This window comes from Myotis myotis, unplaced genomic scaffold, assembly GCF_014108235.1.
Source record: "Myotis myotis isolate mMyoMyo1 unplaced genomic scaffold, mMyoMyo1.p scaffold_m19_p_11, whole genome shotgun sequence".
NCBI classification, from domain to species: domain Eukaryota; kingdom Metazoa; phylum Chordata; class Mammalia; order Chiroptera; family Vespertilionidae; genus Myotis; species Myotis myotis.
Window position 1 is genome coordinate 289,597 of NW_023416315.1, and position 270,241 is coordinate 559,837.

The 270,241-nt window shown below is 59.4% G+C and overlaps 16 protein-coding genes, 1 long non-coding RNA gene, 1 other non-coding gene and 1 pseudogene across 42 annotated transcripts; 8 read left to right on the top strand and 11 right to left on the bottom strand.

Annotated features, from left to right (window-relative positions):
* Window positions 1–202: 202 nt before the first annotated feature.
* Window positions 203–3,570, bottom strand: TMED4 (transmembrane p24 trafficking protein 4). Of its 3 annotated transcripts, XM_036327157.1 has the most exons (6): window positions 3,165–3,570; window positions 2,945–3,045; window positions 2,708–2,833; window positions 2,093–2,239; window positions 1,042–1,231; window positions 203–578 (listed from the first exon to the last, which is right to left on the bottom strand). In XM_036327157.1, the coding sequence occupies exons 1-5, from the start codon at window positions 3,289–3,291 to the stop codon at window positions 1,082–1,084; spliced, it is 651 nt and encodes a 216-aa protein (XP_036183050.1). In that variant the 5' UTR covers window positions 3,292–3,570; the 3' UTR covers window positions 203–578; window positions 1,042–1,081. The 3 variants fall into 3 exon arrangements, with proteins under 3 accessions (XP_036183050.1, XP_036183049.1, XP_036183051.1); XM_036327156.1 differs by having other exon boundaries at window positions 203–1,231; window positions 3,165–3,562; XM_036327158.1 differs by having other exon boundaries at window positions 203–1,231; window positions 3,149–3,283.
* Window positions 3,566–4,324, top strand: LOC118665869. Its single transcript, XR_004970750.1, has 2 exons — window positions 3,566–3,679; window positions 3,970–4,324. It is a non-coding gene; the product is annotated as an uncharacterized LOC118665869 (long non-coding RNA).
* A 9,023-nt stretch (window positions 4,325–13,347) lies between these two features.
* OGDH (oxoglutarate dehydrogenase) lies at window positions 13,348–53,128 on the top strand. 5 transcript variants are annotated; one of them, XM_036327159.1, is made up of 24 exons: window positions 13,348–13,454; window positions 21,873–22,121; window positions 30,689–30,880; window positions 31,974–32,064; window positions 37,123–37,167; window positions 41,167–41,282; window positions 41,933–42,087; window positions 42,182–42,328; window positions 42,643–42,733; window positions 42,960–43,139; window positions 44,016–44,144; window positions 44,277–44,456; window positions 44,694–44,846; window positions 45,328–45,430; window positions 45,536–45,664; window positions 45,935–46,085; window positions 46,404–46,531; window positions 46,609–46,787; window positions 46,904–46,975; window positions 47,287–47,415; window positions 47,815–47,887; window positions 51,782–51,945; window positions 52,026–52,180; window positions 52,260–53,128. In XM_036327159.1, the coding sequence occupies exons 2-24, from the start codon at window positions 21,900–21,902 to the stop codon at window positions 52,378–52,380; spliced, it is 3,105 nt and encodes a 1,034-aa protein (XP_036183052.1). In that variant the 5' UTR covers window positions 13,348–13,454; window positions 21,873–21,899; the 3' UTR covers window positions 52,381–53,128. The 5 variants fall into 5 exon arrangements, with proteins under 5 accessions (XP_036183052.1, XP_036183056.1, XP_036183055.1 ...); XM_036327163.1 differs by lacking the exon at window positions 31,974–32,064 and adding an exon at window positions 32,188–32,290; XM_036327160.1 differs by lacking the exon at window positions 13,348–13,454 and adding an exon at window positions 13,848–14,047.
* Window positions 53,129–58,057: 4,929 nt separating this feature from the next.
* On the top strand, window positions 58,058–69,544 carry ZMIZ2 (zinc finger MIZ-type containing 2). Of its 6 annotated transcripts, none has more exons than XM_036327168.1 (20): window positions 58,062–58,355; window positions 58,912–59,014; window positions 62,625–62,762; window positions 62,884–62,998; window positions 63,221–63,423; window positions 63,541–63,733; window positions 63,942–64,205; window positions 64,316–64,462; window positions 64,859–64,936; window positions 65,074–65,242; window positions 65,677–65,821; window positions 65,891–66,101; window positions 66,346–66,451; window positions 66,606–66,763; window positions 67,168–67,235; window positions 67,380–67,448; window positions 67,698–67,942; window positions 68,188–68,357; window positions 68,436–68,678; window positions 69,013–69,544. In XM_036327168.1, exons 3-20 carry the CDS (start codon window positions 62,713–62,715, stop codon window positions 69,118–69,120), a joined length of 2,742 nt encoding a protein of 913 aa, XP_036183061.1. In that variant the 5' UTR covers window positions 58,062–58,355; window positions 58,912–59,014; window positions 62,625–62,712; the 3' UTR covers window positions 69,121–69,544. The 6 variants fall into 6 exon arrangements, with proteins under 6 accessions (XP_036183062.1, XP_036183061.1, XP_036183060.1 ...); XM_036327167.1 differs by having other exon boundaries at window positions 62,628–62,762; XM_036327166.1 differs by lacking the exon at window positions 58,912–59,014.
* Window positions 69,545–75,384: 5,840 nt separating this feature from the next.
* On the top strand, window positions 75,385–79,014 carry PPIA (peptidylprolyl isomerase A). Its single transcript, XM_036327171.1, has 5 exons — window positions 75,385–75,536; window positions 76,828–76,858; window positions 76,946–77,034; window positions 77,229–77,401; window positions 78,671–79,014. The coding sequence occupies exons 1-5, from the start codon at window positions 75,468–75,470 to the stop codon at window positions 78,801–78,803; spliced, it is 495 nt and encodes a 164-aa protein (XP_036183064.1). The 5' UTR covers window positions 75,385–75,467; the 3' UTR covers window positions 78,804–79,014.
* An 11,127-nt stretch (window positions 79,015–90,141) lies between these two features.
* LOC118665874 (histone H2A.V) lies at window positions 90,142–101,161 on the bottom strand. Its single transcript, XM_036327172.1, has 5 exons — window positions 101,029–101,161; window positions 98,032–98,109; window positions 95,850–95,963; window positions 91,398–91,527; window positions 90,142–90,469 (listed from the first exon to the last, which is right to left on the bottom strand). The coding sequence occupies exons 1-5, from the start codon at window positions 101,029–101,031 to the stop codon at window positions 90,408–90,410; spliced, it is 387 nt and encodes a 128-aa protein (XP_036183065.1). The 5' UTR covers window positions 101,032–101,161; the 3' UTR covers window positions 90,142–90,407.
* An 11,494-nt stretch (window positions 101,162–112,655) lies between these two features.
* PURB (purine rich element binding protein B) lies at window positions 112,656–121,098 on the bottom strand. The gene has a single exon (XM_036327173.1). The coding sequence runs from the start codon at window positions 121,040–121,042 to the stop codon at window positions 120,119–120,121; it is 924 nt and encodes a 307-aa protein (XP_036183066.1). The 5' UTR covers window positions 121,043–121,098; the 3' UTR covers window positions 112,656–120,118.
* An 8,587-nt stretch (window positions 121,099–129,685) lies between these two features.
* MYO1G (myosin IG) lies at window positions 129,686–145,011 on the bottom strand. Its single transcript, XM_036327174.1, has 22 exons — window positions 144,692–145,011; window positions 143,335–143,543; window positions 143,156–143,249; window positions 142,573–142,738; window positions 141,561–141,614; window positions 141,186–141,281; window positions 140,957–141,076; window positions 140,232–140,441; window positions 139,991–140,136; window positions 138,996–139,110; window positions 138,738–138,908; window positions 138,534–138,604; window positions 137,846–137,920; window positions 137,627–137,759; window positions 137,357–137,523; window positions 136,776–136,983; window positions 134,888–135,111; window positions 134,184–134,328; window positions 132,500–132,604; window positions 132,246–132,359; window positions 131,597–131,751; window positions 129,686–131,483 (listed from the first exon to the last, which is right to left on the bottom strand). Exons 1-22 carry the CDS (start codon window positions 144,784–144,786, stop codon window positions 131,327–131,329), a joined length of 3,030 nt encoding a protein of 1,009 aa, XP_036183067.1. The 5' UTR covers window positions 144,787–145,011; the 3' UTR covers window positions 129,686–131,326.
* A 1,321-nt stretch (window positions 145,012–146,332) lies between these two features.
* LOC118665880 lies at window positions 146,333–153,328 on the bottom strand. 5 transcript variants are annotated; one of them, XM_036327180.1, is made up of 4 exons: window positions 152,279–153,296; window positions 151,984–152,131; window positions 147,288–147,467; window positions 146,394–147,074 (listed from the first exon to the last, which is right to left on the bottom strand). In XM_036327180.1, exons 1-4 carry the CDS (start codon window positions 152,347–152,349, stop codon window positions 146,721–146,723), a joined length of 753 nt encoding a protein of 250 aa, XP_036183073.1. In that variant the 5' UTR covers window positions 152,350–153,296; the 3' UTR covers window positions 146,394–146,720. The 5 variants fall into 5 exon arrangements, 3 of the variants coding, with proteins under 3 accessions (XP_036183075.1, XP_036183073.1, XP_036183074.1); XM_036327181.1 differs by having other exon boundaries at window positions 146,401–147,074; window positions 151,984–152,062; window positions 152,279–153,293; XR_004970752.1 differs by having other exon boundaries at window positions 146,856–147,074; window positions 147,288–147,788; window positions 151,984–152,062; window positions 152,279–153,302.
* LOC118665879 (testis-specific serine/threonine-protein kinase 1-like) lies at window positions 148,247–151,015 on the top strand. Its single transcript, XM_036327179.1, has one exon. It carries the CDS (start codon window positions 149,533–149,535, stop codon window positions 150,841–150,843), a length of 1,311 nt encoding a protein of 436 aa, XP_036183072.1. The 5' UTR covers window positions 148,247–149,532; the 3' UTR covers window positions 150,844–151,015.
* LOC118666680 lies at window positions 151,737–151,868 on the bottom strand. The gene has a single exon (XR_004971029.1). It is a non-coding gene; the product is annotated as a small nucleolar RNA SNORA9 (small nucleolar RNA).
* A 445-nt stretch (window positions 153,329–153,773) lies between the features above and the next one.
* Window positions 153,774–170,161, top strand: CCM2 (CCM2 scaffold protein). Of its 3 annotated transcripts, none has more exons than XM_036327175.1 (10): window positions 153,774–153,930; window positions 163,058–163,231; window positions 164,352–164,435; window positions 165,423–165,606; window positions 166,566–166,702; window positions 167,340–167,475; window positions 168,818–168,875; window positions 168,994–169,096; window positions 169,216–169,354; window positions 169,701–170,161. In XM_036327175.1, exons 1-10 carry the CDS (start codon window positions 153,901–153,903, stop codon window positions 169,979–169,981), a joined length of 1,326 nt encoding a protein of 441 aa, XP_036183068.1. In that variant the 5' UTR covers window positions 153,774–153,900; the 3' UTR covers window positions 169,982–170,161. The 3 variants fall into 3 exon arrangements, with proteins under 3 accessions (XP_036183068.1, XP_036183070.1, XP_036183069.1); XM_036327176.1 differs by lacking the exon at window positions 153,774–153,930 and adding an exon at window positions 161,782–161,808; XM_036327177.1 differs by lacking the exons at window positions 163,058–163,231; window positions 164,352–164,435.
* A 108-nt stretch (window positions 170,162–170,269) lies between these two features.
* On the bottom strand, window positions 170,270–177,759 carry NACAD (NAC alpha domain containing). Its single transcript, XM_036327183.1, is given in 9 exon segments — window positions 170,270–171,217; window positions 171,296–171,418; window positions 171,495–171,641; window positions 171,797–171,943; window positions 172,149–172,220; window positions 172,296–172,402; window positions 172,498–173,926; window positions 173,929–175,988; window positions 177,223–177,759. Coding segments are annotated over 9 exon segments (4,167 nt in total). The 5' UTR covers window positions 177,290–177,759; the 3' UTR covers window positions 170,270–171,202.
* Window positions 177,760–179,747: 1,988 nt separating this feature from the next.
* Window positions 179,748–187,377, bottom strand: TBRG4 (transforming growth factor beta regulator 4). 7 transcript variants are annotated; one of them, XM_036327187.1, is made up of 12 exons: window positions 187,297–187,354; window positions 185,819–185,977; window positions 185,236–185,699; window positions 183,230–183,553; window positions 182,810–182,981; window positions 182,400–182,557; window positions 181,902–182,012; window positions 181,241–181,385; window positions 180,786–181,031; window positions 180,577–180,688; window positions 180,340–180,454; window positions 179,748–179,979 (listed from the first exon to the last, which is right to left on the bottom strand). In XM_036327187.1, exons 3-12 carry the CDS (start codon window positions 185,647–185,649, stop codon window positions 179,878–179,880), a joined length of 1,899 nt encoding a protein of 632 aa, XP_036183080.1. In that variant the 5' UTR covers window positions 185,650–185,699; window positions 185,819–185,977; window positions 187,297–187,354; the 3' UTR covers window positions 179,748–179,877. The 7 variants fall into 7 exon arrangements, with proteins under 7 accessions (XP_036183080.1, XP_036183078.1, XP_036183082.1 ...); XM_036327185.1 differs by having other exon boundaries at window positions 187,267–187,312; XM_036327189.1 differs by lacking the exon at window positions 185,819–185,977 and having other exon boundaries at window positions 187,297–187,377.
* Window positions 182,635–182,775, bottom strand: LOC118666676 (annotated as a pseudogene).
* Window positions 187,378–199,618: 12,241 nt separating the features above from the next.
* ADCY1 (adenylate cyclase 1) lies at window positions 199,619–233,998 on the top strand. The gene is made up of 20 exons (XM_036327192.1): window positions 199,619–200,260; window positions 203,961–204,110; window positions 207,448–207,566; window positions 209,415–209,526; window positions 213,170–213,297; window positions 214,499–214,657; window positions 215,066–215,207; window positions 216,204–216,359; window positions 218,296–218,490; window positions 219,182–219,279; window positions 220,085–220,169; window positions 220,756–220,845; window positions 221,020–221,276; window positions 221,556–221,679; window positions 225,709–225,825; window positions 226,409–226,555; window positions 226,996–227,094; window positions 228,299–228,413; window positions 228,986–229,110; window positions 230,101–233,998. The coding sequence occupies exons 1-20, from the start codon at window positions 199,619–199,621 to the stop codon at window positions 230,431–230,433; spliced, it is 3,393 nt and encodes a 1,130-aa protein (XP_036183085.1). The 3' UTR covers window positions 230,434–233,998.
* A 2,351-nt stretch (window positions 233,999–236,349) lies between these two features.
* LOC118666545 (coiled-coil domain-containing protein 201-like) lies at window positions 236,350–238,197 on the bottom strand. Its single transcript, XM_036328973.1, has 3 exons — window positions 238,112–238,197; window positions 237,038–237,548; window positions 236,350–236,436 (listed from the first exon to the last, which is right to left on the bottom strand). The coding sequence occupies exons 1-3, from the start codon at window positions 238,195–238,197 to the stop codon at window positions 236,350–236,352; spliced, it is 684 nt and encodes a 227-aa protein (XP_036184866.1).
* Window positions 238,198–246,126: 7,929 nt separating this feature from the next.
* Window positions 246,127–249,056, top strand: IGFBP1 (insulin like growth factor binding protein 1). The gene is made up of 4 exons (XM_036327193.1): window positions 246,127–246,539; window positions 247,143–247,246; window positions 248,035–248,163; window positions 248,527–249,056. The coding sequence occupies exons 1-4, from the start codon at window positions 246,173–246,175 to the stop codon at window positions 248,662–248,664; spliced, it is 738 nt and encodes a 245-aa protein (XP_036183086.1). The 5' UTR covers window positions 246,127–246,172; the 3' UTR covers window positions 248,665–249,056.
* A 1,686-nt stretch (window positions 249,057–250,742) lies between these two features.
* IGFBP3 (insulin like growth factor binding protein 3) lies at window positions 250,743–257,573 on the bottom strand. 2 transcript variants are annotated; one of them, XM_036327194.1, is made up of 5 exons: window positions 257,042–257,573; window positions 253,849–254,069; window positions 253,384–253,503; window positions 253,041–253,174; window positions 250,743–251,859 (listed from the first exon to the last, which is right to left on the bottom strand). In XM_036327194.1, the coding sequence occupies exons 1-4, from the start codon at window positions 257,433–257,435 to the stop codon at window positions 253,049–253,051; spliced, it is 861 nt and encodes a 286-aa protein (XP_036183087.1). In that variant the 5' UTR covers window positions 257,436–257,573; the 3' UTR covers window positions 250,743–251,859; window positions 253,041–253,048. The 2 variants fall into 2 exon arrangements, with proteins under 2 accessions (XP_036183087.1, XP_036183089.1); XM_036327196.1 differs by lacking the exon at window positions 250,743–251,859 and adding an exon at window positions 252,116–252,271.
* Between the last annotated feature and the right edge of the window lie 12,668 nt (window positions 257,574–270,241).

The window sequence follows — 270,241 nt, forward strand, 5'->3', positions numbered from 1 at the left end:
CCTTGCTGGTATTTCTACTTGGTTGACCCATGTGAATGGCTGAGCAACCACTGGTCCACCCACCTCCCAGGACTGAGGTTAGGACAAGCCCCAGCACCATGAGCCCACACACTATAGTCCACTCCAGGCGGCTGCAGGGGCAGTCCAGGCCAGCAGCCCTTCCTCCATCCCTGTGTGCCTCCACTCTGCCCACAACCTCTCATTTCATTTCAAACACAGCTAGTACAACACGTTTTATTTCACTGGAAAAATCTGTATAAAGAACCAAACCTGGTTCCATGAAAACATTTACCATAGCTTAAATAAAGGTCAAGGGAGAGGGAGGGCAAGAGTGCCTGCCTTGTGCGAGCTGTCACAACCTCACTCTTAGTGAGGCCGTCTGGTGAAATCTCAAGTGTCCCAGAGGAGTCTGCTTGGCCCGCTCTTAGGGCCTCGATAGCAGTGGGACGTCTGCTTTCTGGCCCACAGACGGCTGAAATCCTGAGAGCTGCCACAGTACTTATCAAAAACATGTGGACAGAATGCAAGGGGGCTGCGTTGGTGTTTTCAGCTAGTTGTATAGGCAGTTAACACTTCAACTAGGAAAGAAAATATATACTTTATCAAAAAATAGTTCTAATATATAGAAAAACATTTCAATCCTCTAGGGCCTCTGCCCCTTATTTACATTCACAAAGCCACTGGGAGAGCCCAGGACTGACGGGAGCAGGGAGGCAGGGCCTCTTGGGGCATTGCCATCGCTTACTGCATGAGTAGATGAAGAAGTTACAAGAGAGACTTGTCATTTGCTCATTTGGTGACAGGATGCAGGGGAATCACTGGAGGTGAAAGAAGTGAGACCTAGTCCTGGGTCAGATCCGACCGTGCACAAACCCCAAGACATCTTTGAAAGCTTGGACCAATGCCCTGTGTTCTTGAGAACCACTGTGAGCAAGTGGCTGATCGGGATGCTCTGTTGCCAGGGAACCAATGTGGTTTATATTCTTTTTTCTTTTTTTCCCTCACAAGCCGGGTGGATAAGGTATTAGGTGGGGAAAGTACCAATAACTGAGGTGAGAAGGAGGGTCATTCGGAGAGGACACTACACCAGCTTCTTGGCCTCAAAGAAGCTCTTGAGATGCCGCATCTGCCAGATGCCAGTGAGGATGAGGATGACGGTCTGAGTGATGGACCACCACAGGACCCTCTGGTTGGTGCTCTCACTGGTCAGTCGGAAGCGCTCTTCACGGTACTGTGGGACAGCAGACCCAGGACTAAGTGTGCAGGGAAAGCCGGTCCTGGCTGTGTAAGCCACCCCCTCCCATAGGACTACTCAGCCACGGGACCAAATCCTCCTGTCTGCCCGACTCCACTGGGAGCGCCCCACGGGGCTGAAGTCATGCTCCTTCCAATTCTTGCCAGATCCCAAGGTGAACAGACGATGCCTAGATTTATACTCCATTGTGTAGAGCCCTCCAGACCAGCGATTTTCAACCGTTGTGCAGCAACAAATTTTTAAAAGATGCAATACCTGACTATTTAGGCAGGGGCACTGACCTCTTTTTCCTTAGACTGTCAAATAAATCAATGACAACAGCCAACCCAACAACAGCCATCCAGTATGAATGAATCAAAATTATACCTAAGCCTGGATGGCATGCTCAATGGTTAGAGTGTCAGCCTGGGAACCGAAGGGTCTCCGGTTCGATTGCCAGTCAACGGCACAGCCCTGGTTGGGAGACAACCAATCAATGTGTCTCTCTCACATCAATGTTTCTCTCTCTCCCCCAGCTCCTCCCCACTCCCTTCCACTACCTCTAAAAATCAATGGAAAAAATATCCTCGGGTGAGGATTAACAAAAAACAAACAAAAAGTTATACCTACTTTTTTGTCAGATCAGCAAAAAATATATTTTTTGGTGTACCACAGAAAGTTTAGTAATTAATTGATGTGTGCCATGAGATGAAAAAGGTTTAAAATCGCTGCTCTAGACCAATACCCTCCATTCCATTCTCTGAACAGTTCACGGGGAAGGCCGCAAGCAGAAACCCCAGTGGGTGTGGTGGGTCTAAAGGGCAACTGGCAGGTCCCAGTCCAGCGACATGCCCTTACCCTTTGGTAGTCCTGCTCCTTCTGGATCTGCTCCACCTGATCGAGCAGCTGGCGGGCTCGGAGCTGCAGCTCTGTCAGTTTGTCCTTGGCCGCAATCTCAGGGTAGTTGTTGGCATGCTCTCCAACCTGGATGTCTAGGTGCACGCGCTACAAGGACACAGGGTCAGAGCCCCAAAGCCACAGGGTAAGAAACAGGAGTGGGGGAGCCTCAGACGGCCTGTTCCAGACGATGCCGCCCGCTCCTGTCCCTGACTATGGGACAGAGGGGCAACAGGTCTCCCCAATTGTGACTATGCCACAACGGGTCACAAATAATGATGGACATAAATCAGAACTTTGGAACTGAGGGAGAGATTCCGAGCTGTAGTGAAAGAGCTTTTTCCTTTTTAAAAAATATTACTTTATTGATTTCAGAGAGGAAGGGAGAGGGAGAGAGAGACACAAACATCACTGATGGGAGAGAATCATGGATCAGCTGCCTCCTGCCCGCCCCCCTAGGGATCCAGCCTGCACCCAGGCATGTGCCCTGACCGGGAACCCAACGGTGACCTCCTGGGTCGTAGGTCGCAGCTCAAGCCCTGCACCACGCCGCCGGCATGAAAAACACCCTCTTACCAGTCTGCCGCCAGCGAAAAGCACCATCCTGGTGGAGTTGGAGTGCAGGCAGATCTGATGGTCCCCAGGGGTGTGGGAAGTGAAGGTGAAGCGCCCCTCCGAGCCATATTGCCGCGAGAGCACCACCTGCAACACAGCGGTCAGTGGGAAGCCCCTGCACTGACCTCCCAGCTCCGCACCCCCCCGCCCTGACGCCGTCTGCAGGGCGCCCAGGCCACGGCCTGCGGGTGGCCCTACCTTGCCTTCGGGGTCCTTCACCTCCACGTGCATGCCCAGGCCGGGGGTGGAGGGCAGGAAGACCTCCTTCTGCTTATCCCACATCTGGGTGCGGTAGTTCCCTGCGGAGCGACAAAGCTGTCACAAGGCGCCTCGACCGCCCGGCTCCCACACTCCCAAGGGGACCGCGGCCCGCGACTGAGGGACACGCAGGGCCCTGCCCACCCCCACGCCGCCTGACCGATGACCATGGTCTCGTCGGGGATTTCCTCGATGAAGCAGCGCTTCTCGGTCTCGCCGATGTGGAAGTAGAGCCCCCGGACGCCCACCGCGCACAGCGAGAGCAGCAGGAACGCGGGCCACCCCATCGCGAGCCGCCTTGGGGGATCGACACCTGTCACCAAGCGCCCTCGGTGCAACGCGCATGCGCACGCCTGCGCCCCGCTTCCAGGCGACGCAGCTCTACCCGACGCAGAGCGCGCACTCTGACGCCAGTCCCGCGTCTTTCAGGCCAAAGAGCCGGGGCAGGCGGAAATTGCGCATGCGCGGAACGCTCGGGGCGGCGGGGTGGTCCTATTGCCCCTCAGTGACGTAGTCCAGTACCAACACCTGCCAACGCGCACCTTCTTTCCAGCGCACGTGCGCGCGCCTGCGCACCACACTAGTAGACACAACGTGACGGCGCGGGGAGTACGCATGCGCTGAACCGCCTCTCTCGCCCCCGCCCCTCCCTCCGTCAGCCCGCGGTGGCCGTGGGTACGTTGTAAGGTCAGGGCTGGAACCCGGACGGAGGGCTGGGAGGGGGGAAAAGCGGTCTCAGACGGGAATGGGAGGGTCCGGTAGGCCTGTGAGACCTCTTAGGGCTTTGGCAAAAGAGAACCCTCTAGGCCCCTAGAGTAGGGGATTTTGTTTGAGGAATGATTTGCTCTTAGTTTTTAAGATTATCCTGTCCTGGCAAAAGTTGACTGTAAAACATAAGGATCACCAATGGTACAATATACTTTTGTAAGTAATGTTTAATCTGAATCCGGTATTTTGTCTTGCAGTTTACAGGAAACGAAGACGTTTAGAGGACATCATGAGGAAATGATAAAGCCAATCCAGAATAGGACACTGGGTTCAACCTTTAAAAACCTAAAGCGAAGAACAACGGGGCGGAGGACACCTTGTGGGTGGCAGAGTCTGCAGAGACCCGTGCGACAGCGCCGCCCTGTCCGATCCACGTGCTCTTCCCATCGAGGGGTGGACTGGCCACCATGGCTGCAGCCTGGGCCTCGGGCTTCCATTTTCACTCTTGAAACCCAGCTGACACCCCACCCTACTGAGCGGCCAGTCATTGGAGGAGCTGCCCCCGCCAATACATGGCACAGGATCAGCTACCCCGCCCAACGCCCCCCCCCCCCAAAAAAAACAACCACACAAACTATGCAATTATGTAACTGGGACAAAAATGAGGACACTCTATAAACTGACAGAAAGATTTCCAGGATATATTGCTAAGTTTAAAAAGCAAGGTGCAGCCCTTACAAGTTGGCTCAGTGGATAGAGCATGGGCCCTTGGTCTGAAGGGTCCCAGGTTGATTCTGATCAAGGGTATGTATCTCGATTATGAGTTGGATCCCCAACCCTAATTTGGGCACGTGTTGGAGGCAACCAATAGATGTGTGTCTCTCACATCCATGTCTTTCTCTCTCTCCCCCCCTCCCACTCTCTCTCTCTAAAAAAAAAAAAAAGGAAAAATATCCTTGGGTGAGGATTTAAAAAGAAAAGAAAAGCAAGGTGCAGAGAGAGTACATTATCTTGGTGTTTGTATTTGATGAAAAAACACTGGAAGACTAAGACTCTAATATAAGACGTTACGTACAGGTAACGGGAATATTGTCAGTATACACCAGTATGATTGTACTGATTAAAATAGAAATACTTCTGTTCTAGTTGGTAAACGGCCACACTCCAAGCCCTGAACTCCCTCCACCTTTGCTCTCACTACTGATCCCGCGTTGCCTCATGACCCTACAAATAGTTACTCCTGGCAGGAAAGGCGTCTGGCAGGCCAGCAGATAATGAGGTAAAAGGTAGCAGAGGTGCAAGAGAGATTTTGCAAACTAGAACTTTTCATAACATTTCCCCCCCCCATTCAACAGGTTGCCTTTTATTTTTTTAATGTTATTTTTTCAGAGAGAGGAAGGAGAGGGAATTAGAAACTTTAATGATGAGAATTATCGATCTGACTGCCTCCTGAAAGCACCCTACTGGGGATGGAGCCTGCAACCCAGGCATGTGCCCTGACTAGGAATTGAACCATGACCTCCTAGTAGTTCATGGGTCAACGCACAGGCCTGAGCTACGCCAGCCAGGCGTCTTTTTTACTTTTGATTTTTTTTTTTTTTTTTTTTAAGAGAGAGGGGATGGGAGAAAGAGAGAAACATCCATTGGTTGCTTCTCTCACATGCCTGACTAGGGACAGAACCAGTAACATAGGCATGTGCACTGACTGGGAATTGAACCTGCCACCTTTCAGTATATGCAACAACGCTCCAACCCATTGAACCATACCAGCCAGGGCCTTTTTAATATCTTTTTTATTTTCAAACCATGTGTATATGTTACCTATTTAAAATAAAATTTAAAAATTAAAGTAGTGTTACCACCATTCTCTATCACACTACCATTTTATGGATTTGAAACCAACAATTGCTGTCATGTTGGTTTACCCTAAATGGCAGCTCCATCACAGTGTAAATACTGCCTGGCTCTTGTATTCCTCTCTGCATCCCCAGCACCTAGAACCCATCTGGTATAAATATTGTTCAATGAATGAAGAATGTATCCTTTGATGAAAAAGCACATTGAGCAAAAGCCATGGAATGCAATGAAGGCAGTGTTCAGAGGAGAATTCACAGTCATAAATGTCTACATTAAAAAAAGATATCAAATCAGTAACCTCACTTTACATTTTGAAGAAAAAAGGAGAAAAAAAAAAGCAAAACTAAACCCAAACACAGAAGAAGAAAGGAACAAATTAAAAATAGAAATGGCCTGGCCAGTGTAGCTCAGTTGATTGGCATGTCATCCTGTACACCAAAAGGTGGTGGGTTCAAATCCTATCAGGGCACATACCCAGGTTGCAGGTTCAGGGCGAGGGCCGAAGGCAACTGATGGATATTTCTCATATCGATGTTCTCTCTCTCAATAACTAACAAACAAACGTGTCCTCAGGTGAGGATTTTAAAAAATTATAAAAATTAGAGATAGAACAAAAAGTCAATGAAAGTAAAAGTTGGTTCTCTGAAAAGATGAAAAAAATTGACAGACCTTTAGCTAGACTGAAAGAAAAAAAGGCAAATCGCTACAATCAGAAATGAAAGTAGAGACATTACCTCTGACTTTAAGGAAATAAAAGGGATGAGAGAATACGGTGAACAATTGCACACCAACAAATAAGATAATTTAGATGAAATGGACAAATTCCTACAAACAAATTATTACCTAAAGTAACATAAATAAGAAACAAAACTGGTATGAGATACGGGGCTTCCCTGGTGAATTTTTGTTGTTTTTCCCTTGGTGAATTCTATTAAACATTTAAAGAAGAATTAACATCAATCCTACTTAAGCTCTACCAACAAACTGAAGAGGAGGGAACACTTCCTAACCTATTCTATAAGGCCAGCAATACACTGATACTAAAGCCAAAAACATAAGAAAATCAGACCAATATCCCTTATGAATATAGATGCAAAACTCAATAACAATAACCAAAAAATAATAATAAACCTCAACAAAATACAAGTAATCTAAATCCAACAGCATCTTTAGATGATTATACATCATGGCCAAGTGGGATTTGCCCTATGAATGCAAGGATAATTCAACATGAGAAATATCAATCGATGATAGAACAAAAGGGAGAAAAACACCATTACTCAATTAACAGAGAAAAGGCATTTAACCCTTTCATCTCAAGACTACCTAGAAAACTAGGAATAGAAAGGAACTTCCTCAGCATGGTAAAGGAGATCTACGAAAACCCACAGCAAACATAATGGCGAGAGACTGAAAAGCTTTTCTGTAAGATCAGGAACAAGACAAGGGTGCTCACTCTCGCCACTTCTATTCAACATAGTACTAGAAGTTCTAGCCAGAGAAATTCAGCAAGAAAAAGAAACAAAGGACATCCAAACTGTAAAAGAAGAAAAACTGTATTGACAGATGACATGATCCTATGTAGGAAAAATCCCTAAGAATCAAAAAAAAAACTACTAGAGCTAATAAATGAATTCGGTTAAGTTGCAGTACACAAGGTCAATGCACAATAATCAATACACCAGTAATGAATAATCAAAAAAGGAAGTTAAGTGAGCAACTTCATTTACAAATGCATCCAAAAATATAAAATACCTAGGAATAATATAACCAAGGTAAAAGACTTGTATACCAAAAACTACAACACATTGCTGAAAGAAATTAAAGAAGACACAAATAAGTGGAAAAAACATCCCATGTTCATGGTCTGGAAAACTTAATACTGTTAAAATGTAAATACTACCCAAAGCAATCTACAGATTCAACACAATCCCTCTCAAAATTTCCACAGCCTTTTTTGCAGGAGTGGAAAAGCCAAACATTACATTTATATGAATTTGTGAGGGACCCACATAGCCAAAATAATCTTGAAAAGGAACAAAATTGGAGAATTCACTTGTGGATTTCAAAACTTACTACAGAGTAAGTTTTGAAATCCAGTAATCAAACAGTATGGTACTGGCATAAAGATAGCATACAGACCAATGGAACAGAATTGAGAGTCCAGAAATAAACCCAATATATATGGTCCATTGATTTTTCAAAAAGGGCGCCAGGGCCATTCAATGGGAAAATAATAATCTCTTCAACAGTTGTTGCTGGGACACTGGAGTTCCACATGCAAAAAGATGAAGTTGAATCCCTATCACACATCATATTAAAAATAAACTCAGCCCTAACCAGTTTGGCTCAGCGGATAAAGCGTCAGCCTGCGGACTCAAGGGTCCCAGGTTCGATTCTGGGCAAGGGCATATACCTTGGTTGCAGGCACATCCCCAGTAGGGAGTGTGCAGGAGGCAGCTGATCGATGTTTCTCTCTCATCGATATTTCTAACCCTCTATCCCTCTCCCTTCCTCTCTGTAAAAAATCAATAAAAAATACTAAAAAAAAACCCCAAACAAACAAAACAAACAAAAAAACTCAAAATGGCCCTAGCTGGTTTGGCTCAATGGATAGTCGGCCTGCAGACTGAAAGGTCCCAGGTTCGATTCCGGCCAAGGGCACATGTCTGGGTTTCGGGCTTGATCCCCAGTAGGGGGCGTGCAGGAGGCAGCCAATCAATGATTCTCTCTTACCATTGATGTTTCTATCTCTTTCTCCCTCTCCTTTCCTCTCTGAAATCAATAAAATATATTTAAAAAAATAAAAATAAACTCAAAATGGATAAACAACCTAAATATAAACGCTAAAACCATAAAACTCTTAGAAGAAATATAGGAGTAAATCTTCATGATTTCAGATTTGGCAATGGACTTTTAGATATGAGCAACAATAACAAGCATGGATAGAATGGACTTCATCAAAATTTAAAGCTTTTGTTCATCAAAGAACAGTACAAAGAAAGTGAAAAGAGCCCTTACCGGTGTGGCTCAGTGGATAGAGCGTCGGCCTGCGGACTGAAGGGTCCCAGGTTCGATTCCGGTCAAGGGCATGTACCTGGGTTGCGGGCACATCCCCAGTAGGGAGTGTGCAGGAGGCAGCTGATAGATGTTTCTCTCTTATCAATGTTTCTAACTTTCTATCCCTCTCCCTTCCTCTCTGTAAAAAATCAATAAAATATATTTTTTAAAAAAGAAAGTGGATTGAGGAGAACCAAGATGGCGGCAAGGTTAACGCCGGGGTTTGCTGCCTTGAACAACTACTTCAAAAGTGAAACTGAAAAACGGAACGGACATCACCCAGAACCACAGGAACGCTGGCTGAGTGGAAGTCCTACAACTAGGAGGAAAGAGAAACGCATATGGACACTCAGAGGAGGCGCAGTGCTGAAGTCAAATTCTGAGGTGCGGAGTGCGCGGAGCGGGCTGGCGGCGGAGGACGCGGTTGGCGTTTTCAATCGGGAGGGAGTCCCAGACTCTGAGCTCCAGATCCGGGCGAGTCTTTAGGGACCCAGACTCAAACGGGAGAAGCGGGACTGTCTGGCTTCGGTCAGAGCGAGTGCAGCTTTCCCTCCGAGGTTTGCAGCGGGTGCTGGGACTCAGAGAGGCAGAGCCCCTGGGGACAGGACTGAGAGCCGCCATAACTGCTCTCTCCGGCCCACCCTGTTGATCCTGTGCGACCCGCCCCGCCCAAGCCCTGCACAGAGGCATTTGCCGGATAGCCTCAGGCAAAGGCTAGATTTGCACCTCCCTAGAGGACAGAAGTTCTCTCACTGCAGACACAGCTGACTCTCACAGCCACTTGGCCTGGAGGTCAAACCCTCCCTGGTATTAGCTACAACAAGGTTTAACTATAAGACTGCACACAAAGACCACTAGGGGGTGCACCAAGGAAGCATAACAAAATGCGGGAGACAAAGAAACAGGACAAAATTGTCAATGGAAGATATAGAGTTCAGAACCACACTTTTAAGGTCACTCAAGAACTGTTTAGAAGCCGCCGATAAACTTAATAAGATCTACAAGAAAACTAATGAGACCCTCGATGTTATATTGGGGAACCAACTAGAAATTAAGCATACACGGACTGAAATAACAAATATTATACAGACTCCCGACAGCAGACCAGAGGAGCGCAAGAATCAAGTCAATGATTTGAAATGCGAGGAAGCAAAAAACACCCAACCGGAAAAGCAAAATGAAAAAAGAATCCAAAAATGCGAGGATAGTGTAAGGAGCCTCTGGGACAGCTTCTAACGTACCAACATCAGAATTATAGGGGTGCCAGAAGGTGAGAGAGGGCAAGATATTGAAAACCTATTTGAAGACATAATGACAGAAAACTTCCCCCACCTGGTGAAAGAAATGGACTTACAGGTCCAAGAAGCACGGAGAACCCCAAACAAAAGGAATCCAAAGAGGACCACACCAAGACACATCATAATTAAAATGCCAAGAGCAAAAGATAAAGAGAGAATCTTAAAAACAGCAAGAGAAAGAAACTCAGTTACCTACAAGGGAATACCCATACGACTGTCAGCTGATTTCTCAACAGAAACTTTGCAGGCCAGAAGGGAGTGGCAAGAAATATTCAAAGTGATGAATACCAAGAACCTACAACCAAGATTACTTTATCCAGCAAAGCTATCATTCAGAATTGAAGGTCAGATAAAGAGCTTCACAGATAAGGAAAAGCTAAAGGAGTTCATCACCACCAAACCAGGATTATATGAAATGCTGAAAGGTATCCTTTAAGAAGAGGAAGAGGAAGAAAAAGGTAAAGATACAAATTATGAACAACAAATATGCATCTATCAACAAGTGAATCTAAGAATCAAGTGAATAAATAATCTGATGAACAGAATGAACTGGTGATTATAATAGAATCAGGGACATAGAAAGGGAATGGACTGACCATTCTTGGGGGGGAAAGGGGTGTGGGAGATGTGGGAAGAGACTGGACAAAAATCGTGCACCTATGGATGAGGACAGTGGGTGGGGAGTGAGGGCGGAGGGTGGGGTGGGAACTGGGAGGAGGGGAGTTATGGGGGGAAAAAAGAGGAACAAATGTAATAATCTGAACAATAAAGATTTAATTAAAAAAAAGAAAAAAGAAAGAAAGTGAAAAGAATGGGAGAAAATATTTATAAATCATATATCTGGTAAGGAATTAACAGGCAGAATATGTAAAGAACTCCAACAAAACAAGACAACCCAATTCAAAAAAGACTTGAATAGACTTTCCTCCAAAGAAGATATAAAAATGGCTGAGAAACAAATGAAAAGATTCTTGACATCATATAGTGATAAGGAAATGCAAATCAAGACCAAAATGAGATCACCTCACATCTAGTAGGAGGCTATAATACATTTTAAATAAAGAAATTAAGAAGTATTGAGCCGAAACCGGTTTGGCTCAGTCGATAAGAGCGTCGGCCTGCGGACTGAAAGGTCCCGGGTTTGATTCCGGTCAAGGGCATGTACCTGGGTTGCGGGCACTTTCCCAGTGGGGATGTGCAGGAGGCAGCTGATCGATGTTTCTCTCTCATCGATGTTTCTAACTTTCTATCTCTCTCCCTTCCTCTCTGTAAAAAATCAATAAAATATATATATATAAAAAAAAGAAGTATTGATGAAGATACGGAGAAACTGGAACCTTCATGCATTGCTGGTGGGAATGCAACATCGTGTCGCCACTGTGGGAAAGTTTAGCATTTCCTCAAAAAGCTAGACATAGAATTATCATATCACCCACGTCTATTCCTAGGTGTTATAGAGGGAATTATAAACAAATACTCCAGATATGTGTAAGCCAATGGTCATTGGAGCATTATTCACAATAGCCAAGTGGTGGAATCAACCTAAATGTCCATCAAATGATGTATAGACAAGGTGCAGCATGTTAATATGATGGAATCTATTCAGCCATAAACATTTGACACATTCTACAACATGGATGAACCTTGAAACATGCTAAGGAAAATAAGTGACACATAAAAGGGCAAATACTGTATGAATTCACTTACATAAGTACCCAGAGTTGTCCATTTATAGGGATAGGAAATATAGGGAGAAGGGAAAGGGGAGGGGAGTGGGGAGTTACTGCTTAATGGCTGCAGAGTTTCTGTTTGGAGTGGTGAACAAGTTTGGGAAATAGTGGTGATGGTTGTACAACACTGTAAATGTAATTAATGCCTCGGAATTGTACACTTTATTTTATTTTTATTTTTTTAAATATATTTTATTGATTTTTTACAGAGAGGAAGGGAGAGGGATAGAGAGTTAGAAACATCCATGAGAGAGAAACATCGATCAGCTGCCTCCTGCACACTCCCCACTGGGGATGTGCCCGCAGCCAAGGTACATGCCCTTGACGGGAATCGAACCTGGGACCCTTGAGTCCGCAGGCCGATGCTCTATCCACTGAGCCAAACCAGTTAGGGCGGAATTGTACACTTTAAATGACAAGTATTTTCATATACATACTTTACCACCATTTTTTAAAAAGGGGGGAAAAACATGCTGAGGTTGCTCCTTGGTTCCTTCACTTTCTCCCAGTCTCCAGATCCTGATCCCACACATCAGCCCAACTTTGTTCGTACAAGCATGTACACTGTGCTCCCAATTTAAAAACAAGACACCCCTTACTGTCCCTTTCAGAAATTGCGCTACGTCCCTATCAAGCCGCGAGCCAGTGACATAGTCCCAGCCTGAATCCTGGCGCAGATTCAGCCATGTGTGTCCTCTGTGCGGCCACCACGTCAGCTCCCCGTGGTTGGATCCGGCCTGGTCATCCCCAGGACCCTCGGCCGCATCCAGGGCACAGTCCGGGTCTTGAGCTGCTGCGAACGTACACAGACCACTCGGGAGGCGTGGCTCGGACTTCCCCGTGTCAATCACTGGCATGCCACCTTCTGATACTAATGTATACTGAACAGCCACCTTCTGATACTAATGTATACTTAACGTATCTTTACATGGGACCACTGATTACAATGAAAACACCGTAACTGCAAAGAGGAAAGCCAGTATACCTGCCAAAAAGCATCAAAGATAAACTCGGGGAGACCGAGCAGGTTAAGCCCTAGCTTCGCACGACCGCCCACCACGGCTCCTGAGCCGGAGTCCGCGCGCCGGTCGGAACGGGACGGCAGACTTGGGCGCCGCAGGCCGTCGGCCGGAAGCCGGGCTTCTCCTGCCGCACGGACGAGCCTCCTCCCTGCATGACCGGCTACCATTCAGCGGACTTCAGGCCTAACACGACTTATTTTCACATATTCTCACTGAAACAGGGCTGCATCGGACGACCAGAGGGGTCCCGGTCACACCGTTTCCACTTCCTCAGCCATAAGTAAAATAACGTCGTAAAGCCATGCCCACTTGCATGGGGTGAAAGGCCGCGATGCACCGACCGAAGGCCCGGGCGTCCCACCGCGACCCCGCGGCCCATGGGGGGACCCCTTGTGAACCCGAATGCTCCGCGTCCACCGGTGCGCGCCGGGGCCTCCCGCTTCCCGCTCCACCTCCGTCCGCCCCTCAGCTTTCCCGCACAGGCCTCGACGCCCCGCGCAGGAGGCCGGTCCCGCGAAGACCCCTCTCCAGACCTGCCTCGCAGCCCGGCCCCCCTGCCCCTGCCCCTGCCCCCGCTGCCTCCGCGCCGGCCCAGCCCAGGAAGCACGCGAAAGGAGGCGGCGCGTCTCTGTGACGTCACCGCCCCGCCCCCGCGACGGAGACGACTCCCGGGCGGGGTTGCGTGCTGACGCCACACGCCTGGGCGGGGTCGAGAGTTTGGTTCTCCGGAGTGGGGTGTCGGCGCCTCATTCGGGTGGAGCGGAGCTGGAGGCAGGTGAGTGCGCGCTGGCGCCGGGCCCGGCCCGGTGTGGAGGCTCTGCGCCCGTCGGGCAGAGCGCGGGAGTCGCGGTGGAAGCCGAGGCCGCCACGCCCTTGCTGTCGCCGGCGCCTCGGTGACAGGGAGTGAAGCTAGATGGAACCAGGCTGACGGGGGAGGGTGGGCGGGACGAGGGTGTGACGGACGGCCGCGGCAGCCAATGGCGCGGCGGGCGCCGCCTGGCGGGCGGAGATTGGCGGGTTCGGAAGCGCGTGGAGGTCGCGCGGGCCTCGGAGCGGCTCACCATTGGCTGGGGCGGGCGGGGGGCGGGCTGCGCGGCGGACGTAAGGAACGGCCCTGCCGGTGGAGTGACTCCCAAGGTCGAGGAGGCGTCACGTGGGACCGCCCAGCCGCGTCCTCTGCGCGCCCGGAGGGACGGACGGACGGCGCGCCCTTGAAGCGGCTGTGGGCTGCGGCCCCAGGGCTGCGCATGCCCGGCGAGGAGTGACTCTGCAGCACCCAGGGGCGCGGGGTCCCCGCCCGCACTCCGTGCCAGCCTCAGTACCCACCGTCCTCGCTCTTCCTCGCTGCTCCTTGAGGTGACACCCTCGGTGAGCGGATGACCCCGCAGCATCCCACGTACCCGGCACCTGCCCTGCTCAGTACCCCACCGCGCCCACCTCCCCTCTGTGGCCCGTGGGTGAGCACCCACGTCCTCATCCTTCTGCAGGAGGCTTGCTCGCCCATGTTGGTGCCCTTTTCCCTCCCGCAAGCCTACTTGGCATAGTGTGAGCGGCACTGACACTTCCCTGAAACTAGCGGCCGAGCGGACCGGAACCAGCCCTCGGTGCCCTTTGCAGGTCGCAGCAGTGCGGGAGGCCCAGAGCAGGCATCGCCCTGAGCAGCATTGGGGGAGCGCCCTGGGATTTCCTGCAGACCTTCCCGGTGAAATAGGCAGGACTAGCCCTAAGTTTTGCAAATTAGCTGAGGACTAGCTCTTGGAAAGTTGGAGAAAGATCAATACGCTGACTATCTTTTTGAGATCACGGCCCACATTCATTTACTTTTTAAAAAATCTTCACCTGAGGGTATGTTTCTGTTGATTTGAGAGAGAGAGACCACGGACCATGCTCTGAGCCCCTGGGGCGCCAGGGCTGTTTTCTGTTCTCCGCCTTCTCTTACCTGACGTCTTGCAAGTTACTTGGACCTTGTTTTGAAACTTCACCTCTATGGATATGTAGTGGTTTTTAGTATATCTCTGTATAGCTTTTTAGAGGTGGTCTGGGTATTACATTATCTATTTACACAACTTAGTCCACCGGTGTCATGATTCTATCAGGTTGGGTGACGTGTGGAAACCCTACCTCATTGAAAACTGCGTTACTATTTTCTCTACATACATTTAGAACCACACCAGACATGTAACTTTTGCTTTAACCATTACACTTACTTTAGAAGCGTCGAGAAGGAAATTATATTTACTCAATCGTTGTTTTTTCTCTTCTTTCGTCCTTCATGGAATTGGCAAGATCCCTTTTATCATTTCCCTTCTGCTTAGAGAAATTCCTTTAGCCATTCATTGAGGTTAGGTCAGCTGGCAGCAGTTGCTCTTCGTTTTTCTTCAGCTGAGAATGATTTGATTCCCTTCATTTCTGAAGGTAATTTTTGCCGGATATAGGATTCTGAGTTGAGTTATTTTCCTTCCGCACTTGAAAAGTGTTGTGCCACTTTCTCTTGGCCTCCATGATTTCTGATAAATACGCTGTTCAAGGTGTTTGTCTATCGTTTTCAGAAGTTTATCTTGTCTTGGAGTGGCCTTCTTGAGGTTTGTTCTGTTTGGGGTTTACTCAGCTTCTTAGAAGGTTTATGCCTTTTGCCAAATTTGCAAAGTTTTCAACTGTTACATTTCTGAATACTTCTGCAGCACCTCCTGCTTTTTTCTCCTGGGATTCAGCTGATCTGTTCACGTCATCATTAGGTTTTTGTTGTAGTCCCACCTGTCCCTGAGGCCCTGTTCATTTTCTTCAATCTCTTCTCTCTGTTGTTCAGATTGTGTGATTTCCTTTATTCTAACTCCATATTCACTGATTTTCTTCTTTCTCCTCCATTCTGCATTTTAACCCATCAAGGTTGGTGGTTGTATTTTTCAGTTCTGAAGTTTCCATTCAGGTCTTTATATCTTTTAGAGGCCCAGTGCATGAAATTTGTGCACTGGGGGGTGGGGGCTGTCCCTCAGCCTGGCCTGTGCCCTTTTGCAGTTGGGGAGCCCTCGGGCAATGTCCGACTGACATCTTAGTGCTGCCACAGAGACGGGAGAAGCTCCCGCCACCGCTTCTGCACTCGCCAGCCATGAGCTCGGTGTCTGGCTGAGTGGTGCTCCCCCTGTGGGAGCACACTGACCACCAGGGGCAGCTCCGGCGTTGAGCGTCTGCCCCCTGGTGATCAGTTCGCATCATACTGACCGGTAGGGTTGTTTTACCGTTTGTTCTGTTTGCGTATTAGCCTTTTATTATATAGGATTTCTTTGCTGAGGCTTTTTAGTTTTCTTTTGTTTCAAGCATAAGTTTATAGTTGCTCATAGAAGCATTTTAAGGCTGACTCCTTTAAAATCTGCCAGATATTCTGACATCTATGTCACCTTGGTCTTGGTCCCTGTAGGTTCTTTTTTTGTTTCAGTTGAGAGCTTTGTTCTTGCTCTGGAAAGTGATCTCTGATGCAGCCTGGACATTGGGTGTTACGATGAGACTGGATCTTATTTAAATTTCTGAGCAGAACAGGCTTCCTCTGACATGGATGGGGTGGGAGGTGGTGGTGGGGGGCCGGAGGGATGTAATCCAGGCTCCCCTCCCAGCCTCCTTGGTATTGGTATCTGCTGTGTGGGTGTAAGTTCCCTGTTGGGCCTTTATGGTTTCACTCTGTCTGGGAGAGAGGGGTGTGGCCTGTTTCTGCTGGGCAGGGTGTAATCGGGCTTCTCTCCTGGCTTCCACTGACATCGTTGGGGAAGGAAGCCCCTGGTCTCCTCTGACCTAGCAGGTGAGATGGGGCTGGCCCTCTCAGAGTTTCCTGTGGGGTTGGCTGCAGTAAGGCCATTGCTGTCTAAACATGTCTGTCCTGTGAGGCTGCCCTGTCTCTTGTCTCTGCGCAGAGGAAGCCAGCTCTTGTGTGTGTTTTGTCTACATTGGCTGGCATTTCTGGGGCCAGCTTCTCCAGTGTCTAGTCTGGGATGTATGGAGCAAAGAGAACAGCAAAGAACTCAGTGCTGTTCTTTCTTTGGCCCCAAAGCCCCTTCCCAGTCTGCTCCTCCTCTCCATCTTTCAGAGTCTTTTTGTTTTCAGTGTAGCATTTCATGTTTTTAGCTGCATTTAGTGGGAAACGGAAGTCCTGTTTATGCTTTTAAATATTTTAATAAATATTGATAAATGGCCTTGCTTTCCATAAAGGTTAAATAATTCGTACTCTAAACAACACCTTTGAAAGTGCCTGTGGGCCTGCACCTGGAGCTTGGCAGTCAGGACACCTCCCATCGAGGGTGCAGTTTGGGGAGGGCAGTCAGCCCCCAAGCCCCCAAACTGAAAGTTGTTGGGGTTCTAACTGTGGGCGCGCGGAAGTCCCTCCAGGGGTCTGGCCAGCTGCCCATTCCAGACTAACTTGCATGTAGGTTTTCCTTGGGAACGTCAGTTTTTTAAGAGATGTCTTTGGTTGGTCTTTTTCCTTAAGTTGTACTTTTTAATCACAGAAACCATTTTAGAGTGAGCATTCATGCTTGCATCATAATTACAGAAAAACAGGCAGGGATGTGAAGGAAACTGAAGCAGATCAAGTGAGGCGTTTAAGGTTCGTCAACAAATTAGTCACCTGTTTGCCCTTCCCCCACTCAATCCTCGTTTCTGTCTAGTAGTGGCAAAACGCCTCCTCAATTTAACCTACAGTGGGGCCTTGACTTATGAGTTTAATTCGTTCTGAGGCTGAGCTCGTTAAGGAGCTCGTTAACTCAAATTACTCTATCAACTCAATGCAAAAAGTCAGCCGAGAGACAGCTGGTATCTCAAAAAACTCGTTAGTCGGGTCACTGGTAAGTCAAGGCCCCACTGTACTTCCTGTCTCTGGTGTGTGTGTGATGAAGGTATAGGGGAAAGGCATTGAGTGAGATTTTCAGTTCAGTGAGATTCGGGGGAATCATTACTGTGCTCTTCGCACACACGTTCTTCGCATCACTGAGATAAAGTCATTGAGGTTTGGATGACGTCATTGTCTTCTTGCCCATTACAAGAACCTTAGGAGTCTGAAACTGAAAAAAGAAAAAATGTTCTCAAAACGAGTTGTTCTTTTAAAATGGTTGTCGGGTAACACCCGACAGTTGTCAGTCACCTAATGATGCGTGCTCTTTCCCCTCCAAGACTCACTTCCTGAGACGCTGTGCACAGCTGTTCTGCTGACGTAGCCTCTTTAATTGCCCCTCCGCCTGGCCAGCTCACGCTGATAGGCATCAGGAGTGTGCCTCTGCCCCGTGTTGGCGGGGAGGGAAGGTGACCTAGGGCTGTGCTGCCTGGCTGGGGAGGGACGGGCACAGATAAAGTTGCTTTATTTCAGCAGGTTGTTTCCTATGGGCAGGGCTCCAAGCCCTTAAAAACACATTTGCTTTGGTTTTTACTTTTTAAACCTTATTTTTGTCAAACGTATAGGTTTATACTTGTATCATAAAGTAGTGGGCTATAAATAGTGTCATTTTGTGTACTTTACTGGCATTGATAGGTTCACCTATAGTTTTCCTAGATATAAACAACCTTATTGAGGTATAACTTCTGTGCCATACAGTTCACCCATTTAAATCGCGCAGTTCCAGTATCTTAGAACAGTGGTCGCCAACCAGTGGCCCGTGAGATCGAAAGGTTGGCGACCGCTGTCTTAGAAGGTTGTGCACCCATCACCATGACCCAGTTCTGGAGCATTTTCCTGTCCCCTAAAGAAAACGCCCTTACCCATCAGTAGTCCCATCTCACCCCTGCCCCAGCCCTAGGCAACCAGTCATCAGTGGACTTTGTATAGATTTGCCTGTTCTGAACATTTCCCATAAATGAAACCATGCATGTTGTTTTTGTGAATGACTTATGTCACTTCACATGGTATTTTCAAGGTTCATCTGTGTTGTCTAGTGCTTGTCCATTGTGTGGCTGGCCCCCATCTGTACACCCATTCATCAGTCGGTGCATTTGGGTTTTCCACTCTTTGACTAGTATGAATAATGCTGCTATGAATATTTGTGTACAAGTTTCTGTGTGGACATGTGTGTTTTTTAAAATATATTTTTACTGATTTCAGAGAGGAAGGGAGAGATAGAAACTTCAGTGATGAGAGAGAATCATTGATCTTCTGCCTCCAGCACGCCCTCCTACAGGAGGTCGTGCCCGCAACTGGGGCATGTGCCCTTGATGGGAATCAGCCCAGAACCCTTCAGTTGGCAGGCGGACGCTCTGTCCACGGATCCAAACGGCTAGGGCTGGACATGTGTTATAATTTCTCTTGGTCGTGTTCCTCAGGGTGGTGTTGCTGGGTCTTATGGTAATCCTGTTTAACTTGTTGAGGACCTGCCAGACTGTTTTCCTCAGTGGCCGCACCAGTTTGCATTCCTTCCAGCGGTGTCTGAGCTCCCAATTTGTCCGTGTCCTCCCAGCGCTTGTCTTTTTGTTTTTAATTGTGTCTAGTCTGTGTGACATGCATGGTATCTTGTTTTGATTTGCCTTTCCCTGATGACTAATGGCGTTGAGAATCTTATTGTGTTCATTGGCGATTTGTGTATCTTTTTTGGGGAAAATGCCTGTTCGTATCCTTTGTCTATTTTGATTGGCTTATTTTTTATTGAGTTATAGGAGTTCTGTATTATTCTGTATACAGTTCCTTAGTTATATGATTTGCAAATATTTTCACTTATCTGTGTCTTCTCTTTCTTGATGGTATCCTTTGAAGCACTAAAGTTTTTATTTGGATGAAGTCCAATTTATCTTTTTTGTTTGTTTTGCTGTATTTTTGGTTTCCTAAGATACCATTGAAAGCCACAAAGAACTACTCCACTTTAACTTGGAAGTTATAAAACTTTTAAGAGTCTTACAGTTTCAGCTTTTACATTTAGGTCTTAGCTCCGTTTTTAGTTAATGTTGTGGGTGGTGTCCAGCTTCATTCTTGCATGTGAATATTCAGTTGTCCCAGCATCATCTGCTGAAAAGACTTGAGTTTTCCCCCATGGAATCTTCTTGGCCCCTTGTCAAGTAGAAGTGTTCCTCTCAGCCAGATGGGAGTGCTGAGACTGGGCCGCCCAGAGCTTTCACCAGCCTGTTGGAGTATGTGAGTGTCCCCAAATGATGAGCTCTTCTTGATGCGGACTCTGAGATTGGAGGGACAGGGGCTGATCGACCGAACCCGAATGTAAGCTGCGTGTCTGCTCGTGGGTTCCTCAGGTCGTGGGGAGAACAGCTATCCCGACCCCCAGTCGTCTGAAAGGCAGTCTGCTCTCCTGGGTGCTGCGCTGGCCCCATGGAGCTCCTGCCAGACTCGGGACTGTGGCGAGCTGGAAACCTGGCTTACCTCCAGCTCACTGTGGACCGTGTTGGGAAGAGCACACTTGTGATGGTCGCACAGCACCTGTCCATGGGGTCATTGCAGCAGCTGGGCAGTGGCAGAGGGGATGCCACTGTGTTCCGGGAGAAAAACCCACTCCGGCGTGGTCCAGCTGCCTCGATAAGGGTGATACTGGAGGAACACACTGACGCTTTCCTCTGGACCTGAGTACAAACAAACAGACAGCATTGGAAGCAGCCAGGGTGGTGTCTGCCGTGGCCCTCCGGGTCCTCAGTGGCCCTTTGTCTGCCGTAAGCTTGTTCGTGGGACGCACTGGAGCGCAGTGGGTGCAGGGAGAACTACTGCAGTGCCTTGAAACTTTTGACTTTTAAGATTTAAAAAAAAAAAAAACACGGGTTAAGATTGCATTCTATAGCAATATCCAAAATACGTTGCTTGTTCGTCTTTAATTTTTAAGGAGCAGGCTTTTGTTCCTCATTTCGTTTGTTTTTAAAGCACCTGTCCTGCTTTCCCCTTTGCTGACTGGTCTTCTCTGAGCGGCGGAGCGCCCCAATGCCCATCTGTGTCCCTTGTGTGTCCTCTGATTGCATTTGGGCCAAGAGGGAGGGTCCTCATGGACAGTATAAAGCAGCGGTCGCCAGCTGGTGGTCCGTGAGGTCCGAAAGGCTGGCGACTGCTGGGATAAAGGACAGTTCATAAGCATTTGTTTCTGGTCATTCTTAACATGTCTCAGAGCTTGGATTTCCTTCAGGTAGGTGTGGAGGTGGGGTGATTGCAACTTCACAGCCAGGTGCTTTGAGGCAAATTCCTGAGCACCTTGCCTAAGCCATGTGCCCAGGCCGAGAGCTGTGGTCACCCCAGGTGCCCCTCCCCTCCTGGGGCCCCTTTTGCTGACTGGAAGTCGCCTGGTTCCTTCCTGACAGGGTCCCCCAAAGCCCAGGTTCCTCATGTTCTCCTGGAAGGGTTGGGTGGAATGGGGACTTGGCAGTCAGAAAGCATGAGCTTGGAGCCTGGCTCTGCCCTTAATGACCCAGGGACCTTGGGGGGAAACTTGAGCTGAACTCCAGAAAGCCGATCTGCAAAACGACGGGGGGTGTGTAGGGTTTGTGAGGGTGCTGCCCAGGGTGCATGGGCGTAGACATTTGTGTAAGTGCTTTCCTCGTGAACCTCTGGGCCCCGGTTTCTGTCCCGCCTCAGAGGTTCCTGCTCAGCCCCTGTGTCCTTCACACCTTTCCACTCGCTGCCTTCCCTCCTCCTGACTCCTCCGTGTGGGATGCGCCTGGGCAGAGTGAGTCCTCCGGGGAGCTGGCGTTGTCTGTGCCTCTCAAGCACCCAGTGCTTTCTGTGTGATGTTTTTTAAATATTTTTTTTTCTGCTCAAATATAAATTATTTGAGAAACATTTCCCCTAATTTCTCTATATTCTTCAGAATATAGGGAGTCCAGTAGGTACTCCGTAGTTTCTGGGTAAAGGAGAAAATATCTTCCTTATTTTGCAGCAATCAATAACCAGCAATCTAACCAGCAATCAATCAATCCTTGTTGTCTTTCCTAGAATTGTTTTATGCAATGTATGCACTTAGAGATGTTACACTTAGAGACGTTTCATGTTTACATTATGTGATAGTTTGTATCCCTGAAATGAAACGTCCGCTTGTGAGTGAAGACCTGGCCCTGCAGCTGTGGAGCGGCCTGACCCTCGAGGCCGGGGTGGGTCACTCTACGCTCTGCTGTGCTCTCTGAACTGGAGCAGGGCCCCTGCCCCCCGTGCATTTGACCTCTCTCCTCCGGCCAGAGCCTGCGAGTACCCTCCCAGTAGCTTTGTCTGCTAAAATGCTCTTTCTGGTTTTTCTTCTTTGTGCAGGCAGTGGTGAGAACCTTCAGAGCAAGGATGTTTCACTTAAGGACTTGTGCCACGAAGTTGAGGCCCTTGACGGCCTCACAGACTGTTAAGACATTTTCCCAGAATAGACCAGCAGCCGCTCGGACGTTTGGGCAGATCCGGTGCTACACTGCCCCCGTGGCTGCGGAGCCCTTTCTGAGCGGGACTAGCTCCAACTACGTGGAGGAGATGTACTATGCCTGGCTGGAGAACCCCAAGAGTGTTCACAAGGTAAGGCTCGCAGGAGCGGGTCCTTGTGTTTTTGGAGTCGCGGCCGATGGTGGCTGGCCACCCAGGTAAGTGTCCTGAGGAGCCCTCAGGCAGGAAGGCAGGCAGCAGCCAGGAGCCCCAGCGACCCACGTGCTCTGTGGCCACCCAGGCCCGACAGGAGCCACCTTCTCTGGAGGGCGACCCCCCAACTGTTGTGCTCACTCTCTGGAACAGACCGCATCACCGCAAGGATCTCCACAAGGATGCACAGGCACCACTTCTGGGATCTCGGCAGGGACGCTGCAGAAGAGAAGCCCGCGGAAAGATGACCGCAGGACGCTCCTCGTCCCAGGGTCCCGAACGCCTTGAATCATCTCGTGTGATTTCTGTGCCTTTCACATTCAGATCATTATGCTCACGGTTTCCTCCTGTCCTGGGACTCCCTGTGCCACCTGTAGGCATGTCCTCCTTAGTGCCTCTCCTCACGATTTGCTGGGTATGGGGCACACTTAGTGGCGGAATTCCTTTTTCTCTGTTTTACATATATATATATGTATGTATGTATGTATATGTATGTGTGTGTGTGTGTGTGTGTGTGTATACACACACACATATATGTAATTGATTTCCGAGAGGAGGGGAGAGGGAGGGAGAGTTAGAAACATCAATGATGAGAATCATCCATCGGCCACCTCTTGCACACCCCACACCGGGGCTTGAGCCCACAACTCAGGCATGTACCCTGACCAGGATCGAACTATGATTGCCTTGTTCATAGGTCGATGCTTAACCACTGAGCCACGCCGGTTGGGCATAGCAGAATTTCTTAACAGCATTTGACCAGTGGAAATTTGTGGGTTTTGATGACCATTTCATGGTTTTCGGGCCAGGCAGTGGCCCAGTGCAGGAGCTGGAGGGCAGGTTCCCAAGCTGCTCAGGCTCCCTGGGCCTGGTGGCAGGTGTGGGGATGTGTTCAGTGCCGGCTGATGTCATTACTCTTTGTTGTTGTTGTTGTAGTTGTTAATCCTCACCCGAGGATATTTTTCCATTGATTTTTTAAAAATATATTTTTAATGATTTCAGAGAGGAAGGGAGAGAGAGATAGAAACATTAGTGATGAGAGAGAATCATTGATGGGCTGCCTCCTGCACACCCACTACTGGGGATCGAGCCTGCAACCCAGGCATGTGCCCTTGACCGGAATTGAACCCGGCACCTTCCAGTTTGCAGGCCAGCACTCTGTCCACTAAGCCAAACCGGCTAGGGTTTTCCATTGATTTTTAGAGAGAGTGGAGGGGAGGGGAAGAAACAGAAAGAGAAACATCAATGTGAGAGAGACACATCATTGGTTGCCTCCTGCACGTGCCTCAACAGGTGCTGGGGGTCGAGCCTGCAACTGAGAGACATGCCCTTGACCAGAATTGAACCTGAAACCTTTCAGTCCATGGGCCAACGCTCTAACCACTGAGCAACTGGCCAGGGCATGACCTCATCACTCTTGATTGCTCGTTTCCTTCCTTGTGAATCTTGAGTCCCTAGAATAAGCTCTATGTTAACAACATTTAAGACTTGGTATACTCGTGTGATTACGGGAGCCACCAGCCCCGTCTCACTAGAGTGCCTCCTCTTTGTCTGAACCTCATGGCATTTAGCTGGGCCCTTCCTGTTTCCAGGGCCACCAGAGCCAGTGGGTCCTGGTTCCCAGGAGGCGCTCTGGGCCTTCCCCAGGCTGGAAAGGTGGACCTGGAAGGAAGTGCTGAGAAGACGCCCTGCTGGGGGTGGAAGCCAGAGGTCTCCGAGGACAGGTGCCGTAAGCTTGTCTCTGGAGTAAACAGCCAGACCGTCACCTCGTGCTCAGGCTGGTCCCTTGCCTTCCTTTTCCCAAGTACGACCCCTTGTGGAGCCAGCCAGGCCTTCCTGTCTTAGAGTTGAATGCACATGAGGCTCACCTGTGACGAAGGGGTGCTGGAGGGGACGGTGGTTGCTGGGCAGCCATCACAGTCCTTCCTCTGAGATGATGGGCTCCACCTCTGGTCTCGGGCAGAGGCCGGGGTGTGTCTTGCACTCTCAGCATGTCCGATAGGGCAGAGCTGAGGCAGCTTTTCTTTGCTGACCTTGGAGTTGGCGGGTGCTTTGCTTGCACACCTGGAGAGGAGATAGACTGTTTGGAGATGTTCTTTCGTGAGCTACCTGTGGTTTAAAAACAACGGCATTGCTCTAATCGAGCACAAATCCACTTGGTTTCCGTAACAGGAATACTGAAGCAGAACCCTTAATTTTAACTGCTCTCATGGTAGCAAGTCAGGCAGACCCCAACCCCAGTGCCTCCCAGACATAGTGGGGGGGTGTGCTCTGAGCAGGCTCTGGGTGCAGCCCTGCCATCCTCAGCTGGGGGTCGCTTGAGCAAGGCCCTGCGTTGAGTGGGGTCTGAAGGCCAACAACACTCTGTCCTGCGTGCTGTCCTTTGAGACACTTAGTTCTGAAGCAGGTTCTGTGGGGGTGGGCAGTCGACCATCAGCCTCCGCGTGTGGGCATGGTGTACAGACAGGGCAGTCTGTTTTCACGAAGGGTGCGGGCCCAGCAATTGGCGCAGAGAGGACACGTGAGGAGGGTTTAGAGACCACTCAGAGCAGCCTTTACCTGCACGGCAGTGCTGTGAACCGACCGTGTGCACGGGAACCTGGTGCTGGGACACCATGCAGAGTTTGCTGCATTTTCTGACCCGGAAGAGCCCCTGTGCAGAGTGGCTGGGGAGACGGGCTCCTGTCGGCCAGCGAGAGTCCTGGTGACTGTCCTTGCTGAGGAGTCCCTGCCTGTCCATTCATTGGACTGAACTGGCCAAACCCTTGTTTTAAGATGGCCATGCATCTGTTTTCCTTGGTGGCTTGGTGCCCTGCGTTTCTTGTCTGTAGCAGTTAAAAAGCTCTGTTAGTGCCCTGGCCGGTTTGGCTCAGTGTTGGGAGCACTGGCCCATGGACCAAGGTTCCCAGGTCCAATTCCAGTCAAGTGCACATACTGTGGTTGTGGCTTGATTCCCAGCCCTGATTGGGGCACATGCAGAAGGCCACCAATCCGATGTGTCTCTCTCACATCTGTTTCTCTCCCCCACTTTCTTCCACTTGCTCTAAAAATCAATGGAAAAATATCCTTGGGTGAGGATTAACAAAAAAATTAAAAAGCTCTGTTAGTACCAGAACTTTCCATGGTTGCCTGTGTCATGTTCGTGCCTGAAATGGATCAGTCATTAGTTTATTACTGTGCCATGGCCTTTGAACCTGGGGTTCGGTCCATTCCAGGGTGTCCATAGGTGATTGGGTGTGTTGATGGGCGGTGGAGCGTGTTCCCATATAAGGTAGAGACAGCAGGGGTGGCATTGGACCAGAAGAAATGGCTCAGTCAGCCCAGAACCCAGAGTCCTAGACTTTGGCAGCTGAAATAAGCATTAGTAATCCAGGGTTAAGTTCTAATCAACTTCTTGTCCCTACAGGTGCTTTTTAAAGTGTAAGGAGCTGTGCAAGTATAGGGTGTCCTGTGTGGCCTGTGCTCCTAACTTCCATAGGGAAAGGGCGAGGCACAGAGAGCCCAGGTGACTTCCCTGGCTTTGCCCAGTCTGCAGGGGAGAGAACACGGACTCAGACTGCAGACCTGGGGCAGGCAGGCCTGTTATGGTGGCTCCGCCGTGTGTGTGGCCCTGATAGGTAACACACTTATGCTGACTGACGTGTTCAACACACAGTGGGACCTTTGAGACAAATGAGGTACCCCGTGTCTCAAATGGCACGGGGAGCGTTTGCCTCTCTCCAACCCTGAAGCCTCTGGGAACTGTCTCTGGTGTCGCTCACAGCCAGGAGCTTGGTGCTGAGACCAAGTCCTTTTTGCCTCACTGAACTGCTCATGCCTACGTCCCTGGTTCGTAGTCCACAGCTGCCGAGGCCAGCACCTCTCTGAGGTGGAGTGGAGCCTTGAATGCTGGGCGTCCCAGGCTCATACATCTGACACCATTCACAGCACTGCACCAGACTCCCCCCGGTACCCCTTTCACACCCACCTGGCACTGCCACTCCTGACACCCCCGTCAGTCCGTGAATTAACTCAGCAGGTGTGTGGAGCACGTACTGTGCGTTGGACTGGCTTCCTCAGGACATTGCCGAGGAAGAGGGACGTGTGGCTGCAGGGAGGCCACTGTGGAGGCTTGGGAGCAGCGGAGGGACAGCGGCCTTTGAAGGCAGAGCTTCGTGGACTCCCCTTAAATGCCTTAGTCACATAAAATGAAAGAATCCTGGGTTTGTTTCAACCAGACTGTTACCCTTGTTTACACTTGAAATCGATCATGTTTTGGTTTGTCATTTCGGCAACAAGCTGATGGCCTTAAACCCACTTGTGGGGGGGGCTGCAGGCCCACACCTTCAACGACAAGCTGTCTCTCCTGCCTGTGAGCTGCCCCACCCTCCCTCAGCCCTGCCAGGCGCAGATAAGATGCACCGAGATCGTTCCCACTGCCTGGCCGCCGGGCCTGGTCCCAGCCTGGCCTCCCAACCTGTCTGCCAGGGCAGCCACGTGGCCTCCCGGTGGCCTGCAACCATCCCTCCTCGGGCTCCTCGCAGCCAGCTCCCTCCATGCGTTGTCCTCCTGGCATCTGCTGTGAAATGACACTCTTTCGTCTGTCCTGCTGCTCCCGAGAGTGAGAAGCGCATCGCAGACTCCTGCCCGGAGCTCCGCGCCCGCTGCAGAGGCAGCCTCGGGTTTGTGGAGTGCCCCCTCTGAGTAACCTGCTCACCTTTGCGCATGTCTAGGGAGACGCGTCCGGTGCGACCACGTCGCTGGAGCTTACGGACCTGCTGGATGGAACAGCTGGCTTTCGGGGCAGTGCCTTCCCTCCCCCTCCCCGGGTGGGCAGAGAACTGAGTGTCTGGATCTGGCTGTTGGTCCGTCCAAGGCCTGGCGGGGGGACGGCTTCCTGAATTAGTTGTGGAACAGGCAGGCACAGGTGGGGGGCTCTGGCCGCAGTGCCTGGGGACCTAGACTCAGCGTGGCAGGCGAGCAGCTGAATCTGCCTGTGTCGCAGGCGGAGGAGCACCGGCCCGGCCCTGTGGGACACGGGCCCAGGTCTGGCCTTGATTTTACCCATTGTAAGTTGTAGTGCACAGGTTTTGCCAAGTGCATGCCGTCAAAACCCAGATATGAACACTTTTCAGTCGTGGTGGGAAGGGCCTGCTGTTGGGGTTGTCTCTTGGTCTGAGGGCTGGGCGGGTGGGGCACACCTGAGTGCAGGTGCCCACACCTGCCTGCTGCCTAGAATGTGTGAGGAAGGGGCTGGTGTGTGTGTGGTGGGGGTGAGTGATGGGGAGGTGGGAGTGCATCCTGTGGGCCAGCACTGCAGCCCCTCTCTGCCGCTGTCCTCTGCCAGTCAGAAGAAGGTTCCGGGAGGGAGGCCAATGGCGCCTGCCCCTCTCAGGGCTGGGCTACCGGGAGTTCACTTGGGCCTGCTGCCCAAGCTCCAGGAAGTTGGAAATGTTTGGGGTCCAGTGCGTCGGCTTTGTGTGTCCTTGTAATGCACCAGGCAGGGGCCAGGCCCGGGCTTTCCCTGCCCTGGGCAGTGGACACTGAGGCGGTCTCTCCTTTCTCACAGGAGCAAGTCAATTTCTATCGCTGGTGGGCACAGGGCCTCTCGCCCGCAGTGGAGCAGGGTCCAGCGAGTGTGGGTGGGAGCAGCCTGTTGGCAGGTTGGGAGAACGGTATTGGATTCCGAGTCCTGCCCAGGGGCAGAGAGGGCCAAGGCCAGGGCGTGTGCAGGTCTGGGCCGCTGGCGTGTGGCTGGTACCAGGCGAGGACCATCAGCTGACACACTGCCTGTCAACCAGAGCAGGGAACACGGCGAGACCTCAAATAGTGAGATTTGTTAAAACATTTAAAGTTGCTGTTAACATATTAACACACTTTTATTACGGTAAGCGCTCTGGTTTTCTGTACACTCCCCATGTTGTACAGTGTCACCCAGTAGTTTGATTTTATAAGTTCCTGAATACAAGAGGAATAAACTTGGATGTTCTGAAAACTCCCCTGGACACAAGTTCAGCACAAGACCCTGCTCGCCACAGCGGGTTTCTGGTGGGATTGGCGGCGCAGGCAGTGTCTCGGGACTTGAACCTGGGCCCGCACGGCACCGGGAGGCTGCCGGTGGACCTCTCACTGGGGGCGAGCGCAGGCCTGCTGGCCGTTCTCTCCAGGTTCTCCCAGGCGTTTAATCCGTTTACTGACAAAGAACTTAGAAATTGGACGTGTCTGGCAGAGAAGAAAAACTGTTTACCAGGTGAACCAGTTAATGTGGATATTTTTCAATAGATGGAGTTACACATATGTTGATAAATACGCGATTTGATGTATATGCTATTTTGTTGTATTGACAGCAAGCTTCAAAACTTCATGTCAAATTTTCTGAAGGTGTTAACATCATAGATATTTTTATGCTTAAAAATGTTGAATTTTGTGCCAAAAAAAAAATTGCGATAAGTTTTAATTCATTACTTTATTTTGAAGAAAAGTGCTGCTGACAGTTATATACTTCGGGGAGCTTATGGTGAACATGCTCCATCTCAAGATACTTGTGAACGCTGGTTTAAACGCTTTAAAAGGGATGATTTCAATGTGAAAGACAAGGAACGTCCAGGTCAACCAAAAAAGTTTGGTGACCAACAGTGACAAGCATTATTGGATGAAGATGCGTGTCAAACTCAAAAACAGCTTGCAGTGCCCTAACCAATTTGGCTCAGTGGATAGAGTGTCGGCCTGCGGACTGAAGGGTCCTGGGCTCGATTCCAGCCAAGGGCATGTACCTTGGTTGCAGGCACATCCTCAGTAGGGGGTGTGCAGGAGGCAGCTGATCGACGTTTATCTCTCATCGATATTTCTAACTCTCTATCCCTCTCCCTTCCTCTCTGTAAAAAATCAATAAAATATATTAAAAAAACAACTTGCAGAAAGATTAAACGTTGCTCAGCAAACAATTTCCGATCATTTACAAGCAATGGGAAAGATTTTAAAGGAAGGAAAATGGGTGCCACATCAACTGAACCAAAGACAAATGGAAAACTGAAAAGTCATCAGTAAAATGTTGCTTCAACGGCACGAAAGAAAGTCTTTTTTGCATCGAATTGTGACTGGCGATGAAAAGTGGATTTATTTTGAGAATCCCAAACGCACAAAATCATGGGTTGATCCAGGTCAACCATCAACATCGACTGCAAGGCCAAACCGCTTCGGAAAGAAGGCGATGCTCTGCGTTTGGTGGGATCAGGAAGGTGTGGTGTATTATGAGCTTCTAAAACCAGGTGAAACCATTAAAACTGACCGCTACCGACAACAAATAATCAATTTGAACCACGCTTTGATCGTAAAATGACCAGAATGGGTCAGAAGACATGGCAAAGTAATTTCGCTTCATAATCACCATCACACACTTTAAAACCAGTTAAAGACACGTTAAAAGATCTTGCCTGGGAAGTACTAACCCACCCGCCGTATTCACCAGACCTTCCTCCTTCAGATGACCACTTGTTCCGATTGATGGCACACGCACTTTCTGAGCAGCACCACAAAACGTACGAAGAAGTGGAATATTGGGTCTCTGAATGGTTTGCCTCAAAACAAGAAAAGTTCCATTGGGGCGGTCTCCACAAATTACCTGAAAGATGGGGGAAATGTGTAGCTAGTGATGGACATTACTTTGAACAAAGCACTTTCGATGTTTTTCTTGAAATTACCGTGTTTTCTTTGATTACAAAATCTGAATTATTAACCGGTACACCTGGTACATGTCTCTGACTTTCTTGGTTTTAGTAGTTGGAGCTTTTTTTGCAATGGAATTAAGTGTTGGTTTCTCTTCTGATCTCTGAAATATTTTAAGATTCAACATCTTTGTATGAGATGAATAAACTAGAGTCCATGGTATCTATGTGAATTAGATTGAATCATTTAAATGTGAAATAGCCAAGAACAGTAGGAGGAGAAATAATGAGTTAGTTTGATTAGCACAGAGGAAGTGGAAACAGAGTAACCCCAGTTAGGTTCCTAGTGCATGCAGGCGTGTGCTGGCTGCTGCCCTCTGCACGGGGTGGTCTTTACCACAGACCTATGCGCGCAGATTTCTCTCCCTCCCACTCAGCCCTGAGCCCTGGTGCTAGGTGCCTGGCAGGATCTCAGGGCTCAAACTAAGTCCTCCCTCTGCACATTCCTGAGCCCTGAGCCCTGAAGGGCCCTCCTGAAGTACAGACGACACAGTTTCTCTAGGGCCAGCCCTGGGCTGCCCCTTGCACAAGGGCCTGCTGTATGTCGGGGGTGAGGGCTCAAGTGAGGCCTGAGCCCTGGGGGCTGTGTGAAGGACAGGAGGTCGGGGACAGACAGGCAGGAAGGGCAGCCAGAGGGCATCTGCCCCATTGATGTGGGGCATCCTGAGGGGCTAGGGGAGCAGCTGATCAGAGCAGGACATTGCCCGGCCAGGATGTGGCCTGCCCGCCAAGAACAGTTCTTTTTTGGCTGGAAAGGAGGGCGAGGCCCCCATGGAGTGACACGTGTGTTCCTTCTCTCTTCAGTCATGGGACATTTTTTTCCGAAACACCAATGCCGGGGCGCCTCCAGGCACTGCCTACCAGAGCCCGCTGCCCCTGAGCATGGGCGCCCTGTCTGCCGCGGCCCGAGCACAGCCCCTGGTGGGCACCCAGACCAACGTGGACAAGCTGGTGGAGGACCACCTGGCGGTGCAGTCTCTCATCAGGGCCTACCAGGTAAGGTGGCGCCCGCTGGCCTCCCAGGGATGTGCCATTGCCCTCCACTCCCGCCATCACTGGGCCTGTCCCTGCCTTGGGGTCCAGGGACACAGAAATGAAAAAGGTGAGGAGAGGAGCCGGGACAGTCTCATCCTTGGAGCAGATCCTCTGCTATCTTTAGTGCCTGCCCTGGAAAGAGCTCTTCGTTTATTTCCATAGGTTGGCAAGAAAGATTGGTGGGCAGGGAAACAGTGCCAGGCGCAGGAAGTGCCCGTGACCGGGAGCACTGTGCTGTCCCTGTGCCAGCTGCTAGCACCCAAATGCGAGAGGGGGAAATGAACCTGTAGGGTTTGGGACAGGCAGGCGGGGCGCTCCAGTGTGCATCAGCCACTGGAAGGGGCCTGGTACCAGGCCTTTCCCAGGTTAGCCGCCTGGTCGGGGAGCAGTCCTGGGGAGCAGAGGTCGTGGGCAACCCCCGGGACCCAGACTCCTGCTGCCTCCCGTCACTGCAGTGCATGCAGGGCATCGGTGTCCTCTGCCCCCGGTGCCAGGACAGGTGCTGGGGAAGGTGGCAGGACGGGGTTCTCTCCAAGGAGGGGAAGCTGCAGGGACCTGTGGGAGGTGCGTGCACTCGGCCTCAGCAACAGGCTGCCTGTGGGGCCCGCTGTCCATCCCGTCGGTGCCAGCGGAGGCCCTGGTGACGTGCCCCATGTTTCAGGGAACGGACTTGGGGGAGTTTCTGTCCTGTTTTAGGCAGTCAGGTCAGAGGGGACGTCCCGTGAAGCTGCCCTTTGTCTGACTCGGTGCCCTGACCTCCAGCTCACACTGCCTGCCCGGCGCTGCGCCCCTGCTTCCTCACAGGCCTTTTCCTGCTCAGAGCTGAGCTGGAGTCACATTGGGGTGATGTCCCCAGAGCCCATCTCCATCTGTCCCAGGGAAGCGGTCCTTTCCCCTTTGTAGATGCGCCTCGGTGCCCAGCAGCGGGGACAGCCCGCTGTTCCGAGGCCGGTAGAACTAGTCGGGTTCATTGTTCTCGGGAGATTTGACCACATGTGACTTTTACCCCACAGCCCGGGACCTGCTTAACCACTGCTTGTGTTATTACTTCCAGGTCAGGGGTCACCACATTGCAAAACTTGATCCTCTCGGAATTAGTTGTGTAAATTTTGATGATGCTCCAGTAACTGTTTCTTCAAACGTGGGTGAGGATTGATCTGTAAATACTAATTTTAATGTAATTTTACTTTTTTTTACCCCTTCCCTCTTTTTTTTCCTCCTGTCCTTTTGTGTGTGTCCCTCCCTCCCCATCACTGGCCCTTTCATAGATACGAGGGCACCATGTAGCACAGCTGGACCCCCTGGGAATTTTGGATGCCGATCTGGACTCCTCCGTGCCCGCTGACATTGTCTCATCCACAGACAAACTTGGTGAGGGTCTGGGAGTGGCCAGTGCTGCTGCTTAGCTCCCGGATGCTGGCCCGGGAGGCCAGACGCCCAGACGGGAGGGAAGACTCTTAAGTTTCCTTTGTTCTGATCACTTGACATTACGGTCACGCAGCCTTAGTGCTGGGCAAGTTGTGTTCATCCCAGCTTCTCAGATGGTATGAGCTCCATTGTCTGAGTCTCAAGTTAGAAAGTAAAATTTGGGGCAGAAAAGGTTTGAGATGCAGGGAAAAGGACGGCCCGCCTGTGCAGGCCGATCAGAAGATGCTCAGACGCCCTTCTGGCGCCTGGCAGACCCGGCGCAGGGCCGCCATGCGGAACAAGGCCTGCGCAACCTACCGTCGCCTCACACTGTCCAGCACGCGGGGCCTGCCTCTGCCGGGCGAGTCTCAAAACAGGCTGTGCAACTGGGGTCTCGATTCTTAACGGCCAGTGATCACACTGAGGAAACTTCGGAAGGCGCCCGGTGCGCAGGGCGGCGCGAGGCGCATGGCCATCGTCACGCGCACCCGAGTGCTGCGCAGGGCGTGGCTGGGCTCCCACCTGCAGCTGCTTCCTGAGTTAATCTGCTCGCCGGCTCCGTGCTGCTAACCTGCTCAGGAAATTACGGGTGTGACTAATTCTGAAACGGGCGGGTGTCCCGGAAACACTGTGCATGCTAATGAGACTGACAATTACACCTGCCTCTGCTGCTCCGCGAGGGGGCCCAGCGCTCCTCTGAGGAAGGGTGGCTAGTGTTACCGGGAGGTCAGGCAGCAGCCAGGTAAGGCAGATGCAGACCGCAGGGCTCAGTGTGGCGGGTCAGCAGGCCTCCCCGGCTCCGGCCCGGCTCTGGAGGAGGGGACTGTCCTGCGCGTGCGAGCAGGGCAGGGCAGGACAGGGTAGACGGCCCGTGTGGAGTCCTGCAACTTTTTGGTGGTGACAACTTTGTGCTCCCAGAAGTGGGCTTCTCTGGGTGTCCCCAGGACACGGAGCCCCTCTCCTCCCCTCAGCACGTAGCCCTTCAGCTCCCAGGCCTGACACCTCTGCGCTGAGCCCTCCCAGAAGAGGGCTCACCTGTCCCCGCAGAGCCTTCAGGCAGAGGAGGGCATCCCTGGGTTCCCATTTCTTGTCATCAGAACAGACCTTTTCAGTGGTTCTCAGCTCATCAGAGCTGCCTGGCCCTGGAGCATTCCTCTGTCCCTCTGGACACTGGGCAGGTGGGAGGGAGCCATGCGTGGCCATCGTCACAGGAGGAGCCAGGGATGGGGAGAGGCTGGGCCTGGGGCCTGCAGCTCCTGGGCACAGCCACATTGGGCACAGACGGCCTGCTCTTCCAGGCTGTTGGGCCTCGCTTTCCGTCCGCTCTGGAGCAGGGTCCCTGGCAGCACCTCACACTGAGGGTGACTGTGGAAACCGGGGACATGGGCCCCACAGCGCCCTGAGCTATTATTGAAGGGAGAGAGGCTGCCTCTGCTGGCCAGGAGCTCTCAGAACCACCCAGTCGGGGAGCCCCCCCCCCTTTTGTAAAAGGAATTTGAAATAATTTGACACAAGTCGTGATAAGTTTTTTCTTTAGCTACAAAAATGGAAAGTAGCGTAAACCCAGGATGTGATGTGTGAGCCTGTGGGAAAGTTAGTGTTGAGCTGTCGCCCTTGGCGTGTGCAGGTCAGGAAACGGTGGTCCAGCCCAACCACCCAGTCCATGGGCCTGGACAGCCCCACGGGTGCTTTCGCCGTGTCGCCCGACCTCAGGCCTGGCTGCTGGGTGCCTGTCCCCTCCTCTGCCAGTTTGTTTCAGGATTAGCTGAACTCAGACAGCCGGGCCTGGCTCCCGAGGCCGTGAGCTGGCGTGGTTGGCAGAGTCTGGGTAGGAGCGGCTGGTGGAGGCAGATTCAGAAGCTGGGTGATGGAGCCCAGGCCTGGGCTCCCCAGGTGACGGGGATGCAGTGTCACTGCAGGAGTGTGGGTCCGCAGGAGCAGCGGCTGCTGGTGTCCTCGGTCACTGCCAGGCCTCGCGGGGCTCCTCATTCTCTGTGGAAACCGTGGCTTGGGCGACACGCCCCACGTTGCAGAGCACAGTCTGCTGGCGAGGACGTGGTGGGTGAAGACAGCGAGCAGGGCACTGTCCGCACAGGATTTCTTAAAGTGGAACATGACTTCTCCCGCCTGGTTCTTGACCTTTCCTGACCAGCGTGGAGAAGGCTGGGAAGTGCTGGCCCGGAAGTTCTCTGGCCCCTGAGGGCAGGTGGAGAGGTGGCTGGGCAGCGTCGCCTGGGGCTCCCAGAGAGACATCAGGACTCATCGGCAGCACTTACCGCGGGCGCAGCACGTGGCGTGGAGGTGGGGCTTGCGTCACTAATGCCAACGCGATGAGGGCTAGGTGTTTCTCCGTGAGGCAGGGGCCAGGTTCTGTCATTGAACAGACGGTCGCTAGGCACCTTTTAGAGGCCTTTTCTCGGGTGTGTGTTGGGGGCAGGTTCTTGGTGCCAGGCGGTTCCATCCACCCCCCTCCCGAGGTGGGCCCTGGGGGTCCTCACACAAAGCAGAACTAGAAGCAGTTCCCTACCCGAGAAGGGGGCGCACCAGTGTCTGCACAGGGTTGGTCTTGGGAAGTGAACTTGAACAGTTAAAAACTCAATTTAAATAAAAGTCCAAAATTGTGGTATCTTAGCTGCTTAACCGAGTTATCCCACCCCCAAGACCTTCCCTTGAAGGCTGGGAGAATGGACTTAAAAACAGTTGATTTTGCCGAAGCCGGTTTGGCTCAGTGGATAGAGCGTCGGCCTGCGGACTGAAGGGTCCCGGGTTTGATTCCGGTCGGGGGCATGTGCCTGGGTTGCGGGCATATCCCCGGTGGGAGATGTGCAGGAGGCAGCTGATCGATGTTTCTCTCTCATCAATGTTTCTGAATCTCTGTTTCTCTCCCTTCCTCTCTGTGGAGAAATCAATAAAATATATTTAAAAAAAAAAAAAAAACAGTTGATTTTTCACCCTAGCTAGTTTGGTTCAGTGGATAGCGCGTCAGCCTGTGGACCAAAGGGTCCCGGGTTCAGTTTCGGTCAAGGGCAGGTGCCTTGGTTGCAGGCTCCTCCCCAGCCCAGGCCCTGGTCGGGGCACAGGCAGGAGGCAACCAATTGATGTGTTTCTCTCATATCGATGTTTCTCTCTGTCTTTCCCTCTGTTTCACTATCTCTAAAAATCAATAGGAAAATATCCTCGGGTGAGGATTTAAAAATAAAGTTGATTTTTCATCAGCTTCCACAACCTGAGAGCAGTAGAGAGCAGTTCCTCCTCACCTACTGGCTGCCGTGAGTGACCAGGCGGGTGGCTGAGCTAAGGGCGTGGTGCGCACGGTCCCACAGGCTGTCCTCCCTCCTGGATGCCCTCGCCTGCCCGCCGTCCTCTGCCCCAGCCCTCGTCCCCAGCAGATCCTTCCACACTTGGCAAGAAGTCATTCTCTCCTGTGTGTGCAGGTGTGGTGCTGGGGACCCTGTGCCCTCATACATGACAGCCAGAATGTCTTCTCTCTCACTCGCTTCTGGCTCGTATCTGTTGTTGGCGTTTTATTTTTAAAAAGCTAAGAAGTGCAGAAGTCCCCTCGCATTCACAGGGTGCATGCTAAGGCCCCAGTGGTGAACCCCGCGTGTACTGGTTTCTCCACACACACCTGTGACAGGTATGATCCATGAAGTGGGCACAGTGCAAGAGTGACAGGGACGAGCAGTGAGCGATCGGGGCCATGTGCTGGAATAGGGTCAGCAGGATGGGCCCCTCTCGGTCACCCAGTAGGCTGCTGAGTGACGGACGGGCGTGAACTGCTGGACGGAGGAGGGATTCCCGTCCCAGGCAGGACAGAGCAGGGCGGCTTGAGAGGCCATTGTGCTACTGAGAACAGCGTGCAATTACAAACATGAATTGTTTGTTTCTGAAATTTTCCATTTAATATTTTTGGGCGTGGTTGATCGCGGATGGCTAACCCACAGATAAGGGGGGGCTGCTGCACAAGAAGCACCCTCTGCCCCGCCCAGCATGAGAAGATGTGAGCACTTACCTTGGATGGTGCATGTGCAGGTGGCCCGTGGCAGGTCCTGTGTCCTGAGGACGGAGGGAGAGAAGCGGGGCCTCGTTCTCACCTCAGGTGGAGCGCCTGCCTCTGCAGAACCTGATGTTCTCTCAGAGCCGCTGGCTCCGAGCTCTTTGGTGGGTGCTGTGGTCCCCTCTGCGTTCTTGCCATCAGCTCCAGGGAAGTGTCTGGCTTTCCCATGCCCACCCTCCTAGGGCAGGGAGTGGCCACACTCTGACCACTGAGCCATCAGCCTTGTGAATCCTGTTAGCAGAGGCCTCCTGACCCCGTCCCCAGGCCCTTGCATCCGGGTGCTTGGTGATGTTCACGAGACCAGGAGAGCTGCCCCATGTGGATGGGCGCCACCGAGCACGTGGCTGATTGCCGGAGGGAAGGGGTGGCGCCTTCCACTCTGGAAGCTGCCAGAATCTTGAGGGCTCAGGTCTCGTCTCCTGCCTGAAGCTCCGGGTCTAAGGAGTGAGAATCTCATCTTTTCCTTCACTTCTTCCCAAGTGTCCAGGTCGGGTGGATTCCTCCCAGGAGCCACTGTGGGCCACTTCTGTGGGAGGGGGACAGGTCTCCGCCGCCGCCCAGTGGCCTTCCCCTCACCTCAGGCCAGCTGCTGACCACAGTAGCCCCGACCTTGTCCCCACCCTGTCCTCCTCCGTGTCTGTGTCTGTGCCGTGTCTGTGCTTCCTGTACTGCCTGCGTGGGGCGTTCTGAACTAACTCACCTGTCTTTTTCCTCCGCGCTCCCCATGCCCCTGCCTCAGGCCTTGCTGGTTTCCAGGAGCGACTGCGAGTGCTCACAGTGGGAGGTATGGAAACGCCTTGTTCCTGGAGCTGGCGCCTTGGCAGGACAGCTGCTCCCAGCATGCCCTTGGGGAAGCCCACACGCTGTCCTGTTCAGAGGTTGTCACTGGTTTGGAAATGTTTCCCCGTCACTCAGTTGTGACCCAGCAGGCAGAGCTGCTCTCCCATCGTTCCCGTCCCGTCATCGTGTCCTGGGACATCCCCTCCCGTCGGTCCCCCTCCGCGCTGCGTCCTCAGGCTCGGCTCGCTGGCCCCTGGGCCTAGGCTGCACTGCCTTCTGCATGTGCGACCCTCCCTCCTTTGGCTGGGCTCTGCAGTCTCTCAGACGCTGCCTCCTGGCGCCTGTGGCAAGATGTCCCGTGGGTGCATGGACAGCGCCATGGAGGGAGGAGCCCTGGCGACCCTGGGCTCTGGGCAGACCACCTGCAAGGACCCCAGAGAGGGTGTTAGGGCCCCTGCCTGTGGCCACTCCCCGTGGCCATTCTTTCTTCATACCAGGGTCTCTTAGTTCTTTTTCCTCCATTTGCTCATTGTGTCTGTGAGACTCTAGTTGGGGCTAAAGGCACTGTTTTGAGATTCCTGGGCAATTGTTAGAAATAACAGCTGTGCCTCCCAGCCAGCTCCCCGTGGTCACCCCTGACGGCCACAGGATGTCCCAGCCGTGTTGCCACTGCATCTGCCCCCACAGGTTCCTTGCTGCTGCCCACCCCTGTGTTTAACCTTTGCAACCGCTGTCTGTTCTATTTCTGTAACTTTGTCATTTCCAGAGGTTCTGCTAATGGAATCGCCATCTGTGACATTTGGAATTGGCATTTTGCGGTCAGCCTGATAGAGTGTCACCTGGGCTGTTCTCTGACCCTCAGTTCCTCTTGTCTGACTGTCACCTGGGCTGTTCTCTGACCCTCGGTTTCTCTGATTGCAGGGAGCATTCCTGGCCATGAGGGCCCACAGTGCTTTCAACCACTCACTTGTTGACAGACCTTGGGTTGTTTCCTTTGTCTAGTGGGGTTGTCTGCAGAGCAGAAGTTTCCCATTCTGAAGAGCCCAGTGTATCAGGTTTCCCTTCGCTAGATGGTACCCTTGGTGTCACGTCTAAGCACACCTTCCTTAGGGCTCGATCCCAAAGGTGTCCTCCTGTGTATTTGTCCAGAGGTTTATAGTTTCGCATTTTACATTTAAATCTGTGGTCCGTGTTGTTAATTTCTGCAGAAGATGGAAGTTGGGGGAAGGGTTTGGTTTGTTTACTTGGCAGGAGGTTTGCCTGTGAATGTCTGTCTCATGGCTCCAGCACCACTAGCAGGAAAACCTTCCCTTCATGGAGCTGCTTTTGCGCTTTTTCAAACTTTAGCGGGGCTGGGGGAGAGGGTGGTGGGGAGGGGGGCTGCTCTGTTCCTACCTGTGTCCCACCGCCCCCCATCCCCCCGTGAGGATTGTGTTGACTTTCTAGGGCCTTCGTCTTCCCAGATAAATTTTAGATCCAGCTTGCTTTTCTCAGAAAACTGCTGACAGTTTGGTCAGAAGCGTGTTAAGCCCATGGGTCAGTTTAGGAAGAACGCAGTCCTCACCATGTTGATGGTGACGTGTTTGCTGTGGGTTTCTTTGGACTTATCCTGTGAGTTCACTCAGCTGCTTGAACCTGCGGGCTTAAGATTTTGGCCGTGTTTGCCAAGCCGCCCTCTTGCCCTCACTCTGGGAGTCACGTCGTGGGAGCTTCCGTGGCGTGCCACACGTCCAAGCTTCTCCATTCCCTTCCGTCAGTTTCTCTCTGCGGATCCGTTCCTTTCTCTCCTTCTGTCTTCACATCACTGATCCTGTCCCTGGTTCTGCCACTGAGCCCATCCACTGAGGGCTTTTTGTGTGCTTTTTAATCCTCACCTGAGGATATGTTTTGCTTTTTATTGCTTTTCTAGAGAGAGAGGGAAGGAGAGGGAGAGAGAGGAACATTGATCAGTTGCCTCCCGCATGCGCCCCGACCTGGGAAGAACTTGCAACCTAGGTGTGTGCCCTGACTAGGAATTGAACCCGAAACCTTTTGGTGACTGGACGATGCTCCAACCAACTGAGCCACCGGCCAGGGCCCATCCTCTGAGTTTTGAGTTATTGTATTTCGTCATTTCAGAATTTCCCATTTGGTCCTTCTTTGCACTTTTACTGAGTCCCAATCTCTTCCCATTGCCTCTGTCATGTCTGATGCCTACGAAAGCCCTGTGATGGTGGCTCCATGAGAGTCCAGTGGGTAATCCCACCTCTGTGTCCCTTTGGTGTCTGTGGATGACCTTGTTCAGCCTGAGATGTTCCTGTTCTCATTTGAGTGACTTGTTACAACCAGAACCTCAGGAGACAGGACTCGCCCTTGACCTCTGTGACCGCCGTCTCCTGGGCACCACACAGGGGCATCCTGGGTGGGGATGTCGAGGCTCGGCACCTCCCAGAGGGATGAGGACGGCTCTTCTCTGACACCTTGGACGTGCAGGTCGGAGTGCATTGCACGAGGCCCGGGAGGGAGGACGGAGGGTGTCTCGTGTCTGGCAAGGCTGCCTTCCTGTCCTGCCAGCACAGCTACTGTGGGCTGGTTTGCTGCAACTTAGGGAGCTCCAGGCTGCAGGTACTTGGCTCCACATCAAGGACAGGAGCCCAGAGGAAGCCAGGACCCCGGCTGGTCAGCCATCTTCCCCCTTTCAGAGCTGTCTGCGGTCTGGGGTTTTGGTGGCCTCAGGGGCAGTAGGGAGGAGGGAGTGTTCTCCACCTTCCCACAGGCAAGACCCAGAAATGCAGGAGTGGGGCCAGCGGTTTTGAGGTTCAGAAAACGACCAGTTCAGGGGACGGACATGCAGAGCCCCAGACATGGCGAGGCTGGGCTCGAGCTGAGAGGCCGCGAGCCAGCGCCCACGGCGTGCACAGGCACGGAGGACGAGCTGGTCTTCCTGCCAGCACCACAAGCTGGGCTCTGCGGGTCAGGCCTGTGGTTGCTGCCTCGTCCCTGATGGAGCAGCGCTGGGAGCAGTGCCGAGCTTCCCCAGCCGCCTCCCCACAGCCCTGCAGGAAGGACCCAGCAGTAGGTTTGAGAGATGTAGGCCTCACATTTAAGCATTAGATCCACAGGCTGCAGCTTGAGGGGCACCGGAGAGTCCTAGCCACCGTGACCGGTGAGCCATGCTGGGGCTGGAGACTGGCAATGCATGTTCCCGCCTCCTGGGGTCCAGATCCAGCTGCGGGTACAAGTGGCCGCTGCCACCCAGGCTGGGCACCGGCCTCTGCCAGGTGGTGGGAGCCCTCTGCAGTGCCCCAGGCAGTTCTCCTCCCAGTCCCTGCCCCTGGGAGGCCCACACAGCGGTGCCTGGGAAAGAGCCCTTCCTTGGGCAGTGCAGTGCCGTGCCGGTCGGAGTGAGCCAGTCAGACAGTGGCCGCCAGTGAGCCAGCGTAGGTGAAGGTCAGTGCTGGCGGGAGCGGATCCAGAGCGGGTGCAGAGCATGCAGGCTGGCCTCCAGGAGCAGGGACGACTGTGAGGCCCTCGCTGTGCTGCCTGCTGCTCTCCACAGACCCCTCGCTTCTCGGTGACTGTCCCTCACTCCCAGCTCCAGCTGCCTGTCACCCCCGCACACGAGTGTCCCATGTGCACACGTGGCCTCTTCACCAATTCCTCTCCCACTCCAAGTCCCTCTTCAGTCTCTCTATTTGCTCTCTGATCGACTCGCCCAGTGCCTTTTCAAACCAAAATTGTTGGTGTCCTTGGGACCTTGAAATACATTTTCTCTAAATTATGAATAATTGGTGCACCGGACTAACATGCATATATTAATTTTATTCTCACTTGCCTGTGACACCCAGTAATATTCTCAGCTTCTGTTTATTGCTAAATTTGTGTTTCTAGCTATAAAATGTTACTTATTTTACTAGGTATCAGAGGTTTTCATGGTTTTTCTCTTCTCTTTTCTCCCCCTGGGGACTCCCTTCCCCTTCCCGTGAACTGCCCCGTGGGCCGTGCCGTCTCTCCTCGCCCGCAGGGTTCTATGGCCTGGATGAGTCCGACCTGGACAAGGTCTTCCAGCTGCCGACCACCACCTTCATCGGGGGGCAGGAGTCGGCGCTGCCCCTGCGGGAGATCATCCGGCGGCTGGAGGTGAGGCGCGCTTTCCGCAGGAGCCCAGGCTGGCAGGGGGCCTCCCCACTCGTTGGGTTTTTCTTAGTCTTGTTTTTTTAAACATATTTTTATTGATTTTAGAGAGAGGAAGGGAGAGAGAGAAACGACGATGATGAGAGAGAACCATTGATTGGCTGTCTCCTGCACACCCCACACTGGGGATCGAGCTCACAACCTGGACATGTGCCCCGAACGGAAATTGAACCCTGACCTGGTTCATGGGTGGATGCTCAACCACTGAGCCACGCCAGCCGGGCCAGCATGTATTTCTTTAAATGTAAGGGAAAGGAAATTACTTTTGCTATTTTGTAGATAAAAATCTATAGTTTTTAATTTTATAGTCAACCTAAGAAAGGAAACATTTCTGTGGGTTCCAATCTAGTGGGAGACTATTTCAGATGTGAGAGGCCCGAAGCTGCCCGGCAGTGCCCTGTCCAGACAGGGCTGTCTTCTCGCTTGTCCTCCCAGTTTCTTTTCTCCCTCCTTGGGGAGCTGGTGGGCACTGACCTGCAGGGCACCTCCCGTGCGCACACGCACACACACAGACAGGCACGTGCACGGTTCGGTGGGTCAGGGAGGGAGGTGTCTGGCTGAGCGGCGTTGACCCACTGCGCCTGGCTGTGGAACAGAACGCCTACTGCCAGCACATCGGGGTGGAGTTCATGTTCATCAACGACCTGGAGCAGTGCCAGTGGATCCGGCGGAAGTTCGAGACGCCGGGGGTCATGCAGTTCACCAATGAGGAGAAGCGCACTCTCCTGGCCAGGCTCGTGCGGTCCACCAGGTGGGGAGGCGCTTGGGCGGGGCTGAGCCGGGTGGGATGCCAGCCCTGGGGAGCGGTCGGCCCTGGACTGCTCTCAGGCCGTGGCTCCGTCCAGGTTTGAGGAGTTCCTGCAGCGGAAGTGGTCGTCCGAGAAGCGCTTTGGCCTAGAAGGCTGCGAGGTGTTGATTCCGGCCCTCAAGACCATCATTGACAAGTCAAGTGAGAACGGTGTGGACCAAGTGATCATGGGGATGCCGCACAGGTACCGATACCGCCCAGGGGCGCCCCTCGCCCGCCCGCACCCCTTACCCACCTCGGCACCCCTCGCCCTGCAGTTACCGTCCCGCCCGAGGCCACAGGTGGCTCAGGCAGGCGTGTTGGCCTGGTGCTGTGTCCTATAGAAGTGAAAGCCAGAGCCCTTGAGGGTCACAGCAGAGGCCGCTGACCTGAGCGAGGGCTGCGGGTGCCAGCAGCCTCCCCTCGTCGGCCTCCCCGCCTCTCGGGCAGCAAACCAAGGTGCTGCCTGTCCCTCGGAGGAGGAAGGGGCCTGCTGACCCCTGACCCCGTGTGTCCCAGGGGGCGGCTGAATGTGCTGGCGAACGTCATCAGGAAGGAGCTGGAACAGATTTTCTGTCAGTTTGACTCAAAGCTGGAGGCCGCCGACGAGGTGAGGCACTGGTGTCCCCAGGAACGCCAGTGTGGCACTGCCTCCGCGGGGAATTGCCAGGCCAGCTTCCGGGGGATGGAGGGTGGCGTCCCCGTGCAGCGGCCCGGCAGCCCCCACCAGGCGCCGTCCTGGGCAGAGCCTGCCACACTTCTCAGAGGAGTCTGGGGTGGGGGGGACACGCAGGCTCCGTGTGCTGCCGGGACCCAGCCTCCCTGTTTGTCCTCAGGGCTCTGGGGACGTGAAGTACCACCTGGGCATGTACCACCGGCGGATCAACCGTGTGACCGACAGGAACATCACCCTGTCGCTGGTGGCGAACCCTTCCCACCTCGAGGCCGCCGACCCTGTGGTGATGGGCAAGACCAAGGCCGAACAGTTTTACTGCGGGGACACCGAGGGGAAGAAGGTGCGGCCACAGGGCTGCTGGACCCGCAGAGCCCGGGAGTGGCTGGGGGCAGAGCAGGGGCGTCCTGCCTGTGGGCTGGTTTGCCCTCACGGCGCCAGGTCTGGGCCGGAGCCTGCCTTGCATACGTCCTGAGGGACAGGTGCTCTCACTGAGCGGGCGGGGAGCCTTTCGAGGTGCGAGTGGCCTGAGGGGGGAGGCGTGACTGGACGGGGGGGTGCCGTGGGAAGCCTGGGTTCCTTGGCCTGTACACAGCCCCTCCGTACATCTGCACAACAGCAGGCGCTGGCAGGTGGGCGGAGGGAGGTCTCTGCCGGTGGAAGATGGGCCAGGATGAAGGGTCAGACCTAGAGGTGGGACCAGGCCAGCGCGCAGGGCTCTGCCTCGCAGACCGGAGTCTGTGCGTCCTGTGCTTGGGCATCAGAAGAGAAACTGCTGGCGGGCAACAGGATCGGTTCCTGCTCAGATGGACGCCTGCCACAGAGAGGGAGGCCCACAGGGAGGATGTCACGTGGCAGCTGTCTCCCGTGCAGCCTGGGAGGGGGCTGAGGAACAAGATACAGGCTCCCCCACGGCTCTGCCACTGTTCTTTCCACGGGCACTGGGGATCCAAGCTGATCACTGGCGTGGGGCGGTCAGCGCAGGCCTGTCCTGGTGTGGAGTGGGCCGTTGCCGAGTCGTCAGGAGGGACCTTCAGGACCCAGGGCCCAGGACCATGCAGGATGTGGGGCAGGCGAGATTTTGGAAGGGTTCCTAACCCAGCCCCTGTACTTTCCTTCTCGCTTTGGAGGGACCTCAGAACACATTGCTAGAAAAGCTGCTTGTGGCTTAACCTCCAGTGTGCCACACTGGGTCTGTGGTCTCCTTGTGGGTCTGCAGGTCATGGCCATCCTTCTACACGGGGATGCCGCGTTCGCTGGCCAGGGCATCGTGTACGAGACCTTCCACCTGAGTGACCTGCCCTCCTACACCACCCACGGCACTGTCCACGTGGTGGTCAACAACCAGGTAACCCCGGGAGAAGGCAGCCAAGGCCCCCAGTTTCTAGCAGCGTAGCCACGCCCCTGTCCTTGGCCCCGCCCCTAGCCCCCCCACCCCCACCATCCCACGCCCAGCCCAGCAGCCTGTGTCCCCTTGCAGATCGGCTTCACCACGGACCCCCGCATGGCCCGCTCCTCACCCTACCCCACTGATGTGGCCCGGGTCGTGAATGCCCCCATTTTCCACGTGAACTCTGACGACCCCGAGGCCGTCATGTACGTGTGCAAGGTGGCTGCCGAGTGGAGGAACACCTTCCACAAGGACGTGGTGGTGGACCTGGTGAGTGGTCACCTGCTGCCCTCGAGTGTCCGGCCCGCAGGCGTCAGCTGTGGGAGAAGGGACTCGGGGTCCTGTCCCGCCAGGACATTCTCAGGTCACCCGTTTTGTCCCTGAGGCAAAGCAGCCTGGTGTGCCGGAAGCGGGGCAGGACCCTCCTTCTAGGAGGCGGGCTGAGGCGGACCTCTCGGAGCCCGCCCTCCACGTGGCCCCTGACGCTTGGTGCCTGGTTGTCCCCAGGTGTGTTACCGGCGCAACGGCCACAACGAGATGGATGAGCCCATGTTCACACAGCCGCTCATGTACAAGCAGATCCGCAAGCAGAAGCCGGTGCTGCAGAAGTACGCGGAGCTGCTGGTGGCACAGGGCGTGGTCAACCAGCCTGAGTACGAGGTGTGTCACCCCTTGCTGGCTGCCCTGGGGATGTGCAGTGCTTCGCCTGCAGCGTTTCACCGCTGATGGGGGCAGGGGTAGGGCGCCCGCCTGAGGACTGTGGGGATGGGTGTTCCGCGTGGGCCACGGCCCCGCCCACTTTCTAGCGGGGTGAGAGGCGGGTGCAGGTCCAGCTGGGGGGGTGGGGAGGGGCTGTGTGCCTGGTGGGTCCTAGGTGCTCAGAAGGAGGCTGACCCAGAGCAGCTCGTGGCAGATGTGGGAGTGGGGCTTCTGGGGAGGGTGCCCGGGCTCCGTCGGGGTTGCGGCGGGTGGGGAGTGACTGCATCAGCGTGAGAGCCAGACCTGGACTAGGATGGGAGAGTGGCAGGATCTGCCCACGTGGAGAAGGGACCATGGGCAACATGGATCTGAGAGGTGTGTGTGGGGAGCGCCGAGGCCAGGCTCTGCCTGCCGCCCCCTGACACGGCGCCCACCCCTCCAGGAGGAGATCTCCAAGTACGACAAGATCTGCGAGGAGGCCTTCGCCCGCTCCAAGGACGAGAAGATCCTGCACATCAAGCACTGGCTGGACTCGCCCTGGCCTGGTGAGTGAGGTGTCGCCCACGGACCCAGCCCCTCCCGGGAGCGCCCAGGCCGCTCCACAGTGTCCCGGGAGCCGGGTGGGGCGTCAGCGGGTGCCTCTGCCCTAGGCTTCTTCACGCTGGATGGGCAGCCCCGGAGCATGACCTGCCCCTCCACGGGGCTGGAGGAGGAGGTCCTGACGCACATCGGGAGCGTGGCCAGCTCCGTGCCGGTGGAGAACTTCACCATCCACGGAGGTGAGGGCTGTGACTCGGGAGCCACGGGGCGGGCCCAGGGACCCGCTCTCACCTGCCTGGGACCCGGCCTGTCCGAGGCAGTGGGTGGTGGAAGGCAGGAAGCCCTTGGCTCCTCTCGCTCCTGCCAGTGTGGTCCTCGCTGGGAGCCGTGGAGGAAGGATGGGCTGTGATAGCCCCTCCCTGGCCTGGTCTCCACACGCCCCTTCACCACTCCTGGCGCGGCTGCTCGTATCGTGGGAGGCGGGCGGGTAGTGAGCACCGTGTCTGCAGGGCTGAGCCGCATCCTGAAGACGCGCGGGGAGCTGGTGAAGAACAGGACTGTGGACTGGGCCCTGGCGGAGTACATGGCGTTCGGCTCCCTGCTGAAGGAAGGCATCCACATCCGGCTGAGCGGCCAGGACGTGGAGCGTGGCACCTTCAGGTGAGCGCCAGGCCCTCGAAGTGGGGGTGTGAGGGCTGTCACTGCTTCTCTCCCAGGAAACATGGCACGGCCTTAGGGCCTCTCTCAGCCCAGGACACGCTCCCCCTGCCTGCGCTGCCCCCCCCCCCACGCCCTGCGCGCCACCCCCTCCCTCGCCCCCCTGCCTGCGCTGCCCCCCCCCACGCCCTGCGCGCCACCCCCTCCCTCGCCCCCCTGCCTGTGCTGCCCCCCCCTGCGCAGCCTCCTGTTAGGACGGGCATGGGTCTGCTGTCGAGTGGAGGCAGCGGCCCTGCCGCTCACCTGTGTTGTCTGACGCAGCCACCGCCACCACGTGCTGCACGACCAGAACGTGGACAAGAAGACCTGCATCCCCATGAACCACCTGTGGCCCAACCAGGCCCCCTATACTGTGTGCAACAGCTCGCTGTCGGAGTACGGGGTCCTGGGTGAGCGACGCCCCTGCCCCCCCTTCCTCCCCGCTCCCCGCCTGCCCCTTCCCTCCTGACGCCCTTCCTGTCTGCAGGCTTTGAGCTGGGCTTTGCCATGGCCAGCCCCAATGCCCTGGTGCTCTGGGAAGCCCAGTTTGGCGACTTCCACAACACGGCCCAGTGCATCATCGACCAGTTCATCTGCCCCGGGCAGGCCAAGTGGGTGCGACAGAATGGCATCGTGCTCCTGCTGCCCCATGGCATGGAGGGCATGGTGAGCTCAGCCCCGCCCTATGCCATGGGGGAGGGAGGAGAAGGGGGCGCTGCCAGCAGGAGGGAGCCCTGGAGTGTGTGGAGATGGAAATGGGGCTGAACCGCATCTGCTTCCAGGGCCCAGAGCACTCCTCCGCCAGGCCCGAGCGGTTCCTGCAGATGTGCAATGACGACCCCGACGTCCTGCCGGTGAGGGGGGTGCCGTGGCCAAGGGAGGGTGCAGGGGCCCCGATGCAGGTCTCCCCCAGTGAGGCTTCCCGAGGGCTCAGAGCAGGTGTGGCCGTGGAAGCCGGGGGAGTTGCTCTGTGTCCGATGCAGGCAGATGCCCTAAGGAACGAGCCGCTGATCGGACTTGAATGGCCAGGAGTCAGTCTTGTCGGGAGGAGGGCGGGTGGAGGTGGGGCCTGGCTTCCTGGCCAGGCAGCCTGGTCAGCAGCCAGGGGCGGAGTGGGGACAGGGTCGGAGCTCCCTTGCGTCTCTGAGCTCCGTCCTCCCTGCAGAACCTCCAGGAGGACAACTTCGACATAAGTCAGCTCTATGACTGCAACTGGGTGGTGGTCAACTGCTCCACGCCCGGCAACTTCTTCCACGTGCTGCGCCGCCAGATCCTCCTGCCCTTCCGGAAGCCGGTCAGGGGCTCTCCCTGTCGGAGACGTGGGAATGGGTGGTGGTGGGTGGGGCACGGAGCTTGGAAGACGGGGAGCACAGAGGGAGAGCACCTCTGTTGCTGCAGATTGAACTGCAAGGCCACGCAGGCCCACAGCACGGACACCGGCCACAGGCAGCACGCCAGACAGGAGGGCTTTTTCCTGGGGGGTGGGGGGTGACTCGGGCAGACGCCTGGCTCAGCAGGGCCCAGCCCCTCAGCCGAGGAGAGGCGGGCAAGGGAACGGCCTCATCCTTCCCCTTCTTCACGCTCCTGACCTGTGGCTGGTCCTGACCACAGAGCTGGGAGGGCAGCCCCTCTTGTTGACCCTCCTGGGACCTGAGGATCTGGTCCATCCTGAGCCTGTGGTCCTGTGTTTCAGTTGATCGTCTTCACCCCCAAGTCCCTGCTGCGGCACCCCGAGGCCAGGACCAGCTTCGACGAGATGCTCCCAGGTGGGTGCAGGCGGGCAGGGGGGTCCTGCCTGTGCTCTGGGGCTGGAGCTCCCGCTGCCTCCACTACGACCCGTGCCACTTCTGGGTCGTTGGGTAAAGACCCCCGAACAGGACAGCCCAGACGTCTGAGCTTGTGTGCACGTTGGTCCAAGGTGTGCCTCACGTCTCCCCAGGTCTGCGCTGTGGCCTGGAGCCTCCCAGGACCTTAGAGGCAGGAAAGTGAGGCTTGAGCTCAGAGCTCACCCCACCCTAGGTGCTGCTGCTGAGGCTGCACAGGTCACCCCCAGGGACTGGAAAGGCCCTGTAGGGGAGGGCTACTGTGTCACCTGCCACTCACGGATGGGGTGAGGCCCCACACCCCTGGCTCAGGGCCAGGGAGCTCACCCCCTCCCAGCCGTGGGGCCGCCTTTCGGCTCCAGTCAAGGTAAACCTCTTGTTTGTTGAATATTTTATCATCTGGTTAACGTACCATCTTACCCAGTTAAGTGTACGGCCACCTCTGTCATCTCCAGAGCTCCCCCTCTTCCAAACTGACACTTGGTCCTCTCAGACACTGACCCCCTCCCTGCCCAGCCCTGCACCCCAGCTACTGTCTCTCAGTCTGACTCTGGGGGACCTCCCATGAGGAGTCATGAAGTATCTGGCTTAGTCCATCAGCATCGTGTCCTCGAGGTCCAGCCACTTTGTCCGATTTCCTTCCTTTTTTTTTTTTTTTTTTTTTTTTCTGGGTCAAATGGCAGGTCCATATTTATTTTTTTTTTTAGGAAACTCCATAATTATTTTCATAATGACTGCACCAGTATACATTCCCACCAACAATGTACTAGGGTTCCCTTTTCTCCACATCTTCGCCAGTACTTGTTATTTATTGATTTGTTGATGGTTTCCTTCCTTTTTAAGGCTGGCTGAGCAATAGTCCACGTGTGGATGGACCACACTTGGTTTATCCTTTATCCTTTTTTTTTTTTAAAGAATATGATTATATTTAATGCACAAGTTTGATACAACCAAAAAGTAAAACACTAGAGTAAAATAGTAACAAAAAAACATGGTATTTCATTTGCAATGCATGAGAAATGTATCCTTTTTTTAATGCAACTTTATTGAAGAAAAATAAGTCAGTTGGTAGAGCTGTTCGGTGCTCAGTCTCATTCGGTGCTTGTTAAGCGGCGCTCACCCTCATCCTCGATGGGCTCAGCCATCTCCACCTCGGCCGCTGGGAGCCTGGCGCACAGGTGCTTCGAGCCCCTGCTCAGGTCTGTGGATCAGAGCCCAGAAGGGGGACTGCTGGGTGGTGGGTAGTTGCGGTTTTAATTTTCAGAGGCGCGCCAGGCTGGTGCAGGCGGTGGCGCACCGTTTCACGTGCACAGCGGGGCACAGTTCCGTCTCTGCATCCGGCCAGCGCGTGGGTTTTGGTTTTTGTGTCATAGCATCTGAGGGCCTGAGGCGCCTCTCGAGTGGCGTGGGTCTGCATTTCCCTAATGATAAGGACGTTGAGCATCTGCTCTGCTTATCGCTGTTTGCGCACCTTCTTTGGAGAAGTGTGTTCAAGTCCTTCACCCAGTTTTTTAAAATATGTTTCCACTGATTTCAGAGAGGGAGAGGGAAATAGAAACATCAGTGATGGAAGAGAATCAGGAATCAGCTGCCTCCTGCACACCCCCTACTGCTGGGGATTCAGCCAGCAGTCTGGGCCTGTGCCCTTGACTGGAATCGAACCCAGCACCCTTCAGTCCGCAGGGCGACACTATCCACTGAGCCACATCAGCTAGGGCTTCACCCAGTATTTAATTGGGTGTTGTTTTGTTGCTCAATTTAGTTCTCTCTGTATGCTGGTATATATTTTTTAATACATTTTTATTGATTTCAGAGAGGAAGGGAGAGGGTGAGAGAGAGAGAAACATCAATGATGAGAGAGAATCATTGATTGGTTGCCTCCTACTGGGGATCGAGCCCACAACCCGGGCATGTGCCCTTGACCAGATTCGAACCTGGGACCCTTCAGTCCACAGGCCGACGCTCCATCCATTGAGCCACACCGGCCAGGGCTGTATGCTGATATTAATACCTTGTCAGATACATGACTTGCGACTCTTCTCTTCCATTCTGTGTATTGTCTTTGGATGCATAAAATTTTTTGATTTGCATGAAGTTAAATGTGTCTGTTTTTGGTTGCTTTTACCTGTGCCTTTGATGTCACCTCCAGGAAATCACTGCCAAAGCCAGCGTTGTGGAGCTTTCACCCGTATTTTCTTCTGAGTTTGTGATTCTGGCTCTCGGTCAAGTCTGTAACCGTTTGAGTTGTTTTGGCCTATGGTGTAAGGGTCCAGCTTTGTTGCCTGTGGATATGCCGTTTTTCCAGCACTTTTGTTGAGGAGACTGGCCTTTGCCCATGAGTGGTCTGGGCACCTTGTCAGAAGTCACTTGACCGCAGATGTGAGGACTTAGGTCTGGGCTCTGTTCTACCCCAGGGTCTGCAGGTCTGTCTTGATGCCAGGTCCACCTGCGGTGTTTGCTTATTTGTTTTGGATACGGAACATTTCCTTATCATGACATCACATAAAACAGGAGCTGGGTGCCCTGGCCGGGAGTCCAGCGCAGCCTTTCAGTGCCTGGGACAAAGCCCAGCCCACCAGGCAGGACCGCCTGCCAGGCAGGACACGCTGTGCTGACCGCTGTGCTTTACAGTGTGCTTTCTGTTGTGAAATCGGGAATTTGGATTCTTCGTTCTTTCTCAGGACAGTTGAGGCTATTTGGGATCCTCTGAGATTCCATGAACATTAGCATGGCTTGACATTTTCTGAGTTCTGGGATCACCCACTGGAAGTGGGTCTCTAGGAGATGGAGTTTTCTCTTTCTGCAAAAAATAAAAAAAAAAAATGTGATTTTGATAGGGATTGCATTGAATCTGTAAATCGCTTTGAGTATATGTACATCTTAATATTCAGTCTTCTAGTCCATGAACTTGTGTCTTTCCACTTATTAGGGTCTTTATTTCAGCATACTTGGTAGTTTCAAGAATAAGTCTTCCACCTTCCTGATTAAGTTTATTTCTAAGTGTTTATTCTTTTTTTGGTGCTATTTCAAATGCAGTTGTTCTTTTAGTTTCATGTTTGGGTTGTTTGTTAGTATACAGAACTGCAGCTGAGTTCTGGTTGTTGAATTTTCTATCCTGCAACTTTGTTGAGTGTGTTTCTTAGTTCTGATGTTTTTTTGTGGAATATTTAGGATTTCCTACACGTAATACGTGTCATCTACACAGAGTTTTACTTCTTTCTTTCCAGTTTGGGTGCCTTTTATTTCCTCTTCCTGCCCGATGCTCTGGCTGGACTGCCAGCACAGTGTTGAGTAGAGGTGGTGAGAGTGGACGCCCTCATTCCTGACCTTAGAGAAAAGCTTTCTGTCTTGAACCACTGAGCACTGTGCGCGCTGTGGGCTTTCTGATCTGGCCTTTATCACCTGGAGGTGGTTTCCTTCTGGTCCTCGCTCCTTTCGCTAAGTGAGCGCCTCATTTTGGACGCAGCTTCCCAAGGTCAGCCTTGTCCCCTGGGCCTGATCCCAGCCTTGAGCTCCTGACTGTTGGCAGGGCTGTGTGGAAAGTTCCAGTGTCTGTGAGCTCCTGAGGGGTCGGAGCAGATGGCCACGGGGTGCTTTTCTAGACATAGGGGCCCCTGAAGTCTGTTCTGAAGGGTGGACGGGGTCGTCCGCCATCCAAGGCTGACCGTGCGCCCACAGGCTGCTCCTTGCATGTGCTTCCCAAGGCCTCCTTTGGCTGGAAAACTCCAGGGCATCCAAGGGCTCCTGGCGTCAGCCCTGCCGCTCTGCTGTGTGGTCCCTCACTCGCGTGGGCAGCAGACACTGGGTGTCCTTAGCCAGGTCCGGGTTCTCTCCTAGGGACCCACTTCCAGCGGGTGATCCCAGAAGATGGCCCTGCAGCCCAGAACCCAGAGAACGTCAAGCGGCTCCTGTTCTGCACCGGCAAGGTGTACTACGACCTCACCCGCGAGCGCAAAGCGCGGGACATGGTGGAGCAGGTGGCCATCACGAGGATCGAGCAGGTGAGGGCAGGGGTGCGGTAGCCGGTGTGCCAACCTCGCCGCTGCTCTGAACGTCCTCCTGACCAGCCCCTCTCCCCCAGCTGTCGCCGTTCCCCTTTGACCTGCTGCTGCAGGAGGTGCAGAAGTACCCCAACGCCGACCTGGCCTGGTGCCAGGAGGAGCACAAGAACCAGGGCTACTACGACTACGTCAAGCCCCGGCTGCGCACCACCATCAACCGGGCCAAACCCGTGTGGTAGGCACCGCCGCGTGGGGACCAGTGGCAAGGGATTCGGGCCCTCGGGTGGCCTTACATCACTGCTCTGTCCCCCCAGGTACGCTGGCCGAGACCCCGCGGCAGCACCGGCCACCGGCAACAAGAAGACCCACCTTACGGAGCTGCAGCGCCTGCTAGACACGGCCTTCGACCTGGATGCCTTCAAGAACTTCTCGTAGATGCTGCCTGGCCGCTGGGCCACAGCCTCCGCCCACCACTGCCCTCGCTTCTCAATTAAAGAATACATAGTGCCTCCGCGCGCCCACACTCCTCGCCCCTTAGTAGCCTGCTGCTGTCCTCACGGCCGGCGCCCGGGCTCCAAGCTTCTCTACTGAGCAGCCTTCAGAGGCTGTGGGAGCTGGAGGAGAGGGCGCCCTGCAGGAATCCTGGGAGGGTCGGCCAGCCCCACGCCCAGCTCCACCCCAGGAACAGCCCCATGGGGCTTACCACCCAGCAGGGGGTCCTGCACTGGCACCAGGTGGGCGGCTTTTCCTGGGTGGAGCCCGACACCTGGCAGGAGCCATCGCCCTCAGAGGCCCTGTGGAGTGGGTGGGGCAGCTGACAGGGCAGGCCCGCTCTCCAGTGTCCGCTGCACTTCTCAGAGGGTCCCGGAATGCATGGCCAGAGGGAGGGTGGTCAGAAAGCTCCACCTGGCCCACAGCCAGGGCGGCCACGGGTCTCACGGTCCTGCTCCCTGGCCACCTTCCCTCGGCCCCACACAGCCCAGACTTCTCTCCTGGCCCCTTCGGCACCGTGGAGACCCAACTGGGAATTCTCTCTCTGCTGTGCCAAAGCTGTCAGGGGGGCGAGGCAGGGCCTCCCCCTCACCTGTCACAGGGACAGATCTGATTTATTTATTTTGGTTTAAAAAAAGGAAAACACTTTGCGTTGCATTTGGCTTGACTTGTAAACTAAGTTATCCGTGAACCTGTCTGCGAGTCATTCTTTCTGCCGCCTTCTCCTGAGGCCTCCACCTGCCCCTCACCCCCACGCCTGTGCTCATGTGCCTGCAGGCCCGCACCCCTCCTCCTGCCTGGCCTGCCCGCCATCCGTGCACATCATGTCGGGTTCAGTTTCGGAGCCTCCCCTGCTCCTGGTCTCTCTGTGTGGCCTGGTGGGTCCCCTGGGCACCTGTTGTTGGTCAGCATCCCCACCCAGAAGCCAGCCCAAGTGGCTCTCAGAAGCGGGCACACCAGCAGGGTCCCCATCCCCACAGGGCCAGGGTCCCTTCTTGAGTCCCAGTTTGAGCCCACAACTGGTCAGCCTTAGCCTCCGGGACCAGCCCTGAGGGAGAGCTCAGGGAAAGGCCTGGGCGTGGACATGGGGTCCTCTCCAGTAGCAGGAACTCCTGATGGTCACCCCGTCCTCGAGGCCACACCTGAATCCTTTGCCCTAGAAGCCTCTTCAGAATCTATTTTATCCTGCATGCTCCCTGCTGCTTGCCCGACAGCCCTCCAGTCCTGCATGAGGGTGGCCATGTGCAGGCGGGTGTCCTGTGTGCCCAGGGCCTGTACTCGGCCCCAGTTAGGGATCCTGGAAGCCAAAGTCTCCCTCCTCAATATTTTAAAATATATTTTTATTGATTTCAGAGAGGAAAGGAGAGACGGGGGGAGAGAAAATCATTGATCGGCTGCCTCCTGCATGCCCCACACTGGAAATCAAACCCACAACCTGGGCATGTGCTCTTACCGAGAATCAAGCCATCATAGGTCGATGCTCAACCACAGCCATGTCAGCCAGGCATCCCCTCAACTTTTAAGAATACAAAGTTGGCCCTAGCTGGTTTTGCTCAGTGGATAGAGCGTCGGCCTGCGGACTGAAGGGTCCCGGGTTCAATTCCAGTCAAGGGCACATGCCTGGGTTGTGGGCTCGATCCCTAGTAGGGGTTGTGTAGGAGGCAGCCGGTCAATGATTTTCTCTTATTGATGTTTCTGTCTCTCTCCCTTTCTGAAATCAATAAAAATATATTTTTTAAAAAATAATGATACAAAAAAGATGTATTAACATTTATTTTTTTAAAAAATACATTTTATTGCCGAACCGGTTTGGCTCAGTGGAAAGAGCGTCAGCCTGCGGACTGAAGGGTCCCAGATTCGATTCCGGTCATGGGCATGTACCTTGGGTGCGGGCACATCCCCACTGGGGGGCGTGCAGGAGGCAGCTGATCGATCGATCTCATTGATGTTTCTAATTCTCTATCCCTCTCCCTAAAAAATCAATAAAATATATTTAATATATATATATTTATTGATTTTTTACAGAGAGGAAGGGAGAGAGAGAGCTAGAAACATCGATGAGAGAGAAACATCGATCAGCTGCCTCCTGCACACTCCCCACTGGGGATGTGCCCGCAACCCAGGTACATGCCCCTGACCGGAATCAAACCCGGGACCTCTCAGTCCGCAGGCCGACGCTCCATCCACTGAGCCAAACCGGTTTCAGCAACATTTAGTTTTAAAAAAATACAAAGTCCTGAGCCCCAAACTGACCCAAAGGAAATAGGGAAAGGAGTGACAAGAAAAGGCACAGGACGTGGGATACCAGGAGTTGGGGAGGCTGGCATCTGTCCCTGGGGGCTGGAGCACAGTGAGTGAGGACAGGAGCAGGACGTGAGAGGGCCGGCCTGGGGGGACTTGGGTTTCATCTTGCCCTGAGTGCTGTGAGAAATCACTACATGCCGGGAGCTGGTCCATCCTTGCTGCTTGACACTTGCTGCAGGGAAGAAACATCTGCACAGCATCTGTTTCAAGGGACCTGGCATATATGGCATCCTGTTCTTAATATGTTTGGTCACCTTCTTGGCACTATGTGTTTTAACCAAGGTCACCTCTCTGAGAAAGGTTGTTTCCCCAGGTAGGGATTTTCCCCTGAAGTTAGGGAGGGAATAAAACCCCTTAACTAAGTGCCAGGCGGGTAATTAATCACTTTAACTACGAACAATCATGCTTAAGCTACATAATCTTTACTCCCTGGAATGGAGATAAGAAACGCCCTAACCTTTGGAATAGAGATTGATAGGATTGGAATCAACTGGTATAAATACAGATGTAACAAGACAACAGGACACAGTACCTAGAGACAGAACCTAGTGAGAGAACATGGCAAAAGATCCTGGACAGAACCTGGCTACAGAACTTGGTTGGAGAACCTAGACAGAACCTGGCTGGAGAACCTAGCGAGAGAACATGGCTACAGAACCTGGCTGGAGATCGTAGACGAACTTGGCTGGAGAACTGGCTACAGAACCTGGCTGGAGACCCTGACAAGAGAACCCGGCTATGATGATCACCTGAACGCTGCCTCTGTGTCATTCCTTCACCGACGACTCCGTCCACACCTTTGGGGACCCCTGGACCTGCTGGGGTTGGATCCCAACAACTACAGGGTTCTATTTACTTTTTAAAAACTTAATTGGTTGTAGAGAAAGAAACATTGATTTGTTCCACTTATTTATGCACTCATTGGTTGGTTCTTTTTGTTGTTAATCCTCACCCAAAAATATTTTTCCATTCATTTTTTTAATTTTTTTTTAAAATATATTTTATTGATCTTTTACAGAGAGGAAGGGAGAGGGATAGAGAGTTAGAAACATCAATGAGCTGCCTCCTGCACACTCCCTACTGGGGATGTGCCCACAACCAAGGTACATGCCCTTGACTGGAATCGAACCTGGGACCCTTGAGTCCACAGGCCGATGCTCTGTCCACTGAGCCAAACCGGTCAGGGCTCCATTCATTTTTAGAGAGAGTGTAAGGGAGGGAGAGAGAGAGAGAAACATCGATGTGAAAGACATCAGTTGGTTGCCAGGGCCCGGACACCATCAAGAAGTGAAAAGAGCTCACAGAAAATATTTACAAATCATATCTGATAAGAGACTTCTACTTAGAGCAGTGGTTCTCAATCTTCCTAATGCCACGACCCTTTAATACAGTTCCTCGCCGAAACCGGTTTGGCTCAGTGGATAGAGCGTCGGCCTGCGGACTGAAAGGTCCCAGGTTCGATTCCGGTCAAGGGCATGTACCAGGGTTGCGGGCACATCCCCAGTAGGAGATGTGCAGGAGGCAGCTGGTCGATGTTTCTCTCTCATCGATGTTTCTAACTCTCTATCTCTCTCCTTTCCTCTCTGTAAAAAATCAATAAAATATATTAAAAAAAAAAAAATACAGTTCCTCATGTTGTGGTGACCCCCAATTTTATTGTTACAAATTGAACATAAAGCATAGTGATTAATCACAAAAACAATATGTAATTATATATGTGTTTTCTGATGGTCTTAGGCGACCCCTGTGAAAGGGTCATTCAAACCCAAAGGGGTCACGACCCACAGGTTGAGAACTGCTGATCTAGAATATACTAGTATAAAGAATTTCTACAACTCAATAATAAAAACACAACTTGGTTAAAGCTTACATAGGGCCCTAGCCAATGTCACTCCAGTACATTTGATTTAAAAAATTATGATGAAGAAAAATTATGTATGACTAGTAAGCACATGAAAAGGTGTTCAACATAATCAACGAGGAAAATGCAAGTCAAAACCACAATGAGATACCACCTCACATTCACTGGCCCAACTAGAACAGAAAAGACAGGGTGTGGGGAAACGGCACTGCTGGTGGGACAGCAACATGGTGAAGCTTCTGTGGACACAGGATGGAGGCCCCTTAGAGGTTTAATACAGAGTTGCCTGCGTCCCAGCTGTTCCACTGTTAGGGATATGCCCAGAGGAATGAAAACATGTTCCCAGGAGCGTTATTCGTAACAGCCAAAAAGAGACAGCCCAAATGCCCATCTACTGATGGTCAAAAACGCGTGGCCTAGCCCTGCCCAGCTAGAGCATCTTTGCGATATGCCAAGGTTGGGGGGGGGGGGGGAGGGTCAATCCTCAGGGCACACACAAAAATTAACCAACAAATGCATAAATAAGTGGAATAACATATCTATCTCCCTTCCTCTCTTCCCTCCTTCCTTTCTCAAAGATCAACCAATCAAAAAAGTTTTTAAGAGCTTTCCCATCCCTCCTATCTTAAAAAATGTGGTCTACCCATAATAATGGAATATTACAGCCATAGAAGGAATGAAATACTGACACATGCTCAACATGGAGCGTTGCCTACAGACAGGAAGGTCCCAGGTTGGATTCCAGTCAGGGGCACATGCCCGGGTTAGGGCTCGATCCCCAGTTGGAGGCGTGCAGGAGGCAGCCAATCAACGATTCTCTCTCATCATTGATGTTTCTCTCTTTCCCTCTCCCTCTCTGAAATCAACAAAAACTTTTTTAAAAAGTTGAGGGTAGTCACGGCAATGTGGTCTTCCTAAACGAGGGGAGGAAAAGTGGAGGAAAGTTTAAAGGGTGATAATGGCACATGAAAGGTGCAGACTGATCAAATGCTTCTTCCGCCGGAACCCAAAACCGGCCCAAGGGGGCAGCTCCGGGAGGGGAGAGAGCAAGGGGCACTGTGACGTGTTTGGTCGCGTGGTTTGCCTTAAGCCAGGAGACCGCCCACCTCCGCAGGGCAGGGCGCCTCCGCCCACCCCACCTCCGCCGCCCCACCGGCCCCGCCCCTCCTCCTGGCGGCCGGGCGCGCCCTGCTCCCTCTGTCCGGGCCCGGACGCCCGACCGCGCCTCCTCCGCCCGGCAGGCCCCGCCCCTCCCACTGCCCTCGTCAGCCTGACAGACCCCGCCTCCCCGCCCTGGTCCCACCCACTCAACACTCCTCCCGCCCCCACGACCCGAAGGCCCCGCCCCTTCTCCCTCCTCCGCCCTGTCCCACCCGCGCCCCCGCCCCCGCCGTCCCGGCCCCGCCCCGCCCGGCAGAGCGCGCAGGAAACGCGGTGGCTCCGCGGACGCTGCGTTAGGAAAGGTGTGGACGGGGCGGGATAGCAGGCCGCCCGGGTCCGCCCGTCCGCCATCCCCGCGCCCGCCCTGCCCGCGGCCCCGCCCGAGCGCGGCTCGGGGCTCCGCTGCTCAGGCCTGGGGGCGGGGCCGCGGCGTCATGCATATGCATGAGGCGGCTCCATTGTGCCCTGGGAGCGGCGCGATGGCGCGGGCGGCGGAGCCGGGGCGGCGGGCGGCGCGCAGGGCGGGCTGAGCGCATGGAGCGGCGCGGACCGGGGGCCGCGGCGGCGAGGGGCCGGGCCCGGCCGCGCGGAGGTGAGCGGGCCGCGAACAGGTGCGGGCGGCGGGCGGCAGGTGCGGCAGGTGCGGGCGGCGGCGGCGGCGTCTCGGCGGGGCCCCGGCCGGAGCGGCCTGCGCTCGCGTCGTGGTCCCGGCGGCCGGTGCGCGGACCCTCACCGGGCCTTTGTGGCGGCGGCCGGAGGCTGGCCCCGGCCCGCGGGCGTGCGGAGGCTGTCGGCCCCGCCAACCTGGCCCGCGGCCGGCGCTCCCGACGGGCCTGGCGGGCTCCCCTGGGCCGCGCGCGCCCACCCGCTCGGGAGGCCGCAGGCGACGCTGACCTTCCTCGCAGCCGTCGATCCTTGGCTTCACCCCTTTCCTGACGCGACACCTGGAGGCTCGGGCGGAGGGTGTCCCTCCCCGGGGTGCCTGGTGCCCTCTGACCTGCCCCCTCCCCTGACCGCCTCCCCTCTGGCCTGCGGCCCCTCCGCTCCCCCTCCCACGCCTGACCTGCTGCCCCTCTGACCTCCCCCCACCTTCCTGCCCCCCCACCTGCTGCCCGCACACCGGGTGCCCCGCGCCCCCCTCCCTGTAGTTGCAGAACATCCAGGGGATGGGTGTCATTTGTCGGCTCAGAAGACTTCACAGGGACATACACCCCACACCCGCCTGGATACATAAGCAGGCGGCCCGGCAGGGTGAGCACCCCATCACCAAATCCTCCCGGCCAGCACCAGGGGGAAGAAGCTGGGAGCGGTGACAGGGTCCCAGAGGGAATCAGTCCCAGCCGCGGGGGGCTGGCCCTCGGACTGCCCCACCCCGGAATGGCCACGGGAGGGAACAGGCATGGGGAAGGTGCCTGGGGAGGACGCATCGCCGGCTTGAGCAGCCAGGCCTCCCGCGGGCTGTCCACCAACACCTGTGTCCAGACAAGCTGGGGCCGATGACATGAGGTGGGCACGTGTCCTTTCCTCTCCTCAGTCCTAGGCTGGCACCACGTACCCATTTTATGTATAAACTGAGACTCAAAGTGGGGACCCCCTTCCCCCGGTCTCTGGAATGTCCCGCACCCTGGCCATCCGTCAGTCCTTGTTCCTGGGCGTTCTGGACGCACCCTAGCAGTCCTGTGGCCTGGCAGGTCGAGAGGGCAGCAAGCCCCACCTTGGTGTCCTGCTCCACTGGGTCTCAGCCCGTTGGACCCCAGTGTCCCTCTGGGGGAGCCTGGAACTATAGCTCCCTGCCCTGTGGCCGAGGAGAGAGGCTTGCCGCTGGGGCCGGGCCTCCTGCTCCTGGGTGGCCAGGCAGAAGAAATGGAGTGGAGGATGGCAGGGGTTGACCAGCGTCACGTCCGCCTTCGGTTGGCGCGCAGAAGACGGGGGCAGCTGCTGTGAAGTTCTGGGGAGGAGGGTTGGGTACTGAGTTGTCTGTAGCTCTTTTTCTGGAGGGAGATGTGATGTGACCCCAGAAAGCCGTGTGGCCTTCGAGACCCATCTCAGGCCCGGGCGGCTCTGCCCAGGGGTCCTGGCTTCCAGCTGGAATTGACACACAGGCAGGCACGGGGCTGGCACTCAGGACTCCTTCCCAGCTGCTCCCTGCCGGGCTGGGAGTGGGGAGGAGGGTCTGCACTCACAGCGGAGGGCCGGGTACCGGGGTACGTGCGGAGGTTTCTGGAGGAGAGCAGACTCGCCCAGGAACTGGGCAGGCAGGAAGTCCCTGCCCCCGCGAAGTGCGCTCTGGGGGAACTGGAAATGTCTGTGGTCTGTCCCCAGCAGAGAAGCCTGGGGGGTGGAATTCCCCAGACCACGTGGTGTGGGGGCTGCCCTGCACCTGCCCTGGGCCTCGGCCCTCTGGCCGCCCCCACCCTTTTGCTTCTAGGATGCACAGTGGGCCCCGCAGGCCCCGCCGGCCCAGGTGTGGGAGGATTGCCACGGGCCTGGTGGTTTTTTACTGAGATCTTATTTTGTGAGAATTCTAGATTCCTATCTAGTTGTAAGAAACAAAGCCGGTGTATCCTTCACCTGGTGTCTCCAGCAGGATGCTGCCTGGATACAGGTGAGGCCGAGATTGCCTCCCGGCGGCCCTCCCCACGGTTCACCCCTCGCGGCCAACGTCTGTCCTCCATTTCTGTAACCCGTCGTGCAGTGTGTAACCTCCGGGGACTGGCTTTTTCCAGCAGCAGATCCCCGAGATCCCGCAGGCGGGCGCCTGGATCAGCACGGCCTCTTTAGGCCTCTGGCTGTGGGTGCTCAGCCCTCGGTAACCTCCAGCCCTGGAGGGCATCTGAGTTTCCCTTCTCTGGTGATGAGGAGTAAAGCTCCTGTACACATTCACGCACAGATTTTTACGTGAACATCCGTGTATGTTTCTCTGAGATAAGCCATCAGGAGTGAGCTGCTGGGTCAGAGGGAAGTGCAGGCCTCGCTGGGGGAGAGCCTGTGTCACCGGTTTCACTCTGGGCGTCGGGTAGGTGTGCGTGAGGTCGCACTGGTGCTGGTGTCACTCCGGTGTCCGCGTGCCATCGGCCCGTCCTCCTGGTGAAACGCCTCGAGCTTTGCCCTAACTGGACTTGTGACTGTTCCAGGCCCCAGTCTTGTCAGCGTGTGGCTTGCAGGTGTCTCCCAGCTCGTCGCTTGTTTTCCCTTTCCCTTTCCCGGTCCTGCTTCTGGAGTCGTTTGAGGACGCTTTCCTCGGCGCTCAGTCCCGAGACTCTCGATGTGTTTTCCTAAAGGCCTTCGGGGTGTGCTGTGCATTTAGATCTGTGACCGTTTCGGGTGGGTTTCTGCGAGAGGGTGGGGCTGAGGTCTTCTCCCCCGGAACCTGTGAAGTTCTGGCACCTGTGTCGGGAGTCTGTGGGGTGCCTTTGTGGGTCGGTTGGGGTTCTCTGGTCTCTCCCATTGCCTGTGCGTCTGACCCTGCCAGCACCGCAGCCTGAATTAGCTGCAGGCCCCACCCAGGTCTGGAGAGTTCCTGGCTGTTGGCAGGTGCCCCCCCACCCCCCCGTGTCACGAGCCAGTCAGGAACGTGACCTTCCTGTTTGGCCCAGTGACCCTGGCTCCCTGTCCTGCCTCTGCCCAAAGTCCAGGTGCCCCTGAGCTTTTGGGAGAATTGTCCTGTTCTTTTTCTGGCCTCGGCTTCCCAGGTGGGACCCAGGTGGGGCGAGGGTGCGAAGGTGAGGCAGGAGAGACCTGACTGCAAGGAGGGGCAGGCCCAGGGTGGCTGCCTCCCTGTCCCCCTGGGCGCGCTGTGGTGAGCGGGCCATGAGGGCCACTGCTCCGAAGCAGAGCCACCCCCTCACCTGCTCTGGGGTCCTGGCCTGGGACTCCCCCGGGCACCCCCCACGCACTGTTTGCAGAGGGCAGCCTGTTGGTCAGCTCTCAGGAATGTGAGCCCTGGGGCCAGGTGGACGCTGGGCCAGAGGGAGGCATCAGGAGCGCTGTGCGTGTCCCAGGTGGCCTGTCCGAGCCTGTGGCCTTGCAGCCCCGAAAATGCCCTGGGGCTTCAGTCACGACCCTTGACCCCAAGAGACCCTCTGACAACACAGCCCAAGTGCGTGCGTCTGTGGTCAGACCAGGCAGAGGTGGGCGTGGGCGGGGCCTGTCGGTGAAGGGCTGGCTTGTGGGTGTCAGACGCCGGCAGCCTGGAGGACGGGCCAGCCCTGAGACACTGAATGGGAGAGAGTGAGCCCGCATGGCACAGGGCACCCAGCCGTCTCTGCAGCCACTGCTGCCATGTCTGCTTTGGTCCCTTGCCATGTCCCTGGGCACCTGCCAGCCTCCCACCCGAGTGCGGTGTGTCCTGTTGGGAGCTCGGGTCTTTGTGCCTGGTCCCTGCACCCGCCGGTCCCCTTGGCCTCGGAGTGAGTTGCCTGCTGCTGCCCTGAGGAGAAGCAGGGCGGGGGGGGGGGGGGCAGTCCCTACAGGAGATGGCCCCACACTGTGCCCCAGGCCAGGCTGAGGGGGGCTGGCCCCGGCCTCCCCTGCCTCTGACCATTCAGGCCCCGACTGGGAAATATTTGGGTGGGAAACCTGCTTCCAGAGCCAGCCCAGGGATCCGGGTGGCAGGGCCTGGCCAGAAAGGGCTAATGACACTCTGGGCTGGGTTTGGGGGGTTGGCTTGCCCTGACCCCCCTGAGTGGCCCTGGTATTCCAGTCTGACCTGCCTTCCCTCCGTCATGCGCTGGGTGCTGGGGGGCTGCCTCCGCTTTGTTCTCAGACCCCAAGCCCTGCACCTTGAACCTTGTCCCCTGACCCCGACTGCTCCCAGGGTCTCCCAGCTGCCTCTCCACTGATGTGCTTCCCTCCATCCCAGCAGCCAGAGCAGCTGAGCCCCACGTCAGCACCAGGGAGGGCTGCTTTCTGCCACCCACAGGCCTGGCCTGGAGGCTGCTCCCAAGCCAATGAACCCCATGAACCCCATGAAACCGGCCCTGCCCTCCGCACCACACAGGTGAGTAGGGCCCAGGGATGTGGGTGGCCCAGCAACCCCTCTGCTCCCAGCCTTCAGTTCTTCCAGGTGGCGCCTGAGCACCTGAGGCCTCCAGACCCAGGCCCTGCCCCTGTCCTTGCAGTGATGGTCCCTTCGCTTATGAGGCGGTGCCTTGGCAGCAGAGCGCCACGCAGCCCGCAGGATCGCTGTCCGTGGTCACGACCGTGTGGGGAGTGGGCAACACGGCCCAGAGCCAGGTGAGCGCACCTCGGACCTCAGACTGGAGCCAGGCCTCCTGGGCTCCCTTCCTCGGAGGCTAGTTCTCCCTACACCTGCTGCGACTTTCTCCCCGTCTCCCCTGGCCTCCACCACCCCCGTGACCCCCACCACCGCACCTCACCTGCCAGGCCTCGCCTTAGAGCCACTCTGCGAAACAGTTGTGTGGATGGTTCCCTTTGGTGACTCTGGCTTTCTTGCAGGTTTTGGGGAGCCCCATGGGTCCTGCAGGGAGCCCCCCTGGCAGCTCCATGATGCCGGGCATGGCCGGTGGCAGCTCGGCGCTGAGCTCCCCACAGTGCCTGGGACAGCAGGCGTTCGCGGAGGGCGGTGCCAGCAAGGGCTACATGCAGCAGGGGGTGTACGGCCGCGGAGGCTACCCCGGAGGCCCCGGCTTCTCCACCGGGTGAGCAGGACCCTCAAGCAGTGTCTCGGGCCCCAGGAGGGGGATGTAGGTCTGTGTGGCCCAAGGGTGGGAGGGCCGTAGGTGGAAGGCCCTTCTGAACCATCGTGTCTCTTGCAGGTACGCTGGGGGCCCTGCGGGGGCTGGGGGCCTGGGCCTCCCCTCCCATGCCACACGGCCCTCCACCGACTTCACTCAAGCAGCAGCAGCTGCTGCCATGGCTGCCGCCGCCGCCACGGCCACGGCCACGGCCACAGCCACGGTGGCCGCCCTTCAGGAGAAGCAGAGCCAGGAGCTGAGCCAGTACGGAGCGGTGAGGCCGCCCCCCGGCCCCACGCTGCTCAGGGAGGTGGGACGGTGAGGAGCCGGCTCAGGGACTGCCTGTGCGGTGTGCACGCAGCGTAGGCAGCAGTGAGGCCGAAGCTCTGGGAGGGAGGTGGGTGGCGGGAGGAGACGCTGAGGGAGCGGACTGGGCACTCAAAGTGGTGGCCGGGCCTGGACGGTCCCTCTTCTCTTCCCAGATGGGGACTGGACAGTCTTTTAACAGCCAGTTCCTGCAGCACGGAGGCCCCCGGGGGCCCAGTGTTCCCAGCAGCATGAACCCCGCCAGCATGGGAGGGCTGATGGGCCCCTCTGGCATGAGCCCCATGGGCATGACCCCCACCCGGGCGGTGGGCATGGCACCCCTGTATGCAGGGCAGCGCCTGCCCCAGCACGGTTGTCCGGGGGCTCTCCAGGCCCAGCCGCTGCCCCGACAAGGAGTCAAGAGAGCCTACTCCAGTGAGGTGAGGCCGGACGTCCATGTGAGAGGCCTGGCTGTGGGCACTGCTGTCCCTCCCTGGGAACTGGCCTCCCTGACCCGCTCCTCCCTGGGCATTTGCCTCTTCTCCTTCAGGTGTATCCAGGGCAGCAGTACCTGCCGGGAGGCCAGTACTCACCCAGCACCACCCAGTATGCCCCAGGGCAGCCCCCTGCCCCCTCTTCCTTCCCTGGTCACAGGCTGCCCCTGCCCACCTCCGGCCCCCCAGGACTGCACTACAAGGTAGGCCAGGTCCTCCTGGGCCTGCAGCACCCCCTGCCAACCCTGGGGGGGGACACAGACATCTGGGTGGGCTGGGGAGGTGACCACGCAGCCAGGAGCTTCCTGGCCCTGAGAATGCAGGGCAGCCCTCAGGGGGCCCAGCTCTGCGGGGACCCCCGGCACAGCCTCGGTGGCACCCACGGAGACCCTCTGTGGGGTCAGCTGTCTGTAGTGGCAGTTTTTAAACAATGAAAGCAGTTCATGCTCCCTGTAGATGATTTGAAAACAAAGTGTGTGAAAAAGAACATGCAGGGCCTGTGTGTGCGGGGGGCTCCCTGCCCCCAGGCTCTCGGGTCTGGTTGGGGGCTGGCCAGGGGCCAGGCTGCAGCCCCAGACCCACATGGTGTCTCTCCTCAGCCCACAGAGCAGTTCAACGGGCAAGGTGCCAGCTTCAGCACAGGGAGCATCGGCTACGGCCAGCCGGGCCTGAGTGGGGTACGGACGGGTGGGAGGCTTCCAGGGTGGGCGCGAGGAGAGGGCGCGTAGGCACCCCTGGCTTCCCGGACTGTTCCCAGTGGGTGCTCAGGAACACGGCCGCGCCCTCATCCTGCCTTGACTGCTCTATCCCACAGCCCACCCGTTCCGTCCCTGGCTACCCCAGCTCCCCACTGCCAGGGAGCCCCACGCCACCCATGACCCCCGGCAGCAGCGTCCCCTACCTGTCCACCAGCCAGGACGTGAAGTCCCCCTTCCTGCCTGACCTCAAGCCCAGTGTGAGCTCCTTGCACCCGTCACCCCCTGGTGAGTGTCCCTGGTCCGGGGACAGGGAGGGGCAGGGCCCCTGCAGGTCCCCCCTCGTGGCTCAGCCCTGTGGCTGGTCCTAAAACCTCATTGGGGCACAAGGCTGGTGGGTGGCAGGCGGCCTGTCGGCACCCTCAGCCCCGCCCTCTGGCAGCACCGGAGTGTCTGGGCAGCGTGCTCTCGGCGTCACTGAGGGGATGATGTGCCGGCAGCTGAGGGAGGGCGGAGCCGGGACCACCGTCCTGCCACCGTCGGTGACATGCAGCTCGGGTCCCAGGAGACACCACCCAGGCCCCAGCCAGTGGAGGGGTGGGCTGCAGCCCCTCGCCTGTCCTCCTGTCCGTGCTGCGTGGGGTGGGGTGGGGGTGGGGGCGGGCGGCCCAGGGCCTCTGCGAGCTGCGGGGGAGGAGCCTGCTGACGCCCGCGGCCCCCAGGCAGCAGCCCCTGCGAGGAGCTGCGGCTGACCTTCCCCGTGCGGGACGGCGTGGTCCTGGAGCCCTTCCGCCTGCAGCACAACCTGGCTGTGAGCAACCACGCCTTCCAGCTGCGCGACTCCGTCTACAAGACCCTGATGCTGAGGTGAGCGGCGCCCGGCCCTGCGGCCCCTCTCAGCGCCTGCGCCCCCTCTCAGCGCCGTCCTCCCCGCAGGCCTGACCTGGAGCTGCAGTTCAAGTGCTACCACCACGAGGACCGGCAGATGAACACCAACTGGCCGGCCTCGGTGCAGGTCAGCGTCAACGCCACGCCGCTCACCATCGAGCGCGGCGACAACAAGACCTCCCACAAGCCCCTGCACCTGAAGCAGGTGTGCCAGCCCGGCCGCAACACCATCCAGATCACCGTCACCGCCTGCTGCTGCGTGAGTGCGGCGCCGCCCGGGGGCCAGTCCTGTCTGCCCTCTGACCCTCGAGGAAGAGGCCTGTTGAACCCACCCTTGTGGCTTCCAGTCAGGCCCCAGCACACAGTGGGCACTCACATCACGGTGCAGGAGAGACTGAGCTGGGGGCTCTCGGGCCCCAAGTGGTTGTGCTGAGAGGGGTTAGAACCGGGAGCCTGGCCCACACCCTCTGACACGCACCCCCTGACCCACACCTGCCTTGCAGTCCCACCTGTTCGTGCTGCAGCTGGTGCACCGCCCAGCCGTCCGCTCCGTGCTGCAGGGCCTCCTCAAGAAGCGGCTGCTGCCCGCCGAGCACTGCATCACCAAGAGTGAGTGGCCGCCCACCCTGCCCCCGCTTGACCCTGGCAGAGGCTGTGTCCCCGGGCGGGGCTCTGGGCAGGGGCCGGGGTCTGCTCCTCAGCCCTGGGAGGTGCCTTGTCCTGGCCGTAGCCCTGGCCCCAGCCCTCTCCCTGTCGCCGCCAGTAAAGCGGAACTTCAGCAGCGGCACCATCCCCGGCACCCCTGGGCCCAACGGAGAGGACGGGGTGGAGCAGACGGCCATCAAGGTGTCCCTCAAGTGCCCCATCACCTTCCGCCGGATCCAGCTCCCTGCCCGTGGCCACGACTGTCGCCACATTCAGGTGGGTCACCACAGTCTCTCTGGCAGCAGAGACTCGGCACCTGGGCCAGCAGGTGGCCTGGTTCCCCAGGCCCTCGGGCTGGGCTTCCTTAAGGACTAAGCGTAGTAACCTTCCTGCGCTCACGGAAGGGGGGGTGTGCAGGTGCAGTCCCTGCTAAGACCCAGGAGCCCCACAGGTTCTCCCCAGACACGGAGCGAGTGCCCTGCCCCAGCTGTAGGCAGCACCTCGGGCACAGTTGCAGCTCCAGCTTTGCCCCGTGGCGTCTGACCCAGTGGGGCCATGTGGCTGCCCCCAGCCTCGGCCCGTTAGAACACCAGGGTCGTGAAAACCTGGTGCACGGGCTTCCCCGACACACAGGAAATAGGCTGGGTGCTGCCCTGTGTGCGACGTCTTCTTCTCCCCAGTGCTTCGACCTGGAGTCCTACCTGCAGCTCAACTGTGAGCGGGGGACCTGGAGGTGCCCCGTGTGCAAGTAAGTCCCAGAACTCAGGGGACCTCATGCAGGGCCACCCCGATGGGGTGGCCTCCAGGGAAGGATGGAGCTGAGAAAGGACAGGCCTGGGCCCAGGGCGAGGTTGGTCAGGCCTCTGAGCTGCGCCCTGTTTGCTTTCTCCAGCAAGACGGCCCTGCTGGAGGGCCTGGAGGTGGACCAGTACATGCTGGGCATCCTCATCTACATTCAGAAGTGAGTTCCCTGCGGCCTCCGGCCTCTGGCCAGCAGAGGGCAGCCCCTGGGATGGGCGGGGGCGGGGGCTTGCTGATCCCCCACGGGAGCGCACTCCCGCACTCCCCTGGGGCCCGTTGGGGCCAAGGAATCGACCAGGCAGGCAGCCCCAGGGCACATGGAATGTGCACTTGAGTGGAAGGTCTGCCTAGAACCCGCCCTGGGCCAGGAGGGCAGCAGGCTGGGTGGTGACTGCCCATGTCCCGCCAGCTCTGACTACGAGGAGATCACCATCGACCCCACGTGCAGCTGGAAGCCGGTGCCGGTGAAGCCGGATGTGCACATCAAGGAGGAGCCGGACGGGCCGGTGCTGAAGCGCTGCCGCACCGTGAGCCCCGCCCACGCGCTGCTGCCCAATGTGATGGAGATGATCGCGGCCCTGGGCCCAGGGGCAGCCCCCCTCACCCCCCTGCCGCCCCCCTCAGCTCCGGCCCCCAGCGATTACCCCAGCCAGGGTGAGTGCGGCACTTGGCGGCCTGCAGACAGGTGACCCTGAGCAAATGGCCATGCTCTCAGCTACCGTGAGGTGCTGCTCTGTGGCCACGCTTGGGCAGGGCTGGTCGTGGATGTGGAATGTAGGTGTGGCCTCCACCAGGGGTCTCCAGTGGAAGCTGCACGCCCCCTCCCAGCAGTTGCAACAAGGGGCTGTCTGCCTGCACATCCGGGCCTGGCCCCACTGACACCCTGGCTCTCCTCTCAGGCTCCAGCTTCCTGGGACCCGGGACCTTCCCCGACTCCTTCCCGTCCACCACACCCAGCACGCCGACCCTTCCCGAGTTCACCCCAGGGCCGCCCCCCGCCTCCTACCAATCGGACATTCCCAGCAGCCTCCTGACTCCGGAGAAGTCCACATCCAGCCTCCCAGGCCAGGTCAGTGCGGGGCTGAGAGGCCGCGGCTGCCTCCTGGGGGAGCCCTGGCCATTTCTCCAGGTCTCTCTCCTTCCTCAGGTGGCACCTGCAGGTCACCTGGATCCGGCTCACACCCCTGGGCCAGCCGCACTGCACACCCCCAACCTTGGAGGCCCCCCAGGCCCCCAGCTGCACCACCCCAACCCTCCCCCAGCTACCCGGCAGCCCCTCGGCCCAGGGAGCGGGGGCCCCGTCGGCGAGCTGGCCTTCCACGCTGCCACAGGCGTAGTGGGGCCCCCCATGTCTGGGGCGGGGGAGGCCCCAGAACCGTCGGCCCTGGACGTGAGTACAGTGCTGCTCCTGGGGAGTGGGGAGCCTGGCTGAGAGCCAGTAAAAGAAACTCATTCAAGTTCAGCATGAAAAAAACTAGAGCAGCTCAAAGCAGAAAATCCGGGGGACTGGGGTCCCCTGGCCATCCGTGTGTCCCCTGAGCCTGGAGCAGCTCCACACCTGAGGGGTGCTGTGTGTCCCCTGTTGGCCTTGGTATCACCGATTCTTCCGCACAGACTGTGTCGGGGAGGGGTTCCCACATCCCGCCTACCGGACCGGGCTGGGTGCGGGGACAGGGCCGGTGCGCAGGGGGAGGCGGGTCTGAGGCCAGTTTGCTTGTCCTCAGCTGCTCCCGGAACTGACCAACCCGGACGAGCTGCTGTCCTACCTGGGCCCTCCCGACCTTCCCACCAACAGCAGCGAAGACCTGCTCTCTCTCTTCGAGAACAACTGACTCCCGCCCCGGCCCCTGCCACCAGCCCTCCTGCTCCCCCAGGCTCCCCTGAGGCTGCAAGCCTGCTCCCCACCTGGCGCCGCAGGAGGCTTCAGGGGCCAGCCCCGCCCCCGGCCACGCCACGCCCCTCCCGCTCTGCATACACGTCCCGCCGCCCCGCCCACCAGGGCCAACCAGCCGGGCCGCCCCCAGAACAGTGACCGGGGCCTGAAGCACGTGGCGAGGTGCCCGTGGGCGCTGGTCCGGGTCCGGCCCCCTCCTGCCCCGCGCGGACGGGTCCCACACGCACCTCCCGCAGGCGGCGGCCTCATCACCTTCCTCCCCGCCCCGACCCCCATGAACATGCAGCTCCGCCCTGGCCCCGGCAGTGCCGGGTGGGGCGCCCGCCCTCCCGCCCGCCTCTCATTAAAGGGTTCCCACTGGCTGAGGTCTCCTTGCGCTGAGCCCGCCCCGCCCCCGCCCCGCCCGGGGATCGCCTGTCCCTGGAATTTTCCAAGTTGGCTGAGGCCTGAGCTGCCCTGCGGTTGGGGGGATGTTTGTCTCGGGGCCTGGAGACGCCTCCGCCACCTTGTTCCCTCTCGTGGGCGCGGGCCAGGAGCCGCAGGGGGGCCTCTGGCCGCATGGGGAGCCCCCGCCCTTCCTGTCCAGGGGCGTCGGCCTCGCGCTGGCGGAGGAACCAGGTGCCTTCCTTTCTTGTTGACCTTTTGGGGCGCCAGGTGTGCTGCTGCTTGTCTGCCTGCGGGGTGAGCGTGCGCCCCAGGGGCCCCTGAGGTTCAGGCCAGGGGCCCCGCCCAGGGATGAGCAAGGCCCCCCGGGGACAGGCCCGCCCGCACAGTGCTTTCAGCAGCAGCCCGCACCGCGCTCGCGCACAAGCAGGCCTGGTCCCGGCCTGATGCCCAGGCCCGCTGCATTGCGCGTGCACCCGGGGATGTGGCGAGGCCAGGAGGCTGCAAGCTACTCAGGCCGCAGGCGGGGCAGACCTGAGCAGTGACTGCGGGGGCGCAGGGCAGTGCGACGGGCCACAGCCCTGACATCTTCGTGGGCTCCCCTCGAAGTGCAGGACAGAGGGGCAGGTGTGGGTACAGCAGGTGCCCTCTCAGCTCAACCCCATTTCATGGGGTTCCTACACCCGCTCCCCTTGGGGAAGGGATGGGGTCTCAGGAAGAGCAAAGTCTGATCACTAGTGGGTGGTGGCTCCCTGGTTTCACCTCAGTACGAGTCCTATATGTTCCTGTGTGTTACCAAATACTACACAATTGCACACCAGCCAGACTGGGAACACCACCCAGCAGCACATTCTCCCAGCAGACCGCGTGGGAGGCCACAAGACAAGTCCCAGTATGTCAGGTTGAAATCACAGAAAGTACCTTCTCTGGCCACAGTGGGATGGAGCTGGATGCCTCATGGGAGGGAAACTGAAGTTCACAAATGCGTGGAAATTAACTCTTAACAGCCAAAGGGTCAGAGAAGAAAGCACAGTCACAGACAGTGTATGAGGTGTGAGGGGATGCTAGAGGGAAATCGATGCTGCAAATGTCAATGGAAATGTGGGCGCAATACCCTTAACCTGCGAAGGACCTGGAGGGAGCAGGCTGATGCAGAGCCTGCAGAGGGCGGTGAACTAGAGACCAGGGAAACATGAACGGGAGCACCAGTGCCTCTGAGAAGCAACAGAAGGAGCAAACCTTTAGTTAGACCGAAGGCACAAATCACAAAAGTCAGAAATGAAACGGGTGGGGGGGTGCTCAGTACAGCCTTAGAGAAGCAAGGATGACAACACTAGCAGCAACAGTGTGCCAGTAAGTCATAACCTAGCTGAGCAAATTCCTAGAAATGCAAAAAACCCCAAAGTGACCCAAGATAGAGCGACTGGCCCGGTCAGTGCGGCTCCGTGGTTGAGCAGCAACCTATGAACCAGGAGGTCAGGGTTGGATTGCCAGTCAGGGCACATACCCAGATTTCGGGCTTGATCCCCAGTAGAGGGCGTGCAGGAGGCAGCCAGTTGATGATTCATCATTGATGTTTCTCTTCTCTCTGAAATCAGTAAAAATACATATTAAAAAGAAATAGCGCCCTGACCAGTTTGGCTCAGTGGATAGAGCGCCGGCCTGCAGACTCGAGGATCCCAGGTTCAATTCCCGTCAAGGGCATGTACCTTGGTTGCGGGCACATTCCCAGAAGGGGGCGTGCAGGAGGCAGCTGATTGATATTTCTGACTCTATCCCCCTCCCTTCCTCTCTGTAAAAAATCAATAAAATATATTTAAAAAAAAGAAAAGAAATAGCAACTGGACACTAGTGAATGAGGAGGTTGAGCTGATTAAACTGCCCCCTTTCTCCCCTGCTACACATACACACACAGAAAGCCTAGGACCAGACAGCTTAGGGGTGAATTCTACCAATATTTAAAGAATGACACCAGTGTTTCTTGTGCTTCCAAACAGGGGGGTGTAGGGGGACACATTCTGACACACACACCCCCCAAGCAGCCCCAGGCCCCACTCCCAGCTCCATCCCTGCCCCTGGCTCTCCACTGCAGCCCCCTTGGGTGGCAATGGGACAGGTCAGGATGGGCCGGTGACCCAGGTGAACCCAACGAGCGAAGTTCCAGGGGCCTTGAGGAGGACAGCAGTCTGACTGCACAGTGGAGGAGGGAGTGTAGACTGTCCTGGAAAGCGAGTCAAAAGTGGCAATGGGGCATGCTTCAGGAGCGGGGGGGCAGAGGAGCTGCAGGAAGAAGAGATGCTCAGAGAAGGGGAGGGAGAATCACCCCGGGGCCGGCCACTACAAGGGGCTTAGAAGGGGCAGGAGAGGACGGATGGGGAAAGGAGTGAGGGTGCAGGCAGGTCTCAGGATGATTATATTAGGTGTCCGGTATTCATTCATTTCTTGGGGTGTCAGCAGATGTCCATGGGGGGGCGTTGAAACTGCTCCATCCCTGGATGTTCTCCTGGGCTGACTGGCAAGAGGAGGGGTGCCTGCTGAGCTGGACGTGTAAGAATGATAATGAACCCAAGGGACACGCTCCAGGGCCAGGTCCTGTCATCGCCCGCCTGTGGGGCTGTTGACCTCAGTTATGCATCCGTTCAATTGGCTTTTAGCGTTTGGATGCTGCAGATGCTACGACGCTGGGAGAGCTGGTTGAGGAGAGAGGGTGGCGGTGCCCTGTGCAGGCCGAGGGTGAGTTCTGGAAACACAGGGTGGGGTGAGATTTGGGGTGGCAGGAGAAATGTCCGCCCGCAGACCAGAGCCAGCCAGCTGGGGCCAGACTGTGAAGGGGCTGCTCACGTCCTGTGCTGTGGGCCTGGCCCAGGAGGCCTTCAAGGGGGAGCTGCACAGTCAGATGGTTTTGAGAATGACCACTCAGGACACGCCTGCCAGAGCCAGGGGCCAGTGACCAGGGAAGCGGCTGCTGCCTGTGAGAGGCCAGCAAGCTCTGCCGCAGCCGGGACAGAGGAGAGGGGGGGACAGAGGAGAGGGGGGGACGGAGGGGAGGGGGGATGGAGGGGAGGGGGGACGGAGGGGAGGGGGGACGGAGGGGAGGGGGGAACAGAGGAGGGGGGGACGGAGGGGAGGGCGGAACAGAGGAGGGAGGACGGAGGGGAGGGGGGACGGAGGGGAGGGGGGAACAGAGGAGGGGGTGACGGAGGGGAGGGCGGAACAGAGGAGGGAGGACGGAGGGGAGGGGGGACGGAGGGGAGGGGGGAACAGAGGAGGGGGGGATGGAGGGGAGGGGGGACGGAGGGGAGGGGGGACGGAGGGACGGAGGGAGGGGGTGACGGAGGGGAGGGCGGAACAGAGGAGGGGGGATGGAGGGGAGGGGGGACGGAGGGGAGGGGGGACGGAGGGGAGGGGGTATGGAGGAGAGGTGGGGACGGAGGGGAGGTCCGAGGGGAGCCCTGCGAGGGAGCGGGGGCCCAAGTCCCCTGGAGACCTGAGCCATGGAATGGATGAGGGTCACCGTGGCAGGTGTGTAAGGAACAAGACACAACTCGGACACAGAGAAGCCGGTGAAACGGCTCAAGGGGGAAGGTGGGAGCTGGAGAAACGGCGGAGACACTCGGGCCGGCTCGGCAGCCGTGGGAGCAGGAGGTGAGGTGCGTGATGGGGGGAAGCGCGGGAGGAGGCCCGGGTCTGCGGACGGTGGTGCCGCGGGCCGTCATCCGGGCGGCGTCCGGGTTGTGAGCAGGAACAGGGCGGCAGGAGGACCAGGCTGGGCCCGAGGAGCCGGCGCGGCGCCCCTTCCGGAGGGTGTTTGTGTGGCTCATCGACGGCTTCTCCCGGGACATCCTCTCGCGCAGGGAGTTTCTGAGCAGCGTTTGTGAGTCGCGGCCACATCCACACAGCGAGGGAGGGAGCTCTGCTGGCCGGACGGACCCTGCGAGCCAGGCCCGGGCGCCGGGAGTTCGCTTTTGGGCCTGAAGGGTCCAAATCAGGCACAGGCGCCCCACACCCCGGGGTCCCCACATCCCGGGGGTCCCGGGCCTGCTGACGTCTGATCCGTGAGGAAGTCCAGGTCCACGGGTCATGCCGATCGAGGATCCGCGACATCTGCCCCTTAAACAAAACGCGGCCCGTCCGGGTGTCCGTGCTGTGGCCGGTGCCCCTGGTGACAGGAGGAGGCAGGACCCTGGGAGCCGGGGGAGGGAGCCCGCAGCTGGTATTAGACAGTCTGCATTCACTCACTCACTCACTCACTCACTCATTTATTCACTCATTCATTTAATCACTCATTCATTTATTCACTCACTCATTCGTTTATTCACTCATTCATTCATTTATTCACTCACTCATTCATTTATTCACTCACTCATTCGTTTATTCACTCACTCATTCATTTATTCACTCATTCGTTTATTCACTCACTCATTCATTTATTCACTCACTCATTCATTTATTCACTCACTCATTCGTTTATTCACTCACTCATTCATTTATTCACTCACTCATTCGTTTATTCACTCACTCATTCATTTATTCACTCACTCATTCGTTTATTCACTCACTCATTCATTTATTCACTCACTCATTCTTTTATTCACTCACTCATTCATTTATTCACTCACTCATTCGTTTATTCACTCACTCATTCATTCATTCACTCACTCATTCATTTATTCACTCACTCATTCATTTATTCACTCACTCATTCGTTTATTCACTCATTCACTCACTCATTCGTTTATTCACTCATTCACTCACTCATTCATTTATTCACTCACTCATTCGTTTATTCACTCATTCACTCACTCATTCATTTATTCACTCACTCATTCGTTTATTCACTCATTCAATCACTCATTCATTTATTCACTCACTCATTCACTCATTAACTCATTCCTTCACTCACTCACTCACTCCTTCATTCCTCGGGGTGTGCAGAGGGGAGGGAGGCGGGCGGAGTGTGTGCCCAGCACCTGGCGCCTGTGTCGGATGAAGCCAGTCGCTTTCGCCGGGTCACACCGGACCCTGACTGTCCGCCTCACCGGCCGGGAGGACCGTGACCGACCGCCAGGCGCTGGGCCCGGCCCGCTCCGCAGAGGAAACCGGCCCAGGTCGTCGGTGTGCGGCGGCCGAGGGGCCCCGGGCGCACGCGGACCCCGCGCCCAGGTTTTCTGAGCGAACAGGCCGCCGGTGCGCTCGCTGCGGCCGTGACGGGGCGGGCGTCCGGGCGGTGGGACGCACTGACACTGCGGCTCCGCCTTCCCGGGGTCCCGCTCGGTTCCGCCGCGGGGGGCGGGGGGCGTCGGCGGGTGCAGCCCGCACAGGCGGGGCGCCAACCGGCCGCCGCGGGGCCGCCCTCCCAGGCGCAGGCGGGCGCGGTCTTGGGGAAAGTAGGGCGTTCGGGAGCGTCCGTCTCCTCCCGCCGCGCCCACGCCTCCCTCCCGGCCGCGGGCTCCGAGCGACCTCCGCGCGCCGCGCGACCTTGAGGCCTGCGCCCGCCTCAGCGGCCCCTCCGCGCAGTGGGGCGACGCCGGGCGGGGTGGGGGCTCCCCATCCGCGGGCCCTCGGCTCCCCGCGCTCCCACGCCCCGCCCCACCCGAGGCGCGTCCGCGGCTCCCGCCCGACCCCACGCCGCAGTGCGCGACGGTGCCCGCAGGCGGGAACCTGCTGGGCAGCGCCAGTGCGCACGCGCGCCTGCGGTCCCGCCCCTCCCCCCCCTCCCAGTGCCGCCTCTGCCCATAGGCCGGCAGAACCGTCACTTTGGCCGGCGCGCGGTCGCGATTGGCCCGGGTGGCGGCGCGCGACCGGTAGGGGGCGGGGCCTGGCGCGGCTATAAGAAGGGCGGACGGCGGCGCTCGTGCCGCTTTGCAGACGCCGCCGCCCCGAAGCCGTCCGAGACTAGCCATGGTGAACCCCACCGTGTACTTCGACATCGCCGCCGACGGCGAGCCCCTGGGCCGCGTCTCCTTCGAGGTCCGGCGGGCGGCGTGGGCGGGGGTCGGGGCCGCGGCCGAGGGGCCGGGCGGGCGGCCGCCGAGGAGCGCGGCGGCGCCATTTCCTGCGAGGGGCCATTTTGGGAGCCGGGGGTGGCGGCAGACAAAGGCTGGGGGAGGGGCGGCCGCGCCCTTCCGGCCGCGCACGTGCTCGGACCGCGAGCCGTTGGCCGCCGCGGGCCCTGCGGGTCGGCAACGCCCCTACCGGACGGCGGGCGCCGTCCTGAGCGCTCGGCGGGCCCCGCGCGGCGGCCGCCCCCCAGGGCGCACCTCCCTCCCCGGGGCCGGGCCCCGTGACTGCGTCTGCGGCAGGGAGGACGGGCGGTGGGGCCGCCGCGGACCCGGTCGCGCTCCCGACCCGGCGGAAGCAGCAAGCGCCGCGGCCCGCCTCCCTCGCGGTGACGACGCCCTTGGACCAGGCGGTGGGGGCCGCGTCCGCCTTCCCGGCGTAGCCTCCGCCTCCAGCGCCCCGGCGCTCAGGAAGCGGGGCTTCGTGCAGGGCGAGGGCGCAGGCGTCCTGCCGGCGGCGCGGCCGGTGGCGGGCACCTCGGCCTCGTGGGACAGGCGCTTCCGTGCCAGTCGGGCCGCCCGCCTGAGTCACCGCCTGTCAAGAGTCCACGTGGAAACTTGGCCGAGCCCCGGGCCCGGTGACGAGTTAGTGCCGGGAGGGTGGCGGGCGCAGCGAAACGGAGAGACCGCGGGGCCCTGGGCGACAGTGGCGGGCGGCTGCCGGCCGGAAGGCCTGCCCCTCGCTGCGGCCGGAAGGGGGCCGCAGGGGCTGCCCCGGGGTCCGAGCTCAGAAACGTCACCGCCGAGACTGGGAGGTGGCCGCGGGGGGGCTGCCCCCGTGCGGGACCTTGTCCTGCCGAGACCCGCAGGAGAGCGCGCTCCAGGCGGGGGCGCCGCTCGGGAGGGGCCGGGAGCCCTGGAGGCGGGGCGCCCTCCCCGCCTGGAGCAGAGGCGGCCCCTGCGCCTGAGAGGCCTGGCCTTGGGCTCCAGCTGCAGGGGGGTGGGGGGACGGGGGACATTGGAGAAGGTGCGGATCCGTTAGAAGTGGGTGACATCACGCTGCAAAGCCCTAAGTCGCTTCTTCGAAGCCTCGCACCGTCTCAGTTACCGCGGGTTCTGGATGTTTGGCAGGACCTCGGGGCGCCCGGAGCGCCTGTTCGGGCCTCAGTCCCTTCTAGTGAGAGAATGGACTTGGTTCAGGAGCCCTGAAGGCGGGCGGTGAGCCATGACAGGTATAAGCAAGTGTCATTCTTCTCTTGCAGCTGTTTGCAGACAAGGTTCCAAAGACGGCAGGTTAGTTCCTTTAACCTTTAGTAAAGGCGGCCCAATGTTAATGGGGGGTGTGTGCGTGCATATATCCTGTTTCTTTATTTTTAACAGAAAACTTCCGTGCTCTGACCACCGGGGAGAAGGGATTTGGTTATAAAGGTTCCTGCTTTCACAGAATTATTCCGGGATTTATGTGCCAGGTATGAAATTTATGGATTTTGATTTGGGTTGTTAGCTTTGGGATTGAGCCAGCACCGTTCAGAATGCGTAAACACGAACTGTTCCTTTTTGGTTTCACGGAAACTTTCCTTAAGTTTTGAAGTTTGAACCTTGCCACTTGGCATGTCTTCTGATTATGTGGTAAAAGCGACAGATTTCTCTCTCACATTTCCAGGGCGGTGACTTCACACGCCACAATGGCACAGGCGGCAAGTCCATCTACGGGGAGAAATTTGAGGATGAGAACTTTGTCCTGAAACATACAGGTCCTGGCATCTTGTCCATGGCAAATGCTGGACCGAACACAAACGGCTCCCAGTTTTTCATCTGCACTGCCAAGACTGAGTGGTAAGGACAGCACCCAGCAGGGGCAACCAAGGAACACTAACCACTGGACTTCAGGCTTTCCCTGCTGCTTACATCTGGGGTAGTAGGAGAACATGCATACCTACAAGTTAAGATCCTTAGCTATAGGGAGCAAGATCCTGTGAACAGTGAACCAGGGCTCAGCTACTGGATAGTTAACTTAAAAGTAGTATTTTTAGCCTGAACGGTTTGGGTGAGGCTTGTTTCAACTTATGAGCTAGGAGGTGTAACAGGTTGATACCTGGTCAGGGCACATTGCCCAGGTTGGAGGCTTGTTTCCCATTGGGGGTTGGGCAGCCAATTGATGATTCTCTTTTATCATTGATGTTTCTAACGCTCTTTCTTCCACTCTGTAATCAATGAAAAACGTGTTGTTGTTTTTTAAAGTAATGTTTTTTAAAATATATTTTTATTTACTTCAGAGAGGAAAAAATATCAGTAATGAGAGATAATCATTGATCAGCTGCCTCCTGCACACCCCCTACTGGGGGTTGAGCCTGCAACCCGGGCATGTGCCCTTGATTGGAATCGAACCTGGGAATCTTCAGTCCACAGGCCGATACTCTATCCACTGAGTCAAACCAGCTAGGCGAAAAGATTTGTTTTGTTTTTTTCAGAGAGAGACGGACATCGATGAAAATCATTGGTCAGCTGCCTCTTACACGCCCCACACTGGGTATTGAGCCCATAAATCGGGCATATAGCCTGACCGGGAATTGAACCTGTCACCTGATTCATAGGTCAACCACTGAGCCACACCAGCCATGCCTAGGCTAAAAGTATTTTTATCTAATTTGCATGTAACTTACTGTTTAGGGGTCCATTGTAAACTTTTTTCCGAGAGAGGGCGAAAGATATAAACACATCACTAAAGAGAATCATTGATCAGCTGCCTACTGCACACCCCACACTGGGGATCAAGCCTGCAACCCAGGCATATTCCCTGACCTATGGAACCTATGACCTCCTGGTTCATAGATTGACTCTCAACCATTGACCCATGTTTGCTGGGCTATTATAAACTTTTTAGCATCAGTTGTTTAGCCTCAGTTGTTTAGTTGGAGAATCTTAAGCCACTTTTTTGAGTCAATCTGGTGGTTCCAGTAGTTATAAAGCATTTGATAAGCTTCCCTTCTAGTGTGCTCTTGGGTATGCATTATTAGTTTGTGGGGCTCTTTTCTCATCTTAAATCAACAATGCGGGCTGCTTGTTCTGTCTGGTTACTGGTGGTGGTGTTTGTTCTATTTCCAGGTTGGATGGCAAGCATGTGGTCTTTGGCAAGGTGAAGGAAGGCATGGATATTGTGACAGCCATGGAGCGCTATGGGTCCAGGAATGGCAAGACCAGCAAGCAGATCACCATTGCTGACTGTGGGCAACTCTAATAAATTTGACTTGTGTTTTATCTTAACCACCAGACCATTCCTTCTGTAGCTCAGGAGAGCACCCCTTCACCCCGATTTGCTTGGAATGTTCCATAATCTTTGTGCTCTTGCCAGTTTATTGGGTTCCATAATTTCCCTCCCCTTTCCCAGTCTAGCTGGATTACAGAGTTAAGTTTATGATTATGAAATAAAAACTAAACAGTTGTCTGTCCTTGTTTGGGTTAGGGTTTCATTTTAAGCAGTAACATTACCTAAGGCAACTTTGCTGTTGAATTTCACAGAGTAGTTTTTTGCTTCCCTAACCTCAGGATGAGCAAAAGGTAAAATCAAACCAAATGTAAAGGTTCAGTATCAGGAACCCTGTGCATGGGCAGAAGCCTGCCCAGGACGATCGCAGTGGGGGTGCAAGCCAGGAACACAAGTACCCTGCAGCACTGCCCCACCTGGCCGGCTCCTGTTGGGGACTTGGTTGTCCCAACAATCACTTGTGTCCTAATGCTACTGAGGTGACCAGGTGATGCACTGGCCTCCCTGAGTGGGTTTGTCCTCTACATGTCCTCATGGTCTCTGACCAAACACTAGTGTCTGGATGATGATGTCACAGTGGCTGTGGACTTCATCAGTTCAATTCCTCTTAATAGACTGGTCCTGGGTGTGACCACACACCAAGTCATTACTCCTCTGACAAGCATACGCCAAACTTGGATACCAACGTACCAGGCTGGGTGTTGGAAAAATGATAGGCTCCTACCTAGAGAACAGGAGGTGAAGGGCGAACCAGAAGGTGTTGGCATGTGTAGTGAGGTGAACTAGTCAGCAGTACCCAAATAGCTGTTAAGAGTTAACCACGTGGAAAGAAGGTTCCAGCAGTGCTTGCATATTCAGAGCCTTGTCTCCAGTTCCCTGTCGATGGGTTGGGGTTAGAGGGCATAGCTGGGCTCGGGCACCACAAGAAATCCCAGAGCTGAGTGGTGGTTTGCCTATTTAATGCATTTTTATTGACTTCAGAGAGGAAGGGAGAAAATCATTGATGTGCTGCCTTCTGCATGCCCCTCACTGGGGATTGAGCCCTCAACCTGGGCATGTTCCTAGGTGGATGCTCAACCACGGAGCTACCGGCTAGGGGAACTTTATTTCTTTTTTTCAGGACGCAGTTCACATTTTAGACCGGCTCTTCCACAAAATACCGACTTGTGTGCATGGGCCACGAAGCTTCAGTTGCACTGTACGTGTGCACCCACACGTGGTATTTTGTGGAAGAGCCACGCTCAAGGGGCCAAAAAGCCACATGTAGCTCAAGAGCCGTGGTTTGCTGACTACGGCCTAGGGTTTTTAGTGAATCGTAGTGCCCGGCCCAGAGAAGGCCCACAAATACTGAACTGTGTGAAACTTGAACATAGACCATGTTTTAGATTTTCCTTTTTTTTTTGTATGTTTTTAACGATTTCAGAAAGGAAGGGAGAGGGAGAGAAACATGAATGATGAGCGGATCACTGATTGGCTGCCTCCTGCACCCCCTACTGGGGATCAAGCCCACAGCCTGAGCATGTGATATTGACTGGAATTGAACGCGGGACCTGCAGGCTGATGCTCTATGTACTGACAAAACCAGCCAGGCAAACAGACCCAAGTTTTTTTTTTTTCCAGAATTCAGAACTTAAAAACTTGTGACTCAGACACGCAGAAGCATATTGTATGGGTATCAACTGCTGCATTTCAACTTACCCCAAAACAATGACCAAACAACACCCCCCTCAGTTTTGGTGGGTGAGGAATCGAGTTCGGCCTGACTGGGTCCTCTGGAGTCGCTGTGCCCAGGTCCAAGGTCCTTTCCGCTCCAGGGGGAGGATCTGCTTTGTAGCCTCAGGGGTGTTACCCTGCTGGGTTGTCCTCTGTCTTACGGCCTCACCAACCAGATGAAAGTCACTGTCTGGCCCTGACCGGTTAGACTCAGTGGATAGAGCGGCGGCCTGCGGACTGAAGGGTCCTGGGTTCGATTCCGGTCAAGGGCATGTGCCTTGGTTGCCGGCACATCCCCAGTGGGGGGTGTGCAGGGGGCAGCTGATCGATGTTTCTCTCTCATGTTTCTGACTCTCTGTCCCTATCCCTTCCTCTCTGTAAAAAACCAATAAAATATATTTTTTAAAAAAGTCACTGTCGCCGAAACCGGCTTGGCTCAGTGGATAGAGCGTCGGGCTGCGGACTGAAAGGTCCCAGGTTCGATTCCAGTCAAGGGCATGTACCTGGGTTGCAGGCATATCCCCAGTAGGAGATGTGCAGGAGGCAGCTGATCGATGTTTCTCTCTCATCGATGTTTCTAACTCACTATCTCTCTCCCTTCCTCTCTGTAAAAAATCAATAAAATATATTTAAAAAAAAAAAAGTCACTGTCTTACAACCTGTCACAGAAATGACTTCCCATCTGCCCTGGCCATGCAGCTCAGTTGGTTAAGAGCATCGTCCCCATACACCGAGGTTGCGGATTCAATCTCTGGTCAGGGCACAAGAACAAACCAATGAGTGCAGGTGTTCTGCTCTAAAATCAAAAATAAAAAAATAGGATCCTGGGAACACTATAGGTAGTCAAATTACCAAAAGGAAATAGATGTTTGAAGCAATTCTTTAGAAAACTAGTAAAAGAACCCATTCTCTGTTGATTATTGCCTTTTTATCTCTACTTTGGCTTCTTTTTTTTTTTTTTTTAAATATATTTTATTGATTTTTTACAGAGAGGAAGGGAGAGAGATAGTTAGAAACATCGATGAGAGAGAAACATCGATCAGCTGCCTCCTGCACATCTCCCACTGGGGATGTGCCTGCAACCCAGGCACATGCCCTTGACCGGAATCGAACCCGGGACCTCTCAGTCCGCAGGCCGACGCTCCATCCACTGAGCCAAACCGGTCTCGGCTACTTTGGCTTCTAAAAGCGATTAAAAGTTCAGCAGGCAGCCCTGGCTGGTTTGGCTCAGTGGTGAGAGATTCAGCCATGCACTGAGAGTTCAATTCCCAGTCAAGGGCACTTACCTGGGCTGCAGGTTTGATCCCAGCCTCAGTCAGGGCACCTGTGGGAGGCAACCAATTGATGTGTCTCTCTCACAATGATGTTTTTCTCTCTCCCCACTTCCCACCCTCCCTTCCACTCTCTAAAAATCAATGAAGAAAATATCCTCATGTGAAGTTTAACAACACATAAAAAGTTCACACAGAGATAACTATGGATCCTCTCAGTATAGAAACGTTTCAAAATATGTGCCGAGAAGGTCCTATCAGAATGTGAAATTTCTTCTTGTAAGTCCAAGAACAGAAGGAATGACAGGATAGCATCCATTGGTGACTCCTAGCAGGGTCCTGGATCTGGGTGGGCAGTAAAGATCAATGGTGAGAGAAGAGCTGACAAGAGAACTTGAAAAAAAAAACGAGCCCTACCCGGTTTGGCTCAGTGGATAGAGCATTGGCCTGCGGACTGAAAGGTCCCAGGTTCAATTCTGGCCAAGGGCATGTACCTTGGTTGCGGGCACATCCCCAGTAGGGGGTGTGCAGGAGGCAGCTGGTCGATGTTTCTCTCTCATCGATGTTTCTAACTCTCTATCCCTGTTCCTCTCTGTAAAAAATCAATAAAATATGTTAAAAAAAGAAAAAAGAAATAGAACTTGACAATCAATAGGGCGGGCTGGCAGCACCCAACTGACCATCAGTCAGTCTTCATGTTACAAGAGGTGGGAGTTAGGTGCTCCCTGATGGGATCCAATAGGAAGCACACATTTCACTTATGAAATTAGTTTTGTGAAAAAGCACAATTCGCCCTGGCCAGGTGGCTCAATTGCTAGGAGCATAGTAACGAACAACAAAAGGTTTGGGTTTGATTCCCCAGTCACGTCACATACCTAGATTGTGGGTTTGATTCCTGCTCAGGGCTCATATTGGAGGCAACTGATTTAATGTTTCTCGCTCACATAGATGTTTCTCTCTCTCCCTTCTCCCCCGCCTCATCCTCTCTTTAAAATCAATGAAAACATATCCTCAGGTGAGAATTTTTTAAAAAGCAAAATGCAACAAGAACCCCTCTAGAGCTGTTTATAAGAAATACTAGAGGCCCGGTGCACAAAAATTTGTGCACTCGGGGTAAGGGGGGGGGGTCCCTCAGACCGGCCTGTGCCCTCTTGCAGTCTGGGACCCCTCGGGAGGTAACGACCTTCTGGCTTAGGCCTGCTCCTGGGTGGCAGAGGGCAGGCCCAATCCCTAGGTGCAGCCCCTGGTCGGGCTCAGAGCAGGGCCGATTGGGGAGTTGGGGCGCCTTCCCCCGTCATGCACAGAGCAGGGCCCATCAGGGGGTTGGGGTGCCGCCACTGTCACACTCAGGGCAGGGCCAATGGGGAGGTTATGACTCTACCCCGTCACACACAGATCAGGGCCCGTGGGGTTGGGGGGGGGCGCCACCCTCTTATCACCCACAGAGCAGGGCCGATCAGGGGGTTGGGGCGCCGCCACTGTCACACTCAGGGCAGGACCAATGGGGAGGTTATGACTCTACCCCATCACACACAGAGCAGGGCCCGTGGGGGGGGGGTTTGGAGCCCTGCCCCCTGTCACACACAGAGCTGCAGGGTGATCAGGGGGTTTGGGCGCTGCCCCCTGTCACACTGATCCCGGTGCCAGGAGGCCTCGTGGCTCCGCTGATCCCAGTGCTGGGAGGCATATTACCCTTTTACTATATAGAATAGAGGCCTGGTGCATGGGTGGGGAGGGCTGGTTTGCCCTGAAGGGTGTCCTGGATCAGGGTGGGGGTCCCCACTGGGGTGCCTGGCCAGGCTGGCTGAGGGGCTGAGGGCTGTTTTCAGGCTGGGACTGAAGCTCCCAACCACTCCGTTTTTTCTTTTTTCTTTTTTTATTCTGGGCCAGCTTTAGCTCTGAGGTCTCCGCTGCTGAAAACAGGTTTCTGGCCTTTGTTTACCGTCTGTATTTGATACAATGTTGCGGTCCGGCTGGCTGAAGCTCAGCTGAGTAAAGCAGGTTTCTGGGGTTTTTTTAGTTTTTTTATTCGCAACATAGTTGCTGAGAGTTGCAGCTGAGAGGCCGGCAAGTCAGGCAGGGAACATTGGAGTTCTCCGTCACTGAAGCAAGCAAGCCTCCCTGTTCGCATCAGCTGCCTGGCTGCCGGGCGCCATCTTGGCTGCCAGTTAATTTGCATATCAAGGCCCTACTCTGTGAGTGACAGGGGGATTGGCCAATGGGAAGGGTAGCGGAGTGACACTAATTACCATGTTTCCCTTTTATTAGTGTAGATAGGGCCCTAACAGTTTTGGCGCAGTGGATAGAGCGTTGGCCTGCAGACTGAAGGGTCCCAGGTTCGATTCCGGTCAAGGGCATGTACCTTGGTTGCGGGCATATTCCCAGTAGGGGTGTGCAGGAGGCAGCTGATCGATGTTTCTCTCTCATCAATGTTTCTAACTATCCTTCTCCTTTTCTCTCTGTAAAAAATCAATAAAATATATTTAAAAAATATATAGGGAACAGAGTGGAAAAAATTAAATGCCCTTAGGTTTCATTCAGTAAAATCGACAATTAGAGATGAATAACTCAGTCCCTTCAAAAATTAAAAAAGAGTGAAATCTTTAGATTAAAACAAACAAGAGTCAGGCTGGTGTGGCTCAATGGTTGAGCATCAACCCATGAATCAAGAGGTCACCAGTTAAATTTCTGGTCAGGGCACATGCCTAGGTTTCAGGCTCCATCCCCCAGTAGGAGCTGTGCAGGAGGCAGCTGATCAATGTTCTGCTCGCTCTCTCCTCCCTCTCTCTCAATAAAAACATTTAAAATATGTAAACTATAAAATAGAGTGTTTTAAAAAAAGAAACAAGAGACAGCAACAAAATGTGAGATAAAAATGTTACCTGGATTCTGATTCAAACCAACTATAAAAAAAAAATTATGAGACCATCAGGGAAATTTGAATACTGACGTGATTATTATATATATATAAAATATATTTTTTTATTGATTTTAGAGAGTAAGGGGGGAGAGGGAGAGAAAGAAACATCAATGATGAGAAAGAATCATCAATCAGCTGCCTCCTGCATGACCCCCAATGGGGTTGAGCCTGCAACCGGGGCATGTGCCCCGACTGTGAATTGAACGGTGATTTCCTGGTTCATAGGTCTACGTTCAACCACTGAGCAACACCAGCTGGGCTATTTTTAAAATATTGTTGAAAGTATTACATACGGCCGAAACCGGTTTGGCTCAGTGGATAGAGCGTTGGCCTGCAGACTGAAGGGTCCCAGGTTCGATTCCGGTCAAGGGCATGTACCTGGGTTGAAGGCACATCCCCAGTGGGGGATGTGCAGGAGGCGGCTGGTCGATGTTTCTCTCTCATCGATGTTTCTGACTCTCTCTCTCCCTTCCTCTCTGTAAAAAATCAATGAAATATACTTAAAAAAAAAAAAAAGTATTACATATGTTCCCTTCCCTGCCCCTGCGCATTGACCCCCTTCTAGCCCATTCCCACCACCGCCCCAGGCTTCCACCACCCTATGGTCTGTGTCCATGGGTTATGCATATATGCGTACAAGTTCTTTGGTTGATCTCTTCTCACCCACCCACCCTCCCCGTCTTCCCTCAGAGATTCTATAGGAACATGCTTCCATGTCTCTGGATCTATTTTGTTCATCAGTTTATTTTGCTCTTTAGATTCCACATATGAGTGAGATCATGTGATAGTGGTCTTTATCTAACTGGTTTATTTCACTTAGCCTAATACTCTCCAGGTCCCTCCATGCTGTCTCAAAGAGTAAGAGTTCCTTCTTTTTTACTGCTACATAGTACTCCATGGTGTAAATCAGTGATGGTGAACCTGACACGCGTGTCAGAGGTGACACGCAAACTCTTTTGGTTGATTTGTTTGTTAAATGGCATTTAAGTATATAAAATAAATATCAAAAATATGTCTTTGTTTTACTATGGTTGCAAATATCAAAAAATTTTTATATGTGACATGGCACCAGAGTTAAGTTAGGGTTTTTCAAAATGCTGACACGCCGAGCTCAAAAGGTTCGCCATCACTGGTATAAATGTACCACAAATTTTACCCACTCATAGATTTGTAGGCACTGGAGCTGTTTCCAGATCTTAGCTATTGTAACTTGTGCTGCTACCAACACAGGGGTGCGTACATTCTTTCTGATTGGTGTTTCTGGTTTCTTGGGATATATCCCTAGAAGTGTGATTACTAGGTCAAATGGCAGTTTCATATTAAATTTTTTTTTTTTAATATATTTTATTGATTTTTTACAGAGAGGAAGGGAGAGAGAGAGTTAGAAACATCGATGAGAGAGAAACATCGATCAGCCGCCTCCTGCACATCTCCCACTGGGGATGTGCCCACAACCCAGGCACATGCCCTTGACCGGAATCGAACCTGGGACCCTTCAGTCCGCAGGCTGACGCTCCATCCACTGAGCCAAACCGGTTTCGGCATCATATTAAATTTTTTGAGGAAACTCCATACTGTCTTCCATAGTGGCTGCACCAGTCTGCATTCCCACCAGCAGTGAACGAGTGTTCCTTTTTCTCCGCATCCTCTCCAGCACTTGTCATTTGTTGATGGTAGCCTTTTTGACAGGAGTGAGGTGATACTTCATTGTCGTTTTAATTTGCATCGCTCTGATGATCAGTGACTTGAGCATTTTTTCATATGTCTCTTGGGCATCTGTGTCCTCTTTGGAGAAGTGTCTATTTAGGTCCTTCGCTCATTTTTTAATTGGATTGTCTTCCTTTTGTTAAGTTGTATTAAGTTCCTTATATATTTTGGATATTAACCCTTTATCAGATGTAGCATTGCCAAATATGTTCTCCCATACAGTGGGCTCCCTTTTCATTTTGTTGATGGTTTCTTTGGCTGAGAAGACTTTTATTGTATTTTTTATTTATTTTTAAAATATATTTTGATTTTTTACAGAGAGGAGGGGAGAGGGATAGTTAGAAACATCAATGAGAAACATCGATCAGCTGGCTCATGCACAGCCCCTACTGGCAATGTACCCGCAACCAAGGTATATGCCCTTCACCGGAATCGAACCTGCGACCCTAGAGTCCACAGGCCGCCGCTCTATCCACTGAGCCAAACCAGTTAGGGCCAGACGTTTTTTATTTGGATGAAGTCCCATTTGTTTATTTTATCTTTAATTTTCTTTGCCCTAGGACAATGGTCGGCCAACTGCGGCCCCTTGAGTGTGGCTCTTCCACAAAATACCACGTGCGGGTGCGCACGTACAGTGCGATTGAAACTTCGTGACCACACTCAAGGGGCCAAAAAGCCGCATGTGGCTCGTGAGCCTCAGTTTGCCGACCACTGCCCTAGGAGATGTATTTGTAACATATTGCTAGGATAGATGTCTGAGATTTTGCTGCTTAGTTTCTCCTAGGATTTTTATGATTTCACCACTTATATTTAAGTCTTTTATCCATTTTGAGTTTTTTTCTGGTGTATGGTATAAGTTGGTGGTCTAGTTCCATTTTTTTGCATGTATCTGTCCAATTTTCCCAACCTTTATTGAAGAGAATGTTTTGGTTCCATTGTATGTTCTTGCCTCCTTAGTCGAATATTACTTGAGCCCTAGCCGGTTTGGTTCAGTGGACAGAGCATTGGCCTGCAGACTGAAGAATCCATGCAGTCAAGGTTTCAGGCTCCTCCCCAGCCTGGCCCTGGTTGGGGCTCATGCAGGAGGCAACCAATCGATGTGTTTCTCTCACATCGGTATTTTTCTCTCTTTTCCACTCTCTAATAATCAATGCGAAAATATCATAGGGTGGGGATTTTAAATATATATATATTAATTGAGTGTAATGACTTGGGTCAATTTCTAGGGTCTCTGTTCTCTTCCATTGACCTATACTAACTAGTATGCCTGTTCTTATGCCAGTACCAGGCAGTTTTGATTATAGTGGCTTTTTAGTATAACTTGGTATCTGGTATTGTGATCCCCCAATTCTGTCCTTTTTTTTTTTTTAAATCCTCACCCGATATTTTTTCATTGATTTTTAGGGAGAGCAGGAGAGAGAGGGAAAGACAGAGAGAAACATCAATGTGAGAAACACAAACACATCGACTGGTTGCCTCCTGCAGGAGCCCTGACCAGAGCCTGGGTCAGGGAGAAGCCTGCAACCACGGTGCATGCCCTTGACAGGAATCAAAACCAGTCCGCAGGCTGATGCTCTATCCACTGAACCAAACTGGCTTGGGCTCACTGATGTTTTGTATTGTTTTTTAGTCTCTATATCATTTATTTCTGCTCTAATCTTTATTATTTCCTTCCTTCTACTTACTCTGGGCTTTTCTTTTTTTTTTTTTTAAATATATTTTATTGATTTTCTACAGAGAGGAAGGGAGAGAGATAGAGAGTTAGAAACATCGATGAGAGAGAAACATCGATCAGCTGCCTCCTGCACATCTCCCACTGGGGATGTGCCCGCAACCCAGGTACATGCCCTTGACCGGAATCGAACCCGGGGCCCTTCAGTCCGCAGGCCGACGCTCCATCCACTGAGCCACACCGGCTTCGGCTCTGGGCTTTTCTTATTCTCTACTTAAGTTGTAGTGTTAGTTTCTTAATTTTTCTTGTTTTTTGAGGTAGCCTGTAGTACTATGAACTTGCCTCTCAAAACTGCTTTTGCTGTGTCCCGGAGATTTTGGGTTATGTGTTAATTTTCACTTGTTTCCAGGGAGTTTTTGATTTATTTGATCACACTGGTAACCCATTCGTTGTTTAGTAACATGCTATTTAGCCTCCACGTCAGCGGTTCTCAACCTGTGGGTCGTGACCCCTTTGGGGATAGAACGACTCTTTCAGAGGGGTTACCTAAGACCATCGGAAAACACAGATATAATTACATATTGTTTTGTGATGAATCACTATGCTTTCATTATGTTCCATGTGTAACAATGACATTGGGGGCCACCACCACACGAGGAGCTGGATTACAGGGTCGCGGCATGAGGAAGGCTGAGAACCGCTGCCCCATGTGTTTGAATGTTTGAGATGCTTTTACTGTAGTTGGTTTCTAATTTCATTCCATTGTGACCTGTGAAGATCACAAGAGGTGGGTCTCGCCCTGACTGGTTTGGCTCAATGGATAGAGCATCGGCCTGCGGACGGAAGGGTCCCAGGTTCGATTCCAGCCATACCTGGGTTTCGGGCTTGATCCCCAGTAGGGGGTGTGCAGGCAGCAGCCAATCCATGATTCTCTCTCATCATTGATGTTTCTATCTCTCTCCCCCTCTCCCTTCCTCTCTAAAATCAATTTAAAAAAAAAAAGAGGTGGGTCTCTTATAGACAGTATATAATTGGGTCATGTTTTTGCATCCACTCAACTGCCCTATGTTTTTTGAGACTTCCAGGCAGAAAATACTTTCTGAAGTACCACTAACTGGTACATTAATTTAAAATTCACAAGTTACTTAGAAACTGAAAAATAATTTTAAAAATGAACAAATTACTGAATGTTACTGTATCAATAAAAGACCACTAAAAATGTGAATTTTAAGCCCAAAGCAGAAAACTCGGATAAATTTACCTTCAAACCGAGGTCAGAGTGTGGGCTCTGACGTGAGGCAGTCTAGGTTTGTATCCCAGCTCTGCCGTTTCTATCTACTAAACCAGTGTTTTCTGGCAAACCATTTAACTTCTGTGGGCCTCAGGTTCCAAATATTTAAAGTGGGGGCAATAAAGTTTCTGGGTCGGTAAAGAACTTAGCATAGGGCCTGCCATACAGTAAATCAAATAGTCCCGCTGTCTGAGTTCAACAATTTTAAGTGCACGTTTGCATATTCTAACATTTCTGAAACTGCTATGCATCTCATTATCAATGGCATATCATGGTTAATGGGCAGTTTTTCTTTCTTTGGAAATATGTAAAAACAGTGCACACTAGAAATGGATAGCATCTAAAACTCAAAATAATATGGTATCAATTATGGTAAAGCTATATTCCCAGATTCTATTTTAAGATTATTTGGAATATAGCCAAAGCCGGTTTGGCTCAATGGATAGAGCGTTGGCCTGTGGACTGAGGGGTCCCAGGTTCGATTCCGGTCAAGGGCATGTACCTTGGTTGCGGGCACATCCCCAGTAGGAGATGTGCAGGAAGCAGCTGATCAATGTTTCCCTTTCATCAATGTTTCTAACTCTCTATCCCTCTCCCTTCCTCTCTGTAAAAAAATCAATAAAATATATTTTTTTAAAAAAAAAAAGATTCTGAATATATAACCAATTAAAAAATTAAAAATTTCATATGAGTAAAATATTTCCAACACATCACAGACAGAACAGATTTGAGACAAATTATTTTTGTAAAAAATGGTTTATCAATTCCATTTTTGTATAAAATACATGGGAGAAATCCAGCCAATCAATACACAACTGTTGCCACGTGAAAAGATGCTTTTATCAAACTTCGAGTCTAAGAACATACAAATGTTTCTCTTACCATGTCTACAGTAATTGTCTACGCTGTTCCATTTAATTTCTTAAAATTCCATATATCCCCAATATTTCTTCTGTCCTAGTTACAGTACAATGACAGGGAGCAAGAGAGTTAAAATAATTCTCTAAGCAGTTTTCTGCTGACCCTTCTTTCCAATCAGAGACTTATGGATGTGAGGGATCACACCTAAAATGAAATTAAAAACAAATTAAACATTAAGCTAGCTGTATCTAACAACTTCAGTGCCTCAAACCAAAAAGAGCAATTATACAAAGAGTGAAATTTACTTAAGTCCTCTCTTATATCTGATCCTATTTATGTATCTACTAGAGGCCCAGTGCACAGATTCGAGCACCAGTGGGGTCCCTTGGCCTGGCCTGCGGGATCGGGCTAAAACCGGCTCTCCAACATCCCCCAAGAGGTCCTGGATTGCGAGAGGGCATAGGTCAGACCAAGGGACCCCACTCATGCACAGCCGGGGCTGGGGAGGGATGCTGGAGGTTGGTCAGCTATGGAGGGACCGAGGGAGGGCTCCAGGGCGTGTCGGGCCCATCTCGCTCCGTCCTAATCAGCCGGACCCCAGCAGCAAGCTAACCTACCAGTTGGAGCATCTGCCCCCTGGTGGTCAGTGCATGTCATAGTAACTGGCTGACCAGCTGACTGTCTGCCCCCTGGTGGTCAGTGCACGTCATAGCAACTGGTTGACCGGCTGACTGTCTGCCCCCTGGTGGTCAGTGCACATCATAGTGTACCGTTGAGCGGCCTTAGCATATCATTAGCATATTATGCTTTGATTGGTTGAACAGGCGATGGACGACCGACCATTAGCATATTAGGCTTTTATTATATACGATACCAAGGGGGGCCCCACTTCAAGGTCCAGGAACTCCTCTAAGACTGTATGTATAAAATGATGTGATTCTATGTGCTTTTGGGGAGAAGAATAACGACAGCTTTCAAGAGGTTCTCCAAAGATGACCCCAAAAGGGTTAAGGGACACCAACTTACACCTCACCTTCACCGACACTGACTCACCCGGTTACCTCATATAGAATGTACACTTATAATTAGAAAGGCCAATAGCAATCTCCTCTGAAGAGGTGACAATACATACCGCCCCCAGCGATGGTAGCCTTGATAAGCGAGTCCAGCTCCTCATCCCCCCGGATGGCGAGCTGCAGGTGGCGGGGAGTGATGCGCTTTACCTTGAGGTCCTTGGAAGCATTGCCCGCCAGCTCCAGCACCTGCAAGCACCAGCGGGACAGCACGTCAGACAAGGGGGTGTGCTGAAGGGTCCGGGGTGGACTTGCATTTATAGCTCAAAGATCACTATAGCGTTGGCACATCACACACAGAATGTCAGAAACAAAGAGCACATTTTTCTTTTTCACATTTTTTAATGAACTCTGGATATCTATAATGCTCCTCCAACAATGGATTTGGCACTGGACAGGAATATAAACATACAAACAAGTCCCATCCAATATATTTGAAAACAATCATATCCTTGAGAACAGGCTGTCTTCCATGAGTGCCCCTGGAGGAGAGGTCATAGGAATGTTCAACAACTCCGAAATTCATTCCTTTTCATATTTTTATAATGCCTTTAGTGAGCTCTCATTATTTCACTTGGCCTTTTAACACATAGTGGACCGCTCAGGAGTTTTCTCGTGTTTCGCGCGCCGTCTGTTATGGACCTTAGATGTCAACACACTGTCCACTGTGGGGTGTGGTTACAGTGTTTGGCCAGGTTCAAGCCTAGGACTAATGAACGGACAGGGTCCTCTCACTGCCACGTGCAAGTCCCAGCTGGAGGGCAGGGCCCTCCCAGCACAATCATAGCCAACGGCTGTGGTGGTAACCTTGAACCTATGGTCCAAACACGTGGCCCACGTGCCTTTGTACACCCACAAGGTTGTCAGGTGATATGAAGCAGCATGAACTACGTGTATTCCAGCGAGTGGAAAGAAAAAATTTCCTATGAGAACCTGCAGAGTTTGTGCCACCCATGGAAAAAGGAACGAATCTAGATACTTATGTAAATTTTGTTTGGTCCCTCTTCATAGAGGAAAATGTTTTACGCAGTACCATACGTTAAAAAAGTACTAGGAACTTTAATTGTTTAATTGTTTTTGTAAATAAAAATGTTATAATTATTGAAAAACAACACCTAAAGTGCATTATGATCTGTAGTTATGATGATTTAAATAACATGCAGTTTGCCCAAAAACATGCGGTCCCTGGCGTATGTCTAGAGATTTCTATGCGGTACGCAATGTGTTCATATTCATTTTCTACAAGAGCACTAGAACCTTCAGCAAAAAGCTATTTCTATAGAAAAAAGTAAGGCCAAGGGATGTTTCTCCTCAGCCAAGGTTCTAAATGTGGACATCTAGAAAAACCATGGAGTCTATTTTTGTAATAACCTTTAATGGCTAGAACTTATTTCCTAGCACTTGTAGAAAAGATTAAAAATATAATTCAAAAAAATTTTCAACACCCTGGCTGGTGTGTTCAATGGTTAGTGTCAGCCCATGGACCAATGTTTTCTCTCTCTCACCCTCCACTCTCTCTAAAATTGAATGGAAAAATGAATGGATTTTTAAGAAGTTATTTCTATTCAGAGTTTTTAACATCACTGGGTCCTATTATACTAGTATGTACACAATAAGCTAGAAGCCCTTTAAAGACCACACTGGCATTATAAACCCTTTGATAGACTACAAAAATAATTCCACAGACCCTCTGCACTTAGAGCGTAGGAAGCCTTGTTGTACATCTGAAGTAACTGGCATGCTTTAAAATCTACCAGAATCCCATCTCATTTTCCTTGGGACTCTGGTCTGGCACCTCTATCTTTACTATTATTTTTTTAAATATATTTTTATTGATTTGAGAGAGGAAGGGAGAGGGAGAAACATCAGTGATGAGAATCATTGATCAGCTGCCCCCTAATGGGGATCGAGCCTGCAACCCAGGCATTTCCCCTTGACTAGAATCGAGCCCGGGACCCTTGTTTGAAGGCCGATGCTCTATCAGCCAGAGCTAATTTTATTGATTTTTAGAGAGAAAGGAAGGGAGAGGGAGAAAGAGAAACACTGATGTGAGGCAGAACATTGACGGGCTACTTCCTGCATATGCTCCCTTACTGGGGATTGAACCCAAAACCTGGGAATGTGCCCTGACCAGAAATCGAACCCATGACCTTGGTGTATCGGGATGATGCTCTAGCCAACTGAGCTACCTGACCAGGGGCACTGGTAATTTCATCTTAAATGTACAAGGGGACACAAATGGCCTGGGTAAGGTTAATGAAAAAACAGCAAAGATAATTAACATATAGGTCGAACCTAAATCTTTCTCAAGTAAGAACCACTGTCTGTTTCTACGAGGTTGGCTACCTCTAGCACTTGACTTGCTTGGGATACAGCTCATGGAATTTCACAACACGTTTTCCTTAGGAGGAGCTCGGATGGAGGAAGTGGTGGTCCATGACCCAGTAAAGAAGAACTCTTGCCCCGCCATAGCCCGTGTGGCTCAAATGGGTTGGGCACCGAAAGGGTGCTGCTGTGATTCCTGATGGGGGCACATGCCTGGGTTTGGGCTCTCTCCAGGTACGGGGTGTGCAGGAGCAGGCGACTGATGTTCTGCTCGCACATCAATATTTCTCTCTCTCTAAAAATCAGTTTCTAGCCGAGACCTGTTTGGCTCAGTGGATGGAGCGTCGGCCTGCGGACTGAGGGGTCCGGGGTTCGATTCCGGTCGGGGGCATGTACCTCGGTTGCGGGCATATCCCCAGCGGGGAGTGTGCAGGAGGCGGCTGATCGATGTTTCTCTCTCATCAATGTTTCTAACTCTCTATCTCTCCCCCTTCCTCTCTGTAAAAAATCAATAAAATATATTAAAAAAAAAAATTCCTGGTCAGGGCACATATTTGGGTTGCATGCTCGATCCCCAGTCGGGGGTGTGCAAGAGGCAACCAATCAGATGTTCCTCTCTCATTAATGTTTCTATCTCTCTCCCTCTCCCTTTTTCCCTCAAAAAAAAACCAAAAAAAAAAAAAACAGCCCTAACTGGTTTGGTTCAGTAGATAGAGCGTCGGCCTGCGGACTAAAAGATCCCAGGTTCAATTCCGGTCAAGGGCATGTACCTGGGTGGCAGGCACATACCCAGTAGGAGATGTGCAGGAGGCAGCTGATCAATGTTTCTCTCTCATCGATGTTTCTAACTCTCTATCCCTATCCCTTCCTCTTTGTAAAAAATCAATACATTAAAAAAAATCAATAAAGACATTAAAACAACACCACCACCACAAAAAACAAATCTTGCCCAAGTAACTTTACCTTCCCGAAATGTGAAGCTAAGCACAATATAGCATATTATGCAGACAATCATGCAGAGAACCAGAATGATTGTCTTTTATCAAACTTCACATTATATTTGTGATTTTTATTTTATTTTTTTAAATATATTTTATTGATTTTTTACAGAGAGGAAGGGAGATAGAGAGTTAGAAACATCAATCAGCTGCCTCCTGCACACCCCCTATTGGGGGTATGCCTGCAACCAAGGTACATGCCCTTGACCGGAATCGAACCTGGGACCCTTGAGTCCGCAGGCTGACACTCTATCCACTGAGCCAAACTGGTTAGGGCTATATTTGTAATTTTTAAAAATTATCACACTGGCAAACCTTTCCCCCACCCCAAATTTCTTAAAAAAGAGATTATGCTGTAACTTGTACTGATTATATACTTACTTCAGAGTTCACTAACAGTATAGTATTTAAATTCCTTTGGCAGTCACTTAAAAATATGGATGGATGGCCGAAACCGGTTTGGCTCAGTGGATAGAGCGTCGGCCTGCGGACTGAGAGGTCCCGGGTTCGATTCCGGTCAAGGGCATGTACCTGGGTTGCGGGCATATCCCCGGTAGGAGATGTGCAGGAGGCAGCTGATCGATGTTTCTCTCTCATCGATGTTTCTAACTCTCTATCTCTCTCCCTTCCTCTCTGTAAAAAATCAATAAAATATATATTTAAAAAAAAAAAAAAATAGCCCTTACCGGTTTGGCTCGGTGGATAGAGCGTCGGCCTGCGGACTGAAGGGTCCCAGGTTCGATTCCAGTGAAGGGCATGTACCTTGGTTGTGGGCACATCCCCAGTGGGGGGTATGCAGGAGGCAGCTGATCGATGTTTCTAACTCTCTATCCTTCTCCCTTCCTCTCTGTACAAAATCAATAAAAAAAATTAAAAAAAAAAAATATATGGATGGATGACCCTTGCTTAATTTTGAGAACGAGTAAACCAAGGTTCTCTTTGACACTGCTGCTGGGTAACAGGCCGATTAAGACATTTAAAACTGCTGCCAGCAGGGAGCATGCAGGAGGCAGCAGGTTGATGTTTCCATCTTTCTCCCTCTCCCTTCCTCTCTCTCTAAAATCAATAAAAACATATTTAAAAAAAAGAGACCCACAAGCAGATGTGTCTTTTTTGTTTTAAACTCCTATGTCCAGCCTTTTCTAGGCTCGTCCTTTTGCACTTCCATGTCTAACATCCCCTACACACCTCAGCAGTGAGGTACTCCAGGATTGCGGCACTGTACACGGCCGCGGTGGCGCCGACCCTTCCATGGCTTGTGGTGCGAGTCTTCAAATGTCTGTGGATGCGGCCCACGGGAAACTGAAAGAGATACCGTCTGAATGGAGGCACCGAGGAGCCTTCACCACACCACGGAGCGTAATCAGAGGCAAACAATGAGGAAAGCAGGAGTTAAACAATTTCATTACCCACATTAGAAGCCAAACTTATTTGGCAATTAACAGTCTAGAGCCTGTGTGTTGTATCCTAGTATTTAGCCCCAAATCTTCATGCCTGCCTTTACCCTCCTGAGAAGAGAATCTAAGTTAAAAGAACACAAACCCCACAGGGTTCATAATAGTTTCTGCATCATATGGAAGGTCATCGTAACTTAAAGAGAAACTGCTCTGCAGGCACAACTGCACATTCCATGTGGCCTCATCATCACGTTCATGTCTTGTTAATTCCTTCACCTAGCAGCCTCGCACAACTCTGAACCTCCAACACGTTCCTTCAGCCTCAACTCCATTCTGTTTCAAGAGGTGACCTGACAAAAACCAACACCATTTGCTAACACACTGTATTAAATATGTAAGGTCTTAATCTACATGGGTTTGAGCAGAAACTAATAAAGTATTCTCTAAAGCACCACTCTTTCATTGTTTACACCCTCATTCCCAAAATACCCTACTCCCCCTGCTCTGCACCCTGGACTGTCCTCTACCAATGTGTTATGGATCCTCCTTACCCTGTCCCTGGCCCCACCATTCCAACAGCTTCCTCTCCACAGGCTCCTTTCCTTCTGCGCACTTCGCTCAAAACCTCCTCAAGTGTCTAAATCAAGTGCTCCCATTACAGCCTAGATACCCGCTTGCGGAAGGCAAAACTGAAAAGCAAATCCTGAAACCCTTTCTTCCAAACGTTAGTACCATTCTGGAAGACGAGGGGTAACACTGTAATGACCAAATGTATTAGCCGCCTCTAGATGGCAACCTGAAGGAGAAAAGGCAGGATCTGGGATGGGGGTAGGGCTGGAACGGACTTCCCCATGCATCTCGGGGGTCGGACTGTCCTGTGGCAGAGTGAGACCTCAAAAACATCGTTTCTTGGATTGCAGATTACAGAGTTCTAATACTAACTCCAAACTCTGCTACTCCTCAGTCTTTTCTGTGTGTTTCTCGGGGTTCACCACTATCCTGGTGTTCCTTTCCTATGCTCTACTTGGAAACTCATTTATAGCATGAACTACCAATTTTACAGAAATGATTTTAAATTTGTAATTCTTTCTATCACCTCACTTGGAAAGCTGGACTCAAAATCTATAATTTTTGGACATTTTCATGTGGATGTTTTGGTAGAACTCCAAAATGACTCCACTTAAATTCTTAAATCTTATAACGACAAGCTCCTGTGCCCCTTAGTTCTAAGGCTTACAGAAACCTTAGACTTTCCTCTCAACACCATACCTCTCCTCCCACTTTTTGGGAGCACATGAATGACTCCTATTCCCATCCGTCCCACTTAATTCAAGTACGTATTACCTGACTCCTAAAACCACTGCAATAGCCTCCACCTGTCTTCCATCTCTCACTTCAAATAAATTCTAATAGAAATTTACACAATGAATTAAAATATAGAATGTACCCATCAAGTGTAAGTTCCTGCAGTACCATCTAGATCATGTCAGCCTCTTGTTCAAAAACTTTCAGTGGTTCACCACTGCCAAGAGGATAAAACCAAACCTTACAGTTTGGCCTCCGAGCTTTCCTGTTTACAAACTGTCTCATATACACAGAATAATTCTTACTCATCCAGGAAATTTTTAGTCTGTGGATTAAAGGTGCAATTATTCAAATATCTGAAGTTTGGAAATATTTAGTATTTTGATACACTTTATAAAATAATCAGAAACATAGTTATAATCTAGAAACAATAGATTTTAAGAGAGCAAATTTACCGAATTTATTTTAGACCTCTTCATAACTGTTCTCGTTTGGAAGAAGAGAATACAAATTAAAAGATAATTGCTTTATGATTTAAATTTTGACCAATTAATCTCATTATTAAAGGTCAGTAGTAGTATGTTTTTGTAATTAATGAACTTCTATGGGCCGTGAAATTGCAACAGTAAAGAATTTAATACTGAATTACAATGTCGTGGATACATTACCTGCAGCCCAGCCCTCTGCGAGCGAGACACTGCCTTCGCCTTGGCCTTCCCACTGTCCTTACCAGCTTTGCCTCCAGCCTAAGTGAGAAAAGGCTCCAGGTGAAGATGCTATTTCAAAATATTCAGGAAACGAAATTTTTCTAATTTTACTTTAGTCAGCTAAAAAAATCTAGGGAATCTCCTTCCTCAATTTTATATAAATTAATAATGATGTAATTACACATACAATATACATAGCAATATACATGTTTTATCACCACTTGCTAATTTATTTAAAACTAGAGGCCCGGTGCACAAAAATTTGTGCACTGGCGGGGGAGGAGGGGTGTGTGTGGGGGGTATCCCTCAGCCCCACTTGTGCCCTCCCACAGTCTGGGACCCCTCGGGAGATAACCACCTGCTGGCTTAGGCCCGCTCCCTGGGTGGCAGATGGCAGGCCCGATCCCTCGGTGCCTGCCCCGCCTCCCCGGGTCACGCACACGGCAGGGCCAATCTGGGGGTTGGGGTGCCGCCCTGGGTCGGGTCACACACGGGATGCTTGCCACCCGGGTCACAGATAGCAGGCCCAGATGGCAGCAGGGCAGGCGGGATGGCGCTGTCCCATCCCACCGCCCCGGATCGCAAATAGCAGGCCCAGATGGCAGCGGGGCAGGCGGGATGGCGCTGTCCCATCCCACCGACCCGGATCGCAAATAGCAGGCCCAGATGGCAGCGGGGCAGGCGGGATGGCGCTGTCCCATCCCACCGCCCTGGATCGCAAATAGCAGGCCCAGATGGCAGCGGGGCAGGTGGGATGGCGCTGTCCCACCCTGCCTGCAGTATGCAAATTAGCCGCCATCTTTGCTGGCGGTTAATTTGCATATCGTGCTGATTAGCCTGTGGGAGGCGTAGCGAAGGTACAGTCAATTAGCATGTTTGTGTATTATCAGATAGGATGAGGTCAAATGTTACTTATTTAACTGAAATTGCTAAAAATTTGAACATATTTTGAAAATTTCAGACTGAAGAATCTTCATGTCAACATATAATTTCCACAAGAACATTCAGAACTTAGCTCTTCTAGGAGTAAAGAAGAAACAAGTTAAAAAAAAAATGGGAAAAAGAAAATTAAACATCCATGAATGGTGTGGCTTAGTGGGTTGGAGAATCTTACAGTACAGCCAAGGTGGCAGGTTTGAGTCCCGGGCCAGGGCACATACAAGAATCAACCAATGAGCCCTGCCAGTATGGCTCCGTGGTTGAGCCCCGACCTGTGAACCAGGAGGTCAGGGTTCGATTCCCCATCAGGCAACTGCGGGGTTGTGGGCTCGATCCCCAGTGGGGGGTGTGCAGGAGGCAGCCAACCCATGATTCTCTCTCATCATTGATGTTTCTCTCTCCCCTCCTTTCCTCTCTGAAATCAATAAAAATATATTAAAAAAAAAATCAACCAATGAATGTATAAATAAGTGGAACAAATCGATGTGTCTTTAATATCAATTTTTATAAAATCACCTGTGTATGGTCCTCCTAAGTGCATGTCTCTGTTAATTTAATATTTATCTCTGAAAACCATATTTTTTAAAAAAGAGACTGTGACAAAAATTAGAAGCAGGAAAAGTCTAAGAATTGATTCATGTCGCTTCCTTACATTTAGTTTATTTCTTTTTTAAAAAATATATTTTACTGATTTTTTACAGAGAGGAAGGGAGAGGGACAGAGAGTTAGAAACATCATAAGAGAGAAACATCGATCAGCTGCCTCCTGCACACCCCCCACTGGGGATGCGCCGGCAACCAAGGTACATGCCCTTGACCGGAATCGAACCCGGGACCCTCTAGTCGGCAGGCCGATGCTCTAGCCACTGAGCCAAACAGGTCAGGGCGTAGTTTTATTATTTCTGAGGTCAGATCAAGTAACACTATCTTCTCACCTACTCCTCCCAGAAGTCTGTGCCCCGGTATAAAACCTTTAGAAACCGCCCTGGCTGGTGTGGCTCAGTGGGCAGAGCGCCAGCCTGCGGACGGACCTGCAGCGGGGGGGGGCGGGGGGGGGGCGCGCAAGAGGCAGGGGTCCATGGTTCTCTCTCATCACGGATGTTTCTCTCTCTCTCCTCCCTTCCTCTCCGACATCAATAAAAATATATTAAACAAACAAACAAAAAGGCCTCTCAGCGGGTTCGCGGTCTAGGGTCCTCCCGTCTCTGAACTGTGAACGAGGAAGAACTAAAAGCCGCCACCGGCCCCCACAGCGGGCCCCCCGCATACCCGCCATCGCTGCCCGCCGCCGAGCCCCAGGGCACCTGCTTCTCCCTTTACGGAGGCAGATGCGGAACCGGCGCCAGAAACCCGCCGCCTCAGGGGCTGGTCCCGGGCGGGAGTCAGGGGCACCGGACACCCAGGAGCCTGGTGCGCGGTGTCCGCTCTGCGAACCGCCTGACCGTCGGCGACGCCGGGGAACGAACCGCGGCGCTGCGCCCTCTCCTCCTCCAACCGTAGGTGCTCCCGGTTCAGAGGGAGGCGGACGCCGGTCCCGGCGCGCCCCACAGGGGGTCCGACCCGCCACCTGGGGCGCACGGGACACCTCCCATCAACCGGCGACCCCGGATCGGACTCCGCTGGGCTCGGCACTCGGCAGGACACCCCACACTCACGGGCGCGGCTGACTTCCGCTCAAGTTTGAGATCCTACGGGCTAGGTGACAACTCAGTGCGGCCGGTATTTATAGCCGCCGGAGGGACACCGGTGCACGGCGCTCCGCTCGTGCGCGCGCGACCCCGGGAGCACCGGCCGGACCTGCGCCAAGCGCGCCCGCGTTAGGGCTTCGGCCCCGGGCCGCCAGGCCCTCCGATGAGCTGGGGACCCGCGCGTCCCCCGGAGCGCTGCGTCCCCGCCGCTCGGCCACCGCTTTGCACTCAGATGCGCTCGCCGCCGGCGGAGGTGCTGCCGCCCGCTCAGGCCGCCCGGCCTCGGCCCGCCCGCCGCCTCCCGCCCGCCCCGCCGCCGCCCCCGCCCTCACCATAGTCTCGGCTGCTCCCGCCCTCGCTCCCGCCGAGCCGCCGCCGCTGCTCCCGCAGCACCGACCGCCGCCGCCGTCACCGCCGGAGCCCGGACAATAACCGGGGCCCGCCTCGCGCCGCCCCGACCAATGGGCGCTCGCCTTGCTAGTTTGAACCTCGGCGGCCGCCCAATCGCACGTCTCCTTCTAACCAGACCCCGCCCCCCGGCACCTCCTCCCTAACGGCTGTTTGTTTTTGCACACGGCACGTGGGGGCGGGGCCTCCAGCCTCCACTGGGACGTGCAAGTGCGCGAGCAGGGGCGGGGCCTCGCGCCGCTCTCCGCCTGTGTCCGCGGCAGAGCCTGACGAGCGGAGGGATGGACCAGTGAGAGTGGACGGTGGGCGGAGATTAGCGAATGAGAACACCGCCCGCGAGCCAGGGAGGCGGGCCTCGGGAAACCACAGCGGGATTAGCCAACAAGAAGCGACTGGAGGGCGGCGGCGGTTTTCCCGCGCTTTCGCGAGTCAGCTCTAGGTCTCTGAACTTTGTGGAAGGGCGAGGCAGTGGGCGTCGCTTCTGCCCGCGGGGCTTAGGACTCCCCGGGCGTGGACGTGTTAGCAGGACTCGCGTCCCGGCGGACGCCGACCCCGGCATGCATTTCACAGGTCTCACCAGGGGGCGGGCCTGCCCCGGTGTGAAGACCCTGTGACAGGAGGGAAGGTAACGACTGGAGGAGACGAGGGCCGGGTGCGGAAGGAGGCCAGGACCCGGAGGCGGGGGGGAGCCGAAGGGGCCTGGACGTTAGCGGACTGGGCCCGCGCCGCCTCTCCTGTCTGAGCGACCTGCCGGGGCCGCCCCAGGAGCCTTTCCCGGTCACGGGGAGGCAGACGCGCCGGGGGACTAATGGCGCAGGCCCCGCAGTGCCGTCGCCGCGCAGCTCTGCGCCGTTAGCCGCGGCCACTGCTCCTGGTCCGAGCCCCCACTTCCTTCCTCGACCCCCGCCCTGTGGACATGCAGCTCTCAGCGTGTTTTCCGTGACCTCGTGGGCTCCGCACAAGATCCAAATCCCCGGAGGGCGTGCGTTTCCTGGCCCTGCCCGCGCGTGCTTCGGGGCACTCGGCTTGGCCTGCGCTGGAAACGGCCCCATTGCAGCCTCTCGCCTGCTGATGCTCACCCTTCAGGTGCCAGCGAAGACGTCCTCCCAGCCTCCCGACACCCTCACCTGGACTTGGACGGGGTGCCGCCCGGGACCTGCCACCTCTGCTCTCAGTGCCCGGGTTGCATTGGCTTCCCTCGCAGGGAGCCGCTGTTAGGCCGCTACCCTGGGCTTGGGACAGGGCCAGGCTCCGCGAGTCATTGGGCAAAGGAAGGGAGACAGGACGTTTGTTAAAGCCGCTGAGACAGTCACTTGGTGGGAAGGCTTGAGTTTGCATGCAGACTCCTTCACTCACTAGTGCTGTGACCTGGACCAGCTATTTCACATCATCAGGCCCGTTGTGTCCCAGTAAAACTGGAGACTACAAAGTTACAGTAATCAAGATAGTGTACCGGGCCCCAGCCGGTGTGGCTCAGTGGATAGAGCGTCGGCGTGCGGACTGAAGGGTCCCGGGTTCCGTTTGCGTCAAGGGCACATGCCGGGGTTGCAGGCTCGATCCCAGTGTGGGGCCTGCAGGAGGCAGCCAACCAATGATTCTCTCTCATCGATGTTTCTATCTCCCTCTCCCTTCCTCTCTGAAATTAATAAAAATATTTTTTTTCAAAAAACTTAAGGAAAAAAAGATAGTGTACTGGATAAGGATAGACATAGGCACTGCACCAAGCATAAAATAATTCATGAGGGAATGGTAACTTCTTAACAGGAAACTCATTGTCTCCACTCTCCACCCCTCAGCCTTCCTGTCATTGATTGAGATTTCCAGGAAAATGTTAGGTGGAAATAAACTGGTTCTCATTACAGACCAAGTAGTCCCTTTACTGATTTCTATGTCCTGTTTAGAGATGGGAGAGTGTCTTGAATGATCATTGATCAGTAGTCCTTTCCCACAAATTGTACTTGGCCCAAAGGCGCTCCATTGCCCACAGTCAGACCCCTTTTCAGGGGGCAGCCTCCCTCCAATTACTGATGGATATTTGGCCTTAATTTGGGACAACGCTGAAGGGCCCTTCCAGCTGCAGATTTCTGTGGATGATTAACACTGCATCCCAGTTCGACCTCTGCCTCTACTTAATCCTGCTTCCTTTGTTTTCTCAGTCATGTTGCCAAGAGCATTCCACAGGAAACTTCTCGAAGGTAAATCCCATGTAAAAGTCTGTTTCCTGAGAAATCTAACCTAAGACAATGGCTTTTCTATGCAATTATTTAATCAACTTTTTAAAAATTTTAAATTAATTTTAGAGAGGAAGGGAGATAGATAGAAACAACAATGATGAGAGAGAATCATGGATCAGATGCCTCCTGCACACCCCCAACTGGGGATTGAGCCAGCAACCTGGGCATGTGCCCTGCTCAGGGAATCGAACTGTGACCTGGTTCATAGGTCAATGCTCAACCACTGAGCCACGCCAGCTGGGGCTATTTCATCAACTTTTGAGTGAGCAGTATATTCATATGTCCAAAATGTTAAAGGGACAAAGAACTTCCATTTACAATAGCATCTAAAAGAATAAAATACTCGGGAGTAAATTTCACAAGATTTATCCTCTTTTTCTTAATGTGTTTTTATTGATTTCAGAGAGGGAGGGAGAGGGAGAGACAGAAACTGCCCCCTGCATGCTCCACACTGGGGACTGAACCCAAGACCCTGGCATGTGCCCTGATGGAATCAAACCGTGACCTCCTGGTTGATAGGTCAATGCTCACACCACTGAGCTGGGCAATACTCTCTTTTGTAATGTTTTAAAAATGGATTTAAAAAAATTGATTTCAGAGAGAAGGGAGAGGAGGAGGATAGAAACATCTTATATAATAAAAGAGAAACATGCAACTTACCCGTCCCTCCACTACGCTCAAGCTACTCCTACAAGCCAATCAGGAGTGAGTATGCAAATTAACCCAACTAAGATGGCGGTGGCCACAGAACGGGAGTGAGCAGGAGGCTTGGGTTGTCCCCGGCAATGGAGAAAGCCAAGCTTCCTGCCTGCCCTGGCTGTTCCTGGGCTCCACTCAAGGCTACAAAGTTTCAGTTATAGAAGATAAATAAATCCCAGAAAAAAAAAGGAGAGGCTGGGAGCTTGGGTCACCAGGGGGTGTGGCCAGCCTGAAAATGGCCATCAGACCCTCACCCAGACTGGCTAGGCACCCCAGTGGGGACCCCCACCCTGAAGGAGGTGGGGCCAGCCTGAAAACGGCCCTCAGCCCCTCACCCAGACCAGGCACCCCAACAGGACCCCCACCCTGATCCAGGACACCCTTCAGGGAAAACCAGCTGGCCCCCACCCGTGCACCAGGCCTCTATCCTATATAATAAAAGGGTAATATGCAAATTGACCCTAACAGCAGAACGACTGGGAATGACTGGTCACTATGACACACATTGACCACCAGGGGCAGACGCTCAATGCAAGAGCTGCCCCCTGGTGGTCAGTGCGCTCCCACAGGGGGAGCTCTGCTCAGCCACAAGCCAGGCTGCCAGCTGCCAGCACAGCAGTGGTGATGGGAGCCTCTCCCGCCTCCTCAGCAGCACTAAGGATATCCGACTGCAGCTTAGGCCTGCTCCCCACTGGCAAGTGGACATCCTCCAAGGGCTCCAGGGCTGCCAGAGGGAGGTCTGACTGCCAGCTTGGGCCCAATCCCCTAGGGAGCGGGCCTAAGCCAGCAGGTGGACATCCCCTGAGGGGTCCCAGACTGGGAGAGGGCTGAGGGACCCCCCCTGAGTGCACAAATTTTTGTGCACCAGGCCTCTAGTCAATAATGAGAGAGAATCATTGATCTGCTGTTTCCTGAATGCCCCTTCCTGGGGATTGAACCCACAACCCAGGCATGTGCCCTGATCAAGAATCAAACCATGACTTCCTGGTTCATGGGTCAATGCTCAACCACTGAGCCACACCGGTAGGCAAGATTTATACTCTTAAAACTACTAAACATTGTTGGAAAAACTAAAGATCTAGGAGAATCACAGCTTGCTGCTTTGTAGAAATTGACAAGACCATCCTAAAATTCATGTGGAAATGCAAGAGAACCAGAACAGCCAAAATAATCTTGAAAACTAATAAGTTGGCGGATGCACACTTTTTTAAAAAATATTTTATTGATGTTTTACAGAGAGGAAGGGAGAGGGTGAGAGAGTTAGAAACATTGATGAGAGAGAAACACCGATCAGCTGCCTCCTGCACACCCCCCATTGGGGACGTGCCTGCAACCAAGGTACATGCCCTTGACCGGAATCGAACCTGGGACCCTTCAGTCCGCAGGCCAACGCTCCATCCACTGAGCCAAACTGGCCAGGGCAGATGCACACTTCTTAATTTCTTTTTTTTTTTTTTTTAAATATATTTTATTGATTTTTTACAGAGAGGAAGGGAGAGAGATAGACAGTTAGAAACATCGGTGAGAGAGAAGAAACATCGGTCAGCTGCCTCCTGCACACTTCCTACTGGGGATGTGCCCACAACCCAGGTACATGCCCTTGACCGGAATCGAACCTGGGACCCTTCAGTCCACAGGCCGACGCTCTATCCACTGAGCCAAACCGGTTTCAGCTTAATTTCAAAACTACAGCCGAAACCGGTTTGGCTCAGTGGATAGAGCGTCAGCCTGCGGACTGAAAGGTCCCAGGTTCGATTCCGGTCAAGGGCATGTACCTGGGTTGCGGGCACATCCCCAGTAGGAGATGTGCAGGAGGCGGCTGATCGATGTTTCTCTCCCATCGATGTTTCTAACTCTCTATCTCTCTCTCCCTTCCTCTCTGTAAAAAATCAATAAAATATATTAAAAAAAAAAACTACAAAGTTACAGTAATCAGAGAGAGTACTGGCATAAGGATAGACATAGGCCAAATGGAATAAATTAGATCCCTATGGTCATTTGATATTTGACAAGGATGTCAAAAAAAGTCAATGGGAGTCCTGGCTGGGTAGATCAGTTGGTTAGAGAGTCATCTAAAATGCTGAGGTTGTGGGTTTGATCCCTGGTCACAGCACATACAAGAATCAACCAATAAATGCATAAGTGTAATAACAAATGGATGTTTCTAAAAATCAATTAAAAAAATTTTTAAAAATATTCAGCCCTAGCTGGTTTGGCTTAGCGGATAGAGCATCAACCTGTGGACTGAAGGGTTCCAGGTTTGAGTCTGGTCAAGGGCACATGCCCGGGTAGTGGGCCTGATCCCCAGTGGGGGGCATGCAGGAGACAGCCAATCAATGATTCTCTCTCATCACTGATGTTTCTGTATCTCTCTCCTTCCTCTCTGAAATCAATAAAAATATATTTTAAAAAATTCAATAGAGAAATCACAATCTTTTGACAAGTGGTGCTGGAATTTCTCCTTAAAGAGAATTTGCTTCCCTTTATTTATATAGTAAATGGATTGGCAGGAAATGAATCAACATGCTGAAGTGTTCCCTCGGAAGCCTTCAAAGACTAAGTGGTAGTTACAGTATAGAAACACTGCAGCAAAACCCCCAAAAGTCTCCCCCACACTGTGTCTGTCCTAGAAACCTTTAGCTGACAAAGGTCTGGGAGAGGTCAGCACTTGTATCCAAAACAGAGCTTGCAGTCCCCATCAGAAAGGTACGGGTCAGATGAGGGGCAGACAGATGGATCCCACTGTCGTGATGACTCACTGGCCTGAGCGATATCGCCAGCTGGGTTTTCCTCGCCGGAAAATTGGCAGCTGCTGGACTAGAACATTCCACATTGCTGACAACAGTTCTCCTTCCCTCAGAAGACTGGTTTCTGCTATTCTTCCTGAGAACCTCACATGCTTTCTCCTTTTTTCCCTTTCTCTTTTATATTATTTACTAGAGGCCCGATGCGTGAAATTCGTGCAAGAGTAGACCTTCCTTTCCCCGGCTGCCGGGACTGGCTTCCCTCTGGCACAGGGACCCGGGCTTCCCTCCAGCTGTCCGCAGGCACCTGGGACCCAGGCTTCCCTTGCAGCCCCAAGTTCGTCTGGAAGGTCATCTGGAACGACGTCCAGTCTAATTAGCATATTATGCTTTTATTATAGATACTAAAGGTGGGGACCCTGCCTTTATGCTCTGAACTACGCATTACAAGGGACACAATATCCTATCTAATAAAAGCCTAGGTGACGTCATGCACATCATTAGATTGCCACCCTCACATCGTCACAAGATGGCCGGCAGGGGAGGGCAGTTGGGGGTGACCAGGTCAGCAGGGGAACGATCAGGCCAGTAGGGGAGTGGTTAGGGGGCAATCAGGCAGGCACGCAGTCAAGCGGTTAGGAGCCAGCAGTCCTGGATTGTGAGAGGGATGTCTGACATATGGTTTAGGCCCAAGGGATCGGAGATTGGAGAGGGTGCAGGCTGGGCTGAGGAACACTCCGCCCCCATGCATGAATTTCATTCACTAGGCCTCTAGTCTATATATATATATAAAAGGTTAATATGCTGTGTCCCTCCGACAGTTTGACCAGTCGCTATGACGTGTACTGATCACCAGGGGGCAGATGCTCAACACAGGAGCTGCCGTGATGCGCACTGGCCATTTACAAAAAAATGGCACCATGGACCTGGCACCGACAAAGCAACACTTGACTTCCCCCAAGTGGGACACAGGCTCCACCACGACCCTGGAGCAAACACCCCACCTAATTGCAGCCAATGCTGCCGAGACCCCGTGGCGCAAAACGCGGCCCACAGCCCAGCCCGGAAATGGTGGCTGTGGGCGCTGGGTAATGACGTCACATAGCAACGCCCAGCTTCCTCTCCCTAGCAACAGGCCATTTAACAATAAATGGCACTATGGACCTGGTGCCCACAAAGCAACTTTGGCTTTCCCCAAGTGGGACACAGGCCCCCCCCCCCGCCCCCGAGCGACACCCCACCAAATAGCAGCCAATGCTGCCGAGACCCCATGGTGCAAAATACGACCCACATTCCAGCCCAGCCCAGAAATCGTGGCTGTGAGCGCTGGGTAATGACGTCACATAGCAACGCCCAGCTTCCTCTCCCTAGCGACTAGCCTCCTTGCAGCTTCTTCAGCCCAGTAACACAGCTTGCTTTATAAGCAGGTACAAACATTGTACAGTTTAACTAAATGTCTGTGAAGTATTTTCACGTGCCTCATCTCGTTTGATCCTCACAGAAGTCCTGGAGTAGGCAGATAGGAGACTCGGTTGAATCCTATTTTCATTAGCTGGAAAACAGAGATTTAGAAAGTTTAGAAACTTGACCTGACTGAAAAGAAATGGTGGACCTTGAAAATGACTTCAGGTTTTCTCACTGCGCAGAATATTGTCAAACACGGCTGCAGTTAAATATTTCACCCTTTGTTCTCCCTGCGTGATCTACAATAATAGTCTGCTTTGTATTTACTGCTGTGTTGCTGACTATTACCTGAAAGAGAGACTGGGGTGCTTCACTGGGCTGGAGAGTTTAGCTAAATCAGAAAGTAGGTCTAATTAAGCAAGTTTATCTCTATATATAAAGCTCTCGCTGGTGCCCATCACACACGTGTGTTTCCATCTGTCATTGTCGATTGTGAATTTGGTTGACACTTCTATTATAAAGGGCAAGTAGCGATATTAAAATATTTCTTGTAATTAATTTCCTTTCAATGTGCATGAATTGGTACACCGGGCCTCTAATCCTATATAATAAAAGCCTAATATGCTAAGTGTCAACCGTTCAACCTACCAAAGGGTAATATGCTAATGATATGCTAAGGCTGCTCAACCGCTCACTATGACATGCACTGACCACCAGGGGGCAGATGCTCCGATTGGTAGATTAGCTTGCTGCTGGGGTCCAGCCGATTGGGACTGAGGGAGATGGGCCGGACACACCCTGGAGCCCTCCTGCAGTCCCTCCCCGGCCCTGATCATGCACTGGTGGGGTCCCTCGGCCTGGGCTGCGCCCTCTCACAATCCGGGACCCCTCGGGGGATGTCAGACAGCCAGTTTCAGCCCTATCTTGCAGGCCAGGCCAAGGGACCCCACTGATGCACAAATTTGTGCACCGGGCCTCTAGTGCAGTGATGGCAAACCTATGGCACACGTGTCAGAGGTGACACACGAACTCATTTTTTTGGTTGATTTTTCTTTGTTAAATGGCATTTAAATATATAAAATAAATATCAAAAATAGAAGTCTTTACTATGGTTGCAATGATCAAAAAATTTCTGTATGTGACACGGCACCAGAGTTAAGTTAGGGTTTTTCAAAATGCTGACACGCCGAGCTCAAAAGGTTCGCCATCACTGCTCTAGGATAAAGGGGCTCTGGGAATTCTCCCACTCCTTCCTTCCTCTGTCCACCTACACTGGGCCCACTTCCTCCCTGGGGTTTGGGGAAATCACTTCTTAGGATTTGAGATTCATAGAGGTGTTTTAATGAGAGGGGAGATCTGTAGCAAATTTCAGCTGCAACCCATCCTAGCTTCCTAGTCACATAAACCAGAATATTTGAACCCTAAATATACCCTCAATCCAATGTACGTTCCTTGTTTTCTCTCCCAACCCACTAAACTATAAGTTCCATTTGGACCATATCTTCCACACCTAGTACAATATCTGGTACATAAAGAACTGAATGAATGAATTTACAAAATGATCTGGCTTCATGGTTATTAAAAAGATTTCAGTGCTGACCACCAGGTGGCTCTCATCTCCCTAAGTACCAATGGCTTCTACAGGAAACCGGACACTTAAAGCACCTTAAGAATTTTTGTGTGTTAAAGATACTGGAGTCACGCTGTTGGTTTATGGCAGAGTCAGGAACAGAACCTAACTCACAAAATATCAAAACTCTGAAGTCACACCCCGATACCTTGAAGTGCTGGCTTCAAAAGAGCTCTTAAAGCCGTGGCCTGGCTGCACACCCAGAACTTCAGTGACAACTTTACATTAAGCTGACAAAATCAGCAGGGCTGCCCTAGCCCGTTTGGCTCAGTGGATAGAGTGTTGGCCTGTGAACTGAAGGGTATTGGGTTCGATTCCGATCAACGGCACGTACCTTGGTTGCAGATCTCCTGGCCCTGGTTGGGGACATGCAGGAAGCAACCAATTGATGTGTCTCCCTCATATTGGTATTTCTGTCTCTCCCTCTCCCTTCCACTTTCTCTAAAAATCAATGGAAAAAATATCCTCAGGTGAGGATTAAAAAAAAAAAAAATTCAGCCTTGGCTGGTTTGGATCAATGGATGGAGCGCTGGCTTGCAGACTGAAGGGACCCAGGTTTAATTCCAGTCAAGGGCAAATGCCTGGGTTGTGGGCTCGATCCCCAGTGGGGGACATATAGGAGCCAGCTGCCAGCTGACCGGTGATTCTCTCTTGATGTTTCTAGGTCTCTTTCCCTCTCCCTCTCTGAAATCAATAAAAATATATTTTAAAAAAATTCAGCAGGGCTATAGCAGAACCAGTGCATCAGGGTGAATGCTTCCGGAGGTCTCTGTCAGTTAGTGACAACAGCTAATTTCCCCAGAACTTTTGTGATTTCTGCACTGAGGCTCCAAGTTGGGTTTGACCATCAGCAGCAGCATCACCTGGGAACTTGCTAGAAATGCAGCTTCTCACACTCCACCCAGACCAGCAGCTCAGGAATTGGCGTTTAAGAAGCCCTCCAGGTGACTGAGGCATATTCAAGGGTTCTATGTGAATAAAGCCCCCAGGTTCTCAGTGAGGGCACTGCTGACACAATATTTCACAATTCCATTTGCAAAACTTTTTTCAAAATGAGCTATTTTGGGGTTTGAGTATTGATGTAGGTAATTTCAGCACAGCAGCCTAGGTTAAGGCCGTGTTTGAGTCCTTTGCAATCCTGCATTTTTTTTGTTTTCCTCTAGCAGATTCCCAGTCCTTCCTCCCTTTCTCTTCCTTATACCACAAGATCCCACATCCTCTCATCCTAACAAGATAAAACACTGTCTATGACCCAAAGATTCTGGTCCACTTGGTCAGGGTGGTACTTGGGGGCATCAGCATCCAAGAGCTTCTGCAGTTAGCAGAGAACCACCGCTGTATTGAAGTGTGTGTATGTATGTGATGGGAGGACGTACTTTACTGGCTAGGGCTAGTTTATAGTGAGAGGCTTTAACACATTGTTTGCGGGTAGTTTTTATCGCGCGCTAACAGGTGGCGTGGGCCATTCTTGCTAATTTTTTGCGCAAATGGCAACGTTCAGTAAAATTACGTAACTTTAGTTTTACATATTTTTTTTCAATGAAACTTTTTGTGATTTACTATAAAATGTATACTGAATTATTTTTCTTAGAATCGCACTGAATGTGTGGTGAGGCAGAGAACTGTGTGAGGGATGGCTCTACGCAGTTGAATAGATTACCGTTATACCTGGAAGTACATAAATAATTCACCATTGTATGTGTTAGAGACCCAAATTTTGTCCTTTGGAATTCATATATCTGCATGTTAGCATCCCTTCAGAGCAATAAAAAAGTATAAAAATAAACGTATTTATGTTACCCGCATTCTACCGCTAGTCTATAAAAAACGTATTAATACGTGTCCCGCGCTCTACCACCAGTCAACGTAAAACGTATAAATACGTTTCCCACATACAATGTGTTAATATAAAGAATGTGGGCCTGGCTGGCATGGCTCAGTGGTTGAGTGTCCTATGAACCAGGTCACAGCTGCAAAGCTCGATCCCCAGTGGGGGGCATGCAGGAGGCAGCCGATCAATGATTCTTCTCTCGCCATTGATGTTTTTCTCTCTCTCCCTCTCCCTTCCTCTCTGAAATCAACTTTTTAAAAAAGTTGCCAGTTCTGTTCCATCAGGGCACATGCCAGACAGGGCTGTGGGCTTGATTCCCAGTAGGGGGCATGCAGGAGGCAGCCAATCAATGTTTCTCTTCCTTTCTCTCTAAAATCAATAAAAACATATTTTTAAAAATGGCTCAATTTCTAATATGATAGATATCAATTATTATAGCCCTGAAAGGTAAAGAACTCCTTGAGTAAATTTTGAGTGTAAAGGGGCTTCTGAGATGAAAAACATTGGGAACCATGGCTGGAATCTACAGACTTAACCGTTTTCTGATTCTTTTCATGTTAGCTTAAGACTGGCCTACTGGCCTAGCTGGTTTGGCTCAGTGGCTAGAGCGTTGGCTTGAAGACGGAACGTTCCCAGGTTTCATTCCAGTCAAGGGCACTTTAAAAAAAGACTGGCTTAATCTGCTCTGTAGGAAGTCAGTTATGATGACACACGAGGGAAGGTTTCTTTATGATACGGCCCAAAAGCCAAGAGAATAGGAAGAAACAAGTGGCCTGTCTGGGAAGTGAACCAAAGCACAAAATTCATTGCAACTTTGGTTTACTCCACAGACTGCTTACTAATTAGAAATGGGAGCCAGAGGCAGATGGAATATACTAGGACACTGACTTGTAAGTCATTTCAGTGGAAACTCACCCAATCCCAGACCCACTGAGCCACAGCAGAGGCTGTGTGGCATCTCCCTCCCAGTCACCAGGTAATTCTTTAAATTAGAGACACCAGCACAAGGTTGTCATTCACTTTTCCGCATACTTTATTTGTTACAAACATACAATTTTTTAAATATAGACTGTAAAACTCCATTTGCAAAAGTCTGCTATTGTAAGGAGTACACACCAGCAGTAAGGATTCTTAAACTTTTTTCTGTGAGTTTTTCTGTCAGTTTTGCTAGTTAGTGGTAATTACGGGACCCGCCATTTTAGAGACCTGTCTGAAGCAGCCCTGCTCATCTCAAAATTGACCGCAATCTGAGCTTCAACCTCCAGGCAGTGAGATCAACAGCCCATCTAGACTCTGCTTTTGAACATTTTCAGGAAGTATGGTTTCTGAATGGATACTGCACTTTACGGATTTGTTTGAATTGCCCATGTAGCTGTTTGTTAAAGTGCATTCTTCTTTTAAAAAATAAGAGGAATAATCTTTACTCTTTAATCAAGGTACTTTAAAAAATGAACTTTTTGGTCTCTCAGCAGATATTCCCAAGTTGATCCTATTACTACAAATTTTAGTGTTCTATTTACAAATATTTATAGGGTTACAGGTGGAGGGGACCTTATACATGGAAAGGTGCGGCTTCTTTTGAAGCAGAAGTCAGTCCTACAAATTCACACATAAGAATACACACTTGGTTTACAATGCACAGCAGGTGGGTATTTACACAGACTGAAGACACCCCAAAAACCCCTTTAGAGTAACTTCCATAGCTTCTCAGCCTTCCAGCCAAGATCAATTGTAAAGTGACTTTCAACCTTAGCTCTTCCTGATTAGATCAGGAAGCTGCCTCCTGCTGTCAAGATTTGGTTTTACTTCACTCAATGCCTATAGATTCTCTACCAGCAGGACACCAGCCTCACTTTGGAGTGAAGACTCTAACGCAGGGGTGGGCAAACTTTCTGACTCGAGGGCCACCATGGGTTCTTAAACTGGACCGGAGGCCGGAACAAAAACATGGATGGAGTGTTTGTGTGAACTAGTATAAATTCAAAGTAAACATCATTACATAAAAGGGTACGGTCTTTTTTTTTTTTTAGTTTTATTCATTTCAAACCGGCGGATCCGGCCCGAGGGTGTAGTTTGCCCACGGCCGCTCTAACGTAAGGAAGCCCTGATAGATATGACTGGAAACATCCCAAAATACAAATAGACTTTTTAAAATGATCATGGAAAAACACCTGCATGTATTTGCAAAAGGAAGCATAAATCCCCACTAGTTTTCCTAGAATTTAATCTTAATATTATTCAAATATTGATCATTGAAAAAACTCAAAATATACTTGGCCTGCTACCACAATATGCAAAACTGCCCACTCTTGGTAAGTATGCCCTGCTCGATTCAAGCTGTTTCTGCACTTGCCCAATCTATTAACTTCTAGGAAATCACAGAGCTTTTTATAACAGAGGTGGCATGTGGACTGGGAGAAAAGGGTCTACATCTCACATCTGAAGAGCTGGAAACAAAACTCCCAAATGCCTACACATGTGCTTAGTGACAGAATTTCTTCAATTTACTTAGGACTCTCCCCACAGTTATATGTTCCCAAAAAAGCAATTTTAAAAGGGGAAATATACTACTTACTCAGCTACTTTCAAATATAAAGATTTTTTTGAATCAATCTGATCTTGTGACACAGGGTAAGAGTGGGGACAAAAGTTTGCCTTTAAGGAATAAGGGTTGGTCTAAATCAATTTTCTTGAAAGAATTAGCCATTGAAATTGAAGATAGGAAAAAAAAATGCTAGTGGACAATGAATTTGGACAGGTCTATTGTTTTCTCTCCAATATTCTCAGCCCACATTTCTTCATACCAAAGATATAACCAGCCCTCTCTTATTAATGGCAGTGAGACACTTTACATAAAACAGGGAAAATGAAATTTGCTCCTAGATTCAAAATCTGTTAATTACAAATACAGTCATATTCTCTTGCTGCTGTTCTAACATGTCTTTGCCTGTCCCAATTGGAATATCTAATTCAAGAGGCATGAGTTAGATTTTCAAATGAAAAGCAAAAGATTGTGAATAAAGGTGATTACATTGATGACATATTTCCTATTTCATTAGGAAATATACATTCATAAAGGTCTTACTTGGATCAGAGGTACAGATAACAACTGGAAATTACTTAATAAATCTTCATGATGCAATTTTGTTATTTTTCCATTTTCCAAATTTAATTTTTGGTGCTGATAATTGCTGAAATAAGTCTGATGAAACGAAGTTTTAAGACTGGGAATGGTGACTTTCAGTAACAAAGTTAGCTGTGACAAGAGTATCTCTTAAAAAAAAAAGAGTCTATCTCTTGAAACTTCTGGGGTCTAACATTTAAAAATTAATGGGTACTTTTCTAGATTAAAAATGGGAAGTTATAATTTGCCATTTCTATCTTATATTTGGAATTTCAAACAGGAGATCGATATGCACTTTTTCTTTTTTGTCTATATTTTTCTTAAGGTAAATGAGTTTTTTCTTTTCTATAAACTATCTCCCTCTGCCCCCAGCCCCACCTATATACTCATTATTCAGTTTATTCAATGGGAATAGTAACTGTTTATGAAGACATCTAATTGATTTACAGTACTCTAAAACTAACCCTGAAAACTGAATCTCATTCATTTACTATAACTTCAGTGCTGTTGCTGACAAAAAAAGTTACCTTAAGGCTCAAGGGAAAGAAACTTATAAACTGTGAATGCAGTATTGTTCACTATCCCATCCATTGGAAGCTAGCAAAATGCATTCTGGATGAATAATACAAACCTTCTAACATTAGGAACGATTTCTACTCTTCATACACAGAGTTAGAATAATATTCATAAGCAGATTATCTAGGGGAGCCTGAGAAACCATGATCCACATCACACAAAGAGTCCGTGTATTTCATGATCAAAAAGTGCTTTTTCTTGAGAAATATGTCTGGGTTAAATGGCAATATACAATGGAAAATCACTCCACACTCTCTCAAGTGAATTACAAAAATGGAAACGGAGCAAAAAGATGGGAGGCTCTGCCCTCTGAACAGGCCTCATGCAGGCGACTTTTAAGGGCGTATTAAATTAAACTAGTTTTAAAGAGTTAACCGTGGGATTTTACACCGCTATATATATTCTAAAACCTGAGATTGGACATCAAAGCAATCAACTTTGTACTTATTAGAGCAATTCTGATACTTCCTAAAAATAGAAGACAACTCAATTGAATTAATAACTCCCAGATCAAAACCATTAAATTTCCCCAATCAAAAAGGAGACCAATCACAAACACATTAAGTACTAAGAGTGCTGCAGAACGACTCTTGGCAAATGAGTCATTTTTACATAAGCCAAAGTCACTTTTCTCCTTCCCCTTCTCACCAATCAAGGCCACACTATTTTCAAATGAATATCTACTGAGAGATCAGTTGTGCATTAGACAAAGTACCATAATTGGGTTAAAATGAAAAAAAAAATTTACAGTGAAGAATACTTATGTGCATAGCTTACACACTCAAGCGTCTCCTTAATTTCATCCACCTCAAGGCAAGGTAGACGCAAGCAAATTGTCACCTTTTCATACCTTGTGTAGATCATTCTATACCCCCCTGTAAAGCCAGTCAAGGTCACATGTAACAAAGCATCCTCAGCAACTATAGTGCCTGAAGTGTGCAGCCGTTTACAGACCACTCAATATGAGGGCATTATTATAACCAGCCTCTTCTGCCCACAACCCTGCATTTTCAGATAAGACAGGATAATTGTTTTGTTTTGAGAAAACTGAAGCTTGAATCTCTTAAAAGACCTGCAATTTATTGCAAAGTGATCGAGAGGTAACAAAGGAAGCAGGTTAATGGCTGCCTGGACCCAAGGCCTCTCCATCATTTTGCAATAAATATTATGGAAAGTGACCTGACAAGCAGCTGTGTCTGTCTCACAGCTACAGTCGCTTGCACCACCTACACGCCTCCCATAGTAACATAGGGTGTCTGGGTTTTGGTTTGGTTTTCGCTTTGCTTTTTGGTGCCATCCAGATTTACACTTTGTTCTGTGCAGCACATGCACTGACAACTTCCTCTGCCGATGAGAACTGTAGTTCTACACGACTGACAGGTAGGGACAATAGAAGCCAGAAAGGAATGATGGGATATACTCAGAGTTTCTTGCTCTTTCAATTCTGTTCCTAAAATTGTGGACTTTTTCACTTCTGTAACTGCAGCAGTTTGAGAAATGAACATTCTACCAATTATTAGGAAAGACATTTTACTTCCCTATTTCTCTGGAAATTAACGATTTTGAGCATGTCATTCGCTGCAATGTTTGCCAAAATCAAAAACAAGCCCTACATCACTGTGAATAGCAGTGGTTGAAAACAAAACATTTCCTGCCTGGATTTAACAGATTGTTTCCTTTAAGAAGCAATATCTACGACTGAGTTCTGAAAGACGGCCCGTTAATACCGCCTTGTTGAACACACCACACATTCAAAGTGTAGTTTCTATTGTCCCTAGCGACGGAAGGAGGATCCGTGAAATGCTACAATCAATCCACATCCTTCTGTAACCGTCCTGCAGTCGCAGTCGGAAGAGAGGCCATCAACCACCTTGCAGGAGAAACAAACCTCTGAGATTGGTTAAGACTTAAAACCCACCCCTATGACATTTACCACTTAATCTTACATAGGCAGGTCAAAATTTTAATATAAATTACTTTTCCAACACATAGCTTATGCATTCTTTGCTCCTTGTTTTTGGAGGATTCTCAAATTGATTATCTAAAGATTTACATATGATATATTACTGTTACATGGTCTAATGACTAAGAAAATTTCTCTGGTAACCAAAGCTGATTCCATATATGGCAGTGTTCTTGGCATATATTCTATATGCCTCAGACCACTTCCACATTCTTTCTATTCAGCTAATTATAGCTTAGTAGCCACGGGTGAGGATTGTGAAGACCCTGTCATTTCTACAGAATAGAAAGGCAAGGCTAGTTACTGCAATTCAGCCAAACAAAAGAACAGAAAAAAAGAGTAAACCACCCCCTGAAAAGGAGGGGCACCGCACCTTTGCAAAAGTGAACTGGCTCACCGCAGCTGAGCAACAGAACCACCGCTGAAGCAAGAAAACAAGTTGGTCTACACAGGAATTGTACACGATTTCAAAACAAACGTTACAGCGGTCAACTAATAGCTGCAACCTTAATTTTCATTGCTGCCTCAAAGTTTGAAACTAAACAGTTTCTGCAAACCTAATGCTAGTTTCTCAGCTCCTTTACTAAAACTACTTAGGGATTTGTTCTCCGCAGCAAAGAAATAAAACACTCAAAACACATAGGTAAATACAGCAGGACATCATTGAAAACAGCTGCCTTGTAGTACAAAATACAGTACAAGTATACGGATGTCATTAAAACATCGAAAATACTATTGCTCCCATACAATTTAGGAAACATTCTTTGCAACGGAGAAAATTTAAAAAAAAAAGGAAAGCTTTAAAAAAATCTGTTTAAAAACTCTACTGTGGACGATGAGAGTAGAGAAATTGTCTGAAAAGGGCACCAATGTTTGTGGCTCTTCCACTTTTTTTTTAAATCTAAGATTAATAATATTCTGAATCACAGTCTAATTTGTAAAAAAGCCTCATTTTATATACATAATTATTTCCCTCCCTCTCAGCCACAATGCATGAAAACGACCTTTTTGTATATTACTTAATTCCTAATAAATACAAAAAGATTGTATATATTGAATAATACCAAAATAAGATAATAAAAAGGGTATGCAATAAATTAAAAGGCAGCTCAAATAAAGGGCAGTCATGCAGTTAAAAAAAAACCACCACTACGATTGTGGAGGAGGGGTTACTTGCCTCTTGGTTGAGAAGGTGTTGCACAAAGCAAACCTGAAAAACTCTGGAAAGAACATAGCTCCCATTTGATTCAAAGTTACCTAGGTCTATGACACTCAAATACCTTTTGATGGGGTGGCATTACCTCGATTAGTAAAATCACTTCTACAGAAAATCCATTTAAAATATAGAAGAGGCGATCCTTGAAAACCCCAACTTTTATTCTTGAAAGACAGCTGGATAAACTGGCAAAAGCCAGTCTTGTTGAAATTTCAAGATGGTGTAAAAATGCTTCCATACAGTCAGCGCATTCACGTTCACCTTGGCTCCGTTCGGATGGATTCCAGCTTCCAAAGGGCACACTGCTTGCTAGACACACATCCATCTTTTGCCAACTTTGATTGTGAGGTACTAATGCAATGGATCAAGTTTTTAAAATTTTATTTAAAAAGAATAAATGATGCTGGAATTCTGGACCTGAGGATCTTTAGTATTTGAACAAATCCACAGATTAAACTGAAGGTAGAGGAAGACTTCAGTTTTCGTGATTTCCAACTTTTCTGTTAGATGTATATTCCATTAAAGCTCAGGCTTGTAGCCACTGTTCCTTTTTCAAGTTTTGTGGTTTAAAATCTAGACAACCAGTGGCCGAAACAGCCAAATTAGCCTTAATTCACTGGCTCACATGGTGGAGCCACAGGATCTGGCTCTCACTCATACCTAAGCCATTTCTTGGTAATGACCTCCATGTTTAAGAGATCAGGGGAAGAACTTTAGTGAGCAGCAACCAATCCACTCAAAACAGTTTTTTCCTTGTGCTTTATGCCCGATTTTTTCTTGTGCCTATCTCAGCAACCCCGATGTAAAACTGCTCTTTCATCTTCAAAATTTTTTGCCAACTTTTAAAATATTTTAGTAACCAATTCTAGCTCAAGGTTTGACTTCTGAATCCATTTGCATCCTGGAAGACAATTCTGCAAAGACAAGACACTGGCCTTGGTCCAGATATGGTGCAAAGCCTTTTAATCTTCAACAAAATGGACCCCATTTGTTTTCGTATTCCCCCTGACGTTTTGAATTCCTATTTTGCCTTGTCCATGATTAAAGTTGCATTCCTTTTTATTAAACCTGTACCCTCAGAACTGGGTAACTGCAAAGGTCTCTCTCTTCTCAAGAATTCCATGAAGACCTAAATCCAAAATGCTGATTTCAATGGCGGTGAAGGAACAGACACTGCAATAGTAAGGTCTGGAGAGATCTTAGGTTCCCAAGCACAACACAAGTTCAGCTGTTATCACGAGGTCTGGGTAACTCAGAAGAGCTCCTTGGCCCAGGGTGTGGGAGGACCTCTCCCCGACCGGGGTTACCGGGTGGGCGTCGGACCCTCAGCGGGGAAACCACAGAGGCTGGGACTATTTCGCTCGGGTGAGGAGACGCTGCTCTTTGCAGGTTGCTGTCCGCTCCTGGGAACTTGACGGCTTTTTTTCTCTAATTGTCCGTGACTGTCCTCTTATGGTGACGTCTCGTAATTAACTACATTATTTTAAATGTTGTTTTCTCCCCGTGGGCCTCCCTGGCTCCCCCACCAGCTCACTGGGGATGAGACGCGGGGATGGACGTGGGGGCGGAGGCCGGTGGGGGAAGCGGCGTGTTTCAGTCCTCATCCACCTCCTCGCCCTCGGACTCGTCCCCGCCGCCGCTGCCCCCGCCGCGCCGCTCGTAGAGCTTATCCCGCTGGCGCTCCTGGATCTCCTTCATCTCCTCCGCATACCGGCAGAAGGCGCCCCCGAACTTGCCCCAGGCCTTGAAGGGGACGGTGATGGCGTTGCGGTAGGACGGCTTCACCTCGCTCACGCGCAGGAACACCCCGTACTTGTTGCAGCCCACGTCGAAGAAGAAGCGCTTCGAGTCCACCGTGATGGAGGTGCCTTCCGGGAGCTCCCCGTACGGGCCGCCGCCGGGGCCCGCGCCGCCGCCCGCGCCGCCCGCCAGCTCGTCGTCGTCGCCGCCGTAGTCGTCGATGAGCTTGGCCAGCGCGTCGCGGAACTCGATGAGGCCCTGCGCGGGCAGCGCGATCGTCTGGCCGCTCTGCAGGCCGCCGGGCGCGGGGCCGCCGCCGCGCGTGACCGTCTGGCGGATGCGCAGGAAGCGGCCGCGCTGGTTCTCCTTGAGGTCCAGGTAGTACTTGCGGTTCTCGCGCACCAGGAACTCGCTCTTGAGCGCGCGCCGCGGCCCGCCGCCCTCCTCGGCCGCCGCCGCCGCCACCTGCTCGGGGCTGCTGGGGCCCAGCTGCGCGTAGTGCTCGATGAAGTCGCCCAGGTAGTCGCGGAACTCGGCGGCCACGGCCATGGACAGCGTGAGGCGGCTCTTGGAGCCGCCCGCGCCCACCTCGGCGATCTTGAGGAAGCGGCCCTTGGCGTTCTGCTTCACGTCCAGGTAGAAGCGCTTGTTCTGGATGTCCAGCCGCTTCGAGGCCAGCTCCTGCGTCTCCTGCTCGCCGCCGCCGCCGCGGGGCGCGGGCTGGAAGCTGCCGGGCCCGCCGCCGCCGCGCTCGCTGCCGCTGTCGCCGTCCGCCATCTTCTCGGCCGCCGCGCCCTGGCCGCCGCCGCCGCCGCGCCCTGGCCGCCGCCCGCAGCCCGCCGCGCTCGCGCCCCCGTCCTCCGCCCCGCGGCTCGCTCTCCGCGGCCCCCCAGCCTCGCCGCCGGCCCGCTCACTCTCTCCGGCCGCACATCGCCGGCCGCCGCCCCCCACCGCCCCCGCGCCCCGCCCCACCACTTCCGCCTGGTCCGCGCTGGCTTCCGGCGCGCGCGCGCGTGACGCCGCCCGCCACGCCCACCCTGGCCTCGCGGCCGGAAGCGCCGCGCGCGCGCCGGCGGGGCGCAGAGATGTGACGTCACGGAGAGGCGCGGGAGTGTGAAGGGGAAAGGACGCTTCCTGCGGGTGGCTCGGTGTCACCCGCGGGCCCAGGCCCTCGGCGCGCGCTGGTGTAGACAGAGGCGGCGCCCGGGCTCGTCGGCCCTCGCAGCAGATCGGCCTCCTGACGGGACGGCGGCGGGCAGCCCCGGGAGCGGGCGGGCAGTGGACGCAGCGTTGGTCCCGGGGACCTCGCACGAGGCCTGGGACGTATTGGGAGCGTCAGCGCCACTCCGACCCGGGAAACGGGGTGCAGGCCGAGCCGGGACGTGGCGGGGGCGCCGCGCGCGGGGCAGGAGGACCCACGCCGCGGGTGACGCGCGCCCGGGCCTGCACCCTCCCAGCCCCGTGGCCGCAGGCGGACCAGCGAGCCCGTCTCCCTCCGGTTACAGGGGATGATGGGCCCGCCTCCGGGTGGGTGTGAGGGTGACTCGTGGTGCAGTTCATGGCAAAGAAGGTGCGCGAGCATCGGGGAGGCCCGGGGCCCAGCTGTCCTGGCCGGTCCTCGGGGAGCGCCCCCCGGCTCCCCCCCGCCCCCCGCCTCTCCTCTCCCTCCTCGCGGATCCCCGCGCGTCCGCGTGCTGGATCGCAGGCCTTTCTTCTCCAGTGAATCCTTTTTGGCGATGGATGCTGGTCGATTGGGTTTTATAGCCGGTAAGCGAGATAAAGCATAAAAAACACACAAACGGACACAGGAAGCTCTAAGCTGCAGTTTCCTAAGAGGCCCCGCCAGATCCTTCCTAGTTCATGGGAGCGGGGGGCCCTCGAGCCCGGTGAGGGCCTCGGCACTACGCCCGCCTCCCGTGGGAAACGCGCGCATTCAAGCCAAGTTAGAACAACAGTTCCGGCCGAGCACGGGAGGGTCCGGGGGAAGACAAATCGGGCCTGGGCCGTCCAGTCTGGGGGTCGGACATTGTGAATCCCGGGGGGAGGAATGTGACGTCAGGCCTCGCCGGCCGCCATGGAAGATGCCCACGCAGCTCCGCCTCCGGTTTCCTGCCAACCAGGCCCCTTCCCTGCACGGGGACCCCGACGCGGGGAGGATGCTCTATCCCCCCGCGGTCCCTTTTTACCAGTTGGGTTTTAACAGCCAAGTTCTCAGAGTTGGATGGACTGTGTGACGATGAATGAACAGACCTCCTTTAGGTGGGAACGGGAGAGCCCGTGGGAGAGATGGTACCCGAGCCGGAAGGTGCCCCTTCCTCTCCCCGGGGAGACACGGCCTACTCCGCTGCCCAGCAGGAGGGGGCTCCTCCCGGAAGCACGATGGCCACCACTCCCCCTCCTCCTAACGCCGTTTCCTCCGGTGCATCCTTGTTGGCGGCCCCTCGGCCCGCAGCTGCCTCTATCAAAGAAGGTGCCTCTCCTGTGGTCTCTGGACTGAACCCGGTCCACCTGCCTTTGGACGGAACGTCCTGATTTATTGTTCCCATTAAACCCCTTTGCTGGAGAAGTAGCTGGCGGTTTAAGGTCAGCAATTGCTTTGTTTCCTTGGAAGTTTCATTCTTTCCTTTTACACGTAGGATTGAATACCCTCGGCAAACCGGCTCGCGAGCCACATGCAGCTCTTTGGCCTCTTGAGTGTGGCTCTTCCTAAGCCTTAGGAGTCCCCTAATTAAGTTAATAACAATGTACCTACCTATATAGTTTAAATTTAAAAAATTTGGCTCTCAAAAGAAATTTCAGTCGTTGTACTGTTGATATTTGGCTCTGTTGACTAATGAGTTTTCCGACCACTGCCCTATCATAATATTCAATAATCATGTTTTGTTTTTTGTTTTTCCAGAATTTTTAGTTTGATTTTTAAAATATATGTGGTTATATATTTTTATTTGATATTGAACTCTAGTCTAGCTGGGATGTATTTTGGTGTGTGGTATGAACTGAAGAATCTAAAACATTTCTTTCAAATAACCAATTGTCCCAGTACTATTTATTGACTAACCCTCCAAGGACAGATCTCAACAGGTGGAGATGGATGTAGCTTATGTGGGGCAGAGGGAACATTTGTTCCCAGATGGCTAGAAGTCTGGTTTGGCTGGAGCCCCAGATCTGTGAGGAGGGAGTGATGAACAACAGAGTGGAAGGTGGCTAGACTCGGGGAGACCTGATTTGTAGGTGGGAGGGAGGTTGGCCTGGAGCCAAGGGGGAGCCCCCGGAGCTGTGTGCATAGAGTGTGATGCCTCCCCTCTGTTCCCAGGAGGTGGCCCGTGATTGAGGACAGCGTGCGTGCGCTCAGTGAGGAGGCAGGAGTGGACTGGCTGGTGGAGAGGGAAGGGAAATGTGGGGTTCGGGCAGGAGAAGGTCAAGATTTAAAAACCCAACATGGGGATGAGAGAGGGTGCTGTGAGTGACCAGCTCCCATGGCTGTTCCAGAAGGATGAGTTTTTGTTTTATTGATTTAATATGTTTTTTAAAAATATATTTTTGTTGATTTCAGAGAGGAAGAGGAAAAGAGAGAAATTAATGATGAGAGAGCATCATTGATTAGCCGCCTCCTGCACACCCGCCACTGGGGATCGAGTCCACAGCACAGGCCTGTGCCCTGACCGAGAATCGAACTGTGACCCCCGCATTCGTAGGCCAACGCTCAACCATGGAGCCGTGCTGGTCGGGCAAGTGTGAGTTCTTGTTGGAGATGGCAGGGAACGCTGAATTGAGACCTTAGAGGGCCTGATGCTGCAAATGTGAGGTGCCCCTCCCACAAAGTCCCAATAAACTATGCTACGGAATGAGCTGCTGCTTTGATGCATTTTTGGAATATTAAACATTTTCCCCGGAAGTATATTCCTTCTCGGTGGCCTTAAGCACCTGTTGTGGCCGCCTGATGGCAAATCCAGCATGAATGAGGGCCTCTCAGTGCTGGCACATTAAACCTGAGGAGCTGGCTGGGTGCCCGGGGGAGGCATCCACGCAGCTGTGGACCCAGACAGGCGGAGTGAAGAACAGGGCCAGCAGCAGAGATGCAGGCTTGGGAGCTGCCCGTGGACGGGGTGGGCTTGACGTCAGCTCCCAAGAGCTGCATAGAGAAGCCGGGGACAGGCAAACGAGATCGGGGGAGGGAAAGGCTGAGGGGTCCAAGGTTCAGGTCCGTGCAGAGCTGGCATCTTCCCTTCCCACTCGCCCCGGAACGGTGCTGGGAGGACCCAGATCCAGAGGAGAGGAGCGGAGACTGCAGCCCAAGGCTCCCTTTCTTTTCATGAGGAGAGGAAGGGAGAGGGAGAGAGAGAGAGAGAGACAGAAACATCAATGAGAAGAGAGAATCATGGATCAGCTGCCTTGGGCATCGGCCATCTGCTCGCAACCCAGGCCTGTGCCCTGACCGGGAACTGAACCCGTGACCTCCTGGTTCATAGGTCGACACTCAACCACTGGGCCTTGCTGGCCGGGCTCCAGTCTGCCTTTCTAACTCCTGTCTCTGACTCTGCCACTGTGCGGGGAGTGTGGAAGGCAGATGCCACAGTGCTAACGAGAGAATACCTGGGCCGGAGTGTGGGCTGGAGGCTGCCAGGTGACAGGGTGGAGGAGGACTGTGGGTGGCAGAGGAAGCAGGAGGCTGCCTCAGGGAAGGGGCCAGACCCTGGGAGGCCGGAAGGTGTTCTTTTTCTTCTGAGGCCAAGGAGAGAGGAGGAGGCAACCAATCCATGTGTCTCTCACATCGACGTTTCTCTCTCTGTCTCTCCCCCTGCCTCCCTTCCACTCTCTCTCAATGGAAAAAAGTATCGTCAGGTGAGGATTTGAAAAAATAAAATATAAAAAATAACACTCTGGGCCCTTCCAGAGGCCGGAGGCTCTAACCCCACCTGTTTGTCCGCACAGCCAGCGTCCCACGTGGCCCAGAAGCCCGCAAAGGTGTCTGTGTCCTCACTCCACCCGGCCTCGCTGCACCCTCCGCCTGGCTGTGACAGGCCCTGCCCTGGCGTCGGGGAGGGAGGTGTGCGAAGCTCGGGCGCGGCCTTGCCCTGGATGGTGTCGCTCGTGGGTTGTGTGGGCTCCAGGTCCTGTAAAGACCCAGTTTAGGGGGAGCAGGCACGTAAAACCCGGACCTACCTTGTCTGTCTTTGGGGGATGTGTTTGATGGATGAGCGAGTTGAAACCCCAACCCAACAAATAGAAACAGAACTGTTGAAAAGTGTCAGCTGCATGGTGAACAGGCCTGAGGAGGCCATAACTGGGGTCCCTCCAGCCCTACATAGCAGGGGGGCTGTCCCCAGCTCAGGGGCCGCAGGGGCGAGGTCTGCACCCCCCCCACCCCCCCCAGTTGCCCTCAGCTCGGCAGGCCCAGCTGTGCTCACAAGGCCTCCAGGCAGGCTCCTCTCAGCTGCTGGGGGAACAGGTGTGCCCTTTCCACCCGCCCCTGAGGTCACTTGTGGTCTCTCCATGGAGCCGGACAATGGCCATCTGTTCTGACTTCTCATTTCATCGAGAAAATCCCAGAATGCTGTCCTCCCTCCGACACTTCCTGGGGACTCGGCTCTGCCTCCCCCACTCCTTCCAGAAGGCGTCTGGCTCAGACCCTGTCCCACCTGCTTCCCCGTCTGCTCCTCGCCCAGTTAGACCCAGCCCTCCCGCAGGCTGGAGGCCGCACAGCAAGGCCCTGTGATCAGGGACGGAGGCGGCCGCAGTAATGACCTGCCTGAGCCACAGCCTTTAAAGAAACCTCCCCTGAGGAAGGCAGGAACCAGGAGCTTCCTGAGCTCGGCAGGCGCGTGTCCAGCAGTCCCCTCGGCCGCGTGTGCTCTGTCAATCCTCATCTGAGGGTATTTTCCGTAGATTTTTGGAGAGAGTGGAAGGGAGAGAAAGAGAGAGAGAAACATCCATGTGATGTGAGAGACAATAAAGGGGTTGCCTCCCACACACGCCCCACCTAGGGCCAGGGATCAAACCTGCAACCGAGGTACGTGCCTTGACGGGGAATTGAACCCAGGACTCGGTGGTGTGTGGGCTGATGCTCTAACCACTGAGCCAGGCCAGCGGCCCCTCAGCCCTGTGTGAAAGCCCTGGTGCCCCTGCGCGGGCTGCAGGGGCCTCCTTGGCGGGGAAGGCCATGCCAGCCACGCTCTCTCCCTGCTCCTGATGGCGAGGAGTTCTTCACACAATCGTCTGTGCCTGTGCTCCTGCCTCCGTCCCTTCCCGCTGCCACCGCTGGGGTCCGGGTGGCCCCTCAGTGAGCAGCGATGGTCTGAGCTGCAACCGCTTTGCGGCGAGCTGTCCCCTCCTCACATGCCCTGGTCTCGGTCACCCTGGGATTCCCTCCTTTTGGCCACTGGCTCTAGCTGGCTGTCCTGCCCGCCTCCCTCTCAGACTCCAAGGGGTGAGACCGGTGCAGCTCCCTCCAGCCCTGGCACCGGCTGTACCCACCGTGGGAGGCTCAGCCGTGCCATCTGCTCCCAAGCCCGCTGGCCATGCATGAATTTACCCACGAATGGAGCCCAACATGGAGGGATTTATCATCGCTATTTGTAGAGTAGATATTTTGGGAAACGTTTATGGAAATATTTTCAAATATGTTTTTATTGATTTCAGAGAGCGGAAGGGAGAGGGGGATAGAGAGAAACGTCCACGATGAGAACCACGGACCGGCCGCCTCCTGCAGGCCCCCCTGGGGACGGAGCCCACAACCTGGGCCTGTGCCCTGACCGGGAATCGAACCGTGACCTCCTGGTTCCTAGGTCAACGCTCAGCCCCTGAGCCAGGCCGGCCGGGCACGCGCTGTGTTTGCCACATCTGTGTGTCAGAGCACCTGGGTGGGGGGCAGTGGGTGGAGCTGGTGATCAGGGCGGAGGGCGGTCCTGGGGGCTCAACTCCCCGCCTCCCAGGGCCTCAGGGCAGGGAGAGCCCAAGTGCTGGCGCCTGAGCCCCGTTCCCTCAGTTGAGGAGAGAGCCTCGAAGGTGAGCTGTGAAGGTCAGTGAGGCGTGAGTCAAAGGGCTTTGAAGGCCCTGGCTGGTCTGGCGCAGTGGGTAGAGCGTCGGCCTGCAGACTGAAGGGTCCCAGGTTCGATTCCGGTCAAGGGCACAGGCCGGGTTGCAGGCTCGACCCCAGTGAGGGGTGTGCAGCTGATCATTGATCCTCTCTCACCATCGATGTTTCTCTCTCTCCCTTTCCCTTCCTCTCTGAAATAAAAAATAAGGGGGGGCTTTGAAGATGTCGGAAATGATGCCAGTTTGCTGTGGGCCAGGCCCGCACTTTGGGCGGGAAATTCAGACCCGGCAGCGCCCACCTCCGTCCCTCTCCCTTCAGGGCTTTGACGGGTCCCTGCTTCCGCCTGGGCCTCTGCTTGGCCACCTGCGGCAGGTCCCGGGGTTCCATCCGGACGGGGGGTGCACAGGGCCTCCCCCGGCCATGGCTGTGCTGTAGGGAGGGGTGCAGCCTGGAGCTGTGCAGGTGGAGAAACCGGAAACCGGAGGCCCGCAGCAGCGCCATGCCTGCCCCCTGGTGGCCAGACCCGGGCCTTGCGTGGCACAGAAAGCTCCAGGCAGATTGGGGGGGTGGGGGGGGGGGGGGCATCTGAGGGTGTGCGAGGGGGGACACCCCAGGTTGATGATGGCGTCAGCACCTTCACGGTCAGAAGCCCTGACGGCACACGTAAGATCCGAGGTGTCATTGCGTGTCAATTTCATGTCAGAACAGAAGTCTGCAAACAGGCACCAGGCCTGGCTCCTGATGGGAAAGGAAGGCATTTGGGGGAAATGAATGGTGACAGTGCGAGCGAGGAATGGGGGCCCCGATGGAGGGAGCGCGGCCGATGGACGGTGTCGGGGGGGGGGCTCCAGGCGGCGGCGTAAGGGCGTCGTTCACTGTGAAATGCCGTCAGCTCTGCTGCCGGTTCGCACATTTTCAGGATAAAGTGCTGGGGAAGGTCTTCCCCTAGCGGCTGACCTCTGAGCTGGCCGCCGCGTGGGCACCAGTGGGGGGGTGGCCTCTCCCTGGGATCGGGGTTCAGGCCCAGTGTTTGGGGGGTGCTGATGAGCGGGAACAGGGAAGCTGAGTCTGGAGAGGGTGCCCACCATCCCAAGATGGTGCCCAGGTGGTGGACACGGGAGGCCCAGCTTTCACAGGACACGTTCCCGTAAGTGGGGGTCCCACTGCTGCTCTGTGTGCCCTGGGGTCTGGCTGCTCCTTAAGGGAAGTGGGCAGGGCAGGAGGCCCAGGGGCCTGACAGGCAGGGGGTGGGCAGAACGGGACCCACCCAGTTTTTTTAAAAAAAATGTTTTTATTGACTTCAGAGAGGAAGGGAGAGGGAGAGAGACATAGAAACATCCATGATGAGAGAGAATCATGGATTGGCCGCCTCCTCCTGCACATCCCACACTAGGGATGGAGCCCACAACCTGGGCCTGTGCCCTGACTGGGAATCGGACCGGGAATCAGACCCTGACCTCCTGGTTCATAGGTCGATGCTCAACCACCGAGCCACGCCGGCCGCGCAGAGACCAGCCAGTTTTAATGACAAGCGCAAGTGAAATCCATGGGTCTGCCGTTCTTGGGGCTGGCTCCGCTGAACCCTCAGGGACCGGGCGTCGTGGCACAGCCAGGGCAGGACCAGGGCCTGGCCAGGATTCTGCGCCCTACGGGGAACCCCAAGATGTAGGCAGCCTCTGGCTTCTGCTCAGCGCCTCACTGAGAGCAGTGTGGGCCCTGCCCCATGCATTAGCTCCAAGGCCACAGCCGGGGTCCTCCCCCAGCACCAGGTAGCGGCTATGGGAGCAGTCGGTTCTATCACATATTATAGTCTGATTAGTATAATCTAATGTGTTATTGCCGTAAAAGTGCTCATTGAGTTCACTGCAATCATTCATAGTTTAAAAGTTTTATGAGCATCATCCTGGCAGACAACCGTCATTTCAATTAAAAATAAATTACAGTAAAAAACTACTGATTGAGCCGAACCGGTTTGGCTCAGTGGATACAGCGTCAGCCTGTGGACTCAAGGATCCCAGGTTTGATTCCGGTCAAGGGCATGTACCTTGGTTGCAGGCGCATCCCCACTGGGAGGTGTGCAGGAAGCAGCTGATCGATGTTTCTCTCTCATCGATGTTTCTAACTCTCTATCCCTCTCCCTTCCTCTCTGTAAAGAATCAATAAAATACGTATTAAAAAATATTACTGATTGAGTCTTGAGAATAGCCAAGAGAACTGTATGATCTTGCTCTAAAATTACATGTGAGACTCGAGCCGGTTTGGCTCAGTGGATAGAGCGTCAGCCTGTGGACTGAAGGGTCCTGGGTTCGATTCTGGTCAAGGGCTCGCTGTACCTCAGCTGCAGGCTTGAGCCGGGGGTGTGTGCAGGAGGCAACTAATCGATGTGTCTCTCTCACATCGATGTTTCTCTGTCTTTGCCCCTCCCTTCTACTCTCTTAAGAGAAAAACATCAATGGAAAATACCTTCGGGTGAGGATTAACAAAAAAAGTATTAAATTTAAGTTGCATGTGAGAAATGGTGGGAATCTGAAGGCTGCCAGGCCGCCCGAGAAGCTGCGTCCGGCCTGGTGCGTGGGTGCCACCTGCTGACCTGGCTCTCCCAGGTCCTAGAGACGGAAGTGGAGGGGAGACGAGCAGCCCCGAGAGGATGCAGTCGGAGCTGAGCGGCGACCGTTCCCCAGCCTCCCTGGTGGAGGCGTCTGTGCCCAGACTGGTCGTTGACACGCGGGGCCTGGGAAGGCAGGAGGGGGGGCGGAGAATTGCAGGGCGAGGGCTGGGCCCCCATGGCAGCCCCGCGTCTGCAGAGGTGCCAGCCGCCCACAGCGTGTGGGGGCAGCAGATGCGAGCTGCACAGTGGCCGAGACGTGGGGGTTGCGATGGTTCTCAGGCACAACACCAGCACCTGCCTGGGAGTGCTCCTTCCCGGCCGGGTGGTCAGGCATCGGCGTGACGCGGGGCGCGGGTGCCTGGATCTGTGCCACTCACCCGCTGGGGGCCCAGGCCCACTGACCTCCCGTCCCCCACTCCCGCCCTCACTCTGACCTTGTGAAGCACCCAGCACAGTGGTCCGTAGTGACAGGTGGGAGTGTAAGGGCCGCAGCGTCGGGTGGGACTGCCCGACTCGTGGCTGGAGTCCATAACGGGGTCTGTCCCCTTCCCCCCCTGCCGCCCCCCTGGGACTGGTTCTCAGACCCCGAGGCCCAGAAAGCGCCCACTGGCTGCTGCAGCCTCTCGGGAGGTGGGCACCCCGCGTAGGCTCTGGGCCCTGGGCGTGCACCTGCCCCCCCAGCGCTGGGCCCCCCATGTTGCCAGGTGGGGTGTGCAGTGCCCCCTGGCTCCCACCCTGAGCCTGTGTCAGCCAGTGATGCTCACAGCCGCCTGCAGGACCACAAAGGGCGTGGCCGCCTGTGGCCAGGGCAGCTGTGTCCGCGTGGGGTGCTCTGTGGGAGGCGGGGAGCCGCAGCCCCCCAGGCCAGACCTCCAGGCTGGACAGAGACAGCAGCTCTCCCAGGGCAGGGGCGCCGGACACGGACCTGGCAGGAGGCGACCCCAAGCGCCCGGGACAGTGACCAGGGGAAGCCTCAGGGGGCTGAGCCCTTCAGGGAAGGGTCCGTGCCAGGGGGACAGTCTGGAACCCACAGCGGGGGAGCAGCCGGGGGTGGAGAGGACAAGGTTTCCTTTCAGACCCCGGGCTTCACCCCCAGCAGCTTCCTAGGCCGAAGCCCCAGCAGACAGTCCCCAGGCCGCCTCCTCCTCCCGTTCAGGGGACCCGCAGAGACGCTGGGGTGGCATTTGCCAAGCAGGAGCGACGTCCACCCACAGACAGAAGCCCACGGGCAGGCGTGACATCCTTTATTGCCCGGCGTCCACCCACAGACACAAGCCCACGGGCAGGCGTGACGTCCTTTATTGCCCGGCGACAACCCACAGGCACAAGCCCACGCAGGGCTGGCGTGCTCGGGGGCGGGCGGGGCGGAGGGGCCGTCGTGCTGGGGGAGGCCAGCCGGCCCTGCACAGGCAGCGGCTCAGCTGCTTGGCCACAGGAGGGTGAAGGAGCCGCGGCTGCAGCGGAAGTCGGGCTCGGGCTGCCCAGGCCGGGGCTCCACGGACACCAGGCGCCGGGCGCCACGCTGGCTCAGGGGGATGCAGTCAGACACTCGGATCTCCAGCGGGCGGCCCTCCCTGGAGCGGACGCGAGAGGTCAGGCAGGGGGACAAGTGGGCAGTGGGGGGACAGGCAGGGTGGCAGGCCCTGAGCCCCCCATCGCCCCTCCCCACCTCACCCCCCCAGCTCACCCCTGGCAGTGTCCGGCCAGCACGCCCACCAGCTCCCCCACGCGGTTGTCCAGCGGCGGCCTCGAGCGGTGCAGACACACCACCAGGTCGTCCAGACCCTTCAAGTGCAGCACCACCAGCTGGTCCCGCCCGCTGGTCACACTCAGCCCCGTCACCTGGGGGTCAGGGTCAGGGTCAGGGCCAGAGGGAGCAAGTCCTCCTTCTGACCCCCAGGACCCAGCCTCTGGGGCCCCACCCGCTGCTCCTCCATGGGTCCCCAGGTCCCCTTCCTCCTTGTGGCTCTCGAGTGAGTGCCTGCGCGGCACTGGTGGGACTGAGGGGCTGGCCTTCCTCCTAAGCAGCCACACCCCCCTTGGTCTGCACGGGGACCTGGACCCGCCTGGGCCAATCCTTGCCCTGAGGGCCAGTGAGCCACAGGGCTGGGGGGAGGGAGATCTCCCAGCCGCACAGGTGTGGGGAGAGGGGGAGAGGGCCCACCTGGGGGCTGAGTAGGGGTGTGGGGACGGGGCTGTGCCCACAGGAAGCCATGCAGTCTGCTGCTGGGGGGGGGGGGCAGCCTGAGCGGAGACTGTTCTAGGAAGTTCCAGGCACCCCAGGCAGGTGGGAGGGGCGGGGCCCATGGACGCTGCTCCCGCCCCCACAGGCTCACCAAGTCCAGGGGCACGGCCCGCATCACCCGGTACTGCCGGCCGGGCTCCAGCTTGTACAGGTGCCGGTCGGTGAGCAGCAGGGCGCGGTCCCGCCTCTTGTTGAAGCGGTTCACCTGGGCAGATGCTGGGGTCAGTGCCCCCCGGGCGCCCCCAGCCCCGCCCTGTGTTCTCCCTGCCTGGGCCGGAGCTGGCCACTTCCCAAGTGTCAGGGCAGCTGGGAGACAGCCGCCGGGCCGCCCTGCCCACCACTCACCTTGCGGACGTGGCTGGAGAAGAGCACCACCCCGAAGCCGTCCTTGTCCCGAAGTGACTTCAGGCGCTGAGCGAACAGGCTGGAGGCGGCAGGGTTGTCGGCGGCCTGAGCACAGATGGGGGCAGCTTGGGACGGGGTCTGGGACCGTGTTCGACTGGCAGCCAGTCTGGGTGAGTGGCACAGCCACCCTGACCTGGGGAGCCCACGTCGGGCGGGGCATGCACCGCCTTTGCTGGGCCTCCCGCTACACTGAGGGCCAGCACAGACCTCACAGCCTAAGGGTCAAGACATCAGGTTTCTGCCCTCCACACCGGCCCCTGCCTGCTCCTCAGGCCAGACCTGGACCTCGGCAGATGGACGCTAAGAAGGCAGCAGCCAGCGGGGACCAGGCCCCCCCAGGCTAACACTCCTGGGCCTCTTCTCCTGCAATCCAGGCCAGGGGCCTGCGGGCAGCACCCGCCCACTGAGGGCCAAGGGGAGCTCTGGCCGGGATGCCAACTGAGCTTGGGGGGGCGCTGTGTCTGAGGACAGGGGTTTGGACTGCACCTGAGAATGGGGGGCGGTGTTCTTGAGAATAAGGGGGTTGGCCTTAGAATGGGGGGTCAGGAATGGGAGCAGGGCCGAGGAGCAGGTGCTCCCTGAAGCCCAGGCCAGTGGTTCTGAGTGAAAACACTTAAACTTCAGGCTGGCAGGCGTGGCTCAGTTGACCTATGAACCAGGAGGTCATGGTTCGATTCCCGGTCAGGGCACATGCCCTGGTTTCGAGGTCGATCCCCAGTGTGGGGTTTGAAAGAGGCAGTGGATCAATGATTCTCTCTAATCATTGATGTCTCTATCTCTCTCCCTCCCTCTCCCTTCCTCTCTGAAATCAATAAAAAAATAAATTTAGGCCCTAACCGGTGTGGCTCAGTGGATAGAGCGTCGGCCTGCGGACTGAAGGATCCCAGGTTCGATTCCGGGCAAGGGCATGTGCCTTGGTTGCAGGCACATCCCCAGTTGGGGTTGTGCAGGAGGCAGCTGATCGATGTTTCTCTCTCATCTGTTTCTCATCGATGTTTTTAACCCTCTATCCCTCTCCCTTCCTCTCTGTAAAAAAATCAATAAAATATATTAAAAAAAAATTTAAAACAAACAAACCAAAAACCTCCACAATGCCCTAGCCCAGTGATGGCAAACCTGTGACACGCGTGTCAGAGGTGACACGCGAACTCATTTGTTTGGTTGATTTTTCTTTGTTAAATGGCATTTAAATATATAAAATAAATATCAAAAATATAAGTCTTGGTTTTACTATGGTGGCAAATATCAAAAAATTTCTATATGTGACACGACACCAGAGTTAAGTTAGGGTTTTTCAAAATGCTGACACGTCAAGCTCAAAAGGTTCGCCGTCACTGCCCTAGCCAGTATGGCTCAATGGCTAGAGTCTCAGCCTGTGGAACAAAAGGTCCCAGGTTCAATTCCCGGTTGCGGGTTCGATTCCCGGTTGTGGGCTCCATCCCCAGTAGGGGGTGTGTGGGAAGCAACCGATCAATGATTCTTTCTCATCATCATTGATGTTTCTATCTATCTCGTCCTCTCCCTACCTCTGAAATCAGTAAAAATATGTATTTTTAAACAACAACAACAAAAGAACACTTAAACTTCAGAGGCAGAGGCCCCATGGGCCCAGCCTGGCACTCACGGAGGACAGGTAGTCTCGCAGCCAGGCCCGCCGGCAGCCCCAGTCCGGCCGCAGCTCCTGCAGGGCCCCCATGGCGGCCACCTTGGCTTTGATCTGGGCCATGTCCGAGGGGGGGATGTTCTTCACTAGCTGCCGTGCCCGCCACCTGCAGGGGACAGGAGCTCAGAGGGGCCGGAGCAGCCCCAGGTTCCCACCCCAGGTCCTGCCTCTCACTCTCAGCCTGGCCCTGGCCACCAGCCATGTCCCAGCCACCCCTCCTGCTGAGCTGCTGGTCACCCTGTGGCCCTCCTCCCGGAGAACTCCTACTCAGCCTGCAAAGCCCCACGCCCAGCCCCGCCTGCCACCCTCCCCTGCAGGCCTGTGTCCCCTCCGGTGCCCAGCGTGGTGGGACCGCAGGGTCTGCTACCAACTGTGGAGTTCTGGCCGGTTTGGCTCAGTGGATAGAGCAGCGGCCTGCGGACTGAGGGGTCCCTGGTTGATTCAGGTCAAGGGCACAGGCCCGGGTTGCGGGCTGGATCTCCAGTAGGGGGCGTGCAGGAGGCAGCCGCTCTCTCCATCTCTCCCCCTCTCCCTTCCTCTCTGAAATCAATAAAGATATATTTCTAAAAGCAAACAAACAAAAAAGTTCCCGCTGTGTCCACCGGCTCGGAGTCCGGGGTGCGGGGGGGCACGGGCGGGCGGGCGGGAAGGAGCGGGGCGCCGACCTGCAGAAGAGCGCGCGGCAGGCGTCCTGGAAGGGCTGCAGCACGGCCGGGGGCGGCGGCCAGGCCAGGTCGCGGCCGAAGAGCGGGGGCTGCCGCGCGGCCTGGAACCGCCGGTGCAGCTCCGCCAGGTGAGCGCGCACCTTGTGCCTCCGGTAGCAGCGCATGATGGTGTAGGCGGCGCGCAGGCGGCGGCAGCGCCACCGCGCCAGGGTGCCTCTCCAGGCCTGGGGGACAGGGTCAGGGGGACGGGGTCAGGGGGACGGGGTCAGGCTCCGCCCGGCTCCCGCAACCCCGCCTCTGCCCACCCACTGCCTGAGCCGGCGGGCGGGCTCGCCTGCCCTGGCTCCCGGGAGCGCCCCCACCCGGCCCGCCCCAGCCCCAGCCTCTGCGCAACCCCCGGGGAAGCTGCTCCCCTGAGTCCCCCTCCCCGCCGCCCCCCCAGCTCCCGACTCCAAGTGCCCCCGGGAGAAGGCACATGACCAGGGACAGGGGCAGAGGAAGCCCTTCCCACCCAGTAGGTGTCCACCCGGACTCTGACCTGCGTTAGCCTCCACTCCCAGGAGACCTAGAGGGAGGGCATCCCGGACTACAACCACCCAACCCAGACCACAGGCCTGTGGGGCAGGCAGCCCAGTGACCACAGATTAAAACTGACTTAAGCAACGTTGCCTAGGTCACAACTTCGGGATCCGAATGGCACAGACGGGAGAGGATGGGGGCTGAGGTGGAGGCGCCTGCCAGCAGCGGGTCAGCGAGAACTCGCTACAGCCCTTGTCTCGGACAACAGTGTGTGTCATGGTCCCGGCCGGTGTGGCTCACTGGCCTTCGCACCAGGTTTGATTCCGGGTCAAGGGCACATACCTGGGTTGCAGGTTCGAGCCTTGTTGCCCCTGTGGGGTGTGTGGGAGGCAGCCAATCGATGGATGTGTCTCTCTCACATCGGTGTTTCTCTCTCCTCCCCTCCCGTCCACTCTCTTAAAAAAAAATCAATGGCAAAATATCCTCACTCCTTGGGTGAGGATTTAAAACAGCAACAACACACATGCCTGCGCTAGAGCCAGAGCAGCAGCCGGGGAGCGGCCGCGCGCCTGTCACTGGGTGGGATTTGGGGTTCCCGAGTGGGACAGGTAACGGGGGGCCGCGTGTGGACTAGGGTGCCCCGGTGGGAGGTGCTCAGACAGGAGGAGACATTGCATGGGGTGGAGTTAGGGGTCAGCGTGGCCACGTGCCTGCTGAGGTCGCCAGGGTGACGCCATGTGTATCAGAAAACACAGCTCTGCGCACCGGAGTGTGTGTGGGTGCGAAGAGAGAGGGAGACAGGGACGCAGCCACGGGGTGGGGCGCACGACCCAGCAACCCCGTGAGTGGCAACCTGTGTGAATCTTCCAGCTTTTCTGTGGGTTTGAAAAGTGAAAAGCCAAGGGCTGGGGGAGGGGTGGAAAGCCACTGTCCTCTGGAAAACACCCCGAAAAGATTCCCAAGGACCTGAATTGCTTCCCAATAACCAGGACGGAGGTGCAGGCGTCTGCGCCAAAGCACATGATGGAGAGGTGACAGGTGGCAGGAGTGTGGGTGGGGCTTTAGTTCATCGACCCAAACCCTTTCCTCTAGGTCTGAGGTCTGTCAGAAGAAATAGGAGCAAAGAAGAAGGAGGGAGGGAGGGAGGGAGGGAGGGAGGGAAATCTTGTGCACCTGGACCTGAGCTGGCAGCTGAGGCGACCTGGACCCAACCCACACCTTTTGCTTAAGTCAGTTTCAGTCGTGGTCTGGTTTGTCTCCAAAAGTCCTGCTCGTGGGCACGCCCCTCCCCTCCCCCCCACGTGCACATCCTCTCCCTCCCCCGCGTGCACGCCCGCCGCCTCCACAGCCCGCGCTCCCGCAGGTGCACCTTCTGCAGCAGCAGCACGATGATGGGCACCAGGCGCGCGCGGCTCTGCTCCAGTGTCACCAGCGTCCGCGGCGAGCGGATGAAGAGCTTGCTGCGCCCGAAGGCCACGTCCCCCTGCAGCCCGTGCTGCTCCAGGAGGGCGCCCACGGCCTCGCGGTCCGAGCCCAGCAGGTGGTTGGGCCACGTGTACTCGCAGGTCATCTTGTACCTGGAACCACGGGGCGGGCGGTGGGTGCCAGGCCCTGGGGAGGGGAAGGGGGGGCAGCCGCCCCCACGTGCCACTCACACTAGCCCCGCCCACACCCACACTCAGGCCGCCTCCAGCCCCCAACAGATCCCACCCGCCCCTACCTGCCCCATCCTCACCCCTGCCCCCGGCCCCACCCCTGCCCCCCCAGCCCCTGACCCCGCCCGGCCCCCGCCCCTGGCCCCGCCCCACTCCTGTGTCCCCGAGGGTCCCGTGGACTTTGTCCCGTGGTCACAGAGAGTCCGCTCCCGCGTGCAGGTCTGAGAAGCGGCTGTCGGGACCCCGTCCCCTCGCCCCTCGCCCCGGGAAGCGGGTGGGCAGCGGGCGGCGGTACCTGAGCAGGAAGCGCGGGTACGGCTGTCGGGAGGCGAAGCCGGCCCTGCGGACCCGCACGTTCTCCAGGAGCCCCAGGTAGGCGACCTGGTGGCGGCAGTGCGCCTCGTCCAGCCGCGCGGCCGCCTTGTCCTGGTTGGGCTTGATGCAGCGCACGTAGAAGGGCTCCTGGGGGGGGTGGGGGCGTCTTAGGGGACCTCCCGCTGCGGGGGCTCCGGGCTGGGAGACCCCATCCCTCCCCCACGGGGCGCCGTGCCCCTCGGGCTGGCACCTTGGAGGCCAGGTTGTCCACCAGCGCCACCATGGAGTTCTTGAAGAGCGTGCCGGCCGTCAGCGGGCGCTTGGTCACCTCCGTGATGTCCTGCTGCCCGTCCGGCCACATGGCCCGCAGCGTGGGGTCCGAGCTGTGGACACAGGCGCATGTGGAGCGGCAGCTGCAGGTCTCCCCTGCGGGCAGGGCCACCCCATCCTGCGGCCGCTGCGCACTCACCTGTTGTACAGCAGCCGCTTGAAGTCCTGGAAGAGGGCGTCTCTGTTCTTGTCGATGAAGCCCAGCACGGAGTACCTGGGGGCCCGGGGCGTGAGCGGCTGGGGCCACCTCCCCCGCCCTGTCCTCTCCCTCCCGGACCCTGTCCTCGCAGGCCAGCCTCTCCCTCCCCGGCCCTGACCTCGCAGGCCAGCCTCTCCCTCCCCGGCAGTTTCTCTCCTAAAGAGCGTCCAGAGGTTGTGCTCTGGCTCTGGACCCAAATCTCATAGCCCTGAATCCTGCTCTAGCACCTACATGCTGTGTGGCCTGGGACAAGTTACTGAACCTCTCTGTGCTCAGAAAAGCGCCTGGGCATCAGCAACTGCATTACAGCCAGGAACTCCCAAGTCACGGTCTGGTTTTGTGTGTGTGTGCTTGTTTTTAAAATATATTTTTGCCCTGGCTGGTGTGGCTCAGTGGATAGAGTGTTGGCCTGCAGACTGAAGGGTCCCAGGTTTGATTCCCGGTCATGACCAGCTTGCGGGCTCAGTCCCCAGTGGGGGATGTGCAGGAGGCAGCCGATCCATGATTCTCTCTCACTATTGATGTTTCTCTCTCTCCCCTTCTCTCTAAAATCAATAAAAATACATAAAAATTAAAAAAAAATTGGAGGGGGCAAAAGGGAGGATGGAAGGTGCGATGGGGACCTTACGTGACGTCCCCCGCGTAGTGCTTGATCCGGAAGTCCCGACCGAACTCCATGGTCTTGTCCGTGGGGCAGAGCTGTGGGGGGACAGCCAGGGTCAAGGGGTGAAGGGGTCTGCAGGGCGGGGGGGGCAGTCTTGCAGGGGAGGCTGGGCCACACCATGGCCCTGCTGTGAGGGCAGCACCGGGACGAGCTGGGTGTGGGGGGCACCTGGCGGCTGGTGTAGTGCGGGTGGTGGCGGTGGTGCGTGTCCAGGCTCTGCAGGAAGATGCGGTCAGTGATGGTGCCCGCGCTGCAGCAGGCCTCGTCCAGCACGGCCAGGACGCCGCGGTGCGGCCGCTCCACCAGGTCCACGATGGTGGCGTTGTTGAAGAACTCCACCTGGGAGAGTGAGGTAGAGCGGGCGGGGACTCGGGGCCGGGCCCACAGCGCCCCCACCAGGCCACAGGGCGCAGGGCGGGCACTCACGGTCTGCCAGGCGATGCCCTCGCGCTCGTACTCCTCCTGCTCCTGCTTCAGGATGAGCTGGATGAACAGCTGCTGCAGCTTCTCATTGCAGTAGTTGATGCAGAACTGCTCGAAGCTGGGCCAGGCCGCCAGCGTCATGCTGGGCCGTGGGCTCCCACCGCCTGCCCAGCCCAGCCCCAGCCCCAGCCCAGCCCAGCCCAGCCCCAGCCCAGCCCAGCCCAGCCCCAGTCCCAGTCCTAGCCCCAGCCCAGCCCAGCCCAGCCCCAGCCCGGCCCGGCCCAGCCCAGTCCAGCCCAGCCCAGCCCCAGCCCCAGCCCAGCCCAGCCCAGCCCAGCCCCAGCCCAGCCCAGCCCCAGCCCCAGCCCCAGCCCCAGCCCAGCCCAGCCCAGCCCAGCCCAGCCCAGTCCAGCCCAGCCCCAGCCCCAGTCCAGCCCAGCCCAGCCCCAGCCCCAGCCCCAGCCCCAGCCCCAGCCCAGCCCCAGTCCAGCCCAGCCCCAGTCCAGCCCAGCCCCAGCCCCAGTCCAGCCCAGCCCCAGCCCCAGCCCAGCCCAGCCCAGCCCAGCCCCAGCCCCAGCCCAGCCCCAGCCCCAGCCCCAGCCCCAGCCCGGCCCAGCCCCAGCCCGGCCCAGCCCGGCCCAGCCCAGCCCAGCCCCAGTCCCAGCCCCAGTCCCAGTCCCAGCCCAGCCCAGCCCAGCCCCAGCAGCGCGCCTGCAGCGAGCTCACAGGGCCCAGCGCCAGGCCCCCATGGCCTCACCGTGGGTGCCTCACGAGATAGTCCCTTCCTTTGCCCCCAGCAAGGGGAAGTGAGCTCGGGATTTTCCCTTCCCGGCACCACTGACCGGGGAGCGGGGGGCACCGCGGAGGCAGCTTGGCTATGACCCTGGGGTCAGGGACCAGCCAGGACGGACACCAGAAGACATCTTACTCCCCAGCCAACCCAGCTCCCCAGGACAGCGGGGGGCCCTGGTGGTTGGGGTCGGAGCTGGGTCTCCCACCTGTTGACAGGGAACACTTCGAAGCCGTAGATGTCCAACACACCAATGACCGTGTCCTTGCCGTCCCGCCGGGCGTCCCTGCCCCGGGGCTCCATGACGCTGTTGATCCGGTTCACCACCCACTCAAATAGCCGCTGGTACACTGCCTGGGGAGAGCTGGGCTGCTTCGGGCTGCATTTGACTTTGCCTCCCCCAGGAAGGCCTCCTGGGTTCCTCCCCAGGCTGCCTGTCCCCAGGGTACCTTGGCGCCGGCGTCCCGAGCGTAGCTGGCCTCAGCCGCAGTGTGGCCCTTCTCGATGACTTCCCTGCCCCCCGAGGCCACGGTGCGGGACAGCAGGCAGCGCAGCACCTGCTCCCGGGGGGTGGCCGTCAGCTCGGCCACGTGGTCCACCAGCACCTCCTCGGCCACAGCCAGGGGCCCCTCCTCCATCTCCACAAACTCGATATTTCCCTGGCGATGGGGAAACCGGGAAGTCGGGCTGCACGCCCCAGGCCGGGAGGAGCCTGCACACCTTTGCCCCGGGAAGGAGCAAGGGCTGGCAGGGACTCAGCCCGAGATGAGGGCCCAGCAGCCAGAGGCTCCCTGCCAGCCCAGCAGCCGGCTCTGTGCTCCCTCCCCCCCCACCTCAGAGAGGACGCAGGCTCAGAGCGCCGCCCCAGCCACACCGCTCTCGAGAGTCAAGCACCAGCAGGTCCCCACGTGCTCCGCTTCCTGGTGGGGACGCCCTTGCCTGCTGTGTGGGCTCGGCCACCAGACACGGACCAGGCAGCTGGCAGGCTGCATCCTGGGCACACGGGGCCCATGGCTCGGGGTGTCTCAAGGGAGCCCACAGCCCAAGCAGCTGCGGGGGGTGGGAGGGGGGCAGCTCTGTGGCTGCATTGTCAGAGGCCAGTCTTCCCCGCCCCCGGGGGCGGTGCAGCGACAGGACAGCAGGTGGAGGTGCCCAGCCCAGGCAGCAGGCTCACCAGGTGCAGGATGGCGGCCAGGATCCGGCGCACAGACCCCATCTCCTCAGCACTGAAGCCGATCACCTGCATGGCCTCCATCACCGCCCGGTGCTGGCTCCTCTCCTCGCTCTCCGAGGCCTGGGGGAGAGGGGGCTCAGCACCCGGCGCAAGCTCACCCACTGCGTCCTGCCCCCAGGGCCTGCAGGTCCCCCGACGGCCAGCACCCGCGCGCTGGGTGCCCACTCACACTGAGCCCTGCGCCCTGGCGGGTGAAGCTGTACAGGGCGGGGTTTCTCTGCAGGTGCAGTTCCTGCAGCTCTGCGTCCTCACAGCCGCGCAGCACCTGTGGGACACACCCTGGGGTCAGGCCCTGGGACAGCACAGAGGTCCCTTCAGCCCGGGTGACCCCGCCAGCCAGGGGAGCTCGTGGCGGCATGGACACGGCCCTGGTGCAGGGAGAGCCCCTTCAGGCTCAGGCGCACAGTGGACGCCTCCAAGGTCCAGGCAGAAGGCACCGCAGGGGCAGAGGCAGGCGGCTGTGTCCAGGGCCACCCACCCCAGAGAGAGGGCGAGAGGGGCGGGAAGGGGCTGCCCTGCCTGCCCACCTGCCTGCCTGGCTCACCTGATAGAAGGCGTGGAAGTTCCTCTCACCCACGTGCTGCTTGAGGACCCGAGACTGCGGAGAGAGGGGAAGCTGGGCCCGTGTCTGGGTGGACAGGGACCCCAGGGGACAGGCCCCAGAGCCCCAAGGCCGTGCAGGGAGCAGAAGGGCTGGCCTGGCCACAGAGGGAGCCCCACCCTGTGCATCTGGGACATCGAAGAGGGGGAGTCCCTGCCCCAGGGCCGTGGGCCTCAGGGAGGCCTGGGCAGCACCTTTTCTTTTCTTTCTTTTTTTTTAAGGGCAAGTTTGGCTCCTTAATTCTCTCGTCTTTTCTTATTTATTTACTAGAGGCCCAGTGCATGAAATTCATACATGGGGGTCCCCTCAGCCCGGCCTGCACGCTCTCCAATCCGAGATCCCTTGGGGGATGTTCAACTCCCTCTCACAATCCGGGAGTGCTGGCTTCTGACCGCTCACCTGCCTGCCTGCCCGATCGACCCTAACTGCCACCCCTGCTGGCCTGGTCACTCCTAACTGCCTCCCCCCAACCCCCTGCTGGCCTGGTTGCCCTTTACTGCCCCCCCTGCCGGTCTGGTCACACCCAACTGCCCCCCTCTGTCGGCCTGGTCACCTCTAACTGCCCCCCCCCACGGCCTGGTTGCCCCAAACTGCCCCCCCCCACGGCCTGGTTGCCCCCAACTGCCCCCCCTGCCGGGCTGGTCACCCCACGCAGCCTGCTGTTTGGTCGGCCATCTGGTGGTTTTGGTCATATGGCCCCTGGCTTTTTATATATTAGGATTTTAAGCCTCACCCAAGGATATTTTTCCATTTATTTTTAGGGAGAGTGGAAGAGGGAGGGAAAGACAGAGAGAAACATCAATTGGTTGGCTCCTACACACGCCCTGACCAGGGCCCAGGCCACGGAGGAGCCTGCAACCGAGGTATGTGCCCTTGACTGGAATCGAACCAGGGACCCTTCAGTCCAAGGGCCCATGCTCTACCTACTGAGCCAAACTGGCCAGGGCCAACCCACCTTCTCCAGCAAGTAGCTGTGGATGTGCCCCCCGACGGGGTCGCCCTTGAAGTCGAAGTTGATGTCCATGTACTTGCCGAAGCGGCTGGAGTTGTGGTTGCGGTTGGTGCGGGCGTTCCCGAAGGCCTCCAGCACGCAGGTGGACTTGAGCAGCACGTCCTTGACCCTGAACGGGGCGCAGGGTGGGGCTGCATTGCAGAGACCTCGAGCCGGGGACCTGTTTATCCTATGGTGTCCCGGGCTGAGACCGCCCGCGCTTCCCCTGCAGGCTGAGGGCCCCGCCGGCCCCGTGCCAGGCCAGGTCACTGCCCGCTGGCCACGGTGCCCAGAGGCATCTTCCCCAACAGCCCCACACCACTCCACGTCACAGGAAGAGCAGGTTCCCCCACAGGAAACCGCTCCTGCCAGGCTGGGGAGCAAGCCCTGCTTTCCAGCTCCCAGCCTCACCGGTTCCTGGCTGGGCCCCCGGGGCAGGCCACCTTCTCCCCAGTGGCAGGTGCCCCTGCGCTGGGCCTCCCCTCCCCTCGCCCGGGACTCAGGGGGGTCTCCGCTCTCCAGTCCCCGCCCAGCCCGGCCGCCTCACCTCTCCACCTCGGCCCTCTGGCTGGGGTTGGTGACGGCCGCGATGTACTGCATGATGTGCTTGCTGGCCTCCGTCTTCCCCGCCCCGCTCTCCCCTGCGGACAGATGGACGGACAGGCAGAGTGGGCGCCTGCGGCCTGGCCCCCTCCTCTGGGGTCCTCCCACCACCAGGGCGGGTACCTGAGATCACGATGCAGGTGTCCCTGGCCCTGCGCTTCATCGCCCGGTAGGCGGCGTTGGCCACGGCGTACAGGTGGGGCGGCCGCTCGTACAGCTCGCGGCCCTGGTACCTGGCGATGGCCTCGGGCCCGTAGAGGGGCAGCTCCTGGTAGGGGTTGACGGACACCAGCACCTCGCCGATGTAGGTGTAGATGCGGCCCTTCTGGAACCTGGGGGGGCAGGGCTGCTCCTCAGCCCTCAGGCGAGGCCCAGCACCCAGCTCCCGGGCCCTGCCCACCCGGGAGAAGGGAGGGCGGTGGCCCTGTCCCCCGGAGCCCACCCCACTGCTCCCCATGGGCCCTGATGGCACAGGAGGAGTGGCCCCCATTTTAGGAAGGGACTGGACTTGCCCAGAGCCACCCTGGGCCAGCAGGTAGGAAGGAGACGGGCTGGAGGCAGAGGGAGGGGCCTCCGCTGTTTCCTGTTGGTCTGGGGCCTGGGCGGGGACCCAGTGGCAGAAAGGAGCCCCGCCCAGCCCCACCCAGATGGCAGGGCCTGGGAGGGGTGCAGGCAGGGAGCCCCCAGCACATCCTGACCTCTCAACCCTGACCTTGGGGAACCGGCCACCAGCGGGGTGCCTGCTCCCCGGGGTGTATGGGAGCTGCCCTTCCCCTGCACCTATCGGGGTTCCTCTTCCTCAGCCGCCTCGCCTCTGACTGTGGGGGTTCCCTGGCTGCACCCTCTCTGGGCACCCAGCACCCTCGCGGATGCTTTCTTTTGTGCCCCAAGTGGCTGAGTGGCCGGGCTTAGCATCTGGGTGGGGACGGGGACGGGGACGGGGAGGCCGTCCCATGAGCCGGTTCGTGTGAATGAGCTGCCATCGAAAGAGCTCACTCTGTCCCCGACCCCACAACCTGCCAGGGGCCGCCTGCCTTCCGCCCCCGCCCGCCCCATCACCACCTGATCCCCCTCCTCCCTGCCCTCTGCCCTCCTCCTTTGGAAACTGGGCCCCAGGTCACGCTCCCAGTTGTACCCTGCAGCACCCCACACTCCCCCCAAGACTCATTCAGCTGCCCACTCCCTCAGAGCACCCAGGGCTCAGCCGGACCCCACGCGGGGGATGGGGTGCCCACCCATCTGGGAGCTGGTTTGGGTGCTGGGCAGGAAATCATGGCTTGTATGGGAGGCAGGGGCCTGGGGAGTTGGTGCCAGCATTGGCCAGCCACCTGGCCCTGAGGGGTCAGTCCTGCCTGGCTGCCAGGCCCCCCTGCAGTGACCCAGGCCCAAATGGGGGCCTGGGTGGCTGTGTGTCCCTCCCCCCCCTCCCCCCGCCCCCGCCCCCGAGGGATTGGGGAGCAGGGAGCCGGCCTGGGCCCACCTGAGCTTCAGGTTCTCCATGAAGTCTTCCATGGTGACCTGGTCCAGAAGCACAAAGTCTGCTTTGCCGCACTCAGCGCCTTCCTCGTCCTCCATCCTGCTGGGAGCACCCAGAGCCCAGGCCAGGTCGCCAACCTTCCCGCGCAGGGCGCAGGGCGGAGGGAGCAGGCCCGGCCTCTGCCCACAGTTCTCCCCGCCACCTCCCCGTGTGGTGAAGTAGGAAGTGGGTTCTGGCCCGGGAGGGGCTGCCTCCCTCCCTGAGGGGCTCTGACCCCTGCTTCCTGGGCGGGCCCCTACGTGCGGCAGGCCGGTGGGAGGTTCCTCCTGGCCTCGGAGGAAGCCCACCCCATCTCCACCCGCCCTCACCCAGCAGCCCCTTACCCAACAGCGGCCGCCCAGGCCCCAGTCCCACCCCAGGGAGTCCCCTGCAGCCCAGAGGGAAGATTCCTGTCACCCAACCCCACGTGGCTGTCAGCTCTGACCCGGGCCTGGTGGGTGCAGGGTGGGCACAGGGCCCCGTGGTGACAGTGGGAAGACACCGTGCCCTGGCCTTCGGGGCAGGGCCCAGACAGGAACAGTCCTTGGTGTGGAGACGCCAGGAGGTGAAGGACAAGACCCGCTTTGCCTGGGACCTGCCGTAGGGCGAGCGGGGCCGGAGTCACCTGCCCATGTGCCAAGTTTCCACCCCCTCGAGTACCTTAAAACAAATACAAATTTAATCAAGTTGGAAAGTGCTTATCCCAGAGCCGGGGAAACCAGGTGAGCTCCCAGCAGAGCCTTCGGCTCCACCCTGGGGGGTCCCCTGGGGCACCCCGTGGGCTGGTGTTTTTGAGGGCCTTTCCAACTCGAAGCCAGGGAGAACCTGGGGAGTTCTGGGCGGGCCTGTGGCAGTTTCATTTCCCAAACCCCGGGGTCAGCATCCCGGGTTTGTATCAACACTCAGAAGGGACGACCGGCTGTCCCCATGGAACGTCAGGAACAACGAAACCTCAACTTGGCAACATTTTCAGGTCAGGGACACAGCTTCCAGGCCTCGGCTCTGGACTGAGCCTCACCGGGCCCTCCACCCCCAGCTTCGGGGAGGGAGCCCCACCCACTACCTCATTTCCGAGGGGAGTGACAGAGCACCCAAGGCCTTCCCTTCCTGGGCCGGCGGGTCCGCCGCAGGCTTGTCCTGGGCAGACAGGTGGTGGCCTGACCCTCAGCTTCCCTGCAGGGCAGGTGGAACCAGCAGGAGTGGGGGCAGCAGGGCTCCTCTGGACCACTTTCTTTTTTAAAAAAATATATTTTTGTTGATTTCACAGAGGAAGGAAGAGGAAGAGAGAAACATACATCAATGGTGAGAATCACTGATCCGGGGATCGAGCCCGCAACCTGGGCACGTGCCCCCGACCGGAATCGAACCCAGGATCCTTCAGTCTGCAGGCTGACACTATCCACTGAGCCAAACCAGCCAGGGCTAATAATTATTTATTGTTTAAAGTACAACCTATGTCCCCCTTTTCCCCTCATTAGCCTCCCACCCAACCCCCACCACCCTACTGTCTGTGTCCCTGGGGTATACATACCCGCATGCAAGGTCTTGGGTTGGTAACCTCCCACCCACCCACCCGCCCCCGCCTTCCCTCCGAGATTCCGCACTGTCCCACACTCCTGTCCTCTGGACCACTTCCAAGATGCTTTCCCCTGGAGATGCCAAGCTGGCAGCACAGCCTGGCCCTTGGCACCTGCAGGCCTGGCTCCAGCTGGTCTGAGGCCACCTCTCTCCCCCCGTTGGTCAGGAGGCCCCTCCTCTGGGCCTCGGTGTGGCTGACCGACCTGACTCGGTGCAGGACCTGCAGGTGCCCTCCCATTCACCCTCACTAGCCAAGTGAATGTGAAACCAGCTCCGTCAGCCCGGCCCTCACTCCTAACCACGTGGGCTTGGGCCAACCTGTGTGCACAGCAGTGGCTGCAGCCAGCACTTGTCAAATGGAGCCGACGCTGCAGGTGCCTTCCCGCCCCACAGAGGCAGGACCCACCCCGGGACCTCAGGCCAGTGTCCGAGAACAGTCCCCTCCCACGTGAGGGCAGGGAGGCACCTCAACCCGGCCCCGCGCCTTCAAGGAGGCGTCTTCCTCTTTGCGCCGCACTTTGGAAAGCAGAGAAACGGGCTGGACTCGACACTCATTTGGAACCTGTTTATTAAACGCCCATTTCCCACTCAGATGCCAGCGGGATGCAGACGGAGACACAGTGCCAAAACCTGGGGTCAGAGAATGCCAGTCAGAAGCCAGGCCTGGAGCCACCCAAGACCAGCCAAGAACCAGGAACCCGACTCCCTGCAGAGAGGAGCAGTGAGGGCGGCACCTCCCTGGGCATCCAGCTGCCAGCATCCACTTCATCTGTAAAAACAAGAAACTGCTGGGAAAACTCAGCAACGAAAGCACACGGCCAGAGCAGCCTTAAACCACCCTGGGCTCCCACTCCTGACCTAGAGGTTCCCGGGGAAAGGATGCAGGTCGAATCCAAAACCAAAGGCAATCAAATGCCTGGCAGACTCACTCTAGGGCCCCGACTCCAGCAAGCTGTCCCCCACAGCCTCCTGGGACACTCACCTGACCTCCAGGAGGAGGAGCCAGCCTCAGGCCCTCCAGGGAAGAAGACTCTGCTAGTCCAGGGACTTCCGTGCTGAGACACTGGGGAGGGAGGACCGCAAGTGCCCTGCGCTGGCAGGGAGGCAGCAGTCCCCAGGCCGAGGCTGACAAGGTGGTCCCGCCAGGTTCACGGGTGCCCTCCTGGGAGGAAGCCCAGAGGCCGAGCGAGAAGCAGCTGGTGAGTCCCATCGGCACCGGCACCAGCACCGCTCCCACCCCCACGGCGAAGCGGGTGAGCTGGGCGCCCTGCCCGCAGGGGCCAGAGTGCTGACCACGGAAGGGCACACTAGCTCTCTGCCCGGGAGGGGCTCCCTGGTCCGCCCGACACTGTTCTGCAAAACCTCGGGACAGCCAGAGCCTCACCCCCAGAACCGAAGGAACACGAGACTCATGGACAAACCAGTGTCTCCCAGTGGCCACTCTCAGAGGCCAGCGTGTCCAACGTCTTCACTCAGGAGTCCCCTGGAAGGCAGAGTGGGACCCTGCTGGCCACTCTTTCCGTCCTGCCCACCCCTGATTGCACCCAACAGCCCTCACATCAAGGCAAGGACACAGGGCACCCCCTCCCTGTCTGGTGGGCTGGAGGCCTGGTGTCCACTCGCCACCTGCCAGTTCCGGCTGGATGAGCCCGAAGAGCGAATTTGAGCAGAAGACGCCGCTGTCTGCCTTGGCCTCCCCATGAGCACCGAGGGGTGGTGCCTGCACTGTATGGTGCACACTGCCCGCTGGCCGGAGATGGCCAAGGTGAAACCAAAGGCTCAGGGCATGGCCCGAGCAGGTGCTAGACCAGCCGTGGGCAAACTACGGCCCGTGGGCCGGATCCGGCCCGTTTGAAATGAATAAAACTAAAAAAAAAAAAAAAAAAGACCGTACCCTTTTATGTAAGGATGTTTACTTTGAATTTATATTAGTTCACACAAACACTCCATCCATGCTTTTGTTCCGGCCTCCGGTCCAGTTTAAGAACCCATGGTGGCCCTCGAGTCAAAAAGTTTGCCCACCCCTGTGCTAGACAAAAGGGCTCACAGCGGAGGGCGACTGCCCAAGGCTGGCCCCTCCACCGGCACCATCCTCAGCAGCCCAGGAGCTGCTGGCACTCGGCGTGGGACCCAGCCACGGCCGGGGTGTGCAGGCCCCAGGAGGAACACACAGCACCAAGTCCCTGCCAGCGTCCCCCTTGCAGGGTCCCTCACAGAAGCACAGCAGGTAAAGAGTCCAGCCAAACCGGCCAGGAGAGGCAGGGCCCTTTTCTAAAGGCAGTGACCGGGCCTGAAGTCTGCCCTTCCTGACCCACTGCCACCCGGCTCCGCCCGCTGCAGGGCCCACAGGCCACCTGTGTGGACACAGCGCGGGCTTCCAAGACTGAAGAAGGGATGTTCACCCCCAGCTCCTTGCCTGCCGGGGTCACTGTGGCCTCTGCCTACAGCCCTGCCTTTGTCAAGGTCACCCTCTCTTCCAGAAATGTCCTTGCCATTCGGGTTTCCTACGCCCTGCTCCCACCTTCATGCTGATGCCCGTAGGAGACCGTCAGATGGCCCCAACCAGAGTGTTCTTGTCTCCTGCTGGGACCCCGACTATCACAGCCACCAGCCCATCTCAACAAGCAGTCCTGCCTCTGGGCCAGTGGTCGGCAAACTCATTAGTCAACAGAGCCAAGTATCAACAGGACAACGACTGAAATTTCTTTTGAGAGCCAAATTTTTTAAACTTAAACTCTATAGGTAGTTACATTATTATTAACTTAATTAGGGTCCTCCTAAGGCTTAGGAAGAGCCACACTCAAGGGGCCAAAGAGCCGCATGTGGCTCACGAGCCGCAGTTTGCCCACCACGGCTCTGGGCCGAGGCGTGGACAGACCATGTGTCCCCACAGCCTCCCCCCAGCCAAGTGTGAGACCGCTCTCTGCAGGCCGCCTGTCCCCCCGCCCCCACTCCGTGGGCTCCAGATCACTGGTCCGCCTTCTGGGTTCCGAGTCCCAGTGGCTCAAGCCGGAGCCTCGCCCCCCCCCAGGGCACCCTTCCTTTATGACTTCACTCACTGAAGTCACTGGACAATGCTGAACGTTCTACCCCAGAGCTGGGGCCTCCAGGAGGCAGGGACAGCCGCCCGGCCAGCCCAGAGGACTCTCCAGTAGACGGGGACACCGCTGGCCCATGTCTCACAGGGGTGGAGGGCAGCTTCAGAGGCACGGGGTGCTCCTGGCACCATGGATGATGCCGCCGTCCTCAAGCGACGAGGCTACATCCTGGGGATAAATTTGGGAGAGGGCTCCTACGCGAAAGTCAAATCCGCGTATTCCGAGCGCCTGAAGTTCAACGTGGCGGTCAAGATCATTGACCGCAAGAGAGCCCCCACCGACTTCTTGGAGAAGTTCCTTCCCCGAGAAATCGAGATTCTGATCATGCTCAACCACCGCTCCATTGTCAAGACCTACGAGATCTTCGAGACGTCAGAGGGCAAGGTCTACATCATCATGGAGCTCGGGGTCCAGGGCGACCTCCTCGACTTCATCAAAAGCCGGGGAGCCCTGCGCGAAGACGATGCTCGCAAGAAGTTCCACCAGCTCTCCTTGGCCATCAAGTACTGCCACGACCTGGACATCGTCCACCGGGACCTCAAGTGCGAGAACCTGCTCCTCGACAAGGACTTCAACATCAAGCTGTCCGACTTCGGCTTCTCCAAGCGCTGCCTGCGGGACGAGAGCGGCCTGCTGATCCTGAGCAAGACCTTCTGCGGGTCGGCGGCCTACGCGGCCCCCGAGGTCCTGCAGGGCATCCCCTACCAGCCCAAGGTCTACGACATCTGGAGCCTGGGCGTGATCCTCTACATCATGGTCTGCGGCTCCATGCCCTACGACGACTCCAACATCAAGAAGATGCTGCGCGTCCAGAAGGAGCACCGCATCAACTTCCCGCGCTCCAAGCACCTGACGAACGAGTGCAAGGACCTCATCTACCGCATGCTGCAGCCGGACGTCAACCGGCGGCTGCACATCGAGGAGATCCTCAGCCACACCTGGGTGCAGCCCAAGCCCCGGGGCCTCAGCAAGGAGGGGGTGGGCCTCCTGGGCACTGAGCCCCCACAGGTCCCGGAGCCCTCTCGGACCCTTGAGCCCTTGCAGACTACCGAGCACTCTCGGACTCCTGAGGCCTCGATGACTACCCAGCGCTCGCGGACCCCTGAGCCCTCGCAGACTACCGGGCACTCTCGGACCCCTGAGGCCTCGCGGACCCCTGAACCCTCGCAGACTACCGGGCACTCTCGGACCCCCGAGGCCTCGCGGACCCCTGAGGTCTCTCGGACGACCGAGCCCGGCTCTGACAAGAAGTCTATCTCCCACCAGGAGCCCCAGGAGGAGGCACAGCCTGAGGTGGTGCCAGAGCCAAAGCCCCAGGAGGAGATGGAGCAAGGGCTGGTCTCCAGGCAGCTGGAGAGCACAAGCCTCCTCGCCCCAACAGGGCAGCGGAGCAGGGAGACAGTGGAGGGGCGCTCTCCAAAGCCCCCGCAGACCCAGTGAGCCTCTCACCGGGCCCAGGGGCTGGCAGGGAAGGAGGCGGAGACGCAGCTTTGAGCCTGGGCTCCAGACAGGTGAGACCCAAGAGGTGAAGGACAACCCCCAGATGAGCCACTATTTTTGTCAATTTCCCCCCTCCCTTTGAACATGCTATTGAAGCAATAAATCACTATATTGGTCCATAAACTGGGTGTAGGGTTAATGAGTTTCAGCCAACATCACTGCCCGCCTCTCCCACGGCCCCCGGAGCCCACAGCCATCCATGCACTGCAGAATTTAGCCTGTGGTTCTCCAGGTTTGTCTCTGGGACCCTCAGTCCCTCAGGGTAGGGCTTGTCCCCCTTGCTGCTCCCTACTCCCACTCCCCGCAGCTGACCTGCCTCCACTCCTCCACTCCCCGAGCTTTCTTTTTTTAAAAGCTATGATTTTTTTAGAATATATTTTTATTTATTTCAGAGAGGAAGGGAAAGGGAGAGATAGAAACATCCATGATGAGAATCATTGATCCGCTGCCTCCTGCACTGGGGATAGAGCCTGCAACCCAGGCATGTGCCCTTGGCCAGAATCGAACCTGGGACCCTTCCGTCTGCAGGTCGACGGTCTATCCCTTGAGCCAAACCGGCCAGGGCTCCCTGAGCTTTCTTGTCTGTGTCTGTGAGGCTGTTCAGGATATGATCAAAAGCCCAAAACGCTTTCTGCAAACACATGACTGTTGTGTGACCTGCACTGCAGTCCAGTGGCACTTGCCCCGCGTTGCTAGTGGGCACCTGGAACGTGGTTGCGGTGAATGGAAACGGAACTTAAAATTGCACTTAAGTTCAACCCTATGTGGCAAGTGGTCACCACGGGACAGTGCAGTTCCAGTGTCCAGCACGCTGGCACCTGGAGGGGAGCAGGCGATGTCTGAAACTTCTATAACCTCGCTCCGGACGCAGCAGGGCGAGGCCTCAAACCGTTCCACAGTGTTCTCGCAAGCACGGCAGGAATGCACAGGGCCACCCCAGACCCCAGCACGCTGGAGGCTTGCAGCCCCCGCCCCGCCCCGCCCCGCGGTGCCCAGGAGTGGCGGTGGGTTGCCTCCAGGAGTCCCGGAGCGGCAGCCTTATCCATGGATGTCACTCCCCGCCATTCCAGCTCTACTTACCGGACTCGGGGGCATCCGTGCCGTCACGTCACTGCCACACACAGCCTGGCTCCCACGGTCTTCCGCAGGTGGGCACAGCCTAAGTAGGGGCGGTGACCACGGTCCCTGAACCGGGGCGGGGGTGCAGCACTCGGGCGCCGGAGCACGGCTGCGGGGGGCGTGCTCAGCTCCGGAGGCCTCGAAGCCGGGCTCGCTCCCCCGGGAAGCCGCCCCCAGCGCGTCCCTCCCACCCCCAGGCCCACGTGTCCGGGTGGGCCGGGCCCGGTCGGAGGCCCCTGCCGCCCGCGCCCCTCACCCGTCTCCGCACTCGGCCGGCCCCGCCTGCGGCCCCCGATGGACTCGGATGAAGACGACAGCCGGGGGCATCCGGCAGAACCGCCGCACCGCACGCACCCGCCATGGCTACCGCCTCTCACGCCGCGCACGCCGATGTTGCGTCATCGCGCAATCCTCCGGAAGCGACAGGCGACGTCACGCAGCCCGCGGCCCAGGGGAAGTGACATTTCCGGGTCCAGGCCAGGGCCGGAGCGGGGTGGTTGCGCGAGTGGGTGGTTCCTGTGAGGACGGAGCCGAAGGCCGGGGCTCAGTGCGGCCGGGTGCGCCGCGAGCCTGCAGCCCGGGCGGCGGCGGGCGGGGCCCCGGACGGCCTGGAAGCGACCTTGTGAGGAACGGAGCAGGGGCGCCCGCAAATGAAAGCGGATGTTGGTCCGCCCTGTTCCAAGTAGGACCCCTTTGCCTGCAGAACTCCAGTCTCTGCCCTTTTCAAGGGAACGCACATCCCTAATGGCTCGTCCCACAGTCCAGGAAGTCCCGGGAGGGCAGGGGCCCCGCTGGTCACCTGACTCCAGCCCAGCCGCACGGCCCCCGGCACCTCCTGCAGGCCGGGGAGTGCCAGGGGCCCAGCGGCACCCCGCAGAGCAGGGACAGTGCGGGGCGAGAGGCAGGATACGCAGCTGGCATGCTTCCCTCACGGAGGAGAACCAGTGGGGACAGACTGGCTCTTTGGGGGTCGGTTTACACGGTCTGTGCTGCAGCGCTCGTGCCGACAGGGGCGTGGCTTAGTGGCAAGGTAGCGGCCCGCTGCCTGACTCCGCTCGGCCATGTGCTTCCGGGCAAAGCACCGGTTCTGCTGGCTCTTAGCTCCCACGATGTGTGCTGTGCGGTGCGGACGTGTGAGTTAGCAACCTCGGGAGCTTCCTGGGTGTGGCTAGAAACTGGCTTCCTACGCGGGGGGCCGGGGACACAGGAGAGAGGCAGACCCCTCCGCTTTGGAAGGCGACAGATTGAACAAGCCGGGCAACGAATAAAAGGAGCTCAGGCTCACCTTCCGGTTAGCCCCGCCCCTCCTCCTCAGGCCCCGCCCCCAGGTCCATCCCTCACTTCCTGTCGCGCCCAGGGAGCCCCGCCCCTCCCTCCCTCGGGCCCCGCCTCCCCCAGGCCCCTCCTTCCCTTCCGGTGAGCCCCGCCCTCCCTGCCGACCCCGTCCTCCCACCCCGTCTGCCCGAGGTCGGCCTCCCAGGCGCGAGGCAGGCCGGGAAGTTGGCTGCCGTAAAAATGGCGGCGGAATCCAAAACCTGAAGCTGCTCCCGCGACCCCGAGGGGCAATGGGCGGGCTGGGGGCGGGAAAGGGGCGCCACAGATGCGCTCCCGCGGCCCCGAGCAGGGCGGGCGCCATCCCGCCGCCCCAAAGGGCTGGGGGCGGGGCGTGCGGGGGGCGGGCCCGAGCCCTGGGCCCGGAAGTGCAGGGTGCGGGGTGCGGACGGCCCCTGGCGGCCGCGGGCGGAGACAGCGCAGGGCGGCGGGCGGGCAGCGCCGGAACGCGGCTGCGGCGGCCGCGGGGCCCGGGCGAGCATGTAGCGGTCGCGGGGGCGCGGGGCTCCCTGGGCGGGCCGGGCCGCGGGGACCGCTCGCGGCGACATGGAGGAGGAGGGCAAGAAGGGCAAGAAGGTGCGTCCTCCGAGGGCAGGCGGGGGGCCGGGGGGCCGGGCTGGGGGCCCGGGAGGCTCCCGCGGGCCGCCCTCCGCTCTGCGAGCGCGGGCGCGGGGCGGCCGGGGAGGGAGGTCGGGGCCGGGAGGACGGCGTGCGGAGCCCAGCGCACGGGCGGGCGGCGGAGCGGACCGCGGGGCGGAGGGCGCCCGGGACAATGCCGGCAGGGGGTTCGCCGCCGGCCGGCGCGGCGGGGGAGGAAGGAGCCACGCCTTTCCGCCCCTTCCGGCCAGCGACTCCCCCAAACCCAGGCTCTGCACATGGCCTGACCCGGGGGTGCGGACCGGGGCTGCGCGGTCCGGGATGGGGACCTCGGAGGCGGGGTCCGGGATGTGCGGAGCCTTTGCCGCTTCATGTCCTCAAGTTGCTGGCGCCGCGCGGAGCCAGATGCCGAGCCCCGCGGGCAGCGCACAGCGTCCCGACCGCGTTTCCCTCCCGCTGCCACCCGGGGGCTCGGGCCGCGGCGTTTCGCAGTCGGTTTTGGACGCGATGGCTCGGAGCCTCCTCGGTTCTGCGGTTTCTAAGGTGTGGCTCTGAGGACGGGCCGGAGGTGATACAGAAGCGCATCCTCTCCCGGAGCCCGAACAGCGCGCAGCGTAGGCTGCCGTTCCGGGGAAGTGGGTGTCGGTGAGATGTGTCTTTTCCGAACACAGGCTTTATAACCTGCTTCGGAGTCTCACCTACCACGTTGGCCTAGGTTCTCAACCTGTGGGTCGCGACCCCTTTGGAGGCCGAACGACCCTTTCACAGGGGTCGCCTAGGACCATCGGAAAACACATATATAATTACATATTGTTTTTGTGATGAATCACTATGCTTTCATTATGTTCCATTTGTAACAATGAAATTGGGGGTCACCACCACATGAGGAACTGTATTACAGGGTCGCGGCATCAGGAAGGTTGAGAACCACCGGTAGGAAGTGTGGCAGGTGTCCACTTCCATATAGAAGTTTAAAGCAGCCCTTGGTCAGCCCTATGGTCTTAGGTCAGAGCCCGCTGTGCCCCCCATCCATCACCTGCCTGACAAGGTGCCCCGCTTTGCAAAGGTGCATCTGAAGGGGAGTGTGGGCAGGTGGTGCTGCCTCTCACCTGTGTCAGCGGGAGTGCGGGAGCAGCTCCCTACAAAGCTGTTTTAGTCTGGATGCCCAGGCCAGTGGCCCGGCCCGGAGCCCCGGCCAGTGGCCCGGCCCGGAGCGGTCCTGCGGAGAGGCTGCCCACCGCAGACGGGGAGAGCTGGGGACCGAAGCTGGTAGAAGGCCCTGGGGGATTCAGGTCGCGCTCCTTCCGGCCCCAGAGCGCCAGGTACCCGGGCCTCAGGCCAGACTCCCTCCTTGCTCAGGAGAGTCGTGGGTTCGGGTTCGCATCCACCCAGGAAGGATGGGTCTGGCTGAGTTTCTTCTAGAATCTTCTATCAGCTTTGGTAGAAACGTTACGCCCTTTAGCAATATTGAGGGAAACACATTCCTGAGCTTTTGGAATAAAAGTGAAAAGCCAGTAAAACTCAGGAATTTGGGAGTTGTGGCCAGTGGAGAGATTCGGGTTCCTGATGGGTTTCCTTGTGCACCAGGCGTTCATTGTCTCGGTGGAGGAGACATAGTTGCCTGAGGCCAGAGAGCGCGCTTTCTCTGTTTCCTGCGCCTCACAGCTCATTTTCCCGCAGGCGGCTGGGCGCTGGGCGCTGGGACGAGGCTTCCTATCCAGGCCACCACCCAGCACACTTCACCTGCTGCTCCCGTGCCGGTCGCCGGTCGTGGTCGCCAGCCGGGGGAACCTTCCCGCTCTGCCCCCCCAGGCGATGCCGTTTTCATCGTGGTAAACTAAACCACATACACAGGTTCAAGCTGAAACAGCAGAAGTAATGACAATAACTTCATGAAAGTAGAGTTGGACATTTTTAAAAAAATACATTTCTATTGATTTCAGAAGGGAGAGGGAGAGATAGAAGCATCAATGATGAGAGAGAATAATCGTTTGGCTGCCTCCTGCACGCCCCCTACTGGGGATCAAGCCCGCAGCCCAGGTATGTGCCCTGACGGGAATCGAACCCGGGACCTCTTGGTCCAGGGATGGTGCTCAATCCACCGAGCCACCATAGCCAGGCCCGTTGGACATTTAACTTCTCTCCCAAGGTAGCTTCCTCAAAAACGCAGCTTTGCCCTGGCCGGTGTGGCTCAGTGGATAGAGCATTGGTCTGTGGACTGAAGGGTCCCGGGTTTGATTCCGGTCCAAGGACACATGCCCGGGTTGCAGTCTCGATCCCCAGTAGGGGGTATGCAGGAGGCAGCTAATTGATGGTTCTCTCTCATCCTTGATGTTTCTAACTCTCCCTTTCCCTTCCTCTCTCAGATCAATAAAAATATATATTTTTTAAAATGCAGCTTTAACTCTAACAGTGTGGGTGGTAGGCTCATTTGGGTCTCCGGACACTTGTCTTGGTGCTTGTCAAGCAGTTATTCAGGCTCATGCTAACGTGGTCTAATTCCCCAGGACAGGAAGCTGCCAGAGAACCAGTAGAACCCAGTGGATTCCATATAAAGTAGCCCCGGGTACAGCCCTGTCCTTTCTCAGGCTCCCCTGGCACGTAGGAGGAGGGTAGCTGGAACCCCTGCCATGTCCCATGGAAGACGCTGGGTGGTGGGGATGCAGGAGGGGCCTGCTCACGGGGTGGGGGTGAGCGTGGGGACAGAAGTCTGCTGGGGCCACGCCTGCGTGCAGTGTCCGCAGGGACTGGTGCCTTGTAGACCACACGTCCTGATTTGTGGCTTAGAGAACACACCTGCCTCCTTCCCAAGCGAACCCCAGTTTTGTGCGTCTGACACTATTCTGTCAGGATGTAACTCCTTTTGGTAAAAAACGTAGGTGTGCACTTGGGCTGGGCTGGGTACGTTTTTACAAAAGCCTTTGACTCGGTCGAGGATCGCAGCCGGGCGGGTGCCGCTGCGTGGAAGCCACGCCGGCTTCTGCCGCTTGAGCTGCTGCTGGCTGCAGCCGCCCTGCCCGTGGCCAGGAATTCCGTCTGAACAAGGTACACACCCCTGCGTCCATCTAGTTTATTCGCCTTCTTCACATGAGAGAGGAGGTGGTGAGGTGCCTGGGACGCAGGGCTGGGTCTCAGGTGGTGACGAGGGCTCACTGCTAGTCGTGCTGTGTTTGGTATTTGTGTTCCGTCCTGTTCTGATCTGAGGGGCGTCCATGCCGAGATGTCACAGGCGGACTCTGTGATTTGTGAGGTGAGTGTCATTCGAGCCGGAGGGGGAGGGAGACGGCTGGATGCTTGGCAGTGGGTGCTGTTACTGACTGTTCGTCTCCGTTGGTGAATTTCCGAGAATTTCCATATAAAAAGTGGGAAGAAGATCCCCTGGTTATGGCCCCAGGTCACCAGCCCCGGACCTGCCAGCTCACCTGAGTGTTGGAAGCTTGGCCTAGACCAGCGCCCGTTCCTTCTGTGATTCCAGCCCTGGCCAGCGGCTCAGTGGTTAGAGACCAGCCTGTGCACCCCAGGGTGGTTGGTTCTGTTTCTGGTCCAGGGCTTGAACCTGGGTTGTAGGTTCGATTCCTGGCCCTGGCTAGGGTATGTGCGGGAGACACCCAATCAGTGTCTCTCTCTCACATCATTGTTTCTCTCACTTTCTCTCCCTCTCCCTCTCCCTCCTGGCCACTCTCTAAAAATCAGTGGAAAAATATCCTGGGGTGAGGATTAACCCTTTGAGTGCCAACCAATATCCTAGGAAATATGCTAAAATTGCCAAGGCATTTTTGCTGATTTTACAGGAGTTTAGGAAAAAAATTATGAATCGCAAGTAAATGAAGTTACATATTCAAAAACTTAAGGAAACCTTTACTACATTTGTTTTCTGCACTTAGGTGCCATCTGTCAATAAAGAGTGAACTCCTAGCATCTAATATGACACTGCAGGAGGAGCGCCCGGCACTCCAGGGGTTAACCAAAAAAATAAACAAACTTCAGTGACTCCAGCTCCCAGGCAGTTGGATGGTGTGAGCTGGCGACTCCCCTCCACAGGTGAGCACGTGTGTGAACATGTGCATGTGAATGAACGTGTAGGGAACTGGTGCCTGGTTGCTCTGGGCTGCGTCTGGGTCGGCCGCTCAGCACGAGGCCCCCTGCATTGATCTCGGGGCGCTGATGCGCTTGGTGCCGTGGGGAGAGGGCTGAGGGCCGGGCATTTTGTTTGGAAAGTGAGCTGCTCGCACGCAGCGTCGGAAAGGCCAGTGCGGTGTGTCAGACGCGTGGGGCCGCCGTGACCCAGAGCCGCTGGCACGATGAGCTTGTCGCCAGCACTGACTGCGCGCTGGGTGCACGTGCCGGGGATGCGAGCTCAGGGCAGGCGGGGCCATGGGAACGGGCTTTGACAGGAGCGAGGAAGGAGCCTCTGTTACGAAGACAGCGAGCCCACCTGAGAGAGAACGTGGGATGCCCCCGGCCGCCTCACCATCGTCAGCGCGTGCCCACTTGGTTCGCCCGTGTCCTCCGCCAGCCCTGCTCCCAGGCTGAGCTGGACGTGGCCCCCCAAGTTCCGGGGTTGGAGCCTGGCCCGGCAGCTCAGCGTGGGTCTGTGTTTGGAGATGGCCTTTAACGAGGTGATGAAGGTTCAGTGAGGTCGGCAGGCGGCGCCCACCCCACAGGACCTGCGTCCCTATCTGAAGGAGACTTGGACGAGGAGCCAGGGGCGTGCTCGCAGGCGCCCGAGGACGGGAGCAGACCCATCTCCGCGCCCTGGAGGGAACGGGTGTCGGCTGCGGGTGCCCCATCTCTGGTCCCCTATCCCGCTGGGCTAGGGTGGCAGGTGATTTTGAAGCAAGCCCAGGACATCCCGATGATGGGACCGGAGTCTGGAGCGGTGGCCCTGGGCTGGGACAGGTCTCCATCGACCCAGACAGGCCCGGGCAACAGAAAGCGGTGGGACCACCTGCCCCCAAGAGCTGTCCTGAGCTCAGTCTAGCTCGATCCAGTGCCTCCTTGTGGGGCAGCGCTGTTCCTCATGTGCACCGGGTGTCCTATGTCGCAGTGTGAGGGTCGGAGACTGGACCTGTCATTCGGGTAGAAATTCAAGGATTGTTTTCTACTGGGAGCAGTGGCCACACGTGACAGTTTCCCCAGGACCCACACGTGACAGTCTCCCCGGGACCCACACGTGACAGTCTCCCTGGGACCCACACGTGACAGTCTCCCTGGGACCCACACGTGACAGTCTCCCCGGGACCCACACGTGACAGTTTCCCTGGGACCCACACGTGACAGTCTCCCTGGGACCCACACGTGACAGTTTCCCGGGACCCACACGTGACAGTTTCCCGGGACCCACACGTGACAGTTTCCCGGGACCACACGTGACAGTTTCCCGGGACCCACACGTGACAGTTTCCCGGGACCCACACGTGACAGTTTCCCAGGCCCACATGTGAGAGTTTCCCGGGCCCACACGTGACAGTTTCCCGGGACCCACACGTGACAGTTTCCCGGGCCCACACGTGACAGTTTCCCGGGCCCACACGTGACAGTTTCCCGGGACCCACACGTGACAGTTTCCCGGGGCCCACACGTGACAGTTTCCCGGGCCCACACGTGACAGTTTCCCGGGACCCACACGTGACAGTTTCCCGGGACCCACACGTGACAGTTTCCCGGGGCCCACATGTGAGAGTTTCCCGGGCCCACACGTGACAGTTTCCCGGGACCCACACGTTACAGTTTCCCGGGGCCCACATGTGAGTTTCCCGGGCCCACACGTGACAGTTTCCTGGGCCCACACGGTAGTTTCCCGGGACCCACACGTGACAGTTTCCCGGGACCCACACGTGACAGTTTCCCGGGGCCCACATGTGAGAGTTTCCCAGGCCCACACGTGACAGTTTCCTGGGCCCACACGGTAGTTTCCCGGCCGAGCATTGGTCTGTGGGATAATCAGATTAGGCGCCTGATCGCAGGCAGGCAGTAGGCGCGTGCGGTGAAAAGAATCCTTGCCAAGTGGAGGGTGGATTGGGCTTTTGTCTGAGGCTTAGGGTGGTGAACTGTGGCGGCTGGCAGCCCAGGAGGACGGAAGGCAGTGAGTCCGAACTGCGAGGAAGGTCGGCCCGACCAGCGTGTCGCTGCTGCTCGGGGCGACCCGGGTGGGCCTCTCGGTGGGCGGTGCGGCTCTCCTGTGTTGTCACTGTGAGAGGAAAGAGAAACTGCTAATCTGGCTCCATTACTCCTACAGTTTAAGATTACATGCTCGCCATTCCCAGACCCTTACCATGCCTCCTGTGTCATGGCCTTTGACTCCGTAGCTGGGTGTGGTCCCGGATATTAGGGTTACCAATTGCACGCCTCGCACAGGCTGCGGTCACCTGCCAGGAAGTGCGTCGGCCTGGCTGTGTCTGACGGCCACCACCCCAGCTGGTATGTCACTCGAAAGAGCTGGCACATTCCTGTTTGAGGTGCACACAGCAGCCCAGGCCCACCTGCCACTGTGCCCTCGATGTCAGACCCACCTCAGGTTTCGCTCCAGATCCTGCCCCTGACGGCGTCTCCAGCCCCCTGCTTGGACGGGGAGTATGCAGCCAGTCCCCCCCCCCCCCCCCGATTTTGTTATGAAAAATCTCGAATACACCAAAGTTGAATTTTACAGCAAATACCCATGCGCCCACCACCTCGACCTGCCATCAGCGTTGGCTGCGCCTGCTCTATCCTGTGTCTGCCCGTCTTCTGACCCCTCTGCCCATCCATCAGCCACCTGGTGCCTTTCGAAGCACACGCCACACACAGTTCACTGTGGTCTGACTACACGCGATGTAAACGCGTCCGTCCCAGCAGGGAGCCCGGCGGTGCCTTGGCCATGGTGTCCAGCGCGCTGGGCTGTGGGCAGTCGCGAGCGTCATGCAGACAGCACGGCCTTCAGGGTCCTGATGCGCCTGGGCGAGGCCTGACCCGGCCAGCAGTGTGGGCCTGCAGTGCCCTCGCTTCTGGTGTCCGTCTCTGAGTTAATTTATAATGCGACCCCAATAAAAATCAGGCTTTTTCTGGAACCAGACCACGTAACACTTATTTGTGTTACAAACAGGGAAGAACCCCAGGAAACCTGAGAAAACAGTCAGGAGGGTGCCCCACAGCCGGGCGCCTGGTGCCGATCCCGCAGGAACGGGAGGGGCTCTGCTCCCCATGAGGCTGAGGGCGGGGGGGGCCGCTGCCGTGGGGTCTGTGCACCCCAGTGGGCAGCTGGGTGCGTGTGCAGCAGGGTGAGCCGCAGTCGGTCAGAGACGCGAGTGAAAACTGACTGGCCATCTGTGTACAAACATGGGCGGGCCTTCAGCGACCTGGGGGACGGGAAGCTTTCCTCCCTGTTCCCCCAAAACCCTGAGGCAGGAGGGGGGTGACCAAGGGTCTAATAAGGTCAACATGCGTGAAAGAAAAGTCAAGGAAAATATTTGCCAGCTATGAAGCAGAAGGTAGCTCTCCCGTGGGCAAAATTTTCAAAGATAGAAACAGGCCGGTGGCCAGAGACAGGCAGGCAGGTGGGGACCGGCGGGTCCCAGGAGAAGACGGGTCAGGGGCCCCCAAACGTGTGACGAGGCAACACACGCGCACTTGTCCTGAGGGTTGCGGATTAGCCCCGGTGCCGGGTGTTGCCTCCTGTCGTTATTTTGAGCTGGAAGCAGACGGAAGCTGTGGTTCCGTCCTTCCGGCCGTCACCGGTGTCGGGGGAGGGTCACCATGTGGCCGTAACAGCCCAGGCGGCCGAGGGAGCAGGGGAGCACAGTGCCTGTCCACAGAGGGGGGGCCCGCTCCCCTGCAGGAGTTTCCCCACGGACGCCCCTGGGCGGGTCCATGGAGGGCGAGGTGGGTGCTGGCGGAGGGGGCCCCTCGGGGCCCGGCTCTGGAAGGCGGTGGGGGTTCCGGGAGTGAGAACCGGTCTCCGGGCAGACGGCGGTGAGGCGAGGAGCCGTGTGTGCTCACTGAGCCCAGGAATGAGGGCTCAGGTGCCAGCTGCTGGGCCTGTGCTTTCGGTCAGCGAGGACCCAGATCTGAGGTGGAAAATGACTTTGGAGAGAGGTCAGAGAAAGCGCATCCACAGCGAGGACCCGCCCGAGCTCTGTCCCTGCCGCCTGCGTGGGGAGCGGAGACGCCGGCGCGGTGCCTGGGGGGGGCATGGTGGCACGGTGGGCCGGGGTGGGGGGGCGCACCTGCAGGTCTGAGGGTGGGTGAGGCCTCCATAGCTCCCGACAGAGGCCTTCCTTTGGTCCCCCGCCCCATCAGAGTGTCCTGCTCCTTCCGGGGCTAAATGGGTCCTTTTGTCTTTTGGGGTCAAAGTTACAAGAGCATTTTGGTGATGAGGAACCTGAGTGCCCAGTAAAAATGCTTGTTGAGTGAAGATGAGTAATTGCAGGGCTACAAACACTTTGTTCCATTAAAAAGAGATTTTCAGTTCTTTTAAAAAAATATGTCTTAGCCCTAACCGGTTTGGCTCAGTGGCTAGAAGGTCAGCCTGCGACCGCAAGGTTCCGGGTTTGATTCTGGTCGAAGGTATGTACCTTGATTGCAGCCTGGGTCCCCAGGGTGGGACGTGCTGGAGACAGCTGATCGGTGATTCTCTCTCATCGATGTTTCTAACTCTCCATCCCTCTCCCTTCCTCTCTGTAAAACCAATAATATATATATATTTTTTAAAAAATGTTTTTATTGAATTTTCAGAGAGGAAGGGAGAGGAGAGAGAGATAGAAACATCGCTGACGAGAGAGAATCATTAATAGGCTGCCTCCCGCACGCCCCACCCTGGGAGGGAGCCCGAAACCTGGGTCGACGTTCAACCACCGAGCCGCCCGGCGCAATGAGAGTTTTAATAAATGTTGGACCTGCCTGCCTCTCAGGCCCTGGAGGGGAGCGAGCCCAGGGTTGGGAGACGCCGCGCCTGTGTTGTCCGGGGGAGTCTCCTCTTTCCGCCCTCTTCTGGCCGCTGGGAATCGGCCCTTGACCTTCCGAGTGCCTGAGAGCAGGTGAAGGCTGGCCCACCCCGCGTGGTCCCAGCGCGGCCACTTCTCGCAGAGCCTGTGCCAGCAATGGCTCCAGCCGCTGCCGTCTCTGCCCGCAGCCTGGCCTCGTGTCGCCGTTCAAGCGGGTCTTCCTCAAAGGAGAGAAGAGCCGGGACAAGAAGGCCCACGAGAAGGCGGCGGAGCGGCGGCCCCTGCACACGGTGGTGCTGTCGCCGCCTGAGCGCGTGGAGCCCGACCGGCTGCTGAGCGACTACATCGAGAAGGAGGTGAAGGTCAGTGCGCCCGCCCCCCCCCCCCCCCGGGTGCCCATCCGGGAGCTGGGGCCCAGCGCCAGGCTCTCCCCACGGTGGTGAGCGCCGCTTCTCGGCTTGTCAAGGGTTAGGGCTGCCTGCCTGGTGGGCACAGCCCAGACGCAGATCTCGGGGTGTCAAAGCCTGTGCCCGGGGCACTGGATGGACCCCCCAACTCGGTGGGAGCACGTGAGCAACAGCGCAGCTCAGGAGGTGGGAGAAGGAAGGAGACGCCGTGGTCAGGGAGCCGGGGCCAGAGCTCAGAACACGCCGTTGCCATCGCTTAAAGCGAACGCTGGGGTGCCTCACTCGGGTAGCCAAGCCAGGCCGGTTCCTGTGCCGACGCGGGCGCCGTGCTGTGGGCACCCACGGGCCGGAGCGGGTGACAGGCGGGCTCAGGACGGACACGCAGCTGGACACACGCCAGGTCCCAGCAGGACCCTGTGCAGGTGCAGAGGCGCTCGTTCTGCGTTCAGGGGGAGGAACGGGAGGCCGGCTGCTGCTCCCAGAGCCTCAGGGGTGACCTGCCGGCGCCTTTCCCGTGGGAGCGTCCCCGATGCGCACGTCTAAACGCTCGCGAAGGCGCTCGTCTGTGTGTTGTTGTTGCCCTGCGCCCGGCCCCCCGCGTTGGTCTCAGCCTCGGCCAGGCCAGTGCTCGGCACTTGGTCAGCTCCCCCTGCCGGGGGGGGGGGGGGGGCTGTGGGGGCCTGTGACCTCTGCGCCCTGCTCTCTGGTGGCCCCAGAACCTGGAAGACCTGTTGATTGTCAGGTTGTCAGGTTTTCTCGTGAGGCGGGACGGGGACCTCTGAGCTCTTGGCCTGATGAACAGGGCGGCGTCCAGGTCCCCTGTTGGGACAGCGACCTGCGTGGGCGAGTGGGCGATGGGGACGCCGGACGCTCCGGGTCACACTCAGACCCCACCCCCCACACGGGAGACAGCCTGGTGACGCCAGTCGTGGGCTGTCACATCGCGTCGGCGCCTCTCCGTGGCCGCCGCGGGGACGGAGTGTGGGCCGTGGCGCGGCGACCGGCTTTGTGGCTGCGTGAAGCCGGCCGGTGCAACTGGCTGACCCTCTCTCACGGCCTCTCCCGTCTCACTCAGTACTTAGGTCAGTTAACGTCCATCCCCGGGTACCTGAATCCGTCCAGTCGGACTGAGATCCTGCACTTCATAGACAACGCCAAGGTGACCCTCCTTCCACCCCGCCCCACCCTCGGTCTGCGTCACCTCCTAGCCCTGACCTCCGACCCTCGGCCTGCGTCACCTCCTAGCCCTGACCTCCGACCCTCGGCCTGCGTCACCTGCTAACCCTGACCTCTGCCCCTCGGCCTGCGTCACCTGCTAACCCTGACCTCTGCCCCTCGGCCTGCGTCACCTGCTATCCCTGACCTCTGCCCCTCGGCCTGCGTCACCTGCTAACCCTAGCCTCTGCCCCTCGGCCTGCGTCACCTCCTAGCCCTGACCTCTGCCCCTCGGCCTGCGTCACCTGCTAACCCTGACCTCTGCCCCTCGGCCTGCGTCACCTGCTAGCCCTGACCTCTGCCCCTCGGCCTGCGTCACCTGCTAGCCCTGACCTCTGCCCCTCGGCCTGCGTCACCTGCTAGCCCTGACCTCTGACCCTCGGCCTGCGTCACCTGCTAGCCCTGACCTCTGCCCCTCGGCCTGCGTCACCTGCTAGCCCTGACCTCTGCCCCTCGGCCTGCGTCACCTGCTAGCCCTGACCTCTGCCCCTCGGCCTGCGTCACCTGCTAGCCCTGACCTCTGACCCTCGGCCTGCGTCACCTGCTAGCCCTGACCTCTGCCCCTCGGCCTGCGTCACCTGCTAGCCCTGACCTCTGACCCTCGGCCTGCGTCACCTGCTAGCCCTGACCTCTGACCCTCGGCCTGCGTCACCTGCTAGCCCTGACCTCTGCCCCTTACGCTCTGGCAGCAGCTCCGGGTCCTCTGAGCTGGGCCTTCACAGTCAGACCCGGTGCCACCACATTCGGTTCCTCCGTCTGAACGTGCATTTGTCCCCAGACGTGCTCCTCGAGGTGCTGGCTGTTCACAATTAGCGTTTCCCAAACACCCAGACGCGCCCCGCGGCCGACTGGGAGCCCAGGGGCAGCGGGCGGGGCTCAGGCCTCTGCGACCTCTGTGACCTCTGCGACCTGACGCCCGTGTCCCCTCCAGAGAGCCCACCAGCTGCCCGGACACCTGACGCAGGAGCACGACGCGGTCATCAGCCTGTCGGCCTACAACGTCAAGCTGGCCTGGCGGGACGGCGAGGACACCATCCTCCGGGTGCCCATCCACGACATCGCCGCCGTGTCCTACGTGCGGGACGACGCCTCGCACTTGGTGGTCCTGAAGACAGGTGGGGGCCTGGGCGCGGGGGGTGGGGGGAGCCTGGTCTCCGATGAGGAGCGAGTCTGCCTGGACGCTCTGGAGACAGACGGCTCCTGCAGGCCGGTCAGCGGCTGCTGCCACTGGGCCCGAGAAACCGAGAGGCGGCCCTCTGCCTCTGTCTCTGCGTCGGCTTCGGCCCGAGGAGGGCGGAACCCAGGAGGTCCCGAGGGGCAGGGGTGGGGTCTGGCCACTGGCTCTGAGCTGGTGCTCTGCCCAGGGCCGCCCCCTCCGGGACACGGGTGTCCTGTGGCACCCAGGCCTGGCAGGGCCCCATGTGGGCAGCCTGAGGCTGGGGGGCCCTGCCAGGCCCCGCGGCTCCCCAAAGCTGGGTGCAAAGGTGAGCCAGACCCTCAGGGCCTCTCGAGCCGTGGGATCTGCGTGGTCCCCCGAGGGGACTCGGACCTTCTGCAGCTGCTCCTGGCAGTGGGGCCCCCTCTCCGGCCCCCCTGGGCCAGCACCCGTCGAGCAGCCTCTGCCCCTAGGTGTGTGGGGTCCCAGGTCGGTGCTGCCCGCAGATGCGAGACACCCCAGCTGGTAGGACCCAGCAGGGACCCGTGCGAACCAGTGGGCTTCAGGGACATGGGCAGGGCTCCTGGTCTGGGCCCCAACCTGGACTCGGTCCCCGACATGCCCTGGCCCCCGCCCTGGGCCCTGGGCCTGTGCTTCTCCCGTCAGGACCCCCTGTGATCAGAGAGGCTGAGCCAGCAGATCAGTGTCCGCTCAGCCATTTGTGCCGTCATTGCGAGGGCACTGGGCGGTCAGTGGGGGGCCTCAGTGGGCATGGCAGGGGGCTGCTCGCCTGTCCTTGCCTTTGCTGAGAGAAGGTGGGGGAAGGCGCGTGGCGTGTCCCCTGAGCCAAGCCAGGCCGCCCAGCGCCTGCTGTGGAGGCCCCGCCTGCCCTCACCTGCCCCGGTGTTGACTTCTCAGCCCAGGACCCCGGCATCTCCCCCAGCCAGAGTCTGTGTGCGGAAAGTTCCAGAGGCCTCGCCACAGGCTCCCTGTCCGAGAGTGGAGTGGGGCCTGTGGAGGCCTGCTGCCTGGTGATCCTGGCCACGGAGAGCAAGGTGAGCCGGCACTGGGACCCGGCTACCCTCACACCTGACCCAGGCCCCGCCCCCCACACCTGACCCAGGCCCCGCCCCTTGCACCTGACCCAGGCCTCCCCCTCCCAGCTGGCCCCACCCACCCTGGCTCAGGCCCCAGGTCACACTGAGTGGTGCCTCCTGGGTTGTGCTGGGTGGTTCTCTTCCCCAGCATCACCCCCCCTCCCCTGTATGATGGGGGCTGGTTCTCTGTACCCCAAGCTGTGCCCTGAGGGAGGATGCCTGGGAGTGGCCAGTTAGGGTTTGGGGCCCCATCAGCCTCTGGAGGGCTGCCAGCCCCGGGGAACCCTTGGCACTCATCTGTCCCGTTTCCGCTCCGTGAGACGGAGGGGACCCAGTGACAGTCGCCTCACAGGCCCCGCCCTGGAGGCCCCCTGGAGGCCCTTCTAGAGGCCCCACGTCCAGGTCCTGCTGCAGCTGCAGGCGGTGAGGCCTGGTGTTGGGAGTGCTGCCCCCCAGCCCCACCCCAGGCCGGGACCGGTGGGGGGCTGGCAGGGCCGTGGGAAGAGCTGCAGGAGCTGCTGGCCACCTGGGCGCAGAGGCCTGCGGGCTGGGCCTCCGGAAGCCGCCCAGGAAGGTGCCGCTCTGCCTCCCGCAGGTGGCGGCGGAGGAGCTGTGCTCGCTGCTCGGGCAGGTCTTCCAGATCGTGTATACCGAGTCCACCATCGACTTCCTGGACAGAGCCATCTTCGACGGGGCCTCCACCCCCACGCACCACCTGTCCCTGCACAGCGGTGAGCGCAGGCGGGCGCAGGGCTCTGCCGCCACGGGCACGCCGCCCCGGGTCCTCGGGCTGGAGCCAGTGCCTCCATTTCCAGACGCCCCTGCAGGCGCCCGAACCCCCCTCCCCGGGCCAGCCAGTGGCTCCCGCATCACTTCGGGGCTGGGGTTCTTTTCTGGGCCCGCAGGTGGCTCAGGTCACCTCACCTGAGTCAGACCACGCGGGGGGCTGCCAGCACTAGGGCTGCGAGCGGCTGTGGGCGCCTCCCTCCCAGGTGGTGGTGGCGGTGGGGGGCAGTGAAGGAGCCCCAAAGCTTAGACCAGGACAGCATTCAGGTGACCCCAACCCACACGCACACGCACAGCCAGACTCAGGCCCCGCCCACAGGGCCCACTGAGTGCCGTTCAGGACCTTCACATGCACAGCCAAACCCTCTGCTTTTGAAATCGTTTATTGGGGGCCCGGGGTTCTGTGAGTGAGAGGCCAGCAGCCCAGGTGCCTCTGTGCGGAGCCCGTGTGCCGGGGCTCCGAGTTGACAGGTCACCCAACCCGGTGGCTCCGGCTCAGGCTCAGGGTGGCCTCGCCGCCTAGGTGAGAGCCCAGTGGTCTCCCTGCCCGTCTGGGCGCTGCCAGCTCGTCTGCGGCCCAGGGACAGGCTGGTCCTGCCTTCGTAGCTCTGGGCTCCCTCTGCCTTCATGGCTTGGACCAGGGATCTCCTCCACGGCACACCCCCCGCCCCCCCATCGCAGGGCCCGCCCCAGACAGGCCGCGAGGTCAGAGCTCAGCCAGCTCTTCCTGGTCCCCCGTCATCTCCACAGTCCAGGCCGCGGACCATTCCTCTGCCCACCACCTGCCTTTGCTCCCACAGCCCCTGGCACCTGCCTCTGCCTCAGCTCTCGGTCCCTGAACGTCACAATGTCTCAGGGTCCCTTGTGTTACGGACCTTAGGCCACTGTCGGCTGTGTCCTGAGGAGCAGCGGGTACCAGGCCCTTGGCTGGTCTGGAGGTCTCGGCTCCCGGGCCTGTCTGTCCTTGGGGAGCTCACTGGTCTCCCTGGGGACCAGCTAATCATGGCTTCAGCCCCCGGCTGTGGGACAGGGCAGCTGCACGCCCGGATCCAGCCCCTCCCCCGCGTGGGCGGCTGTGGTGCTTGCTGGGCACGGGGCAGTCGTGAGCCCTCGGGCGCTGCTGGTGGGAGCCTCTGCCGCCCCCACCTCACGAGGCCCCCCGGGGAGTCCCCAGCCCATGCTCTGCCCGAGGCCGGCCGTGCCCGCGCTGTTCCCGTGGTCCTGGGAGAGCTGGGCCCTGGGTGGCTGCCCTCCCGCAACCCGGCCTCTGCTCTGCATCCCACACAGATGACTCTTCCACCAAAGTGGACCTGAAGGAGCCCTACGAGGCGGACGCCGGCAGCTTGTGAGTCCCGCCCCGCACTGCCCTTCCCACAGCAGCCCCCCCCCCCCCCGCCCCTGCCCTGGCCCAGCGCCCGGGGCCCTGCGTGTCGGGTGCCAGTTCAGGGGCCGTGTTCCTGCAGCTCCTTCCCCGAGTGTGTGCCCACCGCGCCCCACGCCAAGACGGCCAGCGAGAGTGAGCTGAGCGCCACGGCCGCCGAGCTGCTGCAGGACTACATGCTCACGGTAGGCGTCCTCCGGCCAGCCCGCGGGGGGGGGGGGGGGGGGGGAGGGGGGGGCAGGGGGGCGGTTCCAGGGCGGGGTGGCTCTGGGCCGGACCCCCACCCACCACCCGCTCCCCGCAGCTGCGCACCAAGCTGTCCTCGCAGGAGATCCAGCAGTTCGCGGCGCTGCTGCACGAGTACCGCGACGGGGCCTCCGTGCACGAGTTCTGCATCAACCTGCGGCGGCTCTATGGGGACAGCCGCAAGTTCCTGCTGCTGGGTGAGCCGCGGGGGCGGGGGTGCGCACGGGCAGGTCGGGTGAGCAGGAGTTCGCGGGGCGCAGAGTGAAAACGCCATTGCAGCCGAGGGATGGGCCCGCGCCCCGCGCCCTGGGCCCTGGGCCTGCAGTGTCTCCCGTGGACCCTCGAGAACAGGCTGGCTGGCAGGGACCGTGGAGCTCCGGTCCCGGGCTCTGCCCCAGCGAGGCTGTCTCGTCTTGTCCGTGAGCGAGGGGTGGCGCGGTGGGAGCCCAGCTGGGCAGGGGGTGCCTTGCTCGGCCCCTCCTGTCCCTCCTCCACCTGGGGCTTCCCTGTGGGACGGCAGGGTCAGCTGGGGTGTGCCCGCAGGTCTGCGGCCCTTCATCCCCGAGAAGGACAGCCAGCACTTTGAGAACTTCCTGGAGACCATCGGGGTGAAGGACGGCCGCGGCATCATCACCGACAGCTTTGGGCGGTACCGGCGGGCCGTCAGCTCCGCCTCTACCTCCACCTCCAACGGGAACAGAGTGGCCGGCAGCTCCGACGACCAGTCTGTGCCCTCGGAGGGGGACGAGTGGGACCGCATGATCTCGGACATCAGCAACGACATCGAGGCGCTGGGCTGCAGCCTGGACCCTGACTCGGCCTAACGCCCGGCCGAGGCCGCCTCCCCGCCCAGGGCCGGCCTGGGTGCGGGCCTCTACTGTGAAGGAGACGGGCAGAGGCTGCTGGGCACCCGCCCGTGGAGCCCGGACAGCAGTGGTTTTGCACATGACGTTCCTATCGAAACTCAGAGACCTTAAAGAAATTGCTGCAATGTGAATACTTTATCTCTGCTGCCAGCGTGTTTCTGATCCTGTGGGGGCCGGTGTCCTCCGGCCCTTACGCCTGCCCCCCTTCCCGCCCAGGCTGGGTACAGCGGTCTGCGCCCCGCGCTGCCCTGGCCTGACACTGCCCGCGGGAGCTGGGCTGCTCCCGAGCCAGCCTGGGGAGGACCCGTTGGGGCTCTTGCTTCCTGGACGTGGGGCCGGGAACAGGGGTCCCGGGCGCCTGTGATGTGAATGTCAGGCCCTCGCTGCAGGGACGTGGGCACCAGGCGCCCGGGGGCACGGCCTCTCACTGAGGCCCCCAAGGTCCACAGCAAACGTGTCCCCCTTATCCCTCCATCCCGGCCCCTGGGCTTCAGCCTCCCATCTGTGCCCTTTGAGTGCGGGAGGCAGTGGGGTGACCCCAGGGGAGCCTGGAGACTGCACAGAGGTGTGGGGACGCCCCGGCCACCCTCTCCCAGGTGCCTCTGCTCCACAAACCCCGATGGTGCGAGCAGGGAGCCTGCAGGCTGCAGCCCCACCCTGCGCCGTGAACCCTGCGCTTTATGGAGCCAGGAGCCTCTCCTCTGCTCAGAGTCCCCCCACCCTCTCATCCTGGCACCCGTACACCCTGTGCTGGGATGGGAACCCCACTCAGGGTCCCTGTGTTCTGTCTGGAGGGGAGGGTGTGACGAGGACGGTGACCCTGGGAGGTAGGCCACCAGAAGCCAGGGCTGCCTTCCTGCAGCGTCTCCTTCCCGAAGCTCCCGTGGGAACCCCCTGTGGGAACCGCCCAAGGCTTGGTGTTCTTATGGAAGCCCAGTCCCCTGGCCCACACCTTGCCCACAGCTAAGTGACCAGACTGCCTATAATCTTGGGGACCATTGTGCACCCCAGAACAGAGGAATGGAGGCCCCACCCCACGGGGGAGGACATGGGGCGGGACCACCGTCCTGGGCGTGGGCTCCGGGAGGTCCTGCCTCACCCGCTTGGCTGAGGGCCGCGGGGCAGGGGTGGAAGTTTGTTGAGCAGCAGCACTGGGGTGGGGGGCCGGCTGGCCAGTGGCTACATGGTCAGCTCCTGCAGGAAATGGGGGGAGAGGGTCAGGCCAGGGGACCCAGCAGAGACAGGTGGGGCGTCTGAAGGGCCAGGCCTCACCATGATGGCATTGACGATGTCGCTCTGGTTGTCCCTCAGCGCCCGCACGGCCTTGGCCCTGGACACGTTGGCCTGCGCCATCACCAGCTCAATGTCCCGCAGCTCCAGGCCCGCCTCGTCCACCTGGGGGCACAGGAGGCGCTGGGCTGCCGCTGCCCAGCCAGAGCCACCCTCCCACCCCCACTGCTCCCGTCCTCACCTCCTCCTCCTCGCCCTCCTCCTCCTCCTCATACTCCGGCTGCACCCGGGGCCCAGGCGCCGACTCAGGGACTAGGGTGGAGGGCTCCACGGGCACCTTGAACTTCTCGGCGGCAGCTCTGTGCACTTGCTGGGACAGGTCCTCGATCTGCAGCCGCAGCGGAGCGGCCGTCAGCGCCACGCCTGGGCTTCCGCCCCCCGCCCCCTGCCCCCGCTCCCCGCTCCCCGCTCCCCGCACCCCTGCTGGCCTTGGCCCGGGCCCCGCCCCCCGCTGTCCCCGCCCACGCTGCCCACGCTGCTGGCCTTGGCCTCCCCGAAGACCACGTAGGTGTCGGAGGCCGGGCTCTTGAACACGTCGGGCTTGGCGATGACGAAGAGGATGTTCTTGGACTTGTGGATGGTGATGCGGGTGACGCCCTGCACCTGCCTCAGGCCCAGCTTGGACATGGCCTGGGGGCGGTGGCAGGCTCAGGCCGGGTCGGGAGAGCCGTTTGCTGGACGCAGGCTGACAGGGCCCGGCTGTTTCAAGAAGGAACCCCAACGCCCACCCCCGTGGGATTCACCGCCCCAGGGTGGGAGGTGGTGGGCGGGGCCCCAGTCCCGGGTGGGGGTTGTCTGACCAGCCCCACCCCCAGGGGAGCAGCCCCCAGCCCACCTTCCGGGCTTTCTTCTCGCTGCGGCTCTGCTTGGCTTTGGCTGCAGTCTCCTCGGTGCCACTGGCTGCGGCCTGGGGAAGGGCGGTCTGAGCACCCAGGGTGGGTGTGGAGCCCCCGCCCCCCGAATGCACCCTCTCAGCTGGCACCTGGGCTGGGCCCTGAGGGGCCTGGGGTCCGGAGAGGTCCTGCTCCTCTGGCTCCCCCGACGACTCCCCGTGGCTGTCCGAGCAGCTGCCAGGGGCCGGAGGCGGCTCTGGGGACGGGGGAGGGTGAGGCGGCCCTTCCTCTCGCCTGGCCCCCGCCCCCCCACCTCTGCCCTGGTGGGCAGCTCCCCCCGCCCGGCCTCACCTTCCTCCAGGCTGTCCTGCTCGTCCTGCTGCTGGGTGGCCGGGGGCCCTTGAGGGCTGGCGGGGCCCCGGGGCCCGGAGCCAGGAGGCACTTGGCAGGGGAGTGGGGGCCGCAAGGCTGGGTCTTTGGCATGGAGGCCCCCCGTGGGGGTCACCTTGGGGCTGAGGAGGGAGGGGTGGGGCGGGAGGCCAATGCGCTGCCTGGACTCCCGGGGGTGGGTCCTGGTTCCTGAGGAGGGAGCGGCCCGTGGGGCTCCTGCCTGGGGCGACGGGAGGTCCTCCCCGTCCCCCGAGCTCTCCCGCGGACCCTGGCAGGGGCAGGGGGCAGGGGCCGCTGCGGGGGGCAGGGCTGCCCCAGCGAGGACCCTGGGCACAGAGGGCTCACGCCTCGGTTGCCCGTCCTGGGGCTGCAGTGGGGAGGGGCTGGGGATTCTGGGGGCCGCCTGGGCCTGCTCATCACCCCCCGCACCTCGCACCCGCTCCCGCCTGGAGGAGGGTGGTGAAGACATGGGGGTGGGCTCCTCGGGGCAGCTGCTCCCCGCGCTGGGCACAGCCCTTGATGGAGACTCAGAAGCCACAGCCGACAGAAGCCTGGGCCCCGAGGGGCCCCCTCCGCCCTCTGCTGGGCTCTGGGGCTGCACCCGCCCACCCTCGGGGCAGCCGCTCCCAGGAGCCTTCCCAGCGCCCTGGGGTGCTGACTCAAAGCCTGTGTCTCCCTGGTTTCCTGCCCCGGGGACCTCAGCTCCCACACCAGCAGGCAGGTGGGCCCCCCTGTTGGGCGCCAGCAGGCCTTTGGCGCTTTCCTCTCCACTGGAGGCTGGCTCAGGGGGTTCTGGGGTCTCCGAGGCATCCTCCGGGGGCTCCGAGGCATCCTCTGGGGGGTCCGGGGTCTCCGAGGCATCCTCTGGGGGGCCCGGGGTCTCCGAGGCATCCTCTGGGGGGCCCGGGGTCTCCGAGGCATCCTCTGGGGGGCCCGGGGTCTCCGAGGCATCCTCTGGGGGGCCCGGGGTCTCCGAGGCATCCTCTGGGGGGCCCGGGGTCTCCGAGGCATCCTCTGGGGGGCCCGGGGTCTCTGCAGCAGTCTCTGGGGGGTCCGGGGTCTCTGAGGCATCCTCTGGGGGGCCCGGGGTCTCTGCAGCATCCTCACGGGGGCCCGGGGTCTCCGAGGCATCCTCTGGGGGGTCCGGGGTCTCTGAGGCATCCTCTGGGGGGCCCGGGGTCTCTGCAGCAGTTTCTGGAGGGTCCGGGGTCTCTGAGGCATCCTCTGGGGGGCCCGGGGTCTCTGCAGCATCCTCACGGGGGCCCTGGGTCTCCGAGGCATCCTCTGGGGGGTCCGGGGTCTCCGAGGCATCCTCTGGGGGGCCCGGGGTCTCTGCAGTAGTTTCTGGAGGGTCCGGGGTCTCCGAGGCATCCTCTGGGGGGTCCGGGGTCTCTGAGGCATCCTCTGGGGGACCCGGGGTCTCTGCAGCAGTTTCTGGGGGTCCGGGGTCTCTGAGGCATCCTCTGGGGGGTCCAGGGTCTCTGCAGCAGGCTCGGGGGGGCCCGGGGTCTCTGCAGCATCCTCACGGGTGTCCTGGGTCTTCGAGGCATCCTCTGGGGGGTCCGGGGTCTCAGAGGCAGGCTCAGGGGGGCCCAAGGCTTCCTTGGAGAGGCCTGGGGTTCCCAGTACCTCTGTGGGGGTGTATGGATGGTCTTGGATGGTCGCAGTGGGCTCCAAGATCTCCGGGGTGAAAGTGGGGGGGTCTGGGATCTTTGCGGTGTCAGGAGCCTCTGAGGTGAGTTCAGGTCTGTCTTGGGCCTCCATGGCAGGCTCAGGGGTGTCTGGGGTTTCCAAGGCAGGCTTGCGGGGGCCTGCATCTCCACATGAGGCACAGGATGTCCCCGCATCTGCAGCGAGCTCCCGGCCACCCTGGCGGGTCTGGTCCAGGACCGGAGGCTCCAGGTCTCCAGTGCAGCCCAGGCCCTTCCCCCCAGCTGCCCCTTGGGCCGCGGAGGCCATGGGCTGGGTCCTGGGGGCCCCGCCTGCGTCTGCCCTCGGGGCCTGCAGAGCGACTGGGCTGGGTGCCCTGCCCGCCCCCTGCGTGGTCTGGGGCTCAGTCCTGGGCTCAGGGGCCGGGGTGGTGCAGGCCCGCTCCTGCCAGGACCCAGGTGTGGCCCTGGGCACGGGCCCTGCTCCAGCGATGAGGCCTGCTCCTTGCCACCCAGCCTGAGCGGTCACTTCTGGGGCCCCTGAGGCTTCCAGCGGGGTGTGGCGGGCCAGGGCCACCGGGGACATGGGGCCTGGAGCGGGGCTGGCCCCGGGGACTAACGTGCCCACGTCTCCCTCGGAGACCACGGGGCCGACCTGCAGGGCGGTGGGCTGCGCGTGGGGCTCCCCGCTGTACAGTCTCTCGTCATCTGCTCCAGGGTAGGAGGCCGAGTCCGGGTCCGAGGAGACGGCAGAGGTGTCATCCCAGAAGGCGAAGGCCTCGTCCACGCCCTCGGTGACTGACAGGTCGGACAGTGACCTCAGGGAGGAGGCGAAGGTGCTGTCGTCCCTGTCCTCGCTGGCCCCGTCCCCGTCGGAGGCTGGAGCCTCTGGCTCCTGCTCCTGCTGCTCCTCGGGGGACAGGGGCGTCACCTCCACCGCCTCCACCTGGAAGAGCAGGCTGCCCCGGAACGGCAGGAGGGCGGCCGGGATCATTGGGTCCTGGGCCAGGACATCCAGGTCGAAGAAGTGGCCCTCCTGGTCCCAGGAGGAGCTGCTGTCCGTGGAGAGGCTGGACTCAGGGGACGAGGACCTCGGGGACCCTGTGGGGGGCCAGTCCTGCTCCAGCGTCTCAGAACCGGGCGGGGAGAAGCCGCGGCCCGAGGGCACCCCTAGCCCTTCCTCGGGAGCCAGGCTCAGGGAGCAGGAAGGGGAAGGGGACGAGGCCCAGCTTTCTGTGTCCGCGGTGACGTAGGAGCCTGAGGGTGAGGTGGGCGGTGAGTCCCCCACGGGCCTGGCCTCAGCCTGGGCGTCCCTGCAGGGCCCGGAGCTGGGGGGCAAGGCAGGGGTCTCACTGGGAGTGGAAGGAGGTGTGAAATAGGAATCGGGGTCTGGGGCAGGAAAAGGCACAGGAGGGTCACCCCGAGAACACGACGTGGGGGAGTGCAGGCTGGCAGGCCCCCCCTCCGGGTCCCTGAGCTGTGGCGGGGCGGCCCAGGGTAGTGGGAGTGCCTGGCACGTCTCCTCCCCCATCACAATCCGGGGCTCCAGAGTGGCTGGGAGAGGCCGCTCGGCAGGCTGCACCTCGGGGGGCCTTGGGCTGGGGCCCCCCTCCATGGGGACCGCCCAGGCTGAGAGCGCCCGGCCAGGCCCCACATCCCCGCTGGCTCCCTCAGGCGGGGGCCGGGCGCCCGGCTTGCTGAGCAGGAAGGTGAGGTCCAGCGGGCTGGGCCCAGGGGTCAGGGCACACTGCTCAGGCTGGTCCCCTCTGGGTGTGGTGGCTGCGGCCGTGTCACAGGACCCGTCTGTGGAGAGAGAAGGGCGTGAGGAGGGCTGGCACCCGCGCCCCCAGGAAGGGGTACCGCCTTGAGGGGACGGGGAGCAGTTATCGCTATGTCGGGGAGCATTTCCGAGGTCTGACCACAGCAACCAGCTCGGGGTCCGTGTGTGGGCGCAGCTGTGGCACAGACGGGCACCCCGCTTTTCTGCAAGGTGCTTGGCAGCAACGCCGCGGCTCCCTGCCTGTGACCCTCTGCCCGCCCCTCCCGGGACCTCCGGGGTCAGAGGGCCCTGGAACATTCCACCCGGGTAGGGTCCCTGTGCCTCAGCTTTCTGTCTGCAGAGGGAAGTGTCCACCAGACCTGAGGCGAAGCTCCGAGGTGACCCTGCCCAGTGCCCATCTGCCTGCAGCAGGCCCGGCCCTGGGGCCACACTGCTGGGCGCCAGGGGGCCAGGGGGGTCCTGAAAAGGGGTCCTTGGGGTCCACTGGGGTGTGAGCAACACCCGGCACCTGAGGTGGGTGTGGCGGGCAGGGCAGGTGCCAGAGGCTGGGCCCGGCCTGGTACCCTGACCCACCCACATCGGCCCAAGGCCCCAGGGCAGCGGGAGGGAGGAGCTGGGCCAAGGCTGCAGTGTGGGGAGGCCTACAGGTCGAGGTTGGAGTGACTGGTTCAAGGTCACCAGGCTCTGGGTCTGGGGATACCAGCCCCGTTCCCTTTTCTGGACTCAGAAGGAGGCCAAGCCCCCGGCCCGGCACAGCCCCATCCCCAGGCGCCCTGCCCGCAGCAAGGTGCCCTTGGCCCTGAGTCGCACATGGCTGACCTCCAGCGGGGCGTCCGCCCCATCAGGCCTTCCTGGCCCGGGAACCCAGCATCGGCCTGGCCACCCAGGACGAGGCCTGCCTACGGCAAACTGCCCCCGGCCCTGACCCCCAGGACTCCCCCCCCCCCCCACCGCGGTGCCCTCTGGCCTCCCTCCGGGACCAGTGCGGCCCAGTGGTCTGCAGGCAAGTGGGGGACAAGTGTCCCCAGACCCAGGGTCAGCTGGGAACCGCCGCCTCAGTCCAGATCCGACCCGCCCAGGCAGCTCCGCGCAGACAATGGAACGCCGGGCCCGGGACTCCCGGTCAGCACCGCCCCCCGCCCTTTCCCGCAGTCCCGGGGCGGCGGGCGGGGTCAGCATTCAGGGGTCGCAAGGACACGGGGCGGGGGCAGGGATAGACCGAGGGCGGGGACGCACGCGGGAAGCGCGCAGCCTCACCTGTGCGGACCCCTGGGCCGCCCGCCTCCGGCAGCAGCAGCTCGGCGCGGGCCGCCTCCCCGGGCATGGCCTGGCCGCGCGCCCGTCCCTCTGTCCCGGTGCCTCCGTGCGTCCGTCCCGTGGAGCCTGGGAGGCCACCGCCCCTCGCCCGGGATGGGGTGGGGGTCAGTGGGTGACGTCACGCCGCCCCGCCCGCCGGTGCCCAAATGAGCGTGCGCGCCGCCAGGCACTGCGAGCGCGGGTCCTCCCGCCCGGGGGCGCCCTCCCGGAGCGGACCGTCTCCGCAGAGCTGCCTCCCTCCCTCTCACGGCCAGGGGCTCGCGGCGGCGGGAGGCGGGGCCCCGGGCGGCATCACACCTCGGCCGGGTCGGGGAGAGGTGGGGTCGCCAGATCTCAGGGTGCGGGCCGAGGCAGCTGCAAGTGTCGGGGGACTGGGTGCTTTGGGGAGGCTGCGCGGCCCCACCTGTCCGGGTCGGGTCGGAGCGAGCGCCTCCATCCTAGAGGTGAGCGGGGCCCGCAGCTCCGCAGTGATTGGCTGGTCCCCGGTCGGTCCCCATGGCAACCGCCTCCGGCTCCGAGAAACCAGGGCGGGACAGTCAGTGCCCCGCCCGCCCTTCCTCTCCCTCCCTGATGGCCGCCCGGTTCCCGGCAGCGCCCGCCCCGCCCAGGACGCCGGCCTTCGCTCCCGATGGTCTGACCGCCGTGCCAGGCTCAGGCAGACCGTCATTGTCCCCCAGACCGGGCGGGGGCGGGAGCACCGACTGTCAGCAGCTGTGCTGGCGGGTGGCGTGTCCTCCATCCTGCCCACGGCTCCACCCCGAGCCCGCGGGGCCAGGGGGTTCACGCCCAACCTCCACCGTGCACCCCGGGTGCCGCCCCCCCCCCCGCCCCCGTCGCTGGAAACCGTCCGTCTGGGACTCCTGCTCTTTCTCCCCCGCCCCTCCCAGGGGCGCTAAGTCGCCCCTGCTCCACTGGCCGCCAGGAACCAGAGCCCTCCATGGGCCGGGATTGTCTGGATGAGATGGCTGGGCCCCCCCCCCCCCACCCCCATGGTAAATGCCGGAAACAAGACCACTTCACGGAAGCCCCACAGTGAGGGAGCTCAGGGCTGAGGGACCCCAGGGCAGCCCCGACAGGAGGGCCCAGCCGACCACCAGGACCAGGCAGGCACTTTCTGCCCCCGAGGAATGCAGTCCTGCCACCTCTGGGAGGACCCTGACAAGGGGAGCCCACTTTTCCCCACTGGCTACAGGGCGGTGAAGGCACTGGCAAGGGGCACCCACCACCAAGCACCTCCCAACCCCCACCTTGGGGACACAGCAGAGACGGGTGGCATGAGGCCAACAGTGATGCAAAGCCACAGGACCTGCGTGCGTAGCCCAATAGGATGGCTGTCGCTAGAATAAACCTCAATCCAATTGCCTAACTGTCCAGGACACAATAAAAATCACCCATCGTACCAGGAAAATCACAGCTAGAAAAGGAACCAACCAGCCTGGCCAGTGTGGTTACATGGCTGAGCACTGACCCATGACCAGGTCACATGGACCCCCAGCAGGGGGTGTTGCAATTACTGAGTCACAAAAAGGAACCAGGTAGAGAGTGGATAAGAACCCAGGAACCTGTGGGCTGAGCAGGGCTGGTGGGCCCTGGTGTGGTGGGCAGCTCACACTTCCTTAGCAGGACTCCCAGGCCCGAGCAGGCTCTGCACCCCAGATGCTTGTCCCTGCTGGTCCTTCACCTTGGGGTGCCCCATCTGCCTGGTCTTGGAATCACCAGCTTCAGAACGCCGTCTCTCTCTGCCCCCCACCCCTGGCTGTGCAAATGACTATGTTCTATGCACTGGCGCCTGGGGGCTCCCCCTTTACGTCAGCCTGTGAGCAGAGAAGGTTTAACGAGGAGGGGTGGGCAACAGCTGGGACGGGCATGGGGCATGAGGGCCCTTCGGCACCATGCCCGCTGTGTTTCCGGCTGTACTGGTGGAGGCCAGTGCCCAGCGTGCTCCCTGGTGAGGGAGCAGAGGGGGGAGCCATGTCCTCCCGGCACCAGGCAGCACTTGGCATTGAGTCCGGGTGAGACAAGAGAGGTCTCCTGCATCAATGCCCCCAAATATCGGGCTCTCATGACCCTGCCAGCACAGGCCCACCTGACCATGGGTGCGAGGGCACCTCCAGGACAACTGTTCACACCCCAATTAGAACCCCAAGCCAGGCACTGAGCACCCACTGGTCTCACAACTTTAGGACTCAGTCTGAGCTGGCTGACCACAGGGGGAAGCCACATGTGAACGTCCACGAGGAAGGTCTGTGGGTGGCAGAACAGCCAGGCAGCTGGGTGACGGGCTGCCTGTGGGAAGCCAGCCCCCTCTGCCCAGCTCCGTGCCTCTCGGACAAGTGGTTCTGCTGATGGGGGAGGAGGGAAGGCACAAGGCAGAGGCCTCGGGGCCACCCCTGCCCATAGCAGACGGGGGGGTGGCGAGGGCACGGTGGACGGCGTGGGGTCACGGCAAAGCGCAGGAGGCCTCCTGGTGTTGAAAACCAAAGTTAAAGATTTATTTCCCACGAGAGGGCAGGGGCATGCAGCACTGCTGGCCCAGGCCCTGCACGTCTGTCCTCATTGCCGCCTGCAGCCCCGGGCTCAGTCCATGCAGGCAGGTCACTTGGCCAACTCCTCTGCCACCGACTTGCGCATCTTGTCCTTGAGGTAGGCGGCCTTCTGCCACTCGGACCGGAGCTCCAGCCACTCATAGTAGGGGACCTGGGGGCGGCACCAAGTGAGCAGCACAGCTCCAGCCTCCACCCTGCAGGGGCCAGGACCATGGGACCAGTGCCAGGCTCAACCACTCGGGCTAAAAGCGGCTCCCAAATGTTTCAGTTGTTTTAACAAAGAAACTGACAGCATCTCCCGTGGCCGCTCACAAGCTACCTCTTGGAAGGAGCAGGAGGGACGGAAGTCTCCCAGGCGAGAGCGGGCTCGGTGCTGCTCACCTGGTTTGAACCTGGGCATCCTGTCCCCCCCTCCACCCCCCCAAGAGGCCCTGGCTGTGCAGGTGGGAGCAGGACCTGAAGCCCCGCTGACATGCCCCCTTTGGTCACCACCTGCCCGACAGGTACTCACGTCCACCACCAGGAAGCCGGCAGCCAACACATGGCGTCGGGCGAGCACAAAGCGGCCCAGCAGGTCTTTGCTGCGGCTGGCGAAGTTGGAGAACTCCCAGCGCAGGAAGGCCAGCCTGGGGGCAGGGAGAGGAGCCACTGGGCTGACCGTGTCTGTCTTCGGAGGGCTTGGCAGCACAGGCAGAGCAGGCCAGGGCCACACCAAGAAGAACGGGGAGGACCTAGGCGCGTGGCCTACCTCTTGGCCGTAGGCGGTGGTAGCTGGCCACCCGAGGGCGGGGACAGATGAGGGGCCACGAAGTCCCTCAGGGGCAGGAACTGGCCTTCGGCATCCAGCAGCACCTCTGCGTCTGGGGAGGGGCGGCAGACAGAATGGTCGACGGTCCCCACGTGGAGGGCAGGGCGGGGCGGGCAGGCCCTAGCTGGGTGGACGGGTGGGAGGCTCACCGAGAACCCAGCCGTACTGCGTGGCCACAGAGAAGCGGCCCCGGTCAGCTCCCCCCAGCAGCCCCTTCAGGGTCTCCTGCAGCTCCTTCTGCAGGGGCGTCACCTTCCTTTCAGGGGCCGGGGGCCCGGGGTCCAAGGCCGTGGCCGGCAGCAGGGGGCCCGCGTACTCGGGGTGCTCCAGCCGGGCCGTGGCGTTGATGTGCAGCAGCTTCTGCAAGGTGCTCTGACCCCTGGGGGACCTGTCACCTACGGGAAGAGGTGCAGTGAGGGGGGGAGGAGGACCTGATGGGTCACCTGCAGGCAGACGGCAAAGCAGCAAATGCTGGGGAGCCTGGCCCATCGTCTCCCCTGCTCCTGGCCTGGCACTGGGCCTAGAGGCTCGCACCCGCACCTGGCCGAGGGCACACAGGCTGGGCAGCGCAGTCCCAGGGCAGCACACGGACCCCCGCCCTCACCTAGGAACTGGGTGTGCAGCTCGGGGCGCAGCACGGCCTGCAGCTCCGACGCCCGGGCCTGCTGCAGCACGCACAGGGCCCACAGCACGTCCACCTGCAGGGCTGGGTCCAGGTCGGCCAGCTGACTCCCCAGCTTCTCATGTACCTGGGGGACAGGGAGGGGTGCAGGGGAGGCTCTGCTCAGTATGCGCAGATGTTCTGGGTGCGAGGCCGCCACTGGGAAAGGTGCCAGGAACCATCCAAATCCCCTGGGACCCATCGGGACAGAAGGACATTCAACTGGGCTTTCCCACTGGCCCCTCCATGGGCAGAAGGTGAGGCACAAACCACCTCTCCAGGAACGTTCGAGTGGCCCCAGGACGGGAGGCATTTCCGGCCCCGAGAGGGACTGAGGGCACGAGTGGACGCAGCTGGGGTGGTGCCCCTACAGAGACCTGCCAGTGGGTCGGAGTCTCGGGGGCGTTAAGGCGGAGACAGGAAGTGAGCCCGCCCAGGGACGCCTCCTGGGCCTGCAGCCGCTCTGGCCCACGGTCGAGTGCTGGGTTTCGAGTGTTGTCCCCAGACAATCCGGGAGGTCTGGTTCCAGCTGGCTCGCTCTGCCCCCTGCCCCTGCAAGGCCTCCCTCCTTCCCGCCTGCAGGGAGGGGGCCGGGAGACCGTACCAGGTTGAAGAATGCTTCCTCTTGCTCCGGACGGAAGTTCAGGCGGGCGAAGGCCAGCAGCACGTTGCAGAGGTCGGACATGGCGACGCTCTGGGCCCGGCTGAGGACGTGCTGGGCACAGGGAGGCAGGGGGGCAGGATGAAGTGTCCACGCCCTCTCCGCCTGGCAGCAGCCCCAGAACCCGCCCAGCACGGCTGTGGAAATGCTCCTTAACCAGTAGGTGCTGTGCCGACCAGATGCCCATGCACCTCAGCACAGGCACCGTCTTCCTCACACGAGCTCCCTGTGGCAGCTGAGGGGGTCTCAGCTTCGCCACCCGCACAGATTACCAGTTCGGTGCCCACTGCAGCCACCATGACTGCAGCACGGGGAGAAATCGTTCTCTCCCTGCAATGGCGTCCCTCCAATGCAGAGCAGGAACCCCATGTTTGCACTGGGGCGTTTCTAGCCCCTGGACCTCCTGACAAACCCCAGGACTCAGGTGTGCACCCTGCTCACCTGGGCAAAGGCCTCGAACAGGGGCAGGTTGAGCCACTTGAGTAAGGCGAAGGACTTGGCGCAGCGGGCCACCTCGCCGGACGTGAGGCTGGGCACGTGGGGCAGCAGGTCGGTGGCCAGGCGCTGGAACACCTGGGTCTGGTGGAAGCCGAGTTTGCCTTCGGGACAGAACAGACCCTGGGGTTCACCTGGAGGCCCACCCAGCACCCCAGCCCGGCCCTCAGGTCTAGGAGCTTGGTGTCTGTAGCCAAATTTATCCCTGAGGCCCAGCAGAGGGGCCCAGGGCCCATGGGTCACACTGTTTCTATGGCAGCCTTCCGGGCCGGTGCCTGCCACGGGGGCGGGGGGGGCAGGCACCGAATCTGACACGGCTGCAGCCAGGGCGCCCCCAGCTCTGCGCACGGGCTCACCGTAGGCATAGGCCAGGTCCAGGAGAACGCCTTTGTTCAGGGGGAAGGGCTTCTGGACCAGGTGGTAGGAGATGGCCCGCAGCAAGGGCAGAGACCGCCGGTTCTGAGCCGCCAGCGCCACCAGCACCCTCTGCAGCTCTTCCGGGCCGAACTGCTCCACCAGGTCCAGGCACTGTCAACCACAGCCCAGGGTCAGCTCGGCGCCCACGGCCGGGGTCCCATGCAGCGCAGCCCCTGCGAGACAGCAACTGGGCCTGAGCTTACTACCCACAGCCCCCTGCAGGGCCCAGGGCAGGGGACCCAGGGCCACTGAATGGTGGCTGGGGCACCGGGGCTGGCCTGGGCCACGGGGGGGTGGGGCGGGGGAGGAGCCAGCAGGCCCCGCCCACCCTGCCTCTCCCTTGCTCTCAGCCCCATTACCTTGTCCTCCAGGTGGTTCATCAGCGGCTCCGAGAGGGACCCCGCCTTTGCCAGGAGGGCCACCAGCGTGCGGCCGTCCTCAACCTCCACCCAGCGCCGCTCCAGGTTCAGCAGCAGCTCGGCCAGCAGCTCCCGGGAGCCCCGCTCCTGCATGTAGGCGGCGCTGGACTCGGCCAGGAAGGCCAGGTGCTTGAACTTGAGCCTGCGCAAGCGCCAGCGCACCTCCTGCTCCACCGACAGCAGCTCCTTGGAAGTGGCGGGGAGCGCCAGCGTGTAGAGGCTCCGGAGCAGCTTCACGAGAGTCCCGTGCCAGACGGTGGTGATCTGGGGGGACACAGGCAGGGTCACGCCGGGACCCAGGTGGGCACCGGTGCTCTGCCCTGGCCGGGCCGGTTGTCCAGCCCATCACCTGCAGCAAGAACGATGAGAGGTAAGACCCTGGAGTCTCCTCACACCTGACCTGTGCTCAGCCCTGCCCGCCAGGCCGCCCGCTTCTGCTGCCCACCTGCAGGCCCGTCCAGGCCGAGGCCAGAGGGAGGCCTGTGGGGCGCAACTAGGGCCCAGACGGGCCAGTTTTGTCAGCAAACTCGTTCCTTTGCTGACGACAATGACGATCTTTAGCTGCTAGTTTTCTTCAAAGCAGCCGGCCCTTGTTCAAAGCAGCACTGGGAGGCCCTTTGCCCTTAGACATGTCGGCACCACAGAGCCCTGCCACCCCCACTCCCAGGCTTTAGCTGCCGCCCCCACCAGCTCTTACAAAACCCGGCAGGGACCAGCACCTGCAGGCCTCACCCCCCGTGTCACAGGCCACTCCCCTGCGTCTCTGAGGGAACCCGTGGTCTGGCATCAGCCCTGCCCCCTGCACCCCCTCCTCCCAGGTCTCCGTGCGGGCTCTGAAGGAGTGATCCCACTGGGCCCTGCAGTGTCTCCAGGGCCGAGAGAAACATGAAGCCGCCCGAGGGGCTGTGGCCCAGACCCACCCCCGTGGGAGGTGGCGTGGCTGTGCTCCGGCTACGGGTGGCACAAGACTCCGGCCCCAGCCTCTGTCTTCATACGGGGACCGTGCTGCCGAGAGGGACCAAAGCCACTCACACGAAGTGAGAAGCAAACGCTGCTGTGACAGGTGGGGAGGGAACAGTTTAACCTCAGTGTCACGAGGCCCAGCGCCTGCGTCTTTCTGACGGTTCCTGGACGGCAAGAAGGATTTTCAAAAAGCCTGGTCACCCTTCGCATGGTCAGTACTTGGCTCCCAGTTTGTTACAGTTTAAACTCCATCACGTTTACTTTCCTCGAATTTGCTTCAATCGTGTCTCTATTCAAAAATAACTAGAATTACAGCCTTAAGACAGGAGGGCCCCTAGTTAGCCATTTGTACGCCGTAAGTGTCTATAGACGCGAGCGGGGGAACTTTTTAAGTTAAGTTCAAAATATCGTGGCAGTTAACTGGTTAAGGTCACTTTACTTTTATTTCAAACCTTCACCTGAGAATATTTTTTCCATTGATTTTCAGAGAGTGGAAAGGAGAGAAGAGGAGGAGGAGGAGAGGGAGGGATAGAGAAAGAGAGAGAGACAGAGAGAAACATCGACATCGATGTGAGAGGGACTTTGACTGGCTGCCACCTGCTCAAGCCCTGCATGGGCCTGGGATGGCACTGGCAACCTCCTGGTGCAGGGCAAGTTGCCCAACAACCGAGCCACCCCAGCCAGGACAATCAAGGCGATTTTTATGAGCTATATTCTCCCCTATCTCCACCCTCATCCTTTGAGAATCGGACTGGCTGAACAACACCCACACCTCCTCAAGCTTTAAGAGTGTGCCACCATCAGCCAGACCCCGGGGAGGGGGCACACCGATGAGCAGAGCACAACCAGAAGCAGCAGAAGCAGAAGCAGGCTGACACCTAACAGGGCCGCCGTGAAGGTGACCAGAGAGGAGGTGTGAAAGTGACAGACGGGCTGTGGCCTCAGTGCCCCTGCTGTTTCCACCTGAACAGCCTGCGACCCACCTGACTGTTGACAAGCTGGAGAAGCTGCTGGAAGCGGGCGTCCTGCACGAGCAAGGCTTTGTCCTCTGGCTTCTCGGACAGCAGGCGAGAGAGCCGGATGACCATGAGGGCCGCCTGGCCCTGCTGCAGGCCGCGGCCGCCACCCAGCAGCTCCAGGAGCTCCTCGGGCCCAGTGGCCTTCCTGATGAGCTCGTCCACCTCCTGGCGCCCCGGGTAGGGGGTGGTCGCCTGCTCCTTCTCCAGGTGCTGTGACGAGGAAGCTGGGACGTGGGAACTGGGTGAGGTAGCTGAGGAAGTCAGAGGCTTACGGGCCACCCTGGCCAGGCTCAGGCGGCCAGCCGGAGGCCCAGCGGGGGCTAGGCGGGCGGCCTCGCTCAGGAGGCAGGCACATCGCTTCACCAGGCGAGCTGCCATGACGGCCGGGTGGCAGGGAGGCGGCGCTCCTAGCAAGTCATTCCAAGGCCCTGAGGGAAGGAGAGCAGGGGTTGGTGCGCAGACAGGAGACCGCGACAGGGAGATGGGGCGCCGGCACGCGCTCCGCACTCAGCCCACACCTCCTGGCCCTCCCATGCCCAGGAAGCACCTCCTGAAGCAAAGACCTCAGAGGTTAACCAAACGCCACAACAGGGGCGCACGCAGGCGGCTGGGCGTTTCAGTCCTGACTGTGCTTCATCAGGTCAGGCGCCCCTCACTCGCTCAGGAACCAGAAGGGCCGGGCGATCTGTTTTCAAATGTTACGTGTCTTCAGGATTAAGAATGAAGAGAGACGAGGAGGTAAGACGTTTTCAATCACTTTCTCCTGAGCCTTCCTGGGCACAGAATCCACAGCCCAGGGCGTCTGTGGGTCATTCTAATACTTATAGACACAGAGCGAGCTTCCCCAAGCCTGCACCGACCTACTCCAAACACGGACACAGCCCGGCCGGCGTGGCTCCGGCGTGGCTCCCTGGTTGAGCATCGACCTATGAACCGGAGCTCCCGGTTCCATGCCCGCCAGGGCACATGCTCTGGGCTGCAGGCCGGATCCCCAGGAGGGCGCGCAGGAGGCAGCCCGTCAGTGATCCGCTCTCATCACTGATGTCTCCCCCCCCCCCCCCCCCCGAAAGCAATAATAATGATAATAATAATAATAAGTTAAACTCCTAAACCAATCGCAACGGGCACGCCACAGGCTTAGAACTCCCTCCAGCAACACGCCCCTCACCCTGAGCAGGCCCTGCGCCCTCCTTGCACTGGGCCCCGGCCTCCCTCCCGCCGCAGGGCCCAGACCAAAGTTCCCTCCTCCGAGAAGCTGCTGCAGCTCCCAACGACGGTGCTGACCGGCCCTGAGTGACCGGGTAAGGCAGGTGCCGGAGGCGGGAAACCGCAGCCTGGGCCTCCCGCCCAGCACGGAGCCTGCCCGTTCGATCTGCGTCCCCGGAACCCGGATGTGGCCGCTACATTCTACTTTCACGGGGTGGGTTCCTGCAGCGCCGACCTCTGACCCAGGAGGTCAGGGCTCGACTCCCGTCGGAGCACAGGCCCGGCTGGCGGGCTCCGTCCCCAGTGCGGGGCGCGCAGGGGGGGCCGATCCGCGATCCCCTCTCCCCATGGGCGTTTCTCTCTCTGCCTTGCTCTCTGAAATCAATAAAAACAGTAATAATAAACAAAAACCTCGGCCTGACTGAGAGAGAGGCCCAGGGAGAGGGGATCCCGGCCCAAGGTCGACGGCGCGAGCACGGAGCCGGCAGCGCGAGCACCGCACGCTCCCCGCAAGGCGACCCCGCGAGCCGGGGAGGAAACGAGGTCCGGAGGCCCAGCCGGGCCCGAGCCAGCAGCGCCCGGAAGGGGCCCAGGCAGCTCGGGGAGACCCCACGGCCAGGACGGGGCTCGCGGGCCGCCACGCGGGGCCGGTTGCGAACCAGGACCGGCCGGGCTGCCCCCGCCCCCGAGGCCCTGCCGCGCCGGCCCGCGCACCGTCCTGTCTCCCCGCCGACGCTCCGGCCCCAGAACCCGCGCGCTGCGGCCCCTCCCCTCCGCCCGGAGACCTACGCCGCGGCCGCGGCCGCCCCCGCCGCTGACCTCCCTGTCCCGTACGGAGCGCCGCCGGAAGCGAGACTCGCGGACGTCTCCCGACAGGAAGTCCCGGCGGCGGACCATTTCCGGTCGGGCGCCATCTTTGTTGAGGGCACACGGCCGGAAGTCACGGCGGCGGCCCATTTGCCATCTTTGTTGCGGGCGACGACTCAGCCCCGTGAAGTGGGGCGCGGGGTGGGGGTGCAGTTTAGGGACTGGGAGGAGGAGCATGAGAGCCCAGAAGCGAAGGCTGGGAGGCTGTGCGCCCCGCAGCGGGCCCCGGGCCCCGCGGGGTGTGCAGGCCGCCGGCCCCGGCCTCGGTCCCCGCAGCGTGGGGTGGGCCTGCCGGGGTGGGGCCGCGGACCCACGTGCAGACCCCGCCCCACGTGGCCGCCCCAGCCGCGGCCGTCCTGCCGGGCCGTGGGCACAACTCGCCTGCGTCTTGCCTTTAAAAAACGAAAAGGAAGGATTCTGGGACTTTATGCGCCGTTTCGGACTTGTAAGGATTGAGGTTTCACTATAACAGGACGCGCGGGGCCAGCCGCCCAGACGGTACCTGGCGCCTGGGTGTGGACTCGCTCGTGCCCCGTCCCGCCACGTTCCCTCCCCCGTGGGGTTAGTGACTGTGCTGGAGGCCCACCGAGTCCCTCACCTCCCGCCTCCGTCTGTCCAGATGCGCCGACAGAGAAGCCAGTCCGTCTGCTGGGCCTGAGCCCCCGCGGGCACCTCCGCGCCCCCGTCCCTGGTGCCGCTGCTCTGTGTGCAGGTGTGTGTGCAAGTGTGTGCGCATGTGTGCGTGCAGGTGTGTATGTTCAGGTGTGTGCGCGCGCAGGGGTGTGTGCAGGTGTGTGCGTGCAAGTGTGTGCGCAGGTGTGTGGGTGCCTGTGTGTGCGTGTGCGCAGGTGTGTGCGTGCAAGTGTGCGCGCAGGTGTGTTCAGGTGTGTGCGTGCAAGTGTGTGTGCAGGTGTGTGCGTGCAAGTGTGTGTGGGTGCCTGTGTGTGCGTGTGCGCAGGTGTGTGCAGTTGTGTGCGTGCAAGTGTGTGCACAGGTGTGTGCCCATGTGGGTGCCTGTGTGTGCAAGTGCGCGCGCAGGTGTGCGCAGGTGTGCGCGTGCAAGTGTGTGCGCAGGTGTGTGCGTGCCTGTGTGTGCAAGTGTGTGCGCGGGTGTGTGCCTGCAAGTGTATGGGTGTGTGGGTGCCTGTGTGCAGGTGTGTGTGCAGGTGTGTGTGGGTGAGCAAGTGTGTGGGAGCCCGTCGGGGGCTGGGATGGCGCCCTAAAAGGACAGATGTCCGTTTGGAAAGATGGAAAGTTCTGGGGATGGGGTGCTGACGTGAATGTGCTGAATACCACTGAACTGTACTCTAAACAGGTTCAGAGGGTGCCTTTTAAATAATGTGCATTTTGTAATCGTTATAATAATAATAATAATGGGACATTGGGAGCTGAGTCCTGGGCCCCGGGCGGCTGGGAAACAGCTGAGGGCCCCTCCAGGGAGCTGGGAGGATTCCTCTGTTGCCCCCTCTTTGGAGTCAGGCCCGGTCCCAGGGGATGGAGATACAACGGTTACCGGCAGGGGGCGCCACAGGCCCGCACACCTGCCTGTCGCCTCCGCCTCTGCCTCCTGCGGTCTGGGCGTCACAGGAGAGGAGCTGCTGGTGGGTTAGGAATCCTGGGCTCAGAGCCTCCCTTAAAGAGGAGGCCACTGTGGTGTCAAGAAAATGTTCTTTTTTAAAAAATGATGATTTTTTTTATTTTTTAAAAATATATTTTATTGATTTTTTACAGAGAGGAAGGGAGAGAGATAGAGAGGTAGAAACATCGATGAGAGAGAAACGTCGATCAGCTGCCTCCTGCACACCTCCTACTGGGGATGTGCCTGCAACCCAGGTACATGCCCTAGGCCGGAATCGAACCTGGGACCTTTCAGTCCGCAGGCCGACGCTCTATCCACTGAGCCAAACCAGTTTCGGCAAGAAAAATGTTCTTTTAAAACCATTTCTAAGTAGGAAAAATTGCCAAACAGACACCATGGTAGGAGTCCGGAGGGGAGGCCCTGGGTCACTGACATGGGGATCTGACCCAGAGAACTGTGAGCCGGGGGTGGGGGGGGTGGGGGGGGGGCTGCACCTCAGGACCGAGCAGTTCAATCCCCCGTGTGAGGCGTGCAGGTGGCAGCCGATCCATGATTCTCTCTCATTATTGATGTCTCTCTCTCCCTCTCCCTTCCTCTGAGATCAATTATATGCGTAACCTCCAGGCTGACAGGTATTTTTCTGCGGACGTTCCCACGTGTCTTCGCGGCTTCACACCGCGTGGGACTCCTCTCACCGTGCCCTCCTGTCCAGGAGTCTCCGTCCTCCAGCCACTTTGAAGGGGTCTCCTTGATCCGCAGTTGGGGCAGTGGGTGTGCCCTGACTTGATGGGCGTTTGTCATGGTCCTGGCCACTGGGGTTCCTGGAGCCGCTTTAATCTGAGATTCCACTTCTGGAGCGATGGTCTCAGGGCGGCTGGCCTGAGGGTCACGGAGGACATGTCTTAGGGTGACTGGGTGGTGAGAGGATGTGTGGGTGGGCCTCACCGAGAGCAGGGCCCCGGGAGGTGGCAGCCTCAGTCCCAGAGTCCACCTCCTCTCAGCCTTCACCTGAGCCCCGGCCTGGGGGTGGGGGGCTCCTCTGACCCCTGCTCCCAGCCTTCAGTCCGCAGGGCAGCGTTCAGCTGGCTCTCCATCCACAGGGCCAGGAAACCCCAGAAGCTGGTCCCAGCTGCGGCTGCGGGAGGACAGGGCAGAGGCCCCCCTGGGCTCTCAGGGCGTGTCTGCCGGAGGGACTGTGCCCAGGTGCTCGCTGACACTCCACACACGTTAGTGGCCCCATCAGGTGGACTCAGCTCCGTGGGCCTCGCGCCCATCCATGGAATTGCCACCACTGATACCGCGAACATGGAGCGTTTGGGGGTGGTGGGTGGGGAGATGAACAAGGAATTCTAGTCCCTTCCGGGAGCCGGGAGCCGGGAGCCCGAGCCACGGTGACAACGCGGATCCGTGTGGGACGCACTCGAGGTTTTAATTTCTGCACCTGGTGCAACAGCAGATTCACAGGATGAACACGTGTTGCAAGTCACAGCTCTTCTAGGCTCCCAGCTTTCCGTGAAGGGAGACAGTTTTGGGGGTTTTGCATTTGGTGGCAGCGCCGGCTGGCCCTCGTGGACGCTGCTGTACTGCGGAAAGGGTGTCTCGATGTCAGGCCCGCGGCGCGGCCCTGGGATTCCCTAACGGGAGTGACCTGCTGGGCACTTGCTTGAACATGTGTCTTTAAAGTTCACTCCAGCGCAAAATACGCAGAGGGGACGTAGGCGAAAAGACCTGAATGTGAACCAAAGTTCTGCCAGAGGAAGTAAGATGGCGAGGCCTTGGCCTGGGCAGGGGGGTCCCGCCCCACTCAGCCCTGAAAATAAAGCAAAAGGCTTTTTGCACACCCCAGAGGACCAGCGGTGCCCTGATTGCTGGGGTGTTTTTATGCTCCTGTTTGTAAGTATTTGCATTTTTATTTGTCATGAGTAGCCCTGCGATGAAAAGCCGCCGCCTGTGTCCCAGGAGGCGGGCCCAGAGGCTTTGATGCGGCTCGCACGGTTTTGATACCAAGTTGCTCTCATAAATATTGTATCCGTTCCTCCCTGGGAGAGGCTGTCAGAGGCCGCCTCGCCCGCTGCGTGAGCGTGGGATTAGCCACACTTGTAATCGTGGCCGACTCAACAGGTGAAAAAAATCATCTCATTATCATCATTGGTAACGTTTTGGGTGCTAGTGGAGGCCAAACAGATGGTGGCAATTATCTTTTTTAAATACATTGATTTCAGAGAGGAAGGGAGAGGGAGGGAGAAACGTCAATGCTGACACAGATGGGCTGCCTCCTGCACGCCCCCTGCTGGGGGTCCAGCCGGCAGCCCCGGCATGTGCCCTGACCGGGAATCGAACGCGGGACCCCTTGGTTCATAGGTCAAAGCTCAACCCGAGCCACGCTGGCCGGGCGGTGGCGATTACCTCTGGAAGTCAACCATTTGAAATGTCCCCGTTGCAGAGTATTTCACGTTATAATTTGTAACCGGAGGTTTATAATGAAGTTGGAGGAGATATTGAAGCCGGTACCCAACTTCGGGCCGAGGACAGCTCTCTGAACAGGGCACCTGGCGTCTGCTGACAGCGACGACGGTCCAGGCAGGCGCGGCCGCCGGCTAATTCCCGGTGACATTGCTGCCAGCAGCTGGGCTTGCCGGTTGCTACAAGTTGATACGTTTGTTTGTCCTGTGGTTTTGAGTGACTTTCGCCACAATCTCTCAGCAGAATGAAGCTGCCACGTTCTTGCAATTAATTAACCATCACATTTAATTTCACACTCCGAAGATTTGCAGTAGCTCCTGTTTGCGAGTCACTGTCGCAAAGAATGAAACAATGTTTAAAGAACCAGCGTGTAGTATTGTCCATTAAGTCTGGGCTAACCATTAATAAACAACACAGTGTGGGAAGCCATCTGCCGGCTCGGGCGCCGAGGGGGCCCCGCCTGGTCTGGGCGCGGGGACTGGACGCGCCTGACCTCCAGGAGGCGGCTGGCGGGAGTGGCCACTGGCCTCAGAGCAAAGCTTCTCCTGGGTTCGTGTTTGAGCGAAGCCAGCGCACACCGAGCGCAGGACGATGACAGAGAACCCGCTTCCTTTAAAAAACTGCTGTTACTGATTTCAGAGAGGAAGGGAGAGGGAGAGAGAAACATCGCTGATGGGAGAGAATCATTGATCAGCTGCCTCCTGCACGCCTTCTACTGGGGCTCGAGCCCACAACCCGGGCATGTGCCCTTGACCGGACTTGAACCCTCGGGGTGGGCAGCGCAGGTGGGAGGACAGCGTGCAGTAGGAGCACCTGGGAGCCCAGAACGGGGTGGACGTGCCCGGCGAGGGCACGAGAGGTGAGGCCTGCAGGTCGCAGACCCCAGCCGCACGGCGGGTTCTGTCTATGGAGAGAAGCGCCTCCCCCGGACGTGAAGGGTGGCCGCCGCTCTCCTCCGTGGGGGCTAGGGCTCCGGCTCGGACTGCCGGCTTGGGGTGGCACCAGGACACCCGTGGAGGCGAATGAAGCTGGTTGCCCCCCCCCCCCCCCGGTGCCCGCAGCCTCCCTTCTCTGGCTCGGGGGACACCCCACTCTGCCTGCAGCCGGGGCCCAGAATAGCTGCGCTCCAGATGGCTGCATGCTTGGCTGGGGTCCCTCCGTCTTCCTCTCCACACCTCCCGCCCCAGCTCAGAGACGCAGCCTGCACAGCCCCCAGGCCGGTTCCTCCCCGGCCCTCCGTCCACCCCCTCCTTCGTCCACCCCCTCTGCGGCCAGGGGCCTCCTGCCTGCTCCTGACCGGCCCCTCCCAGCCCCCTGATTTCACTGCGCTTTGCCGCTAACTGGCCCGCTTCCATTTTTGTCCCACGTGTGGCTGTGCCAGTAGGGGGCGTGGTCACCCGAGGGGAGGTGGCCACGTGATCAACAGGAAGTGTGCACCGAACAGGGGGCGGGGGCCACATGATGGCCGGAAGTGTGCACGTGGACTGGGCGGGGAGGTGCGCACGTGGACAGGGGGCGGGGAAATGAGCAGGTGGGGGGTGGGGAGGTGTGCATGTGGCTGGGGTGGGGAGGTGGGGAAGTGCACACGTGGTGGACGGGGGGCGGGGAAGTGCGCACGTGGCCGGGGAGGTGAGCACGTGGACTGGGGGGGTGGGGGGGGAGGGCCGGCACCCTGGTTTCAGGTTCTGCCCCAGAACCGGGAGAGCCCCTGTTCCTGTGGGTTGGGCGGTCTCAGTCATCGGAGCAGCAGCCCAGGAAACAGCCCTCCTGCCCCTCCTTTTGAGGCTTTGACCAGGTTCTGGGAACAGCTGAGCCCTGAGCCCCCGCAGGGGATCCCCCAGACCTCACTGCAGGGCTCCCAGGGTGCTCCGTCCCTTTATTTTGTAAATATAGACCTTCCGCTGTTCCCAGCGCCCCCATTCTATGGCAATGCACCTGCTGCTGCTCTGCAGCCCTGTGTGTCCTCCATGGTCCCCTTAATTTCCAAAATGTCCTAAACCTGTCCTATCTTACCCCTAAAATTCCTGTTTCAGTGGGAGGCTCAGGGACTTCCGCCGCCTTGCCGAGCCCCCAGCTGCAGGATGATTCAGGGTCCTCTCCAGCCCCACCCTCACCTCCTAGGCCTCCCGCTCATGAGTCCAGCCTGGGCCTCTGCTTCCTGGAGCACCTGGTTGACAGGAGCCAGCAACTGGGTGGTCGTGCCCATATTCCAGATGCCAAAACTGAGGCCCAGAGAGGGGAGCAGAGGTTCCTACCCCCGGCCCACCTCCCCCTCCACTCAGCCCACCTCTCAGGCGGCTCTCCCAGCTGCCCCTGGTTGCCATGGTGTCAGAGGAGGAGGAAGAGGAGGAGAAGGAAGAGGAAGAGGAGGAGGAGTAAGAGGGGGAGGAGGAGATTCCTGAGAATCAATCCCCAAACACACACCAGCTGGCCCTCCTTCCTCATCCCTCTCTCCAGCTTCAAAGCCGCCTTTGGTGCAGGCAGGCGGGGCCTCTCCCTGGCCAGGCAGACGGAGCAAAGGAGGTCCAGGAGGCAGAGGGTCCAGGTAGTGGGCTCTGGGACCCCACCCTCACCCAGCAGGTCTCCTGGCCCGGGCTCCACACCCTTCCACAGTTCCCGACCAGGCGGGCTGTTTCCTGCCTCCCCCTTCGCACATGCAGTTCCCTCCTCAGTGAATGCTCTTCCTCGTCCTTCAGGGCCCAGCTGGGCTTTAACTCCACGGGGAACCTGCCCTGAGCCCCTCGGAGCTCCCCCTGCGTCCTCTGGGCGACGCTCTCATGGGCAGTGAGGTCTTGGGGTGCGAGCTCTGCCTTTGTGCCCCAGCCCCTGGCACAGACAGGTGCTCAGTGAACCCGGAAGGAAGGGAAGGAGGGAGGGAGGAAGAGAGGGAGCAAAGAAACACCTCTCATGGGATTGGGGAGGATCTGGACCGGGGGCACCTGGCACGGGGCTGGGCTCGGAGCAAAGCCCACTCCCTTCGCTGCCTCCGCCTGAGCCTGGGCTCCAGCACCTTCCGCCTCCTCCGATTGGACCCGGCTCAGGGGCCGTGTCCACACCCGCAGGCCTGTGTCTGCTGCCCATTAGGATGCGAGGTCATGACACCAGGAGGCAGACGGGCACTTGGTTTCATGAGGAGCTGGTGTGTTAGGGAGAAAGGCCTCCATTCTTGGCAATCCTGAAATCCCAGACTGTGCGAGTTTGCAAGGACCTGAGGGCTGACTTGAGCAGAGGTTTTCAAAGGGTTTTCCACTGAATACTTGGTGCAAACAAAGCCGGACCTGAGACCATTATGTAAAACAGATGGCAGCTAAGCTGGTTGGGGTTGGGGCAAAGGGTGCGTGTTGAAGCAGCGTGGCCACGGCCCGGCGCGTAGGGCCAGCTCGCAGGCGGTCAGGTTGGCTGAAGGCGAGGTGAGGGCTCAGCGCGGCCAGACAGGGCTCCTCCTGGGGACTCCCTGGGGCTGTGCTGGGAAAGGGGGGGCTCAGAGGCAGGAGGAGGGGCTGCTTGCAGAGCAGGAATGGCGGGACCCCCTCCAGGTTGGGGCGCGCGTGCTGGGTGGGCGGGGTACGAGGGTCCTGGCAGGAGCTGCTGCCGTGGGCTGAGTACATGCCATGGAGGAGCTATTTCGGGCGGATCCCCTGCGTTGGGGACAGATGGGACGTGGGGCGAGAAGGGAGGCAGGCGGGTGGGAGGCGGTGCCTGCCAGGGAGGCGGTGCCTGGCCACCCAGGGGATGGGGTGGGCAGTGCCCCTGCCTCACATTCTGCAGGCCATGGGCCACCTGACCAGAGCGGTTGCCGTCAGAGCACCCGGCTCTGGGCTGGACGGGGCCGGTCTTGTTGGACCACAGGCCTCACTGGACCCTTCCAGCACCTGCCCGCGTCCCAGGCTGGGCCCCTCCCAGGTGCGCCTCCCGCGCACCCTCCCCGCGCAGGTGTGCAGCCTGTGGTCAGGGCTGGGTTTCCTTCTGAGCCCGCAGGCCAGCCGCCCAGCGCCTATATTTAACCAGTTTAATGAGATTCTATCCAGTAATTCCTGAAACTGGTAATCTCTAATTGGGTCAAACGCTCTACCACGGCCAGGGCTCTATTTTTAGCTCAATCCTCAGCTGCAGCTCCTGCTCCCGGCAGCTGTCAGCGGGGCTCCCGTGCGCGCCAGACCTTGTTTCCAGCTCACCTGGTGCGAGTGGGGGCGCCCCTGTCGCCTGCCCCCCAGGTGGTTGGCACAAATCCATTTGGTGCCGGTCAGCTTAGGGCCCCAGTGTCACCATAAGTAAGAGGCTGTGGCCAGCTTTGGGGAGCTGTCTTTGTTCTCAGGGAAAGGGGGTGCTAAGCGTGTCTTTTATGAACATCCCTGGGGGTTCACAGAGAACCGTGCCCTGGCCTCATGCAGCCCAGGGACCCCGCTGCAGGGGCCAGGCCTGTCTGTGCTTTGCCTGCTCACGGCCTCTCAGTGGCAGAGCACCCCCTCCCCCCCAACCCCCACGCCACCCGACAGCACCCACATGGCCTCCTCCCGGGACCCTGTGCACCCTCAGCCACGACTGGCATCCCTGCCTCCTGCGGCCACTTGTCCCCCCAGACGACACAGCAACCTCCCCAGGGCTCCGCGCCAGTGGCTGATGGAGCCTGTGGCTGGGTGATTCCAGGCCGAGAAACACGTTGAGAAAGTGAACTTGACCGAATGCGGTTCCCTGTTGAGTATCATCCACCCCTTTCCCGCCTCCACAGACCCAGTCAGTGCGGGGACCTGGGGTGGGAACTCCCGTTGGAGGCAGGTCCCGGCTGACGAGGAGGGACCAGGGAGCTGCCCGCAGAGTGGCGTCCCGGCCGCGGGGTCTCCAGGCGCCCGACAGCCACAGCAGCTCCGGAGCTTCAGTGCCGCCACTGCCCAGTGCCGCCACTGCCCTGTGCACGGGGCGTGCCCTGCCCCTCCTCCCGCGAGACCCTGTGAGCCAGTCCTCGGGGGAGACGAGGCACCGAGAGGCCGAGTCACCTGCCCAGAGTCCCCAGCGGGGACACGAGACTCAGGTCTCTACCCAGCCACGACCCGTGTCCCCTGCATGGCCTGCCCACCATCCAGGACGCTCACTTGCTGTCGGAAGGCCCAGGCCCTCAGTTGTGACACAAGGACACACACGAGGTTGGCAATGACGGGAAGTCCCAGGGCCGCCGGGGCCACAGGCCGAGCTGTCCACGGACTCGGGGTGCCGAGAGCAAAGTGCACGCGTGGTCTCCGCAGGTGACCGGAGGCCGCCTCCCGCCCCGCAGGACCTGATGGGACAGTGACGGTCCGCAGTCTGCTCAGCGCTGAGGGGGGGAGGCCTGTGCGGCCCTTTGCTGTGGGTTGGTGTTCACCGTCCGTCACACCAAAGGCGTCCAGGACGGAGCAGGCACTGGGGGCCCAGGACACGGGGCTCACACCACAGACCCTCTGTCCCCGCGGAGGCTGACGTCAGAGACCAGGTGTGGATGGGGCCGCGCCCTCTGACGGCCCGGGAGGGCCTGTGCCGCCCGTGGCAGCGTCGCTCCGGTCTCCACCGCCTTCAGGGTGTCCTGTCCCCCGAGGCCCCTTCGTGAGGACACAGTCACGCTGGACGGGGACCCCCTGCTCCAGTGCGACCCCATCTTACCCGCCGTGGCCACCACCTTGGAAAAGCAAGGTCACGTCCTGAGGTCCCGGGGTGAGGGCCTCAGCGTATGAATTTGGGGGACACCGTTCGGCCGATGGTGAGTGCCTGCCCCGCCTCTGGGGTAACCTCCCCGTTGTCCTGGCTGCCAACTGCCCTTTGGGGGCTTCTCCGTCCAGCCCGGCGAACGGGGAGAGGAATGTGTCACAGGGCAGGTCCCCCCCATGGGGACAGACGGCCCCCCCCTCGATGGGGACAGATGGCCATCCAGGTGAGCCACGGGGTCGGGGTCAGGGCTGACCTCATCCCGGGCTCTGGTCATTCTGCCTGTGACAATGCATGACCCCCCCCCCCCCCGCCTCTGCTTCTCTCTCCACAAAAAGAGGGGGTCGACCTCTGTCCGAGGCCATGGGAGCAAACAGGACGACACATGGTGACCGTGGCCCCACAGGCCGGAGCTGCGTGAGGACAGCGTGCGTGGCCCGGGGCGCAAGCCCCAGCAAAACCGTCACAGGCTCTTTGGAAAGCAGGTGCCCACCTGCCTGTGAAGGTTGGGGGGGGGGGTAGGGATCTGTGACCTTTCCCCCAGTCACTTCATGGCGGCCTTCTGGGCATGTCGTCCGATCCAGCTTTTATTTTATTATTTTATTTGTATTGATTTCAGAGAGGAAGGGAGAGGGAGAGAAACACTAATGATGAGAGAATCAGTGACTGGCTGCCTCCTGCACACCCCCTACTGGGGACTGAATGGGCATGTGCCCTGACTGGGAACCGAACCCTGACCTCCTGGTTCATAGGTCGATGCTCAACCACTGAGCCACGCTGGCCAGCCGGGCTGATCCAGTGGGGCCATCACTCAGCTTTAGGACACACAACACACCCACCGTTTAGCCAGGGCACCCGCGGGAATAGTACCTAACACCCCACAGACCTTGCTACCATCAGGGACACGCAGGGGATGTGATGGAAGGTGGCGCTTTGCCACAAAGCGGGGTGGGGCCCCGGTCCACCCTACCCTCCAGGGACACCAGTTCCAAGAGGGGATGGAGCCCTGACCGTAGGGAGTGGTGGGTGGAGGATTAGGGACCCAGGGCGGGAAGGGGGCGGGGCCGGGGACCCCACCCACTTGCTGCTGGGAGCTGCTGGGACAGGGAGTGGACAGGAGTCCTGGCCTGGGTAGAGGCTGAGGTGCCATCTCTACGACAGTCAGAGCTGACCGTGGCCATTTTTGTTGTTGGTAATCCTCATTAGAGGACATTTTCCCACTGATCTTTAGAGAGAGTGGAAGGGAGCGGGGAGACAGAGAAGCATCAGTGTGTGAGAGACACATGGATGGGTTGCCTCCCGCATGCGCCCCGACCAGGGCCAGGGATTAAGCCCGCAACCGAGGTACGTGCCCTTGACCGGAATCGAACCCGGGACCCTTCAGTCCGCAGACCGCCGCTCTACCCGCTGTGCCACACAGGCCAGGGGGCTGTGACCACTTTGGAGCTTCTACAAACAGGGCAGCGTCCTGCGCTCACCTAATCCTGAGCCGGGACCCTTGAGCTTCTCCTGAAATTCCCGCCCTCAGGTCCACAGCCCAGGGGGTCCCTGGGCGCCCCAGTGAGGCCGGAAGGGGGCGGGGAAGGACCCCGGTGGGCGGCCCCCTGGTCTCTGGTTCCAGGGGCCCCGTTCCCGGTCCCTCTACCAGAGGCGCCAGGGCAGGGCCTGCGCCGAGTCCCGCCTCTGCGCCCTCCCGGGGCAGCCCCTACCCTGGGGTCCTCTTGCTCGCGGGGCAGAGCCACCCACCAAGGGCGGCAGGAGAACCAGCAGCTCGGCCTGAGCCCTTCCCTCCTGGGCTGAGTGTGAGCGCGGCCACCGGGCACCCCGCATTGGTCTCCCCTCCACTGGGGTTCCAGCTCCCCCTCAGGGCGAACTGCAGCGCCCCTCACTGTACTGTTCCCCCCCCCCCCCCCCAGCCTCACACCGGCTTCCTAACCCCTGGCTCCAGGGCCCTCCCCTGGCTCACACCCGCCCGGGCCGCGCTCCTGGAGACCTCAGCACCCCCTCCCCCCGTCGCCCATCCCCCCATCCCGCCCCCCCCCCCCATCGCCCGCCGCCACCCTCCTCCCGTCGGGTCCTGGGCGTCGCTTCTGGGGCTCGCAGGACCCTGGGCGCGGGCAGCACCTCGTCATACGGGGAAACGCGCCCGGAGGATCCACCCGTGGGAACGGCGCGGGATTCCAGCGCGTTTAACGCCCAAGGGACGCTGCAGGGCACCCACCGCGCGAGCGGGGAAACGCGCCGCAAAGCCGGGGCCTAAGGTCACGCGACCCGCCCGGCGGCGAGGGCGCGGGGGGCGAGGAGGGGACGCGCGGGGGCCGTGCGCGCCCGGCCGGCGGCTCGGGACGGGCTGTCGCGTCGGCACCGCGGCGGCGGGAGGACCCGGCGGGGGCGCGGGGCGCCAGTGCGCAGGCGCGGCGGCGGGAGGGGACGCGCTCGGGGCGCGCGCGCGGGCAGCCGGCGCCCCATCTCGGCCCGCCCGCCGGCGTCTCGCCGCCCGCCCGCCCGCCCGCCCGGCGCCCCGGCCGGCGAGGGGCGCGCCCGCTGCATGGCGCTGAGATGGCGGGGGCGCCGCGCGGCCCAGGCGGCCCAGGCGGAGGCGGCGGCGGCGGCGGCGGAGGCGCGGGCGAGCCGGGGGGCGCCGATCAGACGACCGGACCCCGCGGCCGGCGCGGGCTGCGGGCGTGCGGCGAGGAGTTCGCGTGCCCCGAGCTGGAGGCGCTGTTCCGCGGCTACGCGCTGCGGCTGGAGCAGGCGGCCGCGCTCAAGGCGCTGGCGGTGCTGAGCCTGCTGGCGGGCGCGCTGGCGCTGGGCGAGCTGCTGGGCGCGCGGGGCGCGGCGCGGGGCCTGGCCGGGGGCTCTCACCCCGTGCACTTCGTGCTCTTCCTGGCGCTGCTCGTGGCCACCAACGTGCGCGCGCTGCCGGCGCCGCGGCTGCAGCAGGTCGGGCGTCTGGCGCTGCTCCTCAGCCTCACCTTCGCGCTGCTCGGCTGCCCCTTCGCGCCCGGCGCCGCCGGGGTCCCCGCCGGGGCGGCCGCGGACCAGGGCGTGTGGCCGCTGCTCCTGGTCACCTTCGTGGCCTACGCGCTGCTGCCCGTGGGCGGCCCGCTGGCCGTCGGCTTCGGGCTCGCGGTGGCCGCCTCGCACCTGCTGGTCACGGCCACCTTGGTGCCCGCGCGGCGCCCGCGCCTCTGGAGGACGGTAAGCGCCGCGCCCCTCGGGGCCGGGACCCGCCCGCTCGGGAGGGCTGGGCGCTGGGAGCCGGGCGCGCGTCTCTCCCGTGGGCCGGTGGGGACACGGAGGCCCCGGCGGGGGGCGCGTTCAAGGTCACTGGGGAGTCGGGGACCAGGGGGGCCGGCACCCCGGGACTGGGCTCCTTTCCGAGTCCAGCGTGCCGCCGGGTGTGGAGCCGGAGACGGGAAGCCGCGCGGATAGCCAGGACCGCCCCAAGGTCAGGCGGCGGTGGGCGGCCCCGCGGGGCTGGAGCCGGGTCCGCCGCCCTCGAGGCGCGCATCCCCGCGGGAGGGACGCGAGTGGGTGCGGAGCGGGGTCTGGGCGGCAGGGTTCCTCCCGGGCTGTGCGCGCGGCCCCGGGCTCCGCGCCTGTGTGCACCCCGGGGCACAGAGTCCCCTCCCAGCCCTGAGGCCGGGAGGGGGACCCTCTCGGGTCCTGAAGGGCGGGGGTTGCGGAGGTCGCGCACTGGCTGCCTTTGGCTCGAGGGTGTGGGAACCGGAGGGGTGGGGCAGGGGAGGGGAGGGGGTGAGGAGGGGCAGGTGGTCGGACCAGACAACCCGTGGGGGATGGGAGCCAGTCAGCTGGGGGGGTGACAGAGAGGCGCCCCCAGACCCCATGCCCTGGGCACACGTGGTCACAGGACCCTAGGACCCAGTGGAGGGACACGATTCTGGACCTGAATTCAGGGCCCGGAAAGGGGGCGGGGCTGGGAGGGCGGGAGGATGGCGACCTGGAGGGGCTGGGGGGAGAGGAGGAGAACTGGGGGTGAGGCAGAGGGCAGGGGAAGGGCCAGGGCTGCTACCGGGTGCGTGGGGGGTGTTGGACCCCTGAGGGTGAGAGAGAGAGAGAGAGCGCGCGCGAGAGCCCACGAGCCCGGGGAGGAGGCTGGGAGACAGGTGTGCAGGCTGTGTCTGCCTGTGGGCAGGTTGGCGAGGTGCTGGGAGCCATGGTGTGTGAGTGCAGGCACCAGGGCCGGGGAGACCTCCTGGTTCCAACCTGCGCCTGGTTCCCAGGTGGAGCGTCGGCTCGGAGACAGTCCTGGGGTCCAGGGTCACAGTGAAGACAGCCGGGGCCCCATAGGGATGACCAGGCTGCAGGGGGGTGCTCAGGTCACCTGGGTGTTCAGGTTCAAGTGGGCACTGGTTTTAGAGGACTTGCCCTGCCCGGTTGGGCCTCAGTTTACCTGGGGAATCATCACGGCTGGAGTAGAGGGAAGGTGGGTATGGAGTGTGACTGGGTAGGGTCCCGGGTGACCTGTCCCCTGTTCTAGTCATTCCCCCATGACCTGCCTCCCCTAGCCCTCGTGCCCCCCCATCTGCCCCTCAGCCCCTCTGTCCTCCCTGACCTCTGCAGGCGCCTGCTTTCCCCGCCATGCTCCTGGCCGGCTGAGGCCTTGCTCTCTGGAAAAGCCGTGCCTGCCTGGCCTGTGTACAGACCTTGGCTCCTGAACCCCTGGGCTGGGTGACCTGGGCCCCTTGCCCGAGGAGATGACCGCCGAGGGCTCCATTGCAGGGGCCCTTGGAGACTGGGAGCTGGTGGTGCCGGCCTCGTGGGAGGGGTGCTGCTTCTCTCAGGGGGATGGGTGTCCCGTGTGTCCCATGTTCTGTGTGTTCCAGACGTTGCATGCGGCTGGGAGCCAGGGTGATGGTGTCTCAGGGAAGGCTGCTGCCGGGAGTGAGCCCCTCCGCCTGTGGGCACGGTAACAGCTCCGTGCCGTTTAATATTGGCTCTGCAGCAGCGCACTGTTTCATACCTGCTGGCCGCCCGGCTGCCACCAGGGCCTTTGCAAAGAGACCGGCACGAGCACCTGCCCAAATGCAGCACACGGTCTGTCACGGGACAGACCCGCCTGGCCACTCGGACCCGGCCCAGGCCCAGGCACAGCTGCCCCACCTGGCGGGCGGCACCAGGTCCAGGCACCACAGAAGCTCACCAGCACCGGCTCCCAGCTCCAAGACGGCACCCGGGAGGAGGGGCTAGGCTAGGCTGTCCAAGGTCACAGTGAGGATGACAGGGCCGCCTGGAGACCATCAGGCCACTGGGGCTGTTCAGGGCCAGGGTGGGCCCTGTCCTTGGAGGACTGTCCACTCCCATGTTCCCAGGGCCGGGGAGCTGTTCCGCTCTCCGCTGGCGGCGTGGTATCCAAGGGGAGTGTCCCCTCGCGTCTGCCTGAGGTGCGGTGTGTGCACCCACCGGGCAGGTGCGTGTGAGACTGACTTGGCCCCGTCCAGCTGGTCGATGACCTAACCCCCGAGATAACAGGCCTTTCAGAGGGACAGGCGGCAGCCGTCCCTAAGGGACGAAGAACAGGGACTCGGGAAGCCCAGGGTCCGATGGCCGGGCGCCGGGCGTTTATGGGAAAGGGAAGGGGAACCTTTGCTTCCACAGGAGGAAGGCGTGGCTATGGGTGCGGATCCCCTAGCAGTGACGCTGAGTCTAAACCAGCGGTTCTCAACCTGTGGGTCGCGACCCCTTTGGGGGTCGAACGACCCTCTCACAGGGGTCGCCTAAGGCCATCGGAAAACACATACATAATTACATATTGTTTTTGTGATTAATCACTCTGCTTTAATTATGTTCAATGTGTAACAGTGAAATTGGGGGTCACCACCACATGAGGAACCGTATTACAGGGTTGCGGCATCAGGAAGGTTGAGAGCCGCTGGTCTAAACCGTGTTTCTAGTTTTCAGTCTGTGGGCATCCCGCCCCTTGTTATCCTTGCTCACAGCCTCTTGGGAACACGGTTGCTTTAGGCCCAGCAAAGGCTGCTTGGCCTGTTAGGACACCCACGTGGAGGAATGAGACTGCAGCTCCGGCTCCATTTTATTTTGTTGTTTTATTTGTTTGTTTATTTAAAAAAATATTTTTATTGACGTCAGAGAGGGAGGGAGAGGGAGAGAGAGAGAGAGAGAGGAATGCCAGTGCTGAGAGAGAATCATGGATCGGCCGCCTCCTGCACGCCCCTCCGGGGATCGAGCCCGAAACCTGGGCCTGTGCCCTGACCGGGAATCGAACTGTGACCTCCCGGTTCACTCAGCCACTGAGCCACCGGCTGGGCTGCGGCTCCATTTTCAAGTGGGTCTGTCCATGTGGTTCACACGCACTCACTCTTGTCCTGGGGTGTCATCTGAGTGCTGGGGCTTATAGATTCGCGTCCCACGGTCTGTCGAGAACGCAGGCGGAAGTCACTGTGAATGCAGCAGGTCTGTCTGTCCATGCCCTGGGGGTCATGTGCCTGAGGCTGCCCCAGTCACCTGAGGCTGCAGGCTGCCAGGGCCGCTCCCACCCACCTGCATCCCTGCCCAGGTGGACCTGCCTCCCCTCTGCTGTCCTGCAGTCACCCCATCGGGTCCCGCCCTCCCATGCCTGGTTCCTGGCAGGAGCCTGTGACCGTGGCCTGTGGCCTGCGGGCCACGGTGCTGGTACTGGTTTTGTCCTGTAATCGCGAGCAAGGCAGCCCTTCTGGTCAGTCCAGGAGCAGCGGCCCTGGAACCTTCCGGAAAAGCCCGAGTTTCTCGGACACAGGAGCCGTCCGTGTCTGCAGGGACGGGACAGGGTTCCCAGGACCCACGGGGGCCGTGGCCCCCTCCCGAGCTGCCCGTGGAGGGGGTTGGGGAGCGCCCGCCACGCGGGGCCCCTGCCCACACTCTGTCCTCTCCCCTCCAGCTCGCCGCCAACGCCCTGCTCTTCCTGGGCGTGAACGTGTACGGGGTGTGCGTGAGGGTCCTGGCCGAGCGCGCCCAGCGCAGGGCCTTTCTGCAGGCGCGCACCTGCATCGAGGACCGGCTGCGGCTGGAGGACGAGAACGAGAAGCAGGTGGGTGGCGGTCCCTGCGCGGCGCCCTCTCCGGTGAGTCCAGCCTCCCCCCTTCCCCCTGCTCATGTCCCCTGGGTTAGGGTTAGGGTCGCATCCCACTTGCGGGACCTTCTCCGTGGATGGAGGTGCGGCCTGCAGGTCAGTCGGTCCGGGACAGCTGTCTCCCTGGGTGGCCTCGTCCCGTGTCCCCCGCACGCAGGTCCCCGCCCTGCCTCGCTGGTCGGACTGCTTTCAGCACAGGGAGCCCTGTCCTGGGCTCCTGGGCACCCGCAGGCTCAGGTTAGGCTCCGGGTCGCCCGGCAGGCCCAGCGCAGCCCGGAGATGGCCGAGCAGCGCGTCCAGCCCCGTCCAGCCCTGCCCCGTGTCGGGGTGGCCCCGGCCACGTGGGTGTCACGGTCTCTGCTTTCATGTTTCAACTCATGAACAGAGCAGTTCAGCTCAGGAGCCCCTGCGGGAGGTGCACCCCAGTTCTGGGAGATGGGCGGGTGCGGGGCCAATTCTGGGGTGATCGTTGTGGGTAGGGGTGCCCGTGGTGCCGGCAGCAGGTGCCGGGCGGCCGGGACGGGCTCTTTAAGCGAGTCCGGGCCTCTGCTTCCCGACTGAGCATAAAGGAACTTGGTTCTGTCTTGTCACCTGGGAACCCGCTGGTTGGAGAGCTTACTCGCAGTGGTTCTCAACCTTTTGGCCCTTTAAATACAGTTCCTCACGTTGTGACCCAGCCATAAAATTATTTTCGTTGCCACTTCATAACTGTCATGTTGCTACTGTGATGAATCGAAATGTAAATATCTGATATGCAGGATGGTCTTAGGCGACCTCTGGGAAAGGGTCGTTTGACCCCCAAAGGGGTCGCGACCCACAGGTTGAGAACCGCCGGCTTACTGGCTTGGGAAGGAGAATGAAGCGAGTGGCAGAGTGGCCAGTGGCAGAGGGGGCAGGGCATCCCACCGTCTCAGGTCTCCTCACCCTAAAAGGGCCTGGGAAGAGAGGGCGGCAGGAAGGGGCGTCGCGGCCACAGGTGGAGGCGCTAAACACAGATAGTAGGAGGCTCTCAGCGCTGATCTGAAGCCAGAGTGTGTGGGGCTGAGGCAGAACCAACCGGACCGGTTCCCAGAACCGCGTCAGTCCCCCACCGTCTCCAGAACAGCCTCCGGCCTTGAAATGCTGACTCAGCAGGAAAGGGGGGGCAGAGGGGGAGGAAGCCCCTGGCCGGAAGGTCAGCATACGAGGCGGACACCCCAGGGAAACATGTCGTCTCAGGGCCGTCCTGAGGCGGGACCACAGGGTGCAGACTGGGTCATGGTCTGCGGGCCGGGGGGGGGGGGGGGGGGGCTGGGCCACCTGGCTCACCCCCCCCCCGCCCCCCGAGGACTCCTGAGGGCTCCCCCTGGGCCGCTGAATATGCGGGAGCCTCGATTTCTGGCCTGAGTGTCCGGGCGCCGCTGGGCCGATGGCGGCCACCTGTTTTGTTGGCTGAAAATTGTGAAACCGTTTTCTAAAGTGTCTAACGTTTTTCTTAAAAAATTTTCTTTATTGATTTCAGAGAGGAAGGGAGAGGGAGAGAGAGATAGAAACATCAATGATGAGAGAGAATCATGGATCGGCTGCCTCCTGCACGCCCCCCACTGGGAATCCAGCCCAGAACCCGGGCCTGTGCCCTGAGCAGGAATCGAACCCTGACCTCCTGGCTCAGAGGTCACGCTCAGCCCCCGAGCCCGCCGTTCGGGCTGAGTGACTAACGCGTTTCATTCTCAACGCCCTGTCTGCCTGTCTGCGTCGCCAGCGCGGGTGGCGTCTCTGCCTTTTGTTGTCCCTGTTCCAGCAGGTGTGTTGGGCCGTCGTTGTGGCTTTAATGTCCTTTTCTCTCCTGCACTGGCCGGGCCTCCAGGGCCATGTGGACGGGGTGTGGCGGGCTCAGCGCCGGCCCGAGTGCACTGCTGGTGGGGTGCGGGGGGGCCCTCTCTGGATGCTCCCCACCCGGACGAGGAAGGTCCCCTCGCCTCCTGAATCCCCGAGACTTTTCATCGCGAGTGGATGTTGAATTTTGCCATTTTCCCCCTAGATCATTGCCTGTGATTTTTGTCGTTGCCCGTATGGCATCGAGTGATGTCTCAGGGTTGAACTGCACTGTGTCCCTGGCGGATGCCCCGAGCCAGGCTCTGAGGTGTTGGCTGAAATGCTGGGAACGGGCAGAGGTTTCCCATCGTGTTCTTGAGGGCCCCTGGGCCGCGGTTTCCTCGTCTTGTCTTGCCTGGTGCTGGTGTGAGGGCCTGGGTGGCTCCCTCAGCCTCCGTGGCAGGCCGGAGGGTTAGTGCTCGTCCTTTGTCAGGTGCTTGGTTACGGGCCAGTGAAACCACCCGGCTCTGGGGGCTTCTTCCTGTGAGTTTTTAAATGAAGAAACCGACCTCTTTCATGGACACAGAGCTATTCGAGTCTGTCAGTCACAGCACTGACTACATTCCGGGAAGTTGTAATTTCTGCTTTTCGGGGACCCGTGTTTCTCCCCAACTGTCAAACTTGTGTGTGGAGAGCGGGTCCCAGTCCCTTGGGTCAGGAGTGACATCTTTCATTGGTTTTGCTGGAGGTTGGTGAGTTGTTTCATTGAGGGGCTGCTGGGGGGCAGTGAGATGGGGTTCTCTACCCGCCCCCCCCGCCTCCCCAACTCCACGTGGGATCTAAACTCTGCTCCTTGGTTTTCTTCCCAAACCTGAGAGAGGAGCCTCAGACTGTGAGCCTGGAGGTCAGGGCCAGCAGCAGGAGGTCGGGGAGGACCCTGGGAGGGGAGGGCAGGGCTGGGTGAGGAGGGTGAGGCCCAGGAGGGGGGCGGAGCCCCGAGAAGCCCGATGTTCCTCCTGCCCTGGAGGTGGGGGGAGTGGAGACCAGGGGAAACCAGAGGAGGGACCAGGAGGAAACGCCCTGCTGCCTCCAAAGCCCTCACCTCGCGAGGACAGGGCCCCATCTGCCCGGGGCAGGGCCTCCCAGGACGGCTCCATGGCCTCTCGGTGTGGCAGGGGGTGAGGAGCAGGGCTGGGGGCGGGTTCCTTCCCGTGACCGCTTCCTGGAGAAGCCAAGCGCACGGGGGGAGGCACAGGGGGCTGTGGGGAGACACGAGTGGCTGGGTGTTCCGGGGGCATCTGCCCAGGATTCTGGGATTGAGGTCCCTGTGCAGTGACCGGCCAGGCCTGCGCACCACCCACCAGGCTCTGGGGCCAGGCAGGGGCTGCAGGACGGGTCCACGTGCTGCTGGCTTGGGAGGAGGGCTGAGCCCTCGTCCGGGGCAGATGCCTGGAGGATGCACAGGGAGGGCCCACGCAGCACCACCGCCTCTCCTGTCCAGGAGCGGCTGCTCATGAGCCTCCTGCCCCGGAACGTTGCCATGGAGATGAAGGAGGACTTCCTGAAGCCCCCGGAGAGGATTTTTCACAAGATTTACATCCAGCGGCATGACAACGTGAGGTAGTGCGCTGGCCCGTGGCCGAGAGCCTGGGAGCTGAGGTGGAGGTGATGGAGGAGGTGGAGGGGATGGAGGAGGTGGAGGGGATGGAGGAGCTGGGGGTGATGGAGGAGGTGATGGAGGAGGTGATGGAGGAGGTGGGGGTGATGGAGGAGGAGATGGAGGAGGTGATGGAGGAGGTGGAGGTGATGGAGCAGGTGATGGAGCAGGTGATGGAGCAGGTGATGGAGCAGGTGATGGAGGAGGTGGGGGTGATGGAGGAGGTGATGGAGGAGGTGATGGAGGAGGTGGAGGTGATGGAGGAGGTGAAGATGATGGAGGAGGTGGAGGGGATGGAGGAGGTGAAGATGATGGAGGAGGTGGAGGGGATGGAGGAGGGGATGGAGGAGGTGCTGGAGGAGGTGATGATGATGGAGGAGGTGGAGGGGATGGAGGAGGTGATGGAGGAGGAGATGGAGGAGGTGGAGGTGATGGAGGAGGTGATGGAGGAGGAGATGGAGGAGGTAGAGGTGATGGAGGAGGTGATGGAGGAGGTGATGGAGGAGGTGGGGGTGATGGAGGAGGTGATGATGGAGGAGGTGGAGGTGATGGAGGAGGTGGAGGTGATGGAGGAGGTGAAGGTGATGGAGGACGTGGAGGGGATGGAGGAGGTGATGGAGGAGGTGAAGGTGATGGAGGACGTGGAGGGGATGGAGGAGGTGATGGAGGAGGTGATGGAGGAGGTGATGATGATGGAGGAGGTGGAGGGGATGGAGGAGGTGAAGATGATGGAGGAGGTGATGGAGGAGGAGATGGAGGAGGTGGAGGGGATGGAGGAGGTGAAGGTGATGGAGGAGGTGGAGGGGATGGAGGAGGTGATGGAGGAGGAGATGGAGGTGATGGAGGAGGTAATGGAGGAGGTGATGGAGGAGGTGGAGGGGATGGAGGAGGTGGAGGTGATGGAGGAGGAGATGGAGGAGGTGATGGAGGAGGTGGAGGGGATGGAGGAGGTGAAGGTGATGGAGGAGGTGGAGGGGATGGAGGAGGAGATGGAGGAGGTGATGGAGGAGGTAATGGAGGAGGTGAAGGAGGAGGTGGAGGGGATGGAGGAGGTGGAGGTGATTGAGGAGGGGATGGAGCAGGTGATGGAGGTGGAGGTGATGGAGGAGGTGATAGAGGAGGTGCTGGGATGGAGGAGGAGATGGAGGAGGTGATGGAGGAGGTGGAGGAGGTGATGGAGGGGATGGAGGAGATGGAAGTGATGGAGGAGGTGGAGGGGATGGAGGTGATGGAGGAGATGGAGGAGGTGGAAGTGATGGAGGAGGTGAAGGTGATGGAGGAGGTGATGGAGGAGGAGGTGGAGGAGGTGATGGAGGTGATGGAGGAGGTAATGGAGGAGGAGATGGAGGAGGGTAGTTGTCCCCCTAGAGAGGATCCCCTGAAGACCAGGAGGGAGAGGCCACGGTGTGGGCCAGGGTTCGAGCCCAGGCAGGAGGAGCTTCCCCTCTGGGCACTCGGTTCATCATCACACCCCTGAGATCTGCCAGCATCGCACCTTGACTTTGTGAGGAAATGGAGGCTCAGAAAGTGAGGCGAGTGTGCGGAGGTCCCCGACAGGGCCCGGCGGGGCTGAGGCTGGACCAGGGTCAGGGGCCTCTGAGCGGCTGCAGTGTCTCCTGCCTCTGTGACACCAGAGTCCGTGGTCCTTCCGACCTCAGTCTTCTCTCCTGTGAAATGGGAGGAAGAAGCCGTGGCTTCCAGTCTGGGTTGAGGAAGAAGCAGGAAGATGTGCTTCACGGTGACTGTGAAGGGCAGCTGCATGCGGCAGCCTGGTCTGAGGCGAGCGGTGACGGGCATCCCCTGTCTTGCAGCATCCTCTTCGCGGACATCGTGGGCTTCACGGGGCTGGCGTCGCAGTGCACGGCCCAGGAGCTGGTCAAGCTGCTCAACGAGCTCTTTGGCAAGTTCGACGAGCTGGCCACGGTAAGTGCTGCCACGGTAAGTGCTGCCACGGTAAGTGCGGCCACGGTAAGTGCTGCCACGGGAAGTGCGGCCACGGGAAGCGCAGGAACTGGTCCGGGGTCTGCGAGGGGCTGTGGCCCGGACCGATGGGCAGAGGTTGGCTCACCCACTCGGTTCCCGGGACCACCTGTGGGTTTGCAGGTGAGGGAGGCGGGCACTGCCCAGCCCGCGCAGTGTGGTTGGGAGACTCCCTGCCTGTGGGCGCCTCCCAGAGGGTCCTCCCCGGGCAGGGCCTTGGCGGGGGCCTGGGCCCGGCCGAGCCGGCTCCTGTCTTGGTCTGATCTTCGCGGAGGGTGTCCGTCTCCTCCACGCGTGACGTCAGCGCGGCCGGGTCGTGGGTGCTTTTCACCAAGTTGAGGACGTTTCCTTTTATTCTCATTTTGCGAGTTTCTGTCAGGAACGGATGCTGGCTTTTGTCCAGCGTGTGTTTGCGTCTGTTGCGACGGTCACGCGGTGTTCCCCTTCTAGTTCCTGTTGACGACTCGCAGACGCAGGCGGATGTTAGGACGACCTTGTCCCCGGACAGCGGGACGCGGGCGGCGGTGGGCCGTTTGATGTGTTGTTGGCTTTGATTTGCTCAGGTTTTGTAGCGAGTGTTTCCATCTGCGATCCTGAAGGATGTCACTCCGGCTCCCTTGCCCCGTGTGGGGTCAGGGTCATGCGTGCTCGCCCGGCAGGGCCTGGGCGTCCTCCAGCCGGCTTCCGGGAGTCTGCGCAGAACGGGTGTCGCCTCCTGCCTGAGCGTGTGGCCGCGTTTCGTGGTGGAGCCGTCGGGCAAGGAGCTTCATCTGAGGAGCATTCAGCTACAAACCCAGTTTCCCAGACACGGCCCCGGGCTCTGCGCTGCCTTGAGGAGCGTGGTGGTCCTTTTATTTCCGAGGAATCTGTCCGTTTAACCGAAGTTGTCAGCATTATTCAGGTTGCTCGCAGTGTTTCTCGTCACCCCAAGGTCTGTAGACTCAGGGGCGACCTCTCTCGTTCCTGATTTCGGTAATTGGTGTCTCCGTTTCTCTTTCTTGATCATTCTGCCTGGAGGTTTGCCAGCTTTAGTTATTTATTTTATTTTATTTTTGAAAATATATTTTATTGATTTTTACAGAGAGGAAGGGAGAGGGACAGAGAGTTAGAAACATCGATGAGAGAGAAACATCGGTCAGCTGCCTCCTGCACACTCCCCACTGGGGATGTGCCCGCAACCCAGGTACATGCCCTTGACCGGAATCGAACCCGGGACCCCTCAGTCCGCAGGCCGGGCGATGGGAGCCTGTGTCCCTGGCTCTGGTCATCACCCCACCCTTCAGAGGCTGTTCCCAGGGAGACCCTGTCCTCTGTTGCATGTTCTCGGCCCCAGTGTGGCTGTTCCCGCACGTGAGAGGGGACACGTGGGGCCTCAGGCCGTGCAGGTGACGCTCACACCTCACTGGGCCGTTGGGAGGCCGGACAGGAGGGGGCGCCTTTCCTAGCAGGTCACTAACATAATGCAACATTGTATCAGCCCCAGGTGTGTTTAGACACTTACATGCAACATTGTATCCATTCCGTGTATAGCTTCCTGGTTACTCACATGCCTTAGGAAGTGATGGCCCCAGTAGGTCTAGTGCCCACCTGGCTCCGTGCAGTTATTACCGTATTATCGACTCTGTTCTGCATTCTCTACAGTGACCCTGGGTTTCTGTAATTTTTCCTCCTCAGCAGGAAATAGATCATTTACTGGAAAGCGGGTAGATGCTTGGAAGTCCCGGTGCCTGTCATTTGCATGGGGGGTCACCCCACCCCGGCCCCCAGGAAAACACTCCTCAGCAGTGGGGCCCAAATGGGCCACTTCCAGTCCCCTCCGCACCTGCCCACCCTCAGGTGCCCCAGATCCTGGAGCGACCTCCTTCCCAGCATCCCGTCCTCCTGTCGGCCTTGGGTGGGGGTGCTTTTGGGCTCTAGACCCCGTGAGTCTTCCCGATGGCGTAGAACCCCCTCTCCCTCCTGGGCCTGGGGTGGGTGGGGGCTCAGGGCCTGTTGGGGGCTCTGCCTCCTGGCCCCATGGCTGCCTGCTCAGGCCGGGCAAGGGCCCACAGACCACGGAGCCAGGGCAGGAGACCCTCCGGCCTGTCCTCTGCTGCCTCACTGGTGCCCCCTCCCTTCCAGGCCCCTCCCACGGCCTTGTCCCTTCTGTCTCTGCTTTGGCCGGAAACCAGGTTCAGGCATCAGATGCTCCCGCGGGAACCCCAGTATTTTCAGGGAGCGAACACGTCAGAATCCACAAACAGCACGCTCCTGGGTCTCTGGAGCTTGCTCACAGATGCCAGGGCGCTTGAGATGAATAAAACCAGATGATGCATTTAAAAATATATCTTTATTGATTTCAGGGAGGAAGGGAGAGGGAGAGAGAGAGAGAGAAATTTCAGTGATGAGAGAGAATCATGGACCGGCTGCCTCCTGCACGCCCCACACGGGGGATCGAGCCCGCAACCCGGGCCTGTGCCCCGACCCGGAATCGAACCTGGTTCATGGTTGACTTTCAACCACTGAGCTTCGCCGGCCGGGCCCAGACGATGCGTTTTACCTCCCCAACCCGCTCTGGACTGTGGGGCCTGCCGTGGGGCCGGGCTGGGAGGGACGCGCTCTGCGTCTCCAGCCGGGGACACAGGCGGCTGATTTTGCTGCTGTTAAAGCCCCACCCCCACCCCAGAGGCCGGGGGCCCGGACGCTCGCGTGGCCAGCTGCAGGCCGCCGGCCAGAGGATCTTATTCGTCGTTGGCTCGATAGCGGGAGCACAGAGCGCAGTTAGGTGGAAGCTGTGGGTGTTCGGAGCTGGGCCGGAGCTCTGGGCTCGAGGAGACAGGCGGGGGGCTGACACAAGCGGGGGGCTGACACAAGCGGGGGGCTGACAGGTGGGGGGCTGACACCGGACGGCAGGCACCTGAGAGAAGTGGAAGCAGCCAGGCCTCTCGCCAGTCATTTGTTGTTACCTTAGAGGTGTCACTTTTGTTAACGTGCGACGGGCTTGCTGTTGTCTCGGGTGAGTGGATGCACCGTGAAGATTTCCCATGTGGCTCCTCGGGGTGACCCCCAGCTGCGACCCCCGAGGAACGTGCTCAGGTGGTGATCCCCAGGTGTGGGGGGTGGGGTCAGGACTCTGGCCCACCAGGTGAATCAGATCTGTGGGCCCAGACGTGGGGCCCAGGCTGCAGGGACTGGCAGATGCGTGTGGCCCGCCCTTCCCGGGTGAGGGGGGGACCTGGCACGTTTCAGAGGGCGTCACAAGAGGGGCGTGTGCCAGCCCCACGGGGGTGGGAGCCGGGCTGGGGGAGGAGCTGGCGCCCAGGCTGGGCAGGGTCTGTGGGGTGGGCCTGGTGAGCGGAGGGACCAGCAGATGGACTCCTGCCTGGAGGAGGCCTGAGGGCAGGTGTGGGGAGGCGTGGGTGCTCCAGGGCCACCCTGATCACAGCCAGGGGGGCTGCCCGCCCTCCCGAGGCTGCGCTGCCCGAGGGGAGTCCCCGGGGGGCGGGGGGGCCCTGGTGTGAGTCCCGCCCTGTGGTAGGTCTCCAGCACCTCGTGGGTGGAAGGGGCGGGGCCGCCTGGCCGTCCCTGACGCGCCCTCTGCTTGCAGGAGAACCACTGCCGGCGCATCAAGATCCTGGGGGACTGCTACTACTGCGTGTCTGGCCTCACCCAGCCCAAGGCCGACCACGCCCACTGCTGCGTGGAGATGGGCCTGGACATGATCGACACCATCACGTGAGTGCCCGCAGCCGCGGGCCCGTGCGTCCCGGTCCGTCTGTCCCAGTGGTCACCTGTGCCGGGGCTGCCGAGACCTGGCCGAGGCGAGGGTGCGAGAGAGCCTCCTCTCCTGTGGGGGCTGCGTGACCCCCTCCTTTGGACTCTGTGAGGGACCCCCAGGGCCCGTGTGCACCGTCAGGCGGGAAGTCACCTCGCGGGCGTAGCTGGATGAGAGTCGGGGCCGACTGGGGAGTTCCCTTCCTGGGGCGGGGCCCGGGGGCAGGGGTGCCCTGTGTGGGGCGTCCCTGGGGCACCGGGGCTGGCCTGCCGCTTCTGGTCCTGGCCATGTTGTTCCAGGTGCCGACTGGGGCCCAGTTTGCTTCTCTCCTTCCCTGGGGAAGGAGCTGGGCTTGGAGCCGGGGTTAGCGTCCCTCCTGGAGCCGGGAGCCCGTGGCTGAGGCCCTGCTTCTCCCGCGGGTTCTGGGCCGCCCTGGGGTCCCGCCCTGGGGTCCCGCCCTGGGGTCCTGTCCTGCAGGCCTGACGTCTGTGGATGATGAGATGATGGGGGGGGGGCTGTCCTTGCTCAGGCCAGGGTGATGCTGTCCCCCCCTGTGCGTGGTCTCCCCCCTCCCAGGGCCTCCCGCGTCCCTCAGCCAGGCTGGAGGTGGGCTGGTCCGTCACCGCTGGGAGGGGGAGAAGGCGCCTGGGCCGGGGTCTGATCGCGGTGTCCGCACGTTTTGTTGTGTTTTTACCGCCGGTGGACAGGGTCACTACCTGCACCCGTAAAGCCCGTAGTTGGGCGGCTTGGGGAGCGCCGGGCCCCCTGCAGGCCGTTCTGCAGCCCCCTCTCCCGAGGCTCAGAGTTCGGGGTCAAACCTGGACGGTTCAGAGTCCCAGGCCGGGCCCCTGGTGGCCGCGCTGTGGCCCTCACGCGGCAGGAGGGCCCCTGTCGGCTCCCGGGACGCAGAGCAGCATCGTTTCCCTCCTGGGCGGCCTGGAGGGCGGGGCGGTGCCCTGTGATGGCCGGTGGCGGGGACTGGGGGGCCTCCTGGGCACAGCGGGGGGCTGGGCTCCCCAGGCCGGGCGGCCTCACGCTCCTGCCCGTCCAGGCACCGAGCTCGGCCGTCGGGGACACCAGGCCCGGACCCTGGGCCTCGGCCGGGAGGGGGCGGACGGCTCCGCGGCCGACGCCCGTGTCCGTGTCCGTGTCCGTGCGCAGGTCCGTGGCCGAGGCCACCGACGTGAACCTGAACATGCGCGTGGGGCTGCACACGGGCCGCGTGCTCTGCGGCGTCCTGGGCCTGCGCAAGTGGCAGTACGACGTGTGGTCCAACGACGTGACCCTGGCCAACGTCATGGAGACCGCGGGCCTCCCGGGGTGCGTGCGGGCGAGGGCGCTGCTGCGGAGACGGGGCGGAGGGGGGGTCCCCGCAGCGCCGGCCACGGGGCGGGGCGTCTCAAAGTGGGCGGGGCTCTGAGCGGAGCGCCAATGAGGAGGCTCCGCGCGGGCGGCGCTGTCCCCGGTGCTGATTCTGGTGCCGTTCGCTTCCCTCCTTCCGAGGGGCTGGGCTCGGAGCGGGTCAGACCCCCGGCCGCGCCCCCGGGCCCTCGCTGCGCACGCTCTGCTCCCGGGACAGACCCAGAGCCCAGGCTGACCCCGTGAGGTCGCCCCGAGCGCGGGGGGCGGGGGGGTCCCTGTCCTCGCAGCGGGGCTGCAGGGCCGGCCGTGTGTCCGGGGGCTGAGCGTGGGCCCCCCGGGACTCTGAGCCGCGGGCTCGCCCTGCAGGAAGGTGCACATCACCGAGGCGACGCTGGCCTGTCTGAACGGCGACTACGAGGTGGAGCCCGGCCACGGGCACGAGAGGAACAGCTTCCTGAGAGCTCACAACATCCAGACCTTCTTCATCGTGCCCTCGCACCGGCGCAAGGTGCGCCCGCGCCTCTCCTCCCGCTGCCTCTGCGGCTCCAGGCACCCTGGGGCGGGCGTCCCCCCACGTCCTGTCGGGGGCTGGCCTTGGCGTGTGCGTGTGAGTGTGTGTGTGTGCGTGCGTGTGTGTGTGCGCGCGTGTGTGCGCGCATGTGCGTGTGTGTGCGTGTGTGTGAGTGTGTGTGCATGTGAGTGCGTGTGTGCGTGCGTGTGTGTGCGCGCATGTGCGTGTGTGTGCGTGTGTGTGAGTGTGCATGTGAGTGTGTGTGTGCGCGCGTGTGTGCGCGCATGTGCGTGTGTGCGCGTGTGTGTGAGTGTGTGTGCATGTGAGTGCGTGTGTGCGTGCGTGTGCGTGTGTGTGAGTGTGTGTGCATGTGTGTGTGAGTGTGCATGTGTGTGTGTGTGCGTGCGCGCGCGTGTGCGCGTGTGCGTGCGTGTGTGAGTGTGTGTGCGTGTGCGTGTGTGTGTCGGGGGGAGGCACTCTGATCATCTCTGAGCCCTGGGTCCGTGGTGCCTCCTCCCGGGCCTTCATTGCCTCTTGTGCAAAACAGATTAGAGACACCCTGCAGGGGTCAGGGATGGGGGCACACAGCAGGACGGTGGCCAGCTTATGTGGGCGCTCGAGGCGATGTGGACAGGGTGCAGGGTGACCAGGTCATGTCCAGGGCTCAGGTGAGGGGTGCTGGGCTGAGGAGGGAAGCCTGTGAGGAGCTCTGAGAGGGTGCGTGGGCCCTAGTGCCCTGCTTGATGCCTCCCCATCAGCTGCCCCCATCAGTTGCCCCCCATCAGCTGCCCCCCATCAGCGACCCCCGCATCGGGTTCAGAGGCAGGGGGCGCGTTGGGAGCGTGTGTGGGCCCATCGCCGGCTGGTGCCTGCTGGTCCCCACGTGTCCCCGAGGCCCCGTGTGGACAGGCCTGGCCAGACGCCCGTCCTGCCACAGCCACGCAAGGCGAGGGTCAGGCGGCTGCTCACGCCGTCCCGGCCGCTGTCGCACAGATCTTCCCGGGGCTGATCCTCTCGGACATCAAGCCGGCGAAGAGGATGAAGTTCAAGACGGTGTGCTACCTGCTGGTGCAGCTCATGCAGTGCCGCAAGATGTTCAAGGCCGAGATCCCCTTCTCCAACGTCATGACCTGCGAGGACGACGACAAGGTAGCCCCCCCCCCCCCCCCCGCAGCTCGGACGGGCTGGCTCGGTCTCGGCTGACGTGCTTTCCTGCAGGAATGTTTGTTTAGCCGGCACTTCTCTCTGCAGCCCGGCATTCCGCCCATTTATCTGTAAATTCACGCGTGAGAGCCCCGTTGCTGTCTGACTGCCTCAGACACGCACCTGTCAGGTGTCTCGCTTGATCCAGAGTCTCAGGCCTCCTGTCCCTGCCCTCGGGCCTCTGCCCGGTTACCCCGTCCCTGGGAGGTGGGGGTGAGGGGCGTCTCTGGCTGTGCCCTCCTACGTGTGTGGGTCCGGCTCTTCTGGCCTCTGCTGGCCTCGGGGGCAGGGTCCTGGGGGGGAGCCTGGAGCTCAGTGGGGCATCCTGTGTCCACTCTAACGGCACGTGCCTCATGTCTGTGACTCTGGCCCGAGACCCCAGCCCCTCCGGGGACCCCAGTCCTCTGGGCAGGGGGGCTGCGTCCTGGCAGCCGAGTGAGGTCTGGCCCCACCACACCGAGAGCAGCCTGCGTGTCCCCCCACCTCCCCCGTCCTCGCCTGCAGCCCCGGGAGCACCTGGCCGCTCCGTCGGGGTGACCGGTCTGCCTGCTCACCAGGGACCCGCCTCCTGCCGCCCGAGACTGTGTCCTCCTCTCACGCCGCCTCCGCCTCTCGGTTCCGTGCCTTTAAGAGGCATCGATCCCCAGAGGTTCGCAGGCTCCTCAGAGAGTGAAGGTCCGGGGCTCTCACGGGCCGCCGGTGGCCTCGGGTCTGGTGTGGGTTTGGCCGGGAGCCCGTGTCCGTGGGAACTGGATCTGGAGGCTCCCTAAGTGCCCTGCGGTCAGGGGTCAGGAGGGCGGCCTTCCCCGCTGCCGGCCGGTACCAGTGGGAGACTGTGGGTGTCGTCTTCTTTAGCCCGTTAGTGGGGGGGGGGGGCGCATCGACGCTGAAATGTCCCAGCGGCCCCGCTCCCTGACACGGGTGTGCCCTGTGCTTCTGGTGACAGCTCGCCGAGTTCTGGGTTCGTGTTGTGAAGGATTCTTTTCGCATCTGACTGAGGGGGGAGGGCCGGCAGCTGTCCGTGTTCGCGGTTCGTCTGGTTGATCGGGCGTTATAACATGAATCGGGGCGCGCGCCCTCCTCGCCTGTTTCCTGGAAGAGGCTGTGGGGTCGGGGTTCGTGCTCCTTCTCCTCGGAGCCGTGGGCCGGGCATTGCATTTGGGGATTGGAAACGACGACTTCGATTTCTGAGGAATTCCAGGCCCTCGGTCGGCCAGCTGCGGCTCGCGAGCCACTTGCGGCTCTTTGGCCCCTTGAGTGCGGCTCTTCCAGAAAATACCGACGTCTGCGCATAGGCCACGAAGTTTCAGTCACACTGTACGTGCGCCCGCACGTGGTATTTTGTGGAAGAGCCACACTCCAGGGGCCAAAGAGCCGCAGCTGGCCGACCGCTGTTCCAGGCGGCTCGGATGCCCCCGGTGGAGACGGCGGAGCTTGTGTCCCGAGGGGGGGCTCAGGCTGCGGTGTCGGTGGATGAGCACCTCGCTCAGGCCGTTCTGATCCCCTCTCCCGGTCGGTCGGGGGTCTCACAGGACAGTCCCCTCCTGGACTTGTCGGTGTCTTTCTCTCTGTCGCACTTGCTGGAGATTCGTCGATTTTGTTGCTATTTTCGAAGAACCAGCGTGTGTCGTTGCCCTGTCCTGGGCACTGTCCCCGGTGGCACTTGGGGTCCTGCCGCCCTCCTCCCGGCCGCCCCACAGTCGCCGTGTGACCCCGTCACCGATGCCAGGACTCCCCGGGGGCGTCACGGCCGGCAGGTGGCGGAGCCGCGACCCCTCTCAGGTCCGCACGCGCCCGGACGCGGGGCCGGGGCAGGTGGGCGTGAGGCGCCTCCGTCTGTGGGTGGGCGTTTGACGACGGCCTTGCTCCCCGCCGCCCGCAGCGCAGGGCCTTGCGAACGGCCTCGGAGAAGGGCAGGAACCGGCTGTCCTTCTCGACCAACGCCGCCCACACCGCGCCCGGCACCCGCGTCAACAGGTACATTGGCCGCCTCCTGGAGGCCCGGCAGACGGAGCTGGAGATGGCGGACCTGCACCTGCTCACCCTCAAGTACAAGCAGGCGGAGCGCGAGCGGAAGGTGGGTGCCGGGCTCGGGGCGGCCGGAGCCGGGGCCCTGGGACTCGGCCACGTGCACACCCCCCTCCCCCGTCCCTGCGGGCGGATGCTGTTCTTTCTTCCCCTTTTCTTTTAAATCCTCACCCAGGATGCTTTCCCCATCGACTTAAAAAAATATATTTTCCTATTGGTTTCGGAGAGGAAGGGAGAGGGGGAGAAACATCAAAGATGAGAGAGAATCATGGATCAGCTGCCTCCTGCACGGCCCCTACGGGGATGGAGCCCGCAATCCGGGGCTGTGCTCTGACCAGGAATCGAACTCTGACCTCCTGGTTCATAGGTCGATGCTCAACTACTGAGCCACACAGGCCTGGCGCCATTGATTTTTTTTTTTTTTTTTTGAGAGAATGGAAGCTAGGGTGGGAGGGCAGGGGGGAGAGAGAGAGAGAGAGAGAGAGAGAGAGAGAGAGAGAGAGAGAGAGATACAGCAGTTGGTTGCCTCCTGCATGTGCCCCGAACGGGGCCGGGGATCGAATGTGCAACCCAGGCATATGCCCTTGATGGGAATCGAACCCGAGACCCTTGGTGCTCCGGCCGATGCTCTGACACTGGCCCACGCTGGCCAGGGCAGTGCTGCTGTGGACGCCACAGTGGCCGGGCGTCCCGGTGGCTCCCACGGTCGGGGCAGCAGCCTGACGGGGCTCTGTCCGCAGTACCAGCAGCTCCCGGACGAGTCCTTCACCAGCGCCGTGGTGCTCGCCCTGGTCCTGGCCGCCCTGTTTGGCCTCGTCTACCTTCTCATCATCCCCCAGTGAGTGCGGCTCCGGGTGGGCGTGGGGGGCGAGGGCCGGGGTTCCTTTCTCTTTAAGCTCATCCTGCCCCCCGCTGGGGACGCACACGCCACACACACGCCCTCGGCCCACGGCCGGCCGGCTGCTCACGCTCAGGGCCGACGCTGCACGGCCGGGGGGCTGCTCACGCTCAGGGTCGACGCTGCACGGCCGGGCGGCTGCTCACGCTCAGGGGCCGACGCTGCACGGCCGGGCGGCTGCTCACGCTCGGGGCCGACGCTGCACGGCCGGGGGGCTGCTCACCCTCGGGGTCGACGTTGCGTTTGTAACGGAGACGCCAGTGGTCTCAGTCCCGCCCCCGCCATTGCCTCAGCTTCGAAGGAGAAACCAGAAACGCCGAAGGGACAGTGGCCTCTGGGAAGGGTTTTAATAACCTGTGTCACGTGACCCAGCGAGGACGACCCAGGAAACCTCCCCGTTTCCCTCACACACAGCGTCTCCTAGTGGAACGTCCGCGTGGAGCCCTCTGAGTTTCCAGGGAGCACCCGCTGGGCGCACCTGGAGGCCTCACCTGGGGCTCAGGCGGGTCCCAGACGGAGCCCAGCAGCCCAGTCCGCACAGCGCCCCTCCCCCTTCCTCTGCACACTCAGGGTTGGGAGGCTCTGGGGGAGGAGTGGGGGGTCCTAGGGCCCTGCCCTGGACGGGAGCCAGAGATGCTGCTGCTTCCGGGGGCGGAGGGACGGGGGGCTGGAGGGGCCGATGCCCAGGCACCTCTGGGGCACACCCACCAGGCCCAGCCCGAGTGACCAGGCGCCTCTGTCCTAGGAGCGTGGCCGTCCTGCTCCTGCTGGTGTTTTGCATCTGCTTCCTGGTGGCCTGTGTCCTGTACCTGCATATCACCCGGGTCCAGGTATGTGCCCTGTCCCCGTGCCTCACCCGGTCCAGGTGTGTGTGTGCGTACCTGGACAGGTAAGAACTCTGACTTTTTAAAAAACTCTTACTTTTATCCATAAAATTGTTGAATATTGAAAAATGAATGAGAATAGATTTAAGATAAAATGTTTAACTTAGTAAAAATTATACAGAACCTGCCTGAAGAAAACGGTAAGACTTACTTAAGCACAAAGCCCCCGTAAACGGAAATTCTCACCGTCGATGAGCCAGGACCGAACATTATGGAAATGTGAGGCCAGGCTGTTCTCTGGCTCAGTGCCAGTCCCAGTGCGGGGAGGGAGCTGCTCTTTTTAATGGAAAGACACCAGGTTTTCCGGCAAATCTTTCCCCTGGGAGATTAAATATAAGGAAACACAAGAGGCGTGTGCGTGCGTGTGTGTGTGTGTGTGTGTGTGTGTGTGTGTGTGAGGAGTGGGCGGGGCCCAGCCGGCGACATGGCCACGGAGGCCCCTGCGGAGGCCACGGCCCTGTCCACGTGGGGAGGTGCTCCCGGACGGGCCCCCTGGAGTGGGAGACGCCGGTGACCACGGCCCCTCGTGCAGTGCCTCCCGGGCTGCCTGACCATCCGGATCCGCACCGCCCTGTGCACCTTCATCGTCGTCCTGATCTACGCAGTGGCCCAAGGCTGTGTGGTGAGGGCCGGCGCTGTAGGGCGGACACAGGGAGGAGAGGGCCGGTGGGGAGCCCCAGGGGCCAGACGGGAGGGGAGGGAGAGGGGAGGGAGCCGTGGAGGGGGCGGAGCTGGGGCTGAGGGGCAGCTGCGTGTGGGGAGTGAGCCCCCCTTCGTGCCCTCCGTGCCCCTCCAGGTGGGCTGCCTGCCCTGGGCCTGGAGCTCCGGCCCCAACGGGTCCCTGGTGGTGCTGCCGCCCGGCGGCCTGGACGCCGTGCTGCCCGCCCCGCCCTGCGAGTCCGCGCCCCAGGCCCTGCTCTGCGGCCTGGTGGGCACCCTCCCGCTCGCCCTCTTCCTGCGGGTCTCCTCCTTGCCCAAAGTGGTCCTGCTGTGCGTGCTCAGCGCGTCCTACATCCTGGTCCTGGAGCTCAGCGGCTACACCAGGGCCGTGGGGTAGGTGTGCCTCGCGCGCGGGACAGGCGGGCGGCGCGAGGTCCGTGTTCACGGCCGCGGGTGCTGCTTGCTGGTCGGTGCTTCTCCACCCGCCCCCGCCCCCAGGTCTGGGAAGGCCTTGGTCCCGGGGACCCGCGGGTCAGCCCGGGTCAGCTCCGGGGATACGTGCTCAGCCCGGGGGTGCCCGTGGGCGTTGAGACTGAGGGGCGCTCTGTGGACACGGCTCATGTTCGATGCCAAAGTCTGGGCACTGACGGGGTTTCCTCCTCCTCGGACCAGGGGCACCACGTCTGGGCGCAGCTTCGAGCCCGTCCTGGCCGTCCTGCTGTTCTCCTGCACGCTGGCCCTGCACGCCCGGCAGGTGGACGTCAAGCTGCGGCTGGACTACCTCTGGGCCTCGCAGGCAAGATGGGCCCTTCCTGCTCCCCGGGCGGGGGGGGAGGGGCAGAGGAGCCCCTTGGGAGCGGGCGTCAGGTGGGCGGTCCTGGCTGGATGCTGGCCGGCTGTGAGGGTGGACACAGCCCAGTGTGGGGCGTGGGGCCGGGGCCGGGGCCCGAGGGGAGGCAGCACCGCAGGGCTAGAGGGACGGCTCCACGAGCCCCATCTGGGGTCAGAGTTTACTGGCTGGTGAGTAGTGAGCTCCCCGTCCCCTTAGGCATTCCAGCCACCACTGGTCTCCTTTCTGCCCCTGAGGGTTTGCCCATTCGTTTGTTCTCCAACCTGCATGCTGAGTTCTGGCTGTTCTCAGCAAACCCACCCGTGTGAGGCCTGACCCTGAGCCAGGCCTGTGGGGAGGCCGCGGACTGTAAGGCCTTGGCCCAGCCCTGAGCTCACGCCACACAGGGAAGCCGGGCTCTAGGCAGGCGGGCCCGTGGGGCAGGGATGCCCGTTCCCACTGCCGACGGGGAGCCGGGCCAGATCCCAGAACCCGGGACAGGGCGGCCACCGACGGAATTCACAGCCTTGGCCACAGGACGGGCAGCCTCGGTGACTGTGCCGGGAGGGACTCGGCTGGCTCCCGCTGGTTCCCGCTGGCTCCCGCTGGCTCCTGCTCCCGCTGGCTGTGCCAACAGGAAATGGGTGGCGAGGGGGCCTGTTGGTGGGTCCTGGGGTGGGAGCAGGCGCCAGCACACACCTGGCCCTGCGCAGACCTGGCCGCGGCAGTTGAAAGCCCGCAGGTGAGGGAGCGGCCTCGGTGGGCGTGCTGCCCGCGTGGTCCGCTCTCCATGGGGCCCAGCTGCTGGCCCCCGAGACGCGTCGCTCCGCCCCCAGCCCCTCTGGGTCCTTGAGCTGAAGAGCTGCCCAGAGCGGGAAGAGCCGATGGGGTGAGGCAGGGCGACCCGCCCGCCGGGCATGTGGGCCCCACCCGGGCTCCGGCTTGTGCCCAGGCCTGCGGAGCGGGACCGGGGCCCTGGCGAGGGATCTCCATCTGGGGACCCCCAGGGGGACCCCCAGGCAGGTGCTGTCTGTCGCCTGGGCTGGGAAGGGCTTTTCCTGGGGTTGGTGCCCCTTTCAGTGCCAGTAAACACCCGTCTTGGGTCCCCCACCGGTGAGGCCCTCGTCCCCGAGAGGCGAGCCCCAGGGGTTCCGTGCGCAGACCCGGGGGCGCCGTGCTGCAGGGACACGTGGGAGAAGCGCCCGCACTGCCCGGGACCCAGCGGAGCGAGGACGCTGCCGGACGGCGTGTTGTCCTCGGACAGTTACTGTTGTGCGGCCGTCAGCGCCTCCAGCCTCTGCCCGGGGGCCAGGCGAGGGCCCGGCTGACACTCACGGAGCCCAGCTCCCTCTCCGCCGCCGCCTCCGGAGGGAACGCTCTTGCTCGGGCGGCTTCCTCTCGGACTCAGTAGGGAATCCTGGGGCAGCACTGGTTCCCAAGAAAATAAAACGGCCGATGGCTCTACCTGGGCTTGTGCCGAGGCCCTCCTGGCCACACCTGGGGTCGGGCGGTACCTTCTCGAGCTGCCGCCTCATCAGCAACGTGGCCGGGCAGCGGGGACGTCACCACGGCCGCAGCTCACCTTCTCGCAAGGAGTTTCCCCTCCTCAGAGCCCATCCGAGCGCCCGCGGGCCGCCCTGGGGCACCGAGGAGGAGGACCAGGTGGCGGGACACAGGCCTGCGCTGCCTGACAGTGGACCTGACGCCGGGACGACTGTGAGTCACAGCAGGTGGGAGTGCCCACAGCCTGGAGACGCCGGGCAGACGGGCGCGTCCCAGCCCGAGTGGACACGGGACAGCGAGAGACTCCGTCACGCTCCTTGGAACAGCGCACGACTTTCAAAATTGATTTTATAGGGAGAGGGAGGGAGAGGGAGAAACATCCATGATGAGGGAGAATCATGGATCGGCTGCCTCCTGCACATCCCCCACGGGATGGAGCCCGCCACCCAGGCCTGTGCCCTGACCGGAATCGAACCCTGACCTCCTGGTTCACAGGTTGACGTTCAGCCACTGAGCCGCGCCGGCCGGGCTCACAGGGCCCGATTTAAACGGGTGAACTGTGTGTGTAGAATTTTCCGTGCACTGTTTTCGGATGGCGTGGACTGCGTGGCGCCGGAACCCGGCTGAGGAACGGCGGGGGCCAGGGGGCGACTGGGCGGCTTCTGCTCCTCGGCTACGAAGACGGACACTCACCACGTCGGCGGCAACGTCTGCACCTGCGGCCGCATTAAAGCGAGACGAGGGGGGACGACAGCAGGTCCGATCGCTTGGAAATCCGATGAGCTGTAAACGGGTAGAAACAAACGGAACTCGGAACCAAAGCGGCTCCTCAGAAGGCGCTGAAGCGAGATTGAAAGCAAGTGAGAGCCCCTCCGGCCGCAGCGTTTTCCCCGAAATATCGTCGGTGTTGAGGGTTGTGTTCGGAGAGCAAGCCTCTGTGCCATCAATAAATATGCGACATGTCATTTAAAGACCTTCCTCTCCACCCCTCCTTCCAGCACCTTCCGTGTGTCAGTGCGCACGGGCGGACGGGGTCAGCGGTGCCGTCTCAGGCGGGCTCCCCCTGGCTCTCTCTCCGCGTAGAGGCCCCGCCGGGCGCAGGTCCCTCGGCTGAGCTGGGTCTCATGGCTGCCGGGCTCCTCTCCTCGCCTGCGGCCTGTCCACCTGCTTTGAGGAGCGGGAGGAGGCCCCAGTTGGCAACTGCTGACGATGCACGGCTCCTGGGACCTTGCCCGGCTGTTTTCCCAGAAAACCCCCGGCAGGAGCGGGGGCCCCCGGCCCCTCATCCCTGCCTCGCGGTGCCCGGTGCCCCCGTGGGAATCGCCGCGTCTCGCTTTCAGTTGCAGAATCGCCTCGTGAACTGTGCTGCCAGCCAGCTGGATGGCTCTGACGCCGCCACGGAGGGGACGCTCCAGCTCACGGGGCAGCACGTGCCCTCCGACCCCTCGACACGCAGGACTGGCCTTTGAAAACGGGCATTTCACTCCCCGTGGACGGAGAGGAGGCTGGAGCCGGCGCCTGGCAGGTGCCACCAGCCAAGGCTCCTGAGGCCAGGCCCCGGCCACTGAGGCGCCGTGTGTGGCGTGACCACGTTCAGGAGCGCGGTGCCCGAGGACGCCGCACACGGGAGGTGCCGCGAGCTGAGCTGCTCTCGCGTGGGGCTCTGCCAGGCGGGAAGCCGGGCGAGTGACCCACAGATCCGGTGGCACCCGTGCCCATGGGTGGAGCCCACCACTGGCTGCCGTCGCGTGGCCAGTGGCGCCTGGAGCCCTCCCGTGGCCGAGGGTGGGCCCCGGAGCTCAGGGCCACCCGCTGGGGCTCAGCAGCCCCCGTCGGACCTCTCTGGTCCCTCAGCTGTGTGGGCGCTGGGTCCGCCCGTCTGGTCCCACAGCCTCTGCCGTCTCCGTGGCCCGCGAGGAGGCGGCGGGATTCCTGAGGAAGCGGGTTTGAGCGTGAGCGAGGCGGCGGCACCGCAGGCCGGGGTCCGTGTGGCCTGAGGGGCTTGTGCTGTGGACGGGGCTCTGCGGACGCCGGGCCCACCGCTGCCCGGAAACAGGCAGAGCCTCCGCGCTCTGTCCTGACAGTTCGGCAGGTCCGGGCGGCTCACCCAGAAGCCGTGGGTCCAGCCCCGCTGCCCGGGGACGGGCCTGGGGGCCCTTGGCGCTCGGGGCGCCCGGGTGACGGGACAGAGCGTGCTCGGGGCCTCAGTGAAGGGGCAGCGCAGGCGGCTCACGGGTCTCGTTAAGGGCGAGGCGGGTGGTGTTCGCGTGGATGTGACTGTGGGGGCCACCGCCGTGGGGAGCGGGGGCTCAGCACAGACAGGCTGAGGGGTTCAGCTCCGGGCAGGTGGCCGGGCAGAGGGAACCTCGAAAGGGGAGGCTGCAGGGGGGCTGGGAGCTCCTGTGGGGGACACAGCAGGTCTGACGCCAGGGGCGGGGGGCCCGGCGGGAGGAGGTGGGCGCGGGCGCTGGGCGCTGAGGCCTGACCCCGCAGGCGGAGGAGGAGCGGGACGACATGGAGCGGGTGAAGCTGGACAACAGGAGGATCCTCTTCAACCTGCTGCCGGCGCACGTGGCGCAGCACTTCCTGCTCTCCAACCCCCGCAACATGGTGAGCCGCCGCCCTGAGCCCTCAGCCCTGAGCCCCGAGCCCCGAGGCCGAGGGGCCGCAGGTGGGGGCCCGGGCCCAGCTGAGGTCCCACCCAGTGGCCCTCCCACTCCCTGTCCTCTCACAGTCTCACCGAGGTCGGGGTCCCCTCTGCCGGCCCCAAGGGCAGGGAGGGTGTGGCCATCAGGAGGCTCCTGGGGGGGACGAGGCGCCCGGAAGTGCCCCCCTTTGGTTCTGGGAGAGAGCACGGTGCCCGTGTCCCGTGAGGAGGGACGGGGCCTCCGTGGCCGGTGTGAGCGCCGTGGGCTGGTCACGACTTCCTGTGGCCGTGGGAGCTGCACGCTGGGCTGACAGAGGCCGAGCCCAGAGCGAAGGGCTGGCCAGCCGTCATCCGCACAAGCCCCAGGCCAGCCTGGCCGCTTGGCCGCAGGGCTCCCCGGGCTCCTGCCGTCCTGCCCGCCCCCCCCCCACCAGGAGCCAGGAGGCTCTGCACTGGCTGTGAGCTGACCAGTGGGGGGACCCGGCCCCCTCAAGCCCCTTCCACAGCAGGGCCCCGGCCCCCGCTGACCCGACCTCCGACCCCCAGGACCTGTACTACCAGTCGTACGCCCAGGTGGGTGTCATGTTTGCGTCCATCCCCAACTTCAACGACTTCTACATCGAGCTGGACGGCAACAACATGGGGGTGGAGTGCCTGCGGCTGCTCAACGAGATCATCGCCGACTTCGACGAGGTGAGGGCGCCCGCGGCCAGGCCGGGCAGGCGAGAGGAGTGTCCTCCCGGCGGGTGTGTCTCGAGGGACCGGGTAGAGGCACAGGGTCTGTCTCTGTGGGTCCAGATGGTGCGGGGGCAGGCCGCCGGCGGGCAGGGGGCGGTGAGGCCGGTGCTGCGTCCGCCCGTCTGGTCAGCGCCGGGCGCGGGCTGGGCCGCACCTGCAGGTGGGGCAGCGGCCGCCTCCGGCCAGCATCCTGGTCCCTCCCGTGGCCCCGCCCGCCCAGAGGCTGTGAGCTGAGGCACATTCTCCGCCCCGGCTCCTCCTTCTAAGGCCTCTGTGGCCCTCGGGCGGCATCTCAGCTCGGCCGACCTTGGTGCTCCCCGACGTGCTCGCGGCTCAGCGCTCAGCGGCGGCTTGTCTGCCGTGTAAGGTGACGTGTGAGTTCTGTTTCCCACAAGCTACTGGACAAGGACTTCTACCAGGACCTGGAGAAGATCAAGACCATCGGCAGCACCTACATGGCCGCGGGGGGACTGGCGCCCACAGCCGGGGCCAAGGTGGGTGGTCCGGGAGCCCCGCCCCCGCTGCCCTGGGCCCCATGGCTCCTCCCCCCGTGGGCCTCGTCCGTGGGCCTCGTCTGCCCTCCGCCCAGGATCAGGGTCAGCGACCGGCTCTCTCCAGACACGGCCTCCTGCGGGGAGTCGGCCCAGAGGCCCGTCCCGAGCGTCCCCGGCCCAGGGCAGAGCTGAAAGTCCACAGGTTGTCCCCCTCCCTCCCCAAAAGGCAGGAAAAGAGGAAGAAGAACAACAGAATGCAGCGAGTGGAGAACAGATGCGGATCTGGCAGACGCTGGTCCACCTGCACCAGTAACCCCACATTTGTTTACGTTATTGTTAATCCTCCCGGGGATATTTCCCATTGATCGTTAGCGGGTGTGGGAGGGAGAGGGAGACACAGGAGGAGAACGTGGGTGTGAGAGAAACACCGACTGGTTGCCTCCCGATCCGCACGCCCCGACCAGGGCCAGGGATGGAGCCTGCAACCGAGGGGCGTGCCCTTGACCAGAATCGAACCCAGGACCCTTGTGTCCGTGGGCCGACGCTCTGTCCACTGAGCCAGACCGGCCGGGGCCCAGCGATCCCTCTAATGGGAACGGTAAACACACCAAGTAGAAGACGGACGGACGGACAGAGTGGCTTATAAAAGAGACACACTAGGTTTTCCACAAGAAACACACTTTAAAGAAGTATCAAGGCACACGGAGATACATTAAAAACGGAAGGAGGTGGAAAGGTACACCGTGGTGCGGGAATAAAAAATGCAAGCAGCTGCCTCAGTTTCAGACAAGCAGACGTCAAAAGCCACCAGACAGAGAGAAAGTCATTGGGTAGCGATGAGGGCGTCACTCACAGAGACCCACCCCCGAGGAAAGCGGGGGACGCGCCAGGCAGACGCCTGTTACGGTTGGCGGTCAGCGCCCGCAGACCCCCGGGCTGACCTCGGCGCCTCCGTCTCAGGCCCCTACCTGTGCGGTGGGGTGCTGAGCACCCCCAGGGGCTGCAGGTGCCGAAAATCCCTGAAGAAGATGAGCCACTCCCGGGCCACAGAACGGCCCTGCGTGGAGGGCTGCCTGGTGGATGTGGGTCCCCGATCCCACTGGGGCTACAGGCTGGTCCCCGCCCCCGGCAGCTGGCCGGCGGGTGCCCCTGCCCCTCCGCCCTTGTTTCCCCCGAACGTGACGCCCGTGTCCGCCACGTGCAGGCTAAGAGGTGCGTCTCCGCCCACCTGGGCGCGCTGGCCGACTTCGCCCTGGAGATGTTCCATGTGCTGGACGAGATCAACTACCAGTCCTACAACGACTTCGTGCTCCGCGTGGGTAGGTGGCACCGGCCTGCACCCGCCCCAGCGCTGGCGGCGGGCCTCCCCGGGCGGCCGGGCCCCAGGCCTCGAGCGAAGGGGCCCCACCCCCCATCAGGGCGTCCTGAGGCTGTGAACAGCCGCGGGGTCTCATCCAGGAGCCCTGTTCTTTTAAAAAATATATATATTTTTATTGATTCCAGGGAGGAAGGGAAAGGGAGAGAGAAACCTCAATGATAAGAGAGCATCGTTGATCAGCTGCCTCCTGCGCGCCCCCCACTAGGGATCGAGCCCGCACCCTGGGGGTGTGCCCTTGACCGGAATCCAGCTCAGGACCCTTCAGTCCGCAGGCCGAGGCTCCATCCACTGGGCCACACCGGCCGGGCCAGGAGCCCTGTTCTTTCTGGGAAGGGAGCCTGGGGGGCACAGGGTCCCACAGCCCCCCTTGGCAGGACCCCGAAGGGGTGCACCCGTGAGGCGTGGGCCCGGCTTTAGGAAGGGGCGCTGGGCCAGGAGACCTGGGAACCTGCCATCCAGAAGGGGGCGCCGTCCCGGGAAGCGTCCCCCGAGCCCCATGGCTGTGCCTTCCAGGCATCAACGTGGGGCCGGTGGTGGCCGGTGTGATCGGGGCGCGCCGCCCGCAGTACGACATCTGGGGGAACACCGTCAACGTGGCCAGTCGGATGGACAGCACGGGCGTCCCGGGCAGGATCCAGGTCAGTCCCGGCCCCGGCCCCGAGCTGCCGGCCAGGAGGCCAGGAGCAGGGCCGGCCAGCAGCCAGGGCTCCCTGACCAGGGGCCCCGGGAATTTCAGGAATAAGGGTGTCACCTTCCTGTAGGTGGTGTGGGTGCTGGTCCTCCTGTCCTCACGCAGGCCGGCCGCCCGGGGCCCAGCTCCCAGCACGCGGGCCGGCCGCGTTGCTGTGTGTCTCAGGAGCCACAACAGGACATGGTGGGCAGACAGGGCCCTATGGAGAGGCACTTACTGTCCAGCGAGGGGTTGGCGTGCGGGCTGGGCTGGCGGGACCCACGTGCCCAGGGACGCAGGAGCCTGGCTCTGGGTAGACAGTAGATGCCGGTGGGGGGGCACCCCGGGGCGGGGTTGGGGGGGAGCGGGGCGGGGGCGGGGGGAGGGGGGGACCCTCCGGCGTGAGGAAGGAGGCAGCAGACAGTCCCGTCTTCTACGGTTTACGGAACTTTATGATAAAGAGCTTCCTTGTTTTTTTACCATTTTTCTAATTTTGTGACGGGAGTTCTTTTGGCTGAAATGCCGGCTGGGAGCCTGAGGTTCAGGGCACTCGAGTCATGTCCTGTTTCCTTGGGGGTCGGCCCAGCTCCCTCTGCACCGGTGACCCCACACCTACATCAGGGGTCCCTGGATGTTGATTTGCCCTCAGGCACTGAGGGTTCTGAGGCAACGGGCGACAGGACAGCCTGGTGTGGCTCCCGCTGGGCTCTGCCCTCCCCCCTCCTACTGAGCTGGTTCCTGCCCGTCCCCCGACCCAGAGACGTCCCGGTCACTGGGCCGAGAGCCCCGGCCGGGCAGCCCGTCATGCTCTGTCCCAGGCTTCCCCCCTCCCACAGTGCCCGGTCCACGTGGGGCCCTCCAGTGCCTGCTCCCCCTCCGTCCTCCCCGGGAGGGGCCAGCGTGGCCATGGGGGGAGCAGAGGCCTGGAGCCGCCTGAGGTCACCACCCCTCCCTGCAGGTGACGGAGGAGGTGCAGCGGCTGCTGCGGCCGGGCGGCTACCACTTCCTGTGCCGGGGCAAGGTCAGCGTCAAGGGCAAGGGCGAGATGCTCACCTACTTCCTGGAAGGCAGGACCGACGGAAACTCGCAAACCAGGCCCCCGAACTCGGAACGGAAACTGTGTCCCTACAGGAGAGCCGGCCACCAGACCAGCCTGGCCGCGGGCCGCCCCCCGGCCTCCATGGCCGGCCTCCCCGTGGGAGCCGGGCTGGGGGCGCCGCAGGGCTTGGGGCTCGGCCCCCGGCCCCCAGGCCCACACCCGCCCCCGGGAGCGGCCGGGAAGGAGGCTTAGGTGGGGCGCCGGGCAGAAGGCTCAGGGCCTCGGGCACTCGGTCACTCCGGCAGGAGCAGCCCGGCCAGCAGAGCAGGGCTGGGTCGTCGGCTGGGCTGGGAAGGGGCGCCGTCCAGGCCGGACCCAAAGCAGCTGGGCAGTGACTGGGGGTGGACCCCGCCCGCACGGACTGAGGCCGCCTGGCGGCTGTGACCTGGGCCGGTCGGCCGGCAGGGTGAGCGGTCAGACCTTGGGGACCCGCCAGGTCGCCGAGTGGTCATGAGCCGGCCTGCAGGAGCCGGGGTGGCCCCGAGGGCGGGCGGGGCCAGGCCCAGAGCCGCGGGGCCTTGGATGGACGGTTTGAGGAGAACTGAGGGGCCCGGGCCCACGACCGACCAGCGGAGGGGGCGGCTGCTGGCCTTCAAGAGTCGCCGTCCGTGAGAGCCGGAGCCCGGGCCTGCAGCCACGTCTCTGCGTGTGACACGCGTCCCTCTGTGCGGGCCCCCTGCCGCCCGAAGCCGGGCGCCCTCGCTCTCTGGGCCTCTGGGCCGTGGGTCGGTGGGTCCGACTTTCCGAGTGGCGGCAGACAGTGGCGCCAGGCTGTGCTCGCTGTGAAGACCCGTGAAGACCCGCGACGCCCACAGCCGTGAGCAGCTTCCCGGACAGAAGGCGTTCCTCCGGGAGAACCAGCCCCAGACGCGTGTTTCAGAGTTTACGATCCTGGATCCAGGGGGCTCTGCTGCAGAAGGCGGGACGGTGACGGCGGGTGGGCGCGGGGATGCGGGCCAGGCCGGGCTCCGCAGTGCGCGTGGTGGGCCTCCCTCCTGGGGTCCCGCTGTGTCGGCCAGAGCAGGTGGGGGCAGGTTGGGCCCCGCCGTGGACAGGCTGCCGCACACACGGGCGCTTTGCAGAGGGTCATGGGGTACATACGCTACCTGGGGCTCGCGTGGCCTCATGTCCCCTCAGAGGTGGAGGAGGGTGCAGGGCCATCCCGGGATGAACGGCTGTAGCCCAGGGAGGTGAGGGCACCCCAGCTGCCACCTCCACGAAGCGGTCGTCACCCCACAGCCACAGGCTGAGTTCGGCACCTGCCCCAGTGAGTGGGGGCGGGTGGGCCAGGTGACAGCCCAGCTGGACACACACACCAGATGCCCCGTGAGACCCACCCGTCACCTGTAGGGGCACCTGGTCCACGGAACCACGTGCAAAGCCGGGAACGCTCTGAGCGCACCTCCGCGGCCAGGCCTGGCGGGGGACGGCCCTCCTCCGTTGTGCTCACACGCGTGTTGCCTTACGTGTCTAGCCGTGGACGGTGTTCACGCACAGAGGCTGGACCTTCTGGGGATGCTCAGCTCCCCACAGGGCGCCGGGTGCCGGGCCGCCGTCACCCCCAAAGCGCAGGACAGCCTGAGGCGCCGTGTTTCCAGCGCTCGCACCCCTGCCTGGCGACCCTCCACCCTGTGGCATGACCCCCCGTGTCCCACGTGACCCCGTGTGCCCTGCATGGCCCTCGCATGCCCTGCCGACCTCAGTGGGGCAGCACGCAGCCCGAACTTCCAGACGCTCCCACAGACCCCGGCCCGGCGCCCCCTCTGCCCCCCGGACCCCGCACGGCCCTGCGTGTCCACCAGCCTCCAGGCCCCAGGCCCCGAAGCAATAACTAACCAACACAGAGACGCCTGGGGCCCTGCGCCCACTGCCGACCGGCTCAGGCCCCGCTGGGTTCGCCCGGATTGCGGGCCTGTGGGGCCAACACACAGCCCCCCGCCTCCTGCACACCCCACTTGGGCGGCCCCTCGGTGGCGGCTTCTGGCACCGGGCGGCGAGCAGGGGCCAGCGTGCCATCGGTGGCCTCTGGGCTGCCCTCCGGCTGCGTGGGCTCTGGGCTTGCTCGGTCCCGCCGGCCACACTCACCACGTTTGTGTCCCCGAGAGGAGCACTGTGCATCCGTGGTCCCCACAGCCTCCCGCACGCCCTGCTGTTACCGCCACCCCCCAAGGAACGGGGGGTGGGGGGGCAGCCCCAGGGGCTCCAACCGGACGAGGTTTTCCCTCTGAGTGTCAGGGACTGAGAGGCACAACCCAGACAGCCCCTCACGGCGCTGCGAGCTCACCGCCCACATTGGGGTCCCTCCCGCCCACACTGGGGTCCCCCCGGCTGCACTGGTGTCATCTCACCTGGACCTGTGTCCTCTTGGCTGAGCCCATCTCCTTTAGCGACTGATCCCTCAGGACATAAACGGGTCAGCGGGAGGTCCCTGCCGGGTCTCGGCCTGCCCTGCGGCTCTGCACAGCCTGTCGTCCCCCCAGGAACACTGTCCTTCAGCACAGGGCCAGGCCCTCGGACAACAGACACAGAACGGGGCCCCCAGGCGCCCCCGCACCACACACACCTCTCCAGTGAACTGGACTCCACCCAGCTCCCAACTCCTGGTCAGAGCCACCCAGTGTCCTTGTCACCTGCTGGCGGGTGTAGAAGGTCAGAGGACAGACTCCTGGGACGATGACGGGGTGCGGAGCTGGGGACCCCGAGGGCAGGCGTCCGCCTCCCGACCCCGAGTCCCGGCCTGGCAGCTCAGATCCAGTGCTTCCATCTCCACAGCAGGCCCTTCCTGGGAGTTGGTGTTTGAATGAGGGGTGACCTAGACCCCTGCCCCCCAGAGACCTGTCCAGCCTTGGGCTTCATGCCGCGTGCAGGGGGCGCACAGGGCACTTGGCCTGCGGCAGCCGGAACTTGTCTCTCGCCTCCCACCAGCACCCCCCACGCAGCCCCAGCACGAAGCACACTTCTCAGGGGCCGTCCCCGTCCGTCCGGGAGCCCGAGGGCGCCCCGTGGCCTCCCCCAGCGGGCGCCTCGCTCCCTGCGCCCTCCTGCAGCGGGGAGCGGTGCTGCCTTCATCCCCGTGAAACCGTGACACCCAAGCCATTCGCACGCGGTCGCATGCGTGAAGCCCTGTGAGTGTGACTTTAGTTTGCGTTTGGAGCGCCCAGCATGCACAGCAAGGGGCCGCCCGCCTCGGGCCACCTGCCGGCTGGCCGCAGCGTCCCGACAGGGCGGGCCCGGAGCCTGAGCCAGGGCCCTGCGCCCGCCCGCCTGCCCGCCCACCCCAGCACACGGATCGCACACCACCTCGCACACGCGAAGATGCGGAATGTAACCTCTTAGCGTAGACCCCACGCACTGAGGGAAAGCCGCGCCCACCGCGGGCCCTTCCTCCGGGGCCTGGCTGGGAAGGTCCGTGCCCATCTGTGCCCGCAGGGCTGTCCCCCGCCGGGCTGTCCCCCGCAGGACGCCGAGGCCGGGCCGGGAGCACGCGGACGCGGGCACGGACGGTGACGTCGCCGTCTCCCGGCAGATTTGTATGATCAACACGGGTCTATTTTTATGCCAACTGCACACTGTAGCGGCCAGTCTTTTCCAAGATCGTTACCTTGAGACAAGTCGTTGAACACTTTGTCCTATTTTTATTTGAAAAAACAAGTGAATGGGCTGACATGTTAAATGTGAATGTACGTTTCTTAATCGCAACTTTTCTACCGAGTGTTTGCACTACACTTTCTGGAATCTTAACAAAAGTAAAGGAAGACCTTGCTTGACTAAACCTGTGCCATTTTCATGGGAAACCGGGCGCATGTTCTCAGGACCCGCCCGCGTCGCTGACCTGCAGGGCAGACGTGATTTCCTAACCCCCCCCCCCCCATGACAACAACCACGTGTGGAGCCAGGACGAGACGCTGTGGCCTTAAGGAGCGTGTGTGGACACCCAGGAGCGCGGCTGGATGGCCAGGGCCGGGGACGTCACGTGGGGGGTGAGGAGCTAGACCAGGTGTTGAGGGAGGGTCCTCCATCAGTGGCCTGGCTGGATTGTTGGCTGGAACTGGACTTGGCGGGCCCAGGTCAGGCCCAGGGCGGGCCCAGGAGAAGAGGAGCCTGACCGCGGTGAGTGGTGAGGTGGGGTTTGTCCCAGCCACAGTGACCGGGACACAGCTAATGCCCGTCCCACCCCTGAATTGGAGGCAAGAGAGACGGGGTGGGTGCAGGGCTCACAGTGTCCTGGAGCTGGTAGGCTGGGGTGAGGCGGAGTGGACGGCTGGGCCAGACCCTGGGACCACGGGAACGTGGTCGAGGCATCAGCGTGTGTCTGGAAACGCGGCAGAGACAGGTCACGTGACTGCATCGCGCAGACGGTGGTACGGTTTATTTTTAACTAGAGGCCTGTTCACGAAGAGATTCGTGCAATAGGCCTTCCTTTCCCCTGGCTGCCGGCACCGGTTTGCCTCTGGCACCCGGGGCCCAGGCCTTCGCTCTGGCCGGAGCCCGCCCCGGGACGTCAGGCCTCTCTGCTCCACTGGCCCCGGGCTGTCAGGCTTTGCTCCACCACTTGGAGCCTATGTATGCAAATTAACTGCCATCTTTGTTGGCGGTTAATTTGCATATTGTGCTGATAAGCCAATGGGAGGCGTAGCGAAGGTATAGTCAATTACCATGTTTGTCTATTAGATAGGACAGCAAGGATGGAAAGACACCAAAATATTTAAAAAGTATTTTTTAAAATTAATTTCAGAGAAAGGGAGAGGGTGAGAGAAACTTCAATGATGAGAATCATGGATCGGCTGCCTCCTGCACGCCCCCTACTGGGGGTTGAGCCTGCAACCTGGGCGTGTGCCCTGCCCGGGAATGGAACCGTGACCTTCTGGTTCAAAGGTCACTGCTCACCCGCTGAGCCAGGCCGGCCGGGCCCCAAAGCAGTCATGTCCAGCTTATGCAATAATAGGCAGTTTCCTGCTTCTTTCCACTTTTATTTGAAAAATTAATGTATCATTTTTAAATGCATTTTTTAATCTTCACCTAAGAAGTGAGGACATTTTCCCATTGATTTTTAGAGAGAGTGGGAGGGGAGAGCAAGAGAAACATCGACACGAGAGAAACCCATCAGTGGGTTGTCTCCCACTCACACCCCGACCAGGGCTGGGATTCAACCTGCAACTGAGGTCTGTGCTCTTGACCAGCAATCAAACCCAGGACCCTTTGTCTGCAGGTGGGTGCTCTAACCATTGAGCCACTGGCCAGGGTGAATAAACGTATCTATTTTATAATCTGATCATTGTTATAACAAAGGGAAAAGTGAACAAGTTGAAAAGTCAGTTTATACAGGAGGAACTCGCTCAGAAAATGTGCATTTAAACACACTGCCCAGGAAATGCATGCTCACCACACACACACACACACACACACACACGGCATTGCTGTGCTGGTGGAAATGCATGCTCACCATCCCCCCCCCAAACACGGCATCTCGGTGTTGGTAGAAGTGACCCTCCCTTCCGTGGGGGCCTCCAAGGGGCTGTGGCGCCTCCAGGGAGACCAGGGTTGCCGCCCGCCTCCCAGAAACCCTTGCCTGCCGGGCACCTGCGTGGCCTGCTGTCTCCACCCGGCCTCAGTCTGTCTGGGGTGCCCTGTTACAGGGTGCCTCATGTTGGGGTTTGAGGCCGGGTTTCTGTCTGACTGAAGCTTGGGGGCCATCTCTCCTCCCTACGCGTGAGGGTCAGCAGTGCCCCCCCCCAACCCCTCCCCCCGGTCCTGGGACTGTGCTGGGCGGGAGGCAGGTTACCCGCTGTGCGCCCCGACCCGTGCGCCCGCAGGTCCCAGAGGCCGCAGGTGGAGCGGCTCCGGCTTTTCCTGGAGCGACACCCTGAGCTCCTGCTCTTCACCTGCAACACGTCACCGAGTCCCCCCAAGTCACCCGGCTGCCCCCCCCGCCCCCTCGTCTCAGGTGGCACCTCCAGGACCACACCTGGGGCTGAGTGACAAGATCTTTATCAACAGCCCCCCTTTGTGGCACAATGTGGGGGGCATCAAGTGCTGAGGAGGCGTGGGGTGCACGGGTTGCCGGGTGCAGGGACGGACGGGAGGACGGGGACAGGGGTCGCGGGGCGGTCACTCGTCCTGCACCGTGAGGTCGTGCTGTGTGGCCTCCTCGATGCTCTGCAGCTGGCGGGCCTCCCACTGCCTCACGCGCTCCGTCTGTGGGGAGCGGGCTCTGAGGGCGTCCGCTGGACGAGCTGGTGGGACAAGACCCCCCTACAGCCCCCCTCCCCCCGTCGGTGGGTGGGCACCACCCGACCGGGAGCCAGAGGGGCTTGGCTGCCAGCACGGCCCCCCCCCCACCGCCCCACTGTCTGTCACCCAAGCTCTGGAGGGCGGCTGAGGGCACAGAGGGGGCCAGAGCAGCCCCTCAGGAACCTCGGGACCAGCAAGGGGGACCCCAAGGGGCTGGGAGAGCCCAGAGCAGCCGGGCCTGGGGCCCTCCCACCCACTGACGAGGATATAAGGACCCTTGGTGGGCGTGGGCCCGGGCCCGGGCCAGGGGCGGCCGCAGGGGGCAGGAGTGGTCATCAGCCCGTCCCAGGGCAGTGCGGGGGGAGTCTGGGGAGCAAGGAGATGCTGGGCTCATGTTTTACCTACACAACCCAGGCCCCCCTGGAGGCAGTGACCCGTCCTCAGCCTGGGACCTCCCCACGCCAGGCCCAGCTGTGCCCTTCCTCCACCCCCACAGGCCGCCTCCCGGGGACCCCGAGCTCCCGGGGACGGGGACGGGGATGGGGACGGGCTGGGGTGGGCCTACCACAGCCGCCAGCTTCCTCAGGTCCCGGCGCCTCCGCCCGGTGGTGTCAGAGATCCCGGGCAGCCCTTGGCCTCTTCTCCAGCTCCCCGGGGGCTCTCCCGGCTTCGCCTTTCGCTGGGGCTGTGGCCGCCGCGGGTGGGGGACCTCGGTGGGCCCGGGTGGCTCCCCCTCTGGCGCCTGGGGGCTGCGGTCGGGCCCCGGCTGCACACTGGACTCCTCGGAGGCCCAGATGGTAGAAAGCCGCTGCCTTCGGAGGACGGGGGACGGCAGGTCCCGGGAGGCACGCCCAGGCCGCGGGGACCCGTCTCCAGGGCCCCTTCCCGGGCGGTAGGACCTGGGACCCCGCGGGCTCCGGCTCCGGCCAGGGAAGCCCTCCGCGGGGGTGCTGTGCTTCAGAACGGCCCCCGCGGCTCTCCACGCGGAAGGCGGGTCCTCGTCCTCAGAGGAGCTCCACTCAAACACCTGTGCGAACAGAGCACCCGTGTGGCTTCCTGGGGGGCAGGGAGCTGAGCTGAGGGACAGGACTGGGAGGCGGACTGTCTTGCCCGGCCGGGTGGCTCAGGGGTTGAGCATCAACCTGTGAACCAGGAGGTCAGGGTTCGATCCCCGGTCAGGGCACAGGCCCGGGTTGCGGCTCCATCCCCAGTGTGGGGCGTGCAGGAGGCGGCCTATCGATGATTCTCTCTCAGCACTGACGTGTCTCCCTCTCCCTTCCTCTCTGACATCAATAAAAAATATTAAAAAAGAAAACAGACTGTCCTGAATTAAGAATAATGTTTTTGGGGGGGAGAGAAGTACAAAACGTCGTCAATAAAATCAGCTTGACATTTACACTCAGCATCAAGCAAATCCGCCGACACGCCCTGCAGGTGTGCGTGTTCATTGGCAGCAGGTGGGTGGGCCTGGGCCCTCGCCCAGCATGGAGGCCGCAGGTCCCCCTGCCTCGGGGTCACCCCCGCGGGACACGCGTCCACTCTCTCGTGGGAGCGGCACCCGCGGGTGACCGGACACGCGAGGCGTCTCAGAGCGTGTGCACACGCTGGTAACGACGAGGCAGTGCTTGCGGAGACTCACTTCCCTTTCAGGATGGAGAGCCGGCGGCGAAGCGTGGACACATGTTCTGGGACACCCTGTGTCCCCCCACAGGACACCACTGACATGCCGAGAGCTCACAGATGAAACAGTTCAGTGTTTTCCCCAAAAACAGCCTCAGGACCCCAGGCCGGCCGGCGGGTGACCTCTGCCCGGGAAGCACCAGCAGGGAGTGCTGCTCCTCATCTCCGCCTCCTCCGGCCGGTCATTTGGAAAAACCCAGACGAAGGGTCGGTTCTCACACCTCCCCCGACACAAGTCGGCCGGGGGTTGCAACGGCACTATTTAAAAAGTCATAAATTACTCAGAAAGAAAGAATTTAAAAACCTTACATCACCTCGTTTTCCAAGAAAATTCCAAATGGATATAAGATGGAAATGTACAAAACAAAGGCATAAAAGTTCTGGAAGGAACTATGGGTGGCTCCTCTGTAAACGTGTCAGAAGCCGGCAAGATAAAAAGCTAAAGGAAACAGAATTTAACAAATCCTGTGCCCCAGCTGGTGTGGCTCAGGGGATAGATCGTTGGCCGGGAGACCAGAGGGTCCCGGGTTCGAGTCAGGTGGAGGGCATGTACCTCCTTGCAGGCTCCTCCCCGCCGGGCCCGGTCGGTGCCGCAGGAGGCAACCAGTCTGTGTCCCTCTCTCGTCCACTCTCTCTAAAAATCAATGGAAAATTATCCCTGGGTGAGGATGAACAAAGTAATAAAAATAAGTAAAATCCCAGGAAAACGAGGAACCTGAGAAATTCTAGAAGCAGCTAAGAAAATTCGATGTTTCCTACTGCGGGTCACACCCACTCACCAACGAGGACAGGAGGCGCCCCTGGGGCCTGGGGAGGGGCCCCTGGTGTGGGTGGTGGGTGGTGGGGTCCCTGGGGGGGGCGAAGCGCAGGGTCAGAGGTCCGGCCTGCACGTCACCTGCACCTGCCTCTCCCCTGGAACCTGGGACGCCCTCCCGTCTCGGTCTCCCGGGGGCCAGACCCGGGACAGTGACCAGCCCGACGGGGAGGGGCCGGGGAGGACGGGGCGGCCCAGGAGGGGGGGCAGGGGTCTCAGGGCGGAAGGGTAGGGGACCCAGAGTCCCTGCTGCAGGTCAGGGCGATCCAGAGCGAGACGGACCGGCCTCCCCCGCCCGCCCCTCCCGCCCCCCTCCCCCCCTCCCGTCTACCTGCGCCCCTGCCCCCTCTCCCTCCGCCCCCCCCGTCTACCTGCGCCCCTGCCCCCTCTCCCTCCGCCCCCCCCCGTCTACCTGCGCCCCTGCCCCCTCTCCCTCCGCCCCCCCCGTCTACCTGCGCCCCTGCCCCCTCTCCCTCCGCCCCCCCCGTCTACCTGCGCCCCTGCCCCCTCTCCCTCCGCCCCCCCCCGTCTACCTGCGCCCCTGCCCCCCTGTCCCCCCGCCCCCCCGTCTACCTGCGCCCCTGCCCCCCTGTCCCCCCGCCCCCCCCCGTCTACCTGCGCCCCTGCCCCGCTGCCCACCTGCGCCCCGGGCTCCATCCCGCTCCCGCCGCCTGGCCCGCGGGTGGGGCTGCTCACCTGGACGCGGTTTTCACCTGTCGCCCCCCCAGCCGCGCAGGCGCAGGAGGCGCGGCCCGCGAGCCGAGGGGCTGCACCTGCGGGCGCCTCTTTCCCGACTTCCGGGCGGCGGACCCGAGGCGACGGGAGGTCGCCAACTCGGTCTCCAAGGCAACGGGGGGGGGGCTCAGGCCGCGTCCGAGGGCCGGGCGCCGCCCCCCCCGCGCCCCCCTCACTGGTGACCCCGAAACCTGAAGCCTGTTACCCCATTTCCGGGAGGGGAAGACTGATCCCGGGGCTGCTCACAGGGCGCCCGGCCTGCCGGCCCCGCAGGTCCTGGAGAAGCCCCCGAACCGCCGACCTCACCGCCCCCCCCCCCCCCCCCCGTCTCTAAGCTCAGGAACCCCCGGTCCGGCCCGAGGCTGCGAGGAGGGGCCTCCACAGGGTCCTGTCCAGGCGGCACTGCCCACCGCAGCCCACCCGCCGGTGCCCAGCCAGCAGCCGCCTCCCCGCTGGGCAGGGCCCCCCGACTCCAGCCCCGCACCCCCTGTCTCTGCCCGGGGGGCGGGGGGGGGCGGGGAACATTACCTTTAGGAGCCCCGAGTGCAGCAACGCAGGCCGAGTCCATAAACTAGGGCTCGTCCACGGGCGGAAGACTGCGGCCAGTGGTCTGCGTGTGCATCTGTGCGCACCCATGTAAGCATGTAACCATGTAAGCACCGCAGGCAGGTGCACACGCAGACAAGGCGTCCGTGTCCGTGACTGTTACACGGGGAAGTCTGTACAACCGACAGCGGTGTGGGGCCATTTCAGAAATTACACACGGCACACACACGGCACACACACGGCACACACACGGCACGCACACGGCACACACACGGCACACACACGGCACACACACGGCACGCACACACCACACACACGGCACACACACGGCACACACACGGCACGCACACGGCACACACACGGCACACACACGGCACGCACACGGCACACACACAGCACACACACGGCACGCACATGCTACACACACACCGCACAGCACACACATCCGGAAAGAGACCAAAAGGAAATGGCAGCGGGCGATATCTCCACGGCAGGAGGGTGGGCACGTGGTAACATCGCTACATCCACTTCACTTCAGCCCGGCCGGTGGCTCAGTGGTTGAGCCTCGACCTAGGAACCAGGAGGTCAGCAGGAGGTCAGCAGGAGGTCAGGGTTCGAGTCCCCATCAGGGCACAGGCCCGGGTGGCGGGCTCCATCCCCAGTGGGGGGCCTGCAGGAGGCAGCTGATCCATGATTCTCTCTCATCATGGATGTTTCTATCTCTTCCTCTCCCTTCCTCTCTGACATCAATAAAAAAATCCATTTTACTTTTTCTGAAAAGAACGCGTAGTTAGTAAAGAATAAAAAAAAATAGAGCTCACAGGTGCGGCCCATCCTGTCCCAGATGGGGAAGCCGCGGGCCTCAGGTGTCCACAGTCCCAGAGCCTGCCAGGTGGGGGCGGCTGGATGCTGGCCCGTGTCCTGTTTTCTCCCTGCGCTCGGCCACCCCCGGTGCCCCGACCTCCTGACCCCCGGGTGCCCTGACCTCCTGGCACACAGGCACCCTGGTTTGAGGACAGTGAGGGCTTTTGTTTGTGTTGTGAACGGAAACATTGTGAAATCTACAGTGTGTGTCCAGCAGCACATTGTCGGTCACAGCGTCACCTGCCCCAGGCCTCCCCAGCGCACCCGGCAGCCCCTGGGGAGCAGGTGGGGGCCCGGACACGGCCTGCAGGGGCTCCCAGCTCAGCCGGTGGCAGGAGCCAGCCCCACACACTCATGAACATTCATGGAAGAAATGACACTTCTCTCAGTCTTCCAGGAGACAGAGCGGAGGGGATAATTCCTGAGTCCTTCTGCGAGGCCAGCATCGCCCTGACGCCAAAACCAAATGACAAAGATGAACAACCACAGACCCAGTCTCATGGGCATAGATGCAAACGTCCGCAATAAAATGGGAGCACGTCAGGCCGGCCCGGGTGGCTCAGTGGTTGAGGGCCGACCGATGAACCAGGAGGTCACAGTTTGATCCCAGTCGGGCAGAGTTGTGCTGTGGACTCGATCCTCAGTAGCGGGCGTGCAGAAGGCAGCCGACCCACGATTCTCTCTCATCATTGATCTCTCTCCCTCTCCCTCTTCTTCCTCTCTGAAATCAATAAAAACATATAGAAAAAAATGTATATACTCACCTGTGTCTGCTTATAACAAATCAAATCTAACAAGATATGAAAAAATTATATGTCATGACCAAGTGTCCAAGGCTCAAGAATCAATCAATGTGATCCATCGTGTCAACCGGCTAAGGAGACATCACAGACATCCCCAGAGATACAGAAAGAGCATTAAAGACTCCAGCACCCATTCATGATCAAACTCTCCATGCCTGCTTGCTGGCTGCACCCCGTGAATGCACACTGTGATGCGAGCGAGACACCCCCACAAGGGACTAGAGACTGTAATGTAGGAGGCTGCCCCCCAATGTAGGAGGCTGCCCCCCTAATGTAGGAGGCTGCCCCCCTTTCTGTGCCAGGTCCCTGCTCTTTGCCAGGTCAGAGAAGCAGACTGTGCTCATGGGGGGGGGGTGCACCACAGCACCTGCCAGTCGTGGGGGGCGGTCCCGTGGGGGGACTTGGTCAGGGGACCTGATGTTTGGAGGGGCTGGCGGGCGGTGGGCACAGTAAGGCCCTGGGCGTGATGATGTGACAAGAGCCGGTGCCTTTGCACATTGGCTCGCGGGGGGAGGGGTGGGGGGGCGGGGGGACGGGGGGGGTGCTTCTGCGTGGGCAGCGGTGGCCTTGACTCCACTGACATCATCCCCCATCAGTCCCGGGAGCAAAACATATTTTTGTTTTCCTTCCTCGAGGGTTCAAAACACCGTCCGGAGGGTCCCGTCCAGGCCTCTCCCGTGAGGCCGCCTGTGGCCTTGGCCCCGCATTGTTTTTCTGAGCGGATTGCCCAACGCCCAGCACCGGCTGGGCCGTGAGTCAGCCCGGGCGGGAGGCCAAGGGGGGAACGGGGTGACGACAGGCCCTGCGGGTCTCATCGCCCCAGCCTCTGCGGAGCTCGCACACTCGGGGCTGACTGTGCGACCCATTTCACAGGCGGGGACACTGAGGCCCGGGGGGTTACAGAATGGGCCAGGGTGCCAAGCCAGGTGCTGGCGGGCAGTCTGGGGGGGCCATGGTGCGGCTGGGGGAGTGCCGCTCCAGGCCCCGCCCCTCGGGGCTCCCAGCATCCTGGGGCTCAGCTCCTTGGCCTCCCTGGGAGACCCCCTCTCCACAGGTGCTGCCACCCAGGCGCGTGTGATGGGAAGGGTGCTGACATGATTGCCAAACACTGAGCGTGTCCCACGCGGGTGGTGCCCCCTGGGGTAGCACAGGGGCTACCTGGGCGCCCTGCTCAGCGGGCGCTGACTCCGCGGGGAGGGGGCGGGTTTGGGGGCATCTGCCGGCTCGCAGCTCCAGTGGGAGCAGTTGCTATACCCGAGTCCACATGGGGCAGCGTCGGAAACTTCCCCTGTGGCCCCAACTACCACTCAGCCCCGCACTCCCCCACCCCGGGCGCCCCGACTGCCCTGAGCTGAAGGCACTTTGACCCCCACCTCAGATGCCTGCAGGCTGGGCTCCCTCCCAAGGCCTGGGCAGCTGGGCACCAGTCCATAGGGTGACCCCAGCCCCCCAAACCGCCCTCCCTGCTCCTGCACCTGTGACCAGGGCAGCCGCTCTCGGGGTCCAGTGGTGGGTCACGTGGGCCTGGTGCTGGGCAGGGCAGCCTCAGGCCCCCAGCCTGGCGGGGAGACAGGCCCAGGGGGTGCAGGCAGCTCTCCCCTGGCGCTCACCTGCTGGCAGCCCCGGGCACAGAGGGAGCGCCTCAGCCCACCCAGGAGCCCGGGGAGCTTCTCAGAGGAGAGGACACCATGGGCCCTGAGGGAGAGGGCGGGGGGGGGGGGGCGCTCCGGGGCCCCGGGGCGGGAGGCCTGGCACAGCCTCAGGAAGGCCTGCGGGGACGGGCTGTGCAGGAGGCTCCGTCCTGTGCAGGAGGCTCCGTCCTGGGCCTTCCCTGTCTCCCTGCAGCTGTGCCCGGCCTCCCACCGGCCTCTGTGAGTCCTGGCCGCTCGGGGACCATCCACCGCCTCTCGAGCTGGCTGTGCTCTCCTTCCTCACGGCGTTTGTCACGTCACCTTCCCGTGGAAAGTCTGGGTTCGCTGTTTTTCTGCCCCTAGATCCTCCCCAGAGAGAGAACCCCTGGTCATTCCCTAAACACAGCACCCTCTTCCCAGCCTCCTGCCTTCCCCATGGCTGTCTGCCCCCCGCGGCACCCCGGGCACTGCTGTCTGCCCCCACTGCACCCCCTGCACTGCTGTCTGCTCCCACTGCACTCCCTGCACTGCTGTCTGCCCCCACTGTACCCCCTGCACTGCTGTCTGCCCCCCACTGCACCCGGACACTGCTGTTTGCCCCCCACTGCACCCCCTGCATGGCTGTCTGCCCCCACTGTACCCCCTGCACTGCTGTCTGCCCCTCACTGCACCCCTGCACTGCTGTCTGCCCCCCACTATACCCCGGGCACTGCTGTCTGCTCCCACTGCACTCCCTGCACTGCTGTCTGCCCCCACTGTATCCCCTGCACTGCTGTCTGCCCCCACTGTACCCCCTGCACTGCTGTCTGCCCCCCACTGCATCCCCTGCACTGCTGTCTGCCCCCCGCTGCACCCCAGGCCCTTCCTTCCATGACCTTGTTTTGCTTGTTGCTGGGAGAGGCTGTGCCTGTGGGCGCACCCACAGCCTGGAGCCCCACAGCTGAGAGGATTCAGCACATTAATTTTAAGTGTGTTGTTCTTGTCAGTGTGAGCGCCTGCGTGCACAGAACTAGGAGTCTCAGGGTGACGTGAGCCAGGAGGCCCAGGACGCACGAGGGGACACGGCCTCTCCCTCCGTCTCCGGACTGCCCTCCCTCCCCCAGGAGGCACTGACTGGTTTCTTACCTGTTCTTCTCAAGAGTTCCAATCCAGCCAGAGGGACAGGGACGGGGCTATTCATACGGGGTACTGAACACAGACAAGGGCATATCCTGTACCTTCTCGTTAAAAAAATATTTTTATTGATTTCAGAGAGGGAGGGAGAGAGAAACATCAATGATGAGAGAGAATCATGGATCAGCCGCTTCCTGCACGCCCCTGACTAGGGATGGAGCCCACAACCTGGGCCTGTGCCCTGACCGGGAATCGAACCAGTGACCTCCTGGTTCATAGGTGGACGCTCACCACTGAGCCACGCCGGCCGGGCATGTACCTTCCCATTTTTACTTGGAAATTGTACTTAACTCGCGTGTTTACTCATCTCAGTACATACAGGGCTGCCTGGTTTTGGGGACCGGGCTCCCCAGAAAACCTGCAGCTCCTGGGGACAGGGGGGCCGCCTCACGGTCTTTGAAGGGACTGGGACATTTGTCTTGCAACCCAGGAGAAGATCCAAGAAAGGAATTTTAACTAAAGAGAAGCCCTTGGTATTTGGTTCCCGATACACATTTGGTCTGAGTCAGAAAGTCCCAGGGGGCCCGGAGTATGGGTGCTCCGGCCTCTGGGTGTCCCGGGGTCTGGGTGCCTGGGGTCTGGGGTGCTTAGGTTCTGGCTGCCTGGGGGTTTGGGTGCTGGGGTCTGGGTGCCCCTGCAGCCTCGAATTCTGTCCGGCCCCAGCCCTCTCCTCTCTGGAGGTGCAGTTGCCCACCTCGCCCAGGGAAGGACGCTCCTGCCCCCCCTCCTGGGAAAGGCAGGGAGACTGGAGTTCCAGGTGGAGCCTCCTTCCTGCAGAACCAGCCGGCCAGCCGGAGTCTTAGTCCTAAGCGGCTGCCCCTGTTCTCCCCAACCTCGGTTTCCCCATTTGAAAACGGCGGGGGGGGGGGGGCGTGGAGGCCTGGCCAGTGTGGCTCAGTGGTTGAGCATGGACCTAGGAGTCAGGAGGTCAGGGTTCCGGGTTGTGGGCTCGATCCCCAGTGTGGGTTGTGCAGGAGGCGGCCGATCCATGATTCTCATCATTGATGTTTCTCCCTCTCCCTTTCTCTCTGAAATCAATAAAAATATATTGAAAGAAAAGCAAAGAAAAGAAAGGAAAGGGCAGGGGCTTCCCGTGGCCCAGCCGGGCTCCTTGGAACAGAACGGGCCGCCCCGGCCACGCGCTCCGGTGAAGACTCGGGCGGGAACTCACAACAACCGGACAAACAGCCGAGACCCGCGCTGACGCTCCCGCCCACGCCTGGCGCGGGGCCTGGAGCGCAGAGCAAAACAAACTTATTTTGAACCCGGTCCCCCCCCATCCCCCGCCCCGCCCCGCGCGGCCCCGCCGATCATTAACCTCCGGCAGGTGCGCGCCGAGCCCTTCATAAGGCGCCGGCTCCCGGCGAGCATCACCCGCAGCGTCCGCCTGGCCCCGAGCACCCGCCGCTGCAGCCACTGCCCGCCCCGCCGCCGCCCGCCGCCCGCCGCCCGCGATGGCCATGCCCGCGGCCCCCGCCGCCGCCGCGCCGCTCCTGCTCCTGCTGGCCGCCCTGCTCGGCGAGGCGGCCGCCGAGGAGCCCCACCTGTGGCAGTGCGCGCCCTGCTCCGCCGAGAAGCTGGCGGCCTGCCCGCCGGTGCCCGCGTCCTGCCGGGAGCAAGCCCGGCCCTACGGCTGCGGCTGCTGCACCATGTGCTCCCGGCGCCGGGGCGAGGCCTGCGGCATGACCTCTGCGCGCTGCGAGAGCGGCCTCACCTGCCAGCCGCGCCCCGGCGAGACCCGGCCGCTGCTGGCGCTGTCCCGGGGCCGGGGCATCTGCATGCCCGAGTCCGTGGTCACCGAGCCCAGCGCCGAGGCCGCAGGTACCGCCTCCCTCCAGCGAGTTCACCCGGGGGGCGGGGGCGGAGGAGCGAGCCTGGGCGCAGGGGGCGGCCTCTAGCCTGTAGCCAGGGGGGCGCCGCCCGGCCCACACCCGGAGTGTGGGGCCCAGCCTGTCAGGAGCCCCAGGGCAGGGAGGGGAGACGGAGAGAGCGCAGAAGGCCCTGCCCGCGGGTCCGTGGACACCCCGTGGTGAGCCAGGGGTGGGCAAACTTTTGACTGGAGGGCCACCATGGGTTCTTAAACTGGACCGGGGCCGGAACAAAAGCATGGATGGAGTGTTTGTGTGAACTAATATAAATTCAAAGTAAACATCCTTACATAAAAGGGTACGGTCTTTTTTTTTTAGTTTTATTCATTTCAAACGGGCCGGATGAGGCCCGCGGGCCGTAGTTTGCCCACGGCTGGTAGACCCTGGACGTGGGCAGCCAGTGTCCTGGGTGGGAGGGGCAGTCGCATGTGACCCTCTCCTACCTCCGCGGGTGACTGAAACGCTCCCGTGGGCCGGGCCGGGGAGCGGAGGGCAGGTCGGGTGGAGCCGTGGCTCCCGTCCGGGGAGGGCTCACGGCCGGTCGCTCCACCTGCAGAAGCCGAGGAGGCGAACCCGGAGGGCCTGCCCTCGGTGTGGAGCGCGCTCAGCAGCTACGAGAGCATCCGGGCGCTCGGGATCTCCGACATCAAGAACTGGAAGGTGAGGCGGGGCGGGGCCGGCGGGCGGGAACCGGTGCAGGCGTCGCCCTGTGCCGAGCTGGATGGAGGCGCTCCCCGCGGCCCAGCGGGCATCGCTCAGCGGAGCTCGGCGGAGCCTTTAGGGGGGCGCTCGGCAGCCTCTGCTCCGCTGAGGGTAGAAGGACAGGCCGCCCCCCTGTGCCCCTGAGCTCAGAGCGGGAGTGCGCGCAGGACGGAGCCGCCCTCCCCATCACACCTGCACCCTTTAAGCGCTGCAGTGACATTTGCATAACATGAAATCGAGGCCTTTCTGCCCCGAAAGCCAAAGTGCGGAGCATCAAGTCCGCGCAATGTTCTGTGACCGTCCCCCCAGGCCTCCACCTGCAAGACCTGACCCCCACCCAGGCCGCCCCTCCCCCGCCCTCCCCGTCTGGGGTGCCCTGCTTAATTCTGCCACCTGAGGGCGACAAAGGACCGGAGGTGCCGGCCTCGGTGGCAATGGCTAGAAGTCTCCGTGGCTACAGTCTCCATTCAGAGGCTGCGCTCGCCTCCCCGCTAGGCAGGAGCCACACTTGGGTGGGAGTGGGGGTGAGGGTGGGGGTGGGGGGTGGGCGTGCGGAGGAGGGGAGGGAGTCAGGAGACCTCTCAGCTCCCGTGGGTGTTTAGGGGTGTTCAGGGTGGGAGGGCACGGCCCCCAACCTTCCTCGTAACCACCCAAGACAGCCATGCGACCCCCTGGAGACAGGCGCGTCCACACAGCCCCCTGTCCTACCCCGGGGCGGGGAGTCACTTCTCCTCCCCCTGTCGCAGGACCCCTGCCAGCGAGAACTCTACGACGTTCTGGCCAAGCTGGCCCAGGAGCGGACGAAGGTGGGCGACGGCCTCTACAAGTTCTACCTGCCCAACTGCCACAGGAACGGGCTGTACCACTCCAAGCAGGTGCGCGCCTGGGGCGGGTCCCCATCCCCCAGAGCCAGCTTTCCCCGCCCCCTGCGGCTGCGCCCCGCCCCAAACACGCCCCCCACAGCCCCGATCTTTGCCCCGGGGACACCACACCAGGCGCTCCCGTCCCTCACCTGCCCCAGCCGGTGGGGCCTCGGAGCAGACAGCTGGGCGCACTCCACGCCGGGCGCACCCGCACCGCGCTGCACGCGTGTGGAATCCGCGACGCACTGGACACCTGAGCTGAAGGGCGCGGGGTGTGCCCTCGGCCGGTCCCGCAGGGGTGGTGCCCGGGGTCTGAGCCCTCAGCCTTGGGCTCTCCGTGGGGTGCGGCTCTGACCTGGCCCCCCTGTTTTACAGTGCATGGTGTCCCTGCATGGAGAGACAGGGGCCTGCTGGTGCGTGTACCCCTGGAACGGGCAGAGGATCGCGGGGTCCAAGGAGGTCATCGGCGACCCCAACTGCGATCAGTATTTCCCGAAAGCAGACGCAGCCTGACCGGCTCCTTCAGTGAAACGGTTAAGCCCCGACACACTAGCCCCGTGAGAGGGGTGAGGGGCGCTGAATACTCCACCGCTATTGCTTCTGAAGCTGTAGTCTATTTATTCACCGAGTTTATTTTTCTACACAAGAACCTGTGCTCTGGTAACTTATATACCGCCGGGAACCATCCCGCCGGGACCAACCCCCCGGGAAATGCAGTCACCCGGGAGCCTTTCTCCCTGGGACACGCAGGGCGCTCCGGGCGCCAGGGGTGCGTGTGCAGGAGCTGAGGGGGAGGTGAGGGCTGGAGACGGTCGCCAGGCGGCCAGTGGCTGCAGGAAGCCGGGTGTGGGATGCATTGTCACTCAGGCTCGCACGATGTAAACAAATAAACAGCCTACTCAGCACCTGCTCCTGCGTGGACCTCTGTGGCCCCCCCACCCCCGCGCGCCGCCCGTCCCCCTGCCAGAGTGGCTGTGGCACTGAGGTTGCCTGGCCAACAGCCCCCCAGTGTCCATCACCCCTGGGCTGGGCCGCCCTCACTTCACTCGCGGTTCCTTCCGCTAGGCAGGGGTTTCTCGCAGAGACGCCCCAGGGCTGCTCCCCACCCTCCTCCCGCCCCTCGGCCTCTGCCCCTGCGGCTGCGGGCCCCTGGCACAGCTGCGCCCAGAGCACAAGGCCTCCTGCTCCCCGATCCCTTCCTCCTCGAAGGGTTACCCGTTTGCTTTTCCTGACTCTGCCCCACCCTTAGCTGTGCCCGAGGTCTGAGCCCCCGGCGTGTATGGGGTGCAGGCCACCGATCTCACAGCCCCCAGCCTTTCCCGGGGCTCCCTCCCCTCAGACCCCATGGCTGCCAGCCCCCCTCGGCCAGGTCCCCAGGAGAGACCTGCGACTCCGTGTTCACTGTCCTGACAGACACCCGCTCACCCAGATCCTGGCACCCGACCCACCACAGGGAATGGGTCGCCTTCCTGAGGGACAAGGCGGCGTCCAGGCACCAGGGACCGATGGCACGTGAAGAAGTAGACATGCCAGGGGCACCAGGGCTCCCCCAGGCGTGTGCGCACCTGTGCCTGTGCGCGTGTCCGTGTGCACGCATGTGTGCGCAGGCGTGTTGTGGACACATGAGCGTTGCCTCTGCTCGTCCCCGAGGCTTCCCATGTTACTGACATCACATTCAGCCCGGACGTCCGAGCGCTGCTCCGGCCGGAGTCCGGCCGCTGGGCGAGAAGGCCTCTCTGGGCAGCTGCCGCCAGAGGAGCGGGTCTGAGGACATGCCCGCCGCGGCACAAGCGTCCACCTGCTGGTCGAGGCCCGGAAGGTGGTGCCTGGCACCTGTGTGGCCGGGACCCAGTGAGGGAGCAGCACCCACACTCCCGGCCGCAGTGTGGGGGGCAGGGCGGGGTGGGTGGGGGCAGGACAGCCAGGTGGCAGGCCACGCGCTCGCCGTGTGAGAGGAGGGCGCTAGGCGGCAGTGAACCGGGGTGTGACTGCAGCAGAGGCTGGGGTGAAGCGGGTGTGCAACGTGTGCCCAGGAAGGCGGACCTGGGGGCCCACAGCTCCTGCCCAGGAATCTGACCCTGGTGGGCCAGGTCCCGCCCCTGCAGTGCGCCCCCTGCTGGTCGGCCCCTCATGTCCGGCTCAGGACTTTGCAGGTCGCCCCCACCCCCACCCCCAGGCTCGCACCCAACGTGAATGAGGACGGACTTAGGTGCTTTATTAAGGACCACACTCGGGATTCCTGGAAACCAGCGTGTCCTGCGACGCCCACAGTCACAGGGTCAGAGCCCCTCCCAGCGTGTCCGGGTCTCCCTCCTCCTGCCTGTCCCTTCCCAGCCCAGCCGGCGGGGAGGGACCTGGCCACGTGTGTCCCCTGTGCTGGTCTGAGCAGGGACAGACGGGGTGGGGACAAAACCTAGGGCAGCGAGGGCCTGGGGGCACCTGCGGACCTGCCTGGCCGGGACCCAGGCCAAGACCCCCCGGAGCTCCCTGGGAAACTCCGACTGGGACGCCCGACCCTCCAAACTCGGTGGCCGCTGACACCGGCGAACGTTTTTTCACGGTAAAAACTTTATTAACCCGTTATAAATACGTGGTGAGACAGATTTCTCAAAAGGACTTTTTTTTTTTTTTTTTCTGAAAACTTGATTAAAAAAATAAAGGAAAGCGAATAGGTAGGCAGTGTCTGGGGAACCTCTGGTCCGGCCGAGGGCGGTGTGTGGCCACAGGGCCTCCTCCGGGGCAGCGCGCGGCCGTGGCCGTGGCCGACGGGGCATCTAAGACTATGCGCTCAGGTCCCATTACATTTGGGCCACGATGCAGGCAACGGTGACAGTTCACGAAGGCATTTCTCTGTGAATACGTGAGTCAGAAGGAGGGCGCGATTCTGGGATCCCCAGGCCCCTCTGGTTAGATTCAGGGCCACTCACGTGTGTTACGGCGACAAAGAGGACACATGGCGAGGGATGAACAGAACCTCCTTTGCCTCTGAGGACGTAGCCTCAAAAACTACCTCGGTCTTGGAGCTGTGAGTGGAGAACACCCTTTTCTGCCGCCATCCGTGCATCGTGCCGCTGTTGGGGGGGCCTCTGAAGACAAAGGTGTGGCCTTGTCCCCTCCTCACTCCCCCCCCGTCCCCGCCCTGTGGGGCCACAGCAAAGGCCGTGTCCCTGGGAGCCTGCCTGAGCCACCCACTTCTCCAGATGCCCAGGGTCTGAGCACCTTCTTGGTCATTAAAAAAAAAAAAAAATAAAAGCAAGACTCCACCTCATGGTCTCCACTCGTCCCCAAGCAGGACGGGTCACCTGAGGGCAGGAGCTCGCTACTGGGTGGAGGGGCTCGGGCCTCGGCTCCAGGCGGGTGTGTCCAGACACCCCAGGGCAGAGGTTGGCGTTCCCGGGAGGCCCACGTGGCAGGGGTGCTAGGGTGTGAGGTCCCCAGGGTGGCCTGAGGCCCGGCCTGTGCTTGAGTTCGGAAGGAGGTTCGAAAGAAGTGACGAGAAAAATCACAGGGTCTCCCTGGCTGCTGGGGCGTGGGAAGCCGCTCGAGCGCACTGCTTAGAAACCCAGGCATTTCAGAGGTCTCTTCCTACACGTGGATTTAAGAAAGAAATGGATTCACCAGAGAAAGATATATAATCGAGGCTGCAGCCAACGCTGATCACCGCCTTGGCAGTCTTTGGTGCGAAACCGGGGCCTGAGTCCCTCTGAACTAAAACAGAGAAAGGAACATGCTGGTTAGCTCCTCCGGCGTCAGTCCACTCCCTCCCCGGCACCAGGCGAGGCACCAGGCAGGCCACCCTGTTCGGAGAGCAAAGGGCCTGCAGGACGCTAGCAATTAAAACAATATATATTTTTATTGACTTCAGAGAGGAAGGGAGAGGGAGAGAGAGAAACATCAGTGATGAGAGAGGATCGTGGAAGGCTGCCTCCTTCACGCTCCACACTGGGGATGGAGCCCACAACCGGGGCCTGTGTCCTGCCCGGGAATCGAACCATGACCTCCTGGTTCATAGGTCGATGCTCAACCACCGGGCCACGCTGGCCGGGCTGCTTGCTATGTTCTTCCATAGTCACCCCCGGAATTAGAATTGCCTTTTCCAACTTGCAAGGAAAGCAAACACCTAAACATGAAAATTTCTTCTGTTGACTTAAATTTGTCTCGAGGAGACGAAAGGAAACGTATTTATTCCTTTTTTCCACCAATAACTCTCTCATTTAGTCAAAGAGAATATTGGATGTGATAGCATTCTTCAAAGTGATGGTTTAAAAAGTCATTGTTTGAATTAGATTTAATGAACTTTATTAAAATTCTATTAACCACAGAATATCCGTAATGTATTTTACAGGGAAAAAAAGCACAAACAGACACGTGTTTAATTTAGAAACAGGTTCTTGCTCAGCTGGTGTGGCTCAGTGGTTGGCAGTGACCTATGAACCAGGAGGTCAGGGTTCGATTGCCGGTCAGGGCCCAGGCCCAGGTTGTGGGCTGGATCCCCAGTGGGGGACCTGCAGGAGGCAGCCGATCCATGGTTCTCCCTCATCACTGATGTGTCTATCTCTCTCTCCCTCTCCCTTCCTCTCTGACATCAATAAAAAAATATATTTTAGAAACAAGTTCTTTTGAAGTTAGAGAGTTTACTGGGAAGATTAGGGCCCCGTGGGGCTTACAGGGACAGCCTCTGAGACTGACCCGTGTGCTCAGATCCTTGGCTCTTTGCAAGAAAGGTCAGCGTCTGAGACAAGGGGGCCCAGAGCCTCTGCCTGTGTGGCTGGCGGGGGGCAGGTTCCCCTCCTTCCTCAGGGAGTGTCCCAGGTCTGTCCTCCATCTGACCTGCCCTCAGCCACCCCCCTGCTTCCGATGGAGAGCCCTCAGCAGGGCCCCAGGCTTACCCGCCAGGTCACTGGCTCTCCACGCTGTCACAGTGCACGTCCGGTTTGCCCGGCGGGTCGTGCCCGGGGAGGGGCTGCCCGTACTTGTCCACACACCAGCACAAGCCGCGCTTCCTGCCCTTGGCCGGGCGGCACTGTGGGCGGAGCAGAGAAGGTGATGTGACCCCCAGGGGCTCCCAGGCCCCGTGGGGACCAGGCTGTCCCGCCCTGGATAGCGGGAAGGTGCTGGCGCGCCTGGGTCCCTTCGTGGTTAAAGGGGAGCAGGGCACTGGGGGGGGGGGGGGGGGCAGGAGGAGGGGCCCAGCTGTGGCTCCCCCTCCAGTGGGGGGGACCGAGGGCTCACCTGCTTCTTCTTATAGAAGCCCTTCTTGTCACAGTTGGGGAGCTGGATGCCCCGGGGGCTCAGCGTGCTCAGGGACTTGAGTCGGTTCAGCATGTCCTCCATCTCCCGGCGGCAGGGCCCCTGGGGGGCGTGGACTGGTTACTGTGAGGTCCCACCGCCGGGCATCCCCTGGGGGACCTGCAGTGTCTGCGGCCTGACTCAGCCATCATGGCGCCCACGGGGACACCGGCCCCACCTCTCGTGTCCCTAGATGAGGCTCGGCTCCGGGGAGTCACCGGGACACCCGGAGGCCAGGTGCACAGGAAGAGCCGGGCTCTGAGCCTTTCCGCAGCCCAGAGGCCTGGTCCCTGTTCTGGGCGCTAGGAGGACCGGCAGCTGCCCCTGGGCCTGGACAGGGTGTGGAGTGAAGAGCAACCTGGTGCCCTGGCCCCCCACCCCCGCCCCCCGGGAGGAGGCGGCGCTCACGTGTTCCGTGTCCTGCCTGCTCTCGGAGGAGAAGTTCTGGGTGACCGCGCCCTGGGCCTCGAGGTGGACCCTGTGGCGCTGGCTGTCCTTGGCGCTCCCTCTCCTGATTGCGTCCATCTTGGTGTGGCCGAGGTGGAACCTGGAGTCGGGGGCCCAGTGGGTCAGCGCCGGGCTCCCCGCGGTCACAGCGCTGAGCTCTTCCTCCGACTCACTGCCGTCTCCTGGGGGGACACGGGCGGGAGCTGAGGACCCAGCAAGGTCACGTCTCCGGGGAATCGTCACTCAACCATCCCGAGCACATTCAGGAAGAACCGCTTGAGCCCGGGGCGTGGCCCGTGGCTGAGCACCAACGCACCGACCTAGGAACCCGGAGGTCAGGGTTCGATTCCCCGTCAGGCACAGGCCCGGGCTGCGGGCTCCATCCCCAGCGTGCGGCCCACCCATGACTCCCTCTCATCACTGATGTTTCTCTCTGCCCCTCCCCTTTCCTCTCTGAAATCAATAAAAATATGTAAGAACAAGAAAACACCCGGATGGAGGACCACCCTCTGGCTAGCAGCCCTGGCACTGGCTTTGCCTCGGGATCAGAAGAGACGTGACCAGTAGGTGCCTCGATGGCGGGCGACCCCCCTCCACCAGGAGGGGCAGAGCTGACCCTGGACGGCACCCCCCCCCACCCCGGCCCTGTCCCCGCGGAGTTAGCGCGGGGTGAGGCGGCCCCGCAGGAACCCGCTCCGGCCTGAACCCTCCCCGCTCCCCAGAGCGCTTGGCTGCGCGGCTGCCCTCAGCGGCGTGGGCTGGTGTCCGGTCCCTCTGTCCCGCAGGGCCTGGCCCCAGCGGCCTCTCGGACCCGCACCCGGGGGCACTCACTCACCCATCCTGGGGGAGTCCTCCCTCCCCGCCCCCGTCATCCCCGTGGCGGAGGAGGAAAACCCGAGAGGACAGCGTGTTGGCGCGCCCCGGGGTGGGTGTCACTGCTCTGAGCACGTGCGTGGCGGGCGTGGAGCTGGCGCCTCGCTGCTCCTTCCTGGGCTGAGCAGGGCGGCCGCGGGACCAGGGCCGGTGGGGGGGGTCCCTGCTCCCGCCGGGTCCGCACAGCCAGGCAGCGGCCACATGGCCACGTCATTCCGACCAGCCGCACCCCGGACCTCCCAGGCCCTCTGGTCCCCAATCTGCTCCGCCGGGTGCCCGGCGCCCCGCTCCAGCTAACGGTTCTCCGCCGGCCCGGGAACAAGCCGGTCAGCGTGGCCGCCCGCCCACGCCGGGACGCCCGCCAAAACCTCTGGGCTCCCAGGAGCGGGGCGGGGCGCGGGGAAGGCTCCCCGGGCCGAGCGGGGAGGGGAGACCACGTGCTCCAGCTCCACCGCACCCGGCACGGAACGCCCAGCCCCAGGGAGGCCCCGCCCCCAAGTAAAGCCCCGCCCCGACGAGGACCCGCCCCTAAGGAAGCCCCGCCCAGGGTCCGCCCCAAGGAAGCCCCGCCCCAGGGAAGCCCCGCCTCCGTGGGCTCTGTCCCCACCCAGGGACCAGCCCCACGAGGGAGGGGTGCGCGGGCCCCCAGGGTCCGGCCCGGGCGGCGCACTCAGCACCGCGGAGCAGCTCTGGCTGCAGGTTGGTTTCCGGGGAAAACATTTCCCTTCCTTTCTCTTCTCGGGGGAAGCACTGGGCGCGGGACTGAGGCTGTGATGAGCTCCCGCACGTCTCCCCGGAGCGCGGAGTAACTTCCTGAGCGCCCGGGACTCGGGGAGGAGCCGGGAATCTGTCCCTTAAGCGCCCCCCCCCCCCCGGGGTTAGAAGTCACCTCTTCATACTTTTGTAACAAACGCCCCTCACACTGGTAACCAAGGCGCCAACAAGTAACTGAGAGCGTGTTGGCGAGGGCTCTCCGGCCGCTTTCTCCGTGTCCAGAGCCGCACGGGCCGAGCAGGCGCCCACGCGCGCCGGGCATTGCTTTGCCCCGAGATACAAAGGCTTCTGGGCGTTTGAACGACACAGTCCCGTCTCAGGAAACGGCGGGTTTATCTTCCCATCGATCCCGGATCCGCGGCTTCTCGGGGAGAAGCGGAGCGGCGCTGCCCAGCACGGCCACGCCTCACCCGGGGCCTCTGTGGCCGCGGGGACCACGCAGGACCGTCCCCCCCACTCCCCGAGGCTGCCCCGGGCGCCCTGCCCCGCTGGTGGCCGGGGGCGGGGGCTCCACTCTCGTCACGAAGCGAGGCTGCCGACGCTGCTTGTCAAGTGGAGGCTCAGACTGCGTCTCCCTTTCCGTCTAAGGGCCCCACGCGAGGTGCCCCTGCAGCTGCGGGCGGCCTCCCCCGCCCCCTCCACGGGACGCATCCCTCCCGCTTCAGTGTGGGCAGCACGCGGCCCTGGCTCCATCCTTCCCTCGGCCTCCTAAGCCCGCGGGTCCCCACAGGCGCAGCCCCGCTCCTGGCGCGTGTCTGCGGGCCTCACAGGCAGGGGAGCTGGGTGCACCAGGGGATGCGATGGGCAGCCGGGTCCAGCCACACCGCCCCCGTCCCTGCCTAGGGGGTAGGGAGGGACCTTGGAGACTCGCTTCCTTCCGAGGATCAGGTTGTCCGACCGCAAAAGACGCGAATTAACACCCGAGTCCCTGGCGTCTGGTTTGGAACAACCCAGAGGGGGCCCCGCTTTGCAGACCGTAAGCCTGTGCCAATGCCGCTCCTTTTAAACGCGGGTACCTCCCCCCACAACTCACCTCACCTCCGGCGTCCAAGTCCACCCCCCCACCTCCCCGCGCCCCTGCCCCTCGCGTCCGCGGGTGGACGCGCTCTCTCCTAGTTCGCGGGAACCGAGGCGCGTTCCAGGGCCCGAGCGCAGTCCACGCCCGCGTCCCCGTGCCGCGCGGCTCCCGGGCCGGGGATCCTCGGTCCGGGATCCTCCCTCGAACGCCAAACTCGGGGTCCGTTCCCCCCCGCCCCCCCACAGACTCTTGGCCCACTTTTGGCAAAAGCGCTTTGCAATTTACAAACACTTCGCACCCAGGGAACAGAGCGGCCGTGGAGGGTCCCTCCCGCGAGCGTCCTCGGGTCGCGGGGCCTGTCTCCCCACGTACGACCCTTGGGCCCGGGGGAACGAGGGCCTCTCCTCGGCGGCGCTGCCCATCGCTGACGCCGGGCTGCCGGTGCCGCCCCCTCGGAGCCGGAGGGCGCACTAGGCGCGGGCGGCTCACCTGGCGCGGGCGGGGCCTGGGGGTGCGGGCGGCCGGCGGCGTTGGCGTTGGCACAGAACCCGCGGCCCTCCAGCAGCGCCTGCAGCGGGCGCGCCTCGCCGGGCGGCGGCTGGCAGCGGAGGCCGGAGCCGCAGCGCTCGCTGTAGACGCCGCACGGCTGGCCCTCGCGCAGCGCGCACGTGAGGCAGCAGCCGCAGCCCGGCTCGCGCACCAGCTCGGCGCAGCCGGCGGGCGGGGGCGCGCACTGGGCCTGAGCGCGTGCGTCGCAGGGTTCGCAGCTCACGACGGGGCCCGCGCCCGCCGCTCCGGCACCAGCCTGCGCCGCGGGCAGCCCGAGGAGCAGCCCCAGAGCGGCCAGCGCGGCGGCCAAGAGCACGGGGCGCGGCGGCTGCATGGCGCCCACGGCGGGGGTCCGCGGCTCAGCCAGGTCTGCTGCTCGGCGCGGGCACGGGGAGCGGCGGTCGGCGCGGGCTGCGGGAGCGGAGGAGCTGGGAGCGGAGCGGTCAGACTTCAGCGCAGCACCGCCAGGCTCGCATCTGGCTGCCCAGGCGCGCCGGCCGCTATATAGAAGCCCAAGCGGCCGAGGACACGCCCCGGAACGGCGCGCGAGGGTGGGGGGAGACGGGGGCGGGCAGGCGCAGGCCGGGCTCCAGGGTCCCGTCCGTCGCTCGGGGCAGCGAGGCAGGGCACCGGGTGCGCAGCGCGCGGCCGTCCGAGCACCTGCTCCACGTGGGCACGCCCGGCGCCCCGCCACCGCGCGCTCCCCGAACCCCCGCGCTCCCATCCCCCACCCCTCCGCTGCCTCTGGCCACCCCAGCGTCCCCGCCTCCGCCCCCTGGGCTCTCCGCTGCCCTTCTCGGTCTGCGTCCCAGGGTGTGGTCGCCCGCGAACCGGTGTCGGAGAGACTGCGGTGCGCTGCCCGTCACCTGGTGCACTTTGCATAGTTTCCCAAAATTCAAGTCCTGAGGTCGGGGATTCGTGAGGCGCTTCTGAACCGGCCCATCCGACCAGCGTCGGGTCTGGGGAGCGAAGAGAAGGGTTTCATTCGCACCCGCTGGGCCACTCGCACCCCCCGCATCTGGCCCCATAAACGCGCATCTGCAGGTGCGCACGTGGCCTCTGCCCTTTCAGGGTCACTCCTCAAAGCGGGAAGGCCCATGGGCTCTCTCCCCGGAGTCCCTGCTGGGGCCCGCGTGGAGCGGTCCTGGCAGGGCTTGTCGGAGATTTAGCCTGTTTTAGGTATTTTCCCTGAGGCTGGTTTCAGACACAGCCTCCATCCACAACTAAGGAATAAAATAGTCACGCGGGCACTGCCGACGTGTCATTAACACCAGGTAGTCCTTAGAGTGGGGTTTCCACAATCATTTCCCGGCCGCTTGGTGGCCCTGCAGTGGGTTCTCTCTGGCGCACTGCGTTGGAGACATAGGGGTCCCCAGTTCCGTGCCATCCGCACACGGCGCGGGCGGGCGGGGGGTGGGGGGCGGCACAAGTCCGGGGCGCACTCTGCCCTGAGGATGGGAGAACCGCGTCCGCCGGCTCCCAGCGGGTCTTTTCCGCGCGCGCTCTGCGCGACGCTTCTCCAGGCGACCCACAGACGGCGCTCGCGGTCCAGGGTCCAGTCGGCAATGACACTTCCCAAGAGCTTGCGGGTCAGCAGCCCCGGGAACCCACGGGGCCAGGGGAACGGACCTCCCCGCTCGCCGCTGCGGCTGGGCGCGTGCTCGGCGGTGCGGGGCGCAGGTGCCTGGCGCAGCCTCGTGCCGGTTGCGGCAGTAACAGCAAGTCTGTGCCCCCGCCACCCGCCAGCCCACCTGCAGCCGCGGGGCGGACATCGTCCTTGTCCCCTCTTCCCTCTCTGTGTGTGTGTGTGTGTGTGCACCCCCGGCTCCCCGCCCCCCAGACCGGAAAGACCAGTGTTCTCACAGCAACACATAAACAATGCAGAAACGGTAGTAATGGCCCCCGGCTCCACCAGGAAGAGAGCGCAAAGGGGGCGGTGCCGCGGCCGCAGAGCGCACCCCCCTCCCTGAGGGCCCAGCGCTGGGCCAGGCGCCCCTATTCGCCGGGACCCTGCGCTGGCCGCCCTGGCTGCCCCGCTGCCCCGCCGCCCGTGCCCTCCTGTAGCTGGTGTTATCTGCTTTGGGCCAAGAACAGGGCCTCCGATTTCATTGGGAAACTAAAGGAAACAAGGAATCCTCCAGGGTCACATTTATTCCCGAAATAGCCGCGGAGGCTTGACTCTGAAATCAGAGCCGGGATCTGTCTCCAAAGATTCCCGAGGTCGCAGGCCCACTTCCCTTCAGTACAGTGTTCTGCGGGGCCTGCTGGCCACTGGTTAGTGTGGCCGGGTTTCTGGGAATGGTCATCTGAGTAGCGGACAGGGGAACCCGGGACAATGTCTAAGGCCTTCCCCTTGGTCCTCTCAGCCCCCAGCCAGGGCCTTGCTGGGAGAGAAGGCCCCTCCAGGCCCTAGGGGGTGACCACGAGTCCGATGCCCCCAGGGAAAACCGATGGCTACATTGTAACGCTCAGGACTATCCCATAGCAACAACCTATTATAGACTCTCATGGTCTTTTTTTGTGAAATCCTATAACAGCAAAGTAATGCTGGGGCGGTGACACGGGGAGAACTCTCTCTCTATAAAAGCCTAATATGCAAATCGTCCCCTCCGGAGCTTGACCAGGAGACCGAGAGTTTCATTGCTCACTTGATGTGCACTGACCACCAGGGGGGCAGCGTGGTACGAAGGAAGGTCCCGGCTGGCAGCCGGAAGGCCCTGATCGGCCCTGACCACCGGCCAGGCCTAGGGACCTGATCTGTGCATGAATCCTGTGCACCGGGCCTCCAGTATGTCGATATGTAGTCATTTTTTATTTGACAAAACTGCCAGGAAAGAACTCCAGAACGTCATTATTGCAGGGAGGAATTGAATGGGCTAAAACTTAATGTTGCGACACGCTGGTTCCCTTGGTCAGACTTTTGATGAGTCTGGGGTTCGTGTTTAGTAACAGGAACTGGAGTGGGGGTGGGGAAGGAGTTTCCCCCTGTTGAAGGTACATGGTATACAACTGCTTAGTAATTGTGAGGTGACACACACGTCGGAAACACTGCCCCTCACCAAGCCGGGTGGCGGGATTATGACCCAAGTCCAGCCCCACTTCCAAAGGCCCCCCGCCCCCCACTCTGCAGTCCTGAGTGAACATTGGGGGAGCTGACCGGTCTCCCTTGCCGGTCAACAACACCCAGACCTTTCCCCTGTGAGAGGCCCTCTCTTCGGAGAATTGCTGGACAGCTGGCGTCTCATAAAATAAAAATGAGTTACGTGCCAAGGAAGCTGGAAAGTCCAATGTACTGAGAAATATCATGACCCAGTAAGAAAATCTAAAAAAAATATTTTTCTTAGCTTCTTGAGTCATGGAGTTTAGCTGGGATATTAAACAGCCAAAATTAAAGTCTGCTGTTAGTGTCACTTAACAAAAAGTAAATCAAAACTCTGCCCTCGTTATTAAGTAATGATTTGATGTTTTTTCCAAAGAGCATTCTGTTTTCAGGAAAAAAGGAGTCCAACCAGCTTGATTAGGTGAGTCCCGGGCCCACCCAGCCCCTCCACCCAGTGCCTCCTCCCCCGGGCAGGGCAGCTTCCACGTGGGAGCCTGGCGACTTCACAGGAGCCTGCACAGGCCGCAGAACGCCTGGTGGTCCTCCCAGACCCCGGGGCCCACCACAAGCCCCTGGGAAGCTGCCACGTCTCAGGCACTCCCCCGGGGGGCGGGGGGCGGGGAGAGGCTGTTCCAGGTTCTGAGGGTGCCAGGCCTCCCCCCACCTCCTGCTCAGGGACCTGGGAAGCTGGCTGTCTGGCAGCTCTTCCTCCACCATCATTGCCGTTGCCTGTAGTAAACTGAACCCCAGGGGACCTGGCTGTTTCCCTGTCTGCTGAGTCATCCAGGCCAGCCCTACTGTGTGCTCACCACCCTCCCCCCTCCTCCCTCAGAAAATGAGGGGCTGCGTTCAGGGGGCTCATGGTACAGCCCTCAGGAGGCCACAGCCCAGGAGCGCGCGGGTCCTGTGTGGATCTGCTTTTCCGGGTTCTGCGAGCCCTCCCCCCCCCCCCCCCCCCCCCCGCATCGCGGTTTGAAGAACCCCGTCTCCCAGGTCTCGGCACCGACCGAGTCGGTCCGGAAGGCAGCCTGGACGTCAGGAGTGGCCCCTGGAGTGAAGCCGGAACAGAAGCCACAAAACTGTGTGGAAAGAGAGGCCCGTCCCCTGGATCCAGCTGATCCTGAAGTCCATGCTGAGCACGAAGCACGGCCTGCGTTTGTCAGCGTGGGTGGGATTTGGAGGAGGCCTGATGAGCCCAGGGCTCCCGAGACATCGCAGAAAGGCCAGCACGCCCCCCTCCCCCCCGCCGCCACTGGCGACTGTGACAGGGCAGTGGAGTGAAGTCCAATCTAGGAGAACAGGGTGGCCCTGGCTGGTGTGGCTCAGTGGATAGAGTGTCGGCCTGTGGACTGAAGGGTCCAGGGTTCCATTTGGGTCAAGGGCACATGCCTGGGTGTGGGCTTGATCCCAATGTGGGGCGTGTAGGAGGCAGCTGATCAATGATTCTCTCTCATCACTGATGTTTCTCTCTCTCCCTCTCCCTTCCTCTCTCTATAAAAACCAATAAAGACATTAAGAATATATATCAGAACAAACACCTCCAAATTCTGGGTCCCACATGAGACTTACTCCCACGGGGGCAGGAGTGGGGGTTGGGTGTGTGTTTCATGAAAGAAGCAGCTCTTAGAGTTAGACTCTGGGGTCAGAGCACATGGCCTTTTAACTCACCGGCCTGAACCCTGCGCCCCCCCCAGCCCCCCTGCCCCAGCTCCATGGCCGTTGGGGGAAGTTGGCCGTGTTCCCCTGTGCCTCTCGGTGCAGAGGGGCCGTGCAGACCTGGCTCCTGGGTAGTTATGGTCTGTGTCTGTGTCCGTGTCTGTGTCTGTGTCATGCCTGCGTCTGCTCGCGGCTCCCCCAGGGGCTGGCCGGGGCTTTGTCTCACTGGCCCTAGAAGTTTCTCAGGCCTGGAGCGGCCTCCCGGGTGGCATTTGTCAGAAAGCACTGAAAGCCATGTCCCGGGCAGCTGCCTGGGATGAGGGATGACAGGGTAGGGGGTGGGGGCGGGGGAGGGCCGGCAGCGGACAGACCGGAGGCTCAGCGGCAGCCTGTCGGCGAGGGAATAGAGCCTCGAGGAAGTCCTGGTCCACGGGCGCCGGGGTGGCTGCGGGCTCGGAAAGGGCGGCGGAGCCCCGCTCTCGGCCTGGCTGACCTCTGGGCTCCGCTCGAGCTGCCGGCGGCCCAGCCGAGCGGGGAGCGTGCCCAGCGCACGGCCAGCCCGCAGAGGCCGGTCGCGAGTTTGTTACGTGGGCTTTGGGCAGGTCAGGAGTCTGTGACGTCGCCAGGCCACCATGGAGCCCACAGAACAGAGACTCAGCGCGCACACGGCAAAGCATAGTCTTTGCAGAAAAGAGCTGAGAAGAGTCACAAAGCCAGCAACTAGACCACCACCAGCAGCCACAGCAAACCTGGGGGGACGTCACACGCCCAGACCTTAGGGCTCCTGGGCCAGCGGAGCCCCGTCCTCACGTTGCTATTTTAAACTAAGGGCGTTTTCCCTAAATACAAGGGGCGATGATGTACGTCTTTTAAATGTCACAGATACGCGTGCGTCTCCATTATGGATGGAGAAGCTGGTCTGACTGAAAGCCCTCGGCTCGTCTCCCTCAGGACAGACGTGGTCGCCGTGGATTTGACACTGAAACGCGCCCTTTCATCTGAGCCCGCACGCCGGCCAGGCGCCCCCTCACTTGCATCGCCAGCGCTTTCCTGGAATTCCCTTTCGAGGAAGGCTCAGTAGAATCTGTTAAACGTTTAATTGGAGCTGAGATTTTAAATGAATGAACTCACGGCTTCAAAGTCTCTGGAAAATGCGTGGGGAGGCCCACATGGGAACGCATAATGAGCACGATGACGCGACCCGGAGACAGGCAGGGCCCGCGGGCCTGTGGCCAGCGATGCCCCTGAGACACGGGACCTCGGCTCCCGGAAACCGCGCTCGGGGCCTTTATTCACGTGGACCTGACTCACCCCAGTCAGGTGGGATGAGTGACAAGTGAGCGGAACCGGCCACCGGTGCCTGCCCCCGTCTTGAACCCCCTGAGGGTGGGTCTGGGGTGACGTCATAGGGCAGTGATGGTGAACCTTCTGAGCTCGGCGTGTCAGCATTTTGAAAAACCCTAACTTAACTCTGGTGCCGTGTCACCTATAGCATTTTTTTGATATTTGCAACCATCGTAAAACAAAGACTTGTATTTGTGATATTTAGTTTATATATTTAAATGCCATTTAACAAAGAAAAATCAATCAAAAAAATGAGTTCGTGTGTCACCTCTGACACGCGTGTCACAGGTTCGCCATCACTGTCCTAGGTCATCTCATGAACCCTCTGATTTTGCAAACTCAGCACCGAAACCTGGTGACTCTGTGAGGTTCACCCTCCCCCGGGACTCCCTTACTGGCATGTTGGTTTGCTCGATGGGGTTCCAAGGTCCCCGAGGAGCTGTTCATTTCTCTTTATTTATTTTAAATTTTATTTTATTGCTTAAAGTATTGCAAAGAGTAGTGCATATGTCTCCCTTTTTCCCCCTTGACCTTCCCCCGCCTCCCCTACCCGGGTGCCTTGTGTCCATTGGTTATGCTAATAGGCGTGCAAGTCCTTCGGTTGACCTCCCCCCCCCCCCCGCCCCCAGCCTTCCCGCTGTAGTTTGACAGCCTGTTCCTGAGCTGGGGTTGTCCCTTGTTCGGGGATAAACCTGCTCAGATTCCCAGGGTCCGAATCTGAGAAGGAGAAACAGTAATCACCTCCTCAAACTGTCGTGGACCAGGAGGGGTCGGCACATGCTTGCCCCCCCCCCCCCAAAAAATAAAAAATACAACTTAAGAAATAAAACAGAACCCGTCCAGGGCTGTGAGAACAGCAGTGCCGACCAAAGGCAGGGCCTGGCCCGCGGTGCACGGCCCCAGGAGCAGAGCCAGCCTCTTCTCGCGGAAAAATGTGCCCCGAGTCCCACTTCAGCGACACTACAGGTGCAGCCACACACCAGGGCCTCCAGCTGCAATGCAGTGAGCTGCGAAATCTGCAGCAGATAACGGGGACCCTCGCCCCCTTGAAAACCACACACACGCACACACACACACACACATGCGCACGCACGCACACACATGCGCACACACGCACACACATGCACACACACATGCACACGCACACACGCGGCTAACTGATCCCTGAGGCTCCACAAGGCAAGTCAGGGAGCCAACTGGACATACACGGGGCGGAGGGACATGAACATGTGACAAACAGGACACGTGAAGGCCGTGCGGGGTTTATATCCCAAATGGAACGAGGAGAACCTCCCGCTTAATCATTTCAACCTGCGACTTAATCTAGAAACTTCAAAAGGAGATAAAAATTAAACCCGAAGCCGGCAGAGGAAAGGACTAACACAGGGAACAGCAGGAATCAGTGAAAGTGGAAACAGAAAAGCAGCAGAGAAAATCGGGGAAAACTGGACAAGGCGGGTTCGGCGCACACAGGAGCCGAGTCTTTAAAAACATCCCTGAACTTGGCAAACCTAGTGAGACCGTTTCCCGAGACACAGAGGACGCGTGAGGAGTGAGCCGGGGCGGCACCCGGAGCTCCAGAGGTCAGAGGGGAACGATGGGACGTTGCAGCGACCGTCACGGGTGACCTGGCCACCGAGGAGCACGCACCCCACACCCACTCGGAACAGCCCCGCGGCCGAAGCAGGACCCCGCCCCCGCCCGTCCCTGGCCCAGGTGGTTTCACTGCGCACTCTACCCAGTGCGCCAACAGTGTCTGCGACCAAAACCAGACCAAGACAGGCAGTGCACACACACACACACACACACACACACACACACACAACTACAGACGAACATCTCATGCAAACAGAAAAGCAAAATTCCTTAGCTGAGTCCTAGCCATTAGAACTCGGCGATTTGTAAAAGGAACGGCCAGGTGGGCTGTGTTGTGGGCAGGGAAGGCCGGCTCCATATGCACATGCAAACATCGCTGCGCATTTTTTAATAAAAGATTTCCAATGAAAGATCACATGATCGTATCGACTGATTCTTACCTACTTGGCCATTCTCTCTGGAGACTTTAATGCATAAAAGCCTTTCCGGAACATGAATTCAAATGCCTACATTGACCTATCTTTTCATCTTTTAAAGAAAAGAGACAGGTTTGACGGATACAGCGAAAGTGTTCTGCCTTTGTAATGATGCTCGGCCCACTTACATCAACGTACGGGAGAGTCTTAGCTCAGTTTTACCTAATGTTGAATGAAGAATCAAATTAACTTTAAATGAAACAGATTCTGAAACTACCCTTTTTTTAAAAAAATTGCGTTTGAAATCCAGGCCACTTTTGCTCTTTTCCACGCTCCTTCAATGTAATGAGCTTGAGAAAACCAAGGTGTTCCTTTAAGTTTCCCTACAAAGTAAAGCACCCTTTAAAAAGAAGTTTAAGAGCTAATTTCCCTCTTTGCTAACAGGTGCGGCCCCTGCCCCACCCGGCGCGCCCCTGGGGCTGGTTTCCGGTTGCTAGGATACAGGTGTCAACATCCCCTTGTTGACAGGCCCTTGCCCAGTCTCAGACCCTGCTGCCCGCTCACTCTCGGGGTTTCCACTTAGGATGAAGGTTCCCTCTCTCTGGCCAGCCAGGCCCCTGTGGAATGTTCTTCGGCCACAGTCCAGTCCCTCCTGCCCTGGCTCAGGGCTCCGTCTGTGAACTGGCCGAGGCCTGCCTTGAGCAGAGACATCTGTCCGCGACCACCCGCTGGCGACCGCTGGTCTAGAGGACAACCCCACTCGGTTCTGTGGGTCCCTGGGTGCCAGGCCCCCTGCTGGGTGCCGAGGGTGCAAACCTGAGCAGGAGAACCTTTGGGTACCGGGTCCAAGGTGGGGCCTGCTGGTGTGGGGGCTGGTGGAGGCAGGGGTGGGGTGTCCCCTGAGCCGGGGTTGGGGTCTCATTTCTGCAGGACAGTGGGTGTCCCCGGAGCCCAGGCGTGGAGGGTGAACTGGCGGGCACGCCCTCGATTGTACCCTCCTCATAGAGGGGGTTGGGGGACCTCCAGGCTGTGGGGGGTCTTGGGCCCATGAGGAAGGGAGGCAGGAGGAAGCTGGCTCCTGGGCAGCAGGATGGGGGAGGGGCGCATGGACAGGGCTCCCTACGCTGAAGAGAAGGGGGCAGGGGGGCAGGGGGGCAGCGGGACAGGATCTGGGCCCTTCCCACGAAGCACGCACTCTGGGACCCGCCCCCTGCGGGCCCATCCTTGAGGCGCCGTGGGCACCATTTTTATCATCCTCCCCCGAGGGTATGTTCATTGATTTTAGAGAGAGGAAGTGAGAGAGAGAGCGAGAGAGAGAGAGAGAGAGAGAGACATGGATCAGGTGCCTCCTGTACGTGCCCCGACGAGGATTGAACCCAAAACCTAGGCATGTGCCCTGACCGGGGACGGAGCCTCGAACTCCCGTGGGTGGAAGGGGCGGCACTCCACCCACTGAGCCGCCCGGCCAGGGCGCGTGGGCACACCTGCTCATGAACGAGCCAGTGGCGGGCTGAGTGGGAAATGCCTGGATGGCGACTCAGCCCGGGCTGTTCTAGTTTTAGATCAGTTTGACTGTATTGGTTTTGTCGCCGTCTCCCCACCTGCGCGGCCGTGACGGCGTTTTTAAAGCTCGGCCTCCTTTGGTGGCCCTGAGAGGCCGGAGCAGGAAGCCCAGCGTGGGGCCGCCCTCCCCAGCCCTGCCCGGGGTGAGCCCGCAGCCCCCCGCCCGCCGAGCTGGAGCCGCGGCAGGTCAGCCTGGCAGAGCGGACGGTCCCAGCACAGCCATTCCTCCCGGGACTTCACGGGAAGAGAAGCCGGAGCAGTGCCGGCGGCGGGGCTGGGGGCTGAGCGTCGGCCTAGGAACAGGAGGTCAGGGTTCGATCCCTGGTCAGGGCACAGGCCGGGGCGCAGCTCCATCCCCGGTCCGGGGCTGCAGGAGGTGGCCGATCCATGATTCTCTCTCATCACGGGTGTTTCTCTGCCTCCCTCTCCCTTCCTCCCTGAAGCCAATAAAGATCGACTTAAAAGAAGCTGCAGTGGTGGCATTCACACAGAAGACCCTCCCTGTTCACTTTACACAGAAACAGTTCTGTCCCGGGATCGCAATGCACCTGGGTGAGTGTGGCTGGAGAGACAGAGGTTTATTTCCGGCCAGAAGGTGTGTGTTCCTTCGCCCTTAGGAGCCCGCCTCCCGGAGCCCCCGAGGGCCCCTCCCCGGCGATGGCAGTGCCCGAGGGCAGAGGACCGGCAGGGTGCCTGGTCCCGCCTGCACTGCCCGCTCCGGCCGACCGGGCGCTGCTCAGAGGCCTCCTGCCGTGATCAGCGGGGCGGCTGCTGGCGGACTTGGAGCGGCCCCTGCCCGTCTCGGGGGGGCCCCCCCCCCCACCCTGCGGCTTTGATGTGGGTCTGGCATCCACGGCCTTCGCTCCCACCGCGTGGACGTGGCAAGGCCAGTGGAAGAATGTGCTTCCGGGCGGATGGGGAAAACGAACTTCTCATCTCGGAAAATATTCCGTAGGTGTTTCCAGTTGTTCTTCCTAAAATACTCCAAAGGATTGCAACACGGGGGGCCTGCGGGCGCGTTCCCATGTGGGACCGTGAGCCCGTGCTGGGGCGGTTCGGGAGCCGGGGGGAGCGGGGGGGACCTCCAGGAAGATGTCTGTCGTCATTAATCCTCAGCTGAGGGCATTTTCTATGGATTTTAGAGGGAGTGGGAGGGAGGGGAGGGACAGAAACGTCTGTGAGAGACACATTGATGGGCTGCCGCCCGCCTGGGCCTGACTGAACCGGACGGAGCCTGCAACGGAGGGACGTGCCTTTGACCGGAATCGAACCCGGGACCCTTCAATCTGTGGCCGGTGCTCTATCCACTGAGCCACACCGGCCAGGGCTGGGAGGACATTTAGGGGCGTGAACGTTACTGTTAACACAACGACATTGAAACCACCTCCAGGGCAGGGTAACTGCAGAGAAAAACACTTAAACAAGCACAGACGCCTTTCTAGTGCGGGAGCCTCGGAGTGCCGACTCCCAGGCAGGTGCGGGCGCCTCCTGCTCCGGCCCCGCGTCCGTCTGCCAGGCGCACCGAGGGGAGGACAGGACGCGGGGCGGCCTCCACGAGGGGTCCCAGCTGCGAGTGCCTGGCTCAGGGTGGGGAGGGGGGACCGAAGCCTCATCCCCCATCCGAGCCTCGTGGGGCCGCCCGCCCGGCCAGGGAGTGGTGCGTGGGAGGCGCAGGGATCGCACGTTCGGATGCTGCCAGAAGCTCGATAAACTCAGCCCCTTCTGCAGGGACTTCCGCGTGTATGAGCGCGGGAGCAAGAGCCTCCCCCACGGTTCTCCCTGGGAACCTGGGGTTTATGCCACTTGCTTGTTTGCAGGAGACAGCGCGGTCTCCGCGGGCCTCGGGCTGAGCCGGGGCTGCGCCCCCCAGTGTGGCCAGGAACCCCGGCTCCCCTTCCCGCCGAGGCCTCTCACCGTCAGCGTCAGTGGAACTTAGTCCTGTGGGACACGGGCGGGTGGGGGCCCCTTGCTAAGGGCAGAGGCGACGGGGGGGGGGGGGGGTTGGCATCTCAGGTGACGCCCGCGGTGGAACCCAGAAGGTGGGGTCCGAGGTCAGCCCGCTCTCGGGCCGCGTAGGGAAACGCAGGGCCGGACGCGGGCTGCGCCTTTGTCCCCCTGAGATAACCCCGAGGCTGCCCAGGGGACTGTGTTGGCTGTCGCCTCTCCACACGGAACGGTCGTGGGATTGTTGCCTAGATTCACCCTTTAATGATAACACAGTCAATAATCTCACAAAGAACACGTTCCGTTTTAAAGTCCACGCATCAGAGTCAGTGTGGAGAGCGGCACGGCGTTTGGACGGGTTCCCGCCTGGCACCGATGAGCGGGCACGGCCCTCTCCCGGCAAAGCCACGTGCAAGTCCCAGCACCACGACAGCCGAAGGCCGTGGCTGTGAGCTTGACCCTGTGGTCGGAACCTGTGGCCCCACGTGGCTGAGGGACGGGGCTTGATAGAGTTCAGGTGCGTGTGACTGAGTAGATTAGAACGTTGTGAACGTCTTGACCCGCCCGGACTTTGCCTCGTGGAATCTGCTCTAAAATAAAGATGCGGCTTGCAGGCCGTGGTGCTGTCTCTCCATCCGAGAGCAGCGTCGCCCCGGCCCCAGCTTCATTCTCTCATCTCTTTTCTAATCCTTCACCGCCCCCCCGTCCCCCCAGGGTCACCCATGGCCGTGCTGGCGCGGCACACAGTGGAGCCAGCTTCACTCTTCTGGTAAATTCTAAATGCACATCAGAACCGGGGGGCTGTGGGGGTTGGGAGGTTGGGGGCCCGGCCCGTGTGAGATGCCGTGTCGGGTGCCATGTGGACTGGCTCAGCGCCTGCTGTCAGGGCCGCGGGGCGCCCAGGTGACGTGCACTCGGTGGCCCTGCAGAACCCCCACAGCCTCGAGCCTGCTCTGAAGAGAGAGCCATGGGAGCCCCCCCAGCACGGGCCAGCCATCTGTTCTGGGGGGCAGCATCTGATGATGCCTAGAAGCACCCACAATCGGGGACCATGGTAACCAGGCTGACTGGACTCAGTTTCCTCCTTGCTGTGACTTTCCCGCAGGTGACGCGGCCCCTGCCGGGCCTGCGGGGTCCCGGTGGGACTGCACGCGGCCGGTCCCTTTGCTCCTGGGGGGGCTGTGACCTTTGCCCTGGGACTCAACAGGGGACTGAGCAGTGGCCACGTGAGCTTCGCCTGTCAGCGAGGCTTCCAACCTGCCCCGGGGCGGCCGGGCGCTCACTGAACACCTTCCCGTGACAGTCAGAGCAGGGCTTGGGTTCCGAGGACACGGGGCTGGGAACTGGGGTTCTGCAGACGCCCGGACACCTGTGCCCGACCTCAGTGGTGTGTCCACAGCTGCAGCCGCGGCCGGGCTCAGCCCAGGGCACAGCCGCCCCGGACTGCCCGGCTGCTCAGAGCGTGGGGCGAGGTGTTGATTTAACCCACACGCTGCCCCTGCTCGAGGCCCGAGGAGCCCC

What these genes read in the sequence shown, in the direction of transcription:
- TMED4 (XM_036327157.1), bottom strand. Translation starts at nt 3,291, where the DNA reads ATGGGGTGGCCCGCGTTCCTGCTGCTCTCGCTGTGCGCGGTGGGCGTC. An exon ending in CGACGAGACCATGGTCATCG is followed by an intron (nt 3,046 to 3,164) that starts GTCAGGCGGCGT and finishes GTCGCTCCGCAG; the next exon opens with GGAACTACCGCACCCAGATG. An exon ending in TTTTCGCTGGCGGCAGACTG is followed by an intron (nt 2,240 to 2,707) that starts GTAAGAGGGTGT and finishes GTGTCCTTGTAG; the next exon opens with CGCGTGCACCTAGACATCCA.
- OGDH (XM_036327163.1), top strand. Translation starts at nt 21,900, where the DNA reads ATGTTTCACTTAAGGACTTGTGCCACGAAGTTGAGGCCCTTGACGGCC. An exon ending in AGGCTCGTGCGGTCCACCAG is followed by an intron (nt 42,088 to 42,181) that starts GTGGGGAGGCGC and finishes GGCTCCGTCCAG; the next exon opens with GTTTGAGGAGTTCCTGCAGC. An exon ending in CTTCGACGAGATGCTCCCAG is followed by an intron (nt 47,888 to 51,781) that starts GTGGGTGCAGGC and finishes GTTCTCTCCTAG; the next exon opens with GGACCCACTTCCAGCGGGTG.
- ZMIZ2 (XM_036327168.1), top strand. Translation starts at nt 62,713, where the DNA reads ATGAACCCCATGAACCCCATGAAACCGGCCCTGCCCTCCGCACCACAC. An exon ending in ACGACTGTCGCCACATTCAG is followed by an intron (nt 66,764 to 67,167) that starts GTGGGTCACCAC and finishes TCTTCTCCCCAG; the next exon opens with TGCTTCGACCTGGAGTCCTA. An exon ending in CAGAACCGTCGGCCCTGGAC is followed by an intron (nt 68,679 to 69,012) that starts GTGAGTACAGTG and finishes GCTTGTCCTCAG; the next exon opens with CTGCTCCCGGAACTGACCAA.
- PPIA (XM_036327171.1), top strand. Translation starts at nt 75,468, where the DNA reads ATGGTGAACCCCACCGTGTACTTCGACATCGCCGCCGACGGCGAGCCC. An exon ending in TGGGCCGCGTCTCCTTCGAG is followed by an intron (nt 75,537 to 76,827) that starts GTCCGGCGGGCG and finishes CTTCTCTTGCAG; the next exon opens with CTGTTTGCAGACAAGGTTCC. An exon ending in CAAGGTTCCAAAGACGGCAG is followed by an intron (nt 76,859 to 76,945) that starts GTTAGTTCCTTT and finishes TATTTTTAACAG; the next exon opens with AAAACTTCCGTGCTCTGACC.
- LOC118665874 (XM_036327172.1), bottom strand. An exon ending in TGGAGTACCTCACTGCTGAG is followed by an intron (nt 91,528 to 95,849) that starts GTGTGTAGGGGA and finishes TGGTGCTTGCAG; the next exon opens with GTGCTGGAGCTGGCGGGCAA. An exon ending in GGCTACCATCGCTGGGGGCG is followed by an intron (nt 90,470 to 91,397) that starts GTATGTATTGTC and finishes ATTTCATTTTAG; the next exon opens with GTGTGATCCCTCACATCCAT.
- PURB (XM_036327173.1), bottom strand. Translation starts at nt 121,042, where the DNA reads ATGGCGGACGGCGACAGCGGCAGCGAGCGCGGCGGCGGCGGGCCCGGC.
- MYO1G (XM_036327174.1), bottom strand. Translation starts at nt 144,786, where the DNA reads ATGGAGGACGAGGAAGGCGCTGAGTGCGGCAAAGCAGACTTTGTGCTT. An exon ending in CACCTGCATCGTGATCTCAG is followed by an intron (nt 143,250 to 143,334) that starts GTACCCGCCCTG and finishes ATCTGTCCGCAG; the next exon opens with GGGAGAGCGGGGCGGGGAAG. An exon ending in TGGACAACCTGGCCTCCAAG is followed by an intron (nt 137,524 to 137,626) that starts GTGCCAGCCCGA and finishes CACCCCCCCCAG; the next exon opens with GAGCCCTTCTACGTGCGCTG.
- LOC118665879 (XM_036327179.1), top strand. Translation starts at nt 149,533, where the DNA reads ATGGATGATGCCGCCGTCCTCAAGCGACGAGGCTACATCCTGGGGATA.
- LOC118665880 (XM_036327180.1), bottom strand. Translation starts at nt 152,349, where the DNA reads ATGCCCCCGGCTGTCGTCTTCATCCGAGTCCATCGGGGGCCGCAGGCG. An exon ending in CACGGATGCCCCCGAGTCCG is followed by an intron (nt 147,468 to 151,983) that starts GTAAGTAGAGCT and finishes GCTTCCTCCCAG; the next exon opens with GAGGGCACCCGTGAACCTGG. An exon ending in CTCCTCCTCCTGGAGGTCAG is followed by an intron (nt 147,075 to 147,287) that starts GTGAGTGTCCCA and finishes TTGTTTTTACAG; the next exon opens with ATGAAGTGGATGCTGGCAGC.
- CCM2 (XM_036327175.1), top strand. Translation starts at nt 153,901, where the DNA reads ATGGAGGAGGAGGGCAAGAAGGGCAAGAAG. An exon ending in ACATCGAGAAGGAGGTGAAG is followed by an intron (nt 163,232 to 164,351) that starts GTCAGTGCGCCC and finishes CGTCTCACTCAG; the next exon opens with TACTTAGGTCAGTTAACGTC. An exon ending in GAGGCGGACGCCGGCAGCTT is followed by an intron (nt 168,876 to 168,993) that starts GTGAGTCCCGCC and finishes GTGTTCCTGCAG; the next exon opens with CTCCTTCCCCGAGTGTGTGC.
- TBRG4 (XM_036327189.1), bottom strand. Translation starts at nt 185,649, where the DNA reads ATGGCAGCTCGCCTGGTGAAGCGATGTGCCTGCCTCCTGAGCGAGGCC. An exon ending in TGTTCGAGGCCTTTGCCCAG is followed by an intron (nt 182,013 to 182,399) that starts GTGAGCAGGGTG and finishes CCCTGTGCCCAG; the next exon opens with CACGTCCTCAGCCGGGCCCA. An exon ending in AGGAAGCATTCTTCAACCTG is followed by an intron (nt 181,386 to 181,901) that starts GTACGGTCTCCC and finishes CCTGTCCCCCAG; the next exon opens with GTACATGAGAAGCTGGGGAG.
- ADCY1 (XM_036327192.1), top strand. Translation starts at nt 199,619, where the DNA reads ATGGCGGGGGCGCCGCGCGGCCCAGGCGGCCCAGGCGGAGGCGGCGGC. An exon ending in TACCTTCTCATCATCCCCCA is followed by an intron (nt 219,280 to 220,084) that starts GTGAGTGCGGCT and finishes CCTCTGTCCTAG; the next exon opens with GAGCGTGGCCGTCCTGCTCC. An exon ending in CAGTGGCCCAAGGCTGTGTG is followed by an intron (nt 220,846 to 221,019) that starts GTGAGGGCCGGC and finishes GTGCCCCTCCAG; the next exon opens with GTGGGCTGCCTGCCCTGGGC.
- LOC118666545 (XM_036328973.1), bottom strand. Translation starts at nt 238,197, where the DNA reads ATGTCAGTGGTGTCCTGTGGGGGGACACAGGGTGTCCCAGAACATGTG. An exon ending in CTCTCCATCCTGAAAGGGAA is followed by an intron (nt 237,549 to 238,111) that starts GTGAGTCTCCGC and finishes CCTGTCCCTCAG; the next exon opens with CTCAGCTCCCTGCCCCCCAG. An exon ending in TGAGGAAGCTGGCGGCTGTG is followed by an intron (nt 236,437 to 237,037) that starts GTAGGCCCACCC and finishes CGCTCCCCACAG; the next exon opens with ACGGAGCGCGTGAGGCAGTG.
- IGFBP1 (XM_036327193.1), top strand. Translation starts at nt 246,173, where the DNA reads ATGGCCATGCCCGCGGCCCCCGCCGCCGCCGCGCCGCTCCTGCTCCTG. An exon ending in GCCCAGCGCCGAGGCCGCAG is followed by an intron (nt 246,540 to 247,142) that starts GTACCGCCTCCC and finishes CTCCACCTGCAG; the next exon opens with AAGCCGAGGAGGCGAACCCG. An exon ending in GGCTGTACCACTCCAAGCAG is followed by an intron (nt 248,164 to 248,526) that starts GTGCGCGCCTGG and finishes CCTGTTTTACAG; the next exon opens with TGCATGGTGTCCCTGCATGG.
- IGFBP3 (XM_036327194.1), bottom strand. Translation starts at nt 257,435, where the DNA reads ATGCAGCCGCCGCGCCCCGTGCTCTTGGCCGCCGCGCTGGCCGCTCTG. An exon ending in CCAGGCCCCGCCCGCGCCAG is followed by an intron (nt 254,070 to 257,041) that starts GTGAGCCGCCCG and finishes GTGTCCCCCCAG; the next exon opens with GAGACGGCAGTGAGTCGGAG. An exon ending in GCTTCTATAAGAAGAAGCAG is followed by an intron (nt 253,175 to 253,383) that starts GTGAGCCCTCGG and finishes CTCCGCCCACAG; the next exon opens with TGCCGCCCGGCCAAGGGCAG.